Source organism: Balaenoptera musculus, chromosome 20 (genome assembly GCF_009873245.2).
Source record: "Balaenoptera musculus isolate JJ_BM4_2016_0621 chromosome 20, mBalMus1.pri.v3, whole genome shotgun sequence".
NCBI classification, from domain to species: domain Eukaryota; kingdom Metazoa; phylum Chordata; class Mammalia; order Artiodactyla; family Balaenopteridae; genus Balaenoptera; species Balaenoptera musculus.
In genome coordinates, this window is record NC_045804.1 from 59023949 (window position 1) to 59305773 (window position 281825).

Below are 281825 nucleotides of genomic sequence, written 5' to 3' on the forward strand. Positions count from 1 at the left end.
ACTGCTCCTCCCAGGGGCTCTGGGCCTCGAGGCCAGAACATTTACAATATTTTCAAAGGGGTCAGTCTCCGCTCTTGACAGAGCTGAGGCATTTTGAGGCCAGTGGAGAAGGCGAGGGACCCAGCTGACGCGTCACCCATGGGAGGGGGCCTTCCTTTTCTGCAGGTCATTAAGGGTCCAGAAGCAAAACATGTGCTTCTCAAGTTTGAAGAAACTCACCTTCATTTAAATGAAGCAGGTGTATCCTGCTTGACAAAAAGGGAATCACAGAGCCCCGCGGTCCTGCCTGTGTCCCCAGCTGCCTCACAAGGAGGGCGGTGCCAGCCCATGGCCCAGCCGTCACAGCTACCACCTCCGATTCCCCCCTCTGCTCCAGGTTCCAGGCCTGTCCGGCCATCTCCTTCCCGCCTAGCTCCCTCACTGGCAGCCCCAGGGCCTCTGCAGTGCCTCCCCCACCCCCGCCAGGGCCAGGAGGGCTCTCCCTTCCTCCACCCAGACCTCCATCAATGTCACCTGGTGGGAGGGGCCCCCCTGCTCCCTGGCACCTGGACCCCTGCAGCCCTCCTCACAATCAGGGAAGTAACCAGACACCGTGGCCCCTGCAATGATTTTTTTCTCCTTGAACTGATTAGGCAGCTGCAGTGGCTGCTACCTCGGGGTGAGTGATTCCAGCTGAGCTAAACTGGCCTTTAAAACCCAGGGCAGCCATCAGCTGGAAGAGCCCAGATGCGAGGGAGGGGCTCTGGCTGGGCCTCACCCCACCCCTGCTCACACCCTGCACTGCACCAGAGGCCCGGAGCGCAGGCAGGGGGTCTCAGCATCCCCCGCGGAGATGTCTCCCTGTGGCTGAGAAGTCCGCCCACCAGACGTGGGGCCCCAGAGCCGACCTCAGGGCACAGGCTATGCCAGCGGTGCCAACGACACTGCCCGGGGATGGGGAGGGATGGCCCTCCCCAGGACATCTCTGCATGAAGGAAGCACCTCCCCCCCCAGCCCCTCCCCAGCCCCCGCTTGAGAAACCGACAGAGCCCAAGACAGCCGTGAACAAGATGGCCACGTCCAGGGGAGGGCCCGGTTCCCATCAGGCAGAGGCTGCGGTCCCGGACGGTCCAGAGCTGGGGCATCCGGCCTTGATCATTCTAAGCAGGGAGGCCTTCGGAGGGCGGGTGCAGAGGACCCGGTGGGCAGGCCGCTGCTGGCGGCCGGCAGGAGCAGGCAGAGTAAAGAGCCCAGCAAGAAGGTGACACACCCCGTGGTGCGTGTGACCTGCTCTCCTGTCCCCCGGAGTCCCAGGGTCTCGCTTCCTTCCCGGGCCACAGGCCAGGGCGGCCAGGACTCCTCTGGACACTACGCTGCTCGGGCCAGGGAACTCCAGCCCACGTGATGCAGCCCCGATACCCTCCAGTCGGGACCCACCGGCCGCTTTCCTCACCCTTCCTCCTGCCGACCCACCCCCGGGGTCCAGGGGACAACCAGGGGGTCCCAGGAGTGCAGCCGTGGGGAGCACGGCGGGGGCAGGAGCAGGCAAGAAAGCGCGGGCCGTGGGTGGCCGGTTACGGGGCCACTTCCCGCCCGGGGACACCGCAGCCGCCAGCGCTGCCACCTGCGCCACCGTCAGGGCCCGTCCCTCCCGGCCCCATGCGGCCCTGTGGCGAGGCAGACCCACCAAGCTGCGCCTCCAACCCAGGCTCTCAGCAGTACAGGGGGACAGCTGGGCGCCCTGGGGCCAGATGCCGGAGGACCTTGGGGCGGGGACTAGAGAATAGCATTTATTGTTCACGCCTTCAGCGAACATCCAAGCCTTCGGCCCCCCGGGGGGGGGGGTAGTGGGGGGTGGGGGGCAGAGCCCTCTAGCCAGTCAGAGGCGGGGCCCAGGGAGGACCCCTGGCACAGAGCCTGGCATGGCCCAGAACTCGCACCGTGTTTGCTGGATCCGGGTCAGGTCCACGGGGGAGACCCCACTGGGCGCCGGGCAGCAGGGGCTGTGGTTCAGGGCGGGGCGGTTGTCCCCACCTGCTCCTACGTCACCCTCAGACCAGGCGGCTGCTGGCCGGGGAGGGGGCTTCCCTGAGGGAGGGGAGGACTGTCCCCTCTGAACAACACCCCGGGCTCCTCCCTGACCGGAGACCTGAGGTCGGCCTGGCTGCCTGTGTCCTGTCCAGGGCTCTGGGCCAGGCTTGCCCCAAGGTGCATGTAAGGCCAGGCCGGGCAACGTGCGGGGCCCGGGCTCAGCCAGCTCAGCGGGGCCGCTTGCTGTCCAGGACGGCCCTCCAGTCGTCTGCCCATGAGTGCAACCTGCGGCCGGGGGGCTGCAGCTGCATGTGCCGGTTGTGACAGGCCGTGAAGAGCACGTGCTCCCAGCGGGGGTTCGGCTCGGCCCCTGGGGGGAAAGCAGCACCTCAGTCCCACATCGGGGCCCCAGGCGATCGCACCAGCCCTGTCTCACGGGGGTTGGACGCGGGCCCCCTCGCAGCCCCAGAGCCCACAGCGGGTGCTCGGCAAACAGTGACCAGGCGCTCCATACGGCCGCGGCCTCTGCTGAGGCTGAGCCTCAAGACGCCCGCCCTCCCTGCCCCTGTGCCCAGCCATCCTGCGCTGCCCGGACCAGCTCCGTCACCAGCTGTTGACCGCGGGCCCCACAAGCCCCGCAGGCTTCAGTCCCTTGGGTCTACACTGACGCCGCCAGTGGTGACCTGCCCTTTGGGTACGGCCTCTCCCCTGCCCCCCACAGAAGCTGAGTGGGTCCCTGGGCCCCTCGAAGTCATGGCCTCCCCCACCCCTGCACTGTGCCCTGACTGTCCGAGGGAAACCGTGCGGTCTGGGAGGTCAGTGGCAGGCACACCTGTGGATTCTACCTTCTGGACACTGACCGGGGTAGAGATGGGCATGTTTCCCAAGCCAGCTCCAAAAATCATCAGGGAAGGAATATTTTGAATTTTCCCACTGAGGTGTCCAAAAGAATAATTTAACCCTGAAACTAGTGATGGCTACCAGGAGGGGAGCGTCTGCCAGGGTATGCAGGCACAGCGAGGACAGCAGAACCAGGAGATAAAGAAACCAAATTCTGACGGAGGTTGTTTGAGCTCCTAGATTCAGCCGTGCCTGAAGCCCTCCTACCCCAGACTTTCAGTTTGATGAACCAATAAGCTTCCCCTCTCCTTTCTAAGCAAATCCAAGGTTTGTTTATTTTTTGGGAGGGGGTCACCCATAAGCAAAAGGGACAAACACAGCTCCCAAACCACCTTCAACTAGAGAGATTAGGCTTTGCTTTTCTGCTTTAACACATGAGGTTCAGTCCAAATTACTTCTGGAAAAAAAAAGGGGAGGGTTCTGTTGCTAAAAACAAACGTTTGGAAGCCAGAGTCCAGCCCTCATTTTGTCCGAGGGCAAGGCTTCAAGGTGTAAAGGGACTCACTCAAGGTCACTCAGCGAGTTACCCCAGAGCCAGGACCCACTCTTCCTGACTCCCAGTGGGGCCCCTTCCAAGGCCGGACGCGGAGAAGAATCTCGTCTCGCTCCACGCGCGGCTTAAGGCTGGATGTGACGCCTAACACGTATCTGGTGAGTGAGGGGAGGGGGGCCACTCAGGTCAGGGGCCGTGAGGCCACCACACTCGCCCCTCCCCCGCTGCAGGCCACTTGCCTGTGATGTCCACCCGGTCGTCTATGAGGAGGTCGGCGGAGACCACGGTCTTGTCTCTGGTCAGCACGATCTGCTCCAGAAAGTCAGGGCCGAAGTGCTTCTCCACCCAGGCGTACTGGAACGACAGCAGGCGGGGGGAGGTGGAGCCGTGAGGGGGCACAGCCGGCTCTCCTGCAAGAGGGGCCCCCCCAGGGAGACTGCCACGCTCAGGGGACAACAGGACCGTCCCGGCCCCTTGGCTACAGAGCAGCAGAATCGTGGCTCCGAGCAGACGCCCCGGCCCCTGCGGCTAGGCTCTAGGGCAAGGAAAGGGGGACGGAGCTCCAAGGCGCGTCGAAACAACCCCTTACAGACCGGCCGTCCTCCTGTCCTACCCGGTGAATTTTCGTCCGGAGGCCACGTGAGAACTGGACCCATGACGGGAGCGGGAGAGGATCTCAAGCAGATGGTGGGTGTGCGGTGCCAGTGCCGGGGGCGCGGGCGTGTCCGGGGGCTCCCCCGACGCCCTGCTCCTGAGTGACCTTACCCAGCAGATGGAGGACCCCATGCAAATGACCACACTGGCCACCTTCTCGGGAAGACCCCCCCCATCACAAGATAACAGGGGGCCGTCAGGTTCACAAAACAGCTTCGCGAGGCTGAGTCTCCACACCGAGCTGGACTGACAGCAGACAAGCTGACCCCTGGGCCGTCCACCGGGCCAGGGCGCGGACACCCCAGGCCTCCGGCTGGGAGGAGAGGCCCTGACGGCGGCACGGCAACCCCGCGTGGCCAGGGGAGGTGGGGCGGCCGGGGCTCCGGTTCCGGCTCAGCTGCTCCGAGGGCCCCATCGCACCCCGCACTGAAGGCTCACAACAGCCGCGCACCCCGAATGCTCTGAGGCGGTAAAACAAGGGGGTGACAGAGGGTGGGGGGCAGGGCACACCCCACGGAGGGCGCGGACGTCCCGCAGGAATGCGTTCCAGGCCCCCGGGGAGCCATCGGAGCTGCGTCCCCAGGCCCACGGGGAGGAGGGCAGGCAGGCTCTGCTCCCTCTCTGCTCTCCAGTTTGGAGGGTGTCCACTGAGATACCCTGAAGCTCAGAGAGTCTCTCCTCAGCCGCATCCCGTCTACTCAGAACTTGTCCTCCCAGGGCTTTGCCTTCTCGTTTCCATGACTCCACCCAATTCTTACTTTCCCCAGGAGCCTGCCCTGGCCTCCTCCCTGGGTGACCACAGAGCCTGTGACAGAGTGATGACTGTCTCTCTTCCTGCCACACTGTCCTCAGCTCCCGAGAGCAAAGAGACGGCTTTTTTAAGCCCCAGATGCCTAGCGTTGCAGCAGGTGCCCGGTAAATGTTTGCAGAATGACTGCCAACCAAAAAAGCATTTACTTTTTTATTGTAAAAGGAATGGCTAATCAAAGAAAATCTGGGAAATCAAGGAAAGTTAGAGAAACATCTATAGTTGGCAGAATTTCCTTCCTTCCTTTTTTTAAAAAATATTTACCACGTTTCAAAACGTAGTTTTTAATTAAACTGTGTAGGCAACTTTGCACCTAACATATTTTTCCAGGATCCAAGAATGCAGAAAAAGTAATCAACCGTGAAACTGCCCAGGCTTTCTGGTTTGAGAAAAGTGCACTGAGGTTCTTTCTTTCGTGCTGGGTGGGGGTCTTTGGGGCCAGAGAGAAGACACAGGGGGTGACGTTTACTGCTAGCAAGGTGGTAAATGCCGCCTTCTGCATCCTTCCTACAACCCAGGGAGGCATCAGCACAACTGCACTGGTTATGAGATGGAGGCCCTGAGAGGCTGGGTGGGGGGTCTGAGACCCAGAGCTCTCCTCTGACTCCCGGGCTCGGCCAGGGTGGGGGCCGGGCTCTGAGGGCACCGCTGGGGGTGCTGGGCTGGGGAGGGAAGGTGGCTCGTTTTCCACCCAATTGTAACTCTGGTCCCTGAAGACACTTGGGCAGGAAACAGTTCGGCCTGGTGAACACAGAGCCATCCGAGGTAAAGTGGTGGTGTTATTCCCGAACCAGAATCTGTCAAGACGACCCAAACCGAATCCGAACCACATGCAGCAAAAGAGTTACTAGACGGACTTTCGAGGGAGGAGGTCTTTCCACGGCCTCAGGGAAGAGCGGCATTTGGTGACACTGCTGCTGCAGAGACAACTAAAGGCTTTAAAGTAGGGCCAGCGGGACATGGCCCGCACCCCCGGGGGTGTGCGTGTGGAGCTGAAATGCGCGGGCAGCTGCGGAGGCTATGTCAGCATTTCTCCCCAGATGGCCACGGAGACAGAGGTGTGCTTGAGAAACAGCCTCAGCAGGAAGCAGGCTTGCTGAGGTACAGAGGGGTACGAAGGGTGGTGCTTCCAGCCTCGGAGGGAGGGGCGGACGTGGGACAGGGACGTCGGCACTCCGGGGACAGACACGGCAGGTCGGAGCCATCTGGAGCTCAGAGGGGAGTGCTGGGCTGAGGCTGCACGGGCAGGATGGTCGGCGTAGAGATGACACTTGAACCCCGGGGGAGGGACGAGGACCGCGAGGGCTGGACAGCCAGCCCCGCCTCCACCGCAGCCCTGGCTGAAACAGCTGCCCCAGCCCAGCGGTTCTCAAACACGGCGCACCTGGGGGCTTGTGGAAACACACCGGCTACTCCCAGAGTTTCTGCCGGGGGTCTCGAGAGGGGCCGGACAATGCCCACTTCTAGCCAGCGTGCAGGGGGTACCGAGCCTCCAGTTCACTGCTCTGCTGGGGACTGGACACGCCTCCAGGCCCAAGCCCACCCCCGCTGACCAAGCCGAGCCACTCGCCCCCGAGGTGAGCTGCACTCACGGTCTTGGCGGGTCGAGGGGTGTCCTGAGGACGAGGCACACAGTGGAGCGCCCGCGACACCCCGACGAGGGCGCATCCCTTCCGTGTGACGCGCAGGAGGTGCCGAACGTTGGCTGACCGTGTGTGTTTGCTTCTCACGTGGAGCCGGGCGAGGAGAGGTCCCGAGAGGACACGCTGCACCCCTGCCGAGGTCGGCCCCCGAGCAGGGGCTCTGGGCCCCGAGCCCCACCTTCCCAGACCTGGGAAGCTCCTCGGCTTCCTCGGGGCAGGAGCAGCCCTGGGCCCACCTCTGGTGTGAACCCACCCCCGGGGAACAGACCATCCCTCTGGGTTTGGCAACCCTGCAATTCCCAATCTCCAGAGAAGTCTCAGTTTTATGTAATTCTACCTATTTTCAATAAAGATGACGAAGTGAGTATGTAGCAAAGTGCAGTTTCACCGTGTCACCTTTGTGAGGCTTTTCGTGCCCAAATACTTGGTTTGGGTGGCCTCCAGCCCCTCCCCGACCCACATCCTCTCCTCGTCCCATCCTTCACGTCAATGCTGCCCCAACGGGGACGGTCACCATCCCACAGAAGCTGGCGCCTCGCCAGGTCCACCCAGAGGGCGCAGCAGAATTTCAGACTCTGCTGAGAGGAGGCCCTGGCCCAGACCCGGGAGGCTGGACGGGTGGAGGGGCAGCCCCGGCAGGCGGCGGCCACGGGTGTGGGTCCAAGCGCTTCCCTGGGACACAGGGCAAAGCGAGAAGAGGCCCAACCGCAGGCGTCTTACCTTCTCGAAGGGACAGTACTTGTACATCTTGATGGGGCTGGTGCAGATGAAGACATCGGTGCTAGGGGAGAGGAGCAGGGTGAGGCTGGGCGCCGACGTCCCCCTGCCCGAGCCCGGCCCCTGATGGCCCGCGATGCCCTGTCCGCCCGGCCCCGGCCGCCGCGTGTGCCCCCAGCCCTGGCCCGACACCAGCTCAGGGCCGGGCAAACCACAGGGCAGCCCCGTGCAGCCGGCCACGCAGGTTGGCAGAGCTGAGGAGCAGCCGTCCCTGGGACGTGACAGGAAATGCCGAGAAACGGCGAGTACCAGCCAGGGAGGAAGGCGTTACAGGACCAGAGCCAGCTACTCAAGGGACGTACGTCAGGGCCTCACGCGGCGCAGAGCCAGGAAACCTACGAGCCGAGCCGGAGTCTCTAGGTCAAGGGTGCGGCTGGGCGGCTGGGGCTTCGCGCACTCCTGTGGACCCTGGTGGGCCCTCGCGGTCTGTGCCGCACCAGCCCCTCCCGTGGCCCCGGGCCCGGCGCCCGCCAACAGTGCCAGCTGGTCCCCAGTCCTCATCGAGCTGGCACCTGCCCCTGGAGCGGCACCCACTGTCTCACGGGGCCAAGCCCACGGGAGATGGGATCCCTGGAAAGCAGTCCCGAGAGGCCTAGCCTGGGTCTCCGCCTGCTTCCTGTCTCCGTGGATTTGCCTGTTCTGGGCATCTCATGTTAACGGAACCCCACCATACATGGTCTCTGTGACTGGCTTCTTTCACTTAGGGTCATGTTTTCAAGGGCACTGGAACTGTGGGCCTTTTGACTGCCCAGTAATGTCCCTTGTACAGATGCTCCACGTTCTGTTTACACGCTACCGCGGATGGACAGTGGGGCTGCTTCCACCCAGGAACTGTGGCGCTGGGGACGCCCGTGCGCAGGGTCCGTGTGGACCTGTGTCTTCGTTTCTCTCGGGTGCGACTGCTGGGTTACAGGCGGCTCTGTATCCAACATCCTGAGGATGCGGTTTCCAAGGCAGCTGCACCGGTTACAATCCCACCCCAGCGATAAGGATTCCAAGCTCTCTCCATCCTTGGCTACACCCACGATCGTCCATCTTTTTTACGACAGTCATTCTAATGGTGCAGAGCAGCTTTTAACTGTGGTTCTGACTTATTTCCCTAAGGACGAATGACGCTGAGGCAAACTTTCACGCACTGAATTGCCATCTGTAGCTCTTCTTTGGAGAAATGCCGAGGAAATGCCAAACTCAGCGCCCGAGCCCATGCTTTTAAAACCTAAGTTAGATGACACCCTTCTCTCTTCAACCTCTTCCTCCACATCCCACCTGCCCCACACTCACTGAAACCTCAGTGAGGAAACCTCCTGGTCTCCTTTGCTACCCAAGTCAGCAAACCCCTTCCCCTCCCAGGGCCTGTACCCTCGCTCCCCACTGCCCTTCACTATTCATTCTGATCCTGCAGGTCTGACGTCAGATATCACCCCCTTGGAGAAGCATCTGCACCTGAAGTAGCCCCTCCCCAGTGACCTCTAACATGTCACCTTGCTTATTTCCTGCACAAAGCACAAGACACAGAGCCATCCACTTGATTAACTATCCACTAGACCCCTCTCTCAGCCCAGACTCTGGGCACGGACTGACCGTCAGAATCGTCCACCCAGCTAAGAGCCAAAGTGGAAGTAAAGGACCAGTGGTGTGGTCTCAACCTGGACATCCCAGACTGGAATTTCTGCAAACGTGTTAATAGGACAGCTGTGAAAAAGTGTTCCGGGCCAGAACCCACGAGACGAAAGCTGCCTCCTTGGGACTTCCCTGGTGGTGCAGTGGTTAGGAATCCACCTGCCAATGCAGGGGACACGGGTTCGAGCCCTGATCCGGGAAGATCCCACATGCCGCAGAGCAACTAAGTCCGTGAGCCACAACTACTGAGCCCATGCACCACAACTACTGAAGCCCACGCACCTAGAGCCTGTGCTCCCCAAAAGCTACCGCAATGAGAAGCCCGCACACTGCAACAAAGAGTAGCCCCCGCTCGCCGCAACTAGAGAAAGCCAGCGCACAGCAACAAAGACCCAATGCAGCCAAAAATAAAAACAAATTAAAAAATAAAAATTAAAGAAAGTTGTCTCCTCTGCCGCCCCCTGAAGAATCTCAATGCACGTCCACAAACTAAAAGCTCTGAGAAGTCCCACAGGAAAGACACCTCTCATCGATGTTTCCCACGCTGCTTTGGTCAAAGAACACTCTTCTTGGGACTTCCCTGGTGGTCCAGTGGTTAAGACTCCACACTCCCAATGCAGGGGGCCCGGGTTCGATCCCTGGTCAGGGAACTAAGATCCCACATGCTGCAACTAAGACCCGGTGCAGCCAAAATAAATAAATAAATAAGTAATAAATAAATAAATATTAAAAAAAAAAAAGAACACCTTTCTGCTGCACACCTATTAAGTCCTGCAGAATAGTAACAGCGGCAGCTAACATTTACACTGCACACATTTTACAGATGAAGAAACTGAAAGTTTAGAAACTTGCTGAGGGTTCGATTCTGGAGAAGCGGTCTAACTCCGGTTCAGACTGAGACTTAACCACCGTGCAATCCAGCTCCCCAGAATACAGTTGGTGAATGTGGTCCAGGAAATGTGGATCCAGACAAGAACAGAGCTTTTAAAAGCTTCGGTGCAAAAATACACATTCTTTGCCTCGCCAGGCTCTTGCTACAGGTGGAAGAAGTTATAGTACATTATTCTGGTGTAAATCAGGTTCAAATCATAGACCAGAGTAGAATACACTACTCTGCAGGGCCTGGACTCAAGTCTAAAGATAAATTACCAACCAAACCAGCCTACAGGTCAACCCAAACTCTAAGCATTTTGTGTTTCTCTGATGTCTATTCATCATGTCAGAACTCTGAAAGCGGACAATGCGTGAAGGCAGTTACATGGCACAGTGAAAGCCAAATCGTACCTTATGTTTGATTTGTCAGCGTGGTTGCTAAATTCAAGCAAAACTGTGAGCAATAAAAGTTATACAAGCCTAGAAGGAAATCCTAACATCTGTGGCCAATTAACTTTTAACAAGGAAGCCAAGACCATTCAACGGAGGAAAGAAGAGTCTTTTCAACAAATGGTTCTGGGACAGCTGGATTTTCCACACGACAAAGAAGGAAGTGGGACCACCTTCCTCACACCATATGCAAAAATTAACTTAAAATGGATCAAAGACCTAAATATAAGAGCTTAAACTATAAAACTCTTAGAAGAAAACATAGGAGCAAATCTTTGTGACCTTGGATTAGGCAAAGGATCCTTGGATACGGCACCAAAAACACAAATGACAAAAGAAAAAAAATAAATAAATTGAACTATATCAAAATAAAAACTTCGGGTTTCAAAGGACACCACCCAGAAACTAAAACAACAATCCACAGAATGAGAGAACATATCTGCAAGTCATATATCTCACAAGGCACTTGTTATCCTGAATATATAAAGCAGTCTTATGAGTTAACAATAACAAAAAAAGACAAATAAATTGAAAAAAAAATTAGCAAAGGATCTGAATACCCATTTATCCAAAAAAGATATACAAATAGCTAAGATGCACACCAAAAATGCTCAACATCATTAGTCTTCAGAGAAATGCAAATTAAAACCACAGTGAGATACCACTTCACACCCACTAGGATGGCTGGAATCAAAAAGACCATAGCAAGTGCTGGGGAGGAGAAGTTGGACCCCTCAGACATTGCTACTGGGAATGTAAAATGGTGCAGCTGCTTTGAAAGTAGTTTGGATTCAGCATATGACCCCGCAGTTCCACTCCTTGGTACACATCTAAGAGAAATGAAAACATGTGACCACAAAAAACCTTGTACATGAATGTTCACAGCAGTGTTATTCTTCGTATCTAAAAAGAAGAAACACCCAAGATCTATCAGCTAAGGAACGGAAGGACAGAACGTAGCATATCCACACAACGGAGAATCACTCAGCAGTGAAAAGGGATGAAGTGCTGATTCACTTTGCGACACACATGAACCTGGAAACACCATACTGAGTGACAGAAGCCAGTCACAGAAGGCAAGGTATTGTAAGAAACGTATCTGAAACGTCCAGAATGGGCAAATCCAGAGACAGCAAGCCAACTGCAGCTGCCGAGGGCTGAGGGCAGAGAGCCGGAATGGGCAGTGACTGTTAATGTGCTGAAGTTGACGATGGTGATGTCTGGACATCTCTGTGAACCCGCTAAAAACCATGTGGGTGTAGGGTATGTGAATTGTACCTCAATCAGGCTATTGTTTTTTAAGGTCCTCAGGGGAGCACGGTAAGCGCCGCCGGATTTCGATGGGCGGTGGGCACTGCTTCTGGGGCGGGGGCCTCAGCTCACAGGGCCAGGCAGACGTCTCCCTCATCCTCTTGCTGCCGCTTCTCCCATCCCATCTCCCAGGTCTCCCCGTCGTACCCCTCCACACACCTGGCTCTCTGTGTTCAGCACTGATCCCAGGTCGTGGCTGCCTTCCCAGGTGGGATGCTCTATTTAACACCCGCTCTCTGGCTGGACGGTAGCTCCGGGAGAGCAGGGAATGCGCTTTGTTCGCCTGTGACCCGCTGGTGCCCAGGGGCGTCTAACAGTCAGTTCTCAGATATTTGCTGAATAAGTGAACCCTGAACACCCAGCGAACCCCGTCAAATTAGACTCGACATTCTCCCAAGTTGCTGGATGGAAGCATCTTAACAGCCTACAGACTCGCCCCGTGAGGATGGACCGCACAGGCCCGTGCAGGGCGACGAACGGGGAGCAGAGGTGACGTGATACGGGAAGGCGCGTGGACCCTGGGCCGAGACAAACTCACCTCTCCAGGTTGGCCATCTGTTTCACTGCCTCCACAGCGCCTGGCAGAGGCTCGAGGTCAAAGAAGAAATTCTCCGACTCCCAGATGCTGATGGCCTTCTCCTGAGAAGGGGAGAAGAGCAGGTGACGCCCGGGGTCCTCAGCACCCCGCCTGCCCACACCCCGAGGACGCAGCTCCTGGGGGAGGACGGGTGGGAGCTGGCACCGGCGTGTGTTCCGGCCCCTTTGCAGGAGGGATCCAGCTTCTGCGAGGATCCAACAGGGACCAGCTACGGTGCTGGGGCTGTGGACTCTGAAGCCAGCGCTGCTGCAGGCCCTGCTGGAGTTGGCGGGGACAGAAGGCCAGCTGCCAGGAACCACACGTTTGCCTGATTCTAAAGGCCAGAGGCCCCCTGGAGGCAGCGAGGGTGGGCTGGGTCCTGCCACGGCGCTGGAATCTCACTTTCAACAGCTGGAGGAGCTCAGGCCCTTCCGAGCACCGCCGTGCCACGAGGGATCGGGGCGCGGGCAGAGCTCCAGGCTCCGCACCACATCAGCAGAACAGCTCTTTATCTGAGCTACGCATTGGGATGCCAATAAAATACTTCGTTAAAACACACACACACACACACACACACACACACACAACTATCCTGCTGCTTTTAAAGTTTAAAAGCCCCCAATCCAGACCTTCATTTCACATGTGAGAAAACTGAGGCTCAGAATGGGGAAGGGATTGACTTAATGTCACACAGCAAAACGGTAGCTCCCAACCGCCCGGCTAGGAGTGTCCGTCTTATGCTGCTGGCCAAGTTCAAGTCTGCAGTATGTCACCCCCTTCCAGGGCCAGGACAAGGGGAAAGTGACAACCCCCAGTCTCTGAGAAGCAGGAAACCATGTCCCATGTGTGCAATGCAGGAAGCGCCCCCCCACCCGCCGTCAGAAGCCCCACTGCCCAGAACAAATGCCACCACGGCGACATACGGGGAGCACACGGAGGTCACACGGGCAATACTGTTGTCAACTACATGGGCTTAAGCAAATCAGTGCTTATGGCTAACATATGCCCTCTCTTGTCTGAGCCTCACATCCCACAAGCGGCAAGAGCTGCCATCCCCAATTTACAAATGAGGAAACTGGGCTTCACTGAAGCTTTTTTTCAAGGCCACTTCAGGGTGATACTGTCAGAACTTGAACGTGGGGCTTCTGACTCAAAGGGAAGCAGTGTGAGTGGTGGAAAGCAGGCTGTGGCCCAGGGCTAACCATTTCCCCTCAGCACCCCAGCTTACCTCCCTCCCCCTCAGCTTTCCTTGAAACCCTGGTCAAGGGACTTCCTTTCTCTGAGGCCCGTTCAACTGCCCTAACACTGTAAGATTCTAAGTCAGTGAAAATGAGCTATGCCTTCCCCTCTGCCCTGCTCACCCCTCGGCAAGCGAGGCTCAAAGGAAACACAGAAAGACCCACGTTTTGTAAAGCAGGGATGCCTCCGTGTGGAAGCCGGGTGCTTGACAGGGAGGTTTTAACGCAGGTGCTGGGCCAGCTCCGCCAAGGGGAGACCCGGGAGGTCCTGGCGTGAGCTGGGCCCGGGGATAAAGGTCATGTGTGCGTCTATTAAAGCCCCATTGCCTGCAATGTTCCCAGGAGCAGCAGTGCACGGTGAGCTCTCAGAGCACCCCTCCTTGGTGCCCGAGGAGTTCTGCTCCCGGGCCTTGTTCTTGGAAGACAGTGACGCATTCCCTTAGACCCGGGGTCTGCACACTGGTACAACGGACTAGAAGAGCCACTGTCCTTGGAGAGCTGGGGTGTGGGCAACCTAATGGCAGTGGCAGTCTGCGGGACCTGGACCTGAGGGAGCCGCCAGCTGAGACCTGCCTCTTCAGCCAGGCCTGGGCACTGGAGGACCCAGACCTGGTGCTGGACGAACGCTCCGGGGAAGGGTGACCAGCCCCCGCAGAGACCCCCTCCTCTTAGCCAGGACCTGGACCTTCGAGGGTGAAAATTGTGCCGTAAGACCTTGCCCTTTCTTGTCAGAACACAGAATAACATTTGCTCGGTGGAGATTTACAGGAACATCATTACCTGACCATGACCTGACCTCAAGAACAAAGGATCTAACAACAAGAAGTTTGCACCAACTAACCACGCCCCTCCCTCACCTTTCCTAGAAAAGGGCTTTGCTGAAAGCTTTTGGGAAGTTTGGGGTTTTTAAGGCATGAGCCATCCATCTCCTTGCATGGCCCTGCAGCAGACCTTTCTCTGTTCCAGACTCTGACGTTTTGGTATCGTTTGGCCTCACTGTGCATCGGGCACACGGACTTCCATTTCAGTAACAGGCTTAGTGGCATCACAGTAACACGGTCCTGGGAGGAAAGGAAGAACCCGGACGGCAACGCTGAGTGCCGTCTATGAATGAACACACACACAGGGCAGGGGAGAACATTACTGGGCCTGCAAAAATTACTAGGGCATTTTCTCCGGTTTAAAGTTTTTCATTAGGTAGCGGGAGTGGGAGAGGTCAGCACCCCAGCCTCAGGGGAAAGTTGCCTTCTGAAGCGCCTGGTGTTAATGAAAAGAAATGGCGCTTGATTTCCTTTTTAACACCCACCCCTCCACAAACCAAATGACTGTCGAGATGCCTTTTGTAAATCAAAGAACTGGCACTTGTTAGAGGAGGACAGAGGACAGGACTGAATGACCTTGGCAAGCAGACAGACAGCTCAGATCCAGGCTGACCCTTCTTGGCTGTGACATGGGACAGGTTTCCTCACCTCACAAGGGAGAAAATAATGTCTGCCTCACAGAGAAGGGAAGGCAGGCAACCTGGGGTTACAAAATAGGTCCTAAAATCATCATCAACTCCCCCTGGCAGCCGCCTTAGGTGGCCAGTTGAGGGACAGCAGAAAACATTGGGTCTCTAAGTTGGTCCATGGCAAGATCCCGTTCCTTTCACCAAGTAGTTTAAATGGACAAACCAAGCGATCTAAGAACGTTCCTGGTGTCGGAGCTCAGGTGCTCAGCTGGGCGGGCTGGGGCAGGGGATAAGCCAAGGAGTAGATCCGGACCCACCGTGACTCCCTGTGTGCCGTCCAGGAAGACTCGCAACCTCAGTGCTACTGGGAACTACGCTTTGGTGGACAAGGGAAAAAAAGAATGGATGGTAAAGATGCTCATCAAATTCAGGTAGAGGAAGAAACGGGAATGTGACTTGAGGCCAAAATTTAAAAGTCAGTTGAAGATGGGGAGTTAGGTATATTACGCTTTATGTGCTCCTGAATTTTGAGAAGCCCTCGATGACAGCCAAGAGCTCTCGAACGCAGAGGCCCCTAGGACCCGGTGCTGCGGGGGGCGACTCCCAGGGCCACGCGCGCCCGGGGCGGGGGTGCTCACGCTCAGCCCGGGCTGCAGGCGGTCGTACTGCTCCGACACCCAGAAGCCGCGCCGGTCCTCCAGCGCGATGAAGGGCTGGTCGGGGAAGCGCGCGCGGAACTTCCTGAGGAAGCCGCCCTCGAAGTCGGCCAGCACGCCGTCCATGTCCACCAGCACCCGCAGGGCGCGGCCGGCAGGCCCGCCCGACGCCCAGCGCAGCCCAGCGGGCCCCGCAGGCACCGCTGCGCCGCGGGGCCTCCGCGCGCACCAGCCGCGCAGCCGGATCATGGCCCCTGGCGGGCGCTCGCCGCCAACACTGGGGCCATGTGCGCGGGAGGAGACACTGCGGACAGGGGAGCGGACGTCGGAGGCGCGGGATGCGGGGAGCGCGCGCGGGGCCGGGGACGCGCGGGATGCGTGGGGCGCGCGGGGCTCGGGGCGCGTGGAGCGCGCGGGGCGCGCGGGGCACGAGCGCGCAGGCTCAAGCCCCAGAGCGAGGCTGCGGCCTCGCCGCCCTTAAAGGGACCCGCGCTGGCGGAGGCGGGCCCGAGGGGCGTGGCCTGAAGGACAGCCCTGGGCGCTGGGCTGTCCCCGGGGCGTCCGCAGTCCTCGGATCTCCACTGGCACCTTCTCCCGGGATCCTGCGCCTGGGCTCCTTCCTCCCAGTGCCGCAGCGAGGATGGAGCAGGCCTGTGTCGCGGAGTCGTTTACTGAGCCCCTAGAGCGTCGCCCAGTGGACCACGTAGACGAGGTCCTGCTACCCTGGAACTCACATCTTAGAAGGGGAGAGGGACACAAAGCAAATAAGTCAACAAAATAGGCAGAACTAAAGGGAGTGACAGTAGTAGGAAGGAACCAAAACAGTGTGATGTGCCCCCTGCTTTACAGTGACTGGCTGGGGAGAGGCTGTTAGAAGAGCAATTAATGCCGTGCAAATATCACGAAGCCTTAATAAAACCGGTGACTTTCAAATGAATCTAAAATAAATATTGTTATGTACCCCGTTAAAGGTGGCTTTTTTTTTTCTTCTGGCTTTAAAATCTTTTATTGTCAATTTGAATGAATAAGAGACTATTACTGTTGTTATAGGCAAGCAGTATCCAACAGAGACACAGCAGGACCCTCCTCACCCACTTTCCTCTAAGACACACTAGCATTCTGTCTTTTCCAGAAACACACCAAGCTTATTTGGGTCTTAAGATCTTGGCATACGGGGCTTCCCTGGTGGCACAGTGGTTGAGAATCTGCCTGCCAGTGCAGGGGGCACGGGTTCGAGCCCTGGTCTGGGAGAATCCCACGTGCCGCGGAGCAGCTGGGCCCGTGAGCCACAATTGCTGAGCCTGCGCGTCTGGAGCCTGTGCTCCCCAACAAGAGAGGCCGCGATGATGAGAGGCCCGCGCACCGCGATGAAGAGTGGCCCCCACTTGCTGCAACTGGAGAAAGCCCTCGCACAGAAACGAAGACACAACACAGCCATTAATTAATTAATTAATTAATTAAAAAAAAAGATTAGGAGATTAAATTTGAGCATTGTAAATATGGAAAGAGGGGACTTCTAAGTGTGAGATAAATACTTAAAAAAAAAAAAAAGATCTTGGCATACATTTGTTCCTCTCCCTGAAACTCTCCGCTCCCAGATGCCTTTTCATTGGCTCCTTCTCACCCTTCACATCTTGGAAGCATTTCCTGACCTTCCTCTACCCCATGACCATGTTTCATTTTCTTCATAACAGGTACTGACTCTCTGAAAGTATTTTATTTGCTTGCTTTGTGTGTAACTCCTACAGCCAGAGCTTCATTGCCGCAAGAACTTTGTCTTGACGACAGATATACACCTGGCATCTGGCACAGGGCTGGACACATATCAGAGACAAAGTAAATGTGTATTCAAAGAATGCAAAACAGATAGTTAAATGTGGTATCTCCACTCACTGCTGTGGCTGTTTGTTGTAAGGTGTGTCTCAAGTAATTGCTGAGGACTTCGCGGGTGGCGCAGTGGTTAAAAATCCACCTGCCAATGCAGGGGACATGGGTTCGAGCCCTGGGCCAGGAAGATCCCACATCTAAGATCCCACAACTAAGCCCGTGTGCCACAGCTACTGAACCTGTGCTCTAGAGCCCCTGAGCCACAACTACTGAGCCTGCGTGCCTGGAACCCCTGCTCCGCACCAAGAGAAGCCACCGCAATGAGAAGCCCACGCAACGCAACAAAGAGTTGCCCCCGCTCGCCACAACTAGAGAAAGCCTGCGCGCAGCAACAAAGACCCAATACAGCCAAAAATAAATAATTTATAAATAAAATAAATAGATTTATAAAAAAATAGTTAAAAAATAAACTTAAGTAATTGCTGGATTTTACACATGACTAGCTTTAAAAAAAGTTAGAATATATCCAAGGTTATCCCTCTAACGACATCTCCTTCAGTCATTTCACTCTTGAGAGGAAGAGAGAAGGGTGGGATGCCTCTTAGAAGTTTTGAAATGAGTGTGATTTGATTCCTGGCTCCTCTTTGCCACAATCCAGGTGTTCTCAAACTTTAGTGTGCATCAAGGTTACCTTCAGGGCTTGTTAAACTCAGACTGCAGGGCACCACCCTCAGAGTTTGTAGTAAGTCTAAAGTGCAGTCCAAGAATTTGCATTTCTAAGAAGTTCCCAGGTGACGCTGATGCTGCGGGCTGAGGAACCACACTTTGAGAACAGATGCCACAATCTAAACAGGCAACAAAATTTAAAGTATGACTAGTAGCTGTGGCTATTTTGAATTATTGTAGTGCTTAACTTCTCACAACATTTTTAGCTTTTATTAAAATCCATGTACATCCATGGAAATATGTCCTACAATTCAAAATATCTGTCTTCTGTTTGAGGACCAAATGTTGCCATACAGCATTCAGGGACAGCTCCATCCTAGAGTACAAGTGTTAAAGTCATTCATCTTTACTTGTCCCAAATACATCAATTTATTTCCATCTCTATTTCAAGGTACAATTTTTACTATTGTATTTCATATCGACTGACTACTGCAATAGCTTCCTAAATGATTCTCTGAGGTTATCCATGTAAATCCAGACAGTCCTTTCTAAGTGCAAGTCTGATCATGCCACTCTCTTGCATCAAACTCTCTGTGGCGTCCCAATCTTTCCGGGAAAAGTCCAGTGTCTTTAACACAGCTTACTTGACGTGGTCCCTGTCTATCCTGCAGCCCCACCTCACACCACTCCCCTCCAACCATAAGTATTTTACGTGGTTTATCGTGAGAATTGTACAGATGGGGAAACAAGGCAGAGGACAGCCAAGGAACTTGCCCAGAGTCACAGAGCTACTAAGTGGTAGACAAGGGATTTGACCGATGCTGCCTGCCTGGCCAGACTACTACCTCGCAGGAAAAGCCTCAGGGAAGAGGTGGCAATTAAGCCGGGCTTGGAGGATTTGGCAAGGTGTTAAACGGGACAGCCATTCCCAACAAACTCCGGAAAGGATGTGCCTAACTAGGAGTTCAGTTCCTTCCTTTGCCCACCATCCCCGTTAAATCCAGGGAGCGATTTCGCGTGTGCACAGAACGAAGACGGAAGGGAAAGAAAGCTGCCTTCCGGCGCGGCACCCCTAGAGCGGATTCCATGGAAACAGTAGCCGGGTCCCAGGTAGGTGAGATCTCGCGGTGCTTGAGCGGCGGAAGTGACGTCATCGCCCTCGAGGCCCTCCAGTGGGTCGCCGGTCCTCGTCCCGCGCGCGCCGCCTCCGCCGCCGGGCCGCCGGGAACATGGCGTCCGCCCTGGAGCAGTTCGTCAACAGCGTCCGTCAGCTCTCGGCCCAAGGTGAGGCGGTGGGCGCAGGCCGCGAGCCTTCGTCCGGGCTGGGCCGGGGGTCTCGGCGCTTGGGCCGGGGCTGACGAGCGCGCGAGCTGGGCGGCCCCTCCGCCCGGGTCCCGACTCCCGGCCTCCGCCCCCCGCTGTCGGTGCCGCCTCGGTCTCGGCTCCCGGCGGCCCCTCCCGACCTGGCCGCGCGGCGGGGCCCCTCGTGGCTTGGCGCGCAAGTCCCCCGGGGGCCCTGGCTCCAGGCTCCCCTCTTGCGGGCGGAGTTGTGACCGTTGTTAATTTTCTTCCTAATTTTCATGCCGTTGGTTCGTTCGTTTCATCACCTGCATATCGAGCCCTGGGCCCAGAATTAAAGTAGTTGGCCGCTGCTGTAAGGCCCCTTTCCCCACCCTGTTTGTTCATCTGTGGAATAGAAATGGCCCTACTCCGCCGAGTTGTCAGGACTGAGAGGGAGGAACCGTTAAAGTTGCAGGAGCTGCGTGACCTTGGGCAGGCACGCTTCTCTCCTGAGTGCCGTCTCCGTGTGTAAGAAGGGCAGGCGCTGCCCAGAGGTTGCTCAGGTGTGGGGCGCGGCGCAGCGCGGCGGTTCTGTCTCGTTTCTCTCGTTACTGGTAGGAGTTGGCTTCACAGGTGAGCCATATTCTCTAGGCGTGAAGAAGCCACCCATGCGTTCGTTCGTGCCACGGACTTAAGTTTCTCCTTCCCGCGGTGCCGTGTGCCTAGAAGCTTTGGGCTGGAGTCCTGTCTTGGTCGCTTGGTGTGCCAGCCGCCTAATTTCCCCGGGCCAGTCTTCTTATTTACAAGACAGGACTAGGGCTGTGGTCGTGAGCATCAAGCAGGATCTCTTATCTGAAAGCTTTGCACACACGCTCTGTGCAAGTCGCTGCTTTAGGAGCGGTGTGCGGGACAGAGAGGCGCAGGACGCTTGCCCTGCCCCTGTGCCTCGTGCCTGTGCCCCTGTGCCTCGTGCTGCCCGAATAGCAAACGTTAATGAGTTTGTTTCCTCAGCTCTTATTCAGAATTTTCTCACATGATCCTTAAGTGAAGGGAATGCCATAATGTCCCAGCTTTCTCTGATTAGAGGACGTTTCGTTGGCCCCCATCTGGTTGGGTTCATTTCACACGCACCCTGTGGCCCTTAGGTGTGTCTCCCCTTGGCTTGTACGAGGTGACTGCCTTAGGATTTAAGGGTGACCCAGCATTTCTCTTAGGTCTCATCTCAGGATTTGTAATTTAATTGGGGGAAAATCATGGACTGAAATGCTTAGTTGTGGGTGATTCTAATCACTGCAAAGAAGCTATTTCATACCTGCCAGTGAGATCTCAACAACATGATGATGAGTTGGTATTGATATTTCCCAGTTCAACTAGTATTATTACCTTGAAAAGTGATACCTAATGATATCATGGACTTTCTTTGTTATTGTTTTGCAGTGAGTGTGATAATAATGGAATGTATCCTTTATTTTTGGTAAAAATTTAAAAGTATAGTAAGAAGCTCTAGAAATTATCAAAGTTCCTGGCTACAGTCACTTGGATTTTAAACATTATACCATTTGAGTGTTTTTTAAATTTTTAAATTTATTTTATTTTATTTTTTAGTAAAATTTTATTTATTTATTTATTTAGGGCTGCGTTGGGTCTTCGTTGCTGCACGTGGGCTTTCTCTAGTTGCGGCAAGCGGGGGCTACTCTCAATGCGATGACTTCTCTTGTTGTGGACTCTAGGTGCAAGGGCTTCAGTAGTTGTGGCACGTGGGCTCAATAGTTGTGGCTCATGGGCTCTAGAGCACAGGCTCAGTAGTTGTGGCGCACGGGCTTAGTTGCTCCGTGGCATGTGGGATCTTCGCAGACCAGGGCTCGAACCCGTGTCTCCTGCATTGGCAGGTGGATTCTTAACCACTGCCCCACCAGGGAAGCCCCTAAGTGTTTTTTAATAGGAAAAATCACTCAGTTACTAAATAGAAATAGCTGGTATGGGTAGCTTGAAGTTCAAAATGTGAAAGAGAACTGTTGAGGAGGAAACTTGAGAGGTTAATGCCCGTGGACTTATGTGTACCCTCCACCGTCACCAGAAAACAGGTGGTGGGATGTGGGAGTATAGAGTGTGGCCGTGGTGTCTGTCATCAGAATAACCCATTAAAATCGGTGAGTCTACACCGTCGATAATCATCAGGGAAATGCAAATCAGAACCACAATGAGATAACACCTCACACCTGTCAGAGTGGCTATCATAAAAAAGTCTACAAATAACACATGTTGGCGAGGATGTGGAGAAAAGGAAATCGTTGTGCACTGTTGGTGGGAATGTAAATTGGTGCAGTCACTGTGGAAAATAGTATGGAGGTTCCTCAAAAAACTAAAAACAGAACTAGCATACAATCCAGCAATTCCACTCCTGGGTATATATCCAAAGGAAATGAAAATACTAATTTGGAAAGATACATGCACCCCAGTGCTCATAGCAGCACTGTTTACAATTGCCAAGATACGGAAGCACCTAAGTGTCCATCAACAGATGAATAGATACAGAAGATATGGTATATATATATATATATATATATACACAGTGGAATACTACTCAGCCATAAAAAAGAATGAAATTTTGCTGTTTGCAACAACATGGATGGACCTTGGGGGTATTATGTTTAGTGAAGTAAGTCAGAGAGAGAAAGACATATACTGCATGTTATCACCTACATGTGGAATCTAAAAAATACAACAAACTAATGAATATAACAAAAAAGAAACAGACTGACATATAGAGAGCAAACTAGTGGTTACCAGTGGGGTGAGGGAAGGGGAGGGGGCAAGATAGGGGTAGGGGATTAAGAGGTACAAACTACTATGTATAGAATAAGCTGTAAGGATATATTGTACAGCACAGGGAATATAGCCAATGTTTTAGAATAACTATAAATGGAGTATAACCTTTAGGAATTGTGAGTCAGTGTCTTGTACACCTGAAACTTACATAATATTGTAAACCAACTATATCTCAGTTAAAAAAGAAAAGTCCTTGGGGGAAGTCGGTGAGTTCAATTCTGGCCTAATTAGATTCTGTACCTTAGTTGTTAAGACATGATATTGTGGTATTGGGGAAAGATTGGTGGATCAGTTAGATTAATTCAACAAGCTGCTTGTTGATTGATTGGGTGCTAGGCAAGCACTGCATTCTGAAGCTGGGGAAGAGACGGCTCTCCGCCTGCGTTCATGTGAACGACCTAACACCAGGATCCCGGGACGCAGAGAGCACAGAGGACAAAGAGCCATGGGAGGGGGAGGCCCGGGCTGACTGTTGACGTGAGTGAGTCGGGTCGTGGGGGTCGTGGAAGAGTGGCGAGGGAGCACTCAGCTTGGAGAGCAGCCGTGCAGAGACCTAAGGCAAGAGCGGGGACGTTGGTGTGTGAGGGGAGGCTCAGGAGGCCAGACAGGGCTGAGGGGGGCGTTTGGAGGAGTGTGATGGGAGTTGCACTTCAGAAAGATCAGACAGGTGCCAGCGTGGGCTGTGGGCTGGAGGGGAGAGATGGAAGGAGGCAGACCACTCGGAAGACGGTGGAGTCCAGACAGGAAATGGTGGGGATCTGAGGGAAGGCGGTGGAGTCCAGACAGGAAATGGTGGGGATCTGAGGGAAGGCGGAGGAGAGAGGAAGGAGTGGACCGAGAGGCTTAGCCGTAAGATGAAGTCATGGTCCTAGAGGTGCGGTGGTGCTGATGGCAGTGTGAACGCTGCTGGCTTGGGGCACTGGAAGCGGGAGTGGAGAAAAGGGGAGACCTTCAGGGGCCCGAGGAAAGTGGCAGGTTTAGTGCTGAGGCTGCAGGCAAGATGTCTTTGGCCCTTCTGGGTCCTTGTCTGAAACGAAGGAGAAGAAATCACCTTCCGGCACCTGCAGGTCTGAGTTGTGAAGTCTGGGATTTGACTTCCTTTGGTTTGGTTAATGCTATAACTGAATGATAGTGTTATTCCTGTTTTCCAGGGCAAATGACTCAGCTTTGTGAACTGATCAACAAGAGTGGGGAACTCCTTGCGAAGAACTTATCCCATCTGGACACCGTGCTCGGGGCTCTGGATGTCCAGGAGCACTCCTTGGGAGTCCTCGCTGTTTTGTAAGGGCATTTTCCTTTATGATTTTGTGCACGCTTAACCTCAACGCTGCACTTTCTGGCTTTGGGTTTTTTTGGTGTATGCAGTAAGCCCTGTAAATGGCAGTGAGCTCTTTTGCACAACTAAAGTCACGTTGTAGTAGTTACCTTTAACTCGATGCAGCTAATCATTGCTTTTATTTTTATTTATTTTACTTTTTTTTATTAATTTCTATTGGAGTATAGTTGCTTTACAATGTTGTGTTAGTTTCTGCTCTACAGCAAAGTGAATCAACTATACATATATTCCCTCTTTTTTAGATTTCCTTCCCATTTAGGTCACCACAGAGCATTAAGTAGAGTTCCTTGTGCTATACAGTAGGTGCTTTTATATTTTGTTCTGTTTTATCATCTTTTAAAACTCTTATGTTTATACACATTTTGAAATGTATTTTAAAAAGTGAATGGCCATCTCAGTTGAGGGCACTATAGTTTGCGTTTATCTGAATACTTCTATTCATGTAGTCCATTGGATTCTCCCCATTTTCTAACTTAGAAAGAAAAGAGGGAAGAGTGACAGAACAGGGCACGGGGGCTATACTGAGTGAAGTTACCAATGATCCAGAGCAGCCTTGCTTCCAGTTCCCTTCAGACAAGTTTAAGCTGTTTTTTTTTCCCCCCCTTTTTAAAAAAACTGTAGTTGCTGTACAGGTTTAAGCTGTTTTAAGACCAAATTAAATAGACGTTATTTCAATTGGTCTATTCAACTCTTGTGACTCTGTGTCTTTGACAGTTGAATTCTTTTCTCTTGATGTTGTAGTGTTATAAATTGGGATTTTGTGGTGGTTATGAAAATTGAGGTAATGTAAATAAACTGAGAAGAAATTGACCTAAAGTGAGGGTCTGGCTCCACTTGCACTGAGGTTCTGAGACAGGTGTGCGTCAGGAGGAAGGTGCCGTCGGAACACGGGCGGCCAGTAGCTCATGTGCCTGTTAGGATGTAAATCTTTACGGATGAGTGAAGTGAAAGATTCAGTTCCTCAGCTGCACTTGCCACACCTCAAGGGCTCAGGAGCTGCCCGTAGCCACTGTTTCAGACCGTGCAGATGTGGAGCAGGGCCTCTGCTGCAGGAGGTTCTGCGGGTTGGGATGGCTGGTGAAGATTTCTGCAGCCCGTGGTTTCCGATTAAAAGAACAGACAGCATGATTTGTACACACGTCAGCTTATGCGGATGTGCATGTCAAGTGAGGTGATGTGTGTGGAAGCTGTTTGAAGCTAGAAGGTGTTTTACGTTGTATATCAGTTAAAGGAAACCTGGGAAGAACCCTGACCTTGTTTCCAGGTCCCCTGGGTTTGAATCTGTGTTCTGCTGATTATGAGGTTTGAGGCCCTGAGCTTCATATTTTTATTTATAAAATGGAAATCACAATGCCTTGCTGACCTATTGTGAAGCCCAGATGAGATTGTTTGGACACATTTTGATACTTGGAAAGTGTAATTACAGATGTAAGGTGGCATTGTTAAGGAATACTATATAAATGGAAGTACAAATTGAAAGATGGAGAAATTGTCATTAGGCAATAATACCCATTTGATTTTTCTTGAAATGAGTTTAAACCATTCAGTTTTTTTTTTTTTTTTTTTTAAGGAAGAGCTTGCAGTTTACTTGTAAGCAATGTCTAAGTGGTGGTGGCTTATGTGATTTCTCCCCTGAAACCTCTCCGACCCCTCTTGGTGTTCACCGTGGCACTTGGCGGCACCATCTGCCAGGTGGCTCGGGATGGGCCACCTGCCTGAGTCGTCCCTCTTCTCGCCGCTCCACTCCTTCTGGTCCTGCCCTGCAGCTAGTTTTTCTCCCAGGTCACCCAGCATCCCCTGGGTCCTGGGGCAGCACGGGGACCATGAGCCGCTGCCGCGGCCTCCGGCCAGCCCGTAGCTTCAGTGTGTTCTGCTCAGGCAGGAAAAGCCCACGGCGGGTTTCTAGGTGAATAAAGCAGTACTGAGCACATTGGACTGCAAAAGAAAAGTATTTAAAAAATTTTTTGGTTATGAGTTTATATTCAGTTACTTCACGAGTATTAGGACAACCTGATATTTGGCCTCATTTGACGGAGTTTGCTTTTTTGAAAGTTCTTTTTTGGTTGCGTTTTATTTCTTGCCTAACTGCTCTGGGTAAAAGTTGTTTTTTTTAAGCATATTTTTCTTAACCTCTATTTGTGTCCATGTTCTGTGTCTTGACTGTGCAGAGAACCAGGCTGGGAGAATCTCACAGATTCCAGTTCTTCATTTTTAAAAGTACTGTGACTCCTTTAACTTCACAGAGCATTGGAGGCAGGACGGACGGACTTCTGCGTTTCCCTGTGAGACGCCAGGACAAGTTGCTTCTTTTCTGTGTGTTGTAGGTTTGTGAAGTTTTCTATGCCCAGCGTTCCTGACTTCGAGACGCTGTTCTCACAGGTTCAGCTCTTCATCAGCACTTGTAACGGGGAGCACATTCGCTATGCAACAGACACCTGTAAGGGGAACAGCTTTTTCTTCTTTTCCACGGAATGTATTCTGCCCTGTAGTCATTTATATTTTCAATATTTTATCATTGTTGTGTCTAGTTGCTGGGCTTTGCCATCAGCTAACAAATGCACTTGTGGAAAGAAAACAGGTAAGAATGTTATTTGAGTATTTATAGTTCTGTTTCGCACGCCTCAAACCTGCACAATGCGCTGAGTGTAAGGGTTCCAGCCTGGTGTTGAGACCCTAATGCTCGGATGTACGTGGTTGCTGCAGAGAGCTCAGAGCGTCCGCTGTGGGGCTCTGACCACAGAAGTGGTGCCTCAAGGGGGAGGCTGCTGCTTGCGTCTGGAACTGCCATTCTAGCACCCCTTGTGCTGTAAAATGCCGCTGTTTTGTTTGCTGAACCTTTTAACTTGCAATTATGACGTAATTTTAGCTTTACAAAAAAGTCGTTAGGTTAGTATAATTAATTGCCATGAACACCTTTCACCCAGAGTCCCCGGGTGTTAGTGTCTTACCGTACTTACTCATTCTTTCCTCTTTTTCCTGAGCCACGGGGAGGAGAGTTGCAGATACGACGCCCCTTACCCTGGGTGCTTCAGCGAGTGTTTCTCACGCATTAGGACAAGTTAAGACGTTCTCTTACATAACTACAGCCCAGGGATCAGCGTCAGGAGACGAGCATTGATCGACTCCTGTAACACATCTGACCTGATTCCGATCTTACCAGTTGTTTCACTGATATCTTTTGTAACAGAAGAAAATCTCAGATCACGGGTTGAATTACATTGTTGTGTGTCTTTAGTCTCCTTTAATCTGGTAAACTCTTTATTTTTTGTGATATTGACACAAGTTGTAATTTGTAAGTTTCTTTTTGATTTGAAATTCAACTTCAAGACTAGTGTAAAAGAGGCTGAAAACAAAGAACCAGTTGGTATTTTGTAGGAGCACTACATAATTATTGTTTGAGGGAGATGGTTAAACCCGACAAGTCTGTACTGAAAAAACATGTTAAGTTCCTTAGCTATTTTATGGTCACACCTCCTCTCCAGAAGCTGACTGCACCTCGTGTGGTTCTTGGTCTTGTTATTCATGGTCAGGGCAGGAAAACGGTTCCTTTGTGCTTGGAACTGCCGTTCTAGCGCCCCTTGTGCTGTAAAAGGGGTTTGTGGTATCACTCTCAACGGTAATTTACCACCAGGTAAGAGATGTTGCTGGAGAGAATTTACAGGTGACACCTAGACTGCCCTGCGGGACAGTGCCAACGTCCTTATCCACAATTCAGTCTCCTAAGCATAGGTCTCATCTGTTGTAAATAATTTGTAAAATTTTTGTTTAGCTCTAAGTATGATGAACTGTTGAGAATGTAATGTTGCTTTTGATTATTGATCTCCAATAATTAGAAAAAGCTTTATGATTTAAAAAGTTGTGCTGAATTACTCTACATATCACAATAAACAGCTTAAGACAACATTTTCTGACTGAATAGGGACAGAAGTTTCGTGAGAGACTGTGGGACCCTCCTCTTGTGGTTTAGAAGAGCCCATCAGTATGTTACTTTCGTTTCTAAGTGACAACCTAGGACCCAGCGTGCTGACAGGTGTCCTTTCCGACAGCCCCTGCGCGGAATCGGCGTCCTTAAGCAGGCCATTGACAAGATGCAGATGAACACAAACCAGCTGACCTCCGTCCATGCTGACCTTTGCCAGGTGAGCAGCTACGGGTTGCCCTGAGTCACGGTTGGACTTGGTGAAGATGGCGCTGTGTTCTAAGCCTCGGAATGTGCAGGTGCCCCTGTTGCTGGGAAGGGAATCTTGGGGCTACTGAACGCAAGCCATTGGCTGAGGCCCAGCTAATCAGCTCGTGATGTGGGGACGGGTGGGGTGAGTAGCGCTCGTGACCGTAACAATCCCAGTAACGAGCTCTGGAACCTGACGGCGAACCAGGTGACTTCTGACACTCTAAAGTGTTGTTCATGTATTTATTTTATTTTGTGTGACTCCAAACCCAGATGGCAAAGGGGGGGGGCGTATATAATGAAGCCCGTCTCCCACCTGCTGACTGGCCACCCATCCCTTCTCGCCAAAGGAAACTGGAATTCGTAGTTTCTTAGGCATCCTTCCAAAGCTGGTTTATGCACATATAAGCAGATATGTTTATATTTGTTCTCTCTAGTTTTTTAAACACAAATACTAATCTATACAATGTCTTATGTACTTTGCTTTCTCTTACTGTGTCTTGGAGATGATTCTATGTCAGTGCTTTACAGCTGCAGAGAATTCCATAACATGGGTTTAGCCAGTCCCCGTGGGGTATCTAGATTGTTTCCTTAATGAATAACATGGTATGTGGATTATTTCAACCACATGTTCTAACTTCACATGGAGACGTGCTTTCTTTTCTCTTTATTTCTTTTTTTTTTTTTTTAATTTTAGTTTTTGGCTGCGTTGGGTCTTCGTTGCAGTGCACAGGCTTCCTCATTGTGGTGGCTTCTCTTGTTGTGGAACACAGGCTCTAGGCGCGCGGGCTCTAGAGCACAGGCTCAGTAGTTGTGGTGCGCAGGCTTGGTTGCTCTGTGGCATGTAGGATCTTCCCGGACCAGGGCTCGAAGCCGTGTTCCCTGCATTGGCAGGCGGATTCTTAACCATTGCGCCACCAGGGAAGTCCCCTCTTTATTTCTTCTAAAAAACTTTTGTGATGGAGGTGTGACGTACATACAGTAAAGTTTGCAGATCTCAGGTGTACAGTGAGTTTGTGCCTGTGTGTGCCCTGTGCCGCATCACCCAGACACAGAACTTTGCTGGGTCTTGCGTTCCTGAGCTGCACATTCCCTACACTTACCTGAGGGGTTCAGACATGGAAAAGGAGTGATTGGAGAGAAACTGTTCTTACTTCACCAGGGCAGTGAAGAGAAAAGGTCACACTTGTCGTGCATCTGTAAATAGATGGGCTTTGCTTCATTTGCGGAGCCCTTTATGTCATAGCTGGTTAGTCTTTTCTAAAGAAATGCTATTGTATTCTGAATGCCTAAGAAAATGGAATAACGTGCCGACATTTAGATCATTTTAGTCAATAAAATGTAAAACCAATTATTTTCTAGAACTTTCCGGAATCTGCGAATTTGCTCCTTCTGCCAAAGGCGAAGTGCACCTAGAATGATGGCTCCGTGTAAATTTTTCCACAGCTGTGTTTGCTGGCGAAGTGCTTTAAGCCCGCCCTCCCGTACCTGGACGTGGACATGGTGGACATCTGCAAAGAGAACGGGGCCTACGAGGCCAAGCACTTCCTCTGCTACTATTACTACGGCGGGATGGTCTACACCGGGCTCAAGAACTTCGAGCGAGCTCTCTACTTCTATGAGCAGGTAGTCGGCGCTCCCCCGGGGGCGTATGAACTTGCAGGCTCGCGGCTGGAGCTGCAGGGGAGGGTCCTTCCAGAGGCTCTTTCCCTGTGGCCAGGGGCGCAGGGCAGGGGAGGGATGGGCACTGTGGGGCGGGGCTGACCAGGCTTTGCCACGACCCCCGTCTGGTTTGGGTTGAGTTGTGTGCGTCTCTTGACTTTGTAGCTTCCTTTGCCTGTGGGGAAGGGGTGGAACCGAGTGACCTTTGACGCATCTTCTTGTTCTGAAACCAGATGTGACGTTCGGTTAAGTTTTTCTTTCTTTCATTGTTTTTTTTGGCTGCACCGCGTGGCCTGTGGGATCTTAGCTCCCTGACCAGGGATTGAACCCAGGGCCACAGCAGTGAAAGCGCTGAGCCCTAACCACTGGACTGTCAGGGAACTCCCGAGTTTTTCTTACTTTAATAAATAAAACGTTCTTCTGGTCTGTAATTCAAAGGGTGTGAAGGAGTACACAGTGAATAGTGCCTCCCACCTTTGTGTCTGTGTAATAAGACATATTGCGCAGCTCTGCAGCTTCACTCAGGGTCTAACAGAGATGGACAGTACTGGCTAAAAGCAGTGTTTTAAGATAAATTTGCCAGACGTTCGTAAGTTGTTTTATTCAGAGCACATGTTCGGATAATAAAAGACATTCCAAGCCTCGGAGGAGCTCGTGGTGTATTTGAGATGCTGTAGAAGCCCCCGCGCAGGCCTGTGAGTGGACATCGCCTCAGTGAGCGGGGGCCGACCAGCATTGCTGGGGGCCTAGGGCAGGGTGACCACAAGCGCTGTCGGCAGGGACGGTATCTTTCAAGGACGTGACTGGTCAGGTAGGACCTTCCAGGGGACTGCGTTGACCGTACGGTCACAATTTCAGTTCCTCAGAAAACTGCGAGCACACACCCGCAGCGACTGAACGCACGGTGGCTCTGCAGCCCAGCGGAGGTGGGATGAGCCCGCCGATGGTCTAGGGACGCCGAGACACGGGCGCGCGGCAGGAAGGTGCGCGGTTCTGTCACAGAGAGTTGAAATGTCAAAGACACAGCATGTTTATGTTTACAGCTAGAAGACTTTTACCTGATAATCCACATATTCCCTCTTTTGCCCAAGTGACAGTCTACTTCATGGCGCTGTGTCTTCATGACGTACATCAGTTCCAGGTAGTATTAGTACCTTAATTTCAAGAGGTGACACAGATTTTGTTTTACTGCCTTTTTAAAATCCAGAAGAAGGATGTACTTAGTGAAAAACATTCAGATCACACAGCATTATATAAAGAGTGAAAGTAACCTCCTCCTCTTATCCCATGCCACATGTGGACCTGGCAGTTTACTAGCCCCCGACTGGTGGTACTCTAAGCAGATTTGGTGCTTCGCTGTTAAAGCAGTGTTGCGTGTGGATTGTTGTTCTTGTGTTCTTATGCACTTGCACGAGTGTTTCTGTTGAATAATTCTCAGAAGTGCCTTACAGGCTCAGTGGCTTGGATTTTGATTTGGAACATTTGGGCTGATTTGGGTGTGATAGTATTGAATTCTTAACCCTCATGAATCCAGGTGAAAAAAGGTGGAAAGGCAGCCTCAGAATGGGAGGAAATATTGGCAGATCACATTTCTGATAAGAGACTTACATCCAGAATATACGAAGATCTTAAAACTGAACAATAAAATTTTAAAAATGGGGAATGGGTTTGAATAGACATTGCTCTAAAGAAGATAGGCAAATGGCTAAAAGCACTAGTCATCAGGGAAATGCAAATCAAAACCACAGTGTGATATCAAGTCACACTAGGATGGCTGAAGTTAAAAAGAGAGCCAGTATGTGTTGATGAGGATGTGGAGAATTCAGAACCCTCATTAACTGCCAGTGGGGATGTACAGTGGTGTGGCCGCTTTGGAAATAGTTTGGCGGTTCCTCAAAAGGTTAAACCTAAAACTTCCATATGACCCAGCACTTCACTCCCAGGATTACACCCAAGAGAAGTGAAGACAAATGTCCAAATACATACATGAATGTTCATAGCAGCATGATGATTCATGTGGCCAGATGCCCGCCAGCTGAGGATCTGAGTACACAAAAGGTGGAGCACTGTTTGCCCATAACACAGAATGAGGTCCTGACACAGGCCACTACAGGGGTGTGCCCTGAAAGTGTCACGTCGAAGCTGCTCACAGAAGACTACATGAAGCCATTTATGGGACTTCCCTGGCGGTCCAGTGGTTAGGACTCCGTGCTCTCACTGCCCAGGGCCTGGGTTCAACCCCTGGTTGGGGAACTGGGATCCCATAAGCCGTGCAGCGAGGCCACACACACACAAAAACGCCGTTTATATGCCCTGTCCAGAGTAGCCAAGTCCATTGAGATGTGAAGTAGAGAAGTGGTTGCCTGGGGTTGGGGGGTGGGCGGTGACCACTGATGGCCTGGGGTTTCTTTTTAGGGGGTGAAAATGTTCTGAAATTCGGTAGTGGTGATAGTCGCACAGCTTGGTGAAGACACCAAAGCCCAGTGAGTTGGATGTGTTCAAAGGGTAAATTCTAGAGTTATTAAAAGGTAGTGATTTAGTATAAGTGCTCTTTTCCTAATTCAAGCTCCCCTGCTGTCTTCACTCCTGCTCAGGCCATCGCCACTCCTGCTATGGCTGTCAGTCACATCATGCTGGAGGCATATAAAAAGTATATTCTCGTTTCTTTGATACTGCTTGGCAAAGTGCAACAGCTGCCGAAATACACGTCTCAAATTGTGGGTAGATTCATTAAGGTGAGTTTTTAAAACAGAAGGATTTCTTAGGTGACATGTTCTGTTCATAGGAAATTGTGGTGACGCGTAGCTCTGTAGTCTTATGCTACGGGCCCTAGCTCTCCCAGCGTGTTAAGTTAGCAGATGCTCACTTGCCGGCTGCTGGGCGTCTGGCAGCGCCCGGACCCTCCCAGTCCGTGCACGCCGATCGCCTGACGGACCGCGATGCTCCTAGGAATCTGTTTGCACACTTCCGCTCTGGGTGATCATAGCTGTAGATGTTTAAGGTCCTAGAAAAGCGGTGCTGACTCTGTCGGACTCTCACTTTGACCAAGTGCTGGGGAATCTTATTAGACCCCAAGCGCTGCTCACAGAGCTGCTCTTGTTTCCCTGAGGACTCAGCCCTGGGACCACGTGAAGAAATGACCTACTTTTTTTTTTTTTTTTTTAATAATACATGCTCACGGGGTTTTGTTTTTGTTTTTTTTAAACTGAAGTCACTATCATTCTGATAACAATTTTATGCTGACCCTCCTTGTACAAAGTTCAGAATTTCACGAGATCAGTGTGAAAGTCTTCCTGATGAGAAGATTTCTGTGCTGCCTTGTTGAGGGTGGCCCATGTCCTTCTCGGGCTCCAGGCTGCTAGTCACAGACGGGGGCCTGGGGGTGGGTAGAAGGACGTGTAGGTTTGGGGAGCTCCCGGGGTGATTCAGGTGGCCCTAGGAGGAGGGCCTTTGTAAGGTGAGGTCCCCATGACTCAGCCTCCTTCCCCACAATTGTGGTTTGTTGGCGGTGATAGCAGAGTGGTGAAGAGGGCACAGGCTTCAGGGTGGGGATGCACGTTTGAATCCGTGTCTCCTCAGGACCGCGGACCTGCTCGTGGGCCTGGGTCTGGTTTCTCACGTATAAGAGAGAGGGGAACGCATGCGCACGTGTAAGATAGAGGGCAACGCATGCTCACGTGATAAGGGCAACGTATGTTCACGTAATGAGAGAGGGCAACGCATGCGCACGTATAAGAGGGCAATGCACGCTCACGTGATAAGGGCAACGCATGCGCACGTATAAGAGAGGGCAACGCACGCTCACGTGATAAGGGCAACGCATGCGCACGTATAGGAGAGGGCAACGCATGCTTACGTAATAGGGGGGAACGCATGCGCACGTAATAAGATAGAGGGGAACGCGTACGATGGTGAAAGCAGCACAGCTCTGAGTGCGCCCTCAGCCCTGTTGTCTCTTGGTTCCCCCAGGAGTAGCGGGTTGACACGTTGCGCCCGGTGAGGTGTGTGGGAGAGGGAGAGGGAACTGAGAAGCGTGGGAATTTTCCTTTTTTTCCTCCCAAAGTGGTTTATCAAGAGAAAAATCAAGAGCCACTGATGGAGATAAAAGACCTGTGTGCCTTTACTAACTGTGTACTGTACTTGCTGTGCAGCAGTTTGTTCTGTACTTCAAAGTGGGTGGGTTTTTTGTTTGACAGTAAAGTACTCCATGGTGATACTTCTATCCTTGGTCTTGAAAGCTAGGTACTTGCTTTGGGTAAATTATAGTTTGTTGGGTTACAGTAAAGGATGTTGAATGTACTTGCTCCAAATTTAGTGCCATGTTTTCTTTTGCGTCTTACACAGGCTCCGTTCCTCTAACTCTCGAATCTGGTTTCTTCCCGCCTGCACACCTTTAGCCTCTTAGCAACGCGTACCACGAGTTAGCGCAAGTTTATTCCACCAACAATCCCTCGGAGCTCCGCAACCTGGTGACCAAGCACAGCGAGACCTTCACTCGCGACAACAACATGGGACTGGTGAAGCAGTGCCTGTCCTCGTTGTACAAGAAGAACATCCAGAGGCTCACCAAGGTGAGGCCCTGCCCGGGCCCCTCCTGACCCTGGGCTCCTTTTCTCCCCTCGTCCCCCTCAGCGCCGAGGCAGCAGCGCAGGGTCTTGTCCTGAGGAAGAGCTCTCCCAGCTGACTCCCTAGGGCACTTTGATGGGTGCTTTTGGTCTTTCCAGTGCTGGGGCAGGGTATTTGAGAAGAAGGACAGGTGAAGAGCAAGAGGTAGGAGATATGGCCGCTCTGGGAGGCACAGACAGGGAGCCCGAGGGCGTGCCCGTGCTGCCCAGGACCCCGCGGCGGGCTGACCCACGCGGGGGCACAGCGCCAGCACACTGGAGCCGGGGAGGTGAGCCGATCGTGTATTTTCTATTTTCAAGATGAAAATAAACCTAATGGCTTTTGTTGACGGAAAATACGCTATCAAGTGTTAAAACTGCCCAGGAAAGTGTAAAAAGAAAAACGAAGCCCCCCATGAGCCGGGAAGGCGTTTGCTGCAGGTAGTAAACCAACAAAGAGCAGCGGCGACCGGGACGGTGCGGCTCTTCTCCCAGGGCTTAAGGACGGGGCGGTCAGGCTCCAGGCGGAGCAGGGGAGAGGGTGCTGCTCGGTTGGTGCGAGGGCCAGGGAGGCTGGAGGGGACCAGGGGCAGGAGGGGCGGCCGGGGAGGCCGCCCCTGCGCGGGGAGAACCGCTTCTCGAGGAGGAGGAGGAGGGGGAGGGTCATTGCTCACAGGAAGGAGGCCCCTTCCAGACACTCCAGACATCAGTCTGTAAGAGGAAGACAGAGAACACGAAAGGGAGAGTGACTCAAAGAAGATGAAAAACAAATGTCCTGTCAGAGAAAAACGAGTGGGACCCATAGGCTAAAAAGACCGGACCTAAGAGATTCAAGGTGACCAGCAGCTGAATTCTCCCCACAGTGTTTTCCATTTGGTCCAGGTGCCAACACAGCTGCTCTAAGTACAATAAATTTCTATCTCACCATCGAGAGGAGCTGCTGGGAAACAGCTGCACCTGTAGGTGACCGGTACTGGGAGTTTAGATGGAAAACCAAAATGTGAACAAGGAGAGAAGACGGTGCACGTTCAAAAAAATGTTAAGTTACAAAATGGCAAATGAAAGTTAAATGAAGAATTAGAACTTAGGGAATCTAATAAGTAGGTATCACTGCGAAAATCATCAGTTAAACTCTTTTGTGAAATAGTCAACCCCAGTTCGTCACTTTGGAATCAGTTGATAGCTTATACTGAGGAGTCGGTATGCTTTATATGGAAAGTGCAGTTTTCCGTTTTGGATCGGATAAATACGGATCCAGAGTGTGACCAAACAAACATGAAGGGCCTTAGGTGGCCAGCCCAGGGCGGGGCAGTGGCTTCACAGTCACCAGCGTCCTGGTCCTGCTGTGCTGACTTACCATTGATTTGAGTCCGCTGGGCTGATAAGCCCTTCCCGGCGGCCTTGGGGGGGCACCACAGCTGCTGATGGGCAGGGGCGCCGCCATAGAGGATGCGTGGCCTCATGTCCTGGTGCCAGAACAGTAGATGGGGCATCAGAGGATTTTCCAGTCAGGTTAGTAGGATTTTCCAGTCAGGTTAGTATGTTATTCAAAGGGCAAAAAAATCAAAGGCTTTTTAAGAAGCCTCAGCAGGTGTACTGTATGTGGGTGTCGGGACGAGAGGCTGGCTGCAGGGCACCCAGGGAAATGGGGTTATCACGTGAGGCTCAGATCTGCTCCACATTCATGTTTTGTGGGCGTTTCTCTAAATCCCTCTGCTCTGTGTGTAGACACTCCCATTAACTGCAGTTGGGATCATATTGCATGTGCTGTTCTGTACTGTGATTTTTCACTGTCTTCACCTTGATTCCATGGCAACGTAAGCCTGCATCACAATGACTGTACGTCGTACTCTGTTGTACCGATGGTCACAACTTACTCAACCAGTCCTCTTCTGGTAGACATTCAAGTGGAAGTTTCTTCTTATTTTGAAATAGGAAAAGTGACAGTTCCGGATATTTAGAAATGTTCACTTTTGAGTCCTCATTGGCGCTAAACTACTTAGATACTCCTTCGAATTAACAGTAGTTTCGTTTGGAGAGGGCGTGCTACTCTTTGAACTAAAGTATATGTATCAGTAGAATTTTCGGTCATTGGCTTATCAAGGATTTTCAACATCACAGTCTTAACATGGCCTGCTCTGAAAATGCCATCATTGTAAATATTGCCAGCTGCCCTAAAAAAAAAGAGTTCTTTTAATTTGTTTCTGAAAGGGGGCATTTTCATCAAGTCCCAGGCAAACCAATGATAAACACTGGTTTCCTTTTAACCCCCTATTTGTTTACATATTCTAGCTTTGAATTTTGAAGGATGAATGTGATTTTTTTTCAATTTTATATTATTTACAAGGTAATACGTTTGTAATACGAAATTCAAAGACACAGAAATCTCCATCCAGTTCCTATACCCCAGCCGGCCTTTTCTTTCCCCAGAGGCAGCCCGGTGTCACCCGTTTCTCAGATATCCTTCCAGAGATCATCTGTGCACATAGAAGCACATGCATTCATACGTGTGTGTGTTGTCACACGTATGCACTCTTTCCTTGTACACAGATGTGAGCGTGCTGTAGACCCTGTTTTGCATCCTTTTTTATATTTAACGATGCACATGTCTTGGATTCTTTTCCAGCTCATAAAAAGTATCCACACTCAGTAAGTTTTTTACAACTGTGTAGGAGTCCGTTCGTGTAATTGCGCTGCACTCAGCCAGTCCTCTGCTGGTGGACTTCTAGGTGGTTCCGATCTTTGCCGTTGCAGGCGGTGCTGAAATGGCGGTGCACACGTCATTTCAGACGTATAGGACACACGTGTGGGATACTGTGTAAAAGTCATTAGTCCTCTAGAAAACTGTTGCTAAAACCTTAGTTCATCTGTTGCATGTCATCTTCACAACAAAGAGTTATCTTGTACAGTATTGGAAAGCAAATTTTCAGAGACTCAGTAGAACTCTGTACACATTTAATAAAATTTCTTTCCTCAGCGTTTCTAGTTGTGATTAATTAACTTCTGAATTTCAGACCTTTTTAACGCTGTCATTACAAGACATGGCAAGTCGTGTGCAGTTATCTGGACCTCAGGAGGCAGAAAAGTATGTCTTGCACATGGTGAGTGTGTGGCTATTCTTTTAAAGAGTGATCACTGGGGTTTCGTCCTCGTAAAGGTAACAGGTGTTTACGATAGAAGATATAAAGGAGGACGAAGGGGGCCCATCCAGTGTCAACCAGTGTGGACATTTTCGTTGATTTCCTTACAATCTTTGGGGTCTTCCCGCGACATGTACTCATGTGTTATACACACAGTGGTGTCTTAGCAGTGCTCCTTATTTATATTTTCATCGTCACAGTTCTTGTGAACATCATTTAAAACACTCATGAAACATTTCAGATAATACAAAGAGACACAAGCAGTGCTGCTCTGCCTGCTGGTCTGTGATGAGCCCACGGACGAGCCAAATGTGGGGCCGGGCCCTGCTGCCCTGAGGAAGTCCTGTGCAGCCAGGTAGGGGCCTGGTGGCCTCATGGGTGGCAGTCTGACTCACCCCTCTCCTGGGCCGTGTCACCCCGAGACCACACTCAGAGGAGATACCCACGTGCTCAGCTCCAGCTGCAGATGGCAAATGTCACAGGACACCTGAGACCCATTTACTTCCCAGTTGTGACTGCCCACTCCCCAAATTTAGATACGCATTTATTTATTTATTTGTTTTTTAAAGGTTGGCTTTTTAATTAATTAATTAATTTATTTATTTACTTTGGCAGGGCTGCATTGGGTCTTCATTGTGGTGTGCGGGCTTCTCATTGCGGTGGCTTCTCTTGTTGCCGAGCATGGCTCTAGGCATGTGGGCTCAGTAGTTGTGGCGCACGGGCTTAGTTGCTCCGCGGCATGTGGGATCTTCCCGGACCAGGGCTCGAACCCGTGTCCCTTGCGCTGGCAGGTGGATTCTTAACCACTGCGCCACCAGGGAAGTCCCTGGATAAGCATTTAAATGACTATGTGGTAACCCACCAAGTTGAAATAGCATCATTTACTTATTCTGTTACACAACGCATGTCTCCGATCTGATCCACCAAGAGCAAACCTCTGTCCTCAGCCCGGGTCAGGCATGTCTTCTCATGCAGAAAGTCAGCATTCTGCGTTTTCTGCTAGTGATCTCCCCTGTGATTTCAGGAGTGGTGCCAGGTCAGGATTAGGAGTCATGAAACTGTTTTCAGTTGTGATGATGGAGTATTTTCTTTCCATAGTTCAATTTACAAATGTTTGGAGGTTTTTTCCTTCAACGTAATCCTCCAAACACAGAGACACACATCCCAAACAAATAAAACCTGTCCCACCTCCCCAGCCTCGGAGCGCCTGCTGAGAGCACCTTGCTGCCCACAGGGTTTCGTCCCGTGGGTCAGCCGCACACCTCCCCGGACTTGCTCATCAGCGGTGGGGACCAGTACGTGAGTGGTGCGGACACAGCTAGTGAAGTGCTTGCCCAGCCCAGATGGACCCTGACAGGCTCCAGACCAGCCGGCGATGTTTTATCTGCCAGAGACATGTGGCATTCGCCAGGGCAAATGTCTGAGGATGTTTCTGGTTGTCACGGCTGGAGGTGCTACTCACATCTAGTGGGTAGAGCCAGGGACGCTGCTCAAGCCCCCACAATGCAGAGGACAGCGCCCACCACAAAGAATTACCTGGCTCAAAATGTCAATTGTGCCACACCTGAAATTTCCTGCCCTACCATGTAAAATTTATGAAGGCAGGGATTGTTCTTTAAATAAGACTCAATTTTTTTAGAGCAGTTTGAGGTTCATAGCACAATTGAGGGGAAAGTGCAGGGTTCCCCGCCCGACACGTGCACAGCCTCCCCTTATCAGTACTCCTACCGGATGGGACAGTTCTTAGCAACTGACAGCCCTACACGGATGTGTCATCATCCAAAGGCCTTAGTGTACATTAGGGTTCATTCATGGTGTTGGACGTTCTGTGGGTTTGCACAGGTGTGTAAGGACATGGATCCATCATTATAGTGCCGCATGGAGTGTGTTCATGGCCCTGAAAACCCTCTGTGCTCCGCCCGTTTGTCCCTCTCCCCCCTCCCCCACCCCCACTGATCTTTTTATTTTCTCTACAGTTTTGCCTTTTCCAGAATGTCATATAGTTGGAATCATACAGTGTGTAGCCTTCTCAAACCTGCTTCCAGCCCTACCTCTGCTGGAAAGGTTATTATTATCCTGATTTCTAACGCCCTGTTCTCAGTTGTGTCCTATTTTTGAGTTTTGTATAAAAGGGAACGTACAGCGCGCACTTCGGGATCTGGCTTTTTCTGCTCAGCACCGTGAGGTGCGTGCACAGTGCTGCGTATCGTTGTAGTCGGTTCACTTGCAGGGCCGCAGCGTTCCACTGTACGAGGCTGCCTTTCCGTTCCCATCAGGGGACGCTTGGGTTGTTTCCAGTTGTGGTTATTACAGAGAGTGCCGCTGTGGTGAGCCCGGCGTGCGTGTCCTTCCCCTTTGTGAAGAGGCAGCTCTCTCTGCTCACGGGGTCAGAGAGTTACGCCTTCTGTTCAGTGTGCGTTGGGCTGTTGGTGCTGCACTAACTGGGGCCCGTCCCTTCCAGGTGGAAAGGAGCAGACCGGCCCAGGCAGCTCGGTTCCGCTGTGACAGACCACTGGCACCTGGGGAGCAATCTGTTAGAATGACAACACCTGTTTGGGATTTTATTGGCTTCTCGCTTTTTACTTCATGGACAGGAGTTGGCGATGAGGCTTAAGCAACTAAATCCCCAGTTGTGGGTGCAAAGAACATAGACCTTGAAACTGCCTTGGAATCAACACTGGCAGAAAAGCTTTCTTAAAGGACCAGAAGATAATTTCTGCTGGGGTGAAACAAAAACGTGTTAGGGTTTCACTTTTTAAAATGCAACGGCAACGTCAGTTCTATCTCACAGAAATTTTCTAAAGATGTAAAGGCACTTCCGAAACATTATGCCAGAGAAGCAAGACACGGAGACCACATGTTGTCTGACTCCATTTATATGAAACATCCCGAACAGGCAAATCCACAGGGCAGAAAGTAGATTAGTGGTTGCAGGGGGCTTGGAAGGAGGGGAAACGGGCAGTGACCGCTTAAATGGGGTGGGGTTCCCCGTGGGGGCAGTGAAATCTTTTGAAACAGGGTAGAGTTGGTGGCTGCACTTCACAAGTGCAGTTGAATCCTCTGAATTGTTCACTTTAGAATGGTTAATTTGGGACTTCCCTGGTGGTCCAGTGGTTATGACTCTGCGCTCCCAGTGCAGGGGGCACGGGTTCGGTCCCTGGTTGGGGAACTAAGATCCTACATGCCACATGGCCAAAAAAATAAAGTGGTTAATTTACCTTATGTGGATTTTACCCCTTCACATCTATCTTGGTGCTGTGCACATGATAGGTATTTAATAGATATCTTTGAATAAACAGGTGGTGCTTAAAAATACACATACAGATTTATTTATTTATTGCTTTCTGTGGTATTTCCTGATTGTATTGAAACACTGCATATTCACATAGTTTTTGGGTCTAAACTGCTTTCCTGATTTCTCTTTTATAGATAGAAGATGGTGAAATTTTTGCAAGTATTAATCAGAAGGATGGGATGGTCAGTTTCCATGATAACCCTGAAAAATATAATAACCCCGCCATGCTTCATAACATCGATCAAGAGGTAAATATGAATGCCAGGTGTTTTGGGCTGATGTTTATGATGTTATACCTGAAATACTGACTGTATGTTCCAGGATAATTTTAGCTCTAAATACGCGTAGCTCCCAACTAGTTTCTAAGAACATCTTATTTCCTAGAAAGTTAATTTCAAGGTGGACTCTCCCAGGTTGTACGGTTATAAGTAGATGGTGGGTTAGCTTCTTTGTCTAGCTCACCAAAGCCTCCTTCAACTCCTAAAACACTTGAAGGGTCTTAGAATCGGTACAGTTTTATCCGTACCCAGCGGCCACCTATACTGTAGAGCCTTCAGTAACGTGCATCTGGAGCCCCAGCTCGGAAAGTCAGGAATCCCCCGTCTCTGCTGGGGGAGAGCAGGCAGCTGGAGGAGACGAGCCGCCCGCAGTTCCGCCTGGGTAGCAGCGGGGGCCACGGAGCACATCCTGCTCTAAGCGCTTGCGGGGATCTGGGCGTGAGCCAGGGTTGTTTGGGTTGGTCTGGTTTCTTACCTCTGATTAGGCAAACAGATTGAACTGAACAGCTCCAGAATCTTCAAAGCAGTATGTCTCCACAGTCTGTTTTTGGCAATTCCAAGTTTTCTTTAAGAAACCCTGAAAACTGGAAGGTTTTTTTTGTAACTCATTTGATGGCAAATGAATATTTTTAGGTTTCACTGCAAAAGATGTCAGCGTGTTTGATGGGGTGCTACCCCAGGTCCTGCTGTACTATGTTGCTGGCGGAATCCAAAACTTCTGGCTCCAGAATTCATCTGGCCCCAGGGTTGTGACCCTGTAGCACCCACAGTACTAGTCTAGGCTCAGAAGGTGAAGTTGCCCTAAACCCGCTCACTCAGCGCGTCCACACCTGTCTGCCACGCAGATGCTGAGGTGCATAGAGCTGGACGAGCGGCTGAGGGCCATGGACCAGGAGATCACAGTGAACCCCCAATTCGTGCAGAAGGTGACTGAGGCCCCCTCATTCACGGAGTGGGCCGGGCGGGGCAGGGTGGCATTCTCCATCAGGAGTGTGAGCTTGTGCCCAGAAACCATATCGGGGAGGTTCACAGAGACGTACTCGTTGGGGACGTTTCCAGACTCCAGGCTGGAAGTGTGTTTAGGGATGAGGGTGGGGGTCCTGGACCTGCCTCCCCCGTACACGGGGTGGCGTCATCGGGGGGTAGGTGTCCGGGGCTGGCGGGACACCCTTGGCCAGGGCAGACAAGCGCACTGCCTCTCTCCCTCCCTTCCAGAGCATGGGGTCACAGGAGGACGATTCTGGAAACAAGCCATCCAGTTACTCCTGAAGCCGGTGCTCATCCTGAGTTTCAGAGAAGCCTTCACCATGGCCGGGGCAGGTGTCGGGAGGGCAGCAGGGAGGACCAGGCCCGTCTCACCTGGGCGTTAAGACAGTGTGTTTTGTTTTGACGTCTTCGGTCCTGTGTGCTTTCAGAAAACCAATCTCTCTGCAAAGAAAGGAAAACGTTTTCAAACTTTAAAGCCTGTTGTGGATTTATTTATCCTCAGATTAATGTGGTTATTGCATTAAATCTACCTTTTTGTTTTAAATTATTTGAACATTGGCGTGTCTTCTGTATCACTTTTTTCCTCTGAAAAGCTTTTAAAGAACATATTCATTGTGAACAGATATAGATTTTAGGAATTATTGGAAGATTTGAATCTAAAGTTGATATCAGGGGACTTCCCTGGTGGCGCAGTGGCTAAGATTCCACCTGCCAATGCAGGGGACACGGGTTTGAGCCCTGGCCCGGGAAGATCCCACATGCTGCAGAGCAACTAAGCCCGTGCGCCACAACTACTGAGCCCACGCTCTAGAGCCCGCGAGCCACAACTACTGAGCCCGTGAGCCACAACTACTGAAGCCCACGTGCCTAGAGCCTGTGCTCCGCAACAAGAGAAGCCACCGCAATGAGAAGCCCTCGCACCACAACGAAGACCCAACGCAGCCATAAATAAATAAATAAATAAATAAATTTATAAAAATAAAGTTATCAGTTGCCTCAAAAAAAAAAAAAAGCTGGGAGAGTCTATCAGGCCGAAGATAATGTGTTGTAATTAGAACTCACGTGCACGTGAGTGACAGGGTGGCTTGTGAATTGAGCAGATAACGGCTGTGCTCATGGGGACCTTCAGTGTGGGGGATGCCCTTTTTGAATCTCAGGGGCTTTTTTTTTTTTTGTGAGACGAACACCAGACTTTGCCGCTCACGGGCTCTAGAGCACAGGCTCAGTACTTGTGGCACACGAGCCCAGTTGCTCCGCGGCATGTGGGATCCTCCCGGACCAGGGATCGAACCCGTGTCCCCTGCATTGGCAGGCGGACTCCCAACCACTGTGCCACCAGGGAAGCCCCACAGTTGCATTTTGATTGTGTTCAGGGTCCCTCCTCTTCAGAACCCTGGAATGCGTCTGACTCGGGTGCCCTGATTTAGCCCCAGGATGGTGTGGAGCCTCTGTAAGGTGTGCTCAGATTAAACTGGAATTTGGTCCTTAAAGAACCTCTTGCTAGTAACATTCGCTGTTTAAAATGTGTCCAGTTGTGTAGTCAGTCACGTTTTCATTATTTACAAAAAGAAACTGTGAAACCTCATGCCTAAGAAGTTTCTCTAATAGAGAGGCTTTGGGGTCATGTGGTCTATTGTGACGACCACTGCTTTGCTGCAGTAAAGCAGCCACGGAGCATCTGATCTGTAAACGAGTGGGTGAGGCCGGATCCAGTAATGCTGACGTAAAAATAGGCGAGGGCTGGATGTGACCCTTCATCCATGCTCTCAGTTCTCCAGCTCAGGTGAGGTATGTCATTTTCATGTATACTTCCATGTGCCTGTACTTAGGAAAGAGGAAATATTTAATGGAAATTTTCCGGGTTTCCCTGGTGGCACAGTGGTTAAGAATTCGCCTGCCAGTGCAGGGGATGCGGGTTCGAGCCCTGGTCCGGGAAGATCCCACATGCCGCAGAGCAAATAAGCCCGTGCGCCACAACTACTGAGCCTGTGCTCTAGAGCCCGCGAGCCACAACTACTGAAGCCCACGCGCCTAGAGCCCGTGCTCCGCAACAAGAGAAGCCACTGCAGTGAGAAGCCTGCGCACCACAACGAAGACCCAAAGCGGCCAAAAATAAATAAATTTATATAAAAAAATTTTTCCGGGGCTTCCCTGGTGGCGCAGTGGTTGAGAGTCTGCCTGCTAATGCAGGGGACACGGGTTCGAGCCCTGGTCTGGGAAGATCCCACATGCCGCGGAGCAGCTGGGCCCGTGAGCCACAACTACTGAGCCTGCGCGTCTGGAGCCTGTGCCCCGCAACAGGAGGGGCCGCGATAGTGAAAGGCCCGCGCACCGCGATGAAGAGCGGTCCCCGCACCGCGATGAAGAGTGGCCCCCACTTGCCGCAACTAGAGAAAGCCCTCGCACGAACCGAAGACCCAGCACAGCCTAAATAAATAAATAAATAAATAAAAATTAAAAAAAGTAGCTATAAAAAAAAATTAAAAAAAAAAAAATTTCCTTCTATCAGTGTGGCAAGTTACACACAGTTTTGTTTTTTTAAAAACAATTAGACAACTTCTGATTTACCTGGATCTGAATTAAAATCACCTCAAATGTGTTCGAGAATTCTAGTAGTTGCCAGTCATGACTATTTAAGGAAAAAGTAACTCTCTTGTGGGCTCCTGATGTGGACACTATTAGATTTCTCCCTGAATAGTGATTCACTGAAACACCGCATTATTTTGAAACTTTGATTTCCAGAGGGCCCGGTGTTTAGGGGCTGGTCCCGCGTTCGCAGGGCACTCACGTGAACCCCTTCTGTCGTGTTGGGGAGGAGGGCCCTCACTCCCGGCCCTCACACCTGCCCTCGTGTGTTCTCTTGGTTCCGGGGCTAGAGCTCTGCAAACCTAGGGAGGGAAGAAGCAGGCCCCCCTGCAGTCGGCTCTGGACCCCGGCAGGGTGCTGGGGATCCGCCTCACTGCAGCCCCCGCGTCCACATGGCAATACAGCCCAGGAGGCAGGCCTCCCCCTCCACACAGTCGGGGACCCAGTTCCACTGGGCACCTCCTCCAGCCACCTACATTCTATGAATCCCTTGGGAGACTTTTCCCTTTTCTAACGTGTGGTTAATGGCTTTACTACATTGTTTCTATTAAACTGGCCAGCGGTTTCTCTCGACAGCAGTTGCTTTTGAAAATCTTGGGTCAAGGAGATGAGTGGCCTCGGTTGTTACTAGAAGTGAGCACGAGAGCCCGCATGCTGAGCAGACGCTGCCTGGCGCTGCCTGTGTCTCGTTTTTGAATAGTTACCAGAATCTGTTTGCGCGAATAGTTAAGATAGGCTTAGCCATTCCTTGGAGTTAATTCTCAGCGGCAGCTCACTTTGTGAACACGTTCACTTATGAATACCTGTAGCATTTTGATGGTGCCAGAAGATGGTGAGCTTGCACCTAGGCAATTAGGGCGGTTTCTGAGGTCCAAGGATGTAGCCTGGGGTTGGTGTTCATTAGTGGACCTACTGTTTCTCTGTGGACTCTTGAAGTGTGTACTTCATGTTTTCATGGTACTCTCAGATGTTAATAAGTACTCCAGATTAACGAGAATAACTGATCACCCTCAGAATTCACTACTTGCATTATATGTGTTTCTATTTGTATTGGTGCCCAGTGGAACCCTGCCTCCCCTCAAAGAGGCAGTATTCAGCTTTTAGTCTAGACTTTCTTAGGCGAGTATGCTTGGTCTGCGAGGTCTCCAGTTTGAGATATACCGGTATAAGGTATTCTTTAAAGAAATATCTGGTTGCATGTGTTTGAAATGACAGTAGATGTTTTCTGAGCCAAAGAATGGTACTAAATGGGCAATAATGGAATTTTTCCGGCCTGCATGGAAGGCACCTTCTTTACTTTGTTTAGTACATTGGAATCCCAAACAAAGCTGGATGATAGAACATTCCTGGGAAGAATCCTAACTAGCCTTAGTAACAGGATATAATAATGCCTGTGTCATCTAACCAGGGACAGATGCTTTACTTTTCCAGCACATAATTTAGCAGAGGGTCTTATAAAGCTCTCTTAGCTTTTTAAGCGTGGCATTCACAGGTGGACCGTCCTTGTTCACATTCCCTCCTCTGTGTATGCCAATGGTCAACTTGTGTTCTAATTCTCTCCTATTACTTGCTTTTCAAAGATGCAGTTTTGGATTTGTAAATTCTAAGTTTCTGGGTTGCAACTTGAAACAGTAGCCAATTTGTAGAAGAAAACTGTTATTTGCATGTAAGCCTGAGCAGTTTTGCAAAGGGCCCAGAGAAAATAAATGACACGGTAAATCAGATACTTGTGAATGGGGAAATACGATGGCTACTCTTTTTAGGCAGTTAAATTACTTAACGGTGGTGCACAAAGACAAAATCCTATCTGTATCCTGTCCTAAAATGAAAAGCTGAAACCAGAGAACTTTTGCTAATTGTAAAAGGCATTTAAGGGCTTCCCTGGTGGCGCAGTGGTTGAGAATCTGCCTGCCAATGCAGGGGACACGGGTTCGAGCCCTGGTCTGGGAAGATCCCACATGCCACGGAGCAACTAGGCCCGTGCGCCACAAGTACTGAGCCTGCGCGTCTGGAGCCTGTGCTCCACAACGAGAGAGGCCGCGACAGTGAGAGGCCCGCGCACCGCGATGAAGAGTGGCCCCCACTTGCCGCAACTGGAGAAAGCCCTGGCACAGAAACGAAGACCCAACACAGCCAAAAATAAATATAAAAAAATTTAAAAATAAATAAATAAATAAATAAATAAATAAAAATGCAATAAAATTAAAAAAAAAAAAAAAAAAAGGCATTTAATAAGCCTGTATCCATAATGGACTGTTAAAGTTTATTATTAGACTAAAAAGTAGCTGCTTGGGGTTTAAGAAGCAGCTAGTATTAGATTAAAACACAAGCAAGCTATCAGTTAAATTCTAATTGGGGAGGAGAATTAATTTTTTTAAAGTTTTCTGAAAGTGCTGTGATAAAAAATGCAAAATAAACACTAGGGTTTTTTTTTGTTTTGTTTTTTTAAGAGATAATATTGGACTAGTAATTCTTGCCTTGCAACTGGCCAGACACCTTATACGTAGAGTTGACTGTCTAATAACCCAAAACCTCAACGTGATGTACAAGTCCTGCACAAGTTCTCCTTGTGAAATATTACCCATTACTTGCTTGCTGCCGTTCAGCAGCTTGTCAGACTCTCAAACTGTTACACATATCTAAAAACCCAGGAAATGTTGTCTTGGTTGCTGCAAGAAATGAAAGCTGGGATTATTATTTATTCTTATAACAGGGAACCTATTATAGTACCCTTAAAATAATGACATGATTAAAAGTGTTAGATCCAATTTGCCTACAAATAAAACATACCTCTTCCTTCTGAAACTGAAAACTAATTCAGGGACATGGTGGTTTTGACTCAAAGATAAAAGCCCAGCTGTATTCTATAGCTACACAAGGGCATATGTTAGGGAGAGTGCACCTGAAAACCTCAAAGGACATTTTCACAGTGAGACTTTTACTTTTCTCTCTTCACTTGGCTCTGTGGTCTTGGCAACCGGCATCCGTGAAGGACCGCCCCCCTCAGTCTGGATGCTCAGCTGTCAATACATCCCCAGTAAAGCCCCTTCGTTTGGCAGTAGGAAGGCAGAAAAGCATCAAGAAATCTTTAATTCTGATTGAGCCCATTTCAGTGATGGAAAAACATGTTCTGGACTGTAAATACCAGGCAAGAGTACATCCAGCACTTTTGGTAACATTTCTTAAGATTCCTGTTATGGGATAGAAGCTCTGAGTTTAGCATGGTATTTCATTTAGTTGAGCATTATTGGGGATTATTGCCAGCTATACTTCGTGAACACTGCTGCTGAGTTTTGATCGCCTTTCCCACTGATAAGGTGGGTTACATTTTCTGACCTCTGAGATGTCTCTTTTGTTGAATGTCCCTAAAAGTTTATCCTCTTTGAGTCAGTTTAACCGTTGGTACAATTCACTAATTCAAGGAATTGGCATGTAGTTGTTACTTTTAAACAGATTTATAGATTTATTTGAGAAAGCACCTCCAAACGTGGTGCTGGGAAAGATATTAATGGCATAAATTGGGTCCAGCTGCCGTCGAATGCGCGTTGAGTTTTATTGAAAATGGCAGTGGTTGAATAAACCTTCTTTCACTTGGGACCTCCATTAGCCTATCATCATGGAAATAAGGATAATCTGAGCAAGATGGTGTCCTCCAGTGACAAACTGAGGAAGTTAATTCCTGGAATTAAAGTTACAAAATGAAAAAGCAATTTTTTTTCTTGGCTTAAAACCTGACTAACCAATGTTTCGAGAACACCTACCACTAAGAGAAAACGGGAAATAACAAGATTACAGTTGTTGGAAATGTTTTCTTTTACAAGTTGGAAAGGCACAGACATACTAGGAGGCTGCAAACATTTCTGGAACCTTTCCACTAAGGCTTTCAAAGAGCATTTGGCAAACTCAGTAAAATTCAAGTATGTGAATTGATGAGAAAAGTAAACCTAGAACTCAGGATACCGCTGTGGATCCCGTGGCCAGAGGACAGACTTTTCGAGGCCACGCCTAGCCTCGTAATCCCACGCCCACACTTCTTCACCTTTTACCACAAAGTAAAAGGAGACAGAAAACAACGCGTCGTCCGTCCTTTCCTCGCGTCCCCGCTCCGGCACCTCGAAAGCCAGAGAAGCGGCCCCGCAAGTCAACCACCGGCCCTCAGCCTCGCCCTCGGCCACGTCACATCACGCCCTGAGGGCTTTCGGACTGATCTCTAAGTACACAGGCTGAATAAAAGGCGTCCAGGTTCAAGAAGATTATCACTCGATAACTAGGTTTTTTTAGAAAACTTGACGCGCCCCTGGGTAGGGAAGAGAGGGAACCAATCGCGCATGCGCACCCCGCCCCCCCCCCCCCCGGCGTCGCGCAGTTCGTGCGTCACCGGACGACCGCCTCCCGCCCCTCCCCCTGCCCGCACGCTCCACCGAAGACTGGTTCCATCGGAAATTTAATGAAAACTAACGGTGAAACCAAAAGGAATTACAGCGTCCTTTATAACGTCGCGACGTTCTCTTTCTTTCTTCCTTCGGTGTGGACTGGGAGTCCTAGGATAGATATATTTTTCCTCAAATCTCTTTAAAAAATGTTTTTTTAATTAAAGCATCCTCCCCCCTCCTGGAATGGTTTCCTCCGCCGCTCCTGCCCGCGCGGGCGGAACCACTCCGGGCTTCTCGGTGGGGGCACGAGCTGGTGCGGCGCAGGGGGTCGGGCAGCCACTCCAGCGTCCCGCCTGGCTTTGGAGCTGCTGGGCTCGTGCTGTCTTCCCGGGCTGCGAGTCTGGCGGGGATCCGCGTGCCTCGCGGGGTGGGGGCGTCGGACGGCCCGCTCCCCCACCACGGCCCGCGCGGTGGTACCGCCCGGCCGAGTCACGCGCCCCGAGGCGGGCGCGGCGGATCTGTGAGGGTACACGGTGAGGGGAGCTACTCCGCAGACCCGGAGGGAGGCCGAGGCTGTGGGGAGGGGGGAGGGCCGGAGACCCAGCAGGGGGGCGCGGCGCGACGCGACGCGACCTGGAGCTTGGAGCCAGGGCGGCTCCCCGGCCTGTCCGGTCAGTCGGGCCGCGCGGTCCAGGGCGAGGGGGGCCGAGCCCGCCGGCCGGGGAGGCCGGGCTGAGGGGCGGGGGGCGGGGTCCGGCGACCCTGGAGCTGAGGGGGCGACTAGTATGGCGGGTGCGGTCGGGCGCGGCCTGGTTGCGGAAGGGGTGGGTCGCGGCGGCCGGAGGCACTGGGTCCCCAGCGCGGGGATACTTGGCAGCCCTGCGGGGGCCCTCGGAGTGGCCGGGGGACCCGGGTCTCCGAGAGGACATGCTGAGGCGCCAGGTTACCAGTGGTTGAGTGACAGTGGCGCGACGCCGCGGTGCCTTCGGGTGTCACACGCCTGTCCCCCGTGCAGGAGGCCGGGCCGCCGTCGGGGAGCTGCAGCGTGTCTGATGCGGGTCGAGAGCTGCCGTGCTCAGCGCCTCCTTAACCCTCCGTGGTCCTCGGGCGGACCGCAGTGGGGTAGAGGGACCCGGGCCAGGGTGCACCGCGGGAGAGGGTCGTGCTCACGTCACTGTCGCGGTGGGAGGGGGCGTGGACAGGATCCTACCCTTCAAGGTATAATGTTGAGCTTGTCGGGCGGGGGAGCGTGTTTCTGCCTCTTGGTTTCTGGAAGGCTGGTTGGAAAGGAAGGACTGCTGGGCATCCGATAGAGATTGGAATCGGAGAGTGAGTGGAGACCCGGCGTCATGCTGCCCGAGTTCGGGTGCCACGGGCCGTAGTTCTCTCCCAGGCCTGTGGGGGCTCAGCTTTAGGCTGGTGCCGAGAGAGGTATTTGGACCTGTTGGAGGTCACCTGGCTGCTCTGGGCTGGAGACGGACGTTTTTCCGCGTGCGTAGGTCTGGAGAGCTAAGTTTTATCTAGGCTGTGGCACCCCTGATCCCAATAGTGAGAACTCTTGTCAGACAGGAGTGCTTCTCATTTAAAGCAAAGTAAGAGTAGCCCGTCCCACTTTGATCGTGGATGCTGGGAAGTAGCTTAGCAACATCACCTCTGCTCTCTCCTTCCCATGTGAGGGTGGGCCTGTGGTCGGAAGGGTTAAATGGGCATGAGGTGGGTGCTGCCCCCTAATAACCAAGAGCAGGAAGGGCGAGGACTTTATATTTTTAAATATCTTATGTTTTATATAGACGTTTAAGTATAAGTACTTGTGTCACAAGGGCTTCTTTATGAAACATTGCTGTAGACTTTGACCACAACATCAGCTTTCTGTCGCCTGCTGCCTACCAGGCAGGTGGCCTGCTGAATCACTCAGAACCACTTCCTCCGTGTGATGTTCTCATTTGAGGTTGGCTGTAAGCTGCTTGAATTTTTTTTTTTTCCCCATGCCCCCTGCTCTTAGAATTGGCTCTGATTTTTTTCCTTACCGAGAAAGCGTCAGGCCTTAGAGCTGAGGTGTTGACCGCCGTTGCACTGCCTGACTCGTTGGAAATGGCCTTGCCGGCTGTCCCCTGGGCGGGGTGGCGGCTGTGTGGCCCTGTTGCTTATAGACGTTCGTGTTGACGTCATCCACGAGCGTTCCCCTTTCTGTGGCAACAACCGTTCTCTCTCCAGGCAGCTCCTAAATTCACTTACTTGTCTGCCAGCCGTCAGCGTGGTGCCCGCTGTGTGTCGGGAACTGAGAGGGTGACGGCTGGGTGTGAGCGCTGCCGAGGGCCCTCCCCGAGCAGGGGGCATGGCGGGAGAGGCCGCGCGGTGAGGGGGAGTGAGCCGCTGGAGGTCTGGGGCGGCGTTCTGGGCCTTTCTCACCAGCCCTGCCCTCTTGGTCCTCTGCTGTTCAGAATCTCCATGGAACTCAGGGTCTTCCAGCTGAACGTCCTCCTGTCTTACACTGTCTTCTGTCCCGCTGCTCACCTCCCTCCGGGAGCCCCCCGTGCCCTGGCTCTCCACGCCTGCCAGCTGCCCCTCCTGTCCCCTGTCTGATCCCCAGATGTCTCTTTTGGGTTGGCTCCTACTGACCCTCGCGCTCTAGCCTGTGCCGGGCAGGTGCGGCGGCCCGCGTCACCTGAGTGGTTGACCGCAGACATTGGGTGGTGGCAGAGCGAGCAGGCAGGTAGAGAAGTGGCTCCGAGTGCGGCCGCCAGCGGGAGGCCTCTCTAGGGCCCGTGGCGGGACCCGCCGGGCCCGGTGGTCGAGGATGCCGCTCCCCGGGACCGCTCCGCGGACTCCCCGCCCCCGCCGTGCGTGGTCACGCTGTCTGCTGCCCTGCCTCCGTCCTCCGGGTTCAGCATCCCAAGCAGGTGCCTCTGACTGGCCAGGCCACGCTCAGGCCTGCGCCTGCCGACCAGGGGCTGAGCACAGAGCATGTCTGACCTTTGATTCTGTAATGGGGGGTGGCGTTCTCCAGAGAGAGGAGGGTTTGGATCCTGCCGGTGTCCACTACTCAGTCAGACATTGGTAACCGAAATTGTCCTTCACTGTTTTGAGCCCGGCTGTTCAAGAGAACTTCCTGTGGTGATAGAAATGTCCCTCCCACGGTCTGTGCTGTCCTTTTAAAATGGTGGCCGTGAGCCACATGTGGCTGGTGAGACAGGAAGGGGGCTCTTCATCGTCATTAATTCAGATCTGAGCTGCCACACGTGGCTCCCAGCTACTGTCTAGGATGCTGTGGTCTGGAGAAGACGTGTTCCCACTTTAGCCTGACTCCCAGGCCCTGCTGTGTCACACGTGTCATGTCGTCTGGGCTGTCACTGTCCCGCCTCTGTTTCTCCACTACCTGCTGGAGCCCAGTGGACAGGCGCCCCACCTTAAGGTTTCCCCGCAGAGGGCACGTGCGCCTGCGTCCCCGCCACGCCCTCCCCGCCCTCTGCTGCCCTCCTCCAGGGCGATTTTGCTCCTGTGGTCTCCTGTGGACTTTGCCTCACTGCCTGTCCTCCTTTGTCACCTTGACCAGCTCTTCCTCCCTCGCACGTCTGAGCTCTGGGGCCCAGGTCCCCCAGCCCTGACTGCCCCACTCCCATCTCCCGTGGCCTGTCCTCATCATCTCCACTGGAGGCTTAGTAGGCGCTGCTCTCGGCCGCCTTCTCCTGTCTCCCACGTACGCTGCTTCCCTCTCTGTGCTCCAAAGTCCGCCCGTGAGCAGCGTCTGCGTATCTCTTCGGGACACAGTCACGCTCTGACGGTCCTCAGCGCCTTCCCCCGCCCGCCCTGGCCCGGGCCAGCTGGCTTCCCTGCGTCCACCCTGGCTCCTGCACAGCGGCCAGAACGATCTTTTAAAATAACATTCTAATTTATCGTGTTTCTCATCAGAACCCACCGAAGGTTCTCTAATCTCTGAAGAAAAGTTCAGGGTCTTACCATGGCCTAGAAGGGTCCCTAAAATCCACCTTCTGCTTGTCTTCTGCCCTCGCCCCCCAGCTCTGCAGACATTCAGACCCCGTGACGGCCCCTCCTCAGCCCCCGTGGCGCCCTCTGTTCCTTCAGCTGTCACCTGGGAGCCCTTTCGTCTGAAACTACATCCCACCTCCTCCGGTGTTTCTCTGCCCTGGACCCCTGTCCTCGTGTCCCTAACGCGGTCACCGCACGAGAGGAAGCGGTGTGCCGCGCGTCCCTGCCCGCCTGGAAGGTAAGCTCCGTGAGGCAGCATCACATCACCTGAAACGTCACCCGGCACACGGGAGCCGCTCCGCTGCTGTCCATGGAACAGATGCCCCCAGGGCGTCGTCACGTGTGTGTGTGCGCGCGCGTGTGTGTGTGTGTGTGTCTCCCCATCTGCCCACCTCGTGGCCCTGCCGGCACGGTCCTGACTGAAGGGTTTCTGTGTGATCCCGCGTTCTGTTTCCCCTCCTCTTTGTCCTAACTCCTTGTGGGCAGGGACGGTGTCTGCTTTGTGTCCCCTGCAGCCGATGCAGTGCTGGCGCAGAGTGGGTGCTGGGCAGTGCCGCCTGGCTGGGTGACCGGCCTCTGCTGGACAGAAGCGCGTTAAGGACAGCAGAGGTCGCTGGGCTCCGGAGCTGGCAGGCTCTGGGGCCAGCTCATGGCATTTCCCTCCTCTCCCCAGCAGGCCTGGCCCAGTCTCCAGGGCACCATGAATGCCATCGTCGCGCTCTGTCACTTCTGCGAGCTCCACGGCCCCCGCACGCTCTTTTGCACAGAGGTCCTGCACGCCCCACTCCCGCAAGGGGCAGGGAGCGAGGACGGCCCCGGCCGGGGCGAGCGGGCTGAGGAGGAGGAGGGCGGCATCCGCATGAGCAGCCGCGGCCGCGCCCACAGCCCGGCCGAAGGGGCCAGCGCGGAGTCCAGCAGCCCGGGGCCCAGGAAGTCGGACATGTGCGAGGCCAGTGTCTCCTGGGGCCTTGGGGCTCGGGCTTGACCTCCTGGGGGTGGGCAGGAGGCCGCACGGCGTGGCCGTGGCCTCACGGGCGTGGGCCGTGTGGTGTGCGCTTGCTGCTTTCCTTCCCTCTGGTCCTTTCCCTTCGTCCCAGCTTTAGCTTTTTCAAACCACTCTGGGCCAGCAGACACGGGCCACCACCGTTGGGTCTGCCTTTCCAGCCTCCCCTCGCTCACTCGTGTCCATGTGCTGCCTCCTCGCCTCCCGTCCCCTCAGTCTGGCGTCCTCCTCGCGGGCACCCTGCCCGCTTCGTGAGCTCTGGGGGATGAAGGTTAGGTCCCCGCACCAGGCCGCTTCTTCACGTGGAGCCCTGGGTCGGGACTGGAAGTCAGGGTGGCGTTGGCCCTGTCACTACAGGGTGGACAGAAATCCAGCCGTGTTAGCTTGGTTCCACTGAGAAGCAGTCGGTGAGCTTGAGCTTGACTGATTGATTGTGAGGGATCGAGGGCGGGGAGAAGAGGTGGGGAGGGCCCTCCGCTGTGATCGGCCGCTGCCTGTGATGGAGAGGCAGGCAGGAAGGAGGCCTGGGCGGTGGGGGGCCTTGGGGGCGTGTCCTTGAGCTGGAATGGCCTTGGGAGGCGTCCTGCATCGCCCAGGGAGGGGCTGGCTCTGGGGCCTCTGTGCACAGTCCCAGGTTGGGGGCTGCCGCCGGGGCGCACAGCCTTGGCGCCAGCGTGACGGTGGCTTCAGAGGGGCAGCAGCCAGGGCCGCCGGTCCGGTTCCTTCCCCATGGCAGGGGGTCTGAGCGTGTGTTCTCAGGCGGCCACGCCAGTGCCAGAGTGTGGCAGCCTCCCTTGGCACGAGGTCCCTGCCAAGTGGTCGTGCCCGGATCGAGGACGGAGGCTCCGGGCCTCAGTTTTGCCGCCTGTGCGGTGGGGTTCTCCCGGTAACTCTCACAGGTTTGCTCCTCGGATTAGGTGAGGTGATGGGTACAGAGCTCTTGGGGATCCCTGCTGCGTAAGTGCCAGCAGATTAGGTCCGGTGACCTCCGTGCTCAGTAGGTTCGATGCCCTCTGACGACCTTTGTGATGTGTGCATCCTGACTTTCCTGCTCGGGAAACATGGAAGTCCTCAGTCAAGTGTAACTCTAGGAGCCGGTTGTTTTTATGCGAAAACAGATTGAATTTTCTGCTTGAGGTTTGCATAAGAGTCAGCGAGCGTGTTGCCGGCTAACTGGTTTTCTTTTCTTTCTCGTGGGCAGGGCTGCCGGTCACTCGCTGCAGGGCATCCCGGGTACATCAGCCATGACAAGGAGACCTCGATCAAGTACGTCAGTCACCAGCACCCCAACCACCCCCAGCTCTTCAGCATCGTCCGCCAGGCCTGTGTGCGGAGCCTGAGCTGTGAGGTGAGTACCCGTGACCCGGCGCCTCTGCGAGAGTCGCTCACGTGCACGCCAGCACGCCCTGAGCAAGCTCGGTGTCGGTTATGGGAAGGAAGGCAGACGGCAGCCCGGAGACGGCCGGGCAGGTCCTGGAGACGGCAGGGCTGGTCTCCGGAGTGAGTCACGTTGCACCCCGGTTCGTTGCTAACTTACCGTTTTAAGCACCAGGCTTTCATTATTCGTTCTTCGTGGACGTGTTGCTAAGGTGTGAAGTGTTAGTAGGTGTGTGGCTCCCATCACATGTCACCTTCTTATCGTCTTTGTCAGGTCACAGCCTCAGTGCTCATCACGTGCTCCCTGAGCCGACCGAGGCGTGAGTCTGTGTTTCTAAGACACGTGGCTGCCGTTGTCGAGTTGTGTTAGCTTCTGTGTCTTTGTCACAGAGAGTTCACAGTCTAGTCGCTCACACTTCCTGTCACTGCCCCACTTAATCATCCTCACTCACTGCTGCCATGTGCCCACCTGGCTGTGTCCCTGCTGGTGGGCAGCTGATGGTGTCTGGTGGGGTTGTGTGTAAGAGTGGGTGTGGTGTGAGGGAGACCCAGGTTCTCTCCTACACGTAACATATGCAGATTTTTTATTACGTGGACTCTGCAGTGGCTGTTCGGACTTGCCAGTTCTTTGGTATATTCCAGATGAGTGATGTTGGCAAATCTGAGCCTGGGGTAGATATAATACTTGTATATGAGTTATTTATGACTCAAGGTAAGAAAAATTAACGAACCTACTAGTCCTTGGGTTTCATGGTAACAGACGTTCTCTTTAGGAAGTTCCATCACAGGAGAGATGAAAGCAGAGTTTTCCTTTCTCATCCCTGCCCTTTCCACTCTCCCTGTAACTGATGCTGATTAATTATGGCAGAAAGAAAAGCCTGAGCGGGAGGGTTTGACTGCTGCAGCGTGCAGAGGGCGGTGTCCTGGAGCGGCTGTCCTTGTGTCCCAGGTGTGCCCCGGCCGCGAGGGCCCCATCTTTTTTGGGGACGAGCAGCACGGCTTTGTGTTCAGCCACACGTTCTTCATCAAGGACAGCCTGGCCCGGGGCTTCCAGCGCTGGTACAGCGTCATCGCCATCATGATGGACCGCATCTACCTCATCAACTCCTGGCCCTTCCTGCTGGGCAAGATCCGTGGGATCATCGACGAGCTCCAGGGCAAGGCGCTCAAGGTGGCCCCGAGGCAGGGCAGTGGGTGGCGGGGAGGGAGGGCTCTGTGCAAGGGGCCAGGAGCAGGGTGGCGTTCCTGCCTGGGGGTCCGCTGGCCGCCGCGGAGTCGGAGTCGCGGCGATAAGCCCGGGGTCAGCCGGTGCTGCTGGCTTCAGTGGTCTCTCTCAAGTCTGTCACTGTCCTGCCTCTCGTTTGGCTCTGGCTTTGCTGCAGTCAGATGCCTAGTTGGATCCCCGCTGTCTCTGCTTCCTCTGACCGTCGTTTCAGCAGCCTGTCCGCTAACGGTGTGGCAGACCCGCACCTACCGTGCATCTCCAGCGACGGCCCTGCACCTCCGGGGCCGCCCAGGATAGGCCGGTGGTGCTCTGGTAACAAGCAGTGCTTCAACCCCAGCGGCTTGTTTCTGTTCTGTGTCCATCGCAGGCAAGCAGGGGTCTGCTCGCCGTGGTCAGGCTGGAGTGGCGTTGCTGCTCAGCTGCCTGCTGGGGTGCGCAGGTGGGGCCGGAGGCCTGGCTCCTCTCCCCTCCTCGCAGGAAGTGGTCACGTGTCCCGCCCACACAGGGTCTGAGCAGTGGACGCCCCCCGTGCCTGGGAACGGGGGTGCCTGGAAAGTGCGGACGCCCCCTGAGCCCCGTCAGGTGCCGACTCATCGGCGTCGGGGAGGCTGCAGGAGAGACTCCTAACTGAGTCTCTTCTCGGGCGGCTCCTGATCCAGCTGGGGGACAGAGCTGTTCTCTCTGGGATGAGACCGGGGGCCCTGCTTTGCTCTTGGTCCAGAGAGCAGACTGGGGCCTGGGCTGCCGGCTGGTCTTGTTGTTAAGGGTCTTTCCCCTTCCCCTTGTGTGTCAGGTGTTTGAGGCGGAGCAGTTTGGGTGCCCGCAGCGTGCCCAGAGGATGAACACTGCTTTCACACCGTTCCTGCACCAAAGGAACGGCAACGCTGCCCGCTCGCTGACGTCCTTGACGAACGATGACAGCTTGTGGGCGTGCCTGCACACCTCCTTCGCCTGGTAACCAGACTCGGTCTTCTCGTGGCTGCTGGGGTGTTGGCCGGACTGTGCCTAGGTTGGGGGGGGACAGTTGCTGACAGGCCTGTGCTGTGACGCGTGAGTCCTGAACTGGGTTCGGTCCTCCTCGCCCCTGAGTGCATGGAAGTCGCGTTTAGGCGGAGCTCACTTCCCAGCGATACTTTTAAGGTGAAGTTCCTAGACCAAGACTAGTGGTCTCCCTTTTTGTGAGCAGCAGTGAATGCTTGTCTCGCACAGCGCTTGTGAGTCAGGACTCGGAGCTGGGCTGAGCTGGGCCGTTCTGGCCCTGGTTCTCAGGCGGAGCTGCTGTCGTCTGAAGGCTGGGCTCCCTCGGGGCCGGCAGGTTGGTCTGGCCGTGGGCGGGAGGCCTCTGCTCCTCGCCGTGGTCGTGCGGGTGATGCGGGGAGAGTGAGGTGGGCTCTGCTGGCTCTCGCGACCCAGCCTCAGCGCACACAGGCCCTGCCTGCACCTGCTCTTGTTAGAAGTAGCTCAGCCTAGGTGGGAGGGGAGGACCGGTCTCCGCCTTTGGAAGGGAGGAGTATCGACAGATTTGTGGACACACTTAGGAACCACCACAGTCTGTCCTCCGGCCACAGATTGTTTCTGTTCCTCCCACTGCAGGATACGTTCCTTCCAAAGACGCCCCAGATTCTCATTCCTGTGCAGCACCACCTAAATCAGGTCCTGGTGTGGGTGACGCTCCTCACGTGTAACTCCTTGAGTGCAGCTCCTGAGAACCTGCAAACTAAAGAGAAAAATATTTGTCTCCCCCACCCGACATACAGTTCCTCTTGTCTTTTAGAAATTATTTTAATTTGGGAAATTTTCAGACAGACCCAAAGTATAATACTACAGCGAACTTCACACCCTCCTACTTTAGCAGTTAGCGACATTTTACTGCTTTTTCATCTGTCCTTCACTTTTTCTTTTTCTGGAATGTTTTTTAAAGCAAATCTTAGTTGTGTCACTTCAACCGTAAACCCATTATCACATCCAACAAAATGGACTCATCGCTTAGTATCATGCAGCCCAGTCCACGTTCACTTTTCCTGCTTTGCCTCAGAGTTGACCCTGGCATTGGGACCAGTGCACCACCACACAGGGCGCAGGTCGTGCCAGGCCTCTGAGTCTAGAGCAGCGCCTCGTGCGCCTCTGGCCCCAGCCTCCCTGCCTTCGGTTGGAGGCCTGGGCTGTGCGTCCTGTAGGAACCCCTCTGGCTGGTCGAATCCTCGTGGTGGTACTCAGCTCGTTCTTTTATGCCCATGTTTTCTGTTAACCGGTTGTTAGCTCAAGAGGGTTGATTGGCTTCGGGTCTGGTTTTCCTTTTGGCGAGAACACTGCATAGGTGGCACTTTGTTCCCAGGCTCCTGAAGGCGTGCGGCAGCCGGCTGACTGAGAAGCTCCTGGAAGGCGCGCCCACTGAGGACACCTTGGTCCAGATGGAGCAGCTTGCGGGTGAGCTGGGAGGTGCTCGTGCTGGGAGCCTCTGCCGGCGGTGGCCTGGGGTCGTTCCGTGCTCAGCTCCCCTCTCCTCCATCCCAGCAGAGAGAGCTGACAGAGGGGACCCCAGAAGCAGCGTCCACAAAAGCTGGCCCTTTGCTCTTCGTGGTTTTATTGAGATTTCCTGCCTCATCTTCCTTGACAGTCACGTGTAAGCGTCTGTCCGGGCAGGTTGGGAAAGACCACCCCCGGGGCTGTCGCTCTGGAGAGGTGGGTTGAGTGAGGCTTTTGTGTCGCTATTGTACAAGAAGCACTTACTCGGCCTGTCTGGATGGCGACCTGCTCTCTGCTCTTCAACAGTAAAATGTTGTGCTTCGTTCAGTTGGACCCGAGGTTTTCATCAGGGTGGTGGTTCCCAAGCCTCCTGGTAACCGGGCCTCCCTCCCCAGGTTTGCCATCAGATCTCCACATCTGGGTGTTCTAAGTAACTGCCCAGGGGAGTCTGGGAGTCTGCTTTTCTCTTGGAGATGATTGGATTTTCAGTGACATAGGTCCAGGATCTCAAATGTGGGGCGGGGTGAACGAGGCTCATGATGCCTCTTGTGTGTCCTCTGTTACAACGTGCTGCTTTTTGCAAATGATTGACTTTAACAAGCTGGAGCTGTTTCAGGCTTGTTCCTGTCGTCGGGTGACTTGCATCTGAGCAGGCTTCCCTGCGAAGGGGAGGGCGGGCTGGTTCATCCAGGGCAGGGCTCGCTCAGAGGAGACAGAAGCGCGGTCCACTTTCGCGCCCTCACGGTACGGTCGGCCCGGAACCATTTATCGTAGCGATCACACGTTTCTAGGTTAGTGAAGGTGGCGAGGGCAGTCTGCTGGTGAGATTTATTTGCACGGAGAGCCGCGTGTGTCGGGAGAGAGGAGTGCAGGCATGCAGTGCTCACTGTCACGGCTTGGACGGCATTTTGGTCGCACGGTGAGCATAGGGCTTCAGAGCACACGCTGCAGCTGTACAGACATGCCTTCCGCTCCGGGCTCCAGGACGTGTGTGTGTGCTGTGTGCACGGCAAGGCCCCTTCCCTCGAGCCGTGCAGTGAGGGTGCTGCAGGCCTGGGGTTGTCGTGACGATGAATTGAGGTAGCAGGTATTCCTTTCTGTAAGACGGGGAGAACGGTACTGACCCAGGGCAGGCGAGAGGATTAAAGGACAGAATGTGTGGACGTCTTCAGGGTAGCGCCCACACGCTGTACCGTCCTTACCGTTGACTTGACTTTTCCCACCGGCAGTGGACACAACATAGCAGACTGAACGCCCCGGCCCACCCCAGGGCTCCAGTGGCGGCAGGTAGTGTAGACAGCTGGTCCGAACCAGAAATCAGTAGCCTTGTGGCCGGTTTAACCACGGGGTGCCTTGAGCTGAAGTGGTCGTGTGCAAAGACTTGCGTGCAGAGAGCGAAGGACTCCGGGGCCGCACGTTTCGTAACTGGATGTGTTGTCTGTCTTGCAGACTTGGAAGAGGAGTCAGAAAGCTGGGGCGACTCTGAGGCTGGAGAGGAGGAGAAAGCCCCTGTCTTGCCCGAGGGGGCCGAGGGGCGGGAGCTGACCAAGTGCCCCGCGGATTCGTCCTTGCTCTCAGACTGTGGAAACTGGCAGCCCCGAAAGCTCTCTGTCTTTAAATCCCTTCGGCACATGAGGCAGGTAGGTGGTAGAGGGGTAGAGCCCGGATCAGAAACTCAGGACAAAGCCCCGTCCTCTCCTTCCGGCTCATCTCCATCCAGCACACCTTGTCCTTTGGGTCTGTTGTGTTCAGGGGTGACCAAGAACCTTCTTGGTGGGTGGCTGAAGATGACAGGGGGCATCTGGGGTGTCTTAGCCCCAGGCTCGGTGAGGATGGAGGGGGTTTCTCTAAAGAAAGGCCCAACGGTTGGCTTCTCATATTTCTGTAATCTTGTCATTCTGGAACCTTCTAAAGGAATTGAACAGCATTGTTGGTTTGCGCACAGCATAGATGCTTTGCAAATTGAAAACAGTGGCCTTCCTTACAAAGAATTGGAAACAAGCTGAACGTACGACCCTGGGAATCGCATCCGCGCGATGGCCCGTCGTTCGCTAGGGGCAGGAGCCTGCCCTGCGGGGGGCGGGTGTGACCGTCGGGGGTGCTCGCCGACGCCACGGGTCTCACCGCACGGGAGGGCAGGGGGGGTGACCGCTAGATCACAGAGCAAGCTGTCCTTCCTTAGACTCTCTCTCTGTTTACTTTTACATTGAGCATGAATTCTATCAGAAAACAGTTATTTCTATTTTGGAAAATGAAGTAAAGCCTGATTTACCAGCAGGTGTTCTGTGGGGCTTTGGGGTGAAAACCATTCATTCAGATCGTCCTTGATTTGGCTGCAGTCCTGTTGATTACAGTGGGTTACAGCTAATGGATTGCAGTGGGAGGGGATCTTGAGTTCCACCGGAGGGGGAGTCCCTGGGGGCTGGTGGGCTTTGCTGAAAGGCAGTGTTACAGCCTCCTCTCTTTTTCTGGCCATGTTCACAAGCCCTAAGACAACAGGCTGAGCTCTTCTAGAATGTCAGTGCCGTGGAGTTAATTAGAGTTGATTAAAGCAGGATAAGAACAGGACAGATGAGGAAGTCACAACCCCTAGATTGAGAGACTCACAACCCCAGAGGACATGGTTTGAGGCTGGGGCTCCGGACGTGGATCCGCTCAGCAGGGTGGCCCTGGGCTGCCGGCATCGAGACCGAGCTCTTCCTCGGTGCTGAAGACTCACAACCCTGGCTCTCTTTCGAGTGGTTAGGCCAAAGTTAAGGGTGTAGAGAGAGAAGGTACACGTTGCAAAGAGCTAATACTTTGCTTCAAGTCTTTAAAAATAGAATTGGGTAAAAGATCTTGAAGTATACAAGAGCTCTGGGGTCGGACCTTCAGGTGTGAGTACAGGGCCATCCCTCCTCCTGGTTTCGGGCAAGTCACCCAGCCTCCCCGAGAAGATAGGTGACTTCCTTTCTCCTGCCCGTCTTCCTTCACTCTACAGAGAAAGTTTCTAGGCGAACACACAAATAACTTCCTCTGGACAGAAAGCAGTGCACCGTGTTTTTCAGGTCCTGGGTGCCCCATCTTTCCGGACACTGGCCTGGCACGTCCTCATGGGGAACCAGGTGATCTGGAAAAGTAGAGACGCAGACCTTGTCCATTCAGCCTTTGAAGTTCTTCGGGTGAGAGGATCTTCTTTCCTTTGTGTTTTGTGGCAGGACGGTATTGGCCTAGTGGGTTTTTAAAAAATCTGTTAAGATGTGTCAGAGACTCGTTGCAGACGTTCATGCCTGAATCTAAGATCTGTGTTTTTCTCCAGTGTTAAAAATGGTATTCATCTGTGCTTTCACTGTTGAGGGCCCAAGTTCTATCCCTGGTCAGGGAACTAAGATCCCACAGGCTGCGCAGCGCGGCCAAAAAAAAAAAATGAAAGAAAAAAAAAGGTAGTCATTTTTGGCTTTGATTTCGAGCAAGGAGTCTGTGCTGTCCTGGTAGACTGACCGCTCTCCCATCCGCCCTTCCCCAAGCCCCGCGTCCCTTTGAGAAGCCACCTGTGCCACAGAGGCGGGCCTGGGTCCCCACGTGGTCCTCCGCACAGAGCCTGATGGATGGGCCGGCCGGAGTGCACGTGTGGCGTGCTGTCTCCGTCCCACAGGTGTAGGGGGTGCCAAGGCCCAGGTCCGGCTCTGAGCGTGTGTGCGTGCCAGCCCTCTGCCTTGGCCCGTGAAGGCACAAGATGAAACGCTCTCTCAGACAGCTTAGAATCCCTTTGGCGGGTGAGGGAAGAGACAAAGATCTGAGAAGTCGGAGAATGATGGATGAGTTAACCCTGCAGAGCGGGCCGGGATGAGAGGGGCCAGGTGGGCGACGCCTTCTGGGAGGAGAGGGCTCTGAACCGAGCTGCAGGGGGCTCGTGGGGTGTGGGTGAGGGACTCGGGCGGGGCAGCGCTCAATTCTGGGTGGTTCTGTCCTTCAGACCATGCTGCCCGTGGGCTGTGTGCGCATCATCCCTTACAGCAGCCAGTACGAGGAGGCCTACCGCTGCAACTTCCTGGGGCTCGGCCCCCACGTGCAGATCCCTCCCCACGTGCTGGCCTCAGGTGTGTGCCGCGTTGGTCTGGGCTGAGCCGGGCTCAGAAGTGAAACCACGTGACTGGACCTCAGCTGCGGGTTTGAGGGCGATGCCTGCGGGCCTCATGCGGGAAGACCCACGTTGCAGGACCAGCTTTCCCCATGACATTGGCTTCTAGTGTCTGTCTTGAAGACGGGTGAGGGTGGGGCTGGGCAGCTCACGGGTCCCAGTCCTGGGGCCCTGAGGGGGGTTCAGGAGGCCCGCTGGACTGAGCCCCCCGCCTCGTGGTCTTCCTTCCTCTTCCTGTTCTCCTGTTTTTATCTGCCTTAAGTCCGTCCCTGGTGCTCTTCAGCTCGGTGGCCCTTGCTCTGCTCCCCTCCGCCCTGAGGACTGGCGAGCTTACTGCTCTAGACAGAGAGCCAGGGAGCTGATCGGCATACCTCATGCTTGGTTTCGGGGGGTCAGGAGTCAGCACATCCCTTTGTGGGTGCACGTCCCTGCATCTGGCACGTCTAGGCCTCCTCCAGGCACATCCGTGAGCGCGGTGGGAAGGTTGGTCACAGAGCTGTCACTCTCTCAGCAACCAGGCTGGGCCGTGAGTCCAAGAGGCAGCGTTGAGAACACAGGCTCTAGTCTCAGAGATGGGCTTGATATTGTTACCACCACTAGCCGTGTGACCTTGTGCAAGTCACTTAGCTTCTCTGAGTCTGTTTCCCCGTCTGCAAAATGGGTTACGTTGTAGCGGGACCACTCTCCCAGGGCTGTTTAGTATTAGACCAATGGAGGTATACGCAGTAATTTGTAGTAATATTATACAGTGCATTATTAGCTTAAGTGAGTCAAAAGTGAACCCTTAACTCTATTCACAAGCTACGAAAGATTTTAAGTGCCAGAGTGTTCAGCTCAGGAGGCTGGAGTTTTCCCCAGATGATCTGAGACGATTGGGAGGCACAAAATGAGGGGCTTGGTCCCGGGGTGAAGAGCACTTGACGGGCAGCGTGTGTTGTGTCGCCGCAGAGTTTGCTGTGGTGGTGGAAGTGCACCCGGCCGCTCGCTCCAGCCTGCACCCGGCCGGGAGCGAGGACGAGCAGGCCCTCGGCAAGCACGAGTTCGTGGTGACCAGTGGGAGTGCTGTAGCCGCAGACCGAGGTGGGTGCCGCTGAGCGGGGCTGCTCTCTCCCCGGCGAGCGGGCTGGGGGGAGGGCTGAGGCCGCCCCTGCCCTCCCCGTGCTGACCCCCCAGCTGTGCCCCGCTTGTCCCCAGCCGGCCCCACCATCCTGAGTAAAGTGGAAGCGGCTTTGACCAACCAGAATCTGTCGGTGGACGTGGTCGACCAGTGCCTCGTCTGCCTCAAGGAGGAGTGGATGAAGTAAGCAGGCGCCGCCTCGGCCCTTAGAGTCTGTGCTTTCAGGGGAGGGCTGGGCTGCCGGCAGCAGGAGAAGCAGGAGCCGTTTCCAGAGACAGAGGTGAGGCCGTGGCCACTGCGGGAGGGGCTGCGGAGGAGAGGTGCAGGGCTCCACCACTTGCTGAACTGGCTGGGTGACCTTGAGCAGGTGAGCCCGCACCCCTGAGCCCCAAGCTGCTCTGTGCTCTCCAAGGGAAGCACTTATTTTTGATGCTCAGTTACCTTAAGAATTGGAAGGTCGGGTAGCAGATATTCCCTCCTTATTAAGCAAGTTACTGTATTTCCTCCCGCCTTCTTAGTAATTTTCTGTCAAATTTAATTAGTCAAACATTGTTCTGATTTCAGACAGTACAATGGAGCTTAGGAGCCACCTGTCCCTTTTATGAACGGGAGGAACATTTGTCTTTTTAATCTCCCTGTTTGGCTGCACCGGCGTTAGCACTGGTGGGGAAATGGGAGACCCTGGGTGCAGGCGCGAGCTGCCACTCTGCTGTGCTGTCTCTCCTGTTTCACTTCCCGCTCTGCCTGTCGAGCCGTTGCTGGTCTTGAAGCCGTTCAGGCCCCAGGACCAGAACTCTGCTGACGGTTCTGCGGTCGCTGAGTGTTTGGTTTTGGTTTTCTACAGCAAAGTGAAGGTCCTCTTTAAATTCACCAAGGTGGATAGTCGGCCCAAAGAGGACACACAGAAGCTCCTGAGTATCCTCGGAGCGTCTGAGGAGGACAATGTCAAGCTGCTCAAGTTTTGGATGACAGGCCTGAGCAAGACCTACAAGTCACACCTCATGTCCACGGTCCGCAGCCCCATGGCCTCGGAACCTCGCAGTTGACCCCGTGCTGGGGCTCTGCGTCTGGGTAGCCGGGGACGTGGTGACGGCCGCCCTGGCCGTGGGCTCAGACACAGGTCTCTGATGGCGTTCTCAGGCTGTCCTCCCGTTTCCGAACTGCTGGCGCGAAGCTGTTTCCTAGTAAGGAATGGAAAACGTTGGGGCTGAACTTTGCCCTCTGTGTGGGATGTGGGCCTGGTCTTGTTCTTGGCACCATCCCACAAGCTATTTGAATTGCTCCAGCCCTGAAGGAGGGCAGTGGGAGACTTGTGACAGTTAGTCCCCTGCATTCGCGCACCCCTGGGAGAGAAGAGCGTGAGGAAGGTGTGCATCTCGTGCCTCTCATGGAGGGCATAAATCTCAAAATTTACAGGGAAACATGTCAGGCCAGCTCCGCCTTGGGTATCTTAGCCGCAATGTCATACCCTCTCTTGAGGTTGAACCTTTCTATTCTGAAGTTCAGCAAGGGTTTTCCAGGTAGTGCATGCATATGTGAGTTTTGTGAATTTTCAGGTTGTGTTCTGATCCGTAGTTATTGTTAGTAATCTGGTTTTAAGTTAGGGCTCTGGGAATGCCTTTTGGGGTGGAGTGGATGTTTTCCTCATCTTTGAATCACCTGGAATTCGTGTTCTGAAGTTATCTGACGACCAAGTCTTCTGGCCATGCTCTCCTGTGGTTGCTTTGAAATTACCCTGTAGCTTGAGGACAAACCCTGATCTTTTTTACACAAAGAGGATACTTTGCTGAAATGTCAGATGGAGTCGTTTGACTGGCCTGGCTCACTGTATGTGGAGTTGAGAAACCCATCATAGTTTTATTCCGTATCACTTTGCCCTCTATTGCTTCTTTAAACGTTTACATTTGGCTGCAGTTAAGTTTCAGAGTATGGTAGTTTAAGACAGGTTCATCGTCCCTGTGTACATTTTTAATAAGGATTCATGGTTTGGAAGGATTTTCCGGTAATTTTGCTGATTTGTTTATAGTTTTTTGTGTTTAATTTATATTTAACAGGAAGACCATGTTTATATGACTAGGTATCTGTATCATGCAAGAACATTGAAATAATAAAGATATATTTTTATAAACTGTTGACTACATGGTTTTATTGGTTTGATACCTCAGATTTTCTTGGGATCAGTCATAGAAAATAATATGGTTAAAGTAACACCAGTGATATAACTATTTTGGAACTCTGTACTTTACTGAAGGCTTACAATTTCCAGGGGAAGACTTAGTAAACTGTGGTTAATTTTCAGTCAGTTTTAGCTCGTAGTACAGTTGCAGCTTCCTATCTCCCACCCCCAGCCCCGTGGCAGGGCCGTACACGTGTTCTTGGAGCAGCTTGCAGGAACGAGGGTGGGTAAAAAGGATCCTGTCCTCTGAACATCAGGGCTCTGTGCCTGATTGCTGCTGGCTGCTTCTGATTAGAGTGCACACGAAGAGGGGGCAGCCACTGTCGCTGCGCCTCCCCCTCTGGGTGGCAGCCTCTCCCTGCTTCATTTTTGCCTTCCACCTCTCAGGAGCCAGACATTAAAGAGTAGGGCACTCAAAAACAATTGCATGTGTGAGAAAATTTAACAGTGACTGTGCACATCCAGGGAAGGGCTCAGGAAAGACCTGAGAAAAACTGAAGTTTACACCTCCAGCTGATCCCTGGCAAAGAGCCTACAACAGTAAAAAATAACAAACCTCAATAAAGATGTTAAAAAAAAAAACAAAAACAAACCAGTAAACCCTGGGGAAGGGGGAGAATCTGATTTCCAGAGTTATGCCATTATTAGATTTAAATGCCCAATGTTCAGCAAAAACAACAACAACAAAATCACAAGGCATACAAAGAAACAGGAAGGTCTGTTGAAAGGAAAAAAAGAATTCAGAATCTGTCCATGAAAAAGACTTAGTGGCAGACATATTAGCCAAAGACTTTAAAACAACTGTTAAAGATGCTCAGAGAACTAAAGGAAGATGTGGAGAAAGTCAAGAAAATGATGTGTGAACAAAATAGAAATTTCAAAGACAAAACCAAAAAAAGAATCAAAAAATATTCTGGAGCCGAAAACTGCAGTAACTGAAGTGAAAAATTGACTTAGAAGGCTTTAAAGACAATTTGAGCAGGCAGAAGAATGAATCAGTGAACTTAAACATAGGACAGTGGAAATTATTGAGGCTAAGGAACAGAGCCTAAGAGATCCACGGGACACCATTGAAAGGACCAACATATGCATCGTGGGAGCCTGAGAAGAAGAAAGGCAGAATATGCGAATAAATAATGGCTGAAAATTTTCCAAATTTCGTGAGACACATGAATATAAACATATAGGCATACCTTAGAGATTGTGAGTTTGGTTCCAGACCACTGCAATAAAGCAAATATTGCAATTAAGTGAGTCCACACGAATTTTTGGTTTCCCATTGCATGTGGAAGTTATGTTCACACTATACTGTGTTTTTTTAAAAAAAATTAATTAATCTTGTTATTTATTTTTTGGCTGCGCTGAGTCTTTGTTGCTGTGTGCAGGCTTTCTGTAGTTGCAGCGAGCGGGGAGCTACTCTTCATTGTGGTGCGTGGGCCTCTCCTTGCGGTGGCTTCACTTGTGGAGCAAGGGCTCCAGGCGCGCAGGCCTCAGCATTTGTGGCACGTGGGCTCAGCAGCTGTGGCTCGCAGGCTCTAGAGCACAGGCTCAGTAGTTGTGGCGCACAGGCTTAGTTGCTCCGCAGCTTGTGGGATCCTCCCGGACCAGGGCTCGAACCCGTGTCCCCTGCAATGGCAGGCAGATTCCCAACCACTGTGCCACCAGGGAAGTCCCTATACTGTGGTCTATTAAGTGTGCAATAGCATTGGCTAAAAAAAAAAAAAGTACAGGGACATCCCTGGTGGTCCGGTGGTTAAGACTCCATGCTTCCAATGCAGGGTGCGTGGGTTCGACCCCTGGTCAGGGAACTAAGATCCCACATGCCATGTGGCCAAAAACTTAAAAAAAAAAAAAAAAAAAAGTACATACTTTAATTTAAAAATACTGTCAAAAAAATCCTAACCATCATCGAGCCTTCACTGAGCTGTAGTGGTAACATCAAATATCACTGATCACAGATCACCAATTGAAATATGATAATAATGAAAAAGTTTGAAATATTGCAAGAAACACCAAAATGTGACAGAGACATAAAGTGAGCAAATGCTGTTGGAATGATGGTGCCAGTAGACTTGCTTGATGCAGGGTTGCCACAAACCTTCAGTCTGTAAAAAAAAAAAAAAAAAAAAGCAACACAGTATCTGCAAAGCACAATAAAATGAAGAATGGCCTGTACAGGAAGCTAAACAAATTCCAAGTAAGATGAACTCCAAAAGATCACAAGACATGCAGTCAAACTTTGAAAAGACAGAGGGCAGACAGCAGAAGCAAGAAGAACTACAATTCTGCAGCCTGTGGAAGGAAAACCGCATTCACAGAAAGACAAAATGAAAAGGCAGAGGACTTGGTACGAGATGAAGGAACAAGATAAAACACCAGAAAAACAACTAAGTGAAGAGATAGGCAACCTTCCAGAAAAAGAATTCAGAATAATGATAGTGAAGATGATCCAGGACCTTGGAAAAAGAATGGAGGCAAAGATCGAGAAGATGCAAGAAATCTTTAACAAAGACCAAGAAGAATTAAAAAACAAACAGATGAACAATACAATAACTGAAATGAAAAATACACTAGAAGGAATCAATAGCAGAATAACTAAGGCAGAGGAGCAGATAAGTGACCTGGAAGACACAATGATGGAATTCACTGCCGTGGAACAGAATAAAGAAAAAGAATGGAAAGAAATGAAGACACCCTAAGAGACCTCTGGGACAACATTAAACGCAACAATATTCGCATTATAGGGGTCCCAGAAGGAGAAGAGAGAGAGAAAGGACCTGAGAAAATATTTGAGGAGATTATAGTCGAAAACTTCCCTAACATGGGAAAGGAAACAGCTACCCAAGTCCAGGAAGCGCAGAGTCCCAGGCAGGATAAACCCAAGGAGAAACATGCTGAGACACATAGTAATCAAACTGACAAAAATTAAAGACAAAAATTATTGAAAGCAACAAGGGAAAAAATGACAAATAAAACATATAAGGGAACTCCCATAAGGTTAACAGCTGATTTCTCAGCAGAAACTCTACAAGCCAGAGGGGAGTGGCATGATATATTTAAAGTGATGAAAGGGAAGAACCTACAACCAAGATTACTCTACCCGGCAGGGATCTCATTCAGATTTGATGGGGAAATCAAAAGCTTTACAGACAAGCAAAAGCTAAGAGAATTCAGCACCACCAAACCACCTCTACAACAAATGCTAAAGGAACTTCTCTAAGTGGGAAACGCAAGAGAAGAAAAGGACCTACGAAAACAAACCCATAACAATTAAGAAAATGGTAATAGGAACATACATATCAATAATTACCTTGAACGTGAATGGATTAAATGCTCCAACCAAAAGACAGAGGCTCACTGAATGGATACAAAAACAAGACCCATATATATGCTGTCTGCAAGAGACCCACTTCAGACCTAGGGACACATACAGACTGAAAGTGAGGGGATGGAAAAAGATATTCCATGCAAATGGAAATCAAAAGAAAGCTGTGTAGCAGCACTCATATCAGAAAAAATAGACTTTAAAATAAAGAATGTTACAAGAGACAAGGAAAGACACTACATAATGATCAAGGGATCAATCCAAGAAGAAGATATAACAATTATAAATATGAATGCACCCAACATAGGAGCACGTCAATACATAAGGCAACTGCTAACAGCTATAAAAGAGGAAATCGACAGTAACACAATAATAGTGGGGGACTTTAACACCTCACTTACACCAATGGACAGATCATCCAGACAGAAAATTAATAAGGAAACACAGGCTTTAAATGACCAATAGACCAGATAGATTTAATTGATATTTATAGGACATTCCATCCAAAAAGAGCAGTTTACACTTTCTTCTCATATGTACATGGAACATTCTCCAGGATAGATCACATCTTGGGTCACAAATCAAGCCTCAGTAAACTTAAGAAAATTGAAATCATATCAAGCATCTTTTCCGACCACAACACTATGAGATTAGAAATCAATTACAGGGGGCTTCCCTGGTGGTGCAGTGGTTAAGAATCCGCCTGCCAATGCAGGGGACACTGGTTTGAGCTGTGGTCTGGGAAGATCCCACATGCCGCAGAGCAACTAAGCCTGTGCACCACAACTGCTGAGCTTTTACTCTAGAGCCCGCAAGCCACACCTGCTGAGCCCGCGTGCCACGACTACTGAAGCCCGTATGCCTAGAGCCTGTGCTCCACAACAAGGGAAGCCACTGCAATGAGAAGCCTGCGCACCACAGCAAAGAGTAGCCCCCGCTCCCCACAACTAGAGAAAGCCCACGTGCAGCAACAAAGACCCAATGCAGCCAAAAATAAATAAATTAATTAATTAAAAAAAATTACAGGGGAAAAAAACCATAAAAAACACAAAACACATGGAGGCTAAACAGTACATTACTAAATAACCAAGAGATCACTGAAGAAATCAAAGAGGAAATCAGAAAATACCTAGAGACAAATTACAATGAAAACACGACGATCCAAAACCTATGGGATGCAGCAAAAGCTGTTCTAAGAGGGAAGTTTATAGCAATACAAGCCTACCTCAAGAAACAAGAAAAATCTCAAATAAACAGTCTAACCGTACACCTAAAGAAACTAGAGAAAGAAGAACAAACAAAACCCAAAGTTAGTAGACGGAAAGAAATCATAAAGATCAGAGCAGAAATAAATGAAATAGAAACAAGGAAAACAATAGCAAAGATCAGTAAAACTAAAAGCTGGTTCTTTGAGAATGAAATTGAATCAAATCTTCCAACAGGGGCTTCCCTGGTGGCGCAGTGGTTGAGAATCTGCCTGCCGATGCAGGGGACATGGGTTCGAGCTGTGGTCTGGGAAGATCCCACATGCCGCGGAGCAACTAAGCCCTTGAGCCACAACTACTGAGCCTGCGCGTTTGGAGCCTGTGCTCCGCAACAAGAGAGGCCGCGATAGTGAGAGGCCCGCGCACCGCGATGAAGAGTGGCCCCCGCTTGCCGCAACTAGAGAAAGCCTTCGCACAGACGCGAAGACCCAACACAGCCAATAAATTAAAAAAAAAAAAAATCTTCCAACAAACAAAAGTCCAGGACCAGAAGGCTTCACAGGTGAATTCTATCAAACATTTAGAGAAGAGCTAACACCCATCCTTCTCAAACTCTTCCAAAAAATTGCAGAGGAAGGAACACTCCCAAACTCATTCTATGAGGCCACCATCACCCTGATACCAAAACCAGGCAAAGATACTACAAAAAAAGAAAATTACAGACCAATATCACAGATGAATATAGATGCAGAAATCCTCAACAAAATACTAGCAAACAGAATCCAACAACACATTAAAAGGAACATACACTATGATCAAGTGGGGTTTATCCCAGGGATGCAAGGATTCTTCAGTGTATGCAAATCAATCAGTGTGATACACCATATTAACAAATTGAAGAATAAAAACCATATGATCATCTCAATAGATGCAGAGAAAGCTTTTGACAAAATTCAACACCCGTTTATGATAAAAACTCTCCAGAAAGTGGGCATAGAGGGGACGTACCTCAACATAATAAAGGCCATATACGACAAACCCACAGCAAACATCATTCTCAGTGGTGAAAAACTGAAAGCATTTCCTCTAAGATCAGGAACAAGACAAGGATGTCCACTCTCGCCACTATTATTCAACAGAGTTTTGGAAGTCCTAGCCACAGCAATCAGAGAAGAAAAAGAAATACAAATTGGAAAAGAAGTAAAACTGTCACTGTTTGCAGATGACATGATACTATACATAGAGAATCCTAAAAATGCCACCAGAAAACTGCTAGAGCCAATCAATGAATCTGGTGAAGTTGCAGTCTACAAAATTAATGCACAGAAATATCTTGCATTACTATATACTAACAACAAAAGATCAGAAAGAGAAATTAAGGAAACAATCCCATTCACCATTGCAACAAACAGAATAAAATACCTAGGAATAAACCTACCTAAGGAGACAAAAGACCTGTATGCAGAAAACTATAAGACACTGATGAAAGAAATCAAAGGTGACACAAACAGATGGAGAGATATACCATGTTCTTGGATTGAATCAATATTGTGAAAATGAGTATACTACCCAAAGCAATCTACAGATTCAGTGCAATCCCTATCAAATTACCAGTGGCATTTTTTACAGAACTAGAACAAAAAGTCTTAAAATTTGTATGGAGACACAAAAGACCCTGAATAGCCAAAGCAGTCTTGAGGGGAAAAAATGGAGCTGGAGGAATCAGACTCCCTGACTTCAGACTATACTACAAAGCTACAGTAATAAAGACAGTATGGTGCTGGCACAAAAACAAATATAGATCAATGGAACAGGATAGAAAGCCCATATATAAACCCACGCACCTATGGTCAACTAATCTATGACAAAGGAGGCAAGGATGTATACAGTGGAGAAAAGACAGCCTCTTCAATAAGTGGTGCTGGGAAAACTGGAGAGCTACATGTAAAAGAATGAAATTAGAACACTCCCTAACACCATACACAAAAATAAACTCAAAATGGATTAGAGACCTAAATTTAAGATTGGACACTATAAAACTCTTAGAGGAAAACATAGGAAGAACACTCTTTGACATAAAACACAGCAAGATCTTTTTTGATCCACCTCCTAGAGTAATGGAAATAAAAACAAAAATAAACAAATGGGACCTAATGAAACGTAAAAGCTTTTGCAAAGCAAAGGAAACTACAATCAAGACGAAAAGGCAACCCTCAGAATGGGAGAAAATATTTGCAAACGAATCAACGGACAAAAGATTAATCTCCAAAATGTATAAACAGCTCATGCAGCTCAATATTAAAAAAAAACCCAGTCAAAAAATGGGCAGAAGACCTAAATAGACATTTCTCCAAAGAAGACATACAGATGGCCAAGAAGGACATGAAAAGCTGCTCAACATCACTAGTTATTAGAGAAATGCAAATCAAAACTACAATGACGTATCACCTCACACCAGTTAGAATGGGCATCATCAGAAAATCTACAAACAACAAATGCTGGAGAGGGTGTGGAGAAAAGGGAACCCTCTTGCACTGTTGGTGGGAATGTAAATTGATACAGCCACTGTGGAGAACAGTATGGAGGTGCCTTAAAAAACTAAAAATAGAATTACCATATGACCCAGCAATCCCACTACTGGGCATATACCCAGAGAAAACCAGAATTCAAAAAGACACATGCACCCCAGTATTCACTGCAGCACTATTTACAATAGCCAGGTCATGGAAGCAAGCTAAATGCCCATCGACAGACAAATGGATAAAGAAGATGTGGTGCATATATACAATGGAATATTACTCAGCCGTAAAAAGGAACGAAATTGGTTCATTTGTAGAGATGTGGATGGATCTAGAGACTGTCATTCAGAGTGAAGTAAGTCAGAGAAGAACAAATATCGTATATTAACGCATATTCGTGGAACCTAGAAAAATGATACAGATGAACTGGTTTGCAGGGCAGAAATAGAGACACAGATGTAGAGAACAAACGTACGGACACCAGCAGGGGAAAGTGGTGGGGGGGTTGGTGGTGGTGGGATGAACTGGGAGATTGAGATTGACATATCTACACTAATATGTAAAAAATAGATAACTAATAAGAACCTACTGTATAAAAAAATAAAATAAAATTCATAAAACAATTTAAAAAAAAACTTCCAAAAGACAAAGAGCAAATCTTGAAAACAGCAAGAGAGAAGTGAATCCTCAGTAAGAATATCTGCAGAATTCTCATCGGACATTTTGGAGGCCAGAAGACAACGGGGTTGATATATTAAAAGTCTCAAACAGAAAAGTCAACCGAGAATCCTCTATCCAGCAAATCTGTCCTTCAAAAGTGAGGGAAAAATCAAGACATTACCAGATAAAAGCTGAGAGGTTTGTTATCATTAGACCTGTCCTGCAAGAAATGCTCAGGGGAGTCCTATAGGATGACAAGAAGGGACACTGGATAGTACCTCAAAGCCCTATGGAGAAACAGAGATCTCAATAAAGATAAATACATGGGCAATTATAAAAACTAGAATTACTATAACAATGGTTTGTAACCATACTTTTTGTTTTCTATAACCAAGAAACATACCTTTAAAGAAAAAAATATTAATGTGAAAGCTTGTGTTACTGTAACTTTGGTTTGTAACTCCAAATTGTGTTTTCTACACAGTTTAGGAATACATTTAGAAGAATTATTAGTTTATGTTTTGTGGCACATGACGTATAAAGATGTAACAACCGGGCTTCCCTGGTGGCGCAGTGGTTAAGAGTCTGCCTGCCAAGGCAGGGGACATGGGTTCGAGCCCTGGTCCGGGAAGATCCCACATGCCACGGAGCAACTAAGCCCGTGCGCCGCAACTACTGAGGCTGCGCTCTAGAGCCCGTGCTCCGGCAACAAGAGAGGCCACCGCAATGAGAAGCCCGTGCACCGCAACGAAGAGTAGCCCCCGCTCACCACAACTAGAGAAAGCCTGTGCGCAGCAATGAAGACCCAATGCAGCCAATCAACCAATAAAATAAAATAAATTAAAAAAAAAAAAGATGTAACAACCAAAAGGATGGGACAGAGCTGTAAAGGAGGAGGATTTTTGTTATTGAAGTTAAGCTGCTATAAATTCAAATTAGAATGTTATAACTTTAGGATGTTAAATGGAATCCCTATGGTAACCGAAAGGAAAATGGCTACAGAATATACAGAAGAGGAAATTAAGAAGGAGTCTAAACAACTCACTGCAAAAAAAAAAAAAGAAAGAAAGAAAAGGAGACAGGAATGCAAGAAATGAGGAACCAAAAAGCTATAGGGCATACAGAAACATAGGCTTTAAGTCAAAAACGTTTACAAGAGACAAAGGACATTATATATTAACAAAAGGCTTCTGTATAATAAAGTACAGCAAGAAGATATAACAATTATAAACACTTACGTAACTAATGACCAACCATCAAAGTATATGAAACAGAAACTGAGAGAATTGAAGGGAGAAATAGTTCTACAATAATAGTTCTACCCCACTCACAATAATGGATTAAAAAAACAGAAGATAAATAAGGAAACACCTGAACACCACAATAAACCAACTATATCTAACAGACATTTACAGAGCGCTCCACACAACAGCAGCAGCATACACAGTCTTCTCAAGTGCACTTGGGACATTTTCCAGGATAGACCATAGGTTAGACCACAAATTAAATCTCAATAGATCTTAACATACAGATATCATACAAAGTATCTTCTCTGACCACAAGATGATGTTCGAAATCAATAACATAAAACTGGAAAAGTTACAAAACTGTGTAAATTAAACACATTTTTTTTTAGTATAGTTGATATACAATGTTGTGTCAGTGTCAGGTGTACAGCCCAGTGATTCTTGTACATGGATAATATATTCATTCTTTTTCAGATTTTCCCATATAGGTTATCACAGAATATTGAGTAGAGCTCCCTGTGCTATGCAGTAGGTTCTTGTTGGTTACCTATCTTATATACGGTAGTGTGTGTGTGTTCATCCCAAGCTCCTGATTTATCCCTCCCCTCACGTTTCCCCTTTGGTAACCATAAGTTTGTTTCTGTTTCGTAGATACGTTCATTTGTGTCATATTTTAGATTCCACATATAAGTGATATCCTATGGTATTTGTCTTTCTCTTTCTGACTTACTTTGAGTAGTATGATAATCTCTAGGTCCATCCATGTTGCTGCACATGGCATTATTTCGTTATTTTTTTATGGCTGATAAATATTCCATTGTGTATATATACCACATCTTCTTTATCCATTCCTCTGTGGATGGACGTTTAGGTTGTTTCCATGTCCTGGCTATTGTAAATAGTGCTGCAATGAACATTGGGGTGCATGTATCTTTTCAGATTATGGTTTTCTCAGGATATATGCCCAGGAGTGGGATTGCAGGATTATATGGTGATTCCATTTTAGTTTTTTAAGGAACCTCCATACTGTTCTCCATAGTGGCTGTACCAATTTACATTCCCACCAGGAGTGTAGGAGGATTCCTTTTTCTCCACACCCTCTCCAGCATTTATTGTTTGTAGACCTTTTGATGATGGCCATTCTGACCGGTGTGGTGGTACCTCATTGTAGTTTTGTTTTGCATTTTTCTGATAATTACTGATGTTGAGCATCTTTTCATGTGGTTTTTGGCCATCTGTATGTCTTCTTTGGAGAAATGTCTGTTTAGATCTTCTGCCCATTTTTTGATTGGGTTTTTTGTTTTTTTGACATAGAGCTACATAAGCTGTTTGTGTATTTTGGAGATTAATCTCTCGTTGGTTGCTTTGTAAACAATACACTTTTTTTTAAAATTTATTTTATTTATTTATTATTTTTGGCTGCGTTGGGTCTTCGTTGCCGTGCGCAGGCTTTCTCTAGTTGCGGCAGGCGGGGGCTTCTCATTGCGGCGGCTTCTCTTGTTGTGGAGCACGGGTTCTAGGCATGCGGGCTCAGTAGTTGTGGCTCGCGGGCTCTAGAGCGCAGGCTCGGTAGCCGTGGCTCACGGGCTTAGTTGCTCCGTGGCATGTGGGATCTTCCCGGACCGGGGCTCGAACCCGTGTCCACTGCATTGGCAGGCGTGTTCTTAACCACTGCACCACCAGGGAAGTCCAACAATACACTTTTAAACACCCAATGGATCAAGAAGAAATTACAAGGGAAATTAGAACAAATGAAAATGAAAACACAACATAACAAAATTTATGGGATGCAGTGAAAGCAGTGCTGAGGGGGAAATTTGCAGCTACAAATGCTTATATTAAACAGAAAGAAAGATCTGAGATCAATAACCTAACTTTACAACTTAAGGAACTAGAAAACAACAAACTAAACCCAAAGCTAGCAGAAGGAAGGAAATGATAAAGATTAGAATAGATTGGAAAGGTTAGTATTTTTTGTTGAAAATAACCTCCTGTTTCTTTGCATGTCTAGTAAGCTTTGGTTGACAACTGGACATTTTTGATAATAGAGTGTAGCAACTCTGGACTTCATTTTTCTGAGGTTGTTGTCCTTTGGAAACTTACCTGGACTTAAACTTCAGCATCTCTTCCCCTGCACTGTGCAGCCACTGGTGTGTCTGCTCTTTTTTAAAAATTATTTTTATTTATTCGTAGGGGTCACCCCTGAGTCTTTCTAATGTGGTAGTCAGCAGTGATTTTGGTTTAACCCAAATACTTTGAGCCTGTAGGCCTCATACCCTCTGCTGATCAATCTGGGTTGGGGAATGCTTTCAAGCCCCCCTTGGCTTTCACTTTTCCCCATGCTCTCCTGGGTCTCTCCCACTCATACGTTGCTCCCCAGTTAGCCAGGGATGTGTGGAGAACATAACTCAGCCCTTTTATGGTTTTCTCACTTCCAGGATGTCTGTCACATTTTTGACTGACCTGCTGCTTGCCCTAACTTGGACTGCAAGCTTGGGCTGGTAAGGCTGCGTGTTTTGATCATTCATTCACAACTGAATCCACCATTTTTGGCCAGCAAAACTGTAGGTTCTTGCAGCCAATCCCACATTGGTAAGACTACTACTTCTTCCAGCCAAGGCTGAGGGGTGGGTTTTGAAGGGATGGGCGCCTCAGTCCGCAAGGCCACAGACTCCTCCGGCTCCTGTCCTAAGCGCCACCTGGTTTTAAAAGCTAACACTTCTCATTTTGTTGTCTGCCTTTGCGGTACTTCCAGTGCCCTGAAGTTGTTGTTCTTGAGCATTCTCCCCAGTTTTATGGGGGTTTTTTGTTTTTTGTTCTTTGCTGCACTGCGAGGCTTGTGGGATCTTAGTTCCCTGACCAGGGATCGAACCCGGGCCCTCCGCACTGAGAGCTCGGAGTCCTAACCACTGGACTGCCAGGGGATTATCAATTTATGTTTGTTCTTTGCAAGGGGGAATTGAGCACCTCTTTATACTGCCATCACAGGAAGACCCTCTTCTCATTCTGTATTATCATTTCAAATGAAGAAAGTGAGGCTCAAAGAGATGAAGCCACTTGCCTGAGGTCCTGCAGTTAGGAAGTAGGGGAGCCAGAATTAAACTCAGGAACTCTATTAAAAAAGTTTTATTGAAGTATAATTGACATATAAGGAATTATACTTATTTAAGCCACGTAATTTGACAAGTTTTACATATGAATATGCCCGTGAAACCATCACCACCACCAAGATAATAAACATATCTACCACATGTCTCTTTCTAATCCCTCCTGCCCTTCCCTCACCTCTAGGCAACCAGAGATCTGCTTTCTGTCACTATAGTTTGCATTTCCTAGAATTTTATATAAATAGAATCGTAAGTCTGTACTCTTTTTTTCTGGCTTTTTTCACTCAGCATAATTAAAATCCATCCATGTTGTAGTATATATCAATAATTTATTTCCTTTTATTGCTAAATATTATCCTGTTGCATTAATATGCAAAAGTTTATCTGTTGACGGACATTTATGTTGTTTCTAGATTTGAGTTATTACAAATAAACCTGCTCTGAACATTTGCGTACAAGTCTTTGTGTGGGATATGCTTTCATTTCTCTTTGGTCATACCTAGCAGTGGGACAGCTGGACCATATGGAAGGTGTGTGTTTAACGTTTTAAATAAACTTTTAATTCAGAATAATTTTAGATTTACCAAAAAGTTTCAAAGATAGCACAGAGAGTTCCATATACCCCTCACCCGGTTTCCCTCATCCGTTAGTATCTTCCGTTACTGTAATTCATTTGCCAACGTGAAGAAACTGACATTGGTACATTACTATTAATTAAACTCCAGACTTTATTTGGATTTCACCAGTTTTGTCAGTAATGTCAGCTTTCTGTCCCAGGACACAATGCATGTAGTTGTCAGGTCTCCCCAGTCTGCTGTGGTCTGTGACAATGTCCCAGCTGGTCCTTTCTTTCGTGACCTTGGCAGACGTGAACAGTACTGGCCAGGAGTCCTGTGGAAAGTGACAGCATGTCCTCCAACCTCGGCTTCTGATGGGTTTTACCTCAGGACTGAACTGGGGCTACGGGCTTCGGGCACGGAGATCACAAAGCGAGGGGCCTCTCATCACACCCTCTCAGCGCGGGTGATGTCAGCGTCACCTGCTCAGGGCGGTGTTGGCCAGCTCTCTGCGGGCAGAGTTTTCTTTCCTCTTTCCCGGTGGCAGTCGCTCAGCTGGGCTCACCCTCAAAGGGGCAGATTTCGTTGCAGCTCCTTTGGGAGGGAGCGTCTGCATTTAAATATTACTTGGAATTCCTCTGTACAGCAGATTGTATCTTCTCTCTCATTTCTTTCATTTTTTTTTTGAAACTTGAAAAAAATCTAAATACATTTATTAATACCAATAAAAGTTCATTATTAAAGGGAAAATTAAAAGAAAACAATAAAATGTAACATTAAAAACATGGTAAAGATGAAACTCTAGAAGGTGAGTTGATTGTTATGATCTGGCTATATCAATTTTATCTTGGGACTTGGTTTTCTCTTTTCTTTGAATTTTATTTTTATACAGCAGGTTCTTGTTAGTCATCAATTTTATACACATCAGTGTAAACATGTCAATCCCAATCGCCCAATTCGTCACACCACCCCCCCAACCCCCCATCTCTCATTTCTTTACTCATTTACTTCACTATAGAAATAGTGTATATTTATACTTGGGTTATAATCCAATTCTGCATTATTCATGCTGTTCAAGTTGTTCCAGTTTTGGTCACTATGGGTCTTCTCTGCTTGTCTCCTGGGTTCTCTGGGCGTCGGGCGCGCAGGCGCAGTGTGGGCGGGCGCACGTAGGCGGCAGGCGGGTGCGCAGGCGCAGTGGGCAATGGGCGCCGAGTGCGCCGGAGCAAGTGCCCCGGGGCGGAGGGCGCACGTGGCCCGTGGACGGCGGCCGCACAGGCGCAGTGGGCGGCGGGCGCTGAGTGCGCAGGCGCAGGTGGGCTGCAGGCGGGCGCGCAGCCGCAGTGGGCGGCGGGCGCACGTGGCAGGCGGGGCCTCAGCCGCCGCGGGCGAAATGCAGCCGTTACGCTGGCAGGTGGTGGCTGCTATCGCCGCGGGCCTCGCGCTGGCCCTGGAGGCGCTGCCCGCCGTGCTACGCTGGCTGTGGGCCGGGCGGCAGCGGCGGCCGCGGCGCGAGGTGCTGTTCTTCCCGTCTCAGGTGACGTGCACCGAGGCCCTGCTGCGGGTCCCGGGTGCCGCGCCCTCCGGCTGCCCGTGCAGCCTGCCCCATGGCGAGAGCTCGCTGAGCCGCCTGCTGCGCGCCCTGCTGGCAGCCCGCGCCAGCCTCGAGCTCTGCCTGTTCGCCTTCTCCAGCCCGCAGCTGGGCCGCGCAGTGCAGCTGCTGCACCAGCGCGGGGTGCGCGTCCGCGTGGTCACCGACTGCGACTACATGGCCCTCAATGGCTCACAGATCGGGTTGCTCCGCAAGGCAGGTAGGCCGGGCGCGGGGCCGGGGGAGGCGGGAGGCAGAACCCGGATGGTGGGGGTGTTTGGGGAGGGGGCCTGAGGACCGGGGAGACCCGTTCGCGTCCCCTGGCGGCCTTGCAAGGTCTGGGGAAACTCCAGGGCCTCCCGAGGAGCTTCTGTGCAGAGCGTCTGAGCCCGAAACCTGGGCGACAGCCCCGGGAGGGACCGAGGCTGGAAGCAGGTCGGCCAGCAGAAGCTGGTCAGGGCGCAGGTGCGCAGAGAGGCTGCGTCCGCTTAAGGACCAAAGGGAGGAAAAGGCCTTTCCCCTTCAGTTTGTTAGTGAATTTCATTTTGGAGCTTCTGAAATGAATTTTTTTAAATTTATTTATTTTATTATTTTATTTTATTTTATTTTTTGGGTGCGTTGGGTCTTCGTTGCTGCGAGTGGGCTTTTCTCTGGCTGCGGTGAGCGGGGGCTACTCTTCGTTGCGGTGTGCGGGCTTCTCATTGCGGTGGCTTCTCGTTGCGGAGCACGGGCTCTAGGCGCGCAGGTTTCAGTAGTTGTGGCTCGTGGGCTCTAGAGCGCAGGCTCAGTAGTTGTGGTGCACGGGCTTAGTTGCTCCGCGGCATGTGGGATCTTCCCGGACCAGCTCGAACCCGCGTCCCCTGCATTGGCAGGCAGATTCTTATCCACTGTGCCACCAGGGAAGCCCTGAAATGAATTTTAAAAATACACTACAACGTGGAGCTGAAATGTTTAGTTGGTGGCAGTTAATTTGTTTCTCCAGCTGCAAAATGTCAGGGAAGTCAGGTCTTTGGCCGGCCTGCCTGTCTCACTGGGGTGGGGACAGGTGAACCCGGATGTATGAATAATTTTGAAGACGTTCTAAATTCACAGCCTGCCTTACCTGTGAATTCTGTTTCCTCCTCCTGCCTCAGTGTGACGTTGTGTCCTGTGTGAGCTGTTCGGAGTCTGAACCTCGTGCCCTTCTCTCCATCACTGAGGCACCCAGGAGGGACATTCCTGCATCAGCATCTGTTTGACCTGTCAATTCTGGTGGCCGCTGTGGCCGAAAGACGCGTGGGGCCTTTAAGAACTGTCCTGGCTGCTCTCAGCCCAGCTTGCACGGGCCTCTTGCCCGCTCTCCTGATGGGAACACGCTTCAGTCTTTTGCTGCTTTTCCGTCTGCTTCCGTGTGGGCAGGGTTGGAAACCTAGTGTAAACGTTGAGGACCGTTGACTTCTGCTCTTCCTGGTAGCTACGTGTTGTCCTGATCTGTTGGTTCTTTTGATGGGGAAACTTGGCAATGTTTCGGCATAGCGGTTTTATTTTGTTTAGGTTTTTAGAGAACCGTAGAACCTCGGGTTTGGGAAGAACCTTAAAGGGCCCCGCGACCAGACTCCGTCTAAACCTTGATAGTCCTCTGAGGGCATCCAGGCCGTCATTTGTCACTCACTGTTGAACCGGTCTCTCTGCGAGTCTGTGTTTGCCTGGACCGGTTCTGGCCTCTGGGGACACAGTGCTGAACAGCACAGCCCCAGTGGGAGGCTGACTGGAGCAGGAGTCCTGGAGGTGCCCGGAAGGGTCAGGAGATGTCGTAGGACAGGTACGGCTGTGCAGAGGGCGAGACATCTGCCCCGCGGCGTGACATGCATGAGGGCCCATGCTGTAGTGTGAGGAGTGGCAGGCGATCCTGGGGTCGAAGGTGGGAGTCACGAGGAGGGGCTGCCGGGCGCACCTAGGGCTCCGTGAGCTACAACAGGCAGAGAGGCTGTGTGAGCGCGGTGGTCACAGGGCCAAAGCCGCGGCTTCAGGTCCAGGGCCTGGTGTCTCCTGCACTGTTCCCCCCGCCAGGCTTGTACCCCTTACAAGGTGCTGACTGCAGGGGGATCTGCTTCTGGGCCTGAGTGAGACCTTAGGGGCAAGTGAACCCGAGCAGATGGGTTTTGCACCAGTCGCCACTGGATCGTCCTGGAACCAGTAACTGAAGGATGATGCGGGTCGTATGCCCTGGAGGGGGTGGGGAGCCTGCCCCGGATCAGGGGCTGGGAGCAGGGCATGTTTCCAGAGGAACTGAGTCACGCGTCCCTGCCGCCACCCGGCCCTCGGCTCTGTCGTCCTCCCCGTCCCGATGCCTCTGTGTCCTCCACGCCTCCTCCTGGGGCTGGTGGGGCGGGCCCCTGCCTGACTCAGCCGCTGTCACCATCCGGACGCGGTGGTGCCCGCGAACCCGGACACAAGCACGATCAGTCACGTGAACACATGCGTGCTGCAGAAGGAGCCTGAACCCTAGCGATGGGTGGTGGGGGCTGGGGGGAGGGAGCGAAGGGCTCCAGCGTGGGGGTGGTGAGGTGGAGCGCCCAGCCGGGGGCTCACTGGGGCGACAGGCAGCAGTGGCGTCTCACTCCTTGCAGGGATCCAGGTCCGGCACGACCAGGACCTGGGCTACATGCACCACAAGTTCGCGATCGTGGACGGGAAGGTGCTGATCACTGGCTCGCTGAACTGGACCACCCAGGCCATTCAGAACAACCGGGAGAACGTGCTCATCACGGAGGACGAGGAGTACGTGCGGCTCTTCCGGGAGGAGTTTGAGCGCATCTGGGAGGAGTTTGACCCCGCCAAGTACACCTTTTTCCCTCAGAACAGGAGACGTCGCTGAGATGCCTGCACGTGGGGCGGTGGGGCCGGCGTCCCTCGAGCTGGAGCGCCCCTCGGGGGCCACGGCGACATTCCCGCTAGGAGCCGCGCGCTTCCGGGGCCGGAGTCCACGTTCTGTGCGAGGAAAGCCAGTCCCGTTAAATTCTCCTTTGTTAAATGGCACAGTTCACTAGAGAGTGTTGGGGTTTACGAGGAAGAGGCCATGCTGCAGCGGAAGGGCCGGGTTTTGGACCAAACGCGGGGTGCCTCCGTCAGGGTTGCGCGTGCAGGGAGGGCCACCGCCTCATCACGGAGGCCGATCCGAGCCCCTTTCCTGGTTCTGGGGCCTCCCTGGCTTCCCCTGACCCGTCGGTCCAGCCCTCGGGCCCCTCAGTGCTCCCTCAGCCCCCATCCGGCTGGCGGAACCTGGATGGCCAGAGGGTGACGGTCCCTCCCTCCGTGCTGTCTCCAGCTCCTGGGGGGAGGGGCGGGGGATGGCACGGCGAGGAGGAGTGGCCATCATCCTTGGGAATCACTCAGTAGAAGGGACGAGCACTGAGAGCTTGGTGCTTGGCAGCCCCTGGTGTATGTGAGGTGAAGTGAGCAATCGTAACACGTGGAAACAGGAGTGTCCAGAGCTGCTCCTGTTTCCACGTGTTAGGATTTTAACTTTTAGCATTCTCACATTCAGAGAAATTTGGTTGTGCATTTAGAATTGACCTTCACCGCGACACTCGTGGCTTTGCTCAGTATCACCGAGGCAGGACCCAGGGTGGCCTCACTGGGCTGTCCTGGTTCCCGGGGCAGGGATGTGACATGTTTGAACTGTCCCGGAGGCAGCTCCGAAGACACCTGGACAGCAGTTGCTCTCTCCTGTCGCTCAGACCCGGTGGGCACCCCTGGGTCTCCTCCCTCATCTCCCAGCCCCTGGGGACCCTTCCCCCACATGGCGTGTTCCTCTCGATTTAAAGTTATCTCTGACTTAGAGTGTCAGATAGGTAAACCCGAAGCTTAGCTTTTCTTACTCAACCAAGGTGTACTCTCAGATTGGAAGTCACAGACGTGGCTTCACAGTGACCGTGTTTCTCCCCTGAGCTGGGCCCGCCGCCTCGAATAAACGTGCTCTCCCCTAGCCGACTAGCGTTGTGTGTTTCTGCCTTTTGTTCATTCAAATAGTGGCTACTTATTAAACAACTTCTTTTGGTGGCGGGGCGGGGGGGAACATCCAGCTATTTAGAAACCGTTGGCCAAGGCAGGAGCCTCTCGAGGAGTGAAGACTTGGGGGTGTTGCTTGGGGGACCCCCAGTGTCCTCCGAGTGTCTGCCCGGCGCGCGCGGGGCCTGCGCCTTCGTTCCGGAGGCGGGCGGTGTCCGCAGTCCCAGCACTGCGCGCACCGGACCATCCAGCCCCACCATCGAGGTTGATGTTGCAGAAGTTGTGAAGTGAGCTCATCTCACATAGTTTTTTACTTAGTGTAATTTTATTTATATTGTTTTAGTTACTGTCATCTTAGCGGTGGGAATTTGATCTAATCAAGTTCCAGATTAACAGCCTTTCTGAAAGGAAAACAACACTTTCTCTGAGGGCCTGGGTGCTGACGAGGCTACAGCACTAAGATCAGCCTCCACTTTGGAGGCTGTTCTGTCCCCTTGAGGGAGGGTGACCATACGAGGTGACCAGAGCCCCGCTCTGACAGGAGAGGCGTGAGGAGGGGCAGCTGGGCTGGGGGCAGGGCATAGGCCGACCCCGGCGTGTCCGGGTCTCCAGGAGAGCCAGAGGGGTTCGCGGCCGAGGCTGCGTGGTTCCCAGGTCTCCGGGTCGTGAAAGCAGGTGAGCTGAACCATTGGTATTTTCTTGATTCGGAAGGTAGTTCAGGCCGAGTCAGTGGCTTGTGCTGAGCGGCAGTTGTCTGGGGGCTCATCCAGTGATGGGCAGGCACACTGAGGAGACCCCCAGAAGTGTGGCTGGCATCCCGCGGGCAGGGGACACCGGGCAGTGACCTGAGCACGGAGGGGAAGAGGCTGGGAGGGGGCTTGTGTGGCGTGTCGTCCGAAGCTGCACGCTTTGTCCACAAGATTCTGTCACAAACGGAACCATTACAGGAGGGAATCCATCCCCAGGAGGCTTGGCAGTTGCTCCCTAAGAGGCATCGAGGTCGGCTCCCCTCTTACTGCCCCCCGCCCCCCGCCCCCGCCCCACAGGCTCCTGGCCAGCCTCGTGATTCGGGTTCCAAGTCATCATTTTAACTACAGGGCAGTGATGCAGCTTAACAAACCTGACAGGCAAAGTTAATTAAACACTGGCACAGTTAACGTGTAAAATATTTTAAACTCATGTAACCCTTGTGGTAAAAAAAAAAATGTCCTGGTAGTAGTTCGTCCCGTAGCTGTCAAATACACGAGCATGTTGGGTTCAAACAGTGCAGTTCCATTGTATTTAAAGCACTGTATTGGTTGTACTGAATTGGTTTTTAAAGCAACTGACTAGTTTAAAAAAACACTTCACTCGGATTCACATACCATAAAACTCACCCTTTTAAAATATGCAATTCAGTGTAGTAACAGTATATTAACAGAATATTAGTTATTAGTATATTAACAGAGTTGTTATTTACTATAATAACAGTTGTGTAGCCATCACTACTGTCTGATTTCAGAGTGTTTTCTTCACTCCAGAAAGAAACCCTGTTTCTGTGGATTTACCTGGTGTGGATGTGTTACGTAAATGGAATCCACAACATGCGGTCTCTGGTATCTGCCTCCTTTCCCTGAGTGTAGTGCTTTTGAGGGCTATCCATGTTGTAGCAGGTGTCAGTATTTTACTTTTTATAGCTGAATAATAATGCATCGTATGGACAGAACACATTTTGTTTACCTGTTCGCCAATTGATGGACATTGGGGTTGTTTCCACCTTTTGTCTGTTACAAGTATGATGCTGTGAACATTCACATACAAGTGTTCGTGTGGACATGTTTTCATCTCTCTTGAGTATATACCTAGGAGTGGAATTGTTGGGTTGTATCACTGTGTTTAACCATTTCAGAAACTGCCAGACTGTTTTCCAAAGTGATCGAATCATTTTACATTCCCACCAACAGTGTATCAGGGTTCCTTTTTCTCCACATCCTCATGAACAGAAAGCTATTATTTGACTTTTTTAAAAATTAGTTTTAAAAATGGAGGTGTAATTGAGGTACAGTATTATGTAAGTTTCAGGTGTGTGACAGTGACACAGTATTTAAGGGTTATATTCCATTTGCAGTTATTATAAAATATTGGCTATATTTCCTGTGTTGTACTAAATATCCTTGTAACTTATTTTATACATTGAAGTTTGTACCTCTTAATCCTCTACTCTTATCTTGCCCCTCCCCCTCCCATCTTCCCACTGGTAACCACTAGTTCTCTAGACCTGTCTCTTCCTTTTTTGTTATGTTAACTAGTGTATTTTATTTTTTAGATTCCACATATAAGTGATATCATACAGTATTTGTCTTTCTCTGTGTGACTTATTTCACTGAGCATAATATTCTCCAAGTCCATGCATGTTGTCGCAGATGGCATTATTTCATTCTTTTTTATGGCTGAGTAGTATTCCATTGCATATATGTACCACATCTTCTTTAGTCATTTATCTATTGATGGACACTTAGGTTGCTTCCATATTTTGGCTGTTTTACACAGTGCTGCTGTGAACGTTGGGGTGCATGTATCTTTTCCAATTAGTGTGTTCATCTCCTTTGGATATATACCCAGGAGTGGAACTGCTGGGTCACATGGTAGCTCTATTTTTACTTTTTTTAGAAACTGCCATACTGTTTTCCATAGTGGCTGCACCAATTTGCATTCCCACCAACAGTGTACGAGGGTTCTCTTTATTTCACATCCTCACCAAAGTGTGTTATTTGTGATCTTTTTGATGATGGCCATTCTGACTGGTGTGAAGTGGTATCTCACTGTGGGTTTTTTTTTTTTTTTTTAGTTTATGTATGTATGTATTTTTGGCTGCATTGGGTCTTTGTTGCTGCACACGGGCTTTCTCTGTGGAGAGTGGGGACTGCTCTTCGTTGCGGTGTGCGGGTTTTTCATTGCGGTGGCTTCGCTTGTTGCGGAGTACAGGCTTTATGCGCGCGGGCTTCAGTAGTTGCAGCACCTGGGCTCGATAGTTGTGGCTTGGGGGCTCTAGAGCGCAGGCTCAGTAGTTGTGGCACATGGGCTTAGTTGCTCTGCGGCACGTGGGATCTTCCCAGACCCGGGCTCAAACCCATGTTCCCTGCGTTGGCAGGTGGATTCTTAACCACTGAGCCACCAGGTAAGTCCCATCTCATTGTGGTTTCAGTTTTCATTTCCCTGATGATTGACAGTGTTGAGCATCTGCTTATGTGCCGGTTAACCATCTGTGTTATTTGTAAAAAACTTCTGTTCAGGTCTTCTCCCCATTTTTTAATTGGGTTGTTTGCTTTTTTGATGTTGAGTTGTATAAACTGTTTATATTGATTATATTTTGCATACTAACCCCTTATCAGTCGTATCATTTGCTAGTATTTTCTCCCATTCAGTAGCTTGTCTTTTTGTTTTGTTGACGGTTTCCTTTGCTGTGCAGTTTTTAAGCTTAATTAGGTTTCATTTGTTTATTTATTTAAGTTTGTTTATTTTGGGGGGCTGCGTTGGGTCTTTGTTGCTGCGTGTGGGCTTTCTTTAGTTGCGGCGAGCAGGGGCTACTCTTTGTTGCGGTGCACGGGCTTCTCATTGTGGTGGCTTCTCGTTGTGGAGCACAGGCTCTAGGCACATGGGCTTCAGTAGTTGCAGCACACGAGCTCAGTAGTTGTGGCTCACGGGCTTAGGTGCTCTGCAGCATGTGGGATCCTCCCAGACCAGGGATCGAACCCGTGTCCCCTGCATTGGCAGGTGGATTCTTAACTGCTGCGCCACCAGGGAAGTCCCTGTCCTTTAATATTGAGGAAGCTCACTTCTGTGCCTAGCTTGTTGAGTGTCTTTTATCACTTTCCCAAATGCCTACTGGTTTTTAAAATTGCACGTACACAGCTTTAATAGTGTTAAAGCTGTTAAAACACCATTATATTAGACCAGTGTCCTGAAACTATGCTTGACAAGAATAATTTTTTTTTTATTTTATAAATTTATTTATTTATTTATTTTGGCCGCGTTGGGTCTTTGTTGCTGCACACGGCCTCTAGGCGTGCGGGCTTCAGTAGTTGTGGCTCACGGGCTCAGTAGCTGTGGCTCACGGGCTGTAGAGTGCAGGCTCAGTAGTTGTGGCGTGCGGGCTTAGTTCCTCCGCGGCATGTGGGATCTTCCCGGACCAGGGCTCGAACCCGTGCCCCCTGTGTTGGCAGGCGGATTCTCAACCACTGTGCCACCAGGGAAGCCCAAGAATAATTTTTTTAAGTGGGTGAAAAACAACTGAAACATCTTTGAACAATTGGAATAGTACTGAAAATGTTTCTTTTATGTGTCTGTACTCGTTTATTTTTGTTAAGTTTTACAGATTCCACAAGTTGATTTCTAATAGGTAGAGTCAGACTTGAATTTGTTTGTGTTTATCTGAGTAAAAGTTTGGATTCTGCAGTCATTTTCACATGTTTTACTCCAAAGGTTGTGACAATATTGGGGGAAAAAAACCAGTTTCTTATTTTAAATTTATTTAGTGGGTCACAACCAGAATTTTAAAAAATGAAATGGGATAGAGACGTCAGTGTGTGTCCTAGGAAGGGTGCATTATTTTGTGAAATTTTGGATTGTGGCTGGGGTGTATGTATGTGCGTACTGGGTCATGAGGAAAAATGCATTTTCTTTTTTAAACAAGTAAAAATACTGTAAATCTCCGAATGAAGGGGCAGGTATGGGGGAGTTATATTTCTTTTTCTTGTATTTCTTAGTGTCTTTTTGGCCCCCTGAAAGTTTCTGTAACAGCCAATGTACCTTAATTAGATTATGGATGTAAAATATTTCTAACTCTTCGTTGCGTGTGAACATGTGAAATCTCCTCATTTTAAAATGTTGACAACTAATCCAAAAACTTAAAAAGCAGATTTTATAAAAGTAAAAACAAACCAAAGATCCATTATAAATCTCTAGGTTCCTGACCAGCCTTCTGACTTTTGATCTAAATGCCTATTTTGCGTCATGTCCTTCCATTAAACAAAATCTCGTTCACAGCATGCCAAGGGTGATGCAAAAATAGTTTATTATGATATTGTTTATGATATTGTTTATGTAAAGTTAGGTAATATTTACAGTAGAAATGATCAGCTACATCCATGAGAATCTAGCATGTCACACAAAGAAATAAATATTTTGACAAAGTAACACTTCAGTTGTAGTGAGCAGCTGATCAGAAATTCTGTTTTTAAAAAAGAGCCTCAAACTAAACCGTAAAAGTCTTGAATTGTCAGAGAGCAGCGAGCTGACCAGGCCCTTCTCTTCAAGAGGCCCTGCAGTCCCACGGGAGATGGGCCCCTCCCAGGGGCCGCCAGGGGTGGGGGGGGGCACGCGGTGGGTCTCCACGCCACTTCAGCCTGGCGAACATTATTGTTCAGCCTTAGTACAGAAATTAAACACCAGTAAAAATTATACAAGCTTATTCTTTGAACATGTACCACCTGTGAAAAATTAGCTGTGGCAGAAGTGATTGTTGCTGTGAGTTACTCCCGAACTTGTCACAGTAGAAGAAACTACCTACGCTTTCCCACTTTGTGCGTATGCTGCCCCCACCCCGCCAGCAGCTAGGCGTAGTATGCTCTTGTCTCAAGTAGCTGGATTGAGACATTCACCTGATAGAAGAGCATATTTGTGAGAAAGATCACTGAGGGTTCTAATTGTTGAGGAGCCGCTTAGAAACTTTACATTTTATAAATATTACTTAGGAAAAGTCTTAATCACTTAACTGGTTTTGAATCCTAACAGTAAGTCAGTAGATACGTTGTTAATACTAAAGGTAAATCCTAAAATCCATTTTAATTGGTTTTGTGATACAAGCATAACACAAGAATGAATTTAGTGTTCTTTGTAATCTATTCCTAGCTTTCTATAAAATAAAACTGAAACAGGTGACATAGCTAGCTGTAAAGGGGAGAGGGCGGATGGCTGGAAACGTGATGGGCAGCAGGCACCCGTGGGTCTGAAGGCTGCTCTGCGTGAGCTCAGACTGCCCTCCCGGCTCGTCCCACAGGCCTGGACGGCCCAGTTCTCAAGTATGCTTACCAACCTGACGGGCACACATCGTAGAAGAACAGCGTTACGAGTTTTGCAGCGTCCATGCCGTCACACACAACAACCCAGCGCTTGGCTGGACTCCCACGCAGCCCCCAGCAGGTGGCCACGGGTCACTGACTTAGACCCCAAGGCGTTGGGTCTCCTGCAGGTCCTAAGTCACTGTGTGCAGGATCTGGGCAAGAGCAACTCCTGTGTTCCTCCTCCTCCTGATTTTTCTCAACACTTTGAATGGCTCTGCCAAGAATGAGGAACAAGTACAACCGAGATCTTTCAGGGAAAAACAAAACCACCTGTTAAATGGCCAGAGCTTTACGAAAGGTAACACAAGTCATTAAAAACACTTCCCTGTAATGTTGAGTGGGATTCAATGTTGTACCCAAAGCTGTTCTTCCTATCTTAGAAAGCGATGCTTGTATGAGGAAAAAAGAAAAAAACCCCACACAGACTTTGTCACAGAAATCCATGCAGTAACTTCTGAGTAATATTTACACTGCTTGCTCTGCATAATACCCCGGTTTTTCTAAATACAGAGGAACTGGGAGCTGCACGGGGTGTGCGGGGTCCCGTGGGCCCTGGAAGGAATGGACACAGTGTGTCTGAGCTGCTGTCGGGGACACAGGTTGGGCCTGCTCTGCTGAGGGTCTTCTGTTGACAGACCTCAGGGAGGGGAGACCGCTTCCCTTTACAGAGAAACAGGAAGAAACTCACTGTTCTCAAAAGGGCAGAAGAACGAGACCGGTCTTTTCCAGCAGGCAAAACTTGAGAGACTGACAGAGTTCATCTCCATACTGGGTTTCTGTCCTGTCTTCCTATCAAAGAACCCAAAACACGTGGTTTCTGAGACCTCACTTAAGGCTGCTGCTTATTTAAGTTTTCAGCTGTGGAAAGTACGGCCTTGCGAAAGTGTACACACGTGAAAATACACAAAACTAAAGTGCAACCCCGCCTCCCGAGAGCAGGCTGAGGAGAGCTGGGTTGGGCCTGCTGCGGCGGGAGTGTCCCCAGCGTCTTGCGCTTGGTGCCGAGAGCAGGGGCGGGCGCTACGTTTCACCTGACCTCTGGTGAGGGAGACCTTTCCTAGACTTGGGAGTCCGACACCTGCGCTCATGCCTTTCGGCGCCCTGGCGGCTCCTCCGCGTCTCTGGAGCCGTCCGGGATCCCGTCTCAGAATGGCGGGATGAAGGAGCGCCCACGGTCACAGGTGGACAAGATGGGTGTGCAGATGCCTGCAGTGAAACCTCTGGAAGAAGTCGGTTCTCAGCAGCACCTCCCAAGTCCTCTCCTACGGGTGGGGCTGCAGCACCAGGGCGCCGGGACCTCGTTAGTTTCGGCTGAGTGGAGGAAATGCTAGGGCAACAGGTAAAATCTGTTCATAAAGCAAGTTCCTAGTCAACATGAAACACCAAGAGCTCAACTGTCCAGGACTTTGGGGTGTGAGACATTCCGAATGACTGCAGTTTCCGGAGGAGAGAAGCTTCCAGTTAAGGGGCCAGATCTTTTTTCCTTCTAGTATTTCCTTCTTTTTGAGTATCATACTACACACTTCCCAGTCCTTTGTAAAACTCTGGCAACACTTCAGTCTCCTCCCCTTTCTAGGTGATAAAGGGCTAGTGTCTAGTATCTTGTTATCTTGTTTATGAAATCGCGTCTTGAAAGTAAGCTTCTTGAGAACAGTGATGAGCAAACTTCTTGTCAGGAAAGAGAACTGCTGGCGTGCTGTGTTCGTTTTACTCTCTAATGGAGAACAGCTTTGAGTCCCTGGAGAAGACTGTGTCACGGGTGAGCGGCGGGGGAAGCCTGGCTCATGGTGCTCCGGGGGGACGCCGCGGCCTCGGGGGGGAGCGGGAGCCAGTACCTTCGCGAGGAGAACGCGCACACCCGTCTGCCTGCCCCTCCCAGAGGGGGACATCCCAGGGGTGCCCGCGCAGGTCTCACCGGCTAGAGCTGGGGGACCCCGGCACCTGGCACCGGCTGCAGAGGAGGTTCCAGGAGGAGCGCTCACCCTCCAGGCCCCTCGGAGGGGGCAGGCGCTGTGCCGCCCCACCCAGAGGATGTGGAGGGGGCCGCCAGGCGCAGTGATGAAAAGATGGTGTTTCCTTCGCAGAGAAACGGCATTAAACAGACGTCGCTGTGAGTGCTGACACCGTAGGTCTTGTCTCGTGGCCTCATCTGTCAGAACTGCTCTCAGGCAGTTCCCTCTCTTCCTGAGCCTGGCCTCCACGAGGCCTCGGTGCCCAGCTGTCGGGTCAGTGAGCTGCTGCCTGCGTCTGGACACCGTGAACGACAGGCTGCCCGTGACTGGCAAGAGGCTGGGCCTTCCCTCGTCCTCGGTCTCCGCCGGTCACCCCAGCACAGCCATCGCTTCGTCCTAGAAAGCCGTGCTGGCTCTCACACGCCATGGCACAAGCCCGCGAGGCACGCTGCAGCCAGCACGGGCACCTGGAACACTGGCCTTCAGAGCTGCTCAGGCCCCGGCAGCACGTCGGAGCGGAGGAGACCGCGAGCCTGGCGCACTTGCACTGCAGTGATGCAGGTGTTCACAGAACCGTCAGGTGGCGTGAGCCTGTCCAGCCGTCCCGCTGGTCTGTGGGGCTCGGCTTCGCTGCAGGTGCTCGCAGGTCCCAAATGAAGGAGAAACGTTCACAGGAAAATGTCACCGCTGTGAAGAGCCGACCCAGGGGAACCTTTCCCTCCGTGGGGACGTGGGGACGCCCCCCGTGCTGGGGGAGTGCCAGGAGCAGCCTGGGCTCGCGGTCACCTGCGCCTCCCTGTCCGCAGCCCCCCGGGGGCCTGTTCTCGGCCAGCGCAGACACCAGCTCAATCTCCGCACACGGGTTCTTCCTTCCTTCTGGAGTTCGGCAGCTCAACTGCTGCCTGGGAGCTTGGGGGCTCGCAGGCAGAGTCCGGAGGACGCTGCATGGCGGGGGCTGAGGTGGGACAGCGAGATGCAGAGCAGAGACCCTCGCCGTCCTGTCCCGCCTGCTCCCACCAGCCCGCAGCTCAGACCTGGTTCCGAACCAGACGGCGGCTGTCACCACGTGCTGATGCCCAGCACGGCCGGGGGTCGTTGCTCGGCTGGTTGAGCTTTTCGCAGCGCGTTTCCTGGCCACCTCTGCCTGCAAGCCCCGGATGCTGCTGCCGACACCTGTTGCCCAGGATTCCTGAGGTCAGACCTCAAAAGATAACTGATGAAGACACGTGAATAAAATGCTCTTTTGACCTAATCAGGAGCACTGCACAATCCAAACGCTCACGTCTACGGGCAGACGAAACCCAACTCTGTGCACGGACCCTGCCCTTCTGGGAGGGCCGGAGATCCCCCAGGGGCAGCAGGGGCAGCACAGGGCAAACCCGGCCTGACGAGGTGCATGCTCGGAGGAGGGACACGAAGCCCCAGTCACGGCACCCGAACAGCCGCGCGAGCCTGGGAGAGGCCCGCCCAGCAGATCCCCAGGGCACCTGTCACGCTGCCCTCGGTGACACGCTCACAGACCACTCTGGAGACAGCGTCAGTCTACACGGCGGGGGTGTCTGATGAGCAGAATGAAAGGAGCTGATATACTCTGCTTTTAAAAACATGGAAGGATAGCGGCAAACGAGTGACTGGTGTGGTGTGAGACTCTGAACAGCTCGTGAGCAGGGAAGGCCCACTGCAGCCAGGAGCTCTGAGACCATCCAGTTCGAAGACGGCATGGGAGCTGCACTTCTCGCAGGTCCCAAATGAAGCCCTCTGTCCTGCCCTTCTAGGACTTTCTCCAAATGACCTCGTGCGTTCACTTAATCTAAAAACTGAGCAAGATGACTTCTACGTTTTCATGCCCGAAGCACCCACGTACCCGAGACTGTGGCGCTCACCCAAGCAGTGAGCAGAGCGGAAGTGCGCTAGCAGGCGGCAGGGTGCCGACAGCTGCCATGAGGCCAGGAGGCCTTGCCCCCCAGCGCCCGGGCGTCTGCGCTGGCTCCCGCCTGGTGGGCTTTCTCATGCTCCCCGTCCTAACAGGATGAGGAGTTTTCATGGGGCCACCATAGAAACCCCAATTTCAGAGGTTTTCAAGAAGTGCTGTGGAGTGGCTGGTGGCGGTTAAAAAGTTGTTACTCAGACCACTAAGGAAGCAGAGCTGTCGGTCCGGACCCGGCGCAGGCACCCCCAGTGCCGCACGGCCTCAGACCTCAGGTGAACTGAAGGAGACTTAGGAGCACGTCACGATGGCCAGTTCTCATCTGGTTCCAACGTCTGCTCTAACCTTCTCGACTTAACACAGGGTCTCCTGTCAACCGTACTCTCTGAGGGAAACTCTCTTCGTTATTTGTGCTCACAGTCTGAAGCCACGGGCTGCAGGCCAGCATCTACCGAGTATGAAAGGACCAGGCTTCCTGGTGACCAAGAAAGAAGCGAGCGTAGGAAGGAATGAGAAGGGCCTGGTTTTGTGCAAGATTTAATAAAAAACAAACAAAAATAGGAATGGCTGCTTTCAACATTTTCCAGGTTGTGAAAGGTTTACCACGAGTATCTGGGGTGTGGTTCTAAGCGGCATTAGTGGAACAAATACAAAATGCTGTTCTCTGAAGCCCAAAGGTGGTACATCCAAGGTTCTAGGCCACACTCCCCCCCGCAGGCTACCAGCTGTCAGCGCTGGGACCGCAGCACACGCCTCCACGCCTCGTGGCCGGTTCTCTCCCAGGGACCCGCCCGGGCCCTGACCCCACCGCGCAGTGGGCGAGACAGAGCTAGCTTATCACAGGCTGCTGGGCCTTAATACTGACGTGAGCGCGGGGGCGACGGGGGAGAGCCGCGTGCGCTCGGGCGCTCGGCCCCTCGGCTGGGCTGGTCATAGACAACCATGGGGAAAAGCTTCGATAAACACAACAGGGAGTGATGTGAGCAACCCACAGACCAGTCTCTCACGCATCCATACCGCAGTTACTGAGGACGATAACAACGATAACGGTAACAGAAATCGAAGGTGCAGGCGAGGGCGGCGGCCGCGGGCCAGGGAGGCTGCGTCTCAGCTGCAGGGGAGCAGCTAGTCGCGCTCCAGGTCCCTGGACTCAAAGAGCTTCAGGCGATCTTGCACCGTCAGGCCCTCCTTCAGACTCTGGTGGAGAAACAGACAGGCCGTTAGCCAGCGGCCCCGCTTGGCACGGGCGGCAATCCGGCAAGAGGCGCGGCTCGGGGCTCCCGGAGGGTTAGTGGGCGTGCTAGAAGGGCCACGACCCCCAAGGTGGTGGTGTTACTAGATGAGGAGGAAAAAGAAACAAGACCAATGCTGAGCTTAGGGCTCTCTCTCGACAAGCAGGGATCAGACCAGTGGAGCCAGGAGAGGAGACCCTGCCAAGAACATGAAGATGCCCGCTACGTCCGCATCCACGTCTGGTCTCTCGCGGCCGCACGCTGGCAGCACCTGCTGCACCGATCACAAACCCTGTTGGACTCTCTCACTGCCCCGGGGATTTGGGAACGTGGCGGTGGGAACATGTCGGTTTGTTTACTGAGACTCTGAGAACGGAAGCCCATCCTTGTTCATGTGGGACCTCGGCGAAGGTGGGGGACAGAGGATTTCCTGCTTTACTCTGGGAGGCTCTTCACAGAGACTTAATTTCTGGATGAGAAAAGGAGCATCACCTCAGAGCACGACTGGGAACGAAGGTGCCTCGCGGCCATCGGATCTGCGTGGCAAGTCCAGGCTTCACCGAGGCGGCGGAACCGGGGCCGGCCCACAATCAGCAGGTGAGGCGGAGCCCAGCCTCCACCTCAGAGCAGACCCGCTTCCCCTGGGGCCCCAGCTTCACCCAGGACAGCTCTGCTTGCCTGTATTTTTTAATTTAGATGCCACTGGTCAGAGGAAGAGGACAAATCCACGTCCCATGCTGACATCCATTAACGCCCACGACTGCCTCACGTGCTCTTGGGACTCTCGTCCCAAGTGCGCCTGCTTCAGGTCAGGGCTGCCATCTACACGGCAGCTAGTCTCATCCAAGGGCTGGGCCCCGTCACCTGCCACACTGCACTGCTCTAGCTGGGGACGTTCCCTTGGGTGGCAGCACACCGCCACTGCTGAGTCCTGAGGAACAGAGCTTTTCCCTCCGTGCGCTTGGTGATCACCCCTGCTCTGCAGCCGCTCACCACAGCTGGGAGGGCAGAGCCTGAGCAGACCCCGCGCTGCCCCGCACCCCCAGCATCTCCGTGACTCCACGCTCAAGACGACCAGGTGGGGGCCTCCATCCCAGAAAAGCCCAGCTGCTCTTAGGCAACGAGCTTTCTGACGTGATGGGGCCGAGCCTTTCTACCTTCTGAGGGAGGCGGGCACAGAGACGACACACGTGAAAGGTGGACATCTGTACACATCAGACCTCGTATCAGAAAGCACCAGTGACAGGTTGTTTTTGGGCAACTTAGTTCCCATCTTCCCGTGGGAGGTGCAACGGTTTCCAAATACAATCAGGAAAAAGGGCAACACAGAGCCGTGCAAGTGTCTGTTGACGGCACGTTACAGGCACAGCATCATGGCTGGTGTCCCTGAGGGTGAAGCGTAAGGGCCCCAGCTTCCTCCTTGGGCCAGCAGGGCTGTCCCCACACACCGAGAGCACTGCTCTTTCTTACGTCGCAAACAAACACAACTCTGGGAAACCCCGCGCCTGGGCGTCTCCCAACACTCGTCTGGGTCCCGGCCTTGCAGAGAGCCGCAGGCAGACCCTCGTGGGTGTGCCTGACAGTTTCCTCCCTCATTCCTGGCCTCTGCTTTAGCGAGAGCTCCTGGCCAGCGTAGAAGCTGCCATCTACACGGCAGCACGTGTGTGCCAGCACATCTCATGGCCAAAGGCCCTTATTGACAAGAGGTCTTTCCACTGATCTTCTGGCCCTTTGTCCAGAGCCCAAAGTACTGTGTGGCTTTTGGGATCTTAGTTCCCCGACCAAGGATCGAACCCAGGCCCCAGCAGTGAGAGCGCCAAGTAAGTCCTAACCACTGGACCACCAGGGGATTCCTGCAAAGCACTTTTCTTTATTTCCCTCCCCTGACACATGGTCCGCCTGATGGGGCGGACTTGCTGGAGCAAGGCTTCCCTGGAAGGGCCCTAAGCAGAAGTGTTTGTCATATGTCATTTACAGGCAAAAGGCCCAAAGCACTCACGGTGAACTTGAAGCAGCTACAGTTCAGCCTCAAATAGAAGTAAAAATCATCAACAAGAAAACCGTAAACCAAGAACACGTTTCCCTTCTGCTAAACAGAACGTTTTTCATGTTTAAAGAAAAAAGCCCAAACTAAGTTTTGAACAGGCCTTAAACTTAAACCATTTCTGGTGATAAGTGAGCCAGGACTGTAGGGAAATTAACATATTAAGTGCAAACTACTTGGATTTCCTTCCGTAAACTCTCCCTAAACCAAACCCCTCAGCCTGCAAGTGAGCCGGGCGCACCTGCCAGCGTCCCCTGTTCTGAGCCCTTCCTGCTGCCCTCAACTTCCTTATCAGAGAATCAGCGAGATCAGGTCAGCAGAGCTGATGAACCCACTAGGGAATGAGTGACTGTGTGCCCCGGATGCCTGGGCCTCGTGGGAGTCGGGAGCGTCCAGGCAGGGTCGGGGTTAGACAGCCTGATGTTTCTGAGCCAGCGCTCAGCCCCTGCTTCCTGTCTTTGGAGGCACCCGAGGTCCTCGGGGCTGGGAAACGCACAGCCCCAAGCGCTCGCAGTTATCTTGCTCTACTGAGTGGTTTCCGGAGCTGCATGTGCGAGGTATCAGCTCCCTGGCTTGCTGGGCTCGGGCCTCCTGGGCCTGTTAACAGGGTGGAGGGCGGGGGTACTTCGGCAGTGGGCGGCTCTGTGAACTCTGCTTCCCGACGGAGGGCAGCGGTACCCCCAAAGAACGTGAGCGCACAAACCATTCGACGTGCATGTGACGGGGCCGAGATGCTGGCCCCATGGGCAGTGCACCAAGCTGGGGGACTCCCCTCGGTTAGGAGGTTACAGTGCAGTTAACACCCCACAACAGGTTAAGGAACGTCACGTGGCTCGTGTACGTGCCGGCTGGAGCAGGAGGAATGAAAGTAACCAGAAAACAAGGAGCTCGCTATGGAGGTGTGAGCAGTGCATGCAGGCAGCACCCTCTCGAGGGCGGCGGCGGGCGGGCGGGTGGTGGTGAGAGCGGTTTACCTACACGACAAGGGACCGGGAAGCGGGTCGTTTCAGTTATCCCATGAGACCTGCTCAATTACGGACTGTCGGGGGAAAGAGCAGAAAACAAAAGACACACACACAATAAATCCTAAATGCAACATGCTGGTCACCCCCACCTTCCAACCCACCTTCCCACAGAGGGGTACGCGGGGGCGGAGGGCACACGCTGGGGGGGAAGGGGCGCGGGCAGCTTTGTCTCTCGAAGGCAGCCGGCGTCGGCATGAACTAGGGACATGCAAGGAGCAGTCCAGATGGGGCAGGACCGACCCAGCAGGGTGCCGGTCTGAGGGGATTCACCCACGCCCTGCTTGCTGTGGGCCTGGCCCTCTGCTGTCGCTGGCAGGAGATGGTCCCACTGCTGGGCGAGGGACACACTCAGTGCGAAGCCCCTGGAACTGGCCCAGCAGGGTAAGCGCGTGGGGCCGGTGAGTTCTGGGACCTTGGGGACCCTTTGCTGCGGCCCTAGGTGGGCTCTACCTACCCAGGGGCTGGACCCCAGACTCACCTTGGACCTGATGCTTCTGAGCTGTCGGCTGACACAGGATCTGTCTTTCTTCAAGAAGTCAGGGTTGCTTTTCGACTTCATTATATCTGAGAAGACAAGCAGACCCAGTGCCTGTTTTGTAAACCCCCTGGGAACAGACTTGGGTTTGAAGGCTTCCGAGGCTTATCATCACCACCCACACGTGAGACGTTTCCTTCAGCAACCCAAGAGAATCCCAAACAAAGAACTGTAAAACACGAGATTCTTGGAACAGCTCCGGGTGCTGGGAGACCTGGAGGAGGCACGCGAGGCCCCGGGCCAGGCTCCTTCCGTTGGCCGGCCGCAGCACCCGCCGCCCCTGGGCTGCTGGGCACACCTGCCGCCCTCCTCCTCCTCAGAGCCCCGGGCTGCTCTGGGTTTTAGCTTCCCACACTTACGGCGCTCTCCCTCACTTGCTGAGAGCTGTGCGGTGGCCGCACGGTTCAGCCCCCAACCGTGGAGGCAGGGCCAGCTCTGTGCCCCCGTGCGTTCAGAAGGGTCACAGGCTGCACGTGCTCACTCCTAACCCTAAATCCGCTGGCCCCCAGACTCCTCCTCGGAAGCAGCCAGTGTCACCATCCCGTCCCCGGTCTGATGTGAGCTTCGCTGCACGTGGCCTGCCTGCCTGCGGGAAGACCTGAACGTGCCCGCCCAGCAGCGATGCAGACTGGCGAGGAGGGATCCTTGCCGGCCGAGAGAGGCGGGTGGTGAGCTAGGGCATCCCTTCAGCAGGCAGCATCCCCCCATCCCCTCCCCCCAGGGCCGTTTGCAGGTTTTATGGTAAAACCCCAGGATCAAGAACCAGCGAGAGCTGCTTACAGAATGAGTGAATTATTCAGGAAAATGGGAATCACAGCCGGCTGTCACTGTGAACACACACACCGAGGTATGACTGTCCCTCAGGGCAACCAGTGCAGCGTCGGAGGAGAAGGGCTTCCCAACCAGGAGGGCCCGAGAGCCGGGCGCCTGCCACCCCCCAGCTGTTCCCTACCAGGAAGTGAGTCTGACACAGAAAAGGACTCCTCTGCTTGAATCAAGCGCCAGCAGCTCCACGACTAAATCACCGCGAGTTACTGAGTCAGAATCCAGAGCTGGAGGACTCACCGTATCCGGACACGGGGGTGTTTTCTGGAGACTTTTCACCCAGTGCTTCAGTCGCGGCTTTCAGCTGCTCCTTCAGCCTGCTGATGTCACAGTCGGCCTTCGCCCTCACGATGCTGAGCTCTGTGTAGATGTCCTTGTACTTGTCACTAGCGTACTTCTTGTCCTTGGGGACAGAAGGGCAGAGCAAAGAGCAGTTACAGCCAGGCTGGGTGGCCCGTCCTCCTGGGGCCAGAGCGCTTCGGGGGTGACTGGGGACGGACCCGGCAGCAGAGAAGGCAGGTTGACCCCCGCCTTCCAGAGGCAGAAACGACACAGAGTGAAACAGGCATAGCAGGGCCCCGGGCTATAGCCAGGCTGGTGCTGCCTTGAGCCCCGAGGACCTCCGTGTGACTTCAGGCTGGAAAACCCCTGTGTCTTGGATCCCCTAAGTGACTTGGCCTCCAGGAGCGCCCGCAGGAGACAATAGTGTGCTTGGGTCTTGGGTCCCTGCTCCAGCACATGGCAGGCACGGGGACGGCCCCTTGCTCCTGCCGCGCCCGCCTGCAGGCTGCCATTCTTCCCGTGGAAGTGAAATCTACTCCAGAGCTGCTACATGTGACTCTGGACACGCGTGGCCCCGGCCCACCCAGAGCCCGTCCCCCAGGTCCACTGGTGGGGACGTGTGTTACCCGCAGCGCCGTCTGTAGCTCATCCTTGAGGGAGCTGATCTCCTGTTTCAGGTACTGAATTTCTGATTCCTTGACCCGCAGTAAGACCTAGAAAGAGAGAGAAATTAGAGACTCACGTTTAGGAGCAGAGCGACTGCCAGGGCCTCGAAAGCAAAGACTGAGCCACACGGAGGACTCCCCTCCACACGCCAGTGGGCAGGCAGCTTTCTCCCTGTCCTTGTCAGGAAGAAATGGCCGAGACCCCTCCTGACCCGAGAGCCTCGTCCTCAGCCTGGGAGCTCCTGGCACAGAGCCCAGGAAGGGGTCCTGCAGAGACCTCAGGTCAGCCTCTCCCATCATTTAGGAAGAGATGCTTTCATAAAAGAACACCTTATACATAAAAAACAATCATTCTGACTTAAAATGAACCTTCCTGATCTTGAGTAATACAGCCTTAAGGATCTCAAGCAGCTGCAGTGTTCACATAATTATTCAATGTTTCATTTTAGTTGGTCAGTGTTTGTGACGTGGTAGAACAGAAGGGCGGAGGGCAGGTGAGTGAGGACGGGTTAAAGGTCCCTGTGGCCTCGTGAGGGGTCCCACGCTGCCTGGCAGCTAACTCTTCTCTTTTGCGTCCTGGCACGACTCAGGTCTTTCCAGGTTCTCCCCCTCTTGCTGTCCACAAGCTAGAGGCCCACCCCGCCAGTCCCCAGGTGGGGCTTGTATGATGTGAGCTGGTAAAGAGGGACCTGGCTCTGAGCCGTACCTCTAACTCATAGGCGTCCTTGCCCTGCGTGAGAGGTGACCCAGCGGCCTCGCCACCGGCATCCCCGGTCAGCAGCGTCCGTAGCCGTGAGATTTCGGCAGCCAGGCGGTTGTTCAGCTCCTGGGGGACAGCAACACAACCAAACAGGGTGCTCTACAGAGCTGTTTGGCCGCGAACCCAGGGCGCGGCCAGGGGAGCGTGCAGCACGGGAGGCCTGCAGCGGTGCCTGTGCACGGTGGCATCTCAGAGCAGTGTGGACACCCTGGCCAAAGCCATTTACACGGCCTAATGCTTCTGTGGAACTGCAGCTGCAGAATCCATGCTCCTCAGCCCTGTTCTGTCACCGTGACTAGTGTTAATCAGTTCCAGGGTTTGTGCCCCTGAGTTTCGGCAGGATCAGGACCTCCTGCCACCCTCACCACTCACTTTCTGTACCTTCTTTCCAGCTAGCAGGTGGTCGTCTTAGGCCACCGCAGTGACCAAGCAGAACCAGTCCTGCCGGAGTGTCCCCCCCATACGGGCAGCTGTGGGCCCACAGAGGCCTCGAGCCTGGGCCAGGCCAACGTGGCTGTCTCCTCAGTGCCGGGGGAGGACGAGTGGTCTTGTACCCACAGAGAAGCTTTTTTCAAACTAGACCTACCTTGAGCTGTTCCATTAGCCAGGATTTTAAATGTACCCCAGTTTTCTAAGGAGCAGGCACATTTTAAGAGAATAATCTGACAGAATCAAATGTGAGCAGCGTATGGTCTCGACTGGGAGGTGTTTAAACACGGTCCCAGCCGTGGGGACGGGAGACCTGGACCCGTGCCGCCCAGCAGCAAGGGAGGAGGCACAGACATCTCGGAGCCTCCAGACCCCGAGCCCGGCAGCCGGCTGTGGAGCGGGAGGGCTCAGCGCCAGCAGCTGCAGGGGGCTCCTGCCCACACCCCGGTGACGCCACACGTCGGGAGACGCCTGCAGATCGGGGCCCCAGGGCGGCGCACCTGGTTGTGGGCGTTGAGCTCCTGGTTCTCGCGCTGGCACTGCCGCAGGGCCTGCCGCTCGGCCTCCAGCGCCTGGGCCAGGTGGGCGTTCTCCAGGCACTTCTGCGAGTACTGCTCAGAGAGGACCTCCAGCTCGCGCTGCACAGACTGCAGCTCCTCCCTGGGGAGAGGGCACTGCTCACTCCTCTGCCCTCGCCCCGGGGCCCAGGCCTCTAAGAAGCTCAGGGTCGCCTTCGTGAAGCCTGAAGGACGCCGAGACCCACACAGCGGAGCGACCGCGAGCAGAGCCCTGCACCTTGTGGTCTCGAGTGGCCGTGCAGCTCGGCGGCTCCGTCCCTGTCCTCTTACCAGCAGTCGAACAGCCCCCACTGGCGGAACTCCTCTCCCCGGGTCAGGAGAGGCCTCACCCACGCACCCCAAAACACGCTGTGTCAGACAGAGGTCAGACCTGGGACCGTTTCTAGCACTAACTGTGCCAACTCGATCCACGTTCAGAAAACCAAAGCCTCGTGTCATCGTTCTCGGCCACGCTGGACTTGAGAAGGGCTGATGTGGAACCGACACCCCCTCCAGACGAGGTGAGCTGCTCCCGGCCGCCTGCCCACCCACCTGCGCCCTGACTGCACTGCACGGGAGCCTGGGAGAGGGGAGACCCTGATTCTGTGCGCTGCGGAGCCCCGTGAAGGCTGGCTCCGCACGGCCCCCGCAGCAGCCAGTCGAGGGGCTCCCAGTGGCACGAGTTCCACTGAGGGCAAAACTGAAGAGTGGCCGTGCTGGTGAACGCTCCCCATTCCCTTGCCTCTGCAAAGAGAACTGGCGCACGCACTTCTTAAAAATGTAGGGGTCGTGGCCACTTCTGCCACAGAGCATCTGTGTCACACGCTACACCGCGTGCCCTCCCCACAAACTCCTGAAGCAGCAGCAGCTGAGGGACAGAAGGAATCTGGGGTAGCCTCTGAGGTCGGCCCTGAAGATCCGACAGTATCTATAAAATCTCCTCTGCCGCGTCTTATTCTTTACGTTTTAGTAACTGGTTTCTGTCTGACTCCGTAACAGGAGCCCACTTGGGCCATGAGAGCAGCGGCTCTGAGCAGCCTCAGCGCCCACGGGCCTCCACCCGCGCCACCCTGGGGACCCGAGTCTCTGTGGCTCTTACAGGGAAGGTGCCGCCCCGCCCCCGAAGGACCTCCCTCCGGCCCGGCCCCCAAGGGCCACCTCCGCTGACTCACAGGTACTGCCGCCGCAGGGCCTCGATGTCCGCGTTGACACTGCTGATCTGGGACCGCTGGCTCTTCTCCAGCTCCCGTTCCATCTCCTCACGGTGGGCATTCTTCATGGCTTCGATGGCTGTGGACAGGACGTGGCTGTCAGCACCCACGGGCTTGGGAGGTGAGACCGACAGGAAGGCGGGACGTCCCCCCACTGCTAATGCCAGCCCATGGGCAGCTGGGCCGAGAGGATTCCCGGGGAACTCCCCCACGAAAGGGATGCAGGTGTGTTTTTTCCTTGACGTTAACAGAAAACCAAACTGATTCAATAAATGTCAGTGTTAAATCCAAGTATGAGTTCGTAAGACAAGCAAGCTTTCAGGCTGGCCTGTTTCCTTAGTGCCAAAATCAAAAGCACCGCAGGATAGTTACATGAACGGAGGGGACACAGGCCAACGGCCCAGGGCTCAGTCTGGACGCTCTGGGCTCTGACGGACCAAGGGCCGCAGGCAGAGGCGTCCACTGCCAGAGAAGTGCCAGCAGACAGGCTGATGAGACCAGGGCAGCCCCTCACGAGCACCAGGTGTGCCGGCGGCCACGGAAAGCAGGAGTGCTGGCGCGGGGCTCTCGAGCTCTCAAAGGGCTCCTCAAACCAGCCTTTCCCCCAAGGGAATTGTCAAAGAACTCTCGTGGGTAACGAGGCTTCAATCTCAGCCGAAAGGCAGTGAGAAGGCCAGTCACTGCTCAGAGCTGTGCGTTCAGCTCAGGAACACCCCGCTGCCCGTCCCCGGGGTTAGCGGCTCCCACCTGAGATGGTGGCCGCGGTCTCCTCAGCCAGGAGGCGGTCTTTCTCCTCCCGCAGTTTCTCCAGTTCCCGCTGGTGCTGCCTCTGCAGGTCTTCGATCTTCTTCTGGTGTGTTTCTTCCATGGCTGCAAACCCTCGCTCGCACGTGGCCTGCAAGGTGCACAAGAGGCTTTACTGACTTTTCTTCTGCTATTTACTGAACAGACCTCAGCCCTGCCCTCCAGGCTCCTGGCACAGAGAAGGTGCTCTCTCGAACTGAGCCCCGCGCCAGCTGTCTGGAGACTCACTCTGCTCCGGCGTGTTTTATGCTCCCAGAGCACTTAGATAAGGGTGCCTGATTTCTGTGGTTGTTGTGAATCCCATTTCTCTGTAGAAAGAGTTGGTATCGTAGGCAGGAAAAGGCCGCAGTGGAATTTAAAATAGCCAATCCTGGACCTTTATGGACCGACAGGAGGGGGGAGGACGGAGTGAACGGGCAGAGGCTGGCCGCGTCCGGTCTGAGTTTCACAGCCAGACGCGCTCAGCACCGTCACACACTGGGTGGGCATCAAGCACAGTCATGAACAGTAATGTCTCTGTCAGCTGCAGGGAGCCAAGGCCATCCTGTGAGTGACGGGTAGTGGGTAGCCCAGTGCACGGAGCCAGGGGGCCCAGCCCTGCCACTGCCCAGCTGGCCGCCCTCACCGGGTCACTGAATCTCTCAGGCGTCCACTGAGGAAATTAGGTTAGGGTGTACGACTTTCCCTTTTCCTTCGGAAGGAGTACAAAGAGGGGGCACTAATTAACGAGTGCCTCTGCTAACTGTACCAAGACCCACGACGGAAGAGCCGCTCTCCAAACCTGTCTGTGCCTTGCTGCAGCCTGGCGTGGTGTTTGGCCTAGACATGGGTGTGGGGAAGGACACAGGCATGACCCAAGAAGGGCTCAGACCACCCCACACACCCTCACTGTGTAGTAACCCAGGCCTGGCTTATCAGAGTTGGTCTCGTCGATGGGGTGGGTATGAGGGGCTGTTTTGTGCGTGGAGGCACATTTCTTGTCTAAATCCCTTGCAACATCTGTTTCAAAGCAGGGATTGCGCCTTCCACTGATCCTTAAAAACTCGAAGAATGTGGCCATGTTAATTCCAAATCCAAGTATGGGTGGGATCCCCCTCCCAATCCTGTACTTGCACATGGATCAAGAAAGGGTACCAAGAAATCCAGCCTCCGTGTGCGGGCACCTCTGTCTCAGCCCCCACGGTGACTGAGAGGCCCTTCTGAGACTCTCCAGTCAGTATTTTTCAAACTCACGGTCAGAGTCTGGACTTCCCTGCGACAGATTTGCTTCACTGGGGAAGTGGTCTTAAGTGCTATCCGCCACTCACTGGGCGTTTCTTCTTGCAGGGGCTGCACCTGGAAGCTGCTGTCTCCTCTCACTGCCCTCACACCCCGGGACACTGGAGGGTCCTAGCGCTGCCCTCTCGCACGCTGTGGTTCAACGTGGACTCTTGGTTAACACATAGCTGCGAGGTCTTAGTTTGATTTGAGGGCTTTAGAATAAAGATAAGGGTCAAAATTCTTCCTACAGAAACACTAAGGTGTCTTTAAAGACTGGCTGCTTCCTTGGAGAGTATGTGTGTTTAAAAAATGATTAATCTAATCTTTAAGCCAGTAATCCCTGGGATCGATCAAAGTTCCTCGGCAACCACCGTGCAGAGTCATGAGAAAAAGCACCAGCCTTCAGCTGTCAGAAGAGGGGCCCTCAGGCCAAGACCCCAGTCTCCCTGACCTGGGCAAAAATCTGCACAAGTAACAGCTGTCAGCCGGGCCCCGAGAGAGCGGTTTGGTTGTAATTTCTGCGTGTCTCACAGGGCCCAACAAGAATAGGCACAGGACAGAGGATGCCGCCCACAGCAGGCAGCACCCAAGCCCCAGCCTGCATCACCGCCGGGGCAGAGCCTGCCCCCAGTGTCGGCACAGGGCTTTCCTCCCTCCCAGGTTCGTGCCGATGGGCGTGAGAGCCAGTCTGGGCCTTGTCTAAGTTGCCTGCTGCGCAGACGCGCTGGGTGTTGTGGGAAGCGGCCGGGAAGCTACTTTCAATGTGGCACTGGCATGCGCTGGCCGCACGGGGACCGTGCGGCACTTTCCAACAGCCCTTGAAGCTTCCTTGGGATCCAGAATAGCCTTCAAATGGTTTGGACTGACTTGGGAAAAGAGCAGTGGAAACGGCCTGGCAGGTACTAATGGCCCGCCTGCTTGTCGCAGCAGCGCCAGGCCGCCCTCAGTACCGGACGCAGTGCCGGCTCACAGCTGGAGGACGGGGCTGGGGACTGAGGGCACGGGAGGAGCCTGGCGTCTACTGGATGCAGCTCAAGGGGTGGCGAGAAGCCCGAGAGGACGAGGCCCGGAGCCCCGGCTGCCTTGATGGCTCCACACAGCCCAACGCCCCAGGGCCTGAAACGTCACCTTGATGCGCCAGGGCCTGGGGATCCTGTCTCCCAAGGTGGGTGTGAAACGGGGTGGGGGTGTGGTGGGAAGGTCACTTCTCAAAACCCCTGGAGCAAACAAGGCTGTGCTCCCTGTAAGAGCAGCCGTTCCCACGCAGGGTTCCCACCAGACGTCTGTCCCCACAGAACTGGGGCGGGAGTGGCCCTCAACACCCCACTGCAAACATTCTAGCCTTTGGGAAGCCCCGCTCTGCTCTCCGGGGACAGCTGGAAGGCGAGGACCCTCCCCAGGTCCAGGTCTGCACAGCTGGAGGTGGGGGCAGGGGGAGCTTCCCCACCACCCTGCCTCGCCAGGCCCTGCTGGGACCCCACCGCCGCCAGTGGGAGGTCAGCGGGGAGCAGCCCATCAGCTCCTGCTGCTGTTCGCTGACTTGGAGCCAAGAACCGCGTCCCAGCTCCGCCTGCACTGGACGCCCCCCGACCGCTCTGCTTCGAAACCTTGAGGCTCTCAAAGTCCCTCTGGCGCTCTTCCCGCAGTGAGGCCGCGCCACCCGCCAGGTCCTTGTGCTCCAGCGCTTCCCGCAGGACGTCCACCTGGGCCTCCAACTCCTGGACGCGCTCCTTCAGCCCCATCACGGAGTCGGCCCCCGCCTCAGCTGGCCGGCTGGGGAACGGGGGTCCGTGGGCTGGTGGGGCGGCAGGGGGCCGCCCCCGGTAGTGGTGCAGGGTCTCCTGCAGGCACCGCAGCGTCTGAGAGTAGTGCTGCTGCAGGGCCCGCAGCTCCTCCTCGTGGATGGCCTGCAGCTCCCTGATCTTGAGCTGGAACTTGTCCTCCAGGGTCTGCACCTGGCCCACAGGCTGCCTCTCCAGGTCCTGCCTGTCCCCGGCCACGGCATCCAGCCGGCTCAGCCGCTCCCCTGTGCAGCTGACCTCCCGCTCCTCAGACCACCCTCGTGGGGCAGCCAGGCTCTCGCCGCGCTCACGCTGCCCCTCTTCCGGACGCCTCTGCTGCTGGTCGAGCTGGGCGACCTTGGTCTTGAGCTCCGCGTTCTCCCGTTCAATGGCGGCGATCACCTCCAGGTATTCGCTCTTCTGCTTGCGGAGAAGCTCCTCGTACTCCTCCCTCAGGGCCCCCACCGCTTGCTCCTGCCCCTGACAGGAGGCCCCACTGCCCGACCAGGACTCCCTGTAGCCCCGGAGCTCCTTTTCATACTCCAGCCGGATCCTGCAGGCTGTGTAACACACCTGAGCCTGAATAATCGCATCTTGAACTAATAAGGAAGAATACTGGCCGAGGCCTCCCAGGCAAGCGCTACGGGAGAGATGCCGGGATGCCTGGAGAAGCTTCTGACAGTCTCGCACTGCCTCCATAGAGAGAAGTGAGGTTAAAGTGGCAGAGATCTCTCCCAACAGACTGGCCTTATCTTTAAGCTGCAGGGCGAGCTCTTCCTGAATAGCAACCAAGGCCCCAGAGCTCTGGCTGGACAAGGGACAGAGAGCCGGCGAGCCAGCTGGGTCCTGATGACTCGGTACTTCTTCCGGCGGGCTCCCAGTCCAGGACACCTGGACACCGTCTCCAGCACCTGCTGGAAGCTGGAGGGTTTCCGAGACCTGCAGCATCACTCTCTCGAAGTCGGGTGTCTGGTAGGCCCCTAGGATCTCCCCCAGCATGCGCTTGTGCTGCTGCAGGGCTGCCTGTGTGCCCTGGAGGGTCTCCTGGATGCTCTGCAGCCTGCGGTGGAGGGACCCCCTCACCGAATGCACGGCGAGGCTGAGCTCTGCCCTGACCCACGTGGCGTCGGCCAGGGCGGGGACCGGGGCTGGCGGGGCGCTCAGCTGCCCACCTCCCGAGGCACTGGCTGCCTCTCCGCCCAGCGTCTCCAGGTGCCGGCTCAGGGACTCGACCTGGCTCCAGAATTCTCCATCCACCAGCACCTTCTTGGCCCAGGCATCCACTGGGGCCCCAGGACAGGCCACGGCACTTTCGGACTCCAGCGGCCACTTTCCGGACTGAGAGACCTCGAGGAGCACGTGCGAGACATCCGAGCTTGTGTTCCTCAGCGAGTCTGCTATCTGGCCTATCAGCGTGGCCTCCAGGGCTATCTGATCAGAAAGGAGCTGGAGCTGTTCCTGCTCGCTTGGCTCCGGCAGGTGTGCTGGCTGCCGTGAGGCCGCTTTCTCTTCCTCCAAGAAGCCCGCCTCCCCTGGGGGAGCCGGCTGGTGACACAGGGCCTGGATGGCGCCGACCAGCAAGCTCTCCAGGCCGGCCAGGAGCCCCGCCCCTGCGTCACCGGGCAGAGACCGCAGCTGTTCTCGGCAGCTTTCCAGGCAAGCCAGGGCCTGGCTGTTTTTCACCTGGAAGTCACCGAGCTCCTCGACGTGGTTCTCAACCACCTCCGCCCTCGCCTGTCTCTCCTGCTCCAGCTGGGAGGCCAGCGCGGCGACCTGGAGCAGGCTGGCACGGAGCTGCTCGCGCAGCTGCGCCTCGGTGCCAGCCCACTGCTGGTGCAGAGCCAGCAGGGCCTCCTGGCTCTGGCCCTGCTGGCTCTCCAGCTTCACCGTCACGTCTTTGAGCTTCTCCTCGGTGACGTAGAGCTTGGTCTCCAGGGAGTGGATGATGGAAAGGTAGGTGTCCGAGTCGCTGGTCGCTGGGAGCGAGCCGGGGGTGGCCTCCGACGACATGCTCTCCTCCGAGGGCGAGCGGTCCTGACTGGTGTCAGAGGATGTGCTGCTGGCCCAGGTCCTCTCAGACCCGTCCGGGTGGGTGTACTTTTGGCACTGGATTGTGGAGAACCGGATTCTTTGCCTCTTAAGGCCGGGTGCTCCCTGGTCGGGTTTTGAGGTGCTCTGCAGGTGCCCCTCCCTGTCGGACGCTTCCGACCTTGGGGGCACTGGGCTCTCTTCTCTCCTGGGGCTGCTGTCCCTGTGCCCCTCCCCCAGGGCAGCCCCCGGAGGTGCGCCGGCAGCCTGGAGCTGCGGGCCCGAACGTGCGGCGCCGTCCTCCTCCTCGGCTTCTTCCAAGGAGCTCCGTGGCTCCTCGGCGTCCTCTGAGGACTCCCTGGCAAACTGCCTTACGATCTCTTCCTTTGCCTGGGGCTTCACTTCTGTTTCCTCTAAGCTGCTCCCCAAGGCAGCTGTCTTAACCAGCACATCCTGGAGGTCCCGCTCTTTCCTCTCGAGCGCCTGCACGTGCACGTCCTGGATGCGCCTCAGCTCCTCCTCCTTCTCCTGGAGCCGCGTGTGCGCGCCCTGGAGCTGGCTGGCCACCCTCCTGTAGGAGTGCTCCAGGCTTTGGTAGTCGGCCTCCCTCCCCTTCAGCTTCTCCTGCAGCGCAGCCACGTCCCCGTCGGACGAGGTGACGCGGCCCATCAGCTCTTGGAAGCGCTGCCGGATCAGGTCCCGCTCGTCTCGGAGGCTCTGGACGTGCTCGGCCAGCTTCTGGATGCTGGCCTCCTTCCTCTCCAGCTGCTCCTCCAGCCGGCGCACTGCCTCGCTGCCCTCGGACTTGGCGCTCAGCTTCTCCTTCTGCAGGACCTCCATCTGCTGCTCGTGGTCCTGCAGCCGGTCCTCGAAGGCGCTGGCCCTGTCCTCCGCCTCCTTCAGGCTCTGCAGAAGCTCCCGCTTCTCCCGCTCACAGCTCCCCAGCAGCAGCTCGTAGTTCCGCTGCAGCTTCTCCTCCATCAGCCTCTGGGCCCGCTCGCTGGCGCTGAGCTGCTGGCTGAGGTCGGCGATGCGCTCCTGCAGCCGCTGCACCTCCTTCTGGCGGTCCCGCTGCAGCGCCTGCTGCCTCTGCAGGTCCCGCAGCTCCTGCGTCCTCCCCAGCAGCAGGGCCTCCGCGCTCTGGAGCTTCCGCTCGCTGGCGCGCAGCTGGGCGCTGAGCGCGGCTTCGCTGTGCTGCCGCTCCTCCAGCTGCTCGCGGACCTTGTCCTTCTCCAGCTTCAGCTCGCCCTGGAGCTTGGCCAGCGCCTGCTCCTTGATGGTGAGCTCGGCGGCGGCATTGCCAAGCCGCGCCTGGAGGCTCCGGATCTCGGCCTCGTGGTGCCGGATCGCGTCCTTGGCCTCCCCGTAGCTGCGCTTCAGGGCCTGGATCTGCCGCGTGATGAGCTCCTGGCGCTGGCACTGGGCCTCCAGCTCGCCGTGCAGATCCTGGTTGACTCTGTGGAGCCTCTGCCAGGCGCCGGACGGGGAGGTGGCCACTTCAGTCTTAAAAAAACCGATGAAATACGGGTTAGTAACACTCGGCCTCCCAGTTCTGAGTGTCACACCTCTGGCCAGGGTCAACCACAGAAAGGCTCCTTGGTGGCTCTGCCTTTTATCCTCTGCACAATTATTTTTCATTTAAAAAAAAGAAAAACAGCTAACAAATCGTCTCATTTTTTTTTTTGGTAAGTAGCTGCTTCCAGGTAAACAGAAAACATGGACATTAACATCAAAACAGCTCTAACCGAATAGCTTCTAGGAGAAATAAACCAAACAAAACTGAATAATGGAGCACACTGATAAGCAAAATGAAGACTGAGGGACAAGAGACTCCAGCAAGAGGGACGGGCAGGAGCAGAGCAAAGCGTCCATTTGTTTGTTTTGCAAAACAAAAGGCACACAGCTCCAGACCACAAACCCCGCCAAAGCGCAGGACCGGTGACGATGCCACTTCCTTCTGGGACAGGGGAGAAGGAAGGGAGGCACCGCTGGCGGATGTCAGCGAGGTGACATCCGAAACATTTTCCTGTGGGAGGTGGAGCCCGTCCTCTACAGTAACAGGAAGAACTAATCTCTACCTGCAAGAAGACAAAACGAAGGGGAAAACGCAAACCATGGAGTAAAATATGAGAGTTAACAAAACAAACAAACCTTTGTGGCATTCAAAATAAGAAAGTGAAGCATGCAGAAAATTAAACACAATTGAAAGAAAACTCCCCAAACTAGAAGGCATGCAGAGTAGACAGAACTAATTAACGCAGGAAAAAACAAGAACGTGAAAGGAGTGAGAATAGCTCAGCCTAAGCACTGGCCTGCCTGTGGCTCCCTCCAGGTGTGCTGGTGGGGAAGCCACAGATGTGACACTCAGTTACGTAAGTCAGACACTCCACGTCCACGCCCTGCCAGCTCCTCCTCCCGGCCGTCAGCACGGAGCCCACCCCCAGCTGCTGACCCTTCTCACCCTTAACCCCAAAGCCCCTTGCTCATTCAGACTTTCGATTATAAGAATTTCCAAAGCACGTAGGGAGGTTAAAAGTAAACTGTCCTTTGACCTGGCGGGGAGGTGTTAACGTGTCAGCTGACAGACGGGCTTCAGTGCGGGCTCATGCAATCGTCCGGGTCAGACACGGGACAGGGTACCAATGTTCAAACTCTGCTGCCAGGATCTTTACCACCTGGTGTGAAATGAGTGCGTGTAGGATGGTGGCCCAACCAGGGTTTAAAAAGATGCTTCCCAAACCTGCGGGGTCTGCACAAATGACTCAGAAAGCCCCGGAGTGAGACATGCAGGAAAGAGGGGTGCCCCCCATCACCAGGTTCCGGTACCTCAGAGTCTGAACTGGGCATGGCGACAACTATGGTTGAAGGGCTAAGGAGGAGGGTCCAGGGGACACGGGGTGCCCAGGGTCATGGCCAAAGCTGGGGGGGAAAGGAAGGCAGAAGAAACGTGCCACAAAAAGGGCATGGAGAGAGGTAGGAGGGCAGACTCTGCCCAGAAGATCCACTTGGACCAAGGAAGCCAGTGTGCTGCAGTCTGGAAATGCTGATGCAAAAACTTATCACAGAGATTCTGGGTCCTTTAGAGTCGGAAGAGCCCTCAGGGACGAAGTCTAGGTCTACACAGGCAAGGAGGCTGATGCTGCAGGGGAGGGGGCACTGGGTTCTGGTCAGTGCAGGACGCTGACTTGAATGCTGTGCCTTCAGCCTTGGCCAAGAGCTCGAGTTCTCCGTCCCATCGCCCTGCCTTGCTTTCCCCTGGCACTCATCTGTCAATCACCTCTCCCCACTGCACACTGGCTGAGAGGGCAGGAGAGTGTTGTTTTATACCCCAGAACTAGAGCAGGGCCTGAAACGCTGCAGAAGAGTTGGCTCACACCGGCCTGCTCCATCCAGGTGACCTCCTGCCTGGCAAGATGCCTGTGGCATGCCCGCTGCTGCCTGGGGGGCGGCACTCTGGCACAGAGGCCTCTGCAGGGAGATGCTAGGTTTGGCCTCTCAGCTCAGTACTGAAGACTGCTACCCTCCCTCCCTTCCACGCCACTGGGCAGGTTGGCTCAGGGCTGGGCGGCCATGTTTCCCCCTCAAACTTCAGCCTAGGCAGGAAGTAAGAAGTGGGGCCACTAGGCTAGTGGTGACAGTCCCAGGCTGCCCTGTAGGTGTGGTACAGACAGGGTCAGGGGCAGGGAACCAGTTCTAGCTCTGCCATGCGCTTGGTCATAAGGAGGCATGTGGCTGTTACTCAAGTTCTTAAATTTGTAAAATGGGACTAATGCTGCCATTGTAAAAAAGAAACAACGTGCAAACATGTGATATTGATAATAAACATATATTGGACTCGTTGGGAGCCAAAGAGAAAGACTACTACTGAAAACATCTAAAAACACCCTTCGACGTAGAGGGCTCAGGCAGATCCTCCAACTTGTTGCACAAGGAGGAGACCTAGGCAGCCCACGGCCCAGGGAGCCCGCTCCAGTGGCACAGGAGTCCAGAGGCCTGGCGCTCGGTTTTGCACGTTCCTAGCCTGCCTGGGTCCTGCACACTGAAGCCCGAGGGCGCCTGGAGGGCCGTGGCGGCCCCTCAGCCCTACCTGCAGCACATAGCCCTCCCGGGCGCTCTGCTCCCGGCCCAGAGCCACCCTCAGCTGGTCCTGCAGCAGCCGGTTCTGCTCTAGAAGGTCTGAGGCCTCCTTCTGGCTCTGCTCCAACTGTTGGCAAAAAGACACACGTTTTTAAGCAAAATGGCGGTACAGGAGCGGCAGCGCAGCACAGGCGCCCGGTGCTGTGCCCGATTCCAGCTGGGCTGGAGCTCAGGGGCGCCTCCGAGGGCCTTGCCGGCGGCCACACCTGGGTGGATGTGCTCGTTGGGTCTTCAACCAAGGTTCCAGCTCAAGCTGTGAATCGACCTGGGCACCCACATAAGCTCCACACCTGCTTGAGGATCCACCAGGCGTAGACCCCACCAGGAAATGAGGACTTTGTGCCCCTGTCAGAGGGAAGACTGCCCACTGGGTCCTTTGGGTGTCCTCAGCGTGGCCAAACACGCCTGTGCTGCCCCAGCGCAGTCCTCGCGCCAGGCTCTATCTACCTTGGCTTCTGGGGAAACCCTGTTTGACCAGTTGGATACGATGGATTCCATATAAAATTCTGTTTGTGAGAAGGGCTCCTCAAGAATTGAGCTGCTTCACACTCTTGCTGTCAATGGCTGTGAATCCAGCCGTCACCCATCTGCCCCTTTCCGGAATGTTACCTACGTGCCCCCAGCTGCTGGGCCGTGGTAAGCAGGGAGAGCTGGGTGTGCAGCAGACTGTGCTGACCGGCAGCGGGGACCTTGGTTTTCAGACCTTGCTGTCTGAAACAAACTCAGGGTCCAGTGTGTGGCCTGCTGACTTGCAGGCCCGTTTTGGCTGTTTAGAGCAACGTGAGTTTGAACTGTTACTTTCCTCCGTCTTGCCTCTATTACTGTATTAATAGGCGTAGAAAATGGAAAAAAATCCAAGTGTTGATGTTAGTGATAAACGTCAGCCTCGTGAATCTAACCAAATAAGAAGAGGATGAGAAGTGAAGGCAGGCCAAAGTGGCCAATCTGTGATTTAGTTAGCCACTGAAGTCAAGCGCACACGTGAATCGCATCCTTGAGAACTCCTGAAAGGCAGGTGTAACTCCACCTCCTTGGCCGTGGAACCTCTGTTCAGACTTACAAATCCACGGCCCAGCTTTTGCAGACTTGATTTCTGGGTGCTTTCCTCATGAAGGAAAATGTCACGTTACAAATGCAGGGACCAGCTCACCCACCTCTGTATCTGGAGGAGGCTCATGCCAGGCTCACCAGCCAGGCCCGTCCTGCCCCCCCAGTACCTAGAACGAGCTCTGCCTCCTGCTGCCTGCCCGGCACCCGTCAGGTCTCCCTGAGGGTCGCAGGGCTGCCTAGTGCAGACGGAAAGCTAACTCTGTTCACGTGCCTCTTCCGCCCAAAGCCTCTAGTGCGTGGCTGAAGCAGGGCAGACGAGGCCCCACCTGGCCTGCAGCCCACCCGCCTCATCTCTGGCACCTCTGGCGCCACTCCTCTGGTCTCCGGAAGGGCCCGGTGCCCTCCCTGCCACCCCCCACCCTAGCATGCCTCAGGCCTGCACTGCACTCGGCGGGGAGGGGGGCTGTCGCGTGTCTGTCTGCCTGAGGGCCTGCAAGCCCCTGGGTGCCGGGAAAGGTGGCGGCACAGAGCTGCCCCGCCTGCATCGCCCGGCCATTACCTCCTTCTCCAGCACAGAGGTCAGCTCGGGAGTGGACAGTCGGTCGCTTCCATCCTCGGAGGAGGACAAGTGCAGGGGGGCGATGGGCACTTGCTTCTCCTCCCGGAGGGGGGTGGTCTCCACCTGATGCCACCGCTGCTCGATCTCCACGTGCACGTTCTGGGTCCTGAGGTCGGCGGTCGCGGGCGGCCCCGGGCCCCGGTCGACCTCCATGCGCAGGGCCGTGTCGTCGATGCTGGGCCCGTCGGCCGCGTCCACCGCCCCAAAGCGCTTGCGCCGTTCCTCCCGCCGCCGCGCACGCTCCCTCTCCAGCTCGCCGGGCTCCGCCTCGGGCCGGGGGGTGGCAGGCCCCGGGGCGCCGGCTCTCTCCTGGGCCAGGGCCTGCTGGATGGGGCGGAACTCGGCCCAGTCGAAGGTCTTGGAGCGGCCCTCCCGCCTGCGCTCACGGGCCCGGCTCCGCTTCTGCTCGGGGTCTGGCTCCCCGGGCTCCCCGTCCTGCTTCTCCCGCAGCCTCGTCTCCGAGGGGGAGCTGCTCCGGTCTTTGCCCTGCGGCAGCGAGCTGGGGCGGGGGAGACAGCTGGTCAGGCGGGGCTCCCGGCGGCAGGGCCCAGCCCCCTGCTGTCACCACACGCCTTTTTCTATGCGGCTGTGGCTCCCGCAGGGAAGGGGGAGACTCTGCCTTCACCCACTGACACGTCTGTGGAGGGAACCCCAAGTGGCACCGAGTGGTGACGGCAGAAAAGGAGCCGCAGACAACGGCCCAGAGGTTTCCCGCAGGATGACAGTGGGGGGCCGAGAGCCCCGTCAGGCTGCGCTGGGCACGGGCACACGCACACAAGGCCACGTGGGAGGTAGACCCCACGGCACCCAGGCACTGGGCTGGCGGTGACGGAACAAGCGAGACCAACAACCGCTTCCCTCGAAAGGCTCATGGGTTTTTAATAAGCAGGTAAGTAACATGGTCAAGTCTGTGTTTTAAAAAACCACTCTGGGTGGCTGGCGTGACAGACGGATCAGAGTGATGGCCCTGGGACCACCTGTGGGCCCGTGAGCTCGATGGCCCAGGTGGCGCCCACGAGCCGGCACCAGGCAGGGGCTCACTGGACAGGACTTGAGAGGACTTGGCGGCCCACCCGGGGCAGAGGTGAGCAGGAAGCAGGACACTCGAGGGCACCTCCGCCACCCCGGCAGCCGGATGCGCCTCCCCCCACCTGCCCCACAGTGGAGGTCCCCGGGCAGGGTGCTGCAGGGCACTGGTCGTGGCTGTCCGAGGCAGAGGTCTCTGGGCTCCAAGGGCAGAGCCTGCGACCCTGGCCCAAGCCCTCAGCACGGGGTGGGAAGCCCCGCAGCGCGGCGAGGGCTGGGCCCCGGGGGCTCCGGGAGCACCTGGGCTTCAATGGTGGCCGAAGAGAAGGGAGCCTGCAGAAGAGGCCTCCTCCCCGTCCCGGGAGGCGGCCCCGGGAGCGTCCAGGCCAAGACCACACGCTTGCACACAGCTTCTCCAGAACGGACCTTTTCAATAACGCCACTGAACTGAGAGCTGGCCCAGGCCTCCGACTGCATAAGCCATTAGGATGACATAACAAGCTGGGCCCGCCACTATCCCCAGGAGAGGAAGCCCCTGCGACTCCCCACCAGACTTGGGCGGGCCGTGGCGTGCAGCTCGAACCCACACTTCTGACGCCTGTACCCGCTTCCAATAACTTTCCTGGGACGTGGCCTTGTTGCACTAAAAAAATCCATCTTTTCCTCCAAGTATAAAAGCCCACACGGAACAAACTGGGTGAGGCAAGCACCCCGGCTGTGAGGCGGCTGACCCTGGAGTACACTGCTCATCAGGAGGACGCTGTCCCCGTGGGCCGCGGCCCCAACAAGGAGGGCAGGCGCCTCTCCCAAGCCATGTGTTGCCTGAGCGCGTCCTTCCTGCCCTTTCTGAGGCCAGAGCCACACACCTGCGACACCCCAAGGCTGACGAACCCCAGCCGGGCCCCGACCCACCGCACGCGGCCTCCTCGAAGTGCCCGGAAAGAGCTTTGGTCTCTGCTCCTGGTCGTAGAGACTCAGGAACAACCAAGTATTCTGTTCGTGCAGTAAATGAAGGAATGAACAAACAATCGAACAGACAACACAGGACGGAAGGACTAGAGAGAAGAGTCCTCCATTTAGGGTCCCTTCCTGCCTTCTTGTTCAAAGAGGTGCAGGTCACTAGCAAGGAGGCCAGGACTTGACCAAGGTGTGAGGCCGCCCTAGGCCAAGGAGCGCTCCGTGGGCACCAGGGTCGCCCCCTGGGCGCAGCCTCCAACACGAGAGAGTCACTCAAGAAACATTTAAATGACCGGACCGAAAATCGCAAGCAAGAGGCTCTCAGAACCGGCGAAGGTGCCGAAGCCATGAGGGTCAGGGGGGCAGAGTTCTCGACGTCACAGCACCAGCCACACACAGGGAGCTTCTCTGCTTTTTGTAAAATGAAAACTTCGGGTTTCTAACCATCAGGGCAGGAGGAGGAAGGCGTGGGGCGAATCACGAGGTTTATGAAGCATGGATGTTGACATGGGGAACAGTTTCCCAACTTGGCCTCCAGCACCAAGAGTTGCAAAGAGAGCTTTGTCACAGCTGCACAAAAATCCAACAGATTCAGGAGTGAGGAAGAAGGATCAAAAAAAGGCAATGCTAAGGTGGCCTGTGAATGCGGCATCCGGAGCCGCCCTCACCCAGCCGTGGCTCAGTGCCCGGGCCCTGGGGAGCTTCTCCCGCTGGCCAGGCCTGAGGGGGAAGGGTAACCTGAGGCAGAAAACCCAGGAGGCCAAGTGGAGAGTGAGTGGGCAGCGGACTGAAGGACGGGGGGAAGGCCGTGCTGGGCCCCCTCGGGCACCCTACCGGCTCACCTTGTCACGTCTGGGGCAGAGATCGGGTGGACGTGCTTCATGATGGTCTGGATCCAATTCCGCCGGATTCCAGACGTCATAGCGGAGAGGGTGAAGGCGCCCTCCTTTGTCTAAACAGAAGACGAGGAGTTAGCAGTGACCGGCACCTCCCCACCCCTGAAATAGGCCCCGCAGGGAGGCCGGCGGCCAGGTGGCTGTCCCAGGAGTGTGGTATGTGCCCCACTCGGGATGAACAGAGCTGGAGGGCAAAGGAGAGAGCAAAGCCGCAAACACTGTCATGGCAGTGGCTAACCCGGGCCAGTTTTTCCCCAACTGCAGCTGATGCGTGCTCCCAACTAATGCCTTCTCTAACATAATGTGGGCACCAGGGTGAGGCCTTCAAGCCAGAAAGAGCTGAGGGAGCAAGAGGGCCAGCCTTAGAGAACATGTACATTATTAAAGGTTTTCAAAGATTGAAAATGTAAAAAAAAAAAAGGGCACCCAGCAGGCCTTTACTGACACTCCCTGTTCTTTAAGGAGCTCGCAGACTGGAAGGAAGGAGAACGTGTGTGCGGGGAGCAGCGGGAAGGGGCCAGGGCATGGGGGCGCTAGGGAGGGTGGGCAGGTGGACGGGGAAGGGGTGCGTGGCCCAGGTGGAGGGAGTGGGCCTGGGGCGTGCAACCACGCACAACAGGCTCACAGGGTGACCGGGGGCAGCAGTGGCAGGCACGAGGCTCAGCAGTGGCTGGGGCCCGATGGGGGCCGTGTCTGTTGGGCTGAGGAGGGGCAGGGAGACCTGCTGGGTGGCCGGGCTGGTCGTTCAGGTGATGAGAGGGGGCTTCGGAGAGGAGGAGGAGGTGGCGTGCACAGTGCAGCACGGACAGGCTTGCGGGGGGCACCTCAAGGACAATCCCTGGACCACCCCCCCAACTTGGGTGCGTTGGTGGGATGCCAGTCAAGACGAAGGACATCACAGGAGGGGGCGGCACAGGCAGCGGGTAACGAGTGGCCCTGAGCAGCCCACCGGCTCCAGCAGAGCTGAGGAGGGGCGGGGATGCGGGCGGTGGCTGCACAGAGTCCTCTCCCCTGCCTCTGAGCCCAGGGGCTCCTGCCTTACAGAAGTGAGGGGCTCAGAACTCCTCAAGCTGCTCAGGCTACTCATAAACGGAGCCACGAGACGTCAGCAAAACGGCTGATGGGAAGACACCGTTAGCAAGACGAGTTTGGGACGGGAGCTGGCACGGCCAGGGGCCGAAACCAAGAGGGCATCAGGGTGCTGCAGAGCACAGCACAGCCCGGGGTGACCTCGGCCCACCCCAGACCCCGCCTGACGCCCCATCTAGACGACAGCCCACCACCCACGTCTCCACTCCTCTCCCCCTCCGGTTCCCCCCAGCGCAGGCCGATGGTGGGGGCGTGGCCTGCGGGCTCCCTGAGGTGCTGGCCCCGCGGCCGCCTCCTGCTCCCGGTGTGCCGTTTATGGAGTGTGACCTCGGCCACCTTCTCCCACAACCTCAGCTCTCACCTGCCACGAGCTCTCTCCCGGCCCCAGGCCCACACGCTGGCTGCTGGTCTACCGGTCTCAGAGGGCCCATCTTGGCCTCAAATGCACCACGGGCCAGGACCCTGCAGGCTCCACCAACTCCCGCACACGGCTCGCCGCGCTCTGGGTCTCCAGCCCTCGACCCTGCCCCTCCCTCTCCCGGGCGCCCTGCACTTGCCAGACACCTGGCCTCCCGCCCCTGCTGCCCCACCAGATGTGTCTCACAGACGCTCAGCTGCTTCCACGTTCCGGCGCTTTCCACAACTCAGGGCAAGGCTGACTCTCAACTCAGCACTCAGGGCTCCCCCATACCACCCCACCGGCTTCTACACTCAGCCCCCTGGTAGGTGCCACCAGGTCTGGTGGCCAGGCCAGGGACAGCTTTGTCCCTCGAGATCCTAAAGCTCCCTAGTGACCCAGGCCGAGTCCCTCCAGGAAGCCGGCCTCCCGTGCTGGGCTCCATCTCTCCCGACTTAGAACTCCCAGTCCACGGGGCTCATGAGAAAGCCCCAGAACTCATAAGCTCACTGCCCCCCACCCAGGGTAAAGTGATGAGGGGTCAGGCTGGTGGACGACATCAGCCAGGGAGCATAGGTGACTCAGAAACGCCCCATCTGTGACCAGGAGAGTCCCAGGTCACGGCCTCACTGCACAGAAAGTGACCCTAGAACATGATGATGTAACCTGCTCAGTGATGGGAGTGGACTCATGCCCCCAGGATGCCCTGCACAGAGAAGCCTGCCCTTCAAGATGGGGAGGTGAGGGGCTTACCTGGTGGCACAGTGGTTAGAAACCCGCCTGCCAATGCAGGGAACACGGGTTCAAGCCCTGGTCCAGCAAGATCCCACATGCCGCGGAGCAACTAAGCCCGTGCGCCACAACTACTGAGCCTGCGCTCTAGAGCCCGCGAGCCACAACTACTGAAGCCCGCGCGCCTAGAGCCCGTGCTCCGCAACAAGAAAAGCCACTGCCATGAGAAGCCCGCTTACCGCAACTAGAGAAAGTCCACGCACAGCAACGCAACCAAAAATAAATTAAAAAAAAAAAAGATGGGGAGGTGGGGGGCGAGATCAGCGTGCGGCCCACAATGCCAGAACTTGGCAACATCCCCAAATCCGTCCGCAGAGAGGAGGCTAGAGGTCTAGCTCACTGAGCATGTCTTTTCCTCCTAAAGGGACGAGGGGCAGAAGGGCATCACAGTGGGGCAGCACGGGCCATCAGATCGGCGCCACCTTCAGCTATGACTTGGTGCCCCCACAGATGCCCTGCAGCCTGGTGGGCTGGGAGCTGGATTTTTCCTTTTAATCAATTCATTGGCCTTCAGATCTGAACTCACTCCTCTGAGTTTGGTTAATATTAGTCATTGCCACATGCTGCATCTAGGCTGAATCCAGAGATACAGCTGAGTCTCTGGGCCCAAATGTCAGAAGGCGACGCTGCAGGAGTCCCAGCCGGGGAGCCCCAGTGTGACAGCTATCAGGCCACTTGGTTCCTACCGCACGCCTAAGGCTCTCATGGGGGAAGAATTAGCTTTCCCCAAAGAGAGGTCTGGCCTGTGCCCTGTGCCCTTGTGATGCACAGTGGGGCTGGCCAGACCAGAAAGACCAGCCATGGAGTGAAGGGCTGGGGCTCCGGCCATGTGACATCAGCCAGGCTCTGGGGGAGAGGGGGCTGGCACTTGCATCTGACCATGTGGACAGCAGTTCAGTTGATCAGTTATGAAGCCTCTGTAAAAACTCTGGACACAGAGGCTTGGGCCTGGCACCAGGCCTGAAGCTTGGGCGAGCTTCCCATGTTGGAAGCTCTGTGTGTCATCACACGTCAGCGCCAAGAGGGAAACACGTCCCCAAGGACACGAGAGCTTCGTTTAGGGCCCTCCTGTTCAGTCCAATTCGCCACACGTTGCTTCCTTGGGCTGGTACCAATCTGTATCCCTCTGCTAAAATAAATCTACAATCCTAAGTACGGTGTTTTCCTGTGTTCTGTGAGTCCTTCTGGCAAATTATCAAATGTGAGGGTGGTCTGGGGCACCTTACAGGTGGCATCAGAGTGAGGGCAGACACGGTAGCCAGGGGCCGGTGCCCTCACCACGAGCCCGGCTACCTCTGAGCAGCCCTTGAACCCCGAGCTTTGATGAAATGTCCAGTGAGGACTGTTTCATCTGTCCAATCAGATTATTTTTTTGAGGACGGGGAATGCCTTGCTCGTTGGAGTCCTTCACAAGATTGTGGGGAGAAAGGAGTTCAGTGAGTGGGTAAGTGGATGAATGAAGGACAGAGCAAGTGCATAAAAACCCAGCACCCTGAGAGTTAAGAACTGAACACTTTCACTCTAACTTCCCACATCCCACATCCTTCCAACTGGCCCGAACTCCAGCGTTTAAAAAATGGGAGAAAAAGAAAGAACCTTCGGTAAAGAAAGGCTTTTAGACAGCCTTGAGAGAAAGATGCTAATGTCTTCATTTTTGCTGAGACCACAGATTGGGGGTGGGGTGAGGAGCTCCAGGACAGAGGAAGGGACAGGATGAGGCGCCAGCCGGTCAGGCCCACGGCCCCACCCTCGCACTCAGCCTGCCTGCAAACCCCACCCGGCTCACATGGATCTGGAAGCCATAGTTTCTCTGCACTGGGTACTCCGTGACATCGTAACATGTAGACAAGTCGATCTCCCCATCCAAGTCGGCCGCCTGTGGAGAAAATGAGAGATTTAGAAAGTAAAGGCCAGTGCCCCGTGAGCTGTACATACGCTCACAGGCAGGGCGCTGCCTACCCCACACCACCTAGAAGCACCCACACCACCATTTTCCACACATCCTGCCAAAGACATCCCATGCCCGTGGTTCTCAAACCTCCTTTACACTCTTAAAAATTGAGGGTGCCAAAGAGCTTTTGTTTATGTGGGTTGTATCTACTGATGATATTTGCCATATTAGAAATTAGAAAAAAAACTGAAAAAAAATTTTATGCATTAAAGTACACAAACCCATTTCATTTTTTAATAAAAAGTATCATTTTAAAAAACCAGCAAGAGGTTTTTGCAACTCTCTTTAATGCTTAACTTCCGAAGACAGCTGGGTTGTCACACCCATCTCTGCACTCAAGTCTGTTTGTTGACATGTTTTTGGTTGAAGCATATGAAGACGGTCTGGCCTCACACAGATACGGGGTTGGAAAAGGGAAGTGAATTTTAACAGTCTTTTCAAATAGACAGTTGTGGCTGTTCTCCTTTCACAAGTGGTAGTTTCTTGAAGGTGAACTGCGAAGGGGATGCTTTCTGTCCTCTGCTGCATTAGAACCCATGGTTCTACACCCTGCTCCTTGAGGGGGTCTTTCACCCACACGTGATCTGGTGACACTGTCTCGTCCTCGGGAAGAGCCCCCAGATACTGAGTTTCCTTGTACAGGAGCAAACACTGCATTGGTTATTATCACCACCTGTTCAGTCAGGAGAGTCTGTAAGCTTGGGGGAGACTGTCAAGTTAGTGATGGTGCACGCAAGTTTTCCAAAGTTCCAGTTTTGCTTGGAAGCTCAAACTGAATCACTGGTAACAATTCTGTCAGTCGGTTTCCTTGAAGGAAGAGGCTCACTTGGTTCATTTTTAAGAAAACGTCTGCCGAACACCCAAACCGAGTGCGTCGTACATTCACGCAGAGACGGTGGGCCACGAGGAGAGGCGGCCGGCGGGGCAGGCAGTGCAGACAGCAGGCGAGGGCTCCCCACGGGACGGCCGTCATACCTGGGCAAGCAGCAGAAGCAACCTCTGCCAACCTCCCGTTTCACGTCACAGAACATCACCGAAGTGGGTATTCAAGGTTTGGGACTTGATAAAATCAGTACCTTTCCCGTTCTGTTAAGGCCCTTTCTGCAACGTCGCAGCGTGTGGCAGTGAAGGATGCATGGTGGCCAGCCACCTGCGCCTGCAGCCTGAGCAGGCTGAGGCACCCGTCAGCGCAAAGGCCAACACAACGGAAAAAGTAAATGGCATCATAGTTTTATGACACTATTTTTGTTATAGAAGAATCCCTGAACGGGTCTCCAGGGGTCCACACACCACACTCTGAGAACAGCCAAACACCCATGCTCCTGTGGTCCCTGACTCCAGGCTCCCCCAGAGACCCACCACCCACACTGCTCTGCATCAGCCCTTGTGTCACTAACGTCTTTCCACTGCAGTCCAGACAGAACTTAGTGTCACGGTGTATAACCAGCCCCTAGTGTTAGACATTTAGGTTCTTTCAGATCTCCTGCTGTTATAGAAGTGCAGGAACCACTAACACGGAACACATCTCTTTCTTCACATGTGGGAGTACATCTGAAGGATTTCTGGAGTGGAATGCAAGGGAAAAGGTGCAGAAACAGACTGCCAAATTGCTCAAAATAGATGATTTTTTTGTAGGTGAAGAAAAACAGAGCCCCTTCTGTTTGGTGTTCGACCGTGGAATCAGGACTCTCAACCAGGCTGGCCAAGTTCACCTGCCATATCCCATCCTTGTCCAGAAAACAAGGGACAAGATTTAGTTCAGTTCTTTAAAGACTCAATTCACCACAAAATCTCCGTCTAGAAAGCACAAAACTGCTCATCCTGAGTTTTCAAACAAGACGTCTTTCAGTGTTCTTCAAAGAACAGAGACAAGAGAAGCCACTGAAACCCCCGTAACCCGAGTGCCGAAAGCAGGGCCTGGAGAGCCCACTCTCCAGCAGGAACCAGCCCCGGGAACGTCAGACTCCTCTGCAGATCTGGACTGGGCCACCCGTCCACCCGAAGGGGACTTGGGCCCAGGAACAGCAGTGCCACCTGGACCTCCCCTGTCCCTACAGAGGAACGGAGCTGAGACACTCACCTCCTCAGCCACCGAGTCCCTGTAGAACCTCAGGCTTTGATCAGCAAGGACAAACCAGTGTTTCTTCCACTGAAAGAGAAGGGAAAACCAAGACTCAACTCGCACACTTCCCGCTCTGAGGCGCCCCACAGCCAGGGTCCTGGGGCACCTCAATGGGCACAGGTAACGCAGAGGGCAGGCGGCCCCTCCCGCTGGGGGCAGACGCACACAGGACTCCGCTCGGGCCATGGGCAGCCACGTGCGCACAACCTCTCCCCGGCGACAAGGCGGTGCGGACAGCTGCCGTGGGCCCCGGGCTGCCTGTGCTCTGCCCGCAGAGGCGTGGCTGCTGAGCGGGGCTGCAGCTCCAGAGGCTGCAGATGGCGGCTGGGCCCCCAGAGCCAAAAGGAGGCCACCTGCAAGCCACGGCCACCCCCTGGCTAACCAGAGGGGCGCCCACCTGCCGCCGGCAGGAGCAACCCAACCAGCCGGACTCCCAAATCTTCACCGTGAGGAGCAAGGAGGGGCTCGAGTCTCCAGGCAGGGCCGAGGGGATTGATGTGGAAGAGAGAGAAGAAGAGGGCGTTCGGGCACAGTCGCTCAGGAAGCAGGGAGGGGAATCTACGGGCCTCTCGGTGGGACCCGCAGGCTCCTCTTCCTGCCTCCTGGGAGGCCTGGCCTCCACCCCAGCAGCCACGAATGGCTCGATCTTCCTGCTCAAGTCCACTGCTCCCCGCAAGGCTGCGGCTGCACCCTGGTCACTGGCTGCCACCCCACAACCGGAAGGCCCTTCTGTCCTGGGGAAGCCTGGGCTCTCAGGAAACTTCTGGGAAAGGTCACCAGGTGGGGAGCCAGTGCTGTAGCATGTCCCCAGGCCTGATGCTGAGACCCCGTCGGGAGCAGGAGAACAGTCCCTGCGCTGGCAGCGGGCAGGCTGGCGGCCTCCACACCCCACTGCACCCCCAGTTCTGAGGAGACGGGGTCTCGGCCACGACCCTGGTCCCCAAGACGAGGGGGTGTGCTGGAGGCGGGGGACAGGGCTGGCGCTCACACACCCGCAGGGACAAAGCCAGCTGAACCTCACGCCTGCTCCCCGGCGCCTCAGGGACCACAGCAGCTCTGGCCACTCACCTGGCCATCCTCATACTGCCTGGTCAGCCAGCCTTTCTTGAAGTTCAGCAGGTCGGGCTAAGGAAGGAAGAAAAAAGAACAGCTGAGAGGAAAGCAGCAGTGTCCCGGTTCTGGGTAAAGGGTGACCGAGAAGGCAGGTGTCTCTTCCCCAGATGAGGGGGCCCCGGAAAGGGGCTTATCCACCTGCCAGAGGAGCCCCCGTGGCCCCTCGCCCTGGCAGGGGCTGCCAGAGCTGCTCCCCGGACGCGCGTCTTCGAGGAGAGCGAGGCCGGGCACAGGGAGCAGGCGCGGCCCCCTCACCCCGTGAGCAGCACAGTGGGGCCGCCCGGAAGGCAGAGAAGAACGGCCCAGACAGAGGCACCCGGCATTTCGCGTGGAGGGAAGATGTGCAGCGACGGCTGAAAGGACAGCGGAGAAGTTCTCGCAGAGGCCACAGAAAGACTGAGCGCAGAGGCCACGCCCGGTGTGAAGCAAGACGCAGCAGCAAGCCTGCCAAGACCCTCAGGCCACTGACCTGCCAAGATGAGTCTGAGTCTCCGTTTCCCTACAAGCAGCAGAACCAGGACCGCAGGCACTGAACAGGGCGCTGTCCCTGCGGTTCCCTCTGGCCCCTGTACGCCAGAGCCTGAGGAGCGGCCTGAGGGCACCTTGAGGGCCGCAGGCAGGCAGCCCCCTGGGCCTGGCTTGTGTCACACATCGGGGCACAGGCAGGCCAGTGTGAAAAGAGACGTGGCCCACTGCTCCCCTCGGCCCATGTGCTCTTCTACAGCCATCACGACCAGAACGGGGCTGTGACGTCTTGTTATATTCCAAGGACCCGAGAAGGGTTCAAGAGAACACATGCCACGTAGCGGGACACCCATGAGCCACACGTGTCCTGGAGCCTCTGCTCCAAACCAGCGAGCAAAACCCAGACTCCAGGCAAGAAAGCCTCCGCCCTGGCCCCACGGCTCCAAGTCAGGTTGCCGCTGGAGGCCCCAGGCCTGGGAGGGGCGGCATTAGCCCCAGGCTCCTCGGAAGGCTGAGGACAAAGCAGAGAAGGGCCCACACGAGCAGCTGTCCTCACTCCTGGGACGCTGGCTTGCCACTCGGGGCTCTCCGAGGGAGCGACGGTCCCGCTCGACCCGCCTGACCACTCCCTACCTGCACCCGATGGCCACGGCTCCCATGCCCTGGAGCAAAGGCTGGGCTCCCTCCGTGGTGACCCCACGAACAAGACAAGTGCCCAGCAAGAGGGGGGGGTTCCGACTCCAAAATGTCACAGAAACAAACACCCAAAACAAGAAGAACAGAGGTTCGTCCTGTGGCCCTGATTCCCCGGAGCCAGAATTCCACTGCTCCGGCCAGATGGCCTCCTCCGCTGGGGACCTCAGAGCTCAGGATGCCCACGCAGCCCAGAGAAGGGGCAGAAACACGGCACCTGCTTCCCACGCACGGCCGTGAGGGCCCGTGCACAGAAGGGACGCCAGCGCGGAGGCACAGGCAGCAGCAGCGAAGAGCCCAGGGGGCAGAAGCAGCAGGAAGGGCATCCGCAGGCCTCGGAGCGCGGGCGCCCGGGCTCACCGTCAGGGAGGGCTCCGTGGACCTCCTGTCCAGTGACTTGGCTCTTCGCTGTGGAGACAGGGGGGAGGCCGAGGCGTCCGGGAGAGGAGCTTCGCTGGGGAGGTCCTGTGGCAGAGAGCAGCCCCGTCAGCGCCAGCCAGCCCCTGGGCAGCCGGAGTCGCGGGAGGGCCGGGCTGCGGGGCCACGTTCCGGACGAGGAGCGGGCGCTCTGCCGTCTGGGCCCCCTCAGCACCTCTGCCCGTGCGGACAGGACCTGCGCCCAGACTCCTAGTCCCACGCCTCCAGCTGCCCGCGGCTGGGGCCGAGCCGCCCAGGTGGGAGAGCAGCCTTTTCTTGCAGACGCACCAGCCACCTGGCTCTCCTGGCCCCCGTCCTCCCCCGGCCTCGTGGGGTCACAGAGGGAAGACGCTGGGCTCTGCACAGTGAGCACTAGGACCCCTCTGAGCCCAGAGAGAACAGGAGGAAGACGGAGGGCAGACTCAGGGGGGCCACGAGAGGCGGGTGGCCCAGGAGAGGTGGGTTTCAGAAGCGGAATCCACCTTGGGGACTGAGCAGAGAGAAACTGGGGCTGTGGCCACCGCCCGAAAGAGAGAGGAAGGAAAGTATTCAGCCTCGCGGCCCGACTGCCTCAGAGAGGAAGAGACTGGCTCTGGTTACGACCTGGGACCAAAAAAAAGCTCACGAGAGCAGCTTTCAGCAGAGACGGACGGAGCTCCGAGAGGAAGACGCAGAAGACAGGCCTCACCCTCAAGACGTCCACTCAGTGGGGAAGGAGATGAGAGACCCGAGAGACAACCAGGAGATGCGAGCGGGAGGCCGGGCAGAAGAGCGTCCAGGTGTGAGTGGGGCCTCGGGGGGTGTGGGGGCCGTGTGCTGACCTTGCCCCCGCCGCCCCGCTCGGCCTCGCTGCCGCCCCGGAGCCCGAACGCTCACCCGCTTCCGGGGGAAGGCCCTCTTCTCGCTCCGGCCCTGGCGAGTGTCGCTTGACAGCGAGGGCCCGGCTGACGCGTTGGTCTCCATGTGCTCTGCCTTCTCGATGTCCAAGGCCTCAAATTTCTCTATTACCTGGGACCTCCTGCAAGAGAGAGCATGAGGCGGCTAAGTGGGAGACAGGGTCCCCCAGAGCCCGAGGGGGATGTGGTCCGGAGTCTCAGAGGGGCTCCCGCAGCCAACACCCCACGCCTGGCTCACCCCAGCTTCCGGGCTGCCCTCGCGCAGGGCCCCGGCAGTGCACACCGCTCGCTCAGCCAGCTCGCCTCGGACACCCCTGCTCCCTCTCCCACCTCCGCTGAGGGGGGCTGTGCGGGGGCTGGCAGCAGCTCACGGGCAAGGCCCTTCCCTTCCGCCAGACGCTTCCTTGCCCTCTGCCTCCCAGCCCCCACACTGGAGTCCCCGCACGCTCTGTCGTGCTAACAAACTCGGCAGTCACACGCTCAGCGCTCGGCACCCTCTCCGGAGCCAGACGGATCAGAAGGCAGCCAGCACCTCGGAGGGCACGCCCGTCCTCATCACACTCCTCAGCAGATCTGATGCGGCCCCCACCCCAGGGCATCCAAAATTTAGCAAGAAAAAGACCCACGAATTAACATTGTTTCTGCCAACAGTAAAAAGAATCAAAACCCAAATTAAAAACAAAGCAAGTTGATTTCGTGTGAAAGGGTGGGCGGCATCGTCAGGCCATCTACGGCTGGAGACGGAGCTGAGATGGGAGCGAAGCAGGCGGAGGAGGGGCGAGTAACGTCACACAGCGACACAGCAGGAGGAGGTGGAGAGGGGCAAGACCTGAAAGAAAATAAGGCTGGAGAATGAATAAACAGAAAAAAAAGGACTGCTTGTAAAAATCAAATCATGGTAAATCAAAATTATCCAAAGAATTAAAGAAGCAAAAACCCGAGGTGATCACTGAGGAGCGCGACCAGTGAGGAGTCGCGAGCGGCCGCATGGGGGACACGCCCTCGGGGGCTGCCCGCGTGTCTCCGGCCAGAGGCCTGTCCTCCCAGAGATGCCCAGGCAGGAGCCCCGAGATCGCCTCACACGGAGGGCTGTCCTTGCATCGGGACGAGCAGCAGAGTCGAGGGCAGCTAGTGAAGGGCCGCTAGGCCCAGAAGCCTAAAGTCTAACTCCATGAGGAAGGGGGGGAACCGGCCCCCATCCTGAGGCCCCGGAGGCCAGCTTGCCCTCGGGAGGCGCACAGTACAGGTGGCTCTCAGGGCTTCTTCCTCAGGAGGGCAGAACTCCCGGGGACCCAGCTCCCTGTGAAGCCAGGGCCTGCGGCGCTCTCAGCTCCCGCGGAGTCTCCTCCAGGGACAGAGCTGTCCCCAGGCAGCCTGCGGGGCCAGCAGCGGTGCGGCCGAGGGGGCAGCAGGGGAGCGAGCGAGCGCGGGAAGCCGGGGCGGCGGGAGGGCCTGGGAACCACGGGGAGCTCTCGCGGGTGCTCGGGCTGGCCGGGCGGCTGAGGTGGCCTGTCCCCAACCGACCTGCCGGGTTTAGAGGACACTCCAGGCCCGCTCACAGGCCTCGGTGCCGCCACATGCAGAACGAGAGCTCTTCCAACTGACCCCGGGACCAGAAAGCCCCAGGAAGGCCTTGAGGAGCAGCGCCTGGCGAGTCACAGGCGAATCGCATGCTGCGAGCCGGCCATGGCTGCGAGGGGGTCAGAGGAGCGGAGAGGGCGGCGGCACCTGCCAGGGAGTCAGCCATGGTTGGCTCTACCAAGTGGGGCCTTTGAAACTTGGGTCCACTGAAGCCCTGCAGGTGTGACAGCAAAGGCCTCCCAGGTGGGCCGGTGACGGGACAGAACCTGACCTCTCCAGGCTCCCAGCCAAGGCGCAGGCAGGACCGCGGGAAGCTGGTTCTGGGGTCAGTCACCAGCAGTTCAACCAGGGCCATGGCCCCCCACGCTCAGTCGGCAGCAGCTCGCCATCCGAGAAGGATTACTTCCGGGCCAGGGCTTGTCAGGAAACCCACCCCTGAGGTCCCCCAGTCGGGCTCCCGGGCAGCTGCCACTCTGGGTAGCTGTGGCCGGCATCCTGCCAACATGGGGCTCTGTTCTACACCACCAGAGACAGGAATCCAATCCAGCACTGGGAGGGGCGGCTACTCAGGACCAGAAAGCAGGCCTCGGAGAGTGACAGCAGCCAGTCAGATGTCATGAGGGTCAGTAAGAAAGTGACGTGACAGTGTTAGGATGCAGCGCAGAGGGGCCCCAGGGCAGCCTGCACCAGGTGAAAGCACATCCTCCACGGTAGCAAAGAGCAGGCGGAAGCAAAGCCCCAGAGATGCCGTGTAGCCTGGGCCGCTAGCTGAGAGGGAACTCCAAGCCAAGCAGGTGCGCTGAATGTTAATTCTTTGGTCCCCGCCAAACCAGGGTGTGGCTGCCCGCTCAGGGGCCTCCAGGATGCAGCAAGAAGCCCCCCCACTGCCCGGCCCACTGGCCGCCTACATCTGGCAAGTCCGTTCGCTTATACTTCTGGCAAGTCCATTCACTTATACTTAAGAGCGCTAAGGACAGCCTCAGCCCTGTCCCGGGTCCACCCTGGGAGCAGGGCCCTCCCGTTCCCAGGTCCGGCCTGGGGTTTCTGTCGCGGCTCTGCTGTCCCAGGCAGTTCCCGTGAGGAGTCGCCCTGCTTCTGCGCCCCTGTCTCTGCCCCTGCATACCAGGGTGGTCACACACCTCTCCAGGGTACTAATGAACCAGGCGGACAGACACTGGAGGGCGCCCCCCAGGACAGGTCAGCTTCCCCCTCCCCAGCACGGAGGCACCTCCTGTTTCCTTCACTCTCTTCCTAGTGCTGGAGGGGACATTTGGGAGAGCAGGTGGGTGGTAAGAAGCAAGGGAGCAGGAGAGCAAAGCAACCGGCTCCCAGCCAACCCCTCGAGGGGGAGCCCAGGGCCACCTCATCTGTCTGCATAGCTCGCCCCAACTCTGAGCTGGGCTTGGAGGGGGAGGGCGGCAGCAGGACACTCCACAGACACTTGTGGAACTTGGGTCTGAACCTCTTTCTTAGAAAGCAACTTCTTTGGAAACGTAATGAAAACTATGGATTTTCCTTTCCCAGAACGTGAATCGTTTCGAGAGGTTCACATCCCGCCAGCAGCCCACGCAGCTGGGTGAGAGCCCTGTCGCTGGGCAGACGCTCCATTTACAGACTCAGGGGTGGAAGCTCCTACCGGAAGGGGCACTGGGGCGCTCTGGTCCGGGCCTGGGCCTGGAGGCCTCCGAGACGGAACCATGCAAGATCTTCCCCCCCCCCCCCACCTCCAGGGGAACGAGGGAAGGGCCCTCCTACCCTCAGACCACAGTCAAGTCCCACACCTCCATCAGCCCTGGCCCAGGCCCATCTCCAAACCCTGTCTCTCCCCAGGCGCGCGCGCGTGTGTGTGTGTGTGTGTGTGTGTGTGTGTGTGTGTGTGTGTGTGTGTGTGTGTGTGTGTGTGTGTGTGTGTGTCCGTCCTTGGAGGAAACGTGTAACAAAGTGTGCGAGAATGTGACAGAATGCACGAGTACGTGAGGGTGCACGGGGGGGGTGTGTCTAAGACAACGTGAGTGTGCACGGCAGGGGCTGCAAGGGTGGGAGAGTGTGCGCACCACGTTTGCGAGCGCACGGCCCTCCAGTCGCCCCCCCGCCCTTACCTCCGCTCGCTGCCAAACAGACGGGCCACCTCTTCCCTCCCAGGGCTCCGGGCCCGGGCCCCGCGCTCCAGCCGCCTTCTCTCCACCTGGAAAGCTTCTCGGTGGCTGATCCTGATGGCCTTAGGGACGTCGGCCAGGGTGGCATACTGCCTGCTGGCTTTAAAGGCAGAGGCGCGCCCCGGTCTCTCTGCACCCCGCCCCCCAGCGCTGCCGGAGTCCACGTGGGCAGGGGGCCGGTGGGCTGTGTCCAGGGAGCTGAAGGAGCCACTGCAGACGGTTCGGCCAGAGGGCTGAGGACCTGGGGGAGGAAGGGGGCGGCCAAGCTCCCTGGAGGGCGGGCCGGAGCCACTGTACCTGTTGGGGGGAGTGCCGGGGCTGGGTGGGGAGAGCGGCGGCGGCAGCTGCTCCTCGGCCTTCACGTCCTGCTTGGTCTTCTCCAGCGAGAAGTAGCCGCTCTCCACCCGGACTTTGCGGCCACAGTCCGCACGCTCGCTGCCTGTGGTGCCCTCCTCTGCAAGAGGGGACAGGAGACACGCTGGGCTGGCTGCCCCCTCTGGTCGGGGACTTTTCAAGGCGGCACGCGGATCCCAACAGGCCACCTCTCTACCTCCCACCTCCAGAGGCTGGCGTGGCCACCCCAGGGCAGAGCCCCAGGAGAGGAACTTATCCTTATCTGCCTCTCCCTACCGGGCTGCCCCGACAGACTGTCAGGGGGTCCCTGAGCTTCTAGTCTGGGGGCTCCGCTGGGAGAGCACGATTCTCCCAGGAGAGACGTCCCACCAACAACTACTCCTACCGAACAGCAAGGAGGAATCCAAGGGCCAACTAGCCATGCAACCTTTTAGTACATTTTTGGAGGGACGGGCAGAGAAGCACCTTGGTAGGAGTGAGAGGAGTGAACGGTTCTGGATGTGGATGGGTGTGTGTTGCCTGCGGAGGACTGAGGGACCTTCTGCCCAGAGCCTGTACAAGATGCATTTCACCTGAACGAGCTGGGTCCCAACTGTCCATGCGCCTCTAGTGGCCTGGACAGGTGTAAAGGGCAAAGCCAGCCTGTCTCGCGCAGAGCCCTCTCGGGCCTGGACGAGCGAGGCTGAGGCTGCCGCCCCGCTTCTGCTCAGGCAACTCCAAGTGCTAGGTGGAGAAGGGCAGTCATGCCAACCATTTCCTCCCCAGCACCCTCTTCCCCTGCTTCTCCCAGGCGCCCGGGCAGGACGAGACAGCCCTCACTGCTGCTGCTCTCAGGACACAGTGGGCTTCCAGAGACGAAGCAGCCACAAGACACAGGAACCAGAGGCCCCCTTGTACACAGACCTTGTTACAGAGCATCCTGATTCTCACGACACCTGCCTAGGGCTCACAGGTAGGACTAAAAGAGCTACAGGGGAGGGGCAGGGCAATGGCCGGAGGCCAGCGACCCGGGTCCCACACCAGGCCCGGCCCGGCCCGGCCCGGGGCTGACGGACACAAGGTGAGGGAGCCTGAGGCCCGGGGCTCACGATCGGCTCAGAGGCCCCGAGTCCCAGAACCAGCTCTGTCGGGAGGCCCATTCTAGTGCTTCAAGCTGGGGCACCAGGACAGGTGGGCACGAGGGCCGGCCCGGCCACCACTTACCATCTCTGCTCTCCAGCCCTGGCTCCCTCAGGGTGCCGGCCACAGGAGGCTGGCTCTGGCTGGGACTCTGAGCCGGACTCGGGCTGCTCCCGTCGGGCTGGTCCTTGGCCCTCATTTCTTCCTGCCAGAGGGTGGACTTGGTGGTGGGCACCTTCTCGGCACTGGGGATGCTGCTGCTGCTGCTGGTGACAGCCACCTTGGCCGGCCCTGGCTCCTACAGGGGAGAGCGGTGTCCGTGCGGGCCTGGGAGCACACGGTCTGAGCTGCCCGGGTGCCTGGCTACCAAGGTCAACTACACCGTGTCAGAGGCCCAGAATGCCAGAACGGAAGGCTCAGAACACATGTCCTGGTTGGGCTGGAAGCTTTTTCTCTTCTGCAGCCCCAGCCAGCACCCCAGGTGGGAACCCAGGGCCAGAGCTGGTGCTGCCCCGAGGGAGAAGCATTTGTGCGAGAGGTACTTAGCCAGACACAGAATCCAAGGCCAGAGCACACAAAGGACCGTAACTCCACACTGCAAGCCTAGAGCCCAGACAGGGCAGGGCTGGGACCCCCGCCACCCTGCGGCACCTGCTCAGGCCCTGGGCCCGAGTCCCTGCCCACCCAGGGCACTGGGGTGCCTGCTGCTGAGGGGCTGCCAGCAGGATGGCTCTGGGCGCCCCCAGAAATGAGGCACATCTCAGCTGTCTTTCCCCAAAACACAGAGACCGCCTGCTGGGCTCTCGGGGCGCCGCACCCTCCAGCCCTCACCAACCACCCCGCAGGGGAGGCTGCCTGGGCTGAGAGAAGGCGACAGCCCACGCTCGCCCGGCCAGTAAGAGGCGGAGTGGGGCTGTGAGCACTTTCCACCACCAGGCACCCCAGGAGCAGGAGAAAGGCCCAAGAGGGGGCTTCACGTTGGACGGGCACCCCTGAGGAGCCACCAAGGAGCCCAGGCACCCTGTGTCCCAAAGTGAGAGACAGGCATTTCACCAGGTCTCAGGCCTCCTGGGATGGGATAAAGCCAGGATGACTCTTCCCACAGACCCAGGACACACCTGACCACCCATTCAGGCAGACCTGACTCCCCAGCTGGAGACTCCCGAGAGCTCTGACCCACCATGGAAGAAGTGGACTTCTTGGAAGAACATGGCGTGGTTTCTGACAGTTTCCTGAGACTAAAACAGAACCAGTTCCAATGACCCGAGGAAGCCTGGCCCTGGGTCCCCTGCTCCACACCCCAGCAGCCATGCTTTCCTAAGCAGAAGCCCCTCTGGGTGCCGCTGCCCTGCCCCCTCCCAACAACCTGAGGCCTGTGCTCAGAGGCTGGGCGTGGCTCTGCCGGGCCCAGGGTGGCGCTGAGATTCCTCCTGCAGAGCTGGGCGGGGGTGACCTGAAGACCTTGCTTGGTGAATCTGTCCCCTCTGTGGAGGGGAGGCTGGACCAAGGGAGACAGGCCGCCAAAAAGGGTCGAGGGGGAGGGGCGGCGCTGTGCCCATGATGAAAGGGCCTTCCTGCCGGTGCTCTCAGCCCCACGCCATGAGTGTAGTACCCTGGCACATGCATACCCCTCTCTGATGCCCGGGGTGAGCCCAGCACTGGGTAGGGGGTGGGCTTGCAAGGATCCCCAAGAGGCAGAGGAAATTCCAGGCCTGACACGCAAGGGGCAGTGACTGGGAGCTTAGGGAACACGTTTCCCAGCACCAAGCGCTCCCAGACCTGCCTCCTGGGCCTGGGCCCCCAACCTGCGCAGGGCTGGTTCCACCCACAGATCCCTCCCAGGCTCCCACTTCTGGGGACTCATCCCAGAGAACAAGGGCCCTGGGGTTCTCTGGACGGCGGCCAAGGTCCACAGGTAGCTCTTTTTCTCCTTTTGGTAGCCCTGCTTTCTCCTGCCTCTATGCCAAGCCTCACCGAGTCAGCAGGGACAGGAGGGCAGTCTGGCAGCAGGAACAAAGCCACCGTGGCTTGCAGGAGAGGGGCTGGTTTCTAAGTAAAGTCGCTTCTCTCCAGAGCAGCTGGGTGGACAGCACACTTCGCAGGGGCCGGGCCAGGGCCACATGGCACCAGCCCCACTCCCTATGCTGTCACCATCGTGGGAGGGAGGGTGCCGGGGCTCACGCCAACACAGACCCCTGGTGCCCGTGCGAGAGGAAGGAGGGGAAGCCCAGGCCCCCAGGTGGTGTCTCTGTGTGGCCGGGACAGCTGCACGCCCAGGGCTGTCAGTGCCATAATAAAGTCTGTGCTGTTTGGCTGCTCAGAAAGAGTTTTCAAAGCAGAGACGAAAGAGGAAGCAGGGCAGGAAGGCAGGCCCCAGTCAAGGGGCCTCTGAAGCCTCCACATGCTAAGCAGGCCCCTCTGGAGGGGGTTTCACAGAAAGCCTTGCTTGCTACCTCCGGGGCATGGAAACTGAGCAGGGACCCAGTGAGAAGGAGGGTCCTGACCCGGAGTGGGTTCGGCAGCAAGCACCCAAGTGGGAAATAAGACACCTGAGAAGAGGTGGCAGCTGACAACACACGTGTGGACCTGATGTGGGGCCTCACTCACGGAGAAAGGTCTGCTGTCTTATGGGTCTTTGAAGAAAGGCCAAGAAGCAAGGGCCAAGAGCCTGAGCAGGTAGGGAGACAGAGGATCCAGCCTCCCACGGCTCTGCCCAACGATCCGAGCCCCTGGCCTGCACACGGGGCTGGGAGACACACGGCCCCTGGCCTCACCCAAGTCCCAGCTCTGGGCTTTGGGGAGAGGGAGGTAAGGGCCACTGGTCACACCCTGAGTGGATGATCACTCCTCCTCTCTAGGCACCTCGTTACCAGGAAGTCTTCCCTCAAACAGGCTGAGCAAGAAGCAGCTCCTGGGAGCCTGTGCCTCTCAGGCTCCAGCTTCGGAGACTCTGGTCAGGGCCAGTCTGTCTCCCCCGCCGCCCTGGGCTCTGCTGGGACCCCCACCCCCGGCAGAGAGGATGTCTGCTCTCCCCCACAGCCCAGTCCTCATCCCCCCTCATGTCTGAGGGGTGCCTGTGCGCTCCAAGGCCCCAACTCCCAAATGCCTGAACGCCCTCCTCGAAACAGGGCACTGGGCTCCCCTGCCCGCCTGAGTTCCTAGAGCGTGGGGTGGAGCAAAGGGACACCTCCAGCCCCCAGCTGGTTTGATCCCAAACTCCGGGGCCATGAGAAAAAGGCTAGGTATGGGGTCTTGGGTTCTTGTCTCTACGGGGGTCCCTAAGGCATTAGGCTTTCCCCACAGCTCCATCTTGAGCTGCCGAGGGGAGGCCTGCTCAGAGACCCTCCCCCGCCCCCCGGACCCAAGTCTCCTCTGGACAGGCCCCACAGCCCTCCACGAGACTGACTGACAGGGGACTGTCCCTGATGAAGGCTCACAGCTTCCAGAAATCAGCAGCCTTGAACGGGATGCTCAGGGGAGCCAGGGCAGAAGGAAGAGAGACCCTGCCAAAGGCCGAGCAGAGGAGGCTGGGACCTCAGTACCCTGGGCTCTAAGAGACCCTCGGGGAAGTGGGTGATCTCCCCACCCTGCAATCACATGGCTCCTACTACCAACCCAAAATGTGAAGCAGCATTTGGGGGGAGAAGATGTCACAGGGGAAGGGAAAACTGGGAAGCAGGGACACAACCAAATTCCCCAGCCTGGTTGAAAGGGCCTTCTGTATGTGTATTTGCCTTATTTGGAGGCAGGAGCTCTGCTCCAACACTGTTTCCAAGGCATCGCTATGGAAACGCAATGGAACTCTAAACACCCTTATTCCGCCTGGGGTTTTCTCTCAAATCAGGAAGCTTTGGGGGATTTGCCTGTGTGTCTGCTGTTCCCCAGCAGGAAGCTCCACTTTCCGTCTCTAGGAACGAGTGCGATTCCATTTTGCCGACTTCCTGCCAGGGACGCTACCTTCCAAGGGGATGCTGGCCTGGAACCCTTCGGGGAGGGCGGGCAGAGGGCAGACAAGGACCGTGGGTTGAGCAGGCCGGGGCCACACTCCATCAGCAGGGGGCCTGTGTAGCAGCCCAGGGCAGGCGTAGCCAGGGCAGTCTGAGGGGGCGTGCAGGAGAAAGGGGACCCGGGCCAGCACACACCTCCCTCTCCTGCCCAGACCTCTGTCACTCAGGGAAGCCCAGAGGAGCCAGCAGGGACTGATGAGCCCCAGAGGGTAGCAATGGTCTCCACAGGAGGGCTGTCAGGCTCTGGGGCTTGCGAGATGCCCACGGGACCCCCGATCACCATCCTGTTCACTCTCAGGGGTGCTGTGAGGCTCAATCAGGCAAGGCAAGAGCACTGAGTAACAGGAAAGTTTGGGGCAGAGAGGAAAGGAATCACATGTACAGTTGGCCCTTTGAACAAGCAGGGGTTGGAGCGCTGACCCTCTGAGCGGTCAAATATCCAGCACGACTTACAGTCGGCTCTCTCTATCCGCAGTTCTCCATATCCGCGGCTCCACGTCCACGGGTTCAACCAACCATGGACCGTGTAGTCCTGCAGGATTTACTATTGAAAACAACCCACATAAAGTGGGCCCACAGAGCTCAAACCCGTGTTGTTCCAGGGTCAACTGCACTGAGCACCCAGGATGGGCCCAGTACTTCCTTCCACGCACACGGGAAGCCGAGAACTAGACTTCAACAGGCCCATTTTGCAAATCACCTCATTGAGCCCCTGAATCCCTTCCAGTGCCCTGAGCCCCTACAGACCAGCCAGGGGAGGGAAGGGCTGGACCTGGTGGGACCACCCCAGCCACCTCCCACTCTAGTCTCACGGGATCTGAGGCAGAGGCACAAAATCAAGGCCAGTGCCAGTGTTTTCCATTTATGGTCAGCCCAGAGCAGAAGCGGGGTCCCCCAAGAGCCCCTCACTTGGCCGGGACGCTCTAGGACCCCCCTGCCCAGCCCCCCTGTTCAGCCTGCTGTCTGCAGAATCACCTCTGTGTGGGGAGTGGAGCTGAGCTGAAACCCTTCCTCCCGGCATGCTCCTGGCTCCCCAGCAGCGGGCAGGACGGTCAGGGGGAGGGACACGCACTGCGCTACTGCTGCGAACCCCCTGCCTGCGGGGCGGATGCCCCTGGGGGCAGCTCCACAGCAGGCCACCCCCTCCCAGTAGGGGTCCTGCCCTGTGGCTCGGAGAGGAGTGTGCAGCTCACAGACCAACAGAAGGAAGGAAAGGACCCCAGGGCTGATGGCCACCTCACCCCTGACGTGACCCCTTTCCCTTGCGCCCTATTCTAGGCTGGGTCCTGAAGCCCCCCAACTTCCTAGGGCGCACTCTCTTTGCCCCAGCTCCGCCAAAGGGACAACAGCTGGCAGCCCCGCCCTCACCTGTGGTGTGGGGGGCTCCACCTTCCGCTTCTTCTTCTGGTTCTGCTTGTTGGTCCTGGGATAGACCGTGAGCATCTCCAGCCACCTGGAGAAAGAGGAGGGGAGAGCGCCAGTCAGACCCTGCTCTCAGGGACCAGGACTCCGCCGGTGCCCACCCAGCCTCCAGGCACCGGAGCAAAGCAGAGCACCACTCAGATCAGAGCTGTCACTGGCAGGGCAGGAAGCCCAGCAGCGCAGCCAGGACGAGCACAGACTGAGCCAAGGCCACACCCAGGCGCTGACCCCACGATGACCACAGCGCAGGCGGGGAGCGCCCTGCTGGCCTGGAGATGGGGCGGGCTCCACCCTGGTGCAGCGGGAGGCCTGACCGCAGGCCCCCGGCAAGGACTCGGCACCATTTCTATTACTGACCTTTCTCTGGGGCCTGGACCCCACTCGAGGAAGGAACCCAGGAGTCTGCTACTGAACTTCCCCACAGGGGGTCACTTCAGGGGGCTGCGCAGCTGACCTCCCAGACTCATTCACTCACCTCTGGGCCCGACTTGCACAGTGAGGGCGCTGGCACCTCGGTTTCGGGGAAGGCCCAGCAGAGCTGCCCAGGGACCCTGTCCAGGGACCCATACCAGGGCCCACATGCTGGAAGGTCCGCTCTGGACCAGCAGCAGGGAAGGCCACGGGGGAGCGTGGGAAGCACAGGGACTGAGGCAGGAGGCTTGGATTCAGATCTGGCTCTGCTACCCTCAAACCATGACCCCAGGTGGCTCCCAGGCCTCTGGGCTTCGGTCTCCTGGTCTCTGACACCAGGGGCTGGATTAGGCCATGACATAACCACTGCTTGCCTCACCGGAGCTTCATAATTGCTGGGAAGGTTGGAGGAAGGGGAAAGAAGGAGGTGTGGTGGCGAAGGGCAGCCCCAGTGCTTTCTCCACAGGGGAAGGTACTGCAGGAGACGCTGGGCCACTTCTTCCCAGAACCCCAGGATCCGTGCTGGGCCTGCTGCCAGCCTAGGCCGACGAGCTGGTGGCGTTGGCTGAGCTGCTGTACAAGGCAGGGTCTGCACGGTCAGGGCCCTGGCTGCAGCGATGACCAGCACCCCAAGCCTGGGGCAGGGAGAAGGGCTCTGGTCTCTAGTTCTCAGAGGGGCTTCTTTAATTCACGGGGGAAGGGGACGGGGTGGGGGCTGGTCACAGACGCCTTCTGGGATAGCCTCGGGGGCTGGGCTGCTGACAGCTGGCAGCTGGGCGAGCAGGACGGGGTGTGGAGCATCCCAGCGTCCGAGGTGAGGCCTAGCCCAGCGAGAGCAGGGGATTCTCAGTTTGCTGAGAGAATGAACAGTCCCTGCACTGTGCAGACCTGAGGCACAGGTCCTGCGCCTGGGGTCCTCAAAGCAAGAAAGGAGGCCACGAATGAAATCTGCACAGCAGCAGAGGAGCAGACTCTCCAAGGCCCTCCTTCAGGTAACCTAAGGAGTTCGCGTGCTTGTGGGGTTAAGAGACCTGCTTTCTAGCCTGCCACGGGGGCTGAATTTCCTTTGGGAAGTTCACACCAAGGAACCACGCCTGCAGAGGGCCACTCTTCAAGCTTCGCCGGGGAGGGGAGGGGAGGAGAGACTGCTCGGCAAAGTCACCTCATCCCGCAGGGCCCCAGGAGCGGGGGGCCATGGCAGGGAGGGGCGGAGCCTTCGGGGTGCCCGGAGCCCCTGCACGCTGGCCCAGTCGCTCTTGAATGGCAACACTGACGAGCTGGGCAGACCTGTGCACCTCGCAGGGCAGGGCCTCATGGGAAAGGAGAGAAGGTCTGCACCGTGGCTACGCTGCTGACTACGCGGAGCTCCCGGAGACGCAGGGACGGAGCGCCGGGCGACGGTGGGCCCGGCCTGCCCCACTCAGCGGTGCCGTGGCCAGAGGCTGGGGGACGCCCAGTCCAGGCACAGATAATGGGCCGTGTCCCCCGTACTGGGGTTCCTCACAGCAGCCCAGCAGGATGTGTCTGATGTTACCCAGATGGGCTACAGACGTTAAAATACACCCAGGAAAGAGATGAGTGCGGGGAACGAAGACACGCGGCTGGTGGTGAATGTGGGCGCCAGGGACACGGTGGAGGACCTCCTCAACTCTGAGGGCAGAGCTCAAAGGCAGCGGTATGGAGAAGAGGGGCAGCTGGGACCCAGCCCCGCCAGAGGCACTGAAGAGCCCCCTTGCCAACTCCTGCCAAATCCCACCTCCTCTGAAGAGCCAGGGGGAGCAGCACCTCCTGCTGTGAGGGGACAGGGAAAGAGACTCTCGCCGTCAGCTCTGGGACAGATGCGGCTGCCTCCAGCCGTTCGGGGGTCTCCATTCAGAGAAGACCCCGGAAAGAAGGCTGAAGGGACCGTTCTCTACTCCTCTCCCTTGAAGTCAGCACCTCTTTAGGGACCCATGTGGGGGCCCCAGAGCCCACAGATGAGGTTACCCAGCAAGGAGCCTTGCCAGGCGCTCAGACCCAGGAGCCCAAGGGCAGGGCAGAGGAGGGACAGAGGATGCAGACACAGTCTGTCCCCAGGGCACGCTGCCCCAGGCGACTCCCTGAGGAGGCCACGTCCCCGCGGATGGGGAAGATGAGGAAGCTGCTGCCCAGGGCTGAAGGAGCCCTCGTACTGGGCAGGAAGCAGCGAGGCCCAGCCCAGGATGAGGGGAGAGGAAGAGTGTCAGGTAATTGGCTCCGGCTCTGGGTTCGCCACCAAGCCACGACACCAGGCTCCAGCCTCAGGACCCCCAGGGCACACACCTGGTATCTCGCCTGCTAACGACCTTGTCTACCCACGCTGCACAGGAATGGCAGGCCCTGTACATGCATACAGAAGTGACCGAGGGAAAGGGGCTCAGGGACTGAGCCGAGGACCCTGCCAAGCGCCTGACGGAGGTCCCATCAGAGAGGCCCGAGACCACGTGGCACGCCACTACATCACTGACCTGGGCCCCAGCTCACATGCTCCCTGTTGTCCTGGGGACCTCAGACACCCCTTTCCCATCCAACGTCACCCAGACCCCTCCCTAGGACCCAGTTCCCGAGTGGCGGGGAAGAGATCTCCTCAAGGAATCCAGATGGGCAATGGAACCTCGGCCAGGCGTGCCTGCCAGACAAGGCCATGGCAGCAAGTGTGAACCAGGACGTGCAAATGGCTCCGTGCTGTCACTCACGCCTGGAGTGATTAGGCTCCCTGCATTTCCGGGGCCTCAGTCTCCCAACCGCAGAACGAGGGCTTGTAAAACCGTTTACGCTCTTAATCCACAAGGTTCTAAGATGAGGATTAAGGAGAAGCAGTGAAAGTGGTCCTTCTGTTAGGCCCTGGAGTCAGAAACACAAACCTGCCTCTGCCAAGGGGAAGAGGACTTGGGGTGAGCTGGCACCCACAAGGGGGCCTCTGAGCCCCTTGGCAGCACGAGTCTGGCCTCTGCTCCACGGCCACCTCGGCAAACACAGGGTCTCCCGGCCGCACCCTCACCTTCTCACTCAGCAGCCTTGGGCAGGCTGCACTGAGGCCCTGCACCCCAGGTCAGGGCTCTCAGCAGCCTCCCGTCTGTTGAAAGCAAAGTGTCTGACATTCTAATTCCCTGTCTTCTGTGCTGTAACGATCAGCCCAGACCCCAGCCCCTCTGGTTCACTTTGTCCTTCTCACCTTAAAAGACGACGAGATTCTGCATGACCCAGCACCCGAGCTCCCGGCGGGGCCGGGGCACCTGCTCCCTGCCATGTACCGTGTCACGTACCGTGTCATGAACCGTGTCACGTACCGTGTGTGGCTGGGCGCACAGGACTGGTGGCAGGTGCCCCAGGAGCAGGGCTCCCAGAAGGCAGATGTGGCAGGGTTCAGAGCATGGAGCTCAGCCCGCTGGTCTATTGGCTGCCTGAAAATCTGGGTCCCTCTACTTCCTAGGGCTTCCCCAAGCCTCTTCCCAAGGCATGCTGGGGGAGTGGGTGACCCAGAACTCTGTCCCTTCCACTCAGCTGAGGAAGGCAGTGCGTGCGGTCACCCTGCGGTGACTCCCATAGGCAGGCACGGGGCACACGAGGGAGACACAGGCCTCCACTCGAGGGCCTGCCGCTGGCGGAGGACGACACGCACTGGGACAAGCCCCACCCTTTATGAGCGCCAGCTGACGGAGCCACACGCCTCGCAGGGGAGGGCTTCCCAGAGACCTCATAGCTTGGAGGACGGAGGGTCACTGCAGACCGAGGGGAGGGCGGGAACGAAGGCGAGGAGCTGGGGAGAGGCAGCAGGGGGCGTGCGGCGACAAGTAGCTCAGCACGGAGGGACAGGGCGGTGGCGGCAAGGCTGTGGGGCTGAGAAGGGCCCCAGGGGCTTTCAGGCAGGAGGGAGGCGAGGTCGGATGAGCTCTGGAAACTGAGCCCCTCGTGGCCGAGTGATAGATGGTTGGAGTGCAGTGAGAATGGAGCAGGGAGCCCAGAGAGAGGCTGGGAAGATGAGCCAGCGCCAGCAGAGGGAGGCCGCTGGGGGAGCGGGACGTGCAGGGGCAGCCTGGCGAGAGTGTGGACATGGGGATGAAGCAAAGGTGGGTGGAGGGTGAGGCCAGTTGGGTGGAGAGAGGGACTCAGAAGAGGAGACACACGGGGCAGAAAGTGAGGGCAACGCCAGCCGTCGTGCCTAAGAGGCCTGGTCCAAGGAGCTGCTGGCAGGTGGGGGCACCTCTTCCCAAGACGTGCAAAGCAAACTCACCCGCTAATGATCTCCTTGGTCTCTGCCCGGATGAAGTGCTCCTTCTCGGGGGTCAGAATGCACAGGGAGAACTTCTGGCCCGTTCGGCCCTCCCCATCCACCACGTCTGTGCACTGGTTCATGTTGATGGTGCCCTGAGGGAGGGTTGTCGGCTGCGAGAGGAAGAAGATGGGGCAGGGAGTCAGTCACTCTGGGGGCAGAGGAAGGCAGTAGGGAGCGTCCCTGCACCCCACGGTCCTTTCTGACCCTCCTTGCTTCTCCTCAGTCACCTGGACCTCTCACAGCTGTGCAGACAGCTGATTACAGCAGAGGACAGGGTGTGCGCTGCCTCGGCCCGGCCCTCACAGCCCGCCTTCCTCCTGACCCATCTCCAGGGAGAAGCGGTGACAGGCCTGCTCTTCTCAGAGGATATCCAGCTGGACGTTCCTTCCCACTGGAGAACAACATCCCAGCTAGTCCTGGAGGAGGGCGGGGGGCCGGGGGGTGGGGACAGGCAGGAGACGCTCCTTTAGACAGCTGGGACGACAGAGGCAGCCAGGAGCCTGGTCTCAGGGGTGACTGATCCAGGAAAGCAGGGAGAAAAGCTCCGGAGGAGGTGGTTTCAAAATAGCAAGGTTATTTTTAGAGGCAAGGAGGGAGGGGACCAGAGAGCAGCACATCTTGGAGGCGGGCTGTGGGGCAGGCAGGCCAGAGCCACACACGTCAGGAAAGCTCCACAGGCAGGCCACCCTCCAGGGCTGCCCGTGAGGAGTGCTGCCAGGCTGCCTGGCCAGGGCCGGAACAAATAATAACTTCCCCCCTCTTTTCTATCAGCTAAGCTATTAGACACTGATATTAGGGAGAGAAACCCAAAAATAAGAAAAGATGGTTTTAAGAAGTTCTTACTGAGGGGAAGGGTGAGGACCTCCCCCAAACATGAGGAGGCTTATGGGGAGGAGGCAGGTGACCATGGCTGCCACCACACCAGGTGCAAAGACCCCGCTGAGGGCTCTCACAGGGAGGCGAGCCCCAGCTCCGACTCCCACCTCCACCTCCAGGGCAGCTGCCAGCTCCCCCAGCTGCCCCACGGAGCCCTCCCCAAGCGCCCGGCACTTCCCAGGTCCCGGAGGAGCAGCAGGGAGAAGAGGCAATGGGGCTGCTGGGCTGGGGGCTGCCTTGTCCGTGCTCCCTCCCTCCCACCTGCCAGCAGAGGAGGGGGCCCCAAGCTCTTCTGACCCACCGCCACCTCCCTTCTTATCCCCTGGGGCCCGACCCCAGAAGCCAGACCCAAGGGGCACTGGGTTCCCCCAGTTCTGGCCCCGTCGCGGCTGCGGGCTCGCTGGGCTGCCGCAGGAGAAGGACTAAGCTTCCTGGCTCCCAGAAGCCTTTCTGTGGGGGGCCTCTGGGATCAGCCTGTCCTCCTTGGGCCCAGCTCAGAATGGAGGTGGCAGGGCAGGAGGGCCGGCCGTGAGCCCACAACGGGGAAAGAGCACGCACTCTTGCTGTGTGTTCAAAGTGTGTCCCGTCTCCGAACTGCCCCCCAGGTGGAGACGTGAGAAGGGGCCACACCCACGCCAAGCCTAGCGCCCTTGCTGAGTGAAGTGACCTGGTAGCATCTCTCCTGGGGGCTCCTGGACGGCCCTTGAGCTGGGAAAGGGAGCTTGGTGGGTTGTCCTCAACCAAGCAGAGGGGGTCCCTCGGGAGCAGCAGACAAGGGAGGTGGCCTGGGTCCCCCGCCCCGGATGAGTGTCTCTTCCCCCCTTCCTGCCCCGGCCCCAGCCCCTGCTCCCTTCAGAGGGTCTAACACTGGGCCTTCCCCGGCATCGTGCCAGTGCCCTTCGGAACCGTCTCTGGGTGGCGACCTCTGTCCTCCTCCGGAGTCAGACTCCCTCAGGCAGGAACACTCAATCCCCGCTGGCCCTGACAAGGCACACGGCCTCTATGAGGCAGGTCCTCAGGGGGGACCCTGATGCCATGAGGAGTAAGGCACGAGCTCGAAGCACAGGCACGCCTGCGCACTCCTTCCCTGAGCGAGCCGGACAGGAGCAGAGGGGCTCTTCCTCCTTCATCCACCATGTTGCCGGCACAGGCGCATGGCCCTGAAGAGTCACCCGTCTGTTACACACACAGTACGCGCAGGAAAGTTCAATGGGAACCATAAAAGACATCACCAAAAGTTCTAGAGTCTTCTTCTCCCTAGACCACCGAGCGGGCCCTGGAGGCACACGCTCCTCTTTAGAGGCCACTGCTCCAGGGCTCGGGGTACCAAGCTGCTCCCTGGCCCCTCTGCACAGTGAGTGGGTTCCCGGGTGAGTTTCCCTGCCGGCCCTGCAGCTCCGCGTGGTCACGGGACTCACTCACCAACTGCACCACGAGACTTCTGGCAACCTGTCCCTGACACGAAGGCTCTACCTCCTTCCAGAAAAGCTTTCAGAAGGGCCAATGAAAGGCAAAGACATAACAAGCTAGGGCTGAAGGACATGAAAGTTTCTTTACCCCCTCTGTGTCAGGATCTTCCAGTTACAACCTCTTTCATGCTTCCTTAAATGTGACTTACCACAACAAGGCGGGCATTATCTAGTCCTGTTACACATGCAGAAGAGGGAGCAGAGAGTAAACAGCGGTCATAAACAGAAGGGAGAACTGGCAAACTGGTCCAGGTTCACAGGGACCTGCCCATGACAGCTCCTTCGGGGTCTCAACAGCGCCACCCAGGGGAAGAAGCAGCACCCGCACACCGCTGCACGCTCACTGACCACTCCCACCACCCGCACCTGCCCCTTCACTGCTCTGCCTTCCACTGCATCTCCTGCACTCACAGCTCGGGCAGACTCAACGAAGGGCTTCCAGGGAGCCCCAGGCGGAGGTCTGACCCTCCCCACCTCTGTCCAGGAGCAGAGCACGCCCACCTGCGTTCTCAGCACTGGGGAGAGAAGAGAGCACACGCCATGTAACAACCTGTTTCCTGGCTAGACGGCCCTGGTGCTGGGAGAGCCAAGGCGAGTTTCTAGGCTGTAATGCAGCCCTCACCCCTGGCACTGCCAGAAGAGAAACCAGCCCAGTCCAACGAGCTCCGGGCCCTCATCCGACAGTTCGAGAGGTGAGGAATCCAGGCCTTCTCCAAGGCTGGGCGTCACCTAGTTTTGCTAGTTTCCAAAAAAGGGACGGCTGTCGGAAGGCCAACCGATGCGGCTGTGTTGCCAAGTTATGGGTTCAGTCCTCACCCAGCAATGTCACTGGATGGCCCTCCAGCCATCTGGGGGCCACTGGTCCTCCTCTGGCTTCCACACTGCACCAGCTAAGATGGCAGAGCTGCGACAGGGCTGAAGATCCTCTAAGAGCGAGGTGGCCAAGCAGGAGAGCACAAGACAAGGGCCTCTGTCTGGGGATGTGACCACACGCTGCCGAGAACCCAGCTTTCCTGCCTGTCATCTGCTCACTGGCCCACAAGAGGCCCACTCAGGAAACTCCTGAACAGCAGCCTCACCCCCTGGGGACCGGGACCCTCCACCCCCACCCTTGACCCAAGCAGGTGCCATTCAGGGAAAACAGGCCTTGTCCATTTCTTGCTGGATCCTGGAAGTTTGGGAAGGAGCGAGCTTCTAAGAGCCTGAGAGAAAGAAGAGGAAAGTTGGACAGAAACACAGAGAAGAGCCCTTGAGACCTTTCAGCAGGACTGTCCCACCAGGCAGCTGTGCTTACAGACCCAGAGGGGAGGTAGCTCAAAGGCGAGACTCAGATGGGATGGGAATCCTCCATTTTACCCCTCACTCCCCCATTCAGATGGGAAAACGGAGCCCCACAGAAACAAAGGGCAAAGAAGCACTCTCAAGGTCGGAAGGTACCTTTCAGGGGAGCCCAACCCCATCCACTGCCTGAGGTCCTAGCTTGCTCAGGCCACTCAAGCCCGGTCCAAGGAGAGACCACATCCTTTCTTTGGGATTGAGGAGGTGGGACCTGAGTCCTCTACAGAAGGAAGGTGGCCCTTGGGAGCATCTCACCCAGTTGCAGGCACCCCCAGAACCCCACGTCCTGGGAGGAATAGGTGCTGGTCAGGCTCACAGAGACCGTCTCCTGGCTCTTCCTGCTCCTGCCAAGCTGTTCACAGAGCCCCAAGTCTAACGCATCATGAGTTCTTCTCTCCAGAGGCAGCACTGGTGACCACCCCAAATGCCACCCAGGCCACAGTCCAGCCCAGCAACCAGCACTCTCCAGATGGATATCCCCAAAGCCCAGGTTCTCCAAGAAAACTGTAAAGACCCTTGGAAAAGGGGTCTTGAGGCATACCCACGAGATCATGATCCCACCAGGACCCGGAGTGAGCCACGCCCCTGCCTGGACCCAACAGCTCAGAGAGGCCTCTGCCAATCTTGGCCAGGGGCCCCAGAGCAGTGGGGGTGGACAGGAGGCTACAGGAGGTGCCCGCCCAGCAGAACCCCCTTCCTCCCGCTCCTCTCGTTGCCAGCAGCCAGCTGCGCCCACTCGCGCTGTGAGCTTCCCCCGTGCTCCACGTCGTGCTCCACAGGGGGGCTCGCAGCCAGCCTGCAGAGCAGCCCCGGCCAAGCCGTGCCCACAGTCTCCCTGCCAGTCCCCAGGTGTCGGGTCTGTGTCCTTGCTGTCACCTGACCTCCTCCCAGGGAGCCCTGACTCTGCACCCTCCCTGCCCCTTAGAGCTCCAACGTGAACCTGCCTGCTCCAACTCACTGCCCTGGAGAATGCTTGGCCAGCCAGGCGAGGGGCTATGGCACGGGGGACCTGGCACCTGGCCGCCCATCACCCCAGGACAGGAGGGAGTGCTGGTGCCAAACAGCGACCTCGCTCCCAGCTCCCTCCTCCCTGCAGAGACTGGAGGGGCTAAGCTAAACTCTGGGCCTTAGGTTTCCAGAACCCACTGGCCAAGAGGAGCCCCAGTCTTGGACCAGAATCCTAGCTGTGCCACCACCACCTCTGCGACCTTGGGCAAGTTGTACACTGTGAGCCTCAGTTTCCACAGCTATAAAGTGGGAGTAACAATATCCCCACTCCAAATGTAAAATGGAGTAGCTGCTGTGGAAAATAGTGTGGAAGTTCCTCAAAAAGTTAAACATGGAGTTACCTTATGAGCCGGAGAGGAGACGTTAAGTCACTGCATTTTCCCCGAGTGCTGCCATGGGAAGAAGGGATGCAAGTGTTGGCCACGTGTGCCTCCTACCCTGGGGCACAGAGGGGGCCACGGGGTGAAGGGAGAGAGCTGACCTGCTGGGCGGGAGGGACCTCCAGGCGTCACGGACCACCCTGTCCCTGAGACGGGAGGGAGAGCCTGGCCTCCTGCCTGCTGGCCCTAAGATGCCCAGCAAGTGGCTCTTAAAAATGACGGGCCACACCAAGGGGTTTACCCGAGGGCGGCGAGCAGCTCACGTCTGTCCTCCGTGCCTCGCCAGCCCCCATCTTAAGGCCCTGGGGAAGATCCAGGTCTGGTTCCCCGGCCACACTCTGCAGGGGGAGCTGAGGGAAGGTGGGGGTAGGCAGGGCTCTGCCCTCTGCCCAGCATCGACCCCCTCCCCGGTGCAGCATCCCCGCCCTCCTCCCCATGGGCTCCCCGGAGCAGGGGGTCCAGCTGTGAGGGCTGCATCCCCCTCGAATCAAGTCAGGAAGGTGGGAGCCCCGAGCCTGGGATTTGTTCAGTGGCGGCTCAGTGGCGAGCTCTGTGGATTCGGCTCCTTGGCCAGCTCCACGGGAAGAGCCCAGGCCTCGCCAGACCTCCTCACCTCAGCTGCTCCTACAGCCTCGGGCCCAAGCCCTCCGCCCAGAGTCTGAGGTCCTTGACCGCTCCAGCCTCCCCTCCTGTCCCCACCCACAGGTCTAGGAAACTGCGGCCACTCGCTGAACAGGTCCCCTCTTGCACGGCCATGCCCTGCCGGAAGCGCCTGCCTTACCTCCCTCACCGCCAGGATGGTCGCCCTGTCCCCTCCGGACGGGAGGGCGCTGTGTGTAGTCCCTGGTCCACGCACGGGCCTGGATAAAACTAACTGGATTCTTCTCCACATACCTATGCTGGCACCGCCCAAAATGAGCTTCAGTGCACATTTTCTAATGACAGACGAAACAAACCCACCGTCTAAGTTTATATTGCATAAATATTTATGCCTTATTTGTAAAGAAGTTACACTTTATTTATAAAATAGGAATACCCAATCTTACCAAATCTCATGTTTGTTAAGCAGACAGCAGGGGACACATGTGCAAAGGCCACAGTGACAAGTCCTCCACAGCTGAGGAGCCTGAGGGAGAGGAGTTAGCTGGAGGGAGATGCAGGGCCCAGAAAGGGAACCCCGCCTCCAGGAGCCCAGGGCCCTGCTCTGTGGCCACCACCCCTGGGTCCAGAACTGTAGCAAGTCGCAGACGACAGAGTTGAAAGGCAAGAGGTGGGGTGGCGACACTGCAATGATCGCATCTACAACACACGTCCAGAGTACGCAGAGAGACAGAAGGACAAGGCTGGGGAGGACTGAAGGTGACAGCTGCGGAGTGCAGAGCTTCTCTGGCGGGGCGGTGAAAACAGCTCTCAGATTAGGCTGTGGTGATGGTTACACACAACCCTGCGGATACACTAAAAGACAACGACGTGTATACGTAAAAACACAACAAAACACTGCACAAATGTGGAAAATGACAAGGAGGGCTTGTGGCCGGCCAGTCCCGGCCCCAGTCAGGGTTCTGCGGGAGGAGCACTCCTCGCCCACGGCCTCCAGCCCAGGCCTGGAAGGTGACAGAGGCCCAGAGCGGCAGGTGGACTGAAGCCCAGGTGCCCGGCTCCTCAGCTGCCTCTGCACGGCCTCAACCGCAGGCAGAGCGGGGCAGCTCAGTGGAGCAGCCCGAGGGCCAACTTCAGTCTCCCGGCTCTGACGACGCGCGTCTGCCGGAGACGACACGTGAGCAGCTGCTCCCCCTTCCAGGATCCGGCCCTGGGCCCATCCAGGGGCAGCGTGGGCCTCCGTGGATTCAGCACAGAGGGGCCCACGGGACGCAGGACAGGCCCGCTGGGGCGGCAGCCTGGCAGCTGTTGGGAGAGGAGCGGGCCGAGGAGCCCATCGTCACACAAGTGCCGTGGTCTGGGGGAGACGGCTGTAATGACCCGTTCTGGGCTTTGTCGACCAGCAAACCCCTTGCCTTCACGGGGCATTGGTAGGGTCAGCGAAACTTATTTCTTAAGGAAGAAAAAAACACAAGGACCCTTTCCACTTGCTGCCAAGGCCAGGAGGTTCCTTCTCACACCTGCGGGGCAGAACTGGCCTGCTGGCTGGGCAGCCCTCAGCTCCTGGCCGAGGCCCACCTACTCCTCAGATGGGGCTGGGAGCGCAGGGAAGGACAGCTCTCCCCACGCAGCCAGCACGGCAACAGGACGGCACGAGAGCCAGGTGCCTGCTATACCACACATGACAGCTGGCTCACACTGGATCAAACACCCAAATGTAAAAGCAAAATCTATAAACCTCTTAGAAGAAGACCAAGGGCAACAGCTTTATAACAGTGGATTTGACAATGACTTCTTGGACGTGACACCAAAAGCACAGGCAACAAAAAAAATAAGCTGGACTCCATCAAAATTAGAAACTTCTGTGAATCTAAGGACACAATGAAGAGAGTAAAAAGCCAACCCACAGAATGGAAGAAAACATTTGCAAATCACATATCTGATAAAGGACTGATATCCAGAATATATAAAGAACCCTTACAACTCAACAGCAAAAATACAGACAATTAATAAATGAGCTAAAGGGACTTCCCTGGCAGTGCAGTGGTTAAGAATCTGCCTACCAATACAGGGGACACGGGTTTGAGCCCTGGTCTGGGAAGATCCCACATGCTGTGGAGCAACTAAGCCCGAGAGCCACACCTACTGAGCCTGCGTGCCGCAACTACTGAAGCCCGTGCGCCTAGAGCCTGTGCTCCCCAACAAAGAGAAGCCACCGCAATGAGAAGCCCGCACACCACAACGAAGAGTAGCCCCCGCTCGCCGTAACTAGAGAAAGCCCGCGCGCAGCAACGAAGACCCAACGCAGCCAAAAATAAATAAATATATTATTTTTAAAAAAAGGACTGAAATTCTGACACATGCTAGAAAATGGATGAACCTTGAAAACATTATGTTAAGTGAAATACACGAGACACAAGAGGACAAATATTAGTGTTTAATTGGTATGGAGTTTCAATTTGGGAAGATGAAAAATTCCAAAGATGGATGATGGTGATAGTTACACAACAATGTGATGTATTTAACGCCACTGAGGTGCACACTTGAAAATGGTCAAGATGGTAAGTTTTATGTTATCTGTATCTGAACACACACGCATGCACGCACATACATGCCCCAAGAACCAAGTGCCCAGGCCAACTTGGATTCCCACCTTGGGAGTGACAACACGCAGGGCAGTAACCGACGTAGGGAAAAAGGCAAAAGGAAACACCGTATTTAGGCCAACAGGCTCCCTGAGTGGAAGTGGTCGTTCTATGGACGGGGCCCGGCCAACTCGCCCAACGCACAGCGGCCTCCTGTGAGGCCCTCCCCAACATGCACAGAACAGAACAACGGGCACGGACCGCAACCCTCTCATCCCCAGCTCCCTACCTTTCCCCATTCCCAATCCTCGGCCCGGGGCAGGAGAAGCACCCCGCACAGGCAGCACAGGGCCCGGGACCCTGCTGCTCCCCTCTAGTACAGGGGTCAGTGCCCCACACCTCAGCCAGACCTGGACGACGTAAGAACTGTTTTCCTGGAAGGTGTGGTGACCTCAGGTACAAATTACGTACGAAAGAGCACCCAGGACAGGCGAGCCTTCTGACTTCAACAGGACTGGGGCGGCTGAGCACAACGGCTGGGTCCACCCCAGGGCCAGGAGGCTCACTTCCGTAGCTCCAGCCCTTGAAGTAAATCAACCTCCTTCCCCATCAGCAGAACCACTAAAACCGACCTTTACAGTTTTGCCTTGCCCGGTTCCCGCCCGGCACCCACGCCCCTTCCCCTGTTCTTCTGCGGGCCTGCACGATGTCCCTCGGATCGACCTCTGCTCCTGGAGACTTGCGCAGTCTTTGGGAGCCGACCTAGGACACTCCTGGAGGAAATACGTCCATACCTGCCTGACTCACACCTGGTGCTGTACTCACACCTGCCTAAGTTCTGGGCTCTGACCAGACCCACCTGACAGTTACAATCATGTCTACTGAGGGAGAGAGAGGAGGCGCCCTCAAGGCCTGCCTGAGAGACCCCAGGGTCACCTCAGAATGCACAGGCAAAAGTCTGGATTCGGGCAACAGGTGTTTACCGAGCCCCTGCTTTGTGCCAGGGACAGAGGTAAGACCAGGACAGACAGAATGTCACCTTTACAAAAGTTCACTTTACTCTCGTGGTGATGAAGGGAAATAAAAAGAACAAAGAACGATCCCATTTCAAGTAGCGGCAAGTGGTACTTTCCGACTGTGACCTGAGCCCACCCACCTTCTGGCTTCGCTCCCATGACCTGAGCCCCCCGTCCTGCGCTGGACACCAGCCCGGGCTTCCCTGCCAGCGGTCAGGGTCCTCCCTTCCTCCAGCTGCCCTTTAAGGGCAGCTCCAGTGGCACTGCATTTCCCGGCCCTTCCCAGCTGCCTGGCCTGGAGAAACCTCCCCTTTCTCCCAGTTTCTTTGGTACTGCTTCTTCCTTTTTATTTTGAAAATGAACTTCTAATTTTAGGATACATTTAGGTTTACAGAAAGCTGTGAAGATAGCAGGGAGCTCTCCGTTCCCCTCCTGGTAACGTCTCACGTCAGTGTGGTATGTCCATCACAGTCACGAAACCAGTACTGATCCGGGACGGTTAACTGGAGTCCATCCTTTGCTCACATTTCCCTAGTTTCTCCTCACGTCCTTTTCTGTCCCAGACCCCACAGGACGTGCAGTTGTCGTGTCACCTTAGCTCCTCTCCGCTGCGACACTTTCTCAGACTTGCCTTATTCGTGGTAACACTGACCGCCAGGTGTGTGGTGGAAAGTCCCTCAGTTGGGGTGTGTCTGGTGTTGCCTCGTGGTCACACCGGGGTTGTGGGTCTGCGGAGGAGACCGCAGAGGGGCAGTGCCGTTCTCCTCACGTCACGTCCAGGGTGCAGGACCTTCCACTGTCGACGCTGACCCTGAGCGCCCGGCTGAGGCTGTGTTCGTCACTGTTGCCCCCTGTGCACACCGTCCTCCCAGGAGGGACGTCGCTGTGAGTGGCCCACACGTGAGGAGTGGGGGGTGAGCGCCACCTCTTTGAGGGCGGAGTCGCCACACAGATTGCCTGGAATCCTTCTGCACAGGAGATTTTGTGTCTTGTCCCCCACTTGTTTATTTCTTCGTTCACTCATTCTTGACTCATGGTACCTATTTTATAGTGTAAATTATAATCCAATACCACACTATTATTTTGTTGCTCAAGCTGTTCCGGCCTTGATCACGTGGCCCCATGTCTCCTGGACGTGCCCCACCAGAGTGTGCACGTCCCACTGTCTGGCACAACAAGGTGCCCCAGCCTCAGCTTGTATGTACCTACCCTGGTCCTAGAGTCGGCTGTTTCTCCAAGGACCCCTGGTTCCTTTCATTGGAGAAAAGAATTAGAAATCAATACCTAGGTGCTAGGTATGCTCATGGCTATTGGGATGTTGCTTCCTCTAGGCCTTCTCAGCTGACAGAACAAAGAAATACAGGCGCATATAACCTGTGTACAGTCACATATCTACACCCACCCCCCCACCTATCTATCTACCTGTCCCTCTCCGTCTATCTCTCTCTCCCTCCTCACATGTCTCTCTTAAGCTAAACGTACTGGTGTCCCCAACTTTAACCCAAGACCACACGGGTCACTCTAGCCTCTCCCCTCGCTTGCCCGTACCCCTCACCCCCATCCCTTTACTTCGCTGTCCAGCCCCAGCACACGCCCGGTGGCTCGGAACTGTACATCAGTGCTCCACGGGGCCACTTTACCAGCTAGCGCATGGCGCCCACGCACCAGGCACCACGGGCACATCCCTTTTGCCTTCGGCTGTGCGGACTCCACTGGTGTCCGAGGGCACGCGCTTCCTTTCACGCACCGCCTGGACTCTCTGCAGGGAGAAGAACCTAAGAGCCCGGTGAGGGAGCAGACGCTATCGCACACTTTCTGCCTCCAGCGTGGCTCCTGAGCCCCTCTGCCAGGGCACGCTAAGGAGGGGGGCACTGGAGGAAGGAGGGGACACAGAGGGCGAAAGGCACCTCCTGGCAGAAGCTGCCCTTCCAGCCTAGCCGGAGACCAGGGCAGGTGGGAGGGAGCTGCTCCGGAGAGGAGGCAAGGGCTGGCACGCAGGCAGCAGGGCGGCTGGAGCAACGGTGCCTTATATGGAGATTCCCACATCCCAGCTCTGTCCTCAGCTGCTGCCGCCCCTGCAAGGCCGCCTCAGCCAGGGAAGCAGGGAGGGCTGCGGTGCTACGGGGTTTGACTGCTCTCCTGCCCAAAGGCCTGCCAGGTAGATCCAGAGAAAACAAGCTGCTGTTTGCTACAGATGGACTAAAAGCCACGCAGCTGTTGGGGCCATAACATTCACCAAGCCCCACCTGCAGCTCCCTCCTGCTCACCCCCACTACTGGGGTCTGAAGCAGCTAGAAGAGGCTCTCGGGGACCAGACCCCACCGGAGAAGCTGGAAAGAAGGCGAGCGGTCTTAAACTTTAAGGTCTTAGAGCTTAAAAGCAATTAGAGCTTAAAGCAATGGTTTTCAACTTTTGCTGAATAAAGGAATCACCTGGCAAGATCCTTAAATGGAGGTTCCATGCCCAGAGACTCAGATTTAAATTTTCTGGGGTGGGGCTTGGACATCAGAATTACTAAAAAGTCCCCTCATGCTTCTAATGTCCAGCTGAGGTTGGGAACAACTGCCTAGAGGGGAGACCTATTTGTTTGCTGCCACAGCAGGCCTGGCCCTGCCGGCTGGCTGGCTGGCCCAGGCCCCGGCCAGCTGTACTAGGTCACTGGCAGCTTTTGGCCGGGCCAAAGAGGACCTAATGAAAGCAGTGACAGAGAGGAGAGGAGAGACAAAACACAGCTGTCACAAGCCTGCTGGGTGTGGGGGCCGATGGGGTGCACAGGAGAGTGGGCGCTACTGGAGATGCGGTATCGTAAGGGGCCCCAGCACCCAGGGCTCGTGTTAGCACCCCCAAAAGGCCCCGCCAGCCATGACTAGGAAGAAAACGAAACCTCGAGCAGCCGGAGGGGACGGGGGGAAGGACGGCGGTCCTCTCCTCCCTGGTGACACTGTGAGGCCCTCGGCAGACTGAGAAAGTAGAGACCATGCCAGGCAACCCCACCACCCACAGGAGCCAGGTGGGAGGTGAGGCCCGTGGCCAGGGCTACCACGCTCCGTGTAACGAGAGGGGGAGGGGCCCAGGTGACCAGCAACACGGGCACAGGCTCCTGCCTCCACCGCCCCTGCCATGAGCACTGGGTCTGGCTCCTCTGGCTGGAACAGACCACGGGGGGAGCTCGCAGGCAGCACAGGGGATGCGCTGAGCCACAGAGCATGCAGGCGGCGCGCGCGCGTGCAAACACACACACACACACACACACAACACACACACACACACACACACAACACACACACACACACACACACACCTTGAAACCAAGCAGGCCTGGCCCTACCACAGGGCTTGGCTGAGCAGGACCCACACGAGCTGGAAGCCCAAAGGACTTCAAATAGCACTTCAGGGAGAAATTCCCTGATTTATTCCAAGAATCCACACAACCTATAGAGAGAGAAGCTCTGATCTGAGCTCACACCACATCAGGAAGCACTGAGCCTCCCCTGCCGTCCAGGTTTTGGAACGCAAGGGAGCAGAGCGGGTAACGAGAGCTTCCGGCAAGGGACCCTCGGCCTGGATACAGGCCAGGCACAGCCACAGCCCTCCAGCCCTTCCCCTGGCCCCCAGGGGCCCCAGACTCCAGGGAAACTCGGGCGTCCAGGATCGAGGGCAGAGGAAGCCTGCTCTGAGGTCAGACGCAGGCATCCACCTGCAGCAATGGTGCCAGGTCCAGGGTGCACCTGCTGCAGGCCTGGAGAAGGGAAACCGGCCTGGGGCTGAGAGCCCCAACCCCTCTCAGGACAGGCCCTGTGCCCGAATGCCACGGGGCTGGAGCAATGTGAACGGGGGCCCAGACCGCCTTGGTTCCTCCCCACTCTGTCCAAACCTGGCCGCGGGACCGAAGCCCCCACCCTGTGCAGGCTCCTAGGCTCCTTCCCAAGGATCCTTGGGGCTTGTCAGCAGGAGGAGCTGGAGCCTCCTGGTGCGAGACCAGGGCCCTGGAACAAGCACCCTGTTTTTCCCAGACTGAAGTGCTTCTCCACGATCCACAGAGAGAACCCACAAGCACCAACTCCCTCCCTCTCAGGGTAGGGAGCCTGGAGCTCATCAAAGCCGGACACCCTCCTGGTTAAACTTCCGTACAGTGGGAGCAGGACTGAGGAGGAGGAAAACCTCCAGAGAGGAGGGGGCTCGACCGCAAGGTTCTCTTCGCCTCATTCTCTTGCTTCCAAACACTTCCCCACCCCAATAAAAGGGCTTGAGAAGAGCTGAGGCCCCTGCGTGTATGGCAGGGCCTGCATCTGAGAAAGGATGCTCTCACATGTCTCTTTCCTACTGGAAATTCCCAATCAGTTTCTCAGAAATTTGCACTTCCTGGGGCTCTGCATTGACCTGGCAATGTTTTAAGGTCCATCTTTATGATTTCCCGTTCCCAACATATCCTTCCGAGACTGAGAAAACTTACAGATCGGTTATGGAGACCTAGCAGCCATTTGTGTGCCCGCACGAGGTCCTTCATGATGCTCCTTAACCCCAGGGAAGCCCCAGCCTCCGAGGGAAACAGAGGCTGCCTGGGCCCCGTGCACAGCGCTCCACCCTGAATCTCCGCAGCTGCTCAGAGCACAGAGGCGTTCAGGAGGAGCGGGCCTCCTGAGTCCTGTGGCAGGCCTTATCCGGGCCCCGGCGCCCAGCTTGGCACAGGGTTGGCAAGGGAGGGTGTAGGGAGAGTGGTTTCCAGAGTGTCCCTGGCCCCGAACAAGCTCAGGCTCGCTGGCAAAGACTCTCAGCAGGGGGACCAAGGCTGCTTTCAGTCCTCTGGCCACTGGATGTACAGTACTGAGCACCAGCAGGGCTGGAGGACAAGAGGGCGGGGCACCCGGGACGGCACCCCACAGATGTTTACCTCAACGAGCTAGGTGCTGGCGGCACGGGTATCCCAGGCATGTGAAAGTTCACCCAGCCGGACCCTGTAATGGGCACGCTTTTCTATATGTACACTGTACTCCAATACTTAGAAACCTCCCTTTGGGTAGAAGATGCCCCATACAGGGCTGGAATTATCATTTTAAAAACCCAAGCACTGAAGTGTAGAGAGGCCTGCCGGGTCATAGACCACCCCCTTCTTCAAGGAGACTCGGTTCCCAGAGGAACAGCCCCGGCTTGAAAGCACCTCCTCCTGACAGGATTTCAGATGGTCAGAAATGGCCTCTCCTGTGCCAGGGTCTCCAAAGAACCACCACCTCCAAGTAACTAACCAGCCCCCTGCCTAAGCCTGTCTCGGATGGGGCCCTCCCCGCACCCCATTCTCAGAGGCCAGAGCAGTCCTGCCCCAGGAAGGGCAGCACAGGGAGGAAGGGGTCCCCACTCCGTTTCAAGAGCACCCACCCACCTACCTCTGCCACAGGCGGGGCCACAGGAGGCGGCGGCACAGCCCCAGGGAGCTCCCGCCGGCAGCAGCGCTGCAGGGTGGTGAAACCTGCACGCGGACCGGAAACCATGCCCGTCTCAGGTAACGCTGAGCGAGAGGAGTGTCTGCTTGAGGATGAACAGCAAGTCTGTGTCTAGGCTTTGTGTGAGGCTTCTGGAACCCTGACGCAGGGAAAGCATGATACGAGAGGACATACAGGAGAAAGCACCAGAACACACGTGGTAGAAGTCTGGGACTGTTCCACAGATGTACTTGAAAGCAACAAGACGCCTTGCAGCCCCACCGATGTCAGCCACTCCCCGAACAGGAAGAACCTCAACACAGTAAGCTTCTCTTGAGACGGAAAGCCTTGCCAAGTGGCCCTCAGCGGGGCCCCCGGGCATCTCAGGGGAAGCAGAGTGGAGGAGGGCTGGGCAAGTCGGGGGCGGCTAAGACTGGAGGGCCGGCGCTCTCTGGAGCAGGCTGGCTGGCCCCGCACCGGCTTGCCCACCAGACCACTACGGGTGACCTGAGGAGAGAGGCTCCAGGAAGACGCAGCTGAAGGAAAACAATCGGGTCTCTGTCCCTGTGACGCAGGACAGGTACTCTGCCAGTAGGCAGGGGAGGAAGGTGACAGGGACAAAGAAAGGATGAATAGTCCTGCCTTAGTGATCTCCCACCCAGACCTGATTGCTGGAAGTGCTTAGCAGGAAGGAAGGATGAAAGGGCCACCCAGCGACAGGGACAACTTGTGTGTCCTTCATGGTACGTCCCCTCCACCAGGACACAGAAGTCATTCTCTATCGGAAAAAGAAAAACAAATTCTGGTAATTCACAAGGCCAAAGACGCAAGGGCCGCAAACCCGTGAATGTATGGCCCGAGCAGGCACGCCTGGCACATTTCACCAAGTGCACCCAGGAAGTGCCAGGCACCGTGTTAGTTAGTCACACAGCTGCAGAGCAGCGTGGCCTTGGGCAAGAGACCTAAGCTCTCCAAGCCTCAGTTTTTCCATCTACAAAATGGCTTCATAAATGAGCCACAGGGCACGGAGCACTTCAGAGCGGCGTCCGGCACACAGGAAATGCCATACGAATATTTGATAAATAAATAAAACAGACATTCTTCATTACCATCCCAGTTTTGCTCATGAGAACACACATTCAGACCCGTGAGTCGAGACCACTTCACACCCACGAGGATGAGCGTCATGAGCACAGTGTGGAAGATGGACAGGGGCGTGCTGGGGAGGGTGTGGAGAAACTGGAAGCTTCCCTCGCTGGTCAGGATATAAGATGGGGCAGTCGCTGCGAGAACAGTGTGGAGAGCCCTCAAAAGGTCGGATAGGGTTACCACGTGACCCAGCGATTCCACTCCCTGACAGACATCCAAGAAACTGCAACACAGGTGCAAACCTGTCCATGGGCATCCACAACAGCACAACAGCCAAAGCAGAAACAGCACGATGTCCACCAGCAGATGAACAGATACACAAAATGTGGTTCAGCCAAACAACGGAAGATTTTACAGCTTTAAAAAGGAACGAAATTCTGACAACACAGGGTAACCTTGAAGACGTGATGCTGAGTGAGCGAAGCAGACACGAAGGCCACCTGTTGTAGGATTCCACTTACATAAACTGTCCAGAACAGGCAGATCCACAGAGCGGCCGGGGGGAGCTCGAAGGACATGGGCAACGACTGCTGAAGGGCACAGCGTTTCCTCTTTGGGGGGATGAAAATGTTCTAAAGTTGACTGTGTTAATGCTTGTATAACTCTGTCAATATACTAAGAACCACTGAATTGTTTACATTAAGGCATGAATTGGATGGTGTATGAACTATATATCTCAATAAAACTGTTAACAAAAAATATTTTTTTTACTTGAGGTTACACAATTAGCAAGTTGGCAGGCCAGGGCCTGGGCCACCCTCTGTGGCCCCTCACAGGCCTCGTTCCAGGGTTTTTTGGGCATGATGGCCACCTCTCCAATACCTCCATGTATCAGAATTTAGGAGAACACATGCAGCCCACACCAAAGAGAAAGTTAGAAAATGTTACGTTTGCCATGGGGAGACTTTACATTAACAAGCAAACCTGCCACCCTGCCCTCAACTCATCCGTCCAACCTCGGTTCTGTCCCTGGAGGCTTCAGTAGATCGCTCCCACGAGCAGCCCTGGACCATGTCCTCTCTGTACAAGTGAAACCAGGTTCTCAGCCAGGACATGGCAGTTGGAGGAGGGAAGAGGTAAGTAAGACTCATGCGCGCGCACACAGGCTCTCACGCACTCCCCACCTGGCTGAACCACGTGGACGGGAAGGAGTCTCCCCCTTGCCTTCGGCACGGACCGCAGGCCCCCAAGGCTCCTCCAGGCAGGCTGGTCTATCCCCTCCGTCCCCTCTGCTTGGGGATCTGCAAACTCCTGCCTCACCTCCTCCAGGTCCAACTCAGCAGCGCCCCCCCACTGCCACCCCTGCCCCAGGAGCCCTGTCGCTGCCGCTGGCTCTCCTCCCACCCACACCTGGCACCTGGGAGTGTGTGTCTGCCTCCCAGAGAAGCCTCAAGCTCCCTGACTCGGGAGGAAGCGCCCCACCCCATTTCCTAGCTCAACAGCAGAAACGCAGTTGACGCTCAGAGATCGCCAAACATACAAGCGAGCAAACAGCACGGCACTTCCTTTCCAACAGAGAAGGTAAGGCCTTAGTGCTCAGCTCCTGTGACTACCGCGGAGTCCTGGTCAGGGCAGTCACTGAACAACGAGGCTCCACCTGGAAGGGCCGGAGAGCATCACCTGCCAGAAATGCCCCTGGACCTGAGGCCCACCAGGAGGCATCAGCTGGCGTGACCTCTGTATCCTCGCCCTCGCGCACCCTGGCACAAGAGAGGACAGGTCCTCGCCTCGTGACAGAGCATGTCCCCAGCCTGCTCCGGCCAGGAGGCGTCACCTGGGCCATGGAACACTTTTCAGATTTACCCCTCATCAGCATGAACAGGTAAGGCTCAGGCCTGCTGGGAAGCTGGGAGGGCCGTGCAAGTCAGGAAGCAGTGGAACTGGGCTCAGGGCCCCGGTCTCCTCGAAAGCCCCAGGCCCAGAGAGCGCCGGCTGCCCGACAAGCCGCTGGAATAGGCTGCACCCCCAGAAGCGTCCGGGGGAGTCCTCTCCCTGCTGCTGCCACGGAGGTCCCTCTTGCCTTCTAACGACCCTCCCAACCCTACACGTCAGGATCCCTCCCAGTCCAACACTCACGTTCTACCCACCTCCCCTCGGAAGCTACTGAAACGCCTTGAGTTAATTTTAGTTCCAGGATTTCTGTACTTGGGATGAGCCAAGAGGCCGGGGGAACTTCCTGGATGACCTGGACTGTCTCCGGAGCATCGGCCCCCAACTCCACTTGGTGTGGGGGGTCACAGGGTAAGAGCCCTCACTCAGGTTGTGAGCGTATTCTCCACACTAACCCCACAGCTGCTGGAGCCATAAAACGTTCCTCCCCTTTAAGGAAAAGTTAAATGATGATTGTTCCCAAGAAAACACCCTGCCTCACGTCCTATGAGATGTCCTGTTGCTAACAAGAAACAAAGCAGCTTTACTCAAGGATTTGATTATTCCAGCTTAAAATAAAATGAGGGCATCAGAAGTCAGGGAAATCATGTGCAAAGCACCATTGTCTGAGGCAGGATGTAAGGAGAGCATATCTGAAACCAATCTGTTTTCCTGCAGAGTTATGCTTCCATCTTTTTCAATAGTCTTTTCATTCCTGTGACGTCCTGACGCAGCAGATAAGAGAGGGAGCCTATCAGGAAGGCAGCAGCGTCAGTGCCGACAGCCCACTGGGGACCCTGTAAGAGACAGAGCAGGGGCCGTGGGAGGCCAGGCTTCAGCAGTGACAGCCTTTGTCTTCAGCGAACGCAGCTTTGCTTCGGTTGGGGCACGAACTTCAACCCTCTTCACGTAAACAGAGGAGGCCAGACACAAGGATCACAGCACAGGTGAGCTGGAGAAGCTCCACCTGGGCCTCCAATCAGGCAGCTTTTACTACAAATAAAGGCCACCGCCTCCAAAACAACCAGAGCAGCTGGATACCGACGGTGCTGAGGCTGCCCCGGGATCAGAAGATGTGGTCTGTGCTTCCCTCCAGCAGGGTGGCTGGCGAGCACAGGGCCCCAGAGCCAGCGGGGCCGAGGACAGGTCAGGGCCACGGTGACAGGTTCCTCTGCACAGGAAGCTGGCTGGACCGCAGAAGGAAGCGAATGAGGCCTCCTTAGCTCTACGCTTGGCCAGTACTTTTACTCCTGACTTTCACCAAAGCGCATCTGACCCAGGCCGGGACGTGGAAGTGACTTTGTCCACGGCTGCCCAGAGTGACCAGGCCTTCGGACTCTCAGTCTGGTGTTCGCTCTACCGCACCGCCCTGCCTCAAGGGAGATAAGACCCCCCGGGGATGGGGGGCAGGGACGATGAAACACCTGTGGGTAAGGGGAGAGGGACTGGCTCGCGGGAGGACCCCAGCACAGCTGCACCTGGACTCGGGCACACGCGGGCCTTCCAAGCTGCGGACGCCAGTGCCAACTCCAGGGGCACATGCTAGACAGAGTGGTCACACGAGGGATAAATAAAGGAGGTCAAGCCACGGAAGGGCATTGGGTTCGGTCAGTTGGGTAAGGGCAGGAAAAAGAATCACGTCTGACTCTTTTTCCAGAGGTGAGCCCAGAGCAGAGGGCACGGGCCACTACGCTGCCCGGCGGGTCCAAACGGCCTCAGGGAAGCTTCTTGAGGCCTGGGCGCACCAGCATTCTCCAGGACCGGCGCCTGTTAGCTGGCTTGGGGACGCAGAAGACGGGGAGGGAGATGTGCCACCAGCAGATGCCGTCGTGCCACAGAGGTGTGCGCACACCTCACGCCGGGCACGCGACCCCGTCTCCTGAACCCCTCAGGACCCTGAGGCGGAGACTGTCACCACTGCAGACAGTAATCTCAAAAACGAGGAAAACGTATACACGATTGGAGTCCTTGCTGTTGTCAACGCGACTGTCAAAATGTTTCTGAAAATTTTTTCTTTTAAAAAACATAGAAAATACGTATTTTTAAAAATCTGGATGTACTATTTCAAAACGTTCAACTCTCTTCTTAACCAGGTGACAGGTGTCCCTAGATCTGAGAGGGAGGGGCTCCTTCAGGGGAAGCATGCCTTTGCTCTAACAGCGGAGCTGGACCCCCCTCCGCTCCCCCCAGCGCCTGAGATGAACCCCCAGTGAGACAGGACACTCAGCTCCACGGAGCTCTTGTCCAGTGGCCACACTCATCCTGAAAAGCACTGCTCCTCTCCCCACACCACAGACGAGAACACTGAGACGTACGAGGCTACCGCAAGTGACCACAGTCAGCTAGCAGACGGAGCTGGAATCCAACCCACACACATCCGTCCCGGTATTTTCTGACAAACTCCTTGAGGACCGACCAATTCAGTTTCGTTTCATTTTGACAGGTTCCACAAGGGGGAAAAGCCCAGCCCAAAACAAGCCCAGCCTTGCTCCCCCAGGCGAGACTGACTGGGGCATTTGCGGGGGTCGGGGGCAAGGCGCCCCGGACAAGCCGGACCTCGAGGCAGAAGCCCTTTGGTATGCAGGGACACAGGTTTCCAGGCTAACTTGCCACCACCCCACACCCAGGACAGCTGCAGCACAGAGGTGGAGCCTGGCCAGTCACCGAAGGGCCTCTTTATGAACCGAATGTTAGTGACCCCCTCAAAATTTCTACATTGAAACCCTACCCCCCAGTGAGATGGTACTGGGAGGTGGAGCCTCTGGGAGGTGGTAGCATTGGATGAGGTCATGAGGGCAGAGCACGTATGAACGGCATTAGTGGCCTGCGTGCTCCTCTCTGCCACGTGAGGACACAGGGAGCAATCTGGAACACAGAAGACGGCCCTCACCAGGACCCGACCATGCTGCACCCCTCCAGCCTCCAGAACTTTGAGAAACAAACTACATTGTTTAAAAGCCACTCAGTCGATGGTACTTGTCACAGCAGCCCAAACGGAGTACGACAGCCTCTGCAAGTCAGCCCACCTTCCAGCACCCCCGAGGAGGGACACCCCTGCAGGACATCCACTTCACCCTTTGCTGACTGCCCGTGTGACAGGCTGGCAACAGAGATGTGATGCCTGGAAGGATTTCTCCTGTGGGAATAACTCTGAGCAAGGAAACCAAAAAGGGCCTCTCATCATTTAAACCCCAAAAGTTCACATCAGAGAATTTTTCTGAATAGTCAGTATATTTTCATCTTTGTGCTTTCCCGTTTTCACAAGATTTGTACAATGAGTATGTTACTTTTATAATTGGGAAAAAGGGACTTCCCTGGTGGTGCAGTGGTTAACAATCTACCTGCCAATACAGGGGACACGGGTTCAAGCCCTGGTCCAGGAAGATCCCACATGCCGTGGAGCAACTAAGCCCGTGAGCCACAACTACTGAAGCCCGCGGGCCTAGAGCCCATGCTCCGCAACAAGAGAAGCCACCGTGACGAGAAGCCCGCGCACCGCAACGAAGAGTAGCCCCCGCTCGCCGCAACTAGAGAAAGCCTGTGCGCAGCAACGAAGACCCAACGCAGTTAAAAATAAATAAATAAATTTATAACTGGGAAAAACATTTGTAACAGCAAATGGTTTTCATGGCATTTGCTCTCTTGCATGTGACCACTCCCCTTGGTTTCAAGATCCAATCCAGTCTTTACATATTTTTTAGTGTCTACATTTTAGCTACAGATTAGCTTCATTGTAAGAAATCTCAACAGGCAAATTCCAAGTTAGAAGGACAGTAAATGCAGGGGCGACTTTTCGCACTAGGACACGGCTGCACAGCAGTACATTTAGACTCCCCTGCGGGCACCAGCAAGGACACAGTACTGGGCGGCTCAGTCCTCCTGTGACTGGGCAGGAGCTGGGAAAGAAGGGGCCTGCGCGGAAGAGGAGAGGAAGAGGGAGGGGCTGAGAAGCAAATGACCTTCAGCTGGCTCCAAGCTCACAAGGCTTGTGTCTTTGGCATGGCTATTTTTGGGTTTCTGAGTGGGGAGAAAAAAAGAAATTCTTCCCACCGCCGCCTAGCTTGGCAGCCCCTTTGCCCTGGCTCCCCCTCCCTGCCCCTCCCGCTCCACAGCCCCTCAGGGATGAAGGAAGCCCACCCTGGAGTATTTGTCTCCCCCCAGCCACCAACCACCCCTCGTGCTCTTAGGAGTATCGGGAGGCGTCACCCACTTGCTTGTCTCTTTATACAGCGCTGGGGAAATGTGGAAATAAATGAAGCCTCAATTAGGCAGGCATCCGAGGTTTGGGGATGGGGCGGGGGAGGGGACCGAGGCTCCGTCCCAACCCAGGAATGCCTGAGAAAGCTCCAGGAGCCTCCAGCAGCCTCGGAGACTGGAGGCTTCCCACAGACTCCTTTTCGGTCCGCACTGCTCAGGCGGCCAGAGGCCCGGGAGCCCGGCTTCATTCCCACAGCAACTCACTTCAGGAGGCCTGCCGGCTGCAGGAGGGCTGGCCCCCCTCCGCCACCCCACGCACAGAGGGAAGGGAGGACTCCTGCCCCCTCCTTCTTCCTCCCTGGTGCCCTTCCCAGTGCAGGAGAGGCAGGACCCTAAGAGTGTGGACCCAGACCCAGGCGCGCTGGCAGCCCTCCAGGCCGAACAAAGGCAGTTTTCCCCTTTTAACTGTGGAAACTCAGCGTTTCTTATTTATTCCATTCTGAGCCTGGAAAGAGCAATGAAACGGAGATCTTGTTTCTTCCCCTGAGTGGTGGGGTGCAGGGAGAGAGGCGGATTCTGTAGGGAGGAGACTGGGCAGGAAGAAGTTCACAGATATTTTTAGAGACATGGGAATTAAGCAAGCAGGGACCTTCTGGGGCCGGAAACGTTTCTGTTTCCATCCCAACTCTGAAAGGCCAGTGGGTGAATGAGAGTGAGGGCCCAGGAGGCAGAGCGTGGCAGGGAGGGAGCATCAGACTCCAAGGGAAGGAGAAGCAAGCGGGGAGCCGAGGTCTCTGAGGGCCACTTTGCTGCTACCATCCAGGCTGTTTCTGCGCTTACACAAGTTGGGCAAATGTCACGACTACACAGCAGCGTGGGGTGGCACAGAACGCTGGCACCCGGCCCCCAGCAGGGCCACCCCTCGGCTGCCTGCTCTCAGCCCCCAGCTCTCAGAAGTGCGGGGAGGTGGCGAGGGGCCAGGGCGAGATGCCGATCACCCCAACTTCCTTTGCTGCTGGTTCTGGTTTGACTGTGGAGAAATGAAATGGAAGCTAAAATAAGGCTTTTCAATTATCTCCAGCCTTCCGATGAGTCAGGCTATCTCGGTTCTTTGAGACCACAAATATGGTCTGAACCGTCTGTGGGGTGCCTCACTCAGCAAGCATCTCTCTACAGCCTCCGGAACAGCCACACAAATCTGGGTACAGGACGTGGAGAGAGGAAAATGGAGAACAAAGTGGGCGACCTTGGACGCCCTCCTCCCACTGATGCGGTGTGGCGTTTCCGGAGTGCAATCCAGCAATAACTAACTATCGACTACCTCAAAAACATTCACACCCGGGACCCAGCAATTCTGCTTCTGGGAACGTCTGCTGAAGCATTATATTAAGAAAAAAAAGAAGAAAGAAAGAAAAAGAAAGCACTTAAGAGCAACTTGAAGGCCCACAGTATGGAACTGAGTAAACACGGCTACCTGATGGCATAGTACACAGCTATTAAAGACTGCACTTCAAAGGGTGACATAAGGAACTGTTAGAAGAGTTTTATTAAATATAACAATCTTACTTTTAGGCCTCACATAAGTATACAACTACACATCCTAAGAGGACACATAAACCATGAAATTGACAGATTTTTATCTCTTGGTATAGGGCAACTTTGTTTTTTGCATGCTTTTTGTGTGTTTCCCAAAATTTTCATCATGAACATATTTTACTTCTGGCATTGGGGAGCAAAAATCACTATTTCTTTAGCCCCATCTTCTACCCCCATCTCTGTGCTTTGACCAATCCTGCACCTCCACCTCCAGATTACTCCTAATTTGTTCTTTCCCGGAGAGACCCAGAGCTTGGCAGGAGCACTCCTGGGGCCGTGCAGGGTGTGTGCGTCTGTCTCTCTCAGCACTATGCCCCCGTGCTGGCTAACCACTCCTTCCTGACTACGGACTCTGAGATCCTGGAGGGCAGGACCCTTTCTCATCTTTATTTTTCCAACTCCCAGCCCATCCATGGCGTACAACAAGCAAGCAATGAGTGAATGAATGAATTCAACCTCTCTCCTGGTTTCCTAAGATTCCAGGAAGAGTCATCAGGAAAACATGCGATGTGGGGAGAAGGAAAACACGATAGTGTATGCGGCCCTGGAATAAGGACAGGCCCAAGCCCCAGATCCCCTGACGGTCTTTCTCAAGGCAGCCAGAGTATCAGTTACAGAACCTGCCCAGCCCATGACAACAAGGGTCTTATTGTTGGTACAAGTAGGTGACTGGGCCCAGTCAGTCAAGGGCCTTATTCACCAGAGGGAGATTAGACAGACTATCTCCCTCTAACTTTTCTGGAACAGCAGTCATCATTAACCCCTGGGTTTCCAACCAGAGAATCAAGAATTTCAACTATCTATGAAAGTATCTCTTCCTCATAAAAGGTGCTGAAGCAAATTATAGATAGAACACAATTCAGGAGGCGAACACACATACACCCGTAGCAGGCAGGTATACATTCATTCTCAAGCACGCCACACACACCCCACTAGGCACACATGAAGAGCTATGTTGACCCAGGGCAAGAACTGACCCACACAGGACAAATCAAGGAGAGAACAGAAGGGAACAGCAGCCTAGAAACAGAGGAGTACGGCAGGCAGGAGGGAGTGCCCACGCACATGCCCTCTGTGCAAACCGATTCCTGAAATGCGTGAGGGGGGGTCTCCAGTCAAACACTGCCAAAATCACACAGTGACATGTTTGAGTTGCTGATAAAACCCTAGTAAAAATGACCACAGGGAACCTTTAAAAGGTATAAACTCTCAAAGACAAAAAACTGGAGAGGAGATAGCAGCAGATGTGGGATATTAAATAAATTTTGAAACCTCGGAAGTGGGTGTGCATACACGGAGAGTGGCCAGGTGAAGCAGAGGAAGCTTCTGGAGGGAAACCAGGAGGAGGAGGCTGACGCTGTCCCAGAACAGCAGCAAGCTCAGGGCCTAGAGGCCCCAGGCACCTCTGACTGAGGAGGCAAGGCCGAGAGCAGGAGGCCTGGTCAGCCCCTGTTCAAGGAGCAGTCAGACCCTGGCCCAGCTCTCGCCAGCAGCGCCCGGAAGGTACTCTCTGAAAAGGCTCTGGGCGTTGGGCAGCAGGCACCACGGGTTGGGGGGTGGGGGGGTTTGAAGATTCCATGAAAGTCTGCATCCTGAAAGTTGAGGTCTCCCTAACACCACGTTCTTCTGCTGCCCACAGGTCTCCCAGACTGGAGAGCAGAGGATTTGGATCTGGGGACTTGCCAGTTCCCTGCCTGACTGTCCTTCTAAGACGAGGCCAACCAGTCACCCACGTATACCCCACACACACACAGTCTCGTTCTTAAATACAAACGTACAGCCAAGGGTCACAACTTGGATGAGGAAGCCCAAGACCAAAACAGGCAGAAAGGGACCTAAGAAGAAAGCAAGTCAGACCACAGACAGAACAGAATTTCAAAATAACTGAAATTATAAGAGAAAGTATTGCATCCATGAAACATGAATAAGATGCTATAAAAAGGGACACACAGAGAACAAAAAATGAGCCCTAAGAAACTAAAAATACGATAGCTGACCTAAGAACCAGAATAAAAATAAGAAAACAGGATAGCTGGGATCAGAAATAGAAGGGTTTACGGCAAGGTTAATGAAATCTCCGACACGACAAAGCCATGCAAAAAGACAATAAAATCAGAGCCTGTCCAAAAGGACCAACAGCCAAATAACAGGAGCTCCGAGAGTAAAGACCAGGGAAAACAAGGCAAAAGAAATTACCAGAGGAAAAAAAATACAAGAAAACTTTCTGGACCAGAAGGACAGAACTTTCCTCATTGAAAGGTACACAGGCTTCTGACTCAATGAAAGAAAACAGATCCACACCGAAGCATACCTTCATGAAATTTTAGAACTCAAGGGATAACGAGAAGCTCCTAAAAGTTTTCAGAGAGAAAATTCCATTCATTTACAAAGGATCAGGAATCAGATCCTTTGTACATGAACTTCTCAATAGCAATGGCAGAAATTAAAAACAAAGAACAAAGCCTTCAAAATTCCAAGGGAAAATTATTTCCAGCCTGACATCCTATAACCAGTCCAGCTACCAAATCGAGAGTGTGGGTAGGAAAGGCATTTTTAGACATGCAAGGTCTCAAAACTTTTCTTCCCTGTGCCCTTCTCAAGAGGCTTTATCAAATGGAGAAGCAAACCAAAAAAAGAAGAGATCCATCTAAGAAACTCAGGAGGAGGAGGAAGGGAACTCCCAAGTCAAGAGCTAAGCAGCGGGCCTGGAGAAGAGCCAAATGGCAACAAGAGGAGAAAAGGCTCCATGAAGGATGTGACCATGGAAAAAGAAGAGCCACTGACCTAGGGACTTGCCCACACTAAGAGGAGTTTTGTAGTTCTGTCAGAAAGTTTAAAGTTCAATCAAGCTTAGTTAAATATAAATCAAACAAACGAAGCGGGGAGGGCAATTATCAACTGCAAGAGAAATCAAATGTGAAAGGAAACATAGTCATGGGGTACTACATGGCTTGGACATGCACATTTCTTACAGTGTCATAATAACGTAAACACTACTGACTTAACCCTACTGTTTACTGCCCTGCGCCTGTGTCGGCAGGATGGGGGAGGACGAGAGAGGGTGTGAGGCAGGCCCGTGCCCGCACACACGGACGTGTGGGGAGGTGAGGGTGGCAAAGCCAGCAGGCGCAAGAACCGAACCCTACGTGTGGGGAATGAAGTCCACAGACAGCGCCTCCGAAACTCAAGAAATGACAGGATACGTGTGTTATTTACAAGCACAGAGGTAAGTACTGAAATCCTCCAGCTACAAGAACTGGCAGTGGGCTCCCGTGGGAACAGGCACAGGAGGAAGGAGTGGGGCAGGGCGGCGCACGCTTCTGTGCAACAAGTGTTGTGGCTACAGACTTGACTTTTTAAACCATGTATGTATATTATTAAAAAAAAAAAATTAAAGCCCCCACGATGGTTTAAAATTCCCATCTGGCCCATTTTCAGGCTTCACGTACGTCAGGGAGCACAGAGATCCCAGGGTAAATACTGAGCTACTGGCCGGAAACGGACACACACCTTTCAAAAGACTGCTCGCCATCACCCCCACAGGTCCAGGAGGCTGACCGCCAGGGTCTTCAGACAAGTCAGTTAGCTCCGGATGCAACTTCTCTTTAGGGTGTGTGCGTATATTATTTCCTCCCTGGGCAAGGCTGTTAGAAAGAAAGGACTGTTTTCCCTAAGTCAAAAACCTCAAACACGGCCTTCACTGGAGGAGAGTTCATGTGTTTCCCAAAGTAATTACAGAAAGATCATTTCTAAGGTTGGGACGGTTTGAACACTGGATTTGGGGGTTTAACTAAATAACCAGGTGTGTTCTAAAATTCGGCAAATGCTTTTCTCCCTGATGGGAAGAGGCTAACAACCCACGGAAGAAGCCAGTATGGATGAAAACGCTACCAAGCTAGCGGATGTTCACACTATTAAACCAAAAGGCTGACGCTCCATACAGCGACTCTCCCCTCTGCCATCCTTTCGAGCATCCTTTAGGAACCAAGGCCCGTGACCTGGCAAATCGTTAGTGAGTGGATAAGTGAACAAACAGAACAGGAGTGCTTCCACACCCACTCCTTCTGCAGAGAACTGGCCCTGCCCTGCCCTCCGGGCAGTGGTGGCCGCCCTCCCCTGGCCCACACCAGCAGGACAAGGGGTCCCATCTAAGAAGACATCCCAATGTCTGTCAATGTCCCCTACGTGGGCCTACTTAGACAAAGAAGATAAAATGGCTTGGCACCCCTAAGAGGACACTTTCACCCTGCTTTTCCTGGTTTGGAAAGGCAGGGCTTGTGTTTATTTCAGCAATAGAAGGGCAGATAAGAAGCTGGGCACGGTGACCTGGTCCAGTGGCCAAGGGAAGCCCATGAAGAGAAAGGAAGGAGCATCAGGGAACATTCGAGAATTCCCACCAACAATGTGGGGTCAGGCTGTTTTCCTAACCTCTTCTCACAGAGCAGGAATCGTGTGCTCTTCTCTGTCTCGGAAGGAAGCCCCCAAAAGATCAGAAGCCTGAAGCGTCCTCTCGACACTCACGCCGCACCTCCTACCTCAAGCTGGGGACGGTACCCCAGCCTGTCTCGGGCCTGCTCCCCACCTTCCTCCAGCGGATGGGCAGGGAGGACTGACTGAGCGCCAATTACAGACGCGAGGGTCTGCTGGTGCGGGAATGGGGAGCTCACGGCTCCTGTTCACACACAACCCTGACTCCAGGCAGTGAGAGCCCCGCGTGGAGGCGCAGCCGTGCCTCTGAACCTGCTGGAGGGTGACAGCGGAGACCCCTCCTCCCCTCCGTGCCTCCCTTTCCTCATCTGTCAAAGATGAGGGCTGAAGGAGAGGACGCCTTCGAGGACCCACATCCACCACTGCCTGGCCCCTCAACCACCGGCACCCGAATGTGTGGCGGTGCTGGTAGGTCTCCTCCTGAGAAAGCGCTGGAAGGTAGGGCCAGGCGTGTCCTCCACACCAGGCACAAGTCTGGCCTCCACCCAACAGGGGATTCTTCAGACACTGGCTGCCTTACGGGAGGGACGGAGGAAAAGAGGCTGCCTGGCCCTTTTCTGCCCGTCACAGCCCTGTGCGCTCAGCAGGCGTCAGCACCCATCACACCACGTTAACCAGGCAGAGCTCCGGCACCGGGTGCTGGGAGGGGGATCCACTCACAGCACAGGAGCCAGAGCAGCTCCGCCCGCCAGGCCTCCCACCCACGGCTCAAGGCCAGAAGCCCAGCTCTGCCTTGGGCAAGGTTCACCTTGGGCTCTCCCCACAGAACCATTTTCAGGATTAAATGGGAACCCAGTGAGAGCAGCAGCTAGCACAGTGATTGGGCGTGGTTTTTTTTTTTTAGCTCTGCATTTATCAGAGGCTAGCTGGTTCCAAAAAATGTCCATGGCTACCTGGAGGAAGTGAGCCTCGGGCTTCTGCCCCGGTGACAGCCACCACGCCCTTAGACACGCAGTCTGATGCCACTGACGAGCATCCGTGCACACGGCCTTTCAGCTGGGGCCTGGGCACCGCAAAGCACTGTCGGGCCCCCAGACCCTCACTGGTCAGCGGGGAGACAGGTACAAGCCCCACCAGTGGGTTCAGAGGGAAAAGTGAATCACTGACAGTGGACTGGGAAGAACAGCCCAGCGCATCCACCAGGCAGAGGTACAGACAGAAGCCCAAAAGGAAGGTGACCTGAGGAGGGTCAGAGAGCAGGTGCAGCAGAAGCTGGCTGGAATCCCGGCCTTGCGATGAGGCCGCAAGGACCCTTCTCCGCTGCTCGAGGACGAGCGTGCTCCCGGGCAGCTGGAGGTGGGCCACAACTGCCGCGGTACAAAGTCCTTCAGCGCCTCCCTCCGCGGTTTGGGGGGTTTCTTTCCCCTCCACCTGCGCTGCCCCATTCCCACACCCCACGGTCCCACTGGCTGGGTCAGCAATTCCACCCTCGTTAGAAGTCACACAGAACCAGCCTCGCCAACAGGACGACGTGGGATTCCCACTTCCCTCACCTCGCCCTGCGGGCCAGCTCGATGGGAGGGATGCCAGCGTGCTGTCTGCGGAACCTTCGGCTGGGAGGGCTGTGTCGAGGAGCTGACCCCATAACCTGGGCCACGTCACCTCTCCGTCCCCTCATGGGTACAGGGCCGGTCCTTCCCCACGCTGCACCCGTGCCCGGCTCACTCTGGAAACACAGCGGATCTGTGCCGTTGGGGACAACCGTGGGTGGGCCCATCGTTCTCCTTCCCGTCTTCCATGTACTGCCTTTCTCTGTTCCCATCTCCGGTGCCTGTCTCAAGCCCGGCAGGGGCATCCCCAAGTACCACCTAACCCTGCCCAGAACCGGAGCTGAGGACAGGAGGAGGGAGGAAGACGAAGTGAAGAGCCAGCCATGCCCACTGTCTCCCGGCCCCATCCCAGGCAAAGCCCTCCAGCCCTAAGACCTGGCCCAGCTCCTCTCCGCTGTGAAAGCTTCCAGGCAGAGCCAGCTTGCCCTGCTCTGTGTCCAGAGCACTCTGCATGAGCTCCTCCAATCACACCCTTTGTGGCCGCTGAATAATGGCCCCAGAGATATCCACACCCCAATCCCCAGAACCTGTGAGTATGACCTCATATGTCAGAAGGGACTCTGCAGGTGTGATTAAAGATCCTGAGATGCAGGGATGATCCCACCTTATGCGGGTGGGCTTTACATGTCATCACAAGTGTCCTTTCAGGAGAGAAGCGGGGGAGAACCGACACAGGCGAGGAGAGGTGACGATGCAAGCAGAGAGGCAAGGAAGGGGCCACGAGCCGAGGGGCGCAGGCGGTCCCTGGAATCTGAAAAGGGCGAGACACCACTGTCGCCTGGAGCCGCAGTGATGCCGAGCTGCACTCCTGACCTCCAGGACTGTGGGAGCAAGTCAGTGCTGTCTTAAGACAGTAGGTCAGTGGCAGTGGGCATGGCAGCCACGGGAGACTAATACACTTACACATTGTGTATCATCATCAGAATTCTCTGCCCAGAATGAAGCCACCTTGAGCTCACTTCTGACACTCGAGAGACATCCGTGAAAGATCAGTTCATCAACGTGCACGTGCACGTGGGCTGGATCAGCCCTTCAGAATAGGTCATCACATGGTACCAAGTGAGGTACCTTCCTTAAGAAACCCCGCCTGCCATCTGTGAGATTCTACCAGTGGAATCATGCCCTGGGTTCAGAGGGCTTTTCCGCCAAAAAGAACATCCCCTTCCCTTCCCTGTCCCAGAAAAGATTCTTCCGAAAAGAGTGTTGTGGAGGGAAGGAGGGCAGGAGAGATTAAGACACTAACATATTAAGCTGCCTACTCACAATTAATGCCTTAAGTGGATTGGCTTATCAGACTGTGTGTGTTGCCCATTTCCTAGGAAAGTCCAAAGGAAGGAGATGGTCATGTGGGGAGGGCTGGGTGCATGACAGGGTCCTGAGTGGGGGCAGAGTGAAGAGCCCGCAAAGTCGGGGTGCAGGGGCTATGCCCTGGAGGCCTCTGCAGCCTGGCTTCATGCCGTCCAGCCCTGCAGGGGCGCGTGTGGGCACTGTGGGCACACACGTGGACACACCAGTACCAGTCACTTGGCTTTGTTTCTTGGACCCCAAATGTTTTCTGTTGCTGACTCGCATAAAATGACCCATTTTTTGACAGTTCTCTCCTTGCTGCCACTTAATTAGCTTCCTAACCAATCATTCCCAGCTGCTCACTTTCCTAAAACCCAAAGTCACTCCCGTCTCTGCATGAGAGCCAGAGCTGCCCAGCCCATTACCACAGACGCTCACCCTCCAGGCCACAGTCGCAGCTGCCAGAGAAGTCCCCCCACAGCTCTGAAGACCTCCAACAAGGACACCCACCACTGCCCGGCCTCAGCTGCTATGCCAGCGCAGAGTGAGGGCCACAGAACTCCCTCCCCCAGCTCAAGAGAACTGCTGCTCCGACCATCCCCATCACCTCCTCCCATCAATGAAGGAGCTGTGTGCGTGCAGCGGGCTGGACAGGGGAACAAGTGGACGAGAGGACGGAGAACCTCCTGCAGCCTCCTCTGTGCACGAGTCGTGTGTGCCCCTCAGCAGCTGCGGGCACCCTGGGAGAAGCAGAGGGAAGACCGTGGGTTCTCACTAGGCTCACGGGCACCAGACACAGGCAGGTAGCTGATCCCTATTCTGCTGTCCTTGACTCAGCACTCAGGTAACTGGGAAGGAAGGAAAGTACACAGGACGGTCCCAGTAACACAGAAAGGCACTCATGGGGCAACCCGGTCACCAAGTCCTCTCACTCTGGTCTGAAAGTCAAAGAAGGAGGATTCCCGGGGGGCGGCCTTCTTAAACGTTTATGACAGAGACTCAAGCGCCAGAGTCAAGGAGGACAGCAGACCGATTCCCCACTTGGTCAGCCAACAGGTGCCGAGCTTCTCCCACACCCGCGTGTATTATTTAAGGTCCCATCTATGCAGGCAAATAGCAGGCTCTGCCTCGAGGTGCTCACTGCCCTGTACAGGGAGACCCACATGGAAATATGCGTCCTGGGGACAAGGGACAGAGGAAGGAGATCGGTCTGACCTGGACCCACCTGGGAGTGGTGCCTGTGTCTTCTCTTGGTTCTTGTGAATGATTCAGGTTACCTGTAGAGCCTTCCTAGCCCACCTGACAGTTGTGTATTTGCTCCCTTCTACCTGACCCTCTGTAGCCACTCATTCCCATGTGTTCTTCTCTAACTTCTTTCCTCTACGAGGCTCAGGCCACCAGGTGACAGATCCTAACACTGAAAGCACAGAACATCTGCCCTGCCCCAGACTCAGGCCCCCCATGTTAACAGTTAGCCCTTCCCTTTGGGACTAGGCAACCAAGAACCTGACGGCTTGCCCCACACCTACTGATTGAGCCCCTCCTGCACTGGGTTTCCCCAGCCACAAATGGACACCTGGACCAGGTCATCTCTAGAAACCTCTGTTCTTCATCCCAAACAGCCCCATCATTAACTGCTGGTGGCCCCATCCCCCAGCTGTTCCATACTGAGAAACGTCACCCAAGCCAGCATGCAGAGTGGTAAACGACAACAAAAAGCTACCAGAGGCAGAATGCTGCACCTTCCAATAGACACCAGGCTCAGACATCTTAACAAGCCTATGTCTCCAAGCTCCTCCTCAACTCAGTTAAAAGGAGGGGAGCGCAGGGAAGGACTTAAAGTTCGGCCACCAGTTTCCAGGGAACAACATCTGTACACAGGGATGCCTCATTCTAATGGGTGAAGTCTCCTGCGTCCCAGTGAGTCAAACTTGGGGAAAGAAGGCATGTGACACTTGTGAGTTTCACCGCTGACCCCTGACCTTTTGACAACAAGGCTCTGCTGTCAGTTGGGAGGAGTTCCCAGTCCCAACTGGGTTCATCTTGCCCTTCCTTGCTCACTCACTGTAACATTTCCAAGTAACTTGAAGTTGACCCAAAGATGCTCTAGGGCAAAGCGGCCTGCAGGAAGCCCAGAGGCAGAGCTCAGGGTCCTCTCTGCACCCACCCCTCATGCTGTCATCCACATCCGCCCCAAGAGACTACATACACCTCCAGCCAAGGAAGCCCTTGCATACATAATACACATTTACAGACTCTATTTTATCCGCAACATACGTAAGAGTCATTAAGGAATTAAATGCTACAACATCCCTCCCAAAGAGGTGAAAATGATGTGTAGTTTGTCATGATTAAGTAAAGATAGGGTAAGGAATTAATCTACAGCCCCCAAGTCTAGAAAATTAAAGCATGCAGGGGTAAAACACCTCAACACCCTGGAATCACCTTCTAGACAGCCCGGCGGGTGCATTGACTCCTGAGCTCTCCCAGGCTGAGCCACTGAGAGCGGAGAGCCACTCTCCACTTTTCCTCATGAACAATAGCCCCTGCAGAAGCCTCAGAGTTTACCTTGGAAGATGGGTGTTGTTCACACATCAGGCAACACTGGCAAAGCACTTACCACTTCTGCAAATGTTTTTTTTAAAGTTCATTATTTTGGAAAACTAAGTTAATTAAATGGTCGACACAGAAGAGGTGCCTTGCTCGTGCAGGCTAGTGGACTGGGCCTTCAGACACCCAGATGATTCTACCTCAGAAGGAGGTCTGTCCAGTCAGGGCATATTCTTCTCTGCAGCTGGGGGGTGGGGTGGGGGCGGGGGTGAAGGAGGGGTGGGATTATCCCACAATTTCAACTAAAGTAGCGCCAGACTGTATCAGTTTTAAAACTTGTATTAAGTTTCTGTGCAGAATTCCACTGAAAGACAGAGGTCTCCCAACCTGTCTGTGACAGCACCGGGAGGGCCCAGTGGAACGTGGTGCATCTGCAGGGCCCGGGAATGGCTTGCACTCTGTAACAGCCTGCATCTTGCTCACAGGCTAGCGTAAGGATGAGAACACTTCCCAGTTCAGAGCTATTTTTCAAAACTACCAGTCTTACCACGGCAAGCACAGGACTGCAGAGGAGCAGCTGAGCAGAGGAGGGGAAGGAAGGAAGGACGCCCAGGCTCACGGTGGGCCCAACACCACCACGAGGCTTCTGTGGAGGGAAATCAGGCAGGCAGGAGGCCCTGCTCAAGGACGCTCAGTCAGAAAGAGCGGAACCAGAGCAAAACCCTTAGTTACTGGACCCCAAACCAAAGCTCTCTCCCTACACCCTTCAGGTTCCCGGCACCCTGACACAGCAGGCCTGCCTCTGTGCCCTGGAGGCTGAAACTGCGTGGAAAGGTACGAAGGCCGAAGCCAGGCCAAACACATGACGGGTTTAAAAATAAATCTAAAGACATGAGACTAATCCGTAAAACATCAGATGTGGGGAAGCTCCTCCGCAGCTCGGACAGGCACGGGGCTGAGTACTGTTCTGATTTCTACACATCTCTGAATGTACGTCCACACACCCGGACTGCAGGCCTGAAGTTAGTTTAGTTCAGCGAGCTGGAAGGCACATGAGAACCTCCTAGAGCTGCCAGTCTGTGGCTACAGACAGACCCGAGGGGTGGGCAGGAGGCCAAGAGCCAGCCTGGCCCTCGGCCAGCGCCACCTCCCACACCGCACGCAGAGCCGCCCATCACTAGACACAGCGGGGGAAGGACCCCGTCATTCTCCCAGGAGGCGTCTCACCAGTTCACAAATCCCAGTTCTGTCACTCATAAGTTGAGTGATGCCACCATCTCTCGGGGCCTCAGTTTCTTCCGTGAAACAGAGTAACAGTATCTGTCAACCAATACTGCTGTGACCATCACGTTAGAGGTCGTGCCTGAAGAGCAAACACAGAGCACCGGGCTGAGCGTGCGGCCCCTCCCCAACCCTGTGACCAGCAGGATGGTGGCCAAGGCCCCCTCTCTCCTCCCAGAAGACTCCTCTGACTCCCCAGTCCATCCACTGCCCTGAAGAGCGTGCGCACTGTGGTCCGCTTGGTATTTAACCCTCACGTGTCCACGTGGGTCCCAACAGGCTGTGAGCGTCACCGTGAGAGGAACCTTCTTTTGGCCGTGTGTCCTCCCCCACGGCCCTTTGCTACGGACACAACAGCCACCGTGGTTACCAATGACTCAGATGTGTCGGCCTGCCTAGGAAAGCTCCAAGCAAGGGGGAGGAGAGCCAGCGCTTAAAGCAGGGTTTCTCCAATGTCTGTGCTTCTTAAAATCGCAGGGAGTGGTTATTTAAACTGTGGCTACCTGGGCCTTGCCCTTAGGAGGTTCTGAGCAGGAGATGCGATGGGGACTCAGCTGCAGAGGAGCGAGAGAACCTCAAAGACAGTCCCCACTGGCAGCAGGGCCAAGGTGAGTCCCTCCCCATGCTCCCCTGGGGCCCAAATGCATCCAGAATGAAGTCGGCAAAGGTCCTGGGATCAAAGCAACCTCCAGGACTTGGTCCTACAGGAAGAAAAATGTAAAGGAGCCAGAACCCTAACCTGTTAGCACTCAGCATCCTCTGAAGAGCGTTCAGACCAAGCCCGCCACTTCACATGAAAGCACAGACCCCAAGAGCGACTTCTCAGGCTGGAGCGTCTCCTCCTAGGGGGCTGACAAACCCACAGCTGCCCTCGAACAAGGCACTACCCAAGGGCTAAAAGTGTTCTCCCTACTATGTGTAGGGATGTGAAGCACACTGAAGCCCTTGCAGCATGGCCCCTGTGAAGGTGCAAAGCTCTGGTCTGTCCAGACTTTCTAGGAATCTCAGGGCAGAGGAGGGGGGAAGACACCCCACACACCTGCCGGGGAAGCACGGGTACAACCTCTGCACGGTTCCCACAGAGGAGAGACCCAGGGTCAGTTTGTTTCAGAGCAGAAAGAGTTCAACAGCATTAGACCTTCCAGAATTTTGTTTTTTTTTAAATAAGGAGATTCTGGGACTTCCCTGGTGGTCCAGTGGTTAAGACTTCGCGCTCCCAATGCAGGGGGCCCGGGTTCAATCCCTGGTCAGGGAACTAGATCCTACATGCCGCAGCTAAGACCCAGAACAGCCAAATTAAATAAATAAATAGATAGATAATTTTTTTTAAATAAAGTAAAGTAAAGAGATTCTGACATATGCTCTGACATGAATGAACCTTGAGGACATTATGCTAAGTGAAATAAGCCAGACACAGAAGGACAAATACCATATGACCCCACTTGCAGGAGGTCCCTATAGTCCTCAAACCCGTAGAGGCAGGAAGCAGAAGGGTGTGTGGTGGGGGCTGGGGGAGGGGTGGGGAGTGAGGGTTTAATGGGGACAGAGTTTCAGCCTAGAAGATGGAAGGGGCTCTAGAGAGGGATGGTGGTGATGGCTGCACAACAACGTGAACGTGCTTAATGCCACTGAACTATAATCTTAAAAATGGCTAAAATGGTAAATTTTGTTGCACATACTTTACCACAGTTTAAAAGCAAACAGCAACAACAACAGAACATGTTTTTGCCTGGCTTCCAGGAGGAAAAAGGAAGAGAAGACGAAATCAAGAGACAAGGCTGCCACAGCTCATCGGGCACGGTCCCCCCCGGAGCCCCAGAGCCTCACAGCCCAGCGGCTCCACCTGAAACTCGGGGCCCTGGATCCCCCTCTGGATGGGGAGCTTCTTTAGGAAAGCTTTCTAGTGACCCCAGCACCTTAGCTTTACATCAGTCCCCAAAAGCTCAAGGAAAGTGGCAGCATTTGGTACACGAACAGGCAGAGCACAGGGGGAGAAACAAAAGCAGAGGAGAGAGAGAGGCAGCAGCCTGGGTTTCTAGATTCTTCCCTCTGTCCACTCCTGAAGAAACAGAGGCGCAGCCAAACTGCTCAGGCTCCCACTTGTCTGTGAGGCTGCCCTGAGCCCACCTCACCTCGGCTTGCGTTTGGGAATTTTTTTTTCCTTTTTTGGGCAATTTGCCTCTCCTCCACACCCAACAGTTACAGGGTATGTGGGTGTATCGAGAAAGAAATTTCCCAAAAAAGGAAAAGTGACTCCCGAAGGTTAGTCCCATCTCAGAGCCGCCTGGAAGAGGAAGGCAACAGTCACCCCTGGAGCCAGACTAGCCTGAGGCCCCAGACCCAGCAGAAGAGCCCACGCAGGAGGGCCTCTCGAAGCAGCCCTCCAGGCAGGCGCTGACCCAGGGACTGCAGCCCTCCTCCTCCGGGCCTCCTGGCCACCACCATGCCCCTCTGGGTCCCCACCCTATGCTCTGGAGCGCATTCTCCTTTCTGCTGAGGAACCGCTAAGAGCTTGGATGCAAAACGCACCTAATCGCTCTCCCAGGAGTGCGCAGGTCCCACCTCCTCCCCACGCTGAAACAGAAATCCTGCCAGCAACGCATTTACAAAGTTGATTATTTCAACTCAACAAATATTTACGAGGTCTGTGCTATCCAAACCCCAGGTCAGACAACAGGAAGGTACCAAAAACTATAGGGGGCCCAGCACTGAAGAAAAAAGGTACCATCCAGTAGGTAAGATAACATTTAAGCAAATGAAAACAAATAGTAATACTGTATAAAAGTCCAAATAACAATTTGAAACAGATTGTGACTAAGTGTTAAGGTCCCAGCCATAAAACGCTAATTTATTACATGCAATAGATTCGCTGGGAAGGGATGGGGTGGGCGGGGGAAGGGGGAGAGCTGAAGCTGAACTTGGCAGCAGTGGCACGATCAGCAGTGGCTACGGGCTGCTCAGAGCTGCTGCTCTTGGAGACCAACACCGAGATGGGCCTATTCTACAGGCACAGAGGTCTGAACTGCCCTGAGCTGCCACAGGAAGCGGTGCCTACCCACTCCCCGGCAGAGAGCCACACGAGCAGTTCTGCTGGCCCTGTGGTCGCCGGATGTGCAAGAACACCCCACAGAAACCCCTCCCCACCAGGAACGGGCCCATTCCTATTCCAGGCCCAGCATGCACTGTCCCAGCCAGCAGGCTAACCCTGCCCATCACCTCCCTCACTCCCAGGAAATCTGAGGGGTAGGGCCTTCTGAACCTTTTAAGAACAGGGATGATAGCAAGTCGAACATTTTAATTTAAAAAAAAAAGAAAAAAAGTAAGCCATGGACCAGGTCACACAGGGTCTCTCAGCCCAGCACTGTGGACTTGGGGCCGGATCACCTTCTGCTGTGGGGCCATCCTGGGCATCACACTCTGTTTTCGCAGCACCCTGGCCTCCACCCACTAGGTGCCAACAGCGCCTCTGCACCCTCGTGCAGCTGTGAGACTCAAAGATGACTCCAGACATTGCCGGGCAGCCCTGGGAGGCACAAGGTGCCCAGCTGAGGACCACGGCTCCACTTCTAGGTACTCAAAGAGGAAAATTCTGGCACGGCTGGAACTTCGTTCGCACACAAGTCTGCACGCACAGTGTTCTGCTCCAGGTGGAGGAGGGAGTCTAGGCTTCAGGAAAACTGGCCTCTGGGTTGGGGAGCGGCCACGAAGAACAAGGCCTGACGCAGACCACGGGGTGGGAGAGGCCGCTCCAGCCCCACAAGAAGGAGCCCGCCCGCAAGCGCCCACGGCAACGGCCGCCAACGCCGACCACCGGGCGGCCGGCACCTGACCGCCCCCTCAGCAGCCTCCTGGCACAAACGGCCCGGAGGCTTCCTCAGAGCTTCCCGCACAGGGCCTTCCTAACGCAACAGGGAAAAACACGTCGCTCTAAAGGTATTTCAACACAACTGCTACTGTTTCCCGTCACGCACAGAGATGATGCCCCTTCACCCCGGGAGGGCCGTGCTCCTGCACTGCAGTCCGGGCCACAGAGCAGCACCGGTGAGTCTCTTCATCCCCACGGGGATCTGCCAGCGTGACCTGGGCCCACCCCTCCACTCTGGGCACCCCGAACACCCTCTCCGCAGCCCCGGTTTTTCCCGGCTTCCTTCTTCTCCATGGCTGGCACGTCCCACCTCTGCCCGAGCAGCACAGGACGGGCAGGTCGTGGGGAGACCGGAAGGCACGGCCGGGTGTCGCCCACGGTTCACGGTCCCAGCCATGCAGGAGCAGCTCTCGGACCAGCGTGTGCTGTGTGCTGGTGCCCAGCAGCCGCCCTCATGCTTGCGCAGCTGAAGAGAACCATGGACTATACCGGACCCCAGCTGGACCTACAGAAAGATTTCCTGACCAGAAGAATCAGTCTCCAAGCCGAGTCCAGGGAATTCTGTTTTTCGGGCTGGTTCATGGCCCGGCCCAGCCTGGATGTCATCTAGTGACCTCCAAGGCCCGTTCTCCACGGTTAGTCTTTGCGGGACTTAACAGCAGTCAAACAGGCACAGGGAGGACAAAGTAAACCTCCAGGCGGGTCGGAGCCCAGCTCCCGCCTCAGGGCGCCTGCCGGCATGACGGCCAAGTCAGGAGAACACAGAGGGCAGTGCTGAGTCACCAAAGGAAATGAGTGTCCAGGTGAATCTGCCCCCCTGCTCCTGCCTCTAGCAAATTCTACCACCACCGGTGGTACCAACCCAGTCGCCTCAAACTACTCTGGACCACAGATGTTTCCATGGCAAAAACCCTCTGTGGACCATCCGCGTTGTACAAATATGCTCAACAGAAAAGAATGAAAAAGAAGAAAATTCTTTTTTTGAAGGAACCAATGAGGCAATAGTCAACACAGAACTAGGTATCATACCTATTAATTCCATTCCTAGATATCATACCCATTAACTTGTCCCACAAACAAAATGGAAAACGCATCACATCACAAAGATTAAGACCCCACATGGAAACAGAAACACCGATGGCCTGGTCACGTATCAGCTGTGATAACCACCGAACCTCCAAGTGTCCCAACAGACTACAAGGTGCTCTGCTCACACTTCCAGAACCCTGCTCTCACCCCTGAAGCAAGGAAATGAACTCTGAAAGGGGTGGGGTCAACCTGTCTTACACGGTGTGACAGATGTTCTTGGACAGTCCCAGTTTAACAATGCTGGCCACACAAAGGTACGCACGCACACACACACGCCAATGGAACAGGAAAAGGCACTCAAAGCTTCCACCTTCAATCCTTTATAAAGCTTGGAATTCAGTCATACTTTAGATTAGCTAGGAGAGACCGATCTCCTTTAGAAAAAAGTCAGGAGACAAAATGGGTGGAAAAAGAAAAGCCAGAATATGCTACCTGGTTGGTAAATACTCATCCAGCCCAGGAAACAAACCAGGTGGGTGACAGGGCAGGACGGAGCCCGTGCACCCTGGCTTAGTGACCAGAACACTAACCCTGTGGCCAGGAGACCTCTGAACATCAAATACGATGAGCGACACCAATTCCAGCAACGGACCTGAGAGGAGCCCTGCACTACGCACGGGTCCGCGGGGCTCAGCCGGCACCCGCCCACCCAGGGCGGCCGCACCTGCTCCCGCGGGCCCGCAACCTCCTCCGCTTCTCTCTAACCAGGCGCTCCTACCACCCTGAACAGAAGTGACTTCCTCCCTCACCGTGACTCTCACCCGTGGCCACTGAAGGTGCCTCGAGGCAAAGGTTGGGGCTGTGAGGGCCGCTGCAACCAGCTGCCACACGGGCTTCAACACCTCCAGCCTCCTGAGCAGAAGCCGCAGCAAGAGCACACAGCCGCCACGACAAGGCCGACGCCACCGCGACGAAGGGGCCTGGCAAAGGCTGGGGCCGGAGAGGGGCGGGGCGGAGGAGGACACTCACCATCTCATCCAGGGCGTAGCGCAAGAGGCCGTGCTCGTAGAGGATGAAGAACCGGCGCTGCCATTTCTGCAACGGAACACAGAGGGTGTCGGGAGGGTTCTGGCCCGTCTCCACTTGCCGAGCCCCTGCGCCTGACAAGCCTGCCTCTGAGGCACGCTGGCTGCACAGCTTCCATTTCTGGGGCCCAGGGGTAGAAGAACAGGGCCTCGTCAGCCAGGACTGGGCCAGTGGAGAGGCCCAAACCACCCAGTGTGTTCCCAATCACTGAGATTTTAAAAGATGCCTGATCTATTTTACTCTGCAAGCTCCTCAGAAAAAGGAGCAGAGGCAATGTCTGGGTCACCTTTTTGTATTCTTTATGTACCCAGCACAGAGCTTATTACTAATAATGTGTCAATATTAATTTGATGAATTACCTGACATGATATGGGATAACCTGAGAATGCCAAGCACTGATTCCCCACTTCTGAAAAAACCTGGAAAAATGGTATAAAAGCGTTGTTCCAATGACCCACAGGGAGGTTGAAAAAGGGAAAAAGCCAGCCGGGCGCCAGTATTCACAGAGGAGGAAAGAAGTAACAAAAATCAAAACTGAGGAGGGAGGCCAGTGGGAACAACTCCGACGTCCAGGGAGGGAGTGACTGGCAAAGGGTGCCCCTGCCCCCTCGCTGCCCTCCACCCAAAGGCCAGGCTACCAGGGGCTGATGGAGGTCCAATGGCACTGACAGTGGAATAGAAAGGCCCTTCCTTTTTGTGGGGGGGAAAATGTCTAGAACGTGAGACTGCTGGTCCCCAAATCCCAAAAATAATCATGAAGATCCATGACCTATTTTCAACATTTCCAAAAGCCCAACAAAATTCATACTTTTACTGGCAATAAGGCCACAAGAACTAACTAAAATATCATGTCTCTTTGCTTTGGGCCAGAATTATATCATTTATAATAATGATTTTCCCATCAGAAGCTGGAAATGGCAATTCTGTATGACCTAAATACAAAAGAGGAAAGAGGGCTGCTCCCTGGTTACTGCGGCCACTGGAACACAGTCGCCCTGGCTGTCCTCACGCCTGGGTGGCAGGAACAGGGCACTCACGTGGCCTTGCAAAGAGGACCTGTAGAGGCTGGGCCACCTGGACTCTTCCCGAGAAATATTTCCAAGGCTCCTATTTGTTGTTTTTAAAATTAAAACCCATTCTGGAAGGAAGCCCAAAGACCCCAGATACAAAGCAAGTTCTGTGGGGTACCAAGGCCCCACCCCAGAGTGTAACATTCAGGCTGGGGGCAGCAGAGACCCAGAGGCAGGGCAGAGGCCCTCGGGGGAGCAGGGGATGGGAAGGGAGCAGGGGATGGGAAGGGGGCAGGCGGCAGTACCTGGAGGAAAGTGTGTGGAAAAACAAAGCATGTTTTAATTGGAGTCAAATCCAAAGGGGCTCCCTGACAGAGGAACAAGCCACTGACCCGGGACGATGCTGGTCTGACCATCTCGCTGCTCCAGCTCAGACCTGGCCAAGCAGTAGCCTGTGTCCAGCAGGACCCACCTGGGGCTGGGTGCCCAGGAGAGATGGGACGCAAGCAAAGTTGGCCCTTAAGGCCAACTCCTGCTCATCTGCTGAGCTCCCAGCTGGGGAGGAAGGGAGGGGAAAGAGGGGGCTACAGGAAGCAGAACTTTGGCCCTGGAAGAACTCGGAGCCTAATTAGCATAATGCAAATGTGTGCTGAACTGCCCTTCGGTCTTTTCCATTTAACTGTTTCTAGAGTCAAGCTGACCCACAAAACAGGTAGCACCATGCGAGTGCATCTCTTTTGAATGGAGGGCCAGGCATAACTACTGGGACCTGCAAGTTCACCAAATAGGTAGGGGTTCCCTGCTGATCCGCCATCCCAGGATCCACCATTCAACCCCCCACCTCCGTCCTCCACTCGGTCAGTCTGCCTTAGGTGGGCCCCTCTCTTGGTGAATTCTCCACCCCAAGAATTCACTCTGATGCCCTTACCCGAGACCGGTGCACTGGGTTATCAAAGTCAGTCCCATCTGGAGCCAGGAGCAGCCAGCCACCATAAATGGGTTTTGCCTGGAGGAGAAAAAGGAGAGCAGGTCATCAGTGGCCTTGGACAGTTCCAACGGTCAAGTGAATGACAAGCTGACAAGCGCTCGCTGGAAAAAGAATCCACCTCTGCTCCACACACTCCGTGCATCCCATTCCCCAGCCCCAGGCCAAGCTGCCAAGAGAGATGTTGGAGAGCCTCCTGGCAGGTCTGCAGCATCTGGTGTGGGGAGGAGAATGCAAACCCAGCAGGAGTCTGAAACACCGGAGAATACAGGAACTCCTAGGAAACAGATACCTCCCCTCAAGTTTCTGATCAAGCCACCAGGATCAGGGGAAAATGGCATTTTCTTCATAACCATGCGAGTGCCAATATGTGCAGGCACTAGGGATATCATGTGACCAGCACAGTCAAAGCCCCTCATCCTGATGGTACAGAACAGGGCCTGGGAGCAGAGACCCTGCTTTAGCGATCATCATTAGCACTGGCCAAAGAATCATCAACTCGCTGGTTGTATGACCTTGGGCTGGAAACCCTTCGAGTTTCTATCTTCCCGTTTGAAAGGTGAGAGTGATGATAATTATATCTACACCTCATGAATCTTATGTGAGGACTGAAGAGACAATCCAAGTAAAACACAGCCCAGCACAGGAATGCAAAACAGTGCGGCCACTGGGGAAAAGAGTCTGGCAGTTCCTCAAAAGGTTAAACTTAGATATCCCTATGACCCAGAATTCCACTCCTAGGTATATACAACCCCAAGAAAACTGGAAGCAGGTGCTCAAGCAAAAACTTGGACATGTGCCGTTCACAGCAGCACTATACACAATAGCCGGAAGGTAGAAACAACCCCAATGTCCATAGCAGATGAATGGATAAAGAAAATGTGGTCCATCCAAACAATGTAATGTCATTCAGAAATAAAAAGGCATGAAGTACTGACACGCTACAACATTGTTGAACCTTTCACTTAAAAGACGTTATGCTTTAAGTGAAAGAAGACAGACAAAACCACAAACTGCATGATTCCAGTTATATGAAAGGTCCAAAATAAGGAAATCCATAGAAGCAGAAAGCAGATGAGTGGTAGCCAGGATGTGGAGGGAGCAGGAAATGGGGAGTGGCTGCTAACAGGTATGGGGTTTCTTTGGGGGTGATGAAAATGTTCTCGAATTAGACAGTGGAGTCAGTTGCATGAACTTGTGAGTATGCTAAAAATTACTAAATCGTATGCTTTAAACGAGTGAATTTTGGGACTTCCCTGGTGGTCCAGTGGGTAAGACTCCGCACTCCCAATGCAGGGGGGCCAGGTTCCATCCCTGGTCAGGGAACTAGATCTCGCATGCATGCCACAACTAGGAGTCCACGTGCTGCAACTAAGACCCGGAGCAGCCAAAATAAGCAAGTAAGTAAAGAAATAAATAAATATATTTTTTAAAAGAGTGAATTTTATGGTATATGAATTATCTCAAAAATTGCATGAGGAAAAAAAAAAAAACAAACCTGAGCACAGCGTGTGGCCTAAAAGTACTTAAGAAATGCTGGCTATTTTTATATTTTTTATATCCAAAGCGTCCCCCCGCCCCCCCCAGACACTGGCAGTAGGAGTTCAACAGGAGCTAAAAGATAAAGACAGACACTCAGACTCCACCTCCCTTTTTTTAGCCATACCCAGCTCCTGAGAAAGGGCTGGGAAAGGCACAACCAGGCCAGTGTGTCCACTGTCCTTTGGAGGGCAGCAACACAAATTAAAGCCCAAACCCTCTGCCTGCTATTTACACACACAGACTATTTCCGGGTAAGCCCTAGGGGTCCTCTTAGCATGCTTTTTATTCAACATTTCCAAATTGGGAGGCCCTGTCACACCACCTCATTTTGAAAAGCTGTGTAGTCTGTGACTCACAGAGGGAAGGTCACTTGCCAGAGGTCACAGAGCATGGGGGGGGGGGTGAGCCTCTTTTCTTGGCTTCTGCAGGGTCCTCAGGCCCCCAGGGGAAGCACTGGCTTTTCCCTGTGAACAGAAAGAAGGGCTTCGGGCAAGGGGTATGGAGTGGGCTGAAGGAAAGAAGCGAGACTGGCATTGATGAAACATGGGGGTACTTCCCTGGTGGCGCAGCGGTTAAGAATCCGCCTGCCAGCACAGGGGACACGGGTTCGAGCCCTGGTCCGGGAAGATCCCGCATGCCGCGGAGCAGCTAAGCCCGTGCGCCACAACTACTGAGCCCACATGCCACAACTACTGAAGCCCACACGCCTAGAGCCCGTGCTCCACAACAAAGAAAAGTCACAGCAGTGAGAAGCCTGCGCACTGCAAAGGGTAGCCCCCGCACGCTGCGACTAGAGAAAGCCCACACGCAGCAATGAAGACCCAACACAGCCATAAATAAATAAATAAATAAACAAATTAATTTTTTTAAAAAGATATATTAATGTCTATAGGCAGGAAAAAACATTTAAAAAAAAAAAGGAAGAAAGCAACCGGGGAGTGGGTGCTGGCAGGGGACCGAGAGTTAGAGGGACACGGCTCAGGAGGACCATGGGGTGTGTGGAATGACACGCTGCCTGGGAAAGCAGAAGCAAAGAGAACAGAGGTCTGTTTTCTCAGCAAACACCAGCGGCACCCAGCCATCCCCCAGGCATGCGAGCACACTTGGCCTCTCTCTGCACACAGGATGGAGAGGTCAGTGCTGGGGGACGACCCCGTGTGTACCCCGGCCAGGTGACTCCCCCACATGGCCGCTGGGCCTGCAGTTCCCTGACCTGTAAAATCAGGAGGCTAGACCCCAAGGCCGTGTCTCCTCCGTTTCTGTCTGGCTTTGATCGCACATCACCCTCCTCGTTTCTGGCTGCAGGGCTTTGGGGCGACATCACGTTATCAGCTACACCTACCTGTCCTTTCCTCAAAAGGGGCAGTGGGAGACCTGCGACTGGCACAAGTCCCTCAGAACCTGGCCCGAAATCAGCACCGTTATTCACTCAACCAACATCTACTCGGGGAGCCTGCCAGCATCCACCTCACCTGGCCATGACTTCCATATACGGATCACCCCAAAGGGGACCCATCTCAGGTGGGCAGGTCGTCCTAAAAGGTGGGAAGGCTGGGCCAGTAGAGGGCACAGGGCAAGAAACAAGTGCTCTAAGCAGCCTGGGAAGTGGGTAACGTTCCACAAGAGCATTTACCAAGGCAAATCCATAGTGACAGAAGGCAGACGGGGGGGGCTGCCCAGGGCAGAGGGGATGGAAGGATTGTGGGGAGTGACAGCTACAGGGTTTCTTTTGGGGAAGATGAAAGCATTCTAAAATTGATTGTGATGATAGTTGCACATCTCTGGGAGTATACTAAAACCATCAAATTGTACACTTTAAATAGGTCAATTGTATATGGTATGTGAAGAATTATCTCAATAAAGCTGTTTAGGGCTTCCCTGGTGGTGCAGTGGTTAAAAATCCGCCTGCCAATGCAGGGGACACAGGTTCGAGCCCTGGTCTGGGAAGATCCCACATGCCGCGGAGCAACTAGGCCCGTGAGCCACAACTACTGAGCCTGCGCATCTGGAGCCTGTGCTCCGCAACAAGAGAGGCCGCAATAGTGAGAGGCCCGCGCACCGCGATGAAGAGTGGCCCCCGCTTGCCGCAACTAGAGAAAGCCCTCGCACAGAAACGAAGACCCAACACAGCCATAAATAAATAAATAAAATAAAGAATTATTTATAAAAAAAAAAAAGTTGTTTAAAAAAAAACACTTACGAAGGCCTATGTAAGGCAGTGGGGAAGCAGAGATAAATAAGAAACTGCTCCTACCTTCATGGGTTCACAGTCCACAGGAAATGTAAACTAATGAGTCCTTCTCCCAAAGCCAAGAAAAGTCAAGTCTAAGCTAAGAAAGCCAAGTCTAGGGAAAGGGGGGGGGGGAGGGGGAGGGGGGGCAGGGATTCACTACGTAAGTTTTCAAGTGACTCTGTGCTCTGCGCCCACCCCCCCCGCCGCCCAGCCAGATTGGGGAAACTTCAGTCAAAGAGACAGGGACAAAAGTTTCCAAGGACAATGAGGTGGTCCCCTGGTTTGTAGGAAGCGAGCTAGAACAAGCTAGACAGCGTCCAGAGGGAAGCACAAGGCAGCAGCTCAGGTCTGCTGGGGCCGGGAGTGGGGCAAAGGGCTAACAGGGCAGACTTGGCGTCCACAGCTGGGTGACAACGAGAACCTCCAGATGTCCCATGCGCAACGCTAGGGTCGTCAGGGGGCAGGAAGGTACCTGCCACCCTGCACTGCCATCCAAGCAAGCAAGCAAACAGGGAACAAACAACCTGTGAGGAGGAGGGCGGCCTGGGGCGGAGAGGACTCGCTGGCACGGGCACAGCTACAGTGAAGACAGAGGCAGGGGCCCGTCCACCAGTGCAGAGCGGCTCGGCTGCCGCCCTCCTCCAACTCATCAGCGCCTGGAACCCCGTCCACAGGCCTGGAGAGCCACACACCAGGACACCCCGCTCTCTCAGGTAACCCCACAGGCATGGAAGGGCGCCCCAGAGGTGCTGCTGCTCCCACTATTTCTCAGACTGTCTAAAAATGGCAACAGCAGACCCAGCCATGCCAGGGAGTCCAGAAACACCCACCACAGCCTCTGTCCCCATGGGACAGGCTCACAAGCAGACAGAGGTTTTGGAGGGCAGCATTCCTCCCTCTCTTGCCTCATCTCTTCTGGGGCGGGGCGGGGCCTCTGAAAGGCCCGAAGGCACCCTCTTCCTGGGAGCCCCCCAATAACCTGACGTACGAACTGTGGCAACCCCAAAGGCGGCTGGCACAGGAAGTGGGCTCTAGAAACTCTTAATGGTACGTAGTTCTGCTGCTGTTTTCTGGCTGGGTAGCTGGGGTTTTACTTTAAGGGGGCGGCGGGGAAAGGAGAAGCAGGTAACTCTTGTCAACACTGAGGACCCAAAAGATGGGACTGAGTTCTGTTTCAGGCAGGCCACCTGGGAAGAAGCACCAGACCTGTGCAAAAGTCACCAGCTGAGAGCACCCGCTGAGCCTCTTCCCTTCCGATTAAACTCAGCCATGCCCCGCAAACCCAATAAACCAGAGGCTACGCTTCCGGCTGATCTCTAGGAAGAGACTGCTGGTGGCCTGGGCATTCTCCTCAGCCCAAAGCCCTTCTGAAAATGGTCACTGGAAATTTCTGCTTCAAGATGGGGTAGATGTAATGTTCCCTATGCCTCCCACTAAGTACAAATAAAACCCTGGACGCTGTATATAAGACAAACCTAAGAAGACTCGAAAAGGTGGAGAGTAGAAGGCAGAGGGGCCGGGAACCTCTGGACCCGAGGAACCACACAGAGGTGTGCGCCCCGGGTTTCTTTTTGCCTCACTGTCCCAGACTGGAGTCTGGAGGAGGGGCAACCTGGGAGTGCCAAAGGGCGCAGACCAAAAATCAGAAGCCCAAGTAAAGTCCCTATCTGGCCGAAGAACCGGGGAAGAACAACTTGGCAAAACAGAGAACTCTTAGACAATAACCGTCCTACTCCAGCCGGACACCAAAGAACAGACACAGCCACACCCTCACCCCCACCAGCAGAAGCCAGACTTCCCCCCTTGCCGGCTAAGAGGCGCCCCAGCACCCCTACCAGGGAGGTGTCAGGCAGTCAGGCAGGGAGCTGGGACTTTCAGCCCCACCCAGCAGTAACAGGTCTCCTCCCTCTCCCTCCTGGGGCAATGTCAGAGGAGGACACCTGGGGAGCTGAACCCCACACCCTGCGGCAGTAACAAGGGGTCTCCTGCCTCAAGTATCAATGGGGCCCAAGTGAGGAGCCAGACTTCTACCTCCACCTAAAAGTAACAGGCAGCAGCCCTGCTTCCCCTGCTGCAGCAGCGTTGGAAAAAGCCGACCGAAAGAGAAGGAAGGGTCAAACACAACCCAGAGTCAGCTAACGTGACACAGAAATGTCCAGGTTTCAACTGAAAAATCACCACGATACCAAGAACCAGGAAGGTTGCAAACTGAATGAACGAAGACAGATGCCAACACCGAGGTGACAGGCATGTCACAATTATCTGATGAAGATTTAAAACAGCCATGCTAAATGGTTCAACAAGAAATTATGAACATGCTTGGAATAAACAAAAAACACAGATAGCCTGAGCAAAGAAACAGAAGCTATAAGAGCCAGATGGAAATTCTGAAACTGAAAAATACAATAACTGAAATTAAAAGTTCAATGGATGGGCTCAACAGCAGAATGACGGGAACCATGGAATGAATCAGTGAGCTGGAAGACAAAAGCACAGAAATTACCCAATCAAATAACAGAGAGAAAACAGACTGAAAAAAATAAATAAGAGAAGAACAGAGTCTCAGGGACCTGTGGGACTATAACAAAAGATCTAACATTTGTGTCATCAGAGTCCTGGAAGGAGAGAAGGGTAGGGTAGAAATACACTCAGAGAGAGAATACTGAAAACTTCCCAAACTTGGCAAGAATGGTAACCTATAAATTCAAGAAGCTGAGTGAACTCCAAAGGGTAAATCCAAAAAAATCCACACCAAGACACATTAAAATTAAATTTCTGAAAACTAAAGCCCAAGAAAAAATCTTGAAAGTAGCCAGAGAAAAACAACAGGGTTTGGATAGGAGAAACCAAATATAATGACCTGGACTAAACCATGAAGGCCAGAGGGAAGTAGCACAATACCTTCCAGGTGCTAAAAGAAAACAACTGTCAACCCAGAATCCTGTAACCAATAAAAATATCTTTTCAGGAACAAAAGGGAAATCAAGACATTCTCAGATGAAGGAAAACTAAGAGAAATAGTTAGCAGACCTACACTTAAAAAACGGTTACAGGAAGTTCTTTAAACAGAAAGGAAATGATAAAAGAAGGAAACCTGGATCATCATAAAGGAAGCAGGAAACACAGTAAGCAAAACTACCTGAAACCAGGCTTTCCTTGAGTTTTCTAGATTATGCTTGATGAACAAAGCAAAAATTATAACACTATCTAATGTAGTTCTGAATCATGTAGAGGAAATATTTAAGACACTCACATAGGGAATGGTAAAAGGAGATAAAGGGAGGTACTCCCTTTACTTGCACTGGTAAAATGATACCACCAACAGACCGTGGTAAGTTATGTATATACAATGAAACTCCTAGAACAGCCACTAAAAAAAAATCTATACTGAAAAAATCACCGTAGATAAATCTTGAAATTTATCGTAAAAAAAAAAATGAAATTCTAAAAAAACCCAAAAAGATCAAGCAGGAAGAGAAATAAAAATCAAAGAGGGGTTTCCCTGGTGGCACAGTGGTTAAGAATCCGCCTGCCAATGCAGGGGACACGGGTTCGAGCCCTGGTCCGGGAAGATCCCACATACCACAGAGCAACTAAGCCCATGCGCCACAACTACTGAGCCCGTGCGCCTAGAACCCGTGAGCCACAACTACTGAGCCCATGTGCCACAACTACTGAAGTCCACGTGCCTAGAGCCCGTGCTCTGCAACGAGAGAAGCCACCACAGTGAGAAGCCTGCGCACTGCAACGAAGAGTAGCACCCACTTGCCCCAACTAGAGAAAGCCCTCGTGTAGCAATGAAGACCCAATGCAGCCAAAAATAAATAAGTAAATTTATTAAAAAAAAAAAAAGATAACGAAGGACTATTACAAACAATTCCACAAATTTTAACTTGATAACTTAGATGAAACGGACCAACTTCTCAAAAAACATAGACAATTTGAATGACCCTATAACTATTAAAGAAACTAAGTATGTAATTTTAAAATTCCCCAAAAAAGAAATCTCCAGGCTCAGAGGGTTTTATTGGAGAATTCTACCAAATGTCTAAAGAAGAATTAACACCAATTCTACACAGTCTTTTCCAGAAAAAGAAAAAGTAAGAAACACTTCCCAATTCATTTTATGAAGACAGTATTAACTAGATATCACAATCAGACACGGTTCCAAAAAAGAGGACAAAAAAGAACAACTATGGACCAATATCCCTCATGAGTATAGATGCAAAAATCAACAAAGAATTAGCAAACAGAAGTCCGCAATATATTTAAAGAATTATATACCGTGACCAAGTGGGGTTTATTCCAGGGATGCAAGGCTGGTTTACTATTTAAAAATCAATCAGTGTTATCCACCATAATAACAGGCTGAAGAAGAAAAACTCTGTGGTCACATCAATTAATGCAGAAAAAGCATTTGGAAAAAAAAAAAAAAAAAGAAAAAGCATTTGACAAAATTCAACACCCATTCATTTAAAAAACAAGAACAACAAAACCTCTCAGAAAAGTAGAAATAGAAGGGAACTTCCTCAACTGACAGAGAGCATCTACAAAAAACCTAGGGCTGACATTATACCTAATGGTGAAAGACTAAATGCTTCCCCTCTAAGATCAGAAACTAGGCAATGTTGTCCATTCTCAGAACTCTTATTCCACACAGTGCTAGAATATCTAGCCAGTGCAATGAGGCAAGGAAAGGAAATAAAAGATCCACAGATTGGGAAGAAGTAATAAAGTATTTACAGATGACACAACTGTCTATGTAGAAAATCACAAGGAATCTATTTTAAAAAAAGAACTCTTAGAACTAGTGAGTTCAACAGGTTATAGTATATAAGATCGGTATATGAAAATCTACTGTATTTCTATGTATTAGCAATGAATATGTGGACGCCAAAATTAAAAATTAAATACCACTTGCAATTGTTAAAAAAAGTGAAATACTTAGGTGTAAATCTAACAAAGCATGTACGGGACTTGCATGCTGAAAACTACACAATGCTGATGAAAAATCAAAGAAGACCTAAATAAATGGGAGAGACATACTGTGTTCACAGACTGGAAGATTCCAAACTGTCAATTCTCCCCAAATTGATACATAAGCTTAATTCAATTACTAACAAAAGCTCACGAAGACTTTTTTGCAGATACAGACAAGATTATTCTAAAATGTATATGGAAAGGCAAAGGAACTATTTTTAATTAAAAAGAAGAAGAAAGAGGGAGGAATCCATCTACCTGATTATAAGATTTATTATATATCCACAGTAATCAAGGCTGTGGTATTAATGGAAAGTTAGACACACAGATTAATGGAACAGAGTGGAAAACCCAGAAATAGACCCACACAAATGTGTCCAATTTAACTTTGAGCAAAGGTGCTAAAAGGGACTTCCCTGGTGGTCCAGTGGTTAAGACTCCGCACTCCCAATGCAGGGGGCCCAGGTTCGATCCCTGGTCAGAGAACCAGATCCCGCATGCCACAACTAAGACCTGGTGCAACCAAATAAAAAAATAAATATTTTTTTTTAAAAAAGAGACTCCATGCGTCCACTGCAGGGGCACAGGTTTGATCCCTGGTTGAGGAACTGAGATCCCACGTGCTGCACAGCGAGGCACCCCCACCAAAAACAAAAACGAAGGTGCTAAAAAATTCAGGGGAGGAGTGACAGTCTTTCAACAAACGGTACTGTAGCAACTGGACATCCATAGGCAAAAAAGAAATAAAGCTCAATCTTACACAAAAATTAACTCAAAATGGAACACACACTTAAATTGGCAAATTGGACCACATTAAAATTTAAAATATTTGTTTTACAAAAGGCCCTACTAGGAGGGTGAAAAAATAAGAGTGGGATAAAATATTTGCAAACCACATATCTAACAAAGGATTAGTATCTAGAATATATAAAGACCTCTCAAAACTCAATAATAAAAAAAACCAAACAACCCAATTAGAACATGGGCAAAAGACATGAAAAGATATTTCACAGAAGATACACATATGGCAAATAAATACATGAAAAGATGTTCAACATCATTAGCTATTAGGGAAATGCAAATTAAAACCACATGAGAGGGACTTCCCTGGTGGTGCAGTGGTTAAGAATCCGCCTGCCAATGCAGGGGACACGGGTTCAAGCCCTGGTCCAGGAAAATCCCACATGCCACAGAGCAACTAAGCCCGTGCACCTCAACTACTGAGCCTGCGCTCTAGAGCTCACGAGCTACAACTACTGAGCCCGCATGCCACAACTACTGAAGCCCGCACGCCTAGAGCCCGTGCTCTGCCTGCGTACCTCAACGAAGAGTAGCCCCCGCTCGCCACAACTAGAGAAGGCCTGCGCGCAGCCACAAAGACCCAACGCAGTCAAAAATAAATAAATAAATTTATTTTAAAAAAAACACACATGAGATACTACTACACACCTATCAGAATGACTAAAATTAAAAATGGTGACAACACCAAATGCTGACAAGGATGTGGAGAAACTCATATGTTGTTGGAGGGAATATAAAATGGTACAGCCACTCTGAAAAACAGTTTAGCAGGTTCTTTAAAAACTAAACATGCAACTACAACATAATCCAGGAACCTCATTCCTGGGCATTTATTCCAGAGAAATAAAAGCTTACACTCACACAAAAACTGTACATGAGTGGCTACTGCAGCTTTATCTGTGAAGGCCAAAAAAAACCCTGGAAGCAATGCAGATGTCCTTCAGCGAATGAGTGGTTAAGCCGGGTACACCATAGAATACTAGTAAGCAATAAAAAGGAAACAACTGGTGATACACACAACCTGGATGAATCTCCAGAGAATTAGGATGAGTGAAAAAAGTCAATCCTGAAAGGTTACATGATGTATGATTCCACGGACATGACATTCTTGAAATGTGGAATCTCTAGAAACGGAGAACAGATTTGCGGCTGCCAGGAGTTAAGGAGGCAACAGGGGTGGGAGGTGCAGGACATGTGGTTGTGAGGGACCCTGCGGGGATGCAAGCGCCCTGCATCTTGACTGCAGGGATGTCGAGATCCTGCTGACCGTGACATTGTGCTATAACTTTACAAGATGTTACCAGTGGGGGAAAACTGGGGAAAGAGTACACAGGATCTCTCTGGATTTTATCTTAAAACTGCACACAAAACTACAATTATCTCAAAATAAAAAGTTTAATTAAAAAAAAATCTACAGGGCTTCCCTGGTGGCGCAGTGGTTAAGAATCCTCCTGCCGGGCTTCCCTGGTGGCGCAGTGGTTGAGAATCTGCCTGACGATGCAGGGGACACGGGTTCGAGCCCTGGTCTGGGAAGATCCCACATGCCGCGGAGCAACTGGGCCCGTGAGCCACAATTGCTGAGGCTGTGCATCCGGAGCCTGTGCTCCACAACAAGAGAGGCCGTGATAGTGAGAGGCCCGCGCACCGCGATGAAGAGTGGCCCCCGCTCTCCGCAACTGGAGAAAGCCCTCGTGCAGAAACGAAGACCCAACACAGCCATAAATAAATAAATAAATAAAATTTAAAAAAAAAAAAAAAAAAGAATCCTCCTGCCAATGCAGGGGACACGGGTTCGAGCCCTGGTCCGGGAAGATCCCATATGCCGCGGAGCAACTAAGCCCGTGCGCCACAACTACTGAGCCTGTGCTCTAGAGCCCGCAAGCCACAACTACTGAAGTCCATGCGCCACAACTACTGAAGCCCGTGTGCCTACAGCCCGTGCTCTGCAACAAGAGAAGCCACTGCACTGAGAAGCCCATGTACCGCAATGAAGATCCAATGCAGCCAAAAATAAATAAATAAAACAAAAAAATATATATATATATTTTTAAAAATCTACAAACAACAAATGCTGGAGAGGGTGTGGAGAAAAGGGAATCCTCTTGCACTGTTGGTGGGAATGTAAATTGATACAGCCACTACGGAGAAGAGTATGGAGGTTCCTTAAAAAACTAAAAATAGAATTACCACATGACCCAGCAATCCCACTACTGGGCATATATCCAGAGAAAATTGTAATTCAAAAAGACACATGCACCCCAATGTTCATTGCAGCACTATTTACAGTAGCCAGGTCATGGAAGCAACCTAAATGCCCACTGACAGACGAATGGATAAAGAAGATGTGGTACATATATACAATGGAATATTACTCAGCCATAAAAAGGAACGAAATTGGGTCATTCATAAAGACGTGGATGGACTGTCATACAGAGTGAAGTAAGTCTGAAAGAGAGAAACAAATATCGTATATTAACACATATATGGGGAATCTAGAAAAATGGTACAGATGAACCAGTCTGCAAGGCAGAAATTGTGACACAGATGTAGAGAACAAACGTATGGACACCAAGGAAGGAAAGTGTTGGGGGGATGAATTGGGAGACTGGGATTGACATACGTATGCTAATATGTACAAAACAGATAACTAATAAGAACCTACTGTATAAAAAATACAATAAAATTCAAACAAAAAAAAACCCTGTTACTTCAGAATACTCCCTGCACCCACATACGAGCGTTTACCCCTGGAAGGGGACCCATCGCAGCCCCAGAGCACAGAGGCTCCAGCCACAAAAGCCTCTGCAGTCCAGAGGGGTCATGCCCAGGCAAGGCGGCCCTGCATGGCCCTCAGCTGTGCTGCATGAGCTCCACTGGCCTTTCCACCAGCTTCTCCTGAGGCCACAGGCACACATGCATACACCTTCTCTGAGGCCTGTGGACTTGACCATGGCGAGGTTCTTCAGCCCCTTTCCCCCTCGCCACCCTCCTCAGGCAGATCTGCGTTGCATCAAGGACAGCCTGATGTCTCGACTCAGGCCAAGTGGGCGGGCTGCAGGCAGGGGAAGGAGCAAACACCCTGGCTGGCTTTACACAGCGTGGTGAAGCTGCCACACGGACACCTCCCAGACACATCCAGGCCTCTGGACACAGCTGCCCAATCACAACCAGCTCCAAGGCGTCCAGAACATTACATGCTCGGCTCTCAGTTTCACCGTGCCCATCTGAGGCTCGAAGAGAGCAGACGTCAGTGACAGATTTCTGCCAGGTGGTGAAGCTCACTTTTCTGTCCCCTCAGATTCACCCACCCTCAGAGTGCAGAGGGCATTGAGAAAGGCAGTCAGACACATCACACAGTATGGCACCATAGAGGGAGCACCCAAAACTACCCCTGCAGAAATGTGGGCACCACCTTCCGACCCCCTGCTAACACCCCATCATCCTAAAGGCGCTCTACAGTCTGGGGACCCTCACTTCCAAAGTTGACCCCCCGACACAAACACCTCTACTCCACGGACTAGGGTAATCCCCTGTCCCCTGTGCAGGTCCCCTCAAAATCCCATGCCCAGGGGATTTTCCTGGTAGTCCAGTGGATAAGACTCCACGCTCCCAATGCAGGGGGCATGGGTTCAGTCCCTGGTCAGGGAACTAGATCTCACATGCATGCCACAACTAAGAGTTCGCATGCCACAACTAAGGAGCTGCTGAGCCGCAACTAAGGAGCCCATGTGCCGCAACTAAGGAGCCAGCGAACCGCAACTAAGGAGCCCGCCTGCCGCAACTAAGACCCAGTGCAACCTAAATAATTTAAAAAAAAAAAAAAAATCCCACGCCTGGATCTTCCCTGGTGGTCCAGTGCTTAAGAATCCGCCTTCCAATGCAGGGGACACGGGTCCGACCCCTGGTCAGGGAACTAAGATCCCACATGCCGCGAGACAGCTAAGCCCGTGCGCTCTAGAGCCCACATGCCACAACTAGAGAGCCTCAGCGCTGCAACTACTGAGCTTGCACAACGCAACTACTGAGCCCACACAGCACAACTAAAGAGAATCCTCGCATGCTGCAACGAAGATCCTGCCTGCCACAACTAAGACTCGATGCAGCCAAATAATTAATAAATAAATAAATACATATATTTTTAAAACCCACGCCCCCTTCAAGTACAGTAACCAACCCAAAGCCAGATGCTTACTGAGAACTTCCTGGGGCTCCTCCTGCTCTGAGCTGCTCTTACACTTACACCTCCCCGTGGAAAGAAAACCACCTCAGGACTCTGGGCTTTGCACAGCAGTTCTCTGCGTGGAGGGCTCTTCACCACATCCTGCTGGCAACGGTCTGCTCGCCCCCAAGACCCATCTCCCAGCCCCGTGCCCTCTCCGTCCCTCCCGTTTCCACACCTTCGCCCAGCGAGGCGCCCAGTGCAAAGCAGGGCCGAGTGATTGGGATGAGTCAGTGGACACACTGAGGCGTCACCCAGCTGCTCCCTACTTGTTCTCCGGGTGCTGCTGTGAGGCCTCCCGGCCAAGGCTGGGTGAGCCCGGGCCACACCTCTGCCTTCCACACTCAGAGCCCGGTCACCAGGAGGAACCGGTCCGCCCCCGACACTGAGGGACAACCAGCACGCCGAGGAGCACGCAGACAGGCTGACCTCCAACCATCTTCCTCCCTCTCCTGAATCCAATCCCCAAGCAACACCGTGTGCGCCACACTGGCCTCGACAAAAGGCAGAAACACCGCGGGGAAGCCAGCACTCTCGGGGAGCAGCCACGTGGCCACACGTGGCAAGAACCATGGTATTTCCATGCTCCAGCCCCAGGAATCCCACCAGCCAGAAACGGAGCCTAAAGAAATAACACAGAGCAACAAAAAGCTCCACTCACCACTTGGGAGCAACTTGCTGTCCAACAAGTCAATGGCTAAATGAATGCTGATCTATCAACTCTCTAAAATATTACACAGCAATCAGTTATAATTAATTAATTATAGATAACTATGAGGAAGTCAAGAAACCCTCTAGAGTATGAGCCCACAGGACGCCATCAAGTCAGTGCTCCCCGCCCAGAGCCGGGGGCTTCACTCTGCCTCCTGGGTGACCAGAGCCCTCTGGAAGTATTCAGCAGAAATTTCCCCACAAGCTGCTCTGAAGCTGCAATCACTCAAGGTATCAGAGATAAAAACATGAAACACATATAGTCCCCAAGGGGCACTCAGTCAAGTGAAGGGGACCAGGGATGTCTCCTTCAGGCAACCAAGGCAGGATGTGAAAATGTGGCCTATGATTTAAAAATGCAGCAGGACTGAGTAAGATTGGGAGTCAACAAGGAAACAGCTATTGTGTTCACTGCTGGGATCATGAACAACTCTTGGGGGTTTTTGTTTGTTTACTTAACATCATTTTTTGTAAAGTAATGCTACTATATAGCACTTACCAGATTTTTTGTTTTAATTAATTAATTTATTTATTTTAGTTATTTTTGGTTGTGTTGGGTCTTCATTGCTGCGCGCGGGCTTTCTCTAGTTGCAGTGAGCGGGGGCTACTCTTTGTTGTGGTGTGCGGGCTTCTCACGGTGGTAGCATCTCTTGTTGCGGAGCACCGGTTCTAGGGCTCGCGGGCTCTAGAGCACAGGCTCAGTAGTTGTGGTGCACGGGCTTAGTTGCTCTGCGGCATGTGGGATCTTCCTGGACCAGGGCTCAAACCCGTGTCCCCTGCATTGGCAGGCGGATTCTCAACCACTGCGCCACCGGGGAAGCCCTGAGATATTATTTTTTAAAAGGAAGGGAAGATGTTTGACTGCCCGTGCATGCACGCCTTCTGATACAGCCTTGATCACTCCCGGCAGAAGACGAGGTTAGGGAACCCCTGTACTGCACTCTCCACCAACGTGACCTAACAGTTCTGGGTAGTCAGTGTAAAGACCCTGGTCTGGGAGCCAGGAGGCCCAAGTTCAAGTCCTGGTTCCTTGATTTCATCATTGTGTAGCCCAGAACAAGACGCTACGGCTGTGAATCTCAGTTTCATCATCTACAATAAAAGGAAAATGCATATATCCTTGCCATTAAAAAATTTTTAAATGACATCAGACACAAACACACACTGAGTCACTGAATAATCAATGCCTGAGAGTCAGGGACATAAATCCCAGCATCTACTCAGGCCCATGCACACAGCTGGTGTGTAGAGGCCAGCAGTGCTCAGGAGAATGAACCCCAAGTGTGAAGGGAAGGACTGCAGAGTAGTCAAGGCCAGTCCCGATGGACCCCAGGACTCCTGACTCTGAGGGGAGGGGCAAAGCATGCAAACCCCACACAGGCTCCCGCACACAAGGCTGAACATATAACCTCCAAGCACAATGACCATCCCCATGAAAGTTCTTCAAGAAGAACAATCCCCAAGCAGCCTTGAAGAAGGATCCATACCTATGGGGGCCAGTATCCCAGCTCCGGGGAGATTCCTGGGGCAGAGATTTCTCTGGGCCTGATGTGGGGGGTTGAGGAGCTGCACTCAAGCATGAGGTGAGGGCAAATGGCCCTTTGGTAGAGGATCCACTGAAAGATCTATGGGCAGAAGGTGTGTAAATTGCAGCTAATATATCTTCTGTGGTTTTGAGGTTGGTTCCTTGCCCTTCTTTTCCACAAAAGAGTTTCTGTGGAAACGCTTCCACACTCATAGCAAACAGGATGTATAATATTTTCTGCATTTCGATTCCAAAAGGAGAAACGATGCCTGGGTAGCAGCCGTCTGGCCATCTTTACAAGCTTGTAAATCATGGGAGATTCCAAGGTTGCCTGTCTCTTCTGGGATGTGTAGATGTTAAGTCAGTAAAAGGAAATGTGAGCAAATGTCCAAGTCAGTCTGAGGCCTCGCCCCCGCCAAAACCTCGCTGTGTCCTGGCCACCCAAAGAGCACTTCATCCAAGCACACCGCAGAGGGAGGCCTGTCAGCGGAGCTTGTGCCCACCTGCCTGACCCACACCTGGGTTAGCACACACCTCTACATGCCAGTAGGGCCAAGACCCCAGGAACGTGGGGCTTCTCTTTTAGAACAAACCTGTCAGGGCCAACCAGCGTCAGCCATCACTGCAGATCCCTCAAGAGGCCACACCAGGCTTCTCCTCCCAAGGCCACGTGGACAGAACTGTGTTGGAACTCGTCTCTAAGCCTCGTCCAAGGTGTCTCAATCAAGCCCTGGAGAATACTGTCCTATTGCTTTACAGACATTCAGTTCTAGACCCAAACTACATTCCTCCATATGGGCACCACCTGCCAGCACGAGCGTCCAGGGCCTGTCATCTGCCTCTGAAAGTCAGGAGAGGACCATCAGCCACTGTGAAGATATGCACAATCGTGGGGCAGCCACTGTATGCAACTCAATGCGATCAGGACCTAGGGCGAAAGCCCAGCTTCCGAGAAAGGAAAGCATCAGGTATGTGGCCCTGAAGACACACACTCCCTCTGAGTGGGCACGTGGGAAGTCTGCTTGAAATGCCCATCAGTTTGCTCTGTTAGTCACAGCTGTCCCCACTGTCACCACACCCAACACTCACGGCTTACGAGGCGGGTCACTGCTCCAGGCACTTCACATTAAGTACCCTGTGCCACTCTTCCATTTCACATACAAGGAAACCACAGTGTCTAAGCAGGTGTGAGTCAGGGCCACCTGGCCCCATATCTTGCCTTTAACCACTCGACACCGCCCATCAGTGAGCCACTCCCAAAAGTAAAGGCTGGTGCCATCCCAGCAGGATGCACGTCCCCAAGTGGGTTACTCTCCTTGGGGGTCTAGTCCTGACCAGCACATCACTCAGGGCCTCCCCTAGACATCCCTGCAGCTGAGGCCTGGGGCCTGTGTGTAGCGCCAATGCATGGTCCCCGTAAGGAGTTCACTAGAGGATGAACCTCCACAAACCACCCTTCATGGAGCCGCCTACCCAGCTTGGCCAGGCACTACGGGCTGTGAAAGTAGAGCCTCAAATGTAGAGTAACCCTGTACATTTATCATCCAAACTGGGATACTCTGGGGAGTGAGCAGGGAGCCTACTAATTACACAAGGACACGTGGCCCAGAAGAAAGAAACTTACAAGAAATGCAGTTTACCCATCTTTGCTGCCAAATGTCAGGATGCAAAGACAACAGAGCCACTGAGAATACCCACAACGAGACAAAGACACAAAAGGTGGAGCTAAGGGTAAGGAACTCAGCACCAGGGAGCACAGAGGAGGGATCTGGGAGAGACCGCCGTGAGGAGCGAGCAAAGGCAACCTCAGAGATGGAGGTCGGGGGACACGAGACAGGGAGGCCGGCTGGCATGTGCGGAGGCCCACACTTCCCTCCAGAGGCCGCCAAGCCTCACACACAGCCTCACGCCACCCACCCGGCAGCATGTTATGGCGCGGGGTTCCAAGGGGAGAGGGCACATCCCCAAAATACCATAAGGCCCGGTGTCTTCGGGGCCCCCTCCTCCAGAGCTCTAAACCTCGAGATAAAGTCCCACCCTTCAGCCAAATCAGAAGCAGCACTGGGTGGAGACAAAGACAATAAATACTTGGTGAACAATGAACCGAGCTCCAGATAATGTTATCTGACCGCCAGTTGCTCTCAGCACAGAACACGTCCATGCTGCTGCCACGCACTTGACCACGGCTGAGTCCCAAGCTGTGCGTGCACAGACACGCACACGTGGGTGTGAGAGGGCGAGGCCAACACCATGCCCCTCCAGCATGCTCCTGGGGGCCTGGGGTAACCGGGACAGAGTGCAGGACGGAGGTAGAATCTGAGGTGTTAGCTACTCATGGGTAGCAGATGTCAAACCAAAAATGACAAAAAGACAGGAAACAAAGACGTCAAATAAAGGTTTGGCAAAATGTGAATTATAGGGACTTCCCTGGTGGTGCAGTGGTTAAGAATCCACCTGCCGGGACTTCCCTGGTGGCGCAGTGTGTAAGACTCCACACTCCCAGTGCAGGGGGCCCAGGGTTTGATCCCTGGTCAGGGAACTAGATCCCACATGCATGCTGCAACTAAGAGTTTGCATGCCACAACTAAGGAGCCTGCCTGCTGCAACTAAGACCCGGAGCAACCAAATAAATAAATAAAATATTAAAAAAAAAAAAAAAAAAAAAAAAAGAATCTACCTGCCAATGCAGGGGACACGGGTTCGAGCCCTGGTCCAGGAAGATCCCACATGCCACAGAGCAACGAAGCCCGTGCGCCACAACTACTGAGCCTGCACTCTACAGCCTGTGGGCCACACCTACTGAGCCCGCGTGCCTCAACTACTGAAGCCCGCGCACCTAGAGCCCGTGCTCCACAGCAAGAGAAGCTGCTGCAATTAGAAGCCTGCACACTGCAACAAAGAGTAGCCCCTGCTCACCACAACTAGAGAAAGCCCACAGGCAGCAACGAAAACCCAACGCAACCAAAAATAAATAAATTAATTTTTTTTTAAATGTGAATTACAAGCACAAACCAAAAACGGGGGAGGGAGGGTGCGGGTAATAACTGTTTTGGTGGGTTTTTGTAATAACTTACTTTTTTTGAGATATAATTCACATACCATACAACTCACCCATTTAAAAGTGTACAAGTCAATGGTGTGTAGTGCATCCACCACCATAATCAAATTTATCCCAAAAAGAAGCCCTGTATACTTTAGCTATCATTCCCCACACACTCCCCCCTCCAGTCCCCAGCAACCACTAATCTGCTTTATGTCTCTACAGATTTGCCTAGTCTGGACGCTTCACATGAATGGAATCAGATAACACATGGTCTTTTGCGTCTGGCTTCTCCCACTGAGCGGATGTTTTCGAGCGTCATCCATGCTATAGTGGTCGGTTGTACCGCACTCCTTTTCATGGCCAAATAATATTCCATTGTGTGGATGGACCACATCTGTTTATTGATGACACTGGGGTTGTTTCCCCCCTTTGGTGGCTGTGAACATTCATATCCAAGTTTGGTGACTGTTGTTAAAACTCCTTTAGGAGAGACCAAAGAGGTAAACACCACATGTCATGTGAAGTCTGAACAATTAGCTCCTCAGAAGCTGCAAAGGGAAAAGGGTTGAACGGGGTGCTGGAAGGGGGTCCTGAGAGGCTCCCTGAAAGCAGACTGGGGGGCAGCAGCCCCAACTGCTCAGATCAAGCTCAAGCTGGAAACCTCACAAAGGAAACCTCCACATGCAGGCCACACACGGGCTGGACAGGGAGGGGCAACCAGTGGACAAGAAGGGGCAAAGAAATATTTTCTGGAACAGAGGCCACACAATATAGTTCACAGCAGAAACTGTGGTATAACTAAACGGTCTAAGTCTATGGGGATATCTTCTCATCTAACATTAAAGACACTGAAATTCCGGGACTTCCCTGAGTGTCCAGTGGTTACGACTCCACGCTTCCAGTGCTTCCACTGCAGGGGGTGCGGGTTCGATCCCTGGTTGGGGAACTAAGATCCCACATGTCACAAGGTGCAGCCAAAAATTTTTTTTAAAGAAAGACATCTAAATTCCTGCCAGCTACCAAATCCAAGGGGCAGGACCTGGCTAAGGAGCACTTTAATCCCAAAGAGAAGAGGTGATTTTCCTCCTCCAAGGAAAATTCTGATGGTTGATCCAAGCTTCTTCCCCAAAAATAGAATTAAAAAATCCCTACTGTGTCACTTGAGACCTCTGGGGGCCTCCGAGACTCTCTTGAATCCCCTTTCCGCCAACATGCTTCAAGGGCGCAGGACTCGACTGACCGTCACTCCAAGAGCGAGGAATCCGAATCTCCCTCTCCACCCTGACTTCCCACCCAAGCCCCAGCCCTGTGTCTCCAGGGTCTTGGAATGTGTCAAGCAGCACTAGGGGAAAAGAGTGAGGTCATCTTGCCTTCTGGCTGCCGAGCAAACCAGCGGCAGAGCCCGAGGAGGACTGCCTGCCCCGCTCTGCAGTCCTCAGCCACCTCTCACACCGCACATCACAGTGGCACCAGCCCCAGCACTGCAGGCTCCAGCCTATAACCTCCGGTCATCTCCACCCCTCCCTCCTGAGAGCTGCAGAGCATAGTGGGGAGATGTGACAGCAAAACAACTTCTCCAAGCCTCAGAATAAACATTCCCTGCGTGTCACGTCGAGTCCCCACCACATGCCGTGTGCCTTACCCACACTTACTTATTCCACGGAGAGCCCTTGGCAGCAGGAGGCAAGGGCGGCTGCTTATGCCCCCCGCTCCATCCTCTGCCACCCCAGCACTCTGAGCACCGCCTGGGGCTCTGCCCATCCTGACAGACGTCCTCACTGCCGCTCCCATGAGGCATTCGGGGCCTTCAAGCAAATGGCCCAGCTTGAGCCAGACCAGTGCTCCTCAAAGGGATGGCCCTTTTAAGGGGACCCTGAGACCCTTTTAAGGGGTCAATGAGCCAAAACTTATTTTTACAAAAATACTAAGTCATCATTTGCCCTTTCTCCACTCATTCTTTCACTAGCATATACGCTTTTCCAGAGGCTACATGACAGGATATCACAACAGATCATGTGCAAAAGATATGAGAATCCAGCTGTCTTCCATTAAGATAGATGGTACGGAGATCTGCAAAGGTAAAATGATGTGACTCTTCTAAGCAAAACTTTTTTTGTTTTGGAAAAGTTATTTTTCAGAATACACCTGTTATTTATGTGAACATGTAACAGGTTTATTTTTAAATGAATTAATAAAATTTTTAAATGTCTCATTTTAATTTCTCATACAGTAAATACCATTGGATGTAACCGACATAAACAAAAGCCCTTTGAAGACCTCAGTAATCAAAAGCTTTATAAAGGGGCCCCAAAACAAAAAGTCTGAGAACCACTGACCTAGCCAGCCGCCCCATCCCCAGCCCAGCCCATCCTCAGATCAGCCCTCCTGGTTCTCGGGGCCCTGTTCACACGCTGGCTCTGTCAGCCCAAACACACGAGCCTTCAGGTCTGTCTCCAGGTCTCCACGCGGAGTCCTTTCTCCTCAACAGCACTACCTTAACGGGTCGCATCTCATACCAGACTTGCCCGCAGCAGCTGCCTTAAGGTCCATCTGGAACTGGAAGACTCCTGCACACATCTGGGCAGGGAGACCTTCCTCTCGAGAGGCGAGCCTCTGCATGGAGAGGAAGTCTGCAGAGGGGGCTGGGCTCAACAACGGGTCAACACCTACTTGTGGTCCCCTCCCCTGGATCCCAGCAGCTGGGAGGCTGACACAGCAGAAACACCAGCACCTCGAACGTTCAGCAGGAAGGCTGCACCTATGCTGGACACACACGCCACTGAAGTTCTTCCGTACGTGTCAAATATTTCATTCTATTAACAAATTTTAATGCAAGGGTTAGAGTCAATCAGTGGTTTTCAAACAGTGCTTCAGGGCCACTGCAGACCATGGGGTGGTGCAGGCGGCTGGGGAACCATCCCTCCCCCGCTCCGGGGACTTCACATAGGCGACTTCCGCGTTCCATTTCAAGGGGCTCCGTGCTCCATGGCTAAAGAAATAAAGTTTGAAAACTGGTAATAAGAGTAGTAAACAGGCCAGATCTGGTCGGAGACTGGCTCTCAGCAGCTCCCCCGCACCTCACCACCCTGGGGTACACCGTGTCTCCCTACATGGCCTGGCCTTCAGCTCCCACGCCCCCTCGGCCCCCTTCCCCACAACTCTGAAGCCCCAGCTTAGCTCCTTCTCGGCAGCTAGGCTGATCCCCAGAAGGGAGCGGAGCTCCAGGTGGCTCGGCCAGCCCTGTACATGGGCTCAGCGCCTCTGCCACAGACCCCAGGTCCCCATCCCAGGCTCCTCCACCCGCCCAGCGCCGTATCTGCCCGCCCACCCCACAGTCTGCAGTGCTGAGGTCTGGCTTGATGTGCCGCTTCCCAACGCAGCTCACAACAGAATTCCACGAGACCCAACGATTCCTCCCCTGGTTTCCACCCAGAAGAGCTGAAAGGAGGGTTAGACAGAAGTGTGCACGCGGGTGTTCAAAGCAGCACTAATCACAACAGCCAGAAGGCAGGACAGCCCAAGGATCCATCTACAGACAAAGAGATAAACAAGATGCACTATGCCACATAATGCAATACTTGGCCAGAAACAAGCAGTGAACACAGGTTCATGCTACCACATGAACTCTGAAAACATGCTCGGTGCAAAAAGCCAGACAAAAGGTCACAATTTCTACAATTCCATTTTGGTGAAATTTCCAAAAGAGGTAAATCCATAGGGACGAAAAGCAGATTGGTGGTTGCTGAGGATGGGGGTTAGGGAGTGGAGCCTAACTCCTCAATAGTAATGGCGTGTTCTTTTGGGGTAATGAAATGTTTTAAATTACAGAGTGCTGGTGAATTTAGCATATTGTGAACGTGCTAAACGCAACTGAACAGTACACTTTATTTATTTATTTATTTATTTATGGTTGCGTTGGGTCTTTGTTGCTGCACGCCGGCTTTCTCTAGTTGCAACAAGCGGGGCTGCTCTTGTGGTGTGCGGGTTTCTCACTGCGGTGGCTTCTCTTGTTGTGGAGCACAGGCTCTAGGCACGCGGGCTTCAGTAGTTGTGGCGCACGGGCTCAGTAGTTGTGGCGCACGGGCTTAGTTGCTCCGTGGCATGTGGGATCTTCCCGAACCAGGGCTCAAACCTGCGTCCCCTGCATTAGGCAGGCGGATTCTTAACCACTGCACCACCAGCGAAGTCCTGAACTGTATGCTTTAAAGTGATTAACTTTACGTTCCATGAATTTTACCTCAAAAAAACAAAAACAAAAACAAAAACCCACACACAGACCTCACTAGATCCCAGGCCCGGCGACGGGAGGGCACGAGGCCGCCGGCCTGCTGGCCATCCTCTCTCCCACACCCCAGCTCAGCTGCCCACTCACCCCTCTGCCCACACACATGCCCTGCAAGCCCAGCCCATGCCCAGGGCTCCTCCCTGGACAGCAGCAGCTGCAGGAAGAGGGGAAAGGGACACTTTAAAAAGCCCCTTCCCTGTTTGGGCTTGACAAGGAGCCGATGGCCGCGGGATTTTTGGAACATGACGCCACTCGTGGCAAAGGAAGGAATGCTAGAGAGTGTGTGGGGACAAATTTCTGAGTCAACGGCTTTGCAGGAAAAAGTCACACCCTGTCCCTCAAAAAGCAGTGCTTCCTATAAAGTAACAGGTAGGACAGGAGAGTCCAATGGAAGGAAAAAAAAAGAGAGACAAGAAATTTAACAAGTTCAGCCCAAGCCTCATCCTCCAGCCCCACCCTTCCCAGCACATACACCCCCGGCAGGGCAGCCCCTGGCTCCTGGACACGAGGGGCCAAGGGACACACACAGCTAGAGACCTAAGGTCCAGAAAGCCTACCTGAGCCCACCAAGGTCCACACAGGGAACAGTGGGAGGAGGAGGCCGAGTCAGACTATCTGGGTTTGCGTCCCACCTCTGCCACTTGCTGTGTCACCCCCGGGCAAGTTCTAGGACCTCTTTCCATCTCAGTTTTCTTATCTCTCTCATTCATAAGGCTGTTATACATATAAATGAGTTAACAGTGGCCTGGCACACAGCAGTAATTGTTAGCTATGAATGCCACCACTGACCACTGCCACAATAAATAATCTCGGAGCACGTCAACTGCTCCGTCGATTTAAGTATAGAAAGCCACACCAGACAAGGCTGCATGGCCAGCTCGCTGGCCCAGTTCCCAGGAAGATCCTCTAAGCTCACAGGGTTTCTAGGAGGGAAGGGAGACGTGGGGATGAGAGTCAACGGGCTGTCTGCCAAGATGGCATCTGCCTGTTAGAAGAGCTTGCTCACAGGCTCTCGCAAGGAGCCACATCTGCTTGTTTAGACCCCACGGAACGCTCCACCCCCTGGAAGAGTGTGTGATCTGTAAAGGATGTGGGGCTGCAGGGGAGGAAGCCAGAGAACCCACCTGCCAGCTGATGTGAGTTAATCAATGCTGGCGACCAAGGGGCCTGGCCAGACCTCCTGCTCACTGCCCAGTGATTCAGGACTAGGCCCAGGCTGCTCTCTACCCTCCTCTGCCCATTTCCCCCAGGCTCACAGGCAAGAACACTTGGATTCCCAGACAACTGCTCCCAGGGACACCAGCAGGATAAGCAGCTTCTCTTAACCCTCTCCCACCTTGCTGATGGCCACTCAGACACTTCCATGCAAAGTGACTTCTGAAATCGGGATGTGCCACTGCCATTCACGGGACTTGCACTGTGCATTTCTCTGGGCTTGGCAGGTGCCCAAGGGTGGCTGTCATGCTGCCTGCTGGCCTCTGGAGCAGCCCACAGCCTCTAACGTTAAGTCTCAGCCTGATGGTACCTGGCCTCTTCGGGTTTTTTTGGCTGCGCTGCACGGCATATGGGATCTTAGTTCCCTGACCAGGGATCGAACCCGTGCCCCCTGCAATGGAAGTGCAGAGTCTTAACCACTGGACCACCAGGGAAGTCCCGCCTCTTCGCTTCTTATACTCTAAAAATTCTTAAAATCAGTTCACTCTTTACACTTAAACGTTCTGAAAATCAAACCCACATAAGCAAACCCACAAGGCCCTTCCAATCCCTTGGGGCTGATGCGGGGAAGCTGCTAGGGTGATGCCAAGCAGCTCGTAGGAGAGGAGGCGGCCTGGGCCCCTGCTCTGTGGGCACAGGGCAGACAGAAAGAGAGTCTGAGGGCCAGCCATCCCACAGCACCTCGCCACAGAGGCGGCTCCCCTCTCTGGGTCAGTGCTGACGAAACGAACCCCGTATACTGAGCGCCCACTACACACCCAAGCATTCACAGATTTGGCACTCTTGCTATTTCTTGCAACTTCCACCATCCTCACAGGCGCCCACAGACATGGGTCTTGTTGCAGCCCCCGTTTTCAGAGGAGGGATGCAGACTCTTAAATTCTGAGTAAGTTGCTCAAGGAGCATAAGACCCAAATCTGAGCTGAAAGCCCCCTCCCTCAACCCTCCCAGTCCCTTACCTGAGCACGTGTAAACTAAAAGTGGGACTGTGTCAGATTTCTAGGTCAGAGCGGTCCCTAAGCGGAAGACCCGCCAGCCCCAGGTAGACAGGCTCTGAGCATGGCACCCGGGAGACCTGGACTCTTTCTCTGGTTCAGCTGGGACTCCCAGCAGCCGCTCCCCCGCCCAGCCCCTTTAGCTGTGGGCCAGGATACTAGGAGGGGAGAGACGGGACTGCAGGTGCACATGGAGTCTCCCCCACCCCGGTCTGCCTGTTCCAACCAGTGTTTTAGAACCTAGGGAGCAAGGACACAACTACTTCCTGATTCTGAATCCCTCAGGGGAAAACAGTGCTTCCTGTTCAGGGCTGCACCAAAGGTGTGGTCACTGCAACAGGCCAGCAGCCTGTCCAGGGGACGTGAGACACCCCAAGGCAGAGATGTTAGGACCTGCGGGAAGACCTGTAAAATGCTCTGCCTGCTCCACGCGCCCCCGGCAACTAAGGAATCCGAGTCAGGGTAAGGCCCTGTTTCTGACAGCAAAGGTTAATGCGTGTTAGCAGACACAGGGAGGGCCAAAAAGAACTTTGAAAAAGTCTACACTGGTCTTCCTGTGACCTAGGCTGAACTTCCCTGGTCTCAGTGGCTCCATCTGCTAAGGGGGACAATCCTTCACCTGCTTAAGGGTGGGGGGATCACCCAGCCCCTCAGGCCCCTCCTCCCAGGGGTAGGAATTAGAACTCCATTAAACAGCTTTAATTTAGTTTGCAATACCCCAGCCTCCTACTGAAACAGTACCATGTTAACAAGTCAAAGCGGCCTTGCCAGGAGGAGGAAGGACAGGTTCCTGGCCGCACGAAGGCTGGTGTGTGAACCATGTGGCACACAGCCCCATCCCTAGGCAGCTCCGTGACCTAGGGCAGGCACCCAACCTCTCTGAAACTCAACGTCCCCTACACTCCACAGGTGGCCATGTTGCCACCAGCCCTGCTCGCCTCCCCAGCTGCCGGCGGTGGAAGGAAGTCACGGTACACAAAACACCTGATCCAGTGCGAAGCAGGCTCAGGAGGACTCCACAGGCCCGTCCACTCACTCTCACCGCGAGCTGCCCCAAAGACCGGGCAGGACACTGTCCAGTGCAGCACACACACCAAGCTGAGCGAGGGGCGGAAGGAGCTGGAAGGGTTACAGACTCCAGGCAAGAACCAGGCTGTGGTTTCATGTGAACTAGGATGACCCTGACTGAGAAAACCAGCAAGTGGTTTGGAAGATTCTAGTTCCAGGCTCCAGAAACAAAATGCCAGCGAATCAATCCTCTGGCTCTCTCGCCCCCAAAGGAAGTGATAGTATAATGGGAGTGGTGGGGATGGGCATTCAGGGGTGCCATCCCAGGGCAGCTGTGAAAGAGCCGCAGACAATTTCAAAGAGCCCTCAGCTGCTCAAACTGAAGGGACCACGAAATCTAGGGCAGAGTTTTCAAACCTGCCCCTCGCAGACCTCAGAAATGACTGGAGGTCCCATGGGTGGGAAACAGATGGCTGAGAGGCCAAGCTCTGACCCCGTGTCGCCCAGAACAGTGTCACTTTTTCTGTTTCATACACAATATTTGTGTACGAGATTCCTTTGAGTAAAAGGCTCCGCAATTTAAAGTTTGAAAACCACTGACCTGGTCCAACCATGTCGTTTCAGATGAGAAAGTGATGCTTGGAGAGTGAGTTTCCAAGGATAAACGAAAAGCCTGTTTTCTCAGATTAAATGCTTCGAAATTGGCACGCAGTGCTCACCACGCCTCCCCGTGTGCCTCGCTCCCCCACAGTACAAGGATGTGGGCAGTAGGATATTACTTCCCTCTTGTCTCTTTTCCCCTGATTGCAATGCTCTCTCCTCTCCTCCAAGTCTAGCTGGCAGCTTGGGAACAATTTAAAGATAAATATTCCAAGTCAAATTTATTTCAGCTACACAACATCAGGGTCCTAGTGATCAGGCGAGAGCCCAAACAAAGTCTGTTCCCCACAGGAGAGACCGTCAGCATGCTTCTTGGAATATTAATTACCACAAAGGGGGTTCAGTAGTCTCCATCCATTCCATTAGTGGACCACTCCCTGTGAACAGAATGTGGGCACCTGCTTTACAGGTGGGAAACCGAGGCCGGGAGAACGTAAGTAACCTTTCTGGGTCGCCCTGCCACGTGTGTGCCAAGAACAGAACACAGGTCGTCGACTGTAGTCCTTCTGCGTGGCAAGGGCACAGGAACTCAGAAAGAAAGGTCAAGTAGCAGGCTAGAACGCAGGGAAAAAAGCAGCTAGGATACAGCTGCAAAACACTCAGCAAATACAAAGAGTTGTGCAGAATGCAGTCACCACGTCCTGCCATGTGCCTGGAGGGACATGTAAGCCTGTCCCCACCCCCCCACCCCGGGCTCTCACTCGCTCCCCACAGCATAGGTCCACTAAGCCCTGACCAGCAAGCACCCTCCTCTCTTCTGCCCTGCAGGGAGCAGGGATCAGAGCCCCAGAGCTCTAAAACACAGTAAAAGGAGTCACCAAAAAAGAAGTGACATTCAAAGAAAGAACCCCCTGAAGTTGGCAAACAGACATCAAGAGGGGGATGCAAACAGGAGTAACAGCACGAGAGAGCCAGCATTCCAGGAATCCGAATGCAGGCCAAAGAGAAAAACCCACAAGCACAGCCTTCCCACCCTGGACTTCCCCCAAGGGTCTCAGGCCAGGCCACTGCCGCCAGAGCCACCCCATCCACCACTGTAGGCGCCAGCCACACGTGGCTACTGAGCACTGGGAAAGTGGCTAGTCTGGACCAAAGGTGTGTAAAGGTAAAAGGGCATGTAACAGCTTTGTTACATGTTGAAATGATAATATTTTGGATACGTTAAATAAAACATAAAGTTAATTTCACCTGTTTCTTTTTACTTTTTAAATGTGGCAACTAGAAAATTTTAAATTACATATGTGGCTCGCATCATACTTCTATTGGACAGGGCTGGTCTAACCCAGGGGGGTTGGCAAGCTATGTATGCTCGCTCCATTGGCCAAATCTAGCCCATTGGCTATTTTTTTAAGGTCTCAAAACCAAGAATGGTTTTTACATTTTCTAAGAGTTATATAAGTACCTACTTAAATTCCTCGATTTTTCCTGTGGGCCTGCAAAGCCTAAAATATTTACTATCTGGCCCTTTAAGAAAAAATTTGCCAATCCCTTGTCTAGACTCTAGAAACAATCAGATATTCACTCCAATGACACAAGGAGCAGGGGGCAGGTTTGGGATTTGTGTGTGTGTGATTCTTGCACGTTTATTTTTTTAACTGAGGTAAAATTCACATCACATAAAATTAACCACTTTAAAATGCATAATTCAGTGGCATTTAGTAATTTCCTCATGTTATACAAACAGCATCTCTATCTAATTCTGAAACATTTCATCACCCCAAAACAGAACCCCAACCCCATCAGCAGGCACTCCCCATTCCCCCCTTACCAGAACCTTGGCAACCACTAACTTGCTTTCTGTTTTTACAGATTTACCTGTTGTAGACAGTTCATATAAATGGAATCATACAGTATGTGACCTTTTGAGTCTGATTCTTTTCACTTAATATCATGTTTTTGAGGGTCAATCATGTTGTAGCATGTCTCAGTACTTCATTCCTTTTTATGACTGAATGATATTCCATTGTATGGATAGACCACAATTTGTTTATCTATTCATCCACTGATCAATATTTGGGTTGCTGCTACTTTTTAGCTATTGTGAATAGCGCTGTTACAAACATATGCATAAAACTATTTGTTTGAATACCTGTTTTCAATTCTTTTGGGTATATGCTAGCAATGGAATCACTGAGTCATACGCTAATTGTTCTGATGAACTGCCAAACTGACTTCCACAGCGGCTGTACCATTTTACATTCCCATGAGCAATGCACAAGGGCTCCAATTTCTCCACATCTTCACCACACTTACTACTTCCCCTTTTCTACTAAAGCCATCCTAGTGGGTGTGAAGTGGTACTTCATTATGGTTTCAATTTGCATTTCCCTAATGACTAATGACGCTGACCATCTTTTCATGTGCTTGTTGGCCATTTGTAAGGTCTGGAACTTCTGACACACCCCTTGCCAAACTATCTACCAATCTGTGAATAATCACAAATCTTCTAAAAAGGGTGGGCATGGAATTTTCCCATTGTTTCTGAGATAAACGTTAAGTCAAATAAAGAAGTTCCATACCGTGGAACTTCTAAGAAAGCCACAGGAACAAAGGGAAATGATGAAATGATTGACTGAAATGACTGATGAAATGATTCACAGAGACCAACTCCTGGCCCACCCACCTCTGTGTCTGGGATTCCTACCCCAAGGCTCCCGCAGTCCCAGCAGTGGAGTATGGACACAGCAAGGGGCAGAATTAGACCAGGAGGGCTGAGGGGGGACAAAGAAGGATTGGAAGAGCTGGGAAAGATCATGAGCAACCTGCTCATTCTCCAGGAGGGAGAAACAACCCAGCCAAGGCCCCACAACAAAACAGTGCTAGACCAGGGACTAGAACTGAAGTTTGGTGACTCCTTCCACAAAAAGTGATTCCTAATGGTGCACGAGTCAGCAGGAGAATAAGACATCATGTCAGGTCAATACCCACCAGGAACCCAGGCTGGGACGAGGACCTGGAAGCCAAGAACCCTAGTTCCAGACCTGCTGCTCTGCTCCCTCGCTTCTCATTTCACTCCACACAGCCTCCTGAGTGACTCCATTCACTCCCATGACATCAGAATTCCCACCTGGCCCCCACGCCTCCTCCAGCTCTAACCGCCTACTGCCTTAGGACCAAATTGGACCTCCACCTCCTCGAAGTCAAATTTACCACACTATTTTTACTCCTCCACGCTCCCTCAAATCTACTCCAAATCTGCTATTCTCAACTGCCGTTAAAGGTACTTTTATCCACCCAGGTTTCCTCAATCCCCACTCCGATCAACTGCCAATATCCTGTCCCTAGTGTCTGACGACTCCTTTCCCTCCTGGCCAGCAATGACCTGGAGAAGACCTTTACTGACATTTAACTGGACTTCTTCAAGAGCACCTATTAGAACTTCTGCCTTTAGCCAGAATTATCTTCCTAAAACACAAATCCAATGGATTAAAAAGCTAAGCACAGGAAATTCCCTGGAGGTCCAGTGGTTAGGACTCCACGCTTTCACTGCCAAGGGCCTGGGTTCGATCCCTGGTCGGGGAACTAAGGTCCCACAAGCCATGCGGTGCAGCCAAAAAACAAACGAACAAGCAAAGCTAAGCATAAAAATAACTATAAAAGAACTAAGAAAAACATCAGAGACTATTTTATAACGTTGGAAAGAAAACCTTCATAAGAATGAGATTAAAACTACAAACTATAAAGGAAAACATGGAAATTAAACTTTCATATTTAAAACTACCACATGAAAAAGAGAAATGACCATACAATTAAAGACAATGTATGACAGGTGCCAGATTAACATCTAGAGCAGGAGTCGGCAAACCATGGCTCACAGGCCAATCCTGCCAGCTACCTATTTTTGTAAATAAAGTTTCACTGGAAAGAGCCATACCCCTTAGTGTATGTTTTGTATACAGCAACTTCACACATCGGCTTTTGTGCTACAATGGCAAAGCTACATAGTAGCCACTAAGATCTTACGGCCCACAAGGCTGAAATATTTACTATCTGACCTTTTACAGGAAAAGTTTGTGGACCGCTGATCTAGAGTATATACAGAAAGCTCCTACAAAGCAGGGGGGGGGGGGGGCCCTAACCCTATAGAAAAACGGGCAAATAATATGAAAATCCACGAAAGAACAAAATATATTCAATAAATATTACTAAAAGAGGCTTAACCTCACTGGAAACTAGGGAAATTATTAAAGAATTAAATCATTTTATAATACCCAATCCTGGCAATGATATGATACAGCCTTTTGTGGAAGACAATTTGGTGATCATCTGTAGGAAAAAAAAAAAATTTTAATGCACTTGATGTCAACCTAGCCATTCTATTTTTAGGTATCTGCCCCCAGAGAAATACTTGCATTCGTGCGCGCACGCACATGCATTCTCGCTCTCTCTCACACACACACACACACACACACACACACTCTCACACACACACACACACACCCAAAAGCAGTTAGAAAGCTATTCGTTGAGGCATTCACTGTCTATAATGACAAAAGCTGGAAGTACCCTTGCTGTCCACCAATAAGGGAATGGTTAAACTATGGTACATCCCTGATGGTACAATATGCAAAACATCCCTGATGGTACAATGCGCAAAAAACAAGTTTGGTATATTGATATGTATTACCATGAAAACGGCTATACAACATCATTAAGCAGAAAAAACAATATACTTCAGAGCAAAAACGCACATACAGTTTAGGTTTAAATAGGTTTTTTAACTGTACTTGAGTCTGCATGTATGCAGAGAAATGCATAGGAGAAAGACTAAAGGATAAATGCCTTAAAGAGGAGGTGGCCTCAGTGATCACTGATCTATCTTCCAGCCTTGATGGTCTAAAATAAGCTCAGGGCGGGAGGGGCAACAGGAAGCAGGGGCTCGTAGGAGACTGATGGGAACCGGTTGGCTGAGGTTTTCTAATGGAGCCATGAGGATGAGAGTAAGAGGCTGGGGGAGCGCCGCATGCAGGCAGCAGCAGCTAAGGCTGCTGGCAACAGCCCTGAGTCTCCCTCCTTCTCTCTTCAAGAACAGTTTCTTCCTGAAAGATCCCAGGAGGTAGAAGGCTGGCCTAATCTCTCCCAGCACAAATAACCCCACTCATTTCAGAAACGACCAATTCCCCTTGTGCCCTGGAGGGCCCAGGCCTATTTCAAAACCCACAATTCAACTGTGAATACAGTGCCAGATTAAGGTACTTTTAAATTTGTGACGTCCCCCTCCCCACCAAATCCAATTAATAATCAACATTTTAAAAACAGATTCAATTCAAATATGCAGATTCCATTCCAATTCATCTAAGTTTAAGAATCGGAAAACAAGCCCTACGAGGTGTAAACACCCAAGTTAGGCAGCTGCCCAGAATAGCCAGACAACTCTCTCAGAATAACCCTTGCCAAGCCAGAAACTTCCTAAATCCAAGTTTACTATTCTGTAGGTGCTTCTTGTTCATTTGTTTTTTAAACTGCAAGAAGAAAAAGTTTCATACGATGTCATGCCTTGCTTTTCACAACAGCCTAGTGAGGCAGGAGAGCCAGGGATCCCTGCTCCCAATTTACAGAAAAGGAAAATAAACTGTAACGAGGAAATGGGACTTGTTCAAGGTCACGCAGCTGCAAGTGACAGCCAAGCCTAGAAGTTCGGTCCCCTGACTCCTGGTCCAGGACCCTCACGGCCACATGAACTGCTTCCCAGGGCAAGGCGTCCAGGGGAGACGAGGGCATCTCCCTAAGAAGCCCACCACAGCCCGGCACACCACCAGGACACGGACCCTGCCGTCCTAACGCTCTGACTCCGCAGCCCTGGGTGCGGGGTGAAGCTCTGGGTCTCGGGTACCAGAAGTTTCTTTCTGGCCCCTGGGGAAGGCAGCCGGTCCCAGGCCGTCACCCCTGCCCCGCCACCGACTCGGCCGGCCGTGTAAACACTTCGCAGCAAGAGAAACGGCCAGGCCGGTCCGCTCCAAAGCAGCGTGTCGGTGGAAGGAGCGCCCACGACGAAGTCAGCTGGGCTGGAACGGGAAAGGGCTCCCGGCCTCGCGCAGGGGGACCAGGGAAAGCTCGTGGCGGTTGGGGAGACGGAGGCTGGGGAGAGGCCGGGGGGGGGCGGGGGGCGGGCCCGGCCGGGAAAGCGGGAGTGGCCGCGCGGAGCCGCAGAGCCCAGCTCCGGAAGGGCCGGCCGGGCCCAGGACCCGCGCCGGGGGCACGCGGGACGGTCCGGCGCCGCGCCGTGGGCGGGTTTCCGCCGCCAAAGCGTGCGAAGCCCCCCAGGGACGAGGGACGGAGACGCGGCCGGGAGCGGCGACCCTGGGGGCGGGGAGGCCGTGCTAGCCTCTCCCCCGCCGGCGGCCCCGGGTCGCGGCCCAGAGCGAGACCCGGACCCAGGCCGCCCCCGCCCGGTGGCCGCCGGAGGGAGAGGGCGCGGAGCCGGGCGGCCGAGTGTGGCCCCGCGCTTTGTTCCCGCGCTCGGCCGGGCGCCTCGAGCCGCCGAAACGTATGAGTCACCGGGCGGCGAGCGGAGGGCGCCGCTCCGTCCCGCGGGCGCCGCTTTGTCCGCCCCGCCCGCGCCGCCCGCTCACCTGCGTCAGGTCCTCGTCGTTGAGCAGATGCGACTCGCGGGGCTTGAAGCAGTTCTGACACTTGCTCTTGTTGAAGATGTTGGCCTGGAATTTCCTGCACGGGTTCTCCTTGGCCGCCGACATGGCCGGGAACGGGCTCAGGCCGGGCGCCGCCGCATCCCCGGCCGCCGCCTCCAGCCGCGCACGCAGGCCGGCGCCTCACAGAGCGCGCGGCCCCCGCCGCCCGCCCGCGCCGCCGCCGCCGCCGCCGCCGCCGCCCGCCGGTCCCGGGCCCATGGACGCGGCCTCGCGCGCCCACTCCCACTCCCGCCGCCGCCCCGCCGATCCCCGCGCTCGGTGCCCGCGCCGCCCTCAGCCGCAGCGAAGGGGAGCGGAACGCCGGGCGCACTCCAGGACGGCAGGCGCGAGCGAGGGAGCGACAGGCCAGCGCGCGGGGCGTGGCGGGGCGCGGGGCGGGGCCGCTTCCCGGCGCGATCGGCGGCCCGGCGGGCCAATGGCAGCGACGCGTCCCGGCTAACAAAGAAACGCCCTGGCCAATGGGAGCCGGGGGTGGGACAAAAGGCGGCCAGGCGCAAGGTAACTTGTGTAGGCGAAGTAAGGCGGGGCGTGGTGGGGCGTTCAGGCTTGGTGGACGGCGCGCGGCCGCCGGTCCTGACAGCTGCGTGGGCGGGGCCTGCGGGCGGGGGGCGCGGCCTGCGAGAGGGGCGGGGCATGAAGGCGGGGCGGGCCCTGAAGGCGGGGGCGGGGACGGGGACGGCGGGCTAGCTCTGCAAACAGCTCCTGCAACCTCGCGGTCCCGCGCCCACGCGGAGACGATTAGTTTGACACCCACTATGCGCCGGCCCCGCGTGGCGGTCAGCAAGGCTACATACTGTTCCAAGTACTTGATATGCATGAGCTCAGTGAAAGCTCACAGCCTCCCCATCCCCATCTTATGAGGGCGGACACTGAGGCGCAGAGAAGTTAAGGAGAGGGACGTAGGGTTTGGGAGGCGGCGGGGGTGGGGGGTGACTTGGAGATGTCAGCCCGGAAGAGCTGTCAGTTCTATTGCAGGAGATTAGTAAGGGCTGACGCAGTGCCAGGTACTGAGCCAGGCATTCCGGTCCCCACTACGTGCTTGAGGAAAATAAGGCTCCGATGTGTGCGTGTGCGGGGTCTACTAGGCGGGCCAACTGTCATTCCAATCGTCCACTGCCCAGTCTCCTGGCCAGAAGACCACTTGGAGAAGACTGTAAAGGGAGCGCAGGCAGAAGGCTCAGCAGCCAAGAGAGGGGGCTCCTTGGGGAAATTAGGGGCGGCCTCAGGGAGGAGGGGAAATTCAAGCAGAAGGTGAGAGGTCGAGAGGGGCTGGGGTGGAGGTAGCAGAGGAAGGAGCAGGACGGATAAGGCTGAGGGGTTCCCGAGGGCCAGGGCACCCCACGCCTCGGGTTCCAAGCTCGGGCGCGCGTAAAGGTCAACCTGCTGGCAGCCAGGAGTCTACCATGGGAGTTTCCAAACGGGGGGTGAGCCAACTCAGCCCTCACAGAGGAGGTGACACTGAAGCATGTGTCAGTGGCAGCGACAGCAGCTGTTGCTAAGGGAATGGAAGGTTTTAGGAGAAGCAGCAACTGCTTCCAGGGCTGTGTACTTTTCCATTGAGCATCCGGTGAACGTCCCGGGGAGGTGAATTTCAAGTCAGTGTAAGAAAATACTTTCCTCCCAAGACAGCTGAAGAAAGGTGGATCAAAATCCTGTGGCCACCTAAGGGGGAAGGCCAGCTCTTGACCTGGGGCGAGTGCCTTCACCTGCCTGCTGCCTCAGTTACCTCATCTACAAAATTGGCATGATTATGTGCTTGTTGTTAGCATTACATGATATAATGCCTATCAAATATTTAGCATAATGTGCCAAAGTGTTAATTGGTCAATCCAAGCAAAAGGTGTTTATTGTCCTATCCTTGCAACTTTTCTGTTGGTTGAAATTTTTACAAAATAAAAAAGTGTGTGTGTGGTGGGGAACACAGACAATTGCACAGAATACTCAGAAACTGACACCAATGGTGGCCTCTGGGGAGGGAGCTGGGTGGTGAGAGGTGACCTACTTTTAATTTTCACTGTGAGCCCTTTTGTTTCTTTGGATTTGATATTGTGTGCATGTATAACTTGTTTTAAAATAACTTTTTAAAGTCCTACTTTGGATTTGATATTGTGTGCATGTATAACTTGTTTTAAAATAACTTTTTAAAGTCCTACCCATGCCTCAAGGCCAACTCAAAGGCCCCTTCCCTTAAGAAAATCCTTGGGGGACTTCCCTGCAGGTCCAGTGGTTAAGACTCCGCGCTTCCACTGCAGGGGCCATGGGTTCAATCCCTAGTCGGGGAACTAAGATCCCGCATGCCACATGGGGCTGCCAAATAAATAAATAATAAAAAGAAAAAAAAATGCTTGGCATATTCCGCTCAAGTCAGCGGACACATCCAGTGCCTGCCTTGAATGGCAAGGGTCTGCAGCTGGGGGCATAAAGAGGCATTTGAATTGGGCCTGCCTGGGAGGAGCTCACACTTGAGCAAGTGGAGATAAATAAGAACAGAGGGCAGACGGACAAATTCAATCCGGGGTGTTGTGAGGGTCCAGGCAAGGGCACCCAGCTCTGTCTGCGGCTTCAGGGAGGGCTCCTTGGTGGAGGCAGTGCCGGGCTGAGACCTGAGCTGAATAAGAACCAGCCAGGAGAAGGCAGAGGGAAGGCACTCCAGACAGAAGTAGCACAGAGAGGTGAGAGTGATGGGGAAGAGTAAACAGATGGTGCTCGCACAGGTTTAGCCCTCGCTGAATGAATACCTACTACGGTAGATTAAAGGTCAACCTCTTCAGGGAGAGGTGTTGGTGTTTATCATTATTATTGTTGTTTCGTCTCCATTTTACAGAAAACACACGAGGCTCAGGGCGTTTAAAGAAGCTGCCTGTGGTCACAACATGCACTCCCCAAGTGAGGATTCAAGCCCACACAGACAGACCCCAGAGCTGCCTGGGCAGTAGGGAACCATCAAGTGAAGTCTTTAGATTGAACACTGAAGAAGGGCTGTTGGCCTGGAGAACGAAGCAGAGGTGGAGACTGGAAACATGACTGATTGGGAAACTACTCCGACAGGCCACGGAGCAGCAAAGGTAGAGGCTTGAGTTAGGACAGAGTCAGTGGGAGACTTCGGGAAATATTCAGGAGGGACAGGTGGACTTAACCCTTCCAAGTGCTGCTCTCCAGACATGACCAGACTGTGGCACCGTCCGAGCAGGGCTGGGTCGTGGTTCCGGCTGCATTTCCACGCCTGCTTCACCGCCTGGCATGTGGTAGGCACTCACAAAGTGTGAACCAACGAAAACTGACCGTTCTGTCTCATATTGCTGTCTCTCCCCCACCAGAGTATAAAACCCACGCGAACAGGGCATCTTACAGCCTTGGTTTCTGTCTCCGGGATCCTAGAACAGCACTTGGGACAAGGTCAAATACTGCACATGAACACAGAAACATTCATTGGGCTGTACACTTATGATCTGTTCACTGCAGACATCTCTGTGGATAATGTAAAGCTCAAATAGGCAGTAAACAGGCAAGCAAGCAAAGCTCTCTCACCTGGGCTCCAAATGCAGGCAAGTCCTGCTCTGCGCACCTGACAGCATCCTGTAAGGAGCGGGACATGTGCGTGCACACGTGTGCGTATCCACTCTTAGACCCAGCTATGGAACCCCCATGTGGACACACTCACAGAGGTAACTGCTCTGACCTCGGTCACTGTGGGTCAGTCTACTCTGCCCTTGAACCGCATGTGAGTGGAATGTGCACTGTGTCTGGCTTTCTCACTCGACTGTGGGTCTGTGGACCCCGTGCCGTCATGTGTGTCCGTGCCTCATGCTTTCTCACCGCTGCCTCAGAGTCTGCTGGCTGGGCGGCCCCACAAATGTCCCCCGTCTGGGCTGTGGTGAGTAAGGCTCGGAGGGGCACCCTTTGGCCTGACTCTGCCCCACATAAGCACTTGCTTCTGTTGGGACCACCCAAGAGGGCACAGCTGGGCATTTGGTGAGCGTGTGTTTCACAGAACAGGAAACTCCCGGACAGTCCTCCAATCTGGGGGCTGGCCCTCCTCTCCCCCTTTGCTTCCTAACTTGGTAATAAGATTCACCTGGGGGATGTGTTGCTTCTCCAGCTCACGGGGCCTCCCCCGGAAATGCTGAACCAGGGCCTGTCGGCGCTCCGGAAGCCATGGGTTGCCAGGCCTGCCTGATCTTTAAGTGAGTTTTGGAAACAGTGATGGAGCTGTGGTTCTCCAGTCTTGAGCGATTTAAAAAATACCTACTCTGGGCCCCGATTCCCAGATATTCGGATTTAATCGGCATCTGGAAAAACTCCTCGAGGGGGTTACTGTAGGGGCAGGGGCGCGGCCCACTGGTTCAGGGAGAGTGGGAGGGACAGGCCGCGAGGTCTCCAGCCTGGGAGGGCCCAGGAGGTCACATGGCTGCACGAAGCCACCCACCGACCCAGCTCGTGACCGGCCGCTGCTTTATTGCCTCTCTCGGTTGTGTGGGCTGACTGGGCCCCGGAGCGGTTCTGCTGGCCTGGCCTGGGGGTCTAGTGTGAGCACAGTGAGACGGTGCCCAGGCTCTCCCCGCAGCTCAGGGATCCCCAGAGTGCTCCAGGAGGGGGAGGCAGAAGCCAGCAGGCGTCTCAAAGTCCCTCCGCCTTCTGTGAGTCAGCACGGCTGCCCCAGCCCCGGGCACTGCCCCAGGGCCTGAGTCCCCGTGAGTTTCCGTGAGCTTCACCAGGGCCCCTTGAGACTGGCTGCCACAAAAAGTGTCTACTCATAGGTTATTGTGTGAGGACAAAATATATTAATACACGTGACGTGTCTAGTTTGATATCTGAAACAGTAACTGCTCCGAAACTTTCAGCTTTTATTATTATGCCTAGAACCTCTATGTCGGGGTTGGTGAGCTTGTATTTTAGGCTTTGCAGGCTACGTGGTCTCCGTCGCAAGTACCCCCCTCTGTTGTTGTCCCGTGGAGGCTTCATAGACAATACATAAGTACGTGGGTGAGGCTGTGTTCCAATAAAACTTTATTTACAATAACAAGCGGGGGGCCAGGTCAGCCCTCTTCCTTGGCTCCCCTCTTTTCCTGTCGGTCAGGCCTCACTGTCCTGGCCAGTCTCTCAGGAAGGTGGGTCTCCCTGGTCCTGGTCTAGCCCCTGTCCGCCATCACGTCGGCTCTCGGGGTTCCGTGGTCATGGAGCGCTGTCAGTGTGCTCTATGCTGGGTACTAGGTTCCATCACATATAACCTCACTAAACCCAACTACCATCATTTGAAGGCAGTTCTGGCAGTGCCAAGTGGTGCCTGATGGGGGTCCTTATTAACCTCCCATCCTCCAGCAGTCCCCCAAATGGACCCAAATGGACCCATTTTGGACCCAAATGGTCCAAATGCAGCTTACGAGCCCCTCCCTGATTGCCGCCTGGGGTTAGTATTACTCCCAGCTTACAGGTGAGGAAACTTGAGGCCCAGGAAGGTCGAGGACATCATTCAAGGTCGTACAACCAGTAAATGGTGAGGCCTAATTCAGACATGGGCAGCATATCCATAACCACTGCTCTACCCAACCCCGGCCAAGGGCGCTGTGGGCAGGTGGGCCCCGCCCTTCCCCGGGGCTCAGGTGCGGCTGCCCTGGAAGGAGATCAGAGGATCATGGAAGCCGCTTCCAGCTCTGACTCCTGCGGACACAGAATGACGACAGTCCTCAGAAATGCACTTGGAGAGGATGACAGGCACTGGACATACAAAGTCCAGCAGGAGGGCAATTTAGCCATTCTGTTAAAATTTTAAGCATGCGCACCCTTTGACCTAGTGATTCCCTCTAGAAAGATAGGTGTGGAGTTGCTCACGTGCACAAAGGTATGTTACACACAAGGATGCTCAGGGCGTGACTGTTCTCAAGAGCAGAACCGTGGAGACAGGCCAGCTGGCCACCACCGGAGGATCCGATAAATAAATGATGGTTCTTTGATACAGGGGAGCACCGTGAAGCTAGTAAGGAATGAGAGGGTTGAAGTGGCCAGCCGTCCGCAACGTAAGGTGAAGTTTAAAAGCTGGTAGGAAAATGGTGTGTGTCTTGGTAGTTCCTTCCTGTCTTAAGTAGATACAGAGCCGATATACATAGTATTTGCACAGAGAAGGTCTAGAGGCGCAGACACCAAACTGTTGAAATTAACCCTGGGAGGAACAAGAACGTGGACTCTCAGCTAAGCTATTGATTTATATCATGTGTGTAAATTTTTTAAAACAAACTTTTGGTTTTTATAGAGAGTCATGTGATGAAGGTTGGCGTCCCCACCCCCAGCTTCGACAATCCAGCTCAGGAAGAGCCTCGTTTCAGGCACCCTCCTCCCCTCCCCTCCCATGTTATATTAGAGCAGACCCCAAACTCATACCATTCTTCCGTAAGTACTTCAACGTGTGCAAAGATCATACACAGGCGTACCTTGGAGATATTGTGGGTTTGGTTCCAGACCACTGCAATAAAATGAATATTGCAATAAAGCAAGTTGCACACACACACACACACAAAATACTTGAACGTGTGTCTCTAAAAGATAAGGACTATTTTTTTTTAAGAATTTTTTTTTTAACATTTATTTATTTTTTTGGTTGCGCTGGGTCTTAGTTGCAGCACGCAGGCTCCTCAGTTGAGGCGTGCGAACTCCCAGCTGCGGCATGCATGTGGGATCTAGTTCCCCGGCCAGGGATCAAACCTGGGCCCCCTGCATTGGGAGCACGGAGCCTTAACCACTGCACCACCAGGCAAGTCCCAAGGACTATTTTTTTAGAGCAGCCACAAACCATGATCACACCTAGAAAAATAATAATTCTTTAATATCTTATGTTCGGTAATTTCCCGTTATCTCATAAAAACGTGAGTTATTTTCATAATAATAATAATAATAAAGGTTGAAAAAGAAAAGAAAGCCAACCCAGAGGACAGACAGACTGGTACAACTCTCCTGCAGGTTTGTTTAGTGACACTTATCAAAAGCCTTAAAAATACGCTTATCTTTGACCCAGCAATCCCAACCCATGAATTTGTTCTAGGAAAACAAGATGAAAGAGAGAGGCGGACACTGTTGCCGGGTGTGCCGTGCCTGCCACAGAGAGGCTGCTTGGAAAATATTTGTTGAATGTGAGGTTGAGCTCCAGCGTTGTTCTTTGCTGCTTTGTTTGTAAAAGGAAAAACCGAAAGCAACAGAAGTGTAAGGCGTTAGGGTCCCAGCTCAATAAACGACGGCAGATCCGTCAAATGGAATGCTGTCCCTGTCATTTGAAACCAGGTTGTGGTAACGCACAATACTGCCCCTTCCCTCGAGTGTGGCTTGACTTCACGACTGGCACCCAGAGCATGGAGCAGGAAAGCAGACAACAGTAGTTTACAGTGGAGAAGCCCAGCAGATGCTCCGCCCCTGGACACCAGCAGTGATAAATCATGTGGACGTCAGGTACCCGGATGGGATGCAGTGAGAAGGGTCTCCCCACAAAACCGTTAACCGCAGTCTCTTCGTGAGAAAAACATCAGACAGACCCAACGGACCCACGTTCTACAAGATGCCTGAGCGGTGCCCTTCAAAGTTGTCAAGGTCACAAAACAGGAGGAAAGGAAACAGCTTGGCCTGAATGCCATATGGGGTCCTGGACAGGGTCTTGGAACAGGAAAAGGACAGTCGTGGAAAAACTTGCAAAGTCCTAATACAGCCCCTAGTTTAGTTAATAATAATTTACTAATGTTGAGACTTCCCTGGTGGTCCAGTGGTTAAGAATCTACCTTCCACTGCCAGGGACACGGGTTCGATCCCTGGTTGGGGAACTAAGATCCCACATGCCGCAGGGCAACTAAGCCCATGCGCTCTAGAGCCAGCATGCCACAACTAGAGAGCCTGCATGCCACAACGAAGAGCCCATGTGCCGCAACTAAGACCCAACACAGTCAGATAAATAAGTAAATTTTTTTTAATAATAATAATAATTCACTGATGTTAATTTTTTAGTTTCGGCGAATGTGCCATGGTTAAGTAAGACATTCACGTTCAGGGAAGCTGGGTAAAGCGTGGACGGGAGCACTTTGTGCTCTCTTTGCTGCAAATCTAAATTGTTCCAAAATGTAGTAGTATTTTAAAGAGCTAGAAGGTAGATATTTCTTTTTTTTTTTAAAGGCCCCACCCCTCGGCTTCCAGGATAGTTTCCCAACCAGGGATCAAACCCAGGCCCAGGCAGTGAAAGCTCGGAGTCCTAACCATTGGACAGCCGGGGAATTCCTGAAGGTAGATATTTCTTAGCATAAGAATGTATACATGATATATTAAAGGGGAAATCTGTGTCTGGTCTCATACAGTTTTTGCTGAATGAGCCCTTTTCTGTAAAAAAATCCCTGACAAAGTGTGTGCATATACATGAACGGATGTACACGCACACACACGCAGGAGAATGAGGTCTGGGTGCACAGACTCCCAGGGCTGCAGCCCCGGGGCCAGGGGGAGAGGTGGGCTGGTGCCCACCGTCCTGAAATGGGCAGCAGCCTCGCAGCTCCAGCCGGTTGTCCTACAGGACCTGGAACCAGTCCCGACGGATTTTCTCATTCTCCAAAAGAAATCGAAATCCAGGCTGCTACCCAAATCTCTAGGACCCACTCGGCCGTGGGGAGAAGGCATCCAGGGTCACACAGCCAAGGAGAAGAGGGCTTGGGCGCCAAGAGGCAGGCAACCCGGGCGCTAGCGGGGCCGCCCCGCCTTGGCGCCGCTCTGCTCCTGGGCCTGGAGGACCGCCAGCTCCCCGGGGTCGGGGCTGGGGTGGGCTGCCACTTTCCCGGCCTCGGCCCTGCACGCGGCCAGGCTGGGACGGAGGTGTGCTCGGGGCCCACGTGGCCGGTGCTGCCCCTCTGTTGGGCAGGTCACTGCGCCTGTGTGTGCGCGTGTGCGTGTGAGTGATGGATCCGGCATCCCCTCAGGTGTCCGTGCCTGTGCACGTCTGGGCGGGTCTGGCCGTCTTTGAGAGTGTACACAGGCATGGCCATGCTACGTACCTACATGAGTATTGGCGCGTTCGTCCGTGGGTCCACAACCGTGAGTGTGAGTGTGCGTCGTGCAGATGCGCACGTGTGTCTCTGTTGTATGCGTGTGAGATGATCCTCTGCGTTTACGTGTCTGTGGGCAGGTGCCCTGGCTGGCTGGCCCCAATGCCTACATGTCTGTGTTTCTGTGGGACTGCCTGTGTGTTTATACCACGTGTGCACACGTGCGTGCGTGTGTGTCTGCTCTGTTCAGCTGTGTTTGCTCGTATGTCTCTTGTATGTGTGGGCGTCTCGGGTGTGTCCGTGCCTCTGTGCGAGTGTATGTTAGTGTCTGTAACTGTGTGTGTGTCCACTGAGTGTACATATGTGTGCATGTACGTGGGAGTGTTGGATACTGGAGGTCAGGGGTCAGGGTTTGGGGGTTAGGGGTCACAATCAGCACCAGCTTCTCAATTCCCTGGTTCCTGCAAGTCCCTGTAAGAAGCACGTAGGTCCAAGCACCCCCGCCAGCCCCCAAGCCCCAGGCATAGGGTGAGAAGGCCAAGGGTGGGCCAGCTGCAGAGTCCAGGCCTGGAGGCCCCAGAGTCCACTCCTTTGCGTCCACTCCACACACTGCAGCCACCAGCCTGCCTTGGCGTGGCTCCTGGGGGCCCCCTGCCTTTGGCCTTCGAAGAGTCTTTGATCCAAGACACAGCCCCCACAGCCCACCAAGGTACTGCCTGAAGGCCATTTGTTTACAGGTGGGCTGGGGGGGTGCTGGGGGAGGGGTGGGGGATTGAGGCGATGGGTGAATGGGGGGGTGAGCTGGGGTGAGTAACAGACGCAGGAAGCCTCAGAGCCTTAGGCCAGAGGGACCCTTGGAGACCCTCTGGTCCAATCCCCTGTTTTACAGATTAGGACACTGAGCCCAGAGAGGGCAAGATCCTGACCTGAGGTCACACAGCAAGTCCCCAGCAGAAGTGGCATTCCCTTCAGAGAGCTGGGTAGCACCAGGGTTCACAGCCCACAGGAGTCATTCATTCATTCAACAAACATGTTCTGAGCACCTACTGTAGCCAGGCCCTGGGGATACAGGCATGGACCAGACAGACACAACCCTTGCCCTCATGGAGCTTATACTCTAGTCACAGAGACAGACCATAAACATAGCGAAGGTTCACTTGATCCCCAAGCTCCCCTCTCTCCTCTCGGTTACTGGGCACTCACTTGAACACCCTCACTAGTACCGTCCACTGTTTCCCCTCCCCCACAGGCTGACTGAAAGCCCTGCAGTCCCTGTACGGAGCACTCAGACCGCTTCCCCAGCCTCCCTCGCTGCCCTGGGTCCAGCTGCTCTTCCAGAGTTCGGCTCCTCTCACTGCGTCCGAGGCTGATAAAACAGGCCCATCTGGTTGTCTTGGGATCATGGGAAGATGCTTTAGGTCACCGGGTATTTCGTTCACTTCCCCACCATGATGGTAACCTTGGAGCCGGTGAGGAGGCGGCCGCAGGAACCCACTTGCTCTGGGTCCAGGGGGCCTAGAAGAGAAGCTGAGGGTTCACGTCGAGAGGAGAGGCTTTGGTTCCGTCTTAGGAAGAACGTCCTCTCTAAAAACAGCAGACGGCATAGCCGTGCATCACTCGTGGAGGGGCCCCCAAGGCCCTAAGATCGGGACAGGTAAGCCCCGTCCTCAGCGGTGGGCAGAGGCCTGCTGTCTGCTCCCCAAACGCCCGACACTCCCTCCCCCAGGACCTCTGCCCCCCCCCCCCGGAACGTGCTCCCGGGGCCCTTCTCACCCTCATGGGTCGGCACCTCACTCTGAAATCTCATGCCTCCCGTACCGGACGGTCCGCTCTGCGCAGACGAAGCTGTTGTGCGTCTCGCTTCCTTCTGTGCAACACCCCCTCCCCAAGTTTCCTTCTAAAACTGCCTGGGGCTGTGGGAGAGGCTCTGGAGGCTCCTGGAGTGACCGGATGGCCCAGGGGAGTAGGGCCCGCTGCCACCACCCGCCACGGCCTGGAGGGAGGGGTCCTGGATCCCAGGGAGCGGGAGGGGTGGGAGGTCACTGGCCCAGGTGCCTAGGGTGTGTAGCGGGCCTGGCCTGGAGGGGCCCGGCTGGTCCCAGAGCCAGCAGCTGGCGAGGCTGTGGGCACACCTCCCATGTGACAGCTCTCCCCTCAGCCTCAGGCCTCCGCTTCCTGCCCTGCCCAACCTCGGGGCTGACCTGAGGTGTGGCCTCTCCAGGGGACTGGCCTGCGGTTCAGGATGGGACCCTGCAGCTCAGAGTCACGCAGCCAAGGAAAGAGGCACAGCTGAGAGTCGTACCCGCGGTGGCCTCAGCTGGGCCGCCTGGCAGCCCGAGCCCTGGGCACGCGTGTGGCTCCCTGGGTCACGGTCAGGTCACGGGGCTGCAGACCTGCCCCCTGCATGTGCTTGGCCGCGCCCCAGGCTTACATCAGCGGGCTGGACTGTGGACAGGGCAGCCTCTCCGAAGAATGCAGCTCATTGTGAGCCATCTCCCAGGATTCCTTCCCGACCCCACCCGGAGGTGAAGGTGGAGGCCGTCGGACCATCCAGGCCGAGAGGGCAGCCGGGGAGGTGCTGGGGGAAGGCCCCCCCCCACCAACCAAGACGGCCTGAGCGGCTCCAGGAATGACGACCAGCACTATCTGATCTTTCCGCCACACACTGAGACTTTATAATGAGAGTGAAAAACAATCCGCGGGGCTTCCCTGGTGGCGCAGTGGTTGAGAATCCACCTGCCAATGCAGGGGACACGGGTTCGAGCCCTGGTCCGGGAAGATCCCACATGCCGTGGAGCAACTAAGCCCATGCGCCACAGCTACTGAGCCTGCGCTCTAGAGCCCGTGAGCCACAACTACTGAGCCTGTGAGCCACAACTACTGAAGCCCGCGTGCCTAGAGCCCGTGCTCTGCAACAAGAGAGGCCACCGCCATGAGAAGCCCGCGCACCACAACGAAGAGTAGCCCCCGCTCGCCGCAACAAGAGAAAGCCCACGCGCAGCAGCGAAGACCCAGCAACAAAGACCCAGCGCAGCCAAAAATAAAATACTAAATAAAATAAATAAATTTATTTTAAAAAATTAATAAATATATTTTAAAAACCCGTGTTATAAAATCATGTGTGTAACGCTTCCCCAACGCAGGCGTGTTCTAGCCCTTCCGACACCCCTGAGGAGGATGTGCTATCATCATGCCCCTTCTGCAGACGGGGAAGTGGAGGCCTGGGACACCTGCGCCCTTTCGCAGAGCTAGTGTACAGGGGGCCGGGACTCACAGCCCGCACAGCCCCCAGCAGACAGCTCTCGGCATCACGGTGACCCCAGATCCCGCCCAGACGGAGCGCGTGGTGGGCCCAGAGAACATGGGGCTTGCGTCCCAGCACCGTCCTGCTCTTGCTGTGACCTCGGGCAAGTGACGTCCCCGTAGGTCTCACTTCCTCACCTGCAAAGGGAGGGGTCAGGATAAATGCTGATGAACCAACAGCAAGGACAGAGCTGAAAGAAGACGCTGGGTCCCCATCTGGGTGCCACGCGCGTGTGAGCTACACGCCAGATCTATGTGCTTTACGGTGTGGAAGTTACGAGTTTTAAAAATGAGTAACTCTGAAAAAAGAAGCACAGGCTCTGGAGCCTGGCTTGAATCTTGCTGCTCCTTGGAGCAGCGGCCTGGGGGAGGCACCACCCCTGCCAGGCTGGGCCCCCACCTCTGGGGGGAGGGGGAAGCCCACTCCTGGACAATAGGGGCCCGCAGGGCGGGCCGGGAGTAAAGCACTGAGCAGGGGGCCTGGCCTGGAGAACGGTCCAGTGACTGGCTGTCATCAATGAGGGAAGATTTATACCACGAGCCATGAGACGCTTATTCCACACGTGTTCACTCGGCAATCTGTGGGCGGACGCTGGGCTGGGCTGGGCTGGGCAGGCCGGCTGGCCGGAGCAGATGTTGCCAACTTGGCCTCTTGCCAGGGGCCGACAGGCCAGCTCCTTCCTCCGTCAGGACGTGACCTCCCCAAGTTGCACAGCTCGTGAGGGCCTCGACTAGGACCCTGGGCCGGCTCCTCCGGGTGCCCCAGCCCTCAATCCTCCTGGATTCTGTGTCAATAACCACGTGCCAGGAAGGATGATAACGTCTCCTTACTTGGAGATGGGGTCTTTACAGGGATCACGAGGTTAAGACGAGGTCATTGAGATGGCGCCCTAATCCAACATAACAGGTGTCCTTTTAAAAAGGGGAAATTTGGACACAGAGACAGACACACGTCAGAGAAGACGGCCGTCTGCAGTTCCGGGGGGCGAGGCCGGGGCGGCTCCTCCCATCACAGCTGCAGCAGGACCAGCCTTGCGACACCTGGATGGGCTCCGGCCTCCAGACGGGGGACAGGAGGTTCTGGTGTTGAAGCCACGCAGCGTGTCGGACTTTGTTACAGCAGTCCCAGCAAACTAACACGTGTCTTCACTGAGGTATAAGTCACACGTCACAGAATTCACTCATCTAAAACGTACAATTCAGGGCTCTTCACTCTGTTCACAGATTTGTGCACCTCTCACCCTGATCGAAATTTACAGCATTTTCTTCACCCCAAAAGGAAACCCTGGACCCATTAAGCGGTCATTCCTCATCCTCTCCACACACCCCCCATGCGCGGACAGTACTCATCTGCTTTCTGTCTCTATGGATTTGCCTATTGCAGACGCTTCGCACATGTGGAATCATGTGCTGTGTGGCCTTCTGTGACTGGCTTCTTTCACTTAGTATAATGTGTTCAACGTTCATCCACGTGGTAGCATTGTGTCAGTGCTTCCTTTCTTTTTAAGGCTGAATGATTTTCTGTTATATGGATGGAATACATTTTATTTATCAACTCATCTCTGATGTGTAGTCTAATTTGGTTTTGGAAAGAAGACCTGAAACAAGGCAAAATGCTCACATTTGTTAAGTCCAAGGGGTGAGAACATGGATATTTGTTATGGATGTCTGAAAGGTTTCATAATTTTTTAGTGCTAATCAATATATTTTAAAACTATAGGGCTTCCCCCATCACATAAAGACACATACTGTATGATCCCACTCACATGCAGTTCCTAGAGGAGCCAAACCCAGAGAGACAGAAAGCAGAATGGTGGGTGCCAGGGGCTGGGGAGGAGTGGTGATGGGGGAGTTGTTTAATGGGTGCAGAGTTCCAGTTTCAGAGGATGAAAAAGTTCTGGAGGTGGACGGGGCTGATGGTTACACGATGATGCGGACGTGTTTATTAAGGGCACTGAACCGTACACTTAAAAATGGCTAAGATGGCAAATTTTATATTGTGTATATTTCACCACAATAAAAAAAAATGGGAAAGATATATATATATATATATATATATATATAGGACTTCCCTGGTGCTGCAGTGGATAAGAATCTGCCTGCCAATTCAGGGGACACAGGGTCGACCCCTGGTCCAGGAAGATCCCACATGCCTCGGAGCAACCAAGCCTGTAAGCCACAACTACTGAGCCTGTGCTCTACAGCCCGCGTGCCACAACTACTGAGCCCACGTGCCACAACTACTGAAGCCCGCGCGCCTAGAGCCCATGCTCCGCAACAAGAGAAGCCACTGCAATGAGAAGCCCACACACCGCAACGAAGAGTAGCCCCCACTCTCCGCAACTAGAGAAAGCCCGCACGCAGCAACGAAGACCCAACACAGCCAAAAATAAATAAATAAAATAAAAAATTTTAAAATTTTTTTAAAAATTAAAAAAAATAAAAACTATTAAAAAAATACATATATATATATATATATATGTATACTGGGGACTTCCCTGGTGGCTCAGTGGGTAAGACTCTGCGCACCCAATGCAGGGGGCCCAGGTTCGATCCCTGGTCAGGGAACTAGATCCCACAGGCATGCCGCAACTAAGAGTTCGCCTGCCACAACTAAGACCCAGTGCAACCAATTAAATAAATAAATAAAATATATATACATACATAGGAAGAGGCAGAGAATGAGTCTCTGGGCATGGAAGGGAGATAATGGTTGCTGACATACTAAAGAACAGATGGGTCTAACACTAAGGAAAAAGAAAAAGGATTCCTGAACCTCTCTCCCAACGTCCTGCTTTCCTCCTGACCCCAGTGTCACAGCAACAGGGACGCTACTTAACAGCCCCGCCGTGAGCCCCGCCTGCCAGGTCCTCGGCTGCCTTCCCAGCAGGCCCAGACCAGGGGCAGCCCTTAGAGGAAGTGTGGATATTTTCTGAGCGTGGTGGGCTTGGACCCTGTGGGAAGGGGCCCACCAGGCTCCCATGGCCCCGCCTGGGTCCCCGGCCACTGCGGCCTCCCCCTCCGCCACTGGAGGCCATTCCAGCCAGACCCTGGTGACCTGCCTCACCCACCGACGGGGAGTTCACCCTCCTGCAAGGGGGTCATCCCACTGCCAAGCACCACTGGGCGTGCCCCTTGGAAAAGGGCTCGGAGGTCTAACGGGTTTGGGGACCACGTGCAACTTATGGCATCACCAGCGTTTACTGAGCACCAAGCATGTGCCTGGCCCTGGCTCCGGCTTTGCCTCCCTCCTCCCAGCAGCTCTGAGAGGAGGACCACAATGACCCCCTTTGAAAGACGGTGCTCAGTGGGGCAAAGATGGCTGAGGTCCCACAGCGGGCGGGGGCACTCAGGACTTCCGTTTCCCCCACACCCATACCTCATGGCACCAGCAGCCGACGGAAGGCCCTGGGACACCCCCTAACTGATCTGGGGTCCCCACTCCCCTAACCCATGGGAGCACCCCTCAGGGCCCTCCTTGGGCAAGGCAGCCCTGGGCCTGGACCAGCTCCATCTGTCAGGCTTGCTTGACCGCAGCAGCTTTTTCTGGGTGTTCGCAGCCAGGCGTCGGAGCAGAGCGGCCGGTTTCCTTGAGCCCATTTGGATTCCATCCTGCTTGCATTTCACAGTAGGGAGACCTACATTTTTCACCCAGGGTGATGCCTTACCTGGCAAGAACTGTGCCTCGAGGGTGGAATTTTAGGCACGGAGGCTGAACTGCATCCCTAGGCCTAGGGGAGAGGCTGGGCTGTAGGTGGGGGGGGAGGAGTGGTCCTGCACCGTGCCCCCCACCCGCCAGACGGGATGAGCCCAGAAACGATGCCAGCGGGTCCCATCCTCCAGGGAGAAGGTACACTAGCACTGCTCAGGAGGGAGCTTCAGAGGGACCCAGCTGGGGGCGGGCCCAGGGCAGCCACGCCTCCCCTCCTACACCACTTGGCATTCTTTCCTGGAAACCTTGCAAAATAAGACTGTGGCCGCCCTCTGTGGCTGGCACGTCGTGGCCTCGCTGAAATGCCGGGAGGGTGGTGCCCTGGCAGCCCGGGGCCCAGGCCGCTGCCCCCCACCTCCGGGCCCCGACAGCGCAGCTGAGCGGCCAGGCCCCTCCTCCCACCCATAGCCTCATCAGCCTGGCCTTTCTCAGGATCGCGGGACAAAGGGCGTGGGCGGTCCCGGGACTCCAAGGGATTCTGGGAATGCATCCCAGCCTCCCAGACCCCTCATCCACCCCACACTGCAGGGGAAACTGAGGCCTGGAGGGGACAGGAGCTTCCTTAGTGAAAGAGACCCTTGCTCTTGGCCTTCTCCCCGGTACCCCGGCGTACCAGCCCCAGGGGCCACGACAGGGGTCCCAGCCCCACGGAAGCCCAGCTGCCGGGGCAGAGGCCGGTGCAGATGGGGCCTCGGTGGGCGGCACCCTGTGGAGCTGACGGGCGAGGGGCCAGGAGCCACTGGCCGGGCTTCAGCCCCGGCTTCAGCCCCTGCTTGCTGGAAGGATCTCTAAGGATCCTCTCGTTCCAGTTGGGAGCCTGGAGGCCGGAGGGGTCAGGAAGTCCCATATAAGACCGTAGCAGGAGGAGGTGAGGTCAGACCCAAGGTCACGTCACCTGGCCTGGTGAGCGGGGTCGGGCCTTGATCAGCAGAGGAGGGCGCCTCCGCGTGCACTCCTTTATCTGCTGGTTGGCTCCACGGCCCGGCCGGTCCCCTGTCCTTGCGTGTTCTTGCTCCCTGGCCAGCACGGGGAGCACGCTGAACGAACCAAGCCATGAGAACGCTGAACGCCGTGGCGCAGGGCCGCAGGCCGGGGCTCGTGTGGGTAAACCCCCCCCCTTCGTCCCCACCTTGGGGACACGGATGCCCCGGCCACATGAGGCCCACATCAAGGCGTTGGGGGAGGCAGAGAACAGCCTGGCATCAGGGGGCTGCAGGGTGCTGCTGGGGGAACCGGGGAAATTCCCTCCCGTCTCCGAGCCTCAGTTTCCTCGAGTGTGAAGTGGGCAGAGGGCAGCTGTGTGACGCCTGTTCATGCCCACACCCCTCCCAGGGCCTGCGTCTCAAGAACGGTCACAGCCTGGCTCCCCATCACCTTCCGCGCACAGCACACCCAGAAGCACTCCTGGTGGGCCCCCCCAGGCTCCACCCCCCACCCCCCCACTCCCCACTTCCCCTCCTGCCTCCCTTTGGGGTCTCAAAGTGCCTGCTCTTTCCTGCCTCAGGGCCTTTGCACTTGCCTCCGCCGGGCCCAAACTAGTCTTTGCAGGCCGCCCTCTTTGAACCACCTTCCCATCTGCCTGCACACCTGCCCCTCTGTCCTCGGCCCTTGGAGCTGCCCACTCATTCCCTGCCCAGCACTTGAGGCTTTGAGAACGGGACACACGATCCAGGCTGGGCTCCCCTAGGAGGCCAGAAATCCCATGAGATCCTGCTACCCATCATTGTGTCCTCATCCCCAGCCTGGTGTCCAGCGCACTGGATGTGTTCAGTGACGACCAACAAATTCTAGAGTCCATTCTGGGTTTGTAGAAGAACTAGACCGTCCCAGGGTATGGCCCCCAGGCAGATCTGGAGGGGACTCTGTCCAGGGAGGGGCCCAGCAGTGGAAATGCCTCTGTGGGCCTTGTCTGACGCCACTGCCCCTGAGTGGGAGGACCAAGGTTCCAGGGGCCTTGCACCCAGCCAGACAGGTTCCAGCCGGTTTGGCAGGATTGCTGCAGACAGAACTCAGCCCTGCAGAACGGCTGCCCCGACTCCTGTGGCCAGCTCACCTGGGGAAAGGCCTCAGTCCCCCAGGGCCCCCCCCCCACCCCCCGCCCCGCCGCCTTCTCTGCAGGAGCCCCAGCCCAACACCACCCACCAGGTGCCTCCCACCAGGGCTGGGGGCCAGCAATGAGCAAGAAGGGGCTGGTTCCGATTCTGTGGAATTTACAGGTCAGGAGTATCGGATTACACCTCGTGGCTTGGGCGGGTAGGGGGAGCACCAGGGCTCTTGCGCGAGCTCCTTTGGCTCTGGGGTCCCCTAGCCTGAGACAGGTTCTGAGGGCAGGTGGCTTGGGTGGAGGGGATCCGGAAAACTGTAGATGAGTGGAAGGGAAGGGAAGGAGCCCCGGTGGGCTGTGCTGGTGGGCAGGCCACGGCCGTGGGCACCTGGGCTCCCCCGCCTGCAGGAGCCCCCAGTCACCAGCTCACCGGCCATCAGGATACTGACCCGCCAACTCCCACCAGGCCTTGGCTGCTGGCCGCCCCACGCTGGGGCTGATGGGTGAGTTCCGCACTTCCCCAGGGGAGGGGTGTCACAGAGAAAGCGCTCAGGGGAGGCCTGGGTGGGCTACGCAGTGGCAATCCTTAGGGCCTTCCGAGGCCACGTAAGGCGGGGTGGTTCCCACGAAGAGTCACGCCTCCTCCCAGCCAGCACCAAGCACTCCCACGAAGCCTTTAAGGGGCGGCCAGTCCTTCCCCACGAAAGGCAGCCTCGGCCACTGCATCTCCTCCATCCACAGAGGCAGCCAGCCCCAGGCTCCCTGAGGCCCATGGGCTCTGACCCTGGGGTACCATCATCAAGGGGCACCCGCCGTCCACATTCCCAGAGCCGGAAGCACAAACAAGCTCTGAGCCCAGGCCCTGCCACCACCTCCTAAGTAAAGAGAGCAGCAGCCCCGGCCAGGACGAGGGGATGGGGCACAGGAAGCTGCAGACGCTTGGCAGGGCCTCCAGGCACCTGGGACCTGGGAATCAGGGGGCAGCAGAGGAAGCAGGGAGTCCAGGAGGGAGAAGACCCCCTCAGACCCTTCCTGGGACCTCTACCTTGTGGGGGGGGAGAAGGCAGACACATCACAGTTCATTAAATCACTGAACTCCACTCTGGTGAATTAAGCCAAAACAAAACAAGCAGGGGATGTACTGGGAGCATGTAGCTTGGCTCACCGAAGCCAAAGAGTAAGTGGCAAGAACCTGTCTGGCCAGAGATTTAGGAAACAACTCACGGGCAGCCTCAGGGAAGAACGTTCCCCCTCTGCTGCCATCCTTGCGTCCTTCTGTTCGAGACTCACCTTTCCGTAATAGTAAAGAGTTTCCACGAGCCAATAAGACAAACAAAATTGCAACAGAAAAGGGAGCACGAATATGACCAGACAGCCCACAGAACAGGAAATACAACTGAGTCTTAAACTTTTGAAAAGATGTTCAGTCTTATTCAAAATACAAGTGCAAATTGAAAGTACAGTCCAATTCCATTTCTCACCTACGGGTTGGCAATACTGACACTATGCTGGTGTTGGTGCGAGGCACAAGCCCTCACACATCGCTGGTGCGAGTGCACTTTTTTTTTTTTGGCCGCTCCAGGTGGCATGTGGAATCTTAGTTCCCCCACCAGGGATCAAACACGTGCCCCCTGCAGGGCAAGCACCAAATCCTAACCACTGGACCGCCAGGGAAGTCCCATTTTTTTCATGCACATGGCTTTTGACCTAAAAACTCCCTCCTAGGAATTTATCCTGCAGGGACATTTGCACGTGTACAAACGACACTAGTACAAGGATTTTTATTGCAGGCAAGGACGCTCAGCCTCCTAGCTCAGGCTCACTCCCCTGCGGGGTCGCTGCGGCGATGTCCCCAAGACACACGGTGTGAATCTAATCACCAGAAAACACCAGACAGACCCAAAGACAGACTTTATACAAAGCAACTGTCTACAGTCATGGAAAACGAAGAAAGGCTGAGGACCGTTTCCAGGATTAAAGGAAATAGATGTGACCCTGGTTTGGGTGGGAGATGGGAGTGGGGAGAAGGGCTTTAAAGGCCGTTATTGGGCCGGTGACAAAGTTTGAATATGGACTGTATACCAGGCCTATTGGCGCTAACTTTGTGAATTCCATCACTGCGCTGTGGGGAAGAGAACGCCCTTGATCTCAGGACCCTAGGGGATCGCCCTGAAGTCATCAGGGTGAAGGACGTGCGGTCTGCAGTCTACCAGCGCGGGCTCACAAAAACACCTCGCTAAACATGCACACGTGATACATCACTGCGTGTCATCATCACGTATGACGCATATAACGTAAAGCACAACGTGCAGCGTCGTATAACTCCACATCACCACACAGTGTGAGTGAGAAAACAAACGTGATCAAACGCTGACCACGGTGACCCAAGGTGAAGGGTGTCACGGAAGTTCTTTTTTTACTCTTCATAATTTTCTGTAGGTTTGGAATTATTTCAGAACAGAAACTTTTAAAATAATTCATGTAGGGACTTCCCTGGCGGTCCAGTGGTTAAGACTCCGCGCTTCCACTGCAGGGGCACGGGTTCCAGCCCTGGCTGGGGAACTAAGGTCGCACGTGCCGCGCAAAATAACAACAATAATAATAATAATACATGTACACGACAGAGATCTCAGCCGTTCACAAGGCAGGGAAGCGGGTCTCCCGGCCCTGGGACCTGGTCCCTTAGTCCTCAGGGAGGCGCCCCGTTCACCCGCTCAACGCCTGGTCCGCAAGCAATCACGTACCCTCTTTCCCTCAACACACAGTTGTGTATCCTGGCTTTTCGTGTAACATTATATCACGAGCATTTTCCTGTGTAACAAAAATTCCCTCCAGAACATCACTTTGAAGGGCTCCCCAGCAGCCTGCCCACGATTTCCTTTTGTTGGAATTCGTGTATTTTTCACCTGCGTAAGCAACGCTCTATCCGTCCGCCTCTGCCGCGCGCGCCTCTGAGCAGGCTCTTCCGGGAGATTCTAAGCTGGGAGGACTGGGGGGGACACTGCTGGCGTTTAAAGGCATTTGGCAGGTCCTGCCTGGTGGCAGGCGTCTCGGCATTCCAGAAAGGTTATACCATCGCCACACCCACCACGCCCGCCACGCCCGCCACGCGGGGCACCTGCCCCAGGCTCCCTGGCCGAGGACTCCCTGGAAACCATTAAGACATGAGCCAGTCCGGCACGTCCCAACTGGGCCTCGCCGTTTCCCTTGAATGCAGGGGTGCCCATTTGGGGTTCTTTCCTTCTGTGCATCGTCTGTGTCCTTGGTCTGTTTTCCGCCATCTGTCACGGTGTTTTTCTCATCACCGTCTGTCGGTCATGAGGGCAGGCCCGGGAGGAGCAGAACAGCACGGGGAGGCCAGGGCGCTGCTTCCCTCGGGGTCCAGCTTTGGCTCTGCTGCCCACTCGGCCCCCCAGGCCTCCTCCTCCACGAGCGCCCGGGGAGCCACCGCGAAGAGGGCTTGGAAGCAGGGCCCCCTGACCGAGCGCCCCGCGGCGAGACCCTTACGGGTACAGGAGGGGAATCAGCCCTTTGTCCTGCGTGTTGGCAATCGTTCCCTCCCCAGTGCGAAGGCTTTCGGAGAGGCTGAGCGGGCGGCCCCCAGGAGGGGTGAGGAACCCGGCAGTCTAGCGCTCATGAAGCCACGTCACGGAAGGAATGTCTACCGCTGGGAACGTTCTCAGAGCCATAGAAAGAGGCCTGGCTGGCCCCGAACCAAAACCCAAATTAGTCTCAAGGAAGATTTCGCAACTTCCTCTGAGAGCAGCCTCCCAGCAGTCAGTCGGGGGTCCTGCCTGAGGGCTCCCCCAGCCCCTCCCTGCCCACCCGCATGTCTCCCCCTCCTCTGGGGGACGCGGCAGGGGCTTTACCCCCAAAGAGAGCCCCCGCCCAGGGTCTGGCAGGTGGGCCTCACCTGGGAGCCAGGTGAGGCCCCAGGAGGGAGACCGGGGCCTCTGGGCTCAGCCCGCGCCCTTCCCGTGACTCAGGAGGGGAGGCCTGGCGCCCTCGTTCCCGAGGAGTCCCCCGGTCCGCCTGAAGGGCGTCCAGCTTGGGGTGGTTTGCGGCGGCCACACTGGCCCTGACTGCCCGGCCTCTGGAGAGCTAGCAGCTGGAGCTGCATCTTGGCCTCGGGTCACTGACCCTCCCGGGTGGTCCTCCTGATGGCAGCTGCACCGTCATGGGGAAAAGCGTTTCTTAGGGGTCCCCATGCCAAGCCCCCCAGCCCTAGAGACGGGGCCGAAAGAATGCCATCAGCCTCGGACCACAGCCCGAGAAAGCCACACGCCTCAGGCCTCCTGGGCCACGGCGCCCAGGGCTCTGGCCCGGCTCGGCCCCAGTGGACAGGACTGACCACCTCCCAGCTGGTCGGGACCCGGCCCTGTTAGGACTCAGGCTCCAAGTAAGTTAAAAACGAGTTAAAAGGTCATGTGTAGAACTAACCTGTTACACAGTGATTCCACTTACAGGTATAAATACACCCAAAAGAAATGAGCACAGGGACTCAAAGAGATATACAGTGATTCCACTTACAGGTATAAATACACCCAAAAGAAATGAGCGCAGGGACTCAAAGAGATATACAGTGATTCCACTTACAGGTATAAATACACCCAAAAGAAATGAGCGCAGGGACTCAAAGAGATATACAGTGATTCCACTTACAGGTATAAATACACCCAAAAGAAATGAGCGCAGGGACTCAAAGAGATATACAGTGATTCCACTTACAGGTATAAATACACCCAAAAGAAATGAGCGCAGGGACTCAAAGAGATATACAGTGATTCCACTTACAGGTATAAATACACCCAAAAGAAATGAGCACAGGGACTCAAAGAGATACTTGTACACCCGTGTTCACAGCAGCACCAGTCAGCCGAAGATAGGAACCACCCAAGTGTCACTGACAAATGAATGGACGACAAAATGTGGTCCATCCACACAATGGAATGTTACTCAGCCTTAAAAAGGAAGGAAACTGACACCTGCTAGGACATGGATGAACCTTGAGGATGTTAGTGAAATAAGCAAGACATGGAAGGACAAACACAGTATGATTCCACTCATAGGAGGTCCCTAGAGTCCCAATCCAGAGACAGGAAGTAGAAGGGTGGGTCACAGGGGCTGGGGGAGGGGTGGGAGTGAGGGCTTAACGGGGGCAGAGTTTCAGCTTGGGAAGATGAGAAAGTTCTGGAGATGATGGTGGTGATGGCTGCACGACAACATGAATGTACTTAATGCCACTGAACTGAACACTTACAACGGTTAAAGTGGCCAATTTTACATCATGTATATTTTACCAATAGAAAACGTCATCGTGTGCCCCAAAGGAGTTCCACCCTCGTCCTCCCTCCCCCGAACTAAGCTTCCGTGCTAAGGGCTGGGGCTTAGGGGCTGATGAGATCTTTTCCAGCCACTGTTTGTTGGACAGAGTCCTGTTGTGGACAAAAAGAATGGGATCCCTGTATTTAGGATATAGGGTCTGTCACCTGTAACACCAGTGGCTTAAACAGACAGGATCCACCTCTCCTGCACGTGGTCTGGAGGGAGGCTGTGCTGGGCTGGCGTGGAGACTCTGCTCGGCAGTCACTGGGCCCCGGCTCCTCTCCGGCCACCCTTAGGGCGTTTGTCTTGCCACGAGGCTCGAGATGGTTCACCACCACGTCCCTGTCCTTAGCAGCAGGGAGCAAAGGAGGGAGGAGGGGTGCCTTCTTCCTTCCAGACACTGGCACCGGCCTCTATACCAGAAGGAGAATGCAGCTGGTACGCTGTCTGCCCCCTGCATCCTGGGAGGATGTCAGCCGCATGCCATCTCGCCATGGCAGCCGGGGAGGGGGGGAGTTGCTGCTCAATGTCCCTTCCAGAGACGCTGCCACAAGAAGTGCCATCAGCCGACGGCCTCCAGCTGCACCGCTGGCTTGGCCGAGGCCCCTGCTGGCCCTCCCACAGACTCCTCTGTGGGCTGTAGCCTCCCCCTGCTTGCTCAGGCCCCCTTCCCACTTACTGCAGGGGGGTCCCCCAACGTTCCTTGCATTTCTAGCTCGTCTTGTTGCCGGCTTCCGGGAGGACACAAAGTGACATCTTTGCTCAAGGCTGCAACCCCAGCCCGTAGAAGAGAGCCTAGCATATAGCAGGCACTCGGCAAAACAGAAGCAAGGGTCAGGGGTCATAGAAGAGATAAAAGCAGGCACTCCGCAAAATCTCCCAAGTGAACCAAGAAGATACAGTGGATGCTGCAGAAGTGTGCGCTGACCTGAGCAGACAGCCAGGCAGCTGGGAACCAGGCGTCGCCGGCGCACCTGAGAGTGGGCTCCCCCCCACATCGGCCGGGGCCCTTGGCCAATGAACACAGGAGGGGAAGGTGAGGACCAGACTGGCTATGGCTGCAGGGGTCCCCTTCCTGCCACCTGCAGGGCGGGATCTTCTGGAGCCCCCAGAGGGCATGGAGGGAAACAGCTGCTCCTGGCCACGCAGGCCACCCTGGCACGGGCACCAGGAGTTCCGGGCATGGGCACCGGGAGTCGTGGTCCCGGGAGCCAGGAGCAACGAGGAGGCTGCCAGGACCCGGCGGGATGTGGTTGATTGACAGCGACCTTTTTCCTACAGCTGCTCCATCCGTGGAGACATTTTCAAGGCCGACCATGCTCCCTACGCCCCCTGCCGCTGGCCAGCAGGCGAGGAGAGGACCACAGAGCCCGCTGCAGGAGCTCGCACGGCGTGCTTCTCTGGACTCCTGTCTGCAAGCTTGTGACAAGCCTGGTCTGTAGGTGAGGTGCTCCGTCACGGGCAGCGGGACAGACACGGGAGAGTTCGGGCTGAGAAGGCGAGAAGGAGGCACCAGCAGGGCAGACCTGGGGCAAAGCCCCAGGTGATTCTAGATCATTCCCGAATCATCTGGACGACCAGATGACTCCCTTCTGGAGAAACAATGACCTTGCATGCTGACCCCTGGCCCGGGCTGGGCGGTGCTGGTGAGCAGGTGTGTTGAGCGTTGCTGTCAGGTCAGGGAGGGGTGACCAGGCGGGGCTCTGAGGCTCCAGAGAGGAGGAAAGTGAGAGGTGGACCCCAAGGTGGGTCAGAGAAGTGGACAGGAGGGTGGGGGGTCCTGGACGGGGTGCGTGGAGTTTGCTCTTGCGGAGCAGGAGGAGGAGGACGGCCACCTGGCTTCCCATGAAGGGCCAGAGAGAATGGGATGTGGGGGAGTCAACCCAGAGAGAATGGCAGGCCAGTCTGAGGAGGGAGGCCGAGAGCGTAGCCTAAGAGTGGGGATTCCTAATGCAGAAACCAGAAATGACAGAGGGAAAGAATGACCGATCTGATTACACGAGCCTGAAACGCTTCCAAAGGCCAAACGCAGGACAAAACAAACGCACAAACCCCTGTCAACAGGGCTGGAAGTGAGATGATCAACTGAGAAAATGTCAGTAACCAGTCAACCAGGACAGAAGGTTAACATCCACTAGTAAAAAGGCTGTACAAATCAGCAAGAAAAAGGCAAACAAATAGCAATTTGGAAAAGGACACCAAGAGGTGACGTGCACAAGTGCCACCAGCTGTCAGACACACACGACCCGGGAGCAAAGAAGCAGGAAACAAAAGGACAAGATGCCACGGGCCCACCAGGTTGGCACAGACGGAAAAGCAAACTCGGACATCACCAGGGATGTGGGGAGAGAGCCCTGGGGGGAAAGCATCACGGTGCAGAGATCTCGGTGGGCACTGGCACACCCACCAAGCTACAGGATCCGCACGCGTGCTCCCCTTTGTCCAAGATGCCCACTGTGAGAAGCAGCCCGGGAGGAGTATCTGCCCTACTGTGCCAAGGTCCACACACGCGGCCTTCGGTCAAGTTGGTAACAATTCAGACTTCTAACAAAAGGAGAATAAATGATAGTATGTTCACAATATGGGAAACCGCATAGCGGCTACGAACTATGGGGTGGATCTATGTGGACTCCTCCTTTCCCCCCTTCTCCCCTCCCCCTCCTCTTCCCCCTTCCCCTCCCCCGCTTCCTTCTCTCTCTTACTCTCTCGTCAAGCCAGTTTGAGTTGATTTTCTTCACTTGCAACCAAAAGAACCCTGATTACCACTCAGATTGCAATGGTAATAACTACCTTAGGCAATTATTATAAAGAGACCTACACGGGTCTACACATGCGTACTACACGGGGTTTCCTGACACTGCCCCGGCCCCATGACCCAGAGGCAAGCTGGACCTCTCAGGTCGGGGGTTGGGAAGGACCGCAGGTGTTGTTTGGGGGGGGGGGGTCAAGGCTGCCTGCCCAGACACATACCATCCACCCCCGCCACCTTGCACTGGCCACGGCACCCCAAGTGCCACAGCGACGTCCACTCTCTTGAGTGAAGCTCCTTTTCAAAGCTGACCCACGTTGGGACTTCCCTGGCGGTCCAGTGGTTAAGACTCTGAGCTTCCACCGCAGGTGGTGCAGGTTCGATCCCTGGTCAGGGAACTAAGATCTGCATGGCATGCGGTGCAGCAAAAAAAAAAAAAAGCTGACCCACACGCTAGGGAGCACCCAGCCCTTTCCACCGAAAGTTCCACACGGGTCGTAATGCCACTTATCGAGACCCCACCACGTGCTGAGCCTGCTTTGTGTTACATCTGCCAAACTAGGTCACCTCCCTCCTCTGGAGGAATTCTCTGTAAGTTCTCTGTAAGTTCAACCAACTCTCTGTAAGTTCAACCCACACGCAGACATTTGCACAAATCGTAATTATACAGCTCACTGAATCTGAAAAGTGACCACACTTGTGGGACTACAGCCCAGAGCCCCCTTCGCCCCACCTACTGCCTTTCCCAAGGGTCATGGCCGTCCTGATTTCCCACCCGCAGATCGGTTTTGCCTGATTTTGAACTTCATGTTCAGAATGAAATCATACAGCTGATAGTCGTCCGTATCCAGTGTCTTCTCTTGGACTCCATGCCTGCAAGAGGTGTGTTTCCGTGAGCAGCAGACGTTCAGTGACGTCGTGCCCGCCGGGTGAAGACACACAACTGATCCATTTTACTGCTCGTGGACATTTGGCTGTTTCCAGGGTTTTTCCCACTATTATGAACAGTGCTGCTCTGGCACTTTGATTCTCTGTCACTGTCATTCATTAGATGGAGATGGTAAAGCCCACAGAGGGAGAGACTGGATTGTGTCCACTTTCGTTTCCCCCTTTTCTGTGCAGAATCAGGAAGTCCCTGGGCGTTACCTGTCCCCGCTCTGGCCCTAGGTTAGAAGGTGGAATTCTCCGATTGTCTTAAGCAGGCCTGGGCTGCAGGGTTGGTGTAGTTTTCTCAGTGATATAAACGGTCACCTGCTCCTTCTGGTCAAGTCTCTGTGAGCAGGACCAGGTGGCCCTGGTGAAGGAGAGACTGGGAAGAGAGAAAACCTGTTTCACTTTGGATCAAAACTGTAGACGTGTGGTAACATCTATACTAGTTAGAAGCAGCAGAGACCTGGGAAATAGTGGCTTAGATAAAATAGAGGTTTATTCTCACAGGTCAAAGAAGTCAGGGACTCCCAGGACAGGTATGATAACTCTAGAGCATCATCGGGAACCCCCAATCCTCTTTCTGTTCTGCCATATTTAGAGTTTGGCTCCATCCTCAAGGTCACAAAATGGCCTCTGGAGTGCCAGCCATCATGTATATGTTCCAGGCAGGCAGAAAAAGGAAGAAAATAAGAGGAGCACACACGAGCTCTTTAGGAGCTTTATTGGAAGTCCTACCCAACAACTTCTGCTTGTATGTCATTAGCCAACCTGTTTTTTAGGGAAGTGGGAAAGGCAGTCTTAGCTGCTCACCTGGTCACCTTGAGAGAAGGGGAGATTAGATATTGGGCAGGCAATGAGCAGGTTCTTGCTCAACAGCCAAGCCCAGTTTCCTTCTGCCTTATTTGGGATATTGAGAGACAAGGGACTTTCCAATACCAGCCATTGCTAGAAGCAAGTGAGTTTGATTCCTAAAACAAAGTGCTTTAAACGGGCTTTGCCTATGAAGGTTCTCCTCCTTCATTAGAGCCACGCGGTGCTCCCTCGGGAAGGGGCACGGCCTCTCCTCGAGAACGGTAGGTAAACATCAGAGCCTATTAACCACAGGTGCTTTCCGAGATAAGCAATAAGGAAGGTTCTATTACAGGGTCACATCAGGTGGGCTCGAGCTCTGTGGGGGGAGATTTATGCCCTCATCTTCGGCTGATTCTGGAAGGAGCCCACCGACAGGTATTGGTGTGAGTGGTTTATTCAGGAGAAGCCCCACCCCAGCTGGATGCTGCAGGTGGCTCAGGGCACAAATTCCATCTCGGGGAAGTAGGTGGGACCTGGGCTTTCAACTCCAGCCCTCGTCGGTCACTAGCTGAGGGCCCCGGAACAGGGGTGGATGAGGGGTCACCCACAGTTCAGCGGCTCCGCCCCAGGAGCCCAGGCCAGGGTGCAGGAGTGAGCCCTGCAGGTGAGCACACACGGCAGCTCGGGCGGTGCATGGGTCTGACGAAAGGGACCTGGCGGGTGTGGGCGAGCGTTAACAACATCCACGGCTCCCCTGAGAGGGCCGGTGGGGAAACTGAGGCCCAAGGAAGGAACGTGGCCTGTTCAAGTGTCAGAGCTGGGAGGCTGCCCCTGACCTGAATGTCACCGAAGACCCAGGCTAGTGCCAGAGCGTACACCCCTCGCTTGCTTACGCCTGATGTATGCAAAGCCCGAGCTGGCCCTCCAGATGGGGGTGTCTGCCCCAGGCGCTCCTCCCAGGATGAGCCTCAGACTCACCTGGTCACTGTCCCCCACGATGTCGCCAGGAAGCAGGCAATCTAAGACGTAACCAGAGCGTCTGTGTGTGTAAACTCGGGGCCTCCCGAAGAGAGGGCTTGCGGAAAGGCGGGTGACGAGGGCTGCCGAGGGGCTCCGGGAGGAGACGGGCTGGAGAGGTCTGCGGGCGGACCCCGGCGGTAAACAGGCCGGAACCAGCTCCTCCTTGGAATGAAGGAGGTGACTCATCACTGACGCAGCCTGTGGTCAAGAAGATGTCGCTGGCAGAGGGCTCGAAGGGCTGTGGGTCCCATCACAGCAGAGACGGGGGCTGCAGGCAGCCGGCTTGAGCATAGGCACGCAGAGCTGGAGCCCCCACAAATCCCAGCTTTACTGGACTTTACCACTGATCGGCTGTGTGACCTTAGGCAAGTTAATGAACCTCTCTGGGCCTCCATTTCCTTAGAATGGAGGGCTGGGGAGGATTCAGTGAGTTACTGAAATGCTACTTGGCACACAGCAGACTCCCACAGGGATGACGACAGTGGTGGTGATGGTTCAAGTAGGACAGGACTGCCTGGAGTGGAGTCCCTTCCTTCCTGGCTGTGGGAAAGGCTCACTGTCGCCTCCATCGAAACGTCCTCCACCTGGGTCCTGTCCTGCCTCACGAAGGGGTTGAACCCAGATTCCTGGGCTCCAGAAGCCACGTTCTTAACACAGCCCTCCTGCCAGGAGCACATGCCTCGACGGCCCTCCCTACAGGGCCCTCATGCAGCAGCTAGTGCTGTTATTTGCTCTGTTGTTGTCTGGGTGGATGCAAGGCTCTGTAGAGTCAAGGCAGCCTGGCGAACACCATTCCTTCAGGTGCATCAACACTGCTGGGCCACCAAGGTCCTCCAAGAACCACCCCCCATTCTCTGCCTGTCATAGTATCCCTCACCAATGGTCTTTTAGTCTCTACTTGCATACCTCTAGGGACACGGGGCTCACCACCTCTCAAGGTCATTTCCCTAGTCATTTGAAAGCTTGTCTCTGTCCTGAGCCAACATCTGCCTCTCCACTGGGCTGGCTTTGCTTTCCAGGAGGCAGTGAAAATCCTGCTGGCGTGCGAGAGCGGAGGCCCAGGCAGTGCGACCGCTAAGTGGTCAGTGCCTGTCCCCCAGCTGGTCTCGGACTGCTGGGCTGTGGACAGACCAGGCACAGCAGATCTTCACGTCTTCTCCCTCATTCTCTGCCCCTGAACGCACCAGGCAGCTTGGAAGCCTTTATGTGTCACGTGAACACCGTTACATAAATGTTACGTGTGCACGATTTTAAGGATCATACGCGATGAGGTTTCAAGGTGAGAAGATTCTTTGTCTTTTTTCTGGAGAAGCTGTTTGAACGCGGTGCCTTTTTAGGAAGAAGAGTGGCAGGCGGAGGCGGCTCTGTCTCAGAAACCTCAGCTCAGCCGGGCGCCTGCAGGATGAATCAGCTGCAAATCCGGGTATGCTCTCCCAGCTCGGGTGTGGAACGCACGTTGCAGACACAGGCCACACCTGATGCCAGAGCGTGTGCTCATTCTACGACGGGGGCACCCACACTTCCGGGGGCCCTTCAGAGACAGGCCCTGGGAAGACAGGTGCCTCCCACGTGTACCTGCCCACAGATGCGCAGAGCAGCACAATTCACAGTAGCCAAAAGGTGGAAGCAAGCAAACGTCTGTCCACAGATGAACAAAGTGTGGTCTACACATGCAACGGAATAATATTATTCAGCTTGGAAAGAAAGGAGATTCAGACACGGGCTCCAACACGGATGAAGCTGAAGACATTTTGCTGAGTGAAACAAGCCAGGCACAAAAGGACAAGCACTGCATGATCCCACTTATCTAAGACACCTAGAGTCCCAATCCACAGAGGCAGGAAGTGGAAGGGTGGCTCTCAGGGGCTGGCGGGGTGGGGGGGGGGAGTGAGGGTTTAATGGGGACAGAGTTTCAGTTTGGGAAGATGAATAATTTCTGGAGATGATGGTGGTGATGCTTGTACAACAACGTGAACATTAATGCCACCGAACTGTGAACTTTAAAATAGTAAATGTTACGTTACGCGTACTTTACCACAATAAGAATACTAAAACAACAAACCCTCAAAATAAAAACCAAGACCACCTGGAGAGGTTCCTCTGCTGTCGGCCCGGGTCTGTGGGCAGAGCCGCACACGTGTACAAGCTCCGTGGAGCGCAGCTCGGGCCAGTGTCACCAGGGAAACTGAGGCTGGGGGGTGGGGCTGGGCCTGGCTCGGCCGACTTTAGACTCCGTGCGCTCCTTCCCGAGCCCCGGTGTCCTTTGGCGGCCGGCCCGGAGGGAGGACGGCGGACTGGTTCCCCCCGCAGGGGCGACCCCTCTCCTCACGCAGGTGGATCAGCTGGGGGGGGGGCCCTGACACGGGCCTCAGCATCAGGGTGGCCCGGGCGGAGCCGGCACCGCGCAACCCGGCCCCGCGCAACCCGGCCCCGCGGACGCCACTCTCCGGCCACACCGGCCACACCCGGGCTGCGCGGCCGCCGAACGGGCGGGGCGCCACCTGCTGGCGGAGGCGGGGGGCGCGCGGGTGCGTTCGGCGCCAGGCTTCCTGCGGGTGCGGGCGGGGTCTGTGCGGTTCCGCAGCCCAACCCGGGGGTGACAGCTACAGAACTTTATTCCTCCCAGGGGGAGGGATAAAGCCCAGAGCCCCCCTCTCCGAGCCCAGAGGCCCCCCCTCCCCGAAAGCCGGGGCCAGGAAGCTCCCCAGCTCCCGGGGGTGGTGGCCCCCTGCCCCACCTCTGCTCAGTCCTCATAGGACGACGCCTCCCCGTGCATCTGCGTCCACGCTCCCCTCTTCCCGTGAGGACACAAGTCATCGGATCCAGTACGCCTCATCTTAACTCGATCACATCTACAAAGACACCATTTCCAAATGAGATCACATCGCAGGCCAGGAGGACGTGAATTTGGGTGCATTCTACTGAACTCATCAGAGGTCCCTGATGCAGCCTTCCCTGACCACCACCGGGACCAGCCCCTGTCCTCCACGCCCAGCAGGGCACGTGGGCCGCTGGGTGGGGTCTGCGCCGCACTGCACTGGACCTGCTGGCTGGGAAGCATGTTCCCGCCTACACTCACCTCTACAACGATGTCCCAGCACAACTCTGGGTAGTCAGAGCTCCTGCCCCGTCCTGCCTCATCCTTATGCAGCAGGAATGGGCCACCCCCACTTTGGTATTAAAACTGCAGCAGGGGGATTTCCCTGGTGGCACAGTGGTTAAGAATCCGCCTGCCATTGCAGGGGACACGGGTTCGAGCCCTAGTCCGGGAAGATCCCACATGCCGCGGGGCAACTAGGCCTGTGTACCACAACTACTGAGCCTGCGCTCTAGAGCCCGTGAGCCACAACTACTGAGCCCAAGTGCCACAACTACTGAAGCCCGCGCACCCAGAGCCCGTGCTCCCCAACAAGAGAAGCCCACCCCAGTGAGAAGCCCGCGCACTGCTATGAAGGCCCAATGCAGCCAAAAACAAACAAATAAATAAATTTTTAAAAACCCAGAACTGCAGCAGGATTTTTTTTTTTTCTTATTAAGGCACCATCATGGATGCCTAGACCTGGAATACTCAAAATGGAATTCAGGATTTACAGGATGAACCCACGGAAAGAACTATCAGATCTCTGTGGTGTGGCACGTTTCATAAAGTAAATCTCAAGGCCAGCCTCTATCCAAGTCGCTTAGTGTAAGGCTACAGTTTAAATGGTCAAAAGCAGCACAGAGGGACACTGTTGTACTTGGTGTTTAATTTTTAAACAGGTGTGGGTCCCTGGCAGCCAGTCATGCCAAAAACTACATTCAAGGTGGTTTTTGCTGCAAGTGCTTGTAAAGGATAGGGATGTTTGGGGCAGAGGGACGGATTTCTGCCCAAAGCAATTAACGTATAATGACCAACCGGCAAACGGGAGTGGACCACGTAAGCAGCAAAATGGAAATTGGTATATGGAAATGTGCTCCTGAGATTAAAATGTTTTCAAATGTGAATCAAATGCAGAAAGTGCCAAATAGAAAGGTTACATCAGCACACTGTGCCACATTTGGGAAATTGTTGACCAACCAACCCAGCCAACAGGGAGGCCTTGGGCAATCCCTCTGCCTCTTGTCATAAGAAAAAAAGCATTTATTCAAAGCAGACGACAACTGTGGTCCCAGGGAACAACAGTCATTAATATCATTCTCCTGGGTCTGTTCCTGGCCCTCCATCTTCATAAAAACCTCCCTAAATGGCAGTAAAACCCGGGTTCCCTGGCAAACACGGCACCCTTAGACCTCCACTGCTGGGTGTTCAGGAACTTTCCAACTTCAGGCTTTAAAAATGACACTCAAGTGTAGGTTTAAAACTTTGCCTGTATTTTGGATTACTTCTTCGGGATGGATCCCTGGAAGTGGAATTCCTAAGTCAAAGGGAAGAATAATGTTTAAGTTTCTTGATCAGAGATTTCAAACTGGTGGCCCCAGAGCCAATTTGGCTCTCAGCTGAGTTTGATTTGGCCCATGCAATTTTTTTACGCATGTCAACGTTTCAAAGAAAGAAGATTTCCCATTGGAATTCAGATTTCCAGCTTATCTTGTAAAATCAGTGCTACCCAATCCATCAATGTAATATACCACATTAATAGAATGAAGGAAAAAAGCCACGCGATCATCTCAACTGCCACAGAAAATGCATTTCACAAAAGCCAACACCCCTTATGATAAAACACTCACCAAATTGGGAATAGAGGAAAATTCCTAAGTGTGATAAAGGATGTTTTTGAAGAGCCCAGAGCTGACATCATACTCAATGGTGAAAGACTGAAAGCTTTCCCCCTAAGACAGAAACAAGACAAGTATGCCTGCTTTTACCACTGCTATTCAACATAGCGGTGGAATCCTTGCCAGAACAATTAGGCAAAAAAAAAAAAAAAAAAAAAAAAAAAAAAAAATAGAAAAGAAAAGAAAAGAAAGAAAGAAAGAAACAAAAGATATCCAAACTGGAAAGGAAGAAGTAAAACTATCTCTGTTCATAGATAACATGACCTTACATATAGAGAATTCAAAAAATCCACTGAGTAACTATTAGTGCTAGTAAACAAATTTAGCAAAGTTGCCAGGTACAGGATCAACACACAAAAATCAGTTGTATTTCTATACACTATGAACAGTCCAAAAAGCAGTGAACAATCCAAAAAGGAAATTAAGAAAATAATTCCACTTACAATGGCATCAAAAAGAATAACATACTTTGGAATAACTTTAACCAAGTAGGTGAAAGACTTGTACACTGAAACCTACAAAACACTGCTGAAAGAAATTAAAGAAGACCTAAATACACGGAAAGACATCTTGCGTTTATAGACTGGAAGATTTAATATTGTTAAGATGCAATACTGCCCAGAGCAATAAACAGATTCAATGCAATCTCCATCAAAATCCCAATGGCCTTTTTTTTAGAAATGGAAAAGCTGATCCTAAAATTTGTATGGAATTGCAAGGGACCCTAAACAGCCAAAACAATCCAGGGTGGGAAAAAATACTTGCAAAGGTCTAATATCAGAATACAAAAAGAACTCCTACAACTCAACAACAAAAAGGCAAATAACCCAATTTAAAAATGGGCAAAGGACCCGAATGGCTATTTCTCCAAAAATATACAAATGGCCAGCAAGCACATGAAAAAGTGTAATGTCGTTAAGGAAATGCAAATCAAAACCATAGTGAGGGACTTCGCTGGTGGTCCAGAGGTTAAGAATCCGCCTTCCAATGCAGGGGACGCGGGTTCAATCCCTGGTCGGGGAACTAAGGTCCCACATGCCACGGGGCAACTAAGCCTGTGCGCTGCAGCTACTGAGCCCGTGCGCCTCAACTAGAGAGCACACGTGCAGCAAACTACAGAGCCCACGCACTCTGGAGCCCACAAGCCACAACTAGAAACAAGCCTGCACGCAACGAAGATCCCACGTGCCGCAACAAAGACCCAACGCAGCCAAAAATCATAAATAAATAAAATAAATAAATATTTAAAAAACCATAGTGAGGGCTTCTCTGGTGGCGCAGTGGTTGGGGATCTGCCTGCCAATGCAGGGGACACGGGTCTGAGCCCTGGTCTGGGAGGATCCCGCATGCCGCGGAGCGGCTGGGCCCGTGAGCCACAACTGCTGAGCCTGCGCGTCTGGAGCCTGTGCTCTGCAGCAGGGGAGGCCGCGATAGTGAGAGGCCCACGCACGGGGATGAAGAGTGGCCCCCGCTCGCCGCAATTAAAGGAAGCCCTCGCACAGAAACGAAGACCCAACACAGCCATAAATAAATAAATAAATAAATTAAAAAAAAAAAAAAAAAAAAACCATAGTGAAATACCACTTCACATCCACTAGGATGGCTATAGTTTTGGTTTTTTTAAAGGAAAATAGTAAGTGTTGGCAAGAATGTGGAGAAATCAGAACTCTTCCATCGCTAGGAATGTAAAATGGTGCAGCCACTGTGGAAAACAGTCTGACAATTCTCCAAAAAGTGAAACACAGAATTACCATATGACCCCCGTTTCCACTCCTCGGTAAACACCCAAAAGGACTGAAAACAAACACGCGTACACAAGCGTTCATCGCAGCATTGTTCACAGTGGCCCAAAGGTGGAAACATCCTCAGTGCCCACGGACTGATGAATGGGTGCACAAACGTGGTCCATCCACACACTGGAATATTACTCAGCCATAAAAAGGAATGAAGTGCTGATTCCTGCTTCAACGTGAATGAACCTTAAAAACATTATGCTAAGGAAAGAAGCCAGATTCAATAATCATGTGTTGTAGGTTCCATTTATATGAAATATCCAGAATAGCTAACAGAGATTCGTGGTTGCTGGGGGCTTAGGGAAGAGGGGACAGGGAGGACAGCCTGTGGGTACAGGGTCCCCTCCTGAGCTGACGGAATGTTCTGGAACTAGACTGAGGGGACAGTAGCACAACACAGGGAGTGTGCTAAACGCCACTGAATCGCACACTTGAAAATGGTTAAAATGGTGGATTTTACCTTAATACAAAATTTTAAAAGATCAGAGCTGCCCTTGTATCAATGACTAGCTCTGTTACATTATCGACCTGGCCTCTGGGCCCCCTGCAGTTTGAGACCCCACCCTTCCTTCCATCACCGCCGAGGACAGGGGAGAGAGACATTCTCACCCAGCTGGGGAGCCCCCAACCCTTTGGGGGGGCCGCAGGGGAGCTGAGGATGTGAGAAGAGCTGGGAGGAGGTGTGGGTGGCCCTGGGCACCGTCTGTCCGTCTGTCCGTAGGGACTACAGTGGTTGGAGATGGTCTGTCTGTGCTGGTCTGGGCAAGGCCACTGGCCACGTGGTGTCCAGGGCCTCATGGGACTGAGACACCGAATTTTTAACTTTACTTAATTTTAATTTTTTTTTTTTTTGGATCCTAAAGCCAAGAGCAATTATTGAGAAATGCACACTTTTTAAACAAATATTTATTTATTTGGTTGCGCCAGGTCTTAGTTGTGGCATGCGGGATCTTTAGTTGCGGCATGCGGGATCCAGTTCCCTGACCAGGGATCGAACCTGGGCCCCCTGCATTGGGAGTGTGGAGTCTCAACCACTGGACCGCCAGGGAAGTCCCACTTAATTTGAATTTAAATGTAAATCTCACAAGACTCCAGCAGCCCGGTCCTGGAGAGCGCCAGCTCGGTAGGTTCCGTGTGCTGGTCCACCTGGTGGCTCCCCTTCCCCGGCCTCGGCCCAGTCCCGGCGGGAGCCAGCCCGGCCGGTGCCCCGCCCAGCCCTGCGGTCCGAGATCCTGGGGGTCAGCACACCACCATGCCCCGCCCTGAGTGGGCAGCCAGTAGATCTTCCCTTCCTACTAAATCATCACTGTTTGCCCCCAAGTCTCGCTCTCTGCGGCCGGCTAGGCATCTGGCCTCCTACACATCTGCCGCTCTCGTGGCCGGAGCATTGGAAGCCGGTCAGAACGAAACCCGCAGCCTCCGCAGATGTGCTCCTCTGACATGGGCACCCGCCCGCCTTTCCTATCAGGAGCCAAGAATACTCAGGCTGCTAATTTGAACGCAAATAGTGAAGTTCTCTCTCTCTCTCTCTCTCTCTCTCTCTCTCTCTCGCCTCTTTGGGCACTTATTCCGCAATTTCAGTTTTCAAAAACAAAACCCTCCCGTATGCAAAGTTCGTAGATGGCTGTGGTCTCCAGGATGTTCCTCGTAAAACAAATGCGTCTTGCCTGTGGTTTTACAGTTTCATAATCATCCCACGTAGCAGTGGCACAGTTCCGACGGAAGGCTGGCACAGAGCCGCGGGTGAAGGGGCGCGAATGCGGAGTGTTTAGACCGGCAGCGAGTATAGACCAGGGTGTCTCAACGTCAGCACGATTCACACTTGGGCCGGATCATTCTTTGCTGTGAGGCTGTCCCGTGCACTGTCGGATGTCTGCTAGCGTCCCTGGCCTCCACCCCCGCCACCACCCTTGAGACAAGCAAAAATGTCTCCAGACATTGTCACACGTCCCCTGGCGGGGGGGCAGAACTGCGTGGGTTGTAGACAAAACCTGGGGAAAGAGGAGCGGGCTGAGTAAGACTCCGCAGTCACCCCTCTTGGGGAGGAAAAGTGCAAAGCCTCTGGACCCCAGTGAGCAAGCTGAACCCCTAGACAGTGTTGCGTGTGGGTTCCTGGCCTTAAACAGGAGAGGCTCACGGCGACATTTGTCATGCATTGTTCTGCCTGTCAGGTGCTGGCAGTGTGGGGGTGAATAAACAGATAAGCTTATTATTTCATTCAACAAGTATTTATTGCCTACTATGTGCCAGGCACTGTTCTAAACACTGGTTGTATTAGTCAAAGTTCTCCAGAGAAACAGAAACAATAGAACTGATATATATGTACACACACATGTATCCTACTCATATGGAAATGCAAAGAAGCTAGAATATTCAAAACAACTCTGAAAAAAGAGCAAAGTTGGAGAACTGACACCAGCTTGCTTAAAGCTACGGTAATCAAGAGAGTGTGGTATTGGTGTAGAGCAGACAACTAGGTCAGTGGAACAGAACAGAGAGTCTAGAAATAGACCCACAGATATGGACAAGTGAATTTCAACAAAGGTGCAAAGGAAATTCAGCGAAGAAAGGCTAGCCTTTCAACAAATGGTGCTGGAACAATTGAAGTCTGTATGCAAAAAAAAACCAAAAACAAACAAACTTGGATCCATATATAGAAGTTAATAGGGGGGAGGGATAGATTGGGAGTTTGGGATTGACATGTACACACTGCTATATTTAAAACAGACAGCCAACAAGGACCTACTGTAAATAAATAAATATTAACACAAAATATTGTTAATACACCATCACACAAAAATCAACATAATACACAAAAATCAACACAAAAGGGGTCATGGACCTAGATGTAAAGCCTAAAAGTATAAACTTCTAGAAAAATATATGAGAAAACCTTGGTTAGGCAAAGATTTCTCAGATACGACACCAAAAGCACGAACCATAAAAGAAAAAAAATGGTAAATCGATTTCATTCAAACAAAACACTTCTGCTCTTCGGTAGATGCTGTTCAAGAGAATGAGAAGACAAGCCACAGGCAGGAGAAAATACTTGCAAATCAAATCTCTGATGAAAGACTTTTATGCAGAATACATAAAGAACACTCATATCCAATAATAAGAAAATAAGGGGCTTCCCTGGTGGCGCAGTGGTTGAGAATCTGCCTGCCAATGCAGGGGACACGGGTTCGGACCCTGGTCTGGGAAGATCCCACATGCCGCGGAGCAGCTGGGCCCGTGCGCCACAATTACTGAGCCTGCGCGTCTGGAGCCTGTGCTCCGCAACAAGAGAGGCCGCGATAGTGAGAGGTCCGCGCACCGTGATGAAGAGTGGCTCCCGCTTGCCACAACTAGAGAAAGCCCTCGCGCAGAAACGAAGACCCAACACAGCCATAAATTAATTAATTAATTAATTTAAAAAAAAAAAAGCAACCCGATTTTTTAAAGTGGGCAAAAGCTTTGAACAGACACTTGATCAAAGAAGATCTACAACGGCCAGTAAGCACGTGAGAACCTGCTCAACATCATCCGTCGTTAGGGAAACGCGACTTAGACCCATAAGGAGACACGTCTGCCCCCCTATTACAATGGCTGCCACACCGAGTGCCGCTGAGGGCGTGGAGGAGGCGGGACTCAGAACACAGACTGTGTGACCGTCTTGGTAAATCATATGGCAGATTCTGGAAACTGTAAACATGTGCCTACAGCGTGTGATCCAGCGATTGCACTCCTAGACGTGCACCCAGGGGAAACGAAAGAACATGTCCATGCAAAACGCGAACGCCAGGCAAATACGCAGCTCTGTTGGTAACCTCCCAAACCTGGAAATAGCTGAGGTGCCGCGAACTTGCCAGGCCGCTCCCTCTGCCTGGGATGTGCCTCCAAAGAGAAACGTGCACCTCCCTTTCCTGCCCCTCAGGCCTTCATCCAAACACCACATTGTCGCGAGGTCTCCCAGACAAACATGCTGACCCCAAAGACCCGCAGGGCCGGACCCCTGGGCCTGCGAGCGTTCCGCGGATGACAAAGGCACTTCGTAGACGCGATTATGTTGAGGATCTCGAGATGGGGAGTGGGCCCGGTTTACCCAGGTGGGCCCCAAATGTGATCTCAAGTGCCCCGTGAGAGGCAGGCAGAAGCAGCAGTTTCCGTGGCCGAAGCAGGATGCCCGGCTGCTGGCTGGGAGACGCAGGACGGGCCGGGAGCCAAGGGCTGCAAGGAGTGCAGCTCAGGAGGCTGAAAAGGCAGGGAAGGGTCTCTGCCCCGGGGCTCCAGGAGGAGCCAGCCCTGCCCACGCCTTCTCCTGGGCCCCGTGGTGCGGAGCCGGGGCTTCTGGACTTGAGAACGGCGAGGGGATAAGTGCGCGTCGTCTGAGTTGCCAAGTTCGTGGACCTCCCCACGGCAGCCACAGGGACAGACGCTCTCCCCGTCTTGCTGCAGCCCCCAGGGCCCCACTCCTGCCCTTCTCAGCACCCGACACGCTTCCCATGTTCCTTGTTCGTCTCGTCTACCGTGTGTCTCTCTAAGGGGACCATGAACTTGGAGGGGGGCGGGAGACTTGCTCTGCTTTACCCACACTCTCTGCCCTGCACCCCAGTATATAGTCGGGCTCAGCAAACTCTGTGCTGGAATTCAACAGTTGAACAAAAGCCCAGAAGACTTTTAATATTCATTGTACTGCAAGACATAATTTACCAAATTCCCAGACGGGCCTTGTTTACAACTGGTTGTGTTTGCTCCGGGTTTTCCTGACCCACTCCCTCTGACCAAGCCCACCGGTGCCATTTCGCCTCCCAGAGGTAACCATGCTTGTAGTTTGGTTTGTGCGCTTCTGGCCCACTTTTTACGTTTTACACCTGTATGTAAGTGTGCATGGATTACAGCAGGTGCTACTTGGGGCCTGTGTTTAAAGTTCACACAAATGGAGCGACTCTTCTTCAGCCTGCAGGTGACACACAGGATCCCCTTCTTTCTCCTGCTGTGCAATGTTCCGTTGTCAGGACATGCAGGACATCTTATTCATCCTGCACCCTGCTGCTGCACTGGGCGGAGTCTGGGCAAGAGAACGGGGGAGCGCCCAGAACAAGGAGGAGCTGGACGAAGGTGGGCGGGGCCCGCGAGAGCCACACACTCACACCCTCCCCGTCATCTCTGCTCCGATTGGCTCTGCAAGGACCGTCGTTGTCCTTGTGTCCGGGGGCCCGTGTGTAGAAGCTCCTCCGAAGTCCCCACGAGGGGCCTGGCTGGCCAGGTGACTCTGCACTACCCCAGCTAGTTTAACCTAAGAAAGGCAGGGTGACTATTTCGACCTACAAGTGAAGGTACCTCACAAAGGAATCTACCCTGAGTCACCTGCTCCTGGAGGGTCACCAGGAGGACCCCCATGGGGCTTTCTTTACACAGTTTTGTCAGCACGACCCCCTTGAACTCCTGCGAGCCACAGAACAATGCAGGACAGAGCCCTGGGTCCAGTCTCAGCCCCATCCCTTGTGAGTGTGACTGTACTTCCGTCTCTTCACCCGTCCGCTCGGGGACATCACAGCTGGGGCCACCCCCCACCCCCCCCACAGAGAACCGGGGGGGGGAGGGGCCAGGCCTGTGCCTGGCAGATACTTAGAAACAGTTCTTTTCTGTAGAAAGAACGAAAGTGCCCGCCTTTCTCTCACTTCCTTTCTGGGGCCTGGGCGGGTTGGCCTGTGAGTGGCCACCTGCTATTTTTGGGCCTCGGCTGCTCCGTGTGAAACCCCGGTCCCCCCAGAGAGGAAGGGGGGGCACCAGGTGACCTTGCCCTTGGTCTGGGGCGCAGCCGGCCCAGGTGCAGCGGTTACTGCCTCAGAGTGAAACCCACACTGGTCAGGCTGGTTCTGCGGGCAGGTTTCCTAGCAGATAAGCACCGTGTGCGGTATTTATAGACGCTCGGAACACAGAGGGGCTGCCGTCCGCTCCTCTCGTTTTGACAGAAGGGAAACCGGGGCCCAGCACGTCCAGTGCCTGGTCTGAGGTCACACACGGAGCTTGGGACGCCAACAGGACCAGAGTCCAGCGTCTGGACCCCTCCAAGGGGTGGCAGGCCTGCCTGTTTGGAGCAGAACGGGTGGAGCTTTGAGGACCCTGGGCATCTTCTCCTCCGCCCACCCCGTTGTTCCCAGGGTCCTGGGCCTTCTGGTGGGTGGGCAGGGCTGAGCCTCGGGGGGAGGCAGAGCCATGAGAGCGTGTGCTGTCTGGGGTCCCAAAGTCCGCGTCGGGGCAGATGGGGAGAGCCACCTCCGTCCCTCTCACGCCCACTCACGGTGGCCTTCAGCAGTCTCTCCTTGGGCGCCACCTGGGTTGCTCTCTGGTGTTCCCCGTGACCCGACTTCACTGCACTCAAAGTGGCTGTGTGGTGGCCCCGCACCCCCGCGCTTGTTGAGCTTGTGCCAGAAGCCAGACGCGGCCAGGGCTGCCCTCACGGACAGGGTGAGGTGCCCACAAAGCTTTGCAGGAGCCGACGGGTCTCCCTAGCAGATATCTGGGCAAAGAGCTCTCCAGGCCACGGGACTGCACAGCAAGGCCCGGACGTGCTTGAAGCCCAGAGAGGGAGCCCGTGTGCGGGGTCGTGCGGCTCCTAGAGAGGAGGGCCCGGGTGCAGGGGCCTGGCCTCAGGCTCCCCCTCGGAGGGCTCTGGGCAGAGGAGGACGAAGCAGTGTCCTGGGCTACAGGTCGCGCTGGTCCCGGGCGGGGATCACATGGACGAGGGCGCAGGCAGGAGAGAGGCCACCTGGCCCAGCCGGGTGAGGGGGGGAGTGGCTCGAAGCAGGCGGGGCAGGAGGAGGTGGGAGGCGGTGCTCTCAGAATCACTGTGAAGGGGACCCCTGAACCTTCCAACAGAGGGGGGTGGGCCGTGGAGGGAAGCGGGGCGTCCGAGCCGCTCGGGGCCGGGCTGCCTGTACCACCCTCCCCGCCGGCCTCCCAGAGCCCCGCCAGGCTGCGAGTGGACGAGGCCGCCCACGGGCCTGGCGCTCTGCTCAGCGAGGGCTCGGACACGGTTCTGAGGGTGACGACACCAGAGTCACCGCTCACGGGGACCTGGGGCAAGTCTCCGTCTCCACGTCCGTCTTCCAAGTGAGACAGGCATTGACGGGTCTCTCCTCTCCTCCCCAGATCCCTCCCGAGGAGACAGGCGGCTACACATCAGGGGCTGAAACACGAGGCGAGCAGGGCTGGGCCCGGGGGACGGAGGGGCTGCCCTGGGGCCATGGTGGCCGAGAGGGGGTTCCCTCCCGACGGCAGAGGCAGAGCTGAGGCGCAAGGAAGACGGAGCATCAGGCGGGCGGAGGGAGGGAAGAGTGTTTCCAGCAGAAGGAACAGCACGTGCGAGGGCCCTGAGCCAGCACAGGGGGTGGCAGCTGAGGAACGAAAAGGGGTTTACAGGCAGAGAAGTGCTGGCTGGTGGGCCAGCGGTGACACAGGTGTGCTTGTGACTCAGGTGTGGGCGTGGTGGTGACTCAGGTGGTGGTGGTGACACAGGTGTGGGCGTGGTGGTGACACAGGCGTAGGCCATTTCTGCTCCTCATCCCCAGAGAGGTTCCCAGCAGGGTCTCCCCAGCCCCCACCAACCCGGGCAGCGAGTGGCGTGGAGCGGGAGCCGGGAGGGGCCCTGGGCCGGGGTGGCAGGGACTCGGGGGGCAGGGCCCTGTGCCCTCCTGCTTTGGGCCCAGAGGCACTCCACGTCACGTGCGGGGATGGTGGTGCGGAGGCTGGCCCATGAAGCCCCTTCCCCCAGAGTGGAGTCGGAGCCATCCTGACCCCGCAGGTGTTGTTTCTGGAAGAAGGATCCAGGGCTTACCCCCCTGGGACGGGTGAGACCCGCCCCTCGCACCGCCACCCAAGCCCACCGGGCCACGGAGGGCTTCCTGTGGGCTCTGAGGAGGGGGCGGGGGTCACTACTGGGGAAGAGGTTGAGGCCTTCATCTCACCCCATCCTCGCCGCCCCACTCTACAGATGAAGAAACTGAGGCCAGGGGAAGGGAGGCGTGGGCCCAAAGCGGGGCCTGGCCGGTGTGTCTGACACTGTCCTCGCTGGGTGATGGGGCCAAGGGCTTCGGCCTCCCCCGAGCTCGCGATTTCACCCCCGGGTAAACTTTCCGGTAGAAGAATGTTCACGGCAGCTGTTTGTAACGGCCCCAAACTGAACTTCCCAAGTGTCCATCAGCCTGAGGACGCAGCCCACCCGGCAACGCAGTGGGTGACCTACCGACACACGCGACGCAGGTGGAGTGAGGGGCCCAGAGCACCGGCACAGACGCCCTGTGAGCGCCTCCGTACGAAGTCCACAGTCAGGCAAAGCGAGTCTGGGGAGAGGTGACACGGCCGGAGGGGAGGGCCCTGGGCTTCTGCGGGGCTGGAAACCATCAGCCCGGCGGCCGGGGAGCAGGACACTGGAGACCAGTGCGCCCTGCACTCCCGTCACCCCCAGCACCAGAAGACGCCTGCACCCCGGCCGCCCCATCCTGCCGTCCACGGGGTCGCACGGGTCACGGGAAAGGGATCCCGGCTCCCCGGCGCCTCACAGCACATGCCCGGCATGGCCGCGGGGGGGCCTGGGTGGTGACCGGGGACCTCAGGGCAGACACGCAGCTGCTTGGGGCGGGGGGGCACTCAGACAAGGGATATCCATCGCTGGAGGTGTCTGGAACTTTCTGGAAAACCCGCCGCAGGGTGTAGAACCAGACTGATGTGACCCTCCCCCCATCCCCCCCACCTCTGGATGAAGACTTGGGCCAAGTACAGCTTTTCTGGTCGCGAAAAGTCCTCCGGATACTTTAGCTAAAAACAAATCTCCACTCAGTCCTTGACAGGCTCCAGGTCACGGCAGGGTGGGCCCTGGGCAGGGTGTCCCTCTACATCACCTCCAGCAGCCCCCAGCTCGGCCCCAGAGGCAGGTGCCACCAGTGACTCCACTTTACGGAGGAGAAAACCGAGGCTCGGAGGGGGAGTCCCTGTTCGGGGGGAGCTGGGTAGCGAGGACCCAGCCCCCAGGCTCTCTAACAAGGGTTCTCAGCGTGTGCTCTGGGGACCCCGGTGGGACCCCAGGCCTTTCCGGGGGGCCTGCCATCCAGCCTTGCCAGCCACAGATCCGAGTGAAGCCGAGTTTCTTCAATAGGTTCTTTCAATACACAGTCGATTTCTCGTAACAGACCATGAAGCCGTCAAGATGAAGCCCTGGCCTTCTGGGGAGGAAGCGTGTGACCAGCTCAGAGGGAAACACACCAGGTCCTTTTGGGGGGGTCTGGCCGGGAGGCGGGGACAGGCCCTCTGAGAAGGTGCTGTCCGAGTGTCCCCGGCAGGAAGGGCACGGGTGGGAGGCTGGGAGGAGAGCAGGGGGCCGGGGGCCAGCCGGGCGGGGCCTCGCGCAGTCCCGTCCCCGCCTCTGCGCTCCTCCCCGCACAGCACGTCCGCCAGCCCGTGGACCGTGACGCGTCCTCGCTGAGTCACCCGCCGCCTCCCGCGGGGCCCGGCGCCACCTTCTCACGGAGGACTCGCTTCGTTGACCCTCCTGCCTCTCCCTCCACCCCGCGGAACCCAAAGGGCCAAAAGCTTGAGGGTGTGTTTGCTTTCAACTTCCAACCTTCTCGTCCATTCATTTATTCACTCGACCGACGCGCGTCCCGTGTGCTGAGTGCACAGCCCAGAGCCTCCCCTCCCACCTAGAACCTGGGCCGGCTGCACCTGAGCCCGCCTCAGACTCCGCTCTCCTAGAGCCCTGATGCCGGGGAGGGGGGGGGGGCCCGGAAGCATCTCCCCCAACATCACGTGGGTGTGACAGAGGGCTGCGGGGGGGGCGGGAGGGAGGCAGAGGGGCTCCTCTTGCTCCCAAACCTGAGATACAACCGGTTGTTGAGTCTGGAGCCTCGAAGCTCCACTCCGCACCTACCCAGGCTACAGACAATCCAAAAACTGCAAGAAATTAAGAGATCACCAACCCACCTCTCCCCCCTGAGCTGCCCTGGAGAGAAGCACTCGCCGGCCTTCTCTGTCTTCTGATCCAGAAACCTGGGCCAGAGGCCTGGGAACTGTTTGCAAGGCTGGACATTTCAGTTAACAAACAAGTTCTTTGCTCACGGCCAAGGGGAGGGGCAGCAAAACCTGAGCCTGACTTTTCTTTCAGTGAGAAGCCATTGTTTATCCTCTCTGGGAACTTCCCCACGGGTGGGAGGGGCCGCGGCGCGGAGGGAAGGGTTTGGGACTGGAGACAGCGCGCTTACCAGCTCTGTGACCCCAGGCAGGTCAGTGCACCGCGCGGACCCTCCGTGTCCCCTTCAGCAAAATAGGAATAATATTAAATGCATTCCGGAGAGAATTAAATGAGGTCTGGTTAAGTAAAGTGCCTGGTGCACGGCGAGCCAGTCATGGGCGGCAAGCGTTTCTATTAATAGAAATACGGGAGCCTTAGGAACTGAGAATAATCACACTCCCTCCACGACGCCCACCACCTGACAGTCGCTAATGCAGCATCTCCACTGGCCTCGGGGGCCCAGGTGCGCTCCCCAGGCCTCTTCCTTCCCCGAGTGACCGCAGGCCTTCTCGCAATGGCCAATAAGCACATGTGCACAGCCTTGCCAGCAATCAGGCAATTAAAGCAGCAAGATACACTTGTCACCTGTGAGGTCGCCGAAAAATCTAAATGAAACAGCCTGACCCTGTCCTGTGCAGATAAAGTCGAGAAGGAACGAGGAAGGTCACCCCTTGCCACTGGGAGTGAGTAGGAGTGTGGCCAGTCTGGCGACAGCCACTGAAGTCGGGGCATGCGGCCCCTGCAGGTCAGAGGTCCCGCTGGACAACATCCGCCCAGGAGAGACGCTCGTGTGTTTGCACATCTGCCCAGGATGGCGTTGCTCACACCACCAAGGAATCGGAAACAACCTAGATGTTCCTCGTTTGAGGAGGGATGGGAGTGGGTGTGGGGTTCCAGACAGTGGTGAAAAAGAACACACCGGAACACACCAGGACCACAGCAGCACCACACCAGGAATGCACTAGTCATGTGTGCACTAACGCGAGTTGATCACAACAATGCTGGGTGAAAACAGGAAGACGTATGATGATACACACCAGAGTACTATTTATACAAAAAATTTAAAAATAACATGCAAAATAGTGCTATGTACTGTATGTTCATAGATAAACACATTCTTCTGAAGGTATAAAAATAAGCCTGGAGGACAGAGCCGTGTTCATGATGGTGGTTCCTCCTGGCGAGGGGAGGGGTAGGGTAAGGGCAGGAGATTTCAGAGCTTTCACTGTCATCGTTTCTTTTTTAAAAGAAAAACTTGAAGGTGAATATGCCAACCTCATAACCTGTGATTCTGGGTGGTGAAAATACAGGTTTTGTTATATTATTCATGGTTATTTTCTGTATTTTTTTTTTCAAAAAGGGAAACAAAAAGGAAGTTCTCCTTCACAGAGAACATAGGCTGGGAAACGTGGGAAGAGTGGCTGGTGTGGAAAGCCACCACCCTCAGTGAAAGCTGAAGCCATCTACCGAGGTGCCTGGGGACCAGGACACACAAGATGCCAAAGGATCAGCTGCCAGTGACCAGTTGGGGGGACGCCGGGGCCTATACGTGGGGACACCTGGTGTCACCACCGTAACAGGTGGTCCTGTCAGTGTCACTGCGGGGCGGGGGGATGAGCTGACACCAGGCTCCACTTGATGAGATGCAACAGGAAGGACACCCATCACCTGGGGCTCTTCTCCCCAAAGTGTGTGACCCAGGGGAGCCGTCAGAGCCACCACTCAGCTTTCAGGACTCACAGAGGACAAGCACGGTGTTAAACCACACAGGGAGGAAGCAAGCAGAGAGGGGCTGTAGGACACTCCACAAGACAGGCCGCGTCCACGTCAAACCAAGAGAAGACGGGAAAAGAAGAGAGAAGAAAAGGAAACAGGGCAAAAGGGAGGGGACGATTCTAGAAGAAAAATGGCTAGAGACAAACCAACGCCACGTGTGACCCTCTCTGGATCCTGAATCAAAGGAAGCAACCACGGGCTTCCCTCGTGGCGCAGTGGTTAAGAATCCGCCTGCCAATGCAGGGGACACGGGTTCAAGCCCTGGTCCGGGAAGATCCCACATGCCACGGAACAACTAAGCCCGTGCGCCACAACTACTGAGCCTGCACTCTAGAGCCCGCAAGCCACACCTACTGAGCCCACGTGCTGCAACTACTGAAGCCTGCACACCTAGAGCCTGTGCTCCGCAACAAGAGAAGCCACCGCAATGAGAAGCCCTCGCACCGCAACGAAGTGTAGCCCCCGCTCACTACAACTAGAGAAAGCCCGTGCGCAGCAACGAAGACCCAACGCAGCCAAAAATAAATAAAATTAAAAATAAATTCAGGGGCTTCCCTGGTGGCGCAGTGGTTGGGAATCTGCCTGCCAGTGCAGGGGACACGGGTTCGCGCCCTGGTCTGGGAGGATCCCACATGCCGCGGAGCAACTGGGCCCGTGAGCCACAATTACTGAGCCTGCACGTCTGGAGCCTGTGCTCCGCAACAAGAGAGGCCACGACAGTGAGAGGCCCGCGCACTACAATGAAGAGTGGCCCCCGCTTGCCACAACTAGAGAAAGCCCTCGCACAGAAACGAAGACCCAACACAGCCATAAATAAACAAATAAATACATTTTAAATAAATAAATAAATAAATTTAGTAAGGAAAAAAGCAGCCACAAAAGCTTCTTAGGACAACTGGGAAACTTAAATACAGACTGGATATTAGATGATGCCTTTGAATTATCACTGATTTTCTTACGTGTGAAAATGACAGTCTGTGTGAGAGACGGTCCATCTTCTTTGAAGACGCTGCAAAGCATCTAGAAGGGGTGTTCTAAGGTCCGCAGAAGGTACAGGCAGAGAGAGGGTGCGGATGACAGACACCAATGTGAACACTGGTCAACCGCTGGAGGTCCTGGGGGTATTCATTTCACCTTACTTTTAACCTTTCTCTGAGATTTGAAGTTTTCATAATAAAAAGTTTTGAGGGGAAAAATTTTTTAAATGGGAAAATAGGTCTTCCCACAAAAGGTTGGGAATTCACTGTGAAGAAACCGCTGTTTGCTTCTTCAAAGTGGGTTTTGCTAAAGTACCAGTCTCTAGCATTTCTGAGAAATTAGTACAAATCAAAGCAATGTAGGAAATTCAGCACATCTGAGTCGTATATGTAAATTGCCATCATGAAAATCAGGGCTTTCGCTGCATTTCTAAGAAATGTCCTTTTTTGGATACTCTTGCTTTTGTCTTGCCTCTGGAACTCCCTCAGAGAAGACTGAGCCACGTGGCCTCACGGGGGCAGCGGACACCAGGCCCCAGGGAGGCCCACACAAGGTCTGGGGGCAGGGCGCTCCGGGCCCAAACCCCACAGGCGCATGCGGACAGTGAAGCAGGCCCACTGGAACGTTCACTTGGCCAAGTGATTCCACTTAAGGAATTCAAGCCACTGCACGAGACACGGAGAAGGTAAATCACGTACGAAATGAAGGCAGGGAATGTTTAGAATAGCGTCTGCGATGCTGTTTTGTTTTTCCTGGTGACCACTGAAGAGCTCATGTAAAAAGATAAGGACTTGATTGATAGGATATATGAAGTGAAAAAAGGAGCCTGTTTACAGTGTGTTTAATCTGTAAGAAAATAATGCGGGGGGTGATGAGGCAAAACCCATCACGTGGTGGCACGTACACGCGTGTGCCCAGATCAGCTCACGGGCCTGCAGCCAAGCCTCCCGCTGGGAGGCTTTGTGCTGGATTTCCTCGCACAGGGTTTGAATTTCTATTCACTGTGTGCTCATTCTATCTTTTGAAGGACACATATAATGGAGCCAGCTCCCAAACCTTGAGGTAACAAAGTCTTTGCTCCAGGTTCCAAAACTCTTCTGTCCCCTTGAGTGTGGAGCTTAAAATTAGAATCCCGAGCCTCCCCCAAGACGGCTGAGACAGGGCTGGTTTCACAATGAGGCTCAGAAACCTCGGCACCTGTTCGGAGGGCGCCCAGCGCAGGGGGTCACACGGGACAATTCCTGCAGCACGGCGGGGGAGAGGTCCCACGGGCTGCGGTTCTGTTTGAGCTTTGCGTTCATCGTTTGGGCAGAGGAAAATGAGGCCCCCAGAGACCCCCAAAGGTCCCCCAGCTTGTTCCGTCTGGTGTAATAAAATCAAACTTTGAGCAAAGAGGCCAGAAAAAAGAAGTGGACGATCCGGTTTGTATGCTCCCTGTTCAGGAACGGACTAAATGCATCTGTGGTGACAGACGTCAGAATACTGGTTATGCTGGGCGGGGTGGGGTGTGCTGCTTCTGGGGGCTGCAAATGCTCTAGGTCTTGATCTGGGGAGTGCTGCCTGGGTTTGCACACATGTAAGCATCACTGGCCTGCCCACTGAGAATACTGCCTCTTACTGCGTGTACATTACACCTCTAATTAAAGAAAACAGAAAGTCAATACAATCCATCATTTGTAAACAGTGTTTAAGCAAAAGCATTAACAAGCTGTGAGTAGCAGTGAGACGCTGGGGACCCCATCATTCCATTCTCGCCGCCCAAAGCCAGGCTGGATCTTGTTCAGTTTGTTTTTCATTTCATGGGTAACTGCGCTGGTGTTAAAACTCCAAAGGGTGGTCTCACCGGGTGAGACCACGTGTGACTGTGGAAACGGAGGCACGGTCGGCTCACCCCCTGGGAGCCAGCTGCTCTGTGAGGCGGTGAGAGCCCCGGCCCCGGGGGTGCGCTAGCATAAGGTGCAGAGGGACGCGGCGAGGTCATCCCACAGGGACGCTGGGCTCGCCCCCCTCCAACAGGCGACAGCATCTGTGGTTGCCTGGGCTCACAAATCCCCCCACAGCCAGCCGTGGGCTTGTTACTTTTCACTGACACAAGGAATATGTACCTCCGTGTAAAAATTAAAATGTTACAAACGGGGCTGAAGCCCCTCGGCCCCCATCCCCAACCTGGTCCCCTCCTGCCCTACCCAGCAGGACCACTGTCATGGTGCCCATCCTTTCCATAGCTCTGCCACGCCTGTGCGCACACAGTCGTAGGCAAGGAGGCCTGTTCGTCTTTGTCTCACGGAAAGGCCTCTTACTGCAAGAATCATGCCACAAACTACTTTTCACTCAACCATAGGTCTTGACAATCTCTCCACGTCACTGTGTACAGACCTGTCTCCCTCTTTTTGACGGCTGCGTAGTATTCCTGGTTATGGCCCTCGAGCTTCACATGCTCGGCCATCGCTGCCCGGTGGGCGCTGGCTCTGTTTCCGTTGCTCCACGTCAACGGTGCTCCACCAGGCACCCTCGTGCGCCTGTGGCCCCTGGAAGAGAGCTTCCAGGTCATGGATCAGGTGTAGGTTCTCCATCTTACGTGACCCTGGCAGGTCCCCTTCCACACAGAGGTACCAACACGCTCCCTCCCGCGGGCCCAAGCTCATGCTTCCCCAGATCTCCTCCTCTCGCTATTACTGCACTTTAAGACTTTGCCGACCGGGTGGATGATAATCAGCTTTTCTGATTATTGATGAGACCGGGCGCTTTCTAGGTCGTCCGGTCACTCGTATTTCCTCTCCCATGCGGCCCACCACCTACGCCAGCCCTGCCCTAAGTCTTCCTGGGCCGCCCTGTCTCTCCCTCCACCCTGATTCCTCCTCAAACTCCATGGGCTTCCGGTGACTTCTGAAGCTGCCGGCCTCCAGCCCTGTCCCCGCGCAGGTTGGGAAGGCGGGAATAAAGTGACCGCTGACGAGGGCACGGTGAACTCACTGTGCCAGGAAAGTGCTCTGCGGCCTGAACTGTGCACACATCCCGTTGTCGTCACCACCTGTACCCTTGTACCCACTTCACAGAAGAGGAAACAGAGGCACCAAGAAGTTACGTAAATCGCCACCAAGGCTTCCTGCTGGTACGTGGCCGAGCTGAGACTCAAGCCCCGTCTGTCTGGCTCTAGTTCAGCCTCTCAGGTGCTCTGAAGGGGGCGAGGCCAGGGCTCAGGAAGCACAGAGAAGGGGCACCTCACCTGGCCTCGGGCGGTCAGGAGTGGCTTCCCAGAGAAACGGACACCTCAGTGGCGCCTGAAGAAGGAAGGAGAGGAGCTGACGGGGCAATGAAATAGGAAAGGGTTGTTGAGGAAGAGGGAAGGGCCCTGAGCAATGCCTGGAGGCTGGGTCACCCTGGCTGCAGCCTGGTGTGTGTGAGGGGGCAGGAGACCAGGCCCGGTGGGCAGCGCACCCTGGGGGCTCAGCAGACAGCGTCCGGGGGGGCTCCTGGAGCATCAGGCTGGGCCCACACCCCTCAGCTCCTGAGACAGAGGGCGCAGGCGCAGAGGGAGGGGAGCCGCTGATTTACATCCTACCGGTGGGGGGGGAAACCCAGGAAGTGCAGCCCAGGCACTAATCAAATCTGGGCTAATAATAAACGTCCTGAGTAATGAGTGGCCTGGGCCGGAGCAGGCGAGGTGGCCGGAGCCGGGTGGGCCAGGAGGAGCCATGTGAGTAGCCGGGGAAGTGGGGGTGGGCGCGGGGGGCTCTGCCTGGGGCTCTGCGTGGCATCAGGGATGCAGGGGAAGCGGTGCCCACGGTAGACGGGCAAGCTCGAGCTGCCCCGGGGCCTCCCGCGCCCGTGCACGTGGAGAGCGCTGGGTCTGGGGCCCTGGGGGTCTGGCCTTGCTTTCCGGAGAGCAGCCGCAAGCTTGGAGGGTCACCCTCACAGGCAGGAAGTCCCTCTCACTCCCACCCCAGGCTGGCCCCAGGACCCACAGCCAGATGGGCCAGGACGTTTTTTAAATATCAGGAGTGTTTAACGGGCCCTCCTGCAGACGTCGACCCGCGTCCACACTTCCAGGATTACCCATGCCCCGCTGGATCACTTTAGAGACAAGTCCAAACAGCGCGTTTTTGATCTGTAAATACCTCTGTATTTCTCCCTTAAAAACAAAAACTCCTTAAAAAACAAAACCCCAGAAAACTCTCATGCCATGACGACTTCTGCAAAGAATGATTCCTTAGTGTCACCAAAGCGCCCATGTTCAGACTTCCCCGACCGTCTTGTCAATGTCTTTTCCAGCTGATTTGTTCAAATCAGGATCCAAACACCATCGTTTTGGTTATATGTTTTAATCTAGAACATTCCCACTCTGTCTCATGTTTTCCCTTGCTGTTTTTTTTTTTTTTTTAATCAAAGAAACCGGATCATTTATCCTATAGAATTTTCATCAGGGCAGGTTTTGAAGGTTTGTTCGAAGGCCCAAATCTGGAAGCGTGGGTGCTAAAGCAGGTAGAAGGGTCCAGGCCCCCCACTGTGCAGACAGGACCCACGGCCAGGTTGGAGGGGCCACGGCTGCTCTGTCCCCCACTCGCCGGGCAGGGAGCACACCTCTTCTGTGAATCCTTTGGATGGGAATCCTTTGTGTCAAGCAGCCACCTCCCCAGATGTGTTCCCAGCTAAGGGCTTGGATGTATGAGATTCCTGAGAGTTGGACTAGGAAGGCACAAGAGGTCACCTTGGCACAGGATGGAACCACCCAGGCCCAGGCCCACGAGTTGGGAACCTGTCAGAACTGGGACCTGGCACTGACGGAGGCTGCCAGGAGCAGCTGAGTCGGGCCTGCCTCCCCTTGTCCGCCGGCTCGCTGTGTGACCTTGGAGGAGCCCCTTCACCTCTCTGGGCTCCATTTCCTCTGTCGTAAAATGAAGGAGAGGCTCTCCCCCACCAGAAGTCCCTGAGAAAAACACAGAAGGGCTTTGAACCTGCCTGAGCCCCTCCTGAAGAGCCACAAGCAAAGGCGCTGAGAAGGGTTGCAGTTAAAAACAACAAAACTTTGGCTTTCTTTAGCCCAACGTTTTTCAAACTAATTTGACCACAGAGGCCTTTCTTGGTCCAGCGCCTGCAAAGCCAGGCATGTGAGGGAGACGAGCAGACAGCTGGGGTGCAGGAGAGCCCGGGCCGTGAGTCCACAGACCCAGGCCTGGGAGAGCTCTCCCCTTCTTCCCGCGGTCAACGCGGCTTCTGTTCTGCTGGCCAGTGTCAATTTGGGGCTTTTCCTGCCCTTCTTTGGGGCTGGATGATGGTTCTGGGACTTTCTGGAGGTTCCGGTGGTGTTGGAGGAGGGGTGGGCAGGGAGAGCGCAGACATCCGGCCAGCTGGGTGTCTGCCATCCGGCCAAGCGGGCTCTGTGTCCCCGTCAGGTCCAGTGGCTCGGTGCCCTCTGACCAGGAATGGGTCTTTGAGGCTTCCTAGGCTGCCCTCGTCCGATCCAACCTGCCGTCCACTGGCCATCGCTTCCCTGTGGGTGGGGTGGTGGCAGCTTCTACCCTCCTCTCCCCAAATGGGACAAGGCTCAGGGGTCTCTTCAGTTTTGTGTGGGCCTCTGCTTCTTTTCTTTCTTTTTTTTAATAAATAAATAAATAAATTTATTTATTTATTTATTTATTTATTTATTTATGGCTGCGTTGGGTCTTCGTTGCTGCGCGCGGACTTTCTCTAGTTGCGGTGAGTGGGAGCTTCTCTTGTTGCGGAGCACGGGCTCTAGGTGCACGGGCTTCAGTAGTTGTGGCACATGGGCTCAGTACTTGTGGCTCGTGGGCTCAGTAGCTGTGGCTCACGGGCTTAGTTGCTCTGCAGCATGTGGGATCTTCCCAGGCCAGGGCTCGAACCCATGTCCCCTGCATTGGCAGGCGGATTCTTCACCACTGAGCCACCAGGGAAGCCCTGCTTATTTTCTTTTAATTGAAGTATAGTTGATTCACAATGTTGTGTTAGTCTCTGGTGTAAAGTGATTCAGTTCTACACCTATATATTCTTTTCATATTCTTTTCCATTACGGTTTATCACAGGAGATTGGATATAGACCCCCGTGCTCCACAGTAGGAGCTTGTTGTTTATTTTATATATAGTAGTGTGTATCTGCCAATCCCAAACTCCTAATTTAGGTCCTCTTGCTTTTATTTATTTATATTTTTTGGCTGTGCCGTGTGGCTTGTGGGATCTTAGTTCCGCGACCAGGGATCGACTTGGGGCCCCGGCAGTGAAAGCACCGAGCCCTAACCACTGGACCGCCAGGGAATTCCCAAGCCTCTTGCTTTATAAGTTTGCTTTGTGAATAGATGGTAGTCACAGGCTGGAAGCCCAGTAAGTATAAAAAGGTACATAACACAGCCTTCCTTTCCTCCTGGTCCTCTGTCCGCCCAGCTTTCCTGCCCCCTCTAGAATAAACAGCTCTGTTCAGATGCTTTACGTGCCACCAAGTTCACCTGTTTAAGAGCTGTGCAACCATCACTATAATCTAATTTTAGAACATTATCATCACCCCAAAAAGAACCCCTGTCACTCCTCATCCCTCCCCACCCCCAGCCCTAGGCTAGCACTGACCTACTTTCTGTCTCTATAGATTCGCCTACTTTGGACATCTTATAAAAACGGAATGTGCTGTTTGATGACTGGCTTCTTCCATTAGCATGTTTTTGAGGTGCATCCATGTGGTAGGGTGTCAGTACTTCATACCTTTTTGTGGCCAAATAACATTCCGTTGTCCGGATGGACCACATTTTACTTATCCATTCATCAGTTGATGGACATTTGGGTTGTTTCTACTTTTTGGCTATTATGAACAATGCTGCTGTGAGTATTCATGTACAAGTATTTGGGTGGACATGTTTTCATTTCTCTTAGGAGTGGAATTGCTGGGCCATATGGTAACTCTGTGTTTAACGTTCTGAGGAGCTGCCAGACTGCTTTCCAAAGCAGCTGCGCTGTTTTTATAATCCCGATTAACACAGGAGGGTTCCAGTTCCTCCTCATCCTCGACAACACTTGTTGTTATCCATTCGTTCATTACAGCTGTCCCAGCAGGTATCTCAGTGTGGTTCTGAGTTTCCCTTACAACAAACGATGTTGAGCATCTTTCTGTGTGCTTATTAGCCATTCAGATAGCTTTTTGGAAAAATGTCTAACTCCCTAACCCATTTTTAAACTAGGTTATTTGTCTTTTCATTATTCAGTTGTAAAGCTTCTTTATATATTCTGGATACAAATCCCTATCAGATATATGATTTGGAAATATTTCCTCCAAGTCGGTGGAATATCATTTTATTTTCTTGATGGTGTTCTGTGAAACACAAAAGTTTAAAATTTTTATGAAGTCCAGTCTCTCAAGCTTCTTTTTAATCATTTGTGCATTTGGTCTCACTGCCTAACCCCAAATCATGAAGATTTACTCCTGTTTTCTTCTAAAAGCTGTCTAGTTACATTTAGGTCTATGACCCACTGTGAATTACTTTCTGTGTATGGTGTGAGTTAGGGGTCTACATTCATTCTTTTTTTTTTTTTAATTTATGTATTTATTTATTTATTTATTTATTTATGGCTGTGTTGGGTCTTCACTTCTGTGCGAGGGCTTTTTCCAGCTGCGGCGAGCGGGGGGCCACTCTTCATCGCGGTGCGCGGGCCTCTCACTGTCGCGGCCTCTCGTTGCGGAGCACAGCTCCAGATGCACAGGCTCAGTAGTTGTGGCTCACGGGCTTAGTTGCTCCACGGCATGTGGGATCCTCCCAGACCAGGGCTCGAACCCGTGTCCCCTGCATCGGCAGGCAGACTCTCAACCACTGTGCAACCAGGGAAGCCCCACATTCATTCTTTTGAAGGTGGCTTACCCAGTTGTCTCAGCACCATTTGTTGAAAAGACTATCCTTTTTCCTGTTGAATTTTCTTGGTATCTTTGTTGAAAATCAATTGACCATAAATGTTAAGCTTTAGTTTTTGACTCTAAATTCTACTCTACTGACCCATGTCTGTCCTTATGCCAGTACTACACTGTCTTATTTACTGTTGGTTTGTAGTAAGTTTTGAAATTGGGAAGTGTGAGTCCTACAACTTTGTTCTCTTTCAAGAGTGTTTCGGCTCTTCTGGGTCTCTTGCATTTCCATATGATTTTAGGATCAGCTTTTCAAATTTTGCAGAAAAGCCAGCTGGGAATTTGATTGGGATTGCATTGAATCTGTAGAATTATTTGGGGAGCACTGTTATCTTAACAATATTAAGTCTTTCCATCCATGAATATGGAATATTTTTCCATTTATTTAGGTCTTCTTTCAGGAATGTTTTGTAGTGTTCAATGTACAAGTTTTGTACTTCTTTTGTTCAATTTATTCTGCAGTATTTTATTTAAAACACTGTTTTTGGTTTCTTATGTTTCCTTACAGTGTTTCTTTATGTATATACTAATACCTATAAATCTAGATTAGAACTTTCTCCCTTTTTGCAGAAAGAAAGAAAGGAAGGGAGACTATGAGCCACGCTGTTATGGACCTTGTTTTTATTTTTTTATTATTTAAATAAAATTATTTATTTGGTTGCGCCAGGTCTTAGTTGCGGCAGGCGGGCTCCTTAGTTGTGGCATGCGAACTCTTAGTTGCGGCATGCGTGTGGGATCTAGTTCCCTGACCAGGGATCGAACCTGGGCCCCCTGCATTGGGAGCACGGAGTCTTAACCACTGTGCCACCAGGGAAGCTCCTTGTGTTTGTTTTTCCACTTAATATATCTCGGAGTTCTTTCTAAAGCAACATACAGAGAGCTTCCTCACCCCTTTTCTATAGCTGCGTAATAGTCGAGTGTATATTATTTACTCAGGCAATCCCCTCCTGAGGGACATTTGTGCTACTTCCAATCTTCTGCTATTACAAACATTGCTGCAATGAATTTATCATTTTGCACTCTGAAATAAATTCCAGAGTTTAATCACTGTATCAGCAGGTAAAAACATCAGTCATTTTGACTAACGTTGCCCAATCTCCCCCCGTGAGGGTTATCCCTATTCCTCTCCTTCCAGAGCGAATGAGTGCCACTCTCCTTGTGACCTTTGCCAACAGGAGGTGTTATTAAACTTCTGGATTTTTAGCAATCTATTAGGGGGAAGATGGTCTCAGCGTTAATTCAAATTTGCTTGTCTCTTAGGAATGAGACCAGGCAAATTTATGCTGTTCATCCCTGTCTGTGAACTGTCTGTTCATTACCTTTGCCCAATTTTCTGTAGGGTGGCTTGGCCTTTTCCTTTCTGCTTACTCTTTTTTCATATGTGTGTTTCTCCTTTTGATTGATTGATTGATTGATTGATTGATTTATGGCTGTATTGGGTCTTTGTTGCTACACGTGGGCTTTCACTAGTTGTGGCGAGCGGAGGCTACTCTTCATGGCAGGTGCGCAGGCTTCTCATTGCAGTGGCCTCTCTTGTTGCGGAGCACGGGCTCTAGGCGTGCGGGCTTCAGTAGTTGTGGCACGTGGGCTCAGTAGTTGTGGCTCACGGGCTCTAGGCGCACGGGCTCAGTTGCTCCGCGGCATGTGGGATCTTCTCAGACCAGGGCTCAAACCCATGTCCCCTGCATTGGCAGGCGGATTCTTAACCACTGCGCCACCAGGGAAGCCCCTCTGCTTACTCTTTAGATACGAGTTGCAAATGTTTTGTTCCCGTTTTTCATTTGTCTTTGGACTTTCCTTCTTAAGCTGCTTTTTTGCCATGCAGAAGTTGTTTGTTTTGTGTAGTCTATTTTATCTATTTTTTATTTTATAGAGTTTGGATTTGGGGTCATAATTAGAAAGGCCTTTCATACTCCAAGGTTATAAAGAAATTATCGAACGGTTTCTTCTCTAGAAGTTTTTAAAATTTTATTCTCTTTCACACTTAAATCTTTGGGCTGTTTCTTCAATCCAGGGGAAATTATTTTCTGTGCTGTTTTCTGGCCCAATCATTTTGTGCCAAGAATCCTTTCCTCTAAGTTCTGAAAGCAAAAGCCAGGATTTCTGCTCTGCCCACCCCACCCCCCAACCTCAGGACACCTCTGCCCTGAGTCCTACTTGAAGGGAGGAGATGCAGGCAGGGGAGGGGGCAGAACAAAACTCAGACATTACACAGTGTCAACACAGCGCAAGAACGAGGGTTGCTTTCTACTCCCCATGTCTTCACTGAGGACAGCTCTCTATAAAGTATTTGGTTATTTGTGAGCAGTGGCCGAGGACCTACTGTGTGCCTCGTATTACAGAAGCACTGGGTTCAGAGATGAATGAGACAGTGTAAGGAGGTAGACGGCTACACCCTCAGATGTCAAATTACAAAATAAGAAACATCACCAGGTAGAAGGTGCTCAGGCCACATGGCCGTCCAGGAAGGCACACCTGAGACATCTCAGAGGAGAGGTCAGGTGACACGGCAGCGTACAGGGACAAGTGTCTTTGGGAAGTTATAGTGCTTCAGCCACAAGCTGAGGTTTTGGGGGCAGTTCCCAGGCCTGGAGTGTGGATTTGCTGATTATGAAATGATTATAATTAATCCATTATATTTTAAACCACTTTATCCAAATAACTACCACTCGGCAACCGCACCTCGGGCCAGTTCCATGCGTGTCATGCGCACGTCCTCGAGGAAACCTCCTCTGCAAAGGAGCACCCACAGTCCCCGTTTACAGAAAAGAAAACCCGAGGCTGTGCTGCCAGCCTTTCCCAAGCTGGCTGGCTGGTGACTCAGAGCTGTGCCGTCCTCCACAGGCACGGCTGCGTTCACACACATTCTGTCACTGAACCATGGGAAATCGGTTTTCAGAATGAGTCAACAGGAGGCAGAAATTACAATGGGAAGAAACGGTCATCCTCACCTTTCTCTCTTCCTCCTTCTCCCCCTCCTCCTCCTCCTCCTTCCCGATTCATAAAAGAGAGACTGTAAACGGTCACTGTAATTCTCTCATCTGTCACCCAGAATGTTGAAACTGCTGAAACTCTCTCAGACCCCCTAGCCCACCAGGTGCTCAAGGAGAGACCACCCTCTTTGCTGCCAGCTAATCCATTTGCCCCAAATGCAAAACCCTCTGCAGTTTTTCTCCCTCCTTCCTTCCTGTCTTATAAGTCCTGTCATTGCCCTGTTCACAGACAGTGGTCTAGGGGTGTCCCCTCTCACAAGTGAGTGACTATTGTAGACACAAAGTCAGAGTTATTCCCTGATTGTTGTTCACCTCAACATGACGATGTAAATTTTGTTCACAGCTGAGCCATGTGACCTCCCTGGAGTTGAAACTCCTTGGTTTTCTCTGCATGTCTCAGTAACTCACCCACAGATCTGGGGCAGATCCAGCCTGTCAACTGGTCAAGCAGACTCGCTTATATACGGTTCCCTGTTTCCACTGGAGATGTTCCTCCCGCTTTTCTCCTATTTTAGTTGAGATAGGGCTCCCCCCTTGGCCTCCAGGCCATGTCCCAGGGACTCCCTTCACCATCATTCTGAGAATTTCTATCTTCCCCTCTTGACTGAGATGGACCCTGCTTCCCCCCCTCCTCCATCTGTTGAAAATCAACTGACCATAGATGGAGAGCTTATTTCTGGGTTCTATTCTATTCCACTGGTCTGAGTATCTGTCTTTATTCCATTATCACACTGTTTACTTTAGCTTTGTAGTAAGTTTTGAAATCAGAAAGTATGAGTCCTCCAACTTTGTTCTTCTTCTTCAAGATTGTTTTGACTGTTCAGGGTCAAATGAATTTTTAAGATGGATTTTTCTATTTGTGTAAAAAAGTCACTGGGATTTTGTTAGGGATTGTATTGAAACTGTAGATCACTTTCAGTGGTATTGACATCTTAACATTGTCTTTCAATCCATGAACACGGGATGTCTTTTATTTAGATCTTCTCTAATTTCAGCAATGTTTTGTAGTTTTCAGGGTATACTTCTTTCACCACCTTGGTTAAATTCATTCCTAAGTATTTTATTCATTTTTATGTCTCTAAATATGGATTTGTTTTCTTAATTTCCTTTTAGGATCGTTCATTGCAAGTATATGAAAAATGCAACTGATTTTTTGTGTTGCTTTTGTATCTGCAACTTTGCTGAATTTTTAACAGTTTTTAGTGTGTGAAATTTTTAGAGATTTTACATATAAGATCATGTCACCTATGAACAGATAATTTTACTTTCTCCTCTCCAATTTGAATACATTTATTTTTTTTTCTTGCCTAACTGTTCTTCCAGTACTATGTTGAATTGAAGTAGTAAGAGTGGGCATTCTTGTTTTGTTACTAGTCATAGGAGAGAAGTTTTCAGTCTTTCACCACTGAGTGTGATGTCAACTGTGGGTTTTTCATACATGGTTGTTATCACGTAGAGGAGGTTGTCTTCTATTCCTACTTTATAGAATGTTTTTATCATGAAAAGGTGCTGAATTTTGTTAAATGCTTTTTCTGCCTCAAAATGATCATGTAGTTTTTTCCTTCATTCTTGTAGTGTATTACATCTATTGATTTTCATGTGTTGAACTATTATTGCCTTCTGGAAATGAATCCCACTTGGTTATAATGTATAATCCTTTTAATATGCTGTTGGATTTGATTGGCTAATATTTTGTTGAGAATTTTCACATCTATATTCACAGGGCATATTGGTCTGAAATTTTCTTTTCTTATGATGTCTTTATTAGGCTTCAACATCAGTGTAATGCTGACCTCACAGAATGAGTTAGGAAGTGCTCCCTCTTCAACGTTTTTGAAAGAGTCTGAGAAGGATTAGCTTTAATTCTTCTTTAAATGTTTGGTAGAATTCACCAGTGAAGCCATCTGGTCCTGAGCTTTTTTTTTTTTTTTAATGATCACATTCTTTTTTTAAAAAAAAACTTTATTTATTTTTGGCGGTGTTGGGTCTTCGTTGCTGTGCGCAGGCTTTCTCTAGTTGTGGAGAGCGGAGGCTACTCTTCATTGTGGTGTGTGGGCTTCTCATCGCCGTGGCTTCTCGTCGCGGAGCGTGGGCTCTAGGCACGTGAGCTTCAGTAGTTGTGGCACACAGGCTCAGTAGTTGTGGCTCATGGGCTCTAGAGTGCAGGCTCAGTAGTTGTGGCGCACGGGCTTAGTTGCTCCACAGCATGTGGGATCTTCCCAGACCAGGGCTCAAACCCGCGTCCCCTGCATTGGCAGGTGGATTCTTAACCACTGCGCCTCCAGGGAAGCCCTGGTCCTGGGCTTTTTGTTGGGAGGTTTCTTATTACTGATTCAATCTCTTTACCTGTTATAGGTCTATTCAGATATTCTTTCTTCATGTATCAGTTTTTGTAGATTGTATGTTTCCAGGAATTGTCCATTTATTTAGATTACCTGATTTGTTGGTGCACAATTGTTCACAGTACTCTCTTATAATCGATAAAATATGTACCAATGCCCCACTTTCATTTCTGATTTTAGTAATATGAGTTTTGTCTCTTTTCCTTAGTCAATCCAGCTAAGGGTTTGTCAGTTTTGTAAATCTATTCAAAAACCCAACTTTTGGCTTTGTTAATTTTCTCTATTATAGTTTTTCTTTTTAATTTATTATTATTATTAT

The 281825-nt window shown here is 53.9% G+C and overlaps 6 protein-coding genes across 34 annotated transcripts in view; 4 read left to right on the top strand and 2 right to left on the bottom strand.

The window, feature by feature from the left end:
- Positions 1-1747: 1747 nt before the first annotated feature.
- Positions 1748-15832, bottom strand: NT5M (5',3'-nucleotidase, mitochondrial). 17 transcript variants are annotated; one of them, XR_005017955.1, is made up of 8 exons: positions 15443-15831; positions 15122-15175; positions 12078-12178; positions 7229-7289; positions 6458-6845; positions 4017-4163; positions 3643-3757; positions 2247-2380 (listed from the first exon to the last, which is right to left on the bottom strand). XR_005017955.1 is itself a non-coding variant. In XM_036838044.1 (7 exons), exons 1-7 carry the CDS (start codon positions 15707-15709, stop codon positions 3726-3728), a joined length of 1050 nt encoding a protein of 349 aa, XP_036693939.1. In that variant the 5' UTR covers positions 15710-15831; the 3' UTR covers positions 3584-3725. The 17 variants fall into 17 exon arrangements, 13 of the variants coding, with proteins under 13 accessions (XP_036693941.1, XP_036693944.1, XP_036693945.1 ...); XR_005017956.1 differs by lacking the exon at positions 2247-2380 and adding an exon at positions 3181-3558 and having other exon boundaries at positions 15443-15832; XR_005017958.1 differs by lacking the exon at positions 4017-4163 and having other exon boundaries at positions 15443-15829.
- Positions 15833-19031: 3199 nt separating this feature from the next.
- Positions 19032-42086, top strand: COPS3 (COP9 signalosome subunit 3). Of its 3 annotated transcripts, XM_036837062.1 has the most exons (12): positions 19043-19237; positions 23215-23344; positions 25724-25836; positions 25928-25977; positions 27446-27538; positions 29014-29193; positions 31824-31964; positions 33627-33800; positions 36848-36934; positions 40403-40516; positions 41392-41472; positions 41762-42086. In XM_036837062.1, the coding sequence occupies exons 1-12, from the start codon at positions 19183-19185 to the stop codon at positions 41813-41815; spliced, it is 1272 nt and encodes a 423-aa protein (XP_036692957.1). In that variant the 5' UTR covers positions 19043-19182; the 3' UTR covers positions 41816-42086. The 3 variants fall into 3 exon arrangements, with proteins under 3 accessions (XP_036692958.1, XP_036692957.1, XP_036692959.1); XM_036837063.1 differs by lacking the exon at positions 31824-31964 and having other exon boundaries at positions 19032-19237; XM_036837064.1 differs by lacking the exons at positions 19043-19237; positions 25928-25977.
- Positions 42087-48739: 6653 nt separating this feature from the next.
- FLCN (folliculin) lies at positions 48740-107371 on the top strand. Of its 9 annotated transcripts, none has more exons than XM_036838195.1 (13): positions 48741-49025; positions 52510-52717; positions 53153-53428; positions 54684-54830; positions 55809-56030; positions 56878-57038; positions 58420-58511; positions 60000-60190; positions 61598-61711; positions 62506-62629; positions 63619-63750; positions 63865-63970; positions 64632-65920. In XM_036838195.1, the coding sequence occupies exons 3-13, from the start codon at positions 53180-53182 to the stop codon at positions 64831-64833; spliced, it is 1740 nt and encodes a 579-aa protein (XP_036694090.1). In that variant the 5' UTR covers positions 48741-49025; positions 52510-52717; positions 53153-53179; the 3' UTR covers positions 64834-65920. The 9 variants fall into 9 exon arrangements, with proteins under 9 accessions (XP_036694092.1, XP_036694094.1, XP_036694090.1 ...); XM_036838200.1 differs by lacking the exon at positions 64632-65920 and adding an exon at positions 105840-107371 and having other exon boundaries at positions 49025-49163; XM_036838194.1 differs by having other exon boundaries at positions 49025-49163.
- Positions 78987-84141, top strand: PLD6 (phospholipase D family member 6). The gene is made up of 2 exons (XM_036838203.1): positions 78987-80394; positions 82784-84141. Exons 1-2 carry the CDS (start codon positions 79650-79652, stop codon positions 83029-83031), a joined length of 993 nt encoding a protein of 330 aa, XP_036694098.1. The 5' UTR covers positions 78987-79649; the 3' UTR covers positions 83032-84141.
- Positions 94665-220376, bottom strand: LOC118887402 (myosin phosphatase Rho interacting protein). Of its 3 annotated transcripts, none has more exons than XM_036838192.1 (24): positions 219967-220376; positions 186121-186198; positions 184126-184191; positions 143505-143656; positions 138788-138872; positions 133497-133710; positions 132237-132393; positions 128183-128324; positions 127250-127354; positions 125687-125743; positions 124577-124645; positions 122332-122421; positions 118214-118323; positions 115329-115887; positions 113670-113786; positions 104457-104604; positions 103671-103788; positions 102442-102601; positions 101459-101578; positions 100714-100800; positions 100046-100208; positions 98924-99009; positions 98399-98459; positions 94665-95341 (listed from the first exon to the last, which is right to left on the bottom strand). In XM_036838192.1, exons 1-23 carry the CDS (start codon positions 220087-220089, stop codon positions 98427-98429), a joined length of 3039 nt encoding a protein of 1012 aa, XP_036694087.1. In that variant the 5' UTR covers positions 220090-220376; the 3' UTR covers positions 94665-95341; positions 98399-98426. The 3 variants fall into 3 exon arrangements, with proteins under 3 accessions (XP_036694087.1, XP_036694088.1, XP_036694086.1); XM_036838193.1 differs by lacking the exon at positions 98399-98459 and adding an exon at positions 107381-111085 and having other exon boundaries at positions 131883-132393; positions 219967-220123; XM_036838191.1 differs by lacking the exon at positions 98399-98459 and having other exon boundaries at positions 219967-220123.
- A 32431-nt stretch (positions 220377-252807) lies between these two features.
- TNFRSF13B (TNF receptor superfamily member 13B) overlaps positions 252808-281825 on the top strand; it is a 45392-nt gene continuing 16374 nt past the window's right edge. The window contains exons 1-5 of the mRNA XM_036838185.1: positions 252808-252837; positions 262419-262499; positions 262607-262703; positions 262932-262972; positions 264896-265049. Of these exons, the coding sequence (XP_036694080.1) occupies positions 252808-252837; positions 262419-262499; positions 262607-262703; positions 262932-262972; positions 264896-265049 (403 nt within the window). The remainder of the gene's footprint in view (positions 252838-262418; positions 262500-262606; positions 262704-262931; positions 262973-264895; positions 265050-281825) is intronic.

Coding starts and splice junctions, on each gene's coding strand:
- PLD6 (XM_036838203.1), top strand. CDS start 79,650: ATGCTGTTCAAGTTGTTCCAGTTTTGGTCACTATGGGTCTTCTCTGCT. Junction 80,395..82,783: donor CGGGTTGCTCCGCAAGGCAG/GTAGGCCGGGCG, acceptor CACTCCTTGCAG/GGATCCAGGTCCGGCACGAC.
- COPS3 (XM_036837062.1), top strand. CDS start 19,183: ATGGCGTCCGCCCTGGAGCAGTTCGTCAACAGCGTCCGTCAGCTCTCG. Junction 23,345..25,723: donor TTGGGAGTCCTCGCTGTTTT/GTAAGGGCATTT, acceptor TGTGTGTTGTAG/GTTTGTGAAGTTTTCTATGC. Junction 27,539..29,013: donor TCCATGCTGACCTTTGCCAG/GTGAGCAGCTAC, acceptor ATTTTTCCACAG/CTGTGTTTGCTGGCGAAGTG.
- LOC118887402 (XM_036838193.1), bottom strand. CDS start 220,089: ATGTCGGCGGCCAAGGAGAACCCGTGCAGGAAATTCCAGGCCAACATC. Junction 186,199..219,966: donor ACGACGAGGACCTGACGCAG/GTGAGCGGGCGG, acceptor TTTCTCCTCCAG/GCAAAACCCATTTATGGTGG. Junction 122,422..124,576: donor GGGACTCGGTGGCTGAGGAG/GTGAGTGTCTCA, acceptor TTTTCTCCACAG/GCGGCCGACTTGGATGGGGA.
- FLCN (XM_036838197.1), top strand. CDS start 53,180: ATGAATGCCATCGTCGCGCTCTGTCACTTCTGCGAGCTCCACGGCCCC. Junction 54,831..55,808: donor TGCGGAGCCTGAGCTGTGAG/GTGAGTACCCGT, acceptor CTTGTGTCCCAG/GTGTGCCCCGGCCGCGAGGG. Junction 57,039..58,419: donor CTGCACACCTCCTTCGCCTG/GTAACCAGACTC, acceptor CTTTGTTCCCAG/GCTCCTGAAGGCGTGCGGCA.
- NT5M (XM_036838043.1), bottom strand. CDS start 15,709: ATGATCCGGCTGCGCGGCTGGTGCGCGCGGAGGCCCCGCGGCGCAGCG. Junction 7,290..12,077: donor CAGATGGCCAACCTGGAGAG/GTGAGTTTGTCT, acceptor CCTCTCCCCTAG/CACCGATGTCTTCATCTGCA. Junction 6,102..6,457: donor CCCCTCGACCCGCCAAGACC/GTGAGTGCAGCT, acceptor CTGCCCGTGCAG/CCTCAGCCCAGCACTCCCCT.